Here is a 217,023-nt window from a genome sequence, read left to right as displayed (position 1 = left end):
TGAGAACCATTGAAGAGAAGGAAGCAGATAGGACCACGGTGGGATCTTGGTGAAATCAAACACCATGCATTCTATACGGTGTTAGAATTTTATAAGTAACCTTTGTTGAAGTTTTGATCATTTCAGAACACAATCCCCAGAGAACTGCAAAGGTGGCCATTTCTGGCGACACTTACGCTGTGAAATCTGCAGCTGCTGTAGCTGCTTTGGTGGCATCCTTATTCAATGTTGCACCCCAAACAGCACCCTTATGACCCAAAAATGTTCCAATCCAGTCTCCTGTATCTCCCTGGCGTAGCATAGGTTTACCATCTAAAAAATATTTTAAAAGACATGTAATTTAGACGTTCAGATTATTTAATATCTAAGACTCAAACATAAACGATCATGTCGAAAAACAAAGTGGAAAACTACTTTTGTTGTCTAACTATTCTCACTCACTGGGGTCACTAAGGAACGTCCAGAAGTAAATTAAGTGAAGAACTGAGCAGGACATTCTCTCTGGGAAGTATCTGTAATTCGGTGAGAAGAATACTGATCTGCGTCAAAACGATCTAGATTTGAGCCTTATTTTGGACAAACTTCTTAACCTAACTCCCAGTTTCCACTTTAAAAATGAGACCACTGCTACAAAGGAATATTCAATGAGATAATAGGAGTGACAAATCTGTGCAAAATGAAATAAGGTGTTACTTAGCCTGGCCTAATTTCTGCATTCTGCAAATCCTGGGAAGATATTTACGGTGTTCGCTGGCCGGGGCGTCTAGACAAGTGTACAGTCCAGCTCCTCCAGAAATAGCAATAAAGATAAAATGAGAGGCCCTGGTTAGAGGCAATACTTTGCCTCGTTTCAGAGGCGTCAGAAAAACCTCTCGGCGTCAGCTGCGGAATCCTAAACACTGCTCCTCTCCTCATCAGCCCACTCTGGGCCCTAACCTCCAAGGCCGCGAACCCCACAATCCGACAATGGGGAGCGCCGACTCCACTCGCCTTCCGCCCAGTCCCAGGCGTCAGGGGCCGCATCAGCGGCCTTGCTTACCTTTGCAAGCGCTGATTAGGAAATAACCATACGGCGTGATGCCACTGAAGGCCAAATCCACCACGGGCCGCGTGTGGCCCGAGCAGGTGAGCGGCGTCTGCCTCATTGCCATGGCGGCAGCGAGCCAGCCGGGGGTCGTCTGGTCTTTTCCCTCCTCCGCGGCAGCGCCTCCAGCTCTTCAAGGCCCCCGCCCTGACACTGGGGTTGGGCCGGGAAAAAGAAAAGGGCCAATCTGGTGGCCCCGCGATCAGAGAGGGGTCAGGGATAGGTCAGGGAATCTGCGACGAGCGACCGACCGCCGCCGAGAGAGGGAAAGGGAGGGAGGGAGGAGAGTTAGGGGAGGGGGAGAGTCGGAGAACCGGCGGCCACGACCCGCACCGTCCACACCGGTACCCGCAGGAAGTGACGACACCAATGACGCTGAGCGTCCGCCGGAAGTGACGATCTGGCGGGAAGGCGGGTTCCCGGGATAGAAGAGGCTTATCGGAGCGCGAAAGACGACAGCGCGCAGGCGCGAGGTCAGAACACGTTGGTCACGTGATGCTGGCCCCACGCCAGCTACGCTGGGCGTCTGGCGGCGCTCTAGGCTGTGGACCGAAGTCGTGGTTCCGAGCCCTGGCTGTCCCGCGCGGCCTTCCTCCTCCCGGGCCTAGGTCGCGGGGTGCGAAAGCGGGTCCTGCTCCTCCCAGACCCTGGACCGGTGGTCCCTGCGAATTACACACCGAGCAATCCAGCCGGATGGACTCTGCTCGGTGTCTGAACATCTAGGCGGAACACCAGAGTTGTTCCCTGCGGCGGCCCAAACCGGCAAACACTGTCTAAGAACTTTTTTCAGTCTTTATTAACAGCTAGCTACATAGGCAGCTCCCTCTGGGATTATCTACAAGTAAGGCCCTTTAGAAAAGAACTTTTCCCAGCCATCCGTAATGCTATGCAAACATTCCAGCCTTGCTGGTGTTTTAGACATGAGTGTTATGTGACTTTAAATATAGTTAAATTCAAATTACTTTTTCTTTTGAGGACCTTGGAGCACTCTAAAGCCGTGGTTCCGAAATTTTTTAATGAAATACCCTCGTCAGTTAAACTTGACTCCACACTCCCAATATACGGATAATAATTTGTAAACTACGTACATGTTAATGCATTGAGAAAAAATAGAAATACTAGAAGGGTCTAAAAACTAAATAGAAACACTGGTGTTATCTTCCTGCAGGCTGCCCACTTTGGATGTCGCTGCGTTGTGTAACAATCAGAACTGTTGCTGGATTGCTCATACAAAAGCTGTCCTGAGCAGGAAAGGTCCTTTCTCTGGGCAAGTTCTTTCTTTCCTTTGATGTTGTTTAGAATGTCAACCAAAAACAGCAGAGATTTTTGTGGCCATATCACTACTATATCCCCAAGGCCATAATGTCTTGGCACATACATATTTAATCAAGACAAATGTCTGTGAATGTTTCCTTCTCCATTATCATTTTGTGATTAGCATGTATCTTCATTGAAGGTTCAAGTTTAATTACTTGAATGGAGACTTGATGTGCTTCCCCATTCTATTTCCTTAGCATTTTGTTCATGTTTATTCCTTTATAGTACAGCACTTACAGTATATATTTTCCATTATCTGTTCTCTCTTTCTGCCAACCTAACCCTATGGTCCAACACACACACACACACACTTTATTCACACTTAAATTACAAGCCTCCAAATGGCAATGGTTATGGCTTTATCGTCTTTGTACTCCAGTACCAGAAGACTGAGTGGCATTTAGTGAATGCCTGACTAATGTTTATTAAATAACTTACTGATGGAGATAAATAAATAAAACACACAACTCAGGTTAGAACAACCAGTCAGTAAAATATTAGTATATGTCAATTTATTACTAGTTGTGTATAGGTAAGTATTGAACTGAAAACTACTTTGTCTCTTAAGAATATTTACTTCCTACTCATTTGGATTCTGAGTTCTAAGAGTATTAAGTATCATGATCAGTTGTTTAGTCTTCAGATCAGTTCAGTATTAGAAGACAGATTAATACAATTAATTAACCACATTAAAATACTAAAAAAGACAATGATACCAATATTTCATTGCATTGTGTAAAAAGTTTTAGACAGAATTTAGTATTCATTCGTTCATGATAAAAACTGTTAGATACTAGAAACAGAAGGGACCTGCTTAACTTGATAGAATGTCTGAAAAAAAAAGTCACACCCAAGGATGAAACAGTTAAAACATTCCCTATTAGGTCAAGTGCAGGACAGGAATGATTACCACTATCACTCCCATACAGCATTGAACTAGATGTTTACATAACCCCAAAAGGCATAAATGTTGCAAAGAAGGTTACAAATCTATTATTTAAAGATTATTTTTGGAGATTATATATAAAGCAAAATCTATATATTTTATATTTAGATCTTTAAAAAAGATCTAGTATGAATTATTGGAATTAATACAAGTCTTTTTTTTTTTTATAGAAGTACTGGGGATTGAGCCCAGGACCTTGTGAATGCTAAGCACATGCTCTACCACTGAGTTATACTCCTACCCCTGAGAATGAGTAAGAATTTAGCAAGCTTGCTGATTTTTTTAAAAGTACAGTGAAAGCAATAGCATTTGCTTGCACTAGCAACAAATAGAAAATGTTATTTTAAAATATGCCATGTAAAATGGCATCAAGAGATAAAAAGTACTTGAGAATAAATCTGACACAGTATGTTTCCTGGCAGGAAAAAGCTGGCACTCTGAAATGCAGGAATTGAGGAGAGTTTAATGAATGGATCTTTTACTAAGATATCTCTTTGAAATATTGATTTCATTTCCTTTGGAGATACATGTATATATATATGAAAGTGTGATTGCTGAATCATATGATAAGAACCTCCATATTGTTTTCCATAGTGTCTGCACCAATTTACATTCCCACCAACAGGGTGTATGGGTTCCCCTTTCTCCACACCTTCACTGAATCTTGTTTTCTTTACTCTTTTGATACGAGCCATTATAACAGATGTGAAGTGGTTTTGATTTGCATTTACCTGGTGATTAGTGATGTTAAGCAGCTTTTCATATACCTGTTGGTCGTTATATGTCTTTGTGGGAAAAATGTCTGTTCGGTTCTCTGTACATTTGTATTTATTTTTTTGGAGGGGGTAATTAGGTTTACTTATTTATATTTATTTCTAAAGGAGGTACTGGGGTTCAAACCCAGGACCTCGTGCATGCTAAGCATGCACTCACCACTTGAGCTATACCCTCCCCACTCCTCAGTACATTTTTAAATTAGATTGATTTTTTTGCTGTTGAGGTGTATGACTCCTTCATATATTTTAGTATTAACATCTTATCAGATATATGGTTTGCAAATATTTTCTCCCATTCATTTTATTTCTTTTACTGTGCAGAAGCTTTTAGTTTGATGTGCTTCCACTTACTAATTTTTTCTTTTGTTGCTTGTGCTTTTGGTGCTAAAGCCAAAAAATTCATTGCCAAGACTGTAGTCAAGGAGTTTTGTCCCTGTTTTTGTCTAAAAGTTTTATGGCTTTAGTTCTTCTGTTTACATGTTTAAACCATCTCTGCTCAATTTTTGTGCGTGGTATAAGATAGGGGTCTAATTTTATTCTTCTGCATGTGGTTATTCAGTTTTCCTAATGTCACTTGTTGAAGAGACTGTCCCTTCCTCCATTGACTAATCTCAGTTGACTGCGTATGTGAAGGTTTATTTCTGGACCCTGGATTCTGTTCCATTGGTCTGTGGGTCTATTTTTATGCTAGTACCATACTGGTTTGATTACTACTGGTAGTAGTTTGAAATCAGGAAGTATGATGCCTCCAGCTTTGTTCTTCTTTCTCAGGATTTTTTTCACAATTTGAGGTCTTTTGTGATTACATGCAGATTTTAGGATTGTTTTTTCTGTTTATGTGAAAAACACCATTAGAATTTTGATAGAGATTACATAGAATCTATAGATGGCTTTGGGTAATATGGACATTGTAGCAATATTCTTTCAATCTGTGAACATGGAATATCTTCCTAGTGGTTTGTGTCTTCTTTCATTTCTTTTTTCAAAGTTTTATAGTTATTAGTGTATAGATCTTTCATCTCCTTGGTTAAATTTATTCCAAAGTATTTTATTGTTCTTGATGCAATTGCAAATGGGATTTTTTTCTTTATGTCTTTTCTAGATATTTCCCTGCTGTTGTATAGAAATGCCACTGGTTTCTGTGTTGTTGTTTTATCCATTTAGTTTTTTTATGTTTTTGGGGGAGGGGAAGGAGAGATAATTAAGTTTGTTTGTTTGTTTATTTATTTTAATGGAGGTACTGGGGATTGAACACAGGACCTTGTGCATATTAAGCATGCACTCTGCCACTGATCTATAACCCCCCCCCCCCGTGTTGTTTTTGTATCCTGCAACTTTATTGAATTCACTGATTAGTTCTATTAGTTTTTTGATGGAGTCTTCAGGATTGTCTACGTATGGGATCATATTGTCTACAAAGACAAATTTACCTCTTCCTTTCTGTTTTGAATGTCTCGTCCTCTTGCCTGATTGCTCTGCCTAAGACTTCTAGTACTATGTTCAAATAAGAGTAGTGAAGTTGGGCACCCTTGTTTTGTTCCTGATCTTAGAGGAAAAGTTTTCAACTTTTTATCTCTGAGTATGATGTTCGCTGTGTGTTTGTCATAGAAGGCCTTTATTATGTTGAAGTACATTCCTTTTATACCCAGTTGTTGAGCATTTTTATAATGGTATGATTTTGTATTTTGTTAAATGCTTTTTCTGCCTCTACTAAGATAACCATATGCTTTTTATTCTTCATTCTATTAATGTGGCATCTCACAGTTATTAATTTGCATATGTTGAACCATCCGTGCATCCCAGGGATAACTTCAACTTGACCATGGTGTACGATCCTTTTAATGAACTGCCAAATTTGGCTTGCTAATATTTTGTTGAGAATTTTGGCTTACACATTCATCAGGGGTATTGGTCTGCAGTTTTCTGTTCTTGTAGCCTTCTTCTCTGGCCTTGGTGTCAGAGTAATGCTGGCTGTGTAAAATGACTTTGGAAGTGTTCCCTCCTGTTCAGTTCTTCGGAAGAGTTTGAGAGGGATTAGTGTTAATGCTGCTTTAAATGTTTGGTATATTTCACCAGTGAAGCTATCTGTAACTGGGCTTTTTGTTGGAAGGTTTTTGATTACTGATTCAACTCCTTACTTGTTATTGGTATATTCAGATTTTCTGTTTCACCTTGATTCAATCTTGGTAGGTTGTATGTTTTGGGAATTTATCCATTTCTTCTGGGGTATCCAACTTATTGTCATATCAATGTTTAGAGTAGTCTTTTATGATCCTTTTTATTTCTGTAGTATCAGTTACAATGTCTCCTCTTTCATTTCTGATTTTGTTTATTTGTTTTTGTTTATTCTCTTTTTTATTAGTCTATGCAAGTTTTGTCAATTTTGTTTATATTTTTAAAAAACAGCTTTTAGTTTCTTTGATCTTTTCATTATTTTTCTGGTATTTATTTCATTTATTTTTGCTCTGATCTTTCTTATTTCTTTCCTTCTGCTAACTTTGGACTTAACCTGTTCTCTTTTCTTAGTTCCTTAAGGTATAAAGTTAGGTTGTTGATTTGAGATCTTTCTTTTTTCCTAACATAGGGTTTAGCACTATAAACTTCCCTCTTAGAACTGCTTTTGATGTGCTCTGTAAGCTTTGGTATGTTGTGTTTTCATTTTTGTTTCAAGGATTATTTATTTTTTTAACTTTAGGTTTCTTTTTTGATCCTTCGGAGTATGCTGTCTAATTTTTGTGAATTTTCCAGCTTTCCCCCTATTGTTGATCTACAGTCCCATTATTTTTTCCCCAAAGAGCAAAGTCAAAGTCACATCAATATGAAGATTATGCTTCTTCCTGTAATGGCAGACTGTGTTGTCTTGGGAAGAAAATTAATACTCGTGGAAGTGAGTTGCCCTTGTCCTTACATAAATCAGGTGGAAAATGGCAGCAGTGCTCACTGACGAAGAGCCCAGTCTGGAATCAGAGCACCCACCATCTTCACCCCCCAGAACCAGAGCCGCAGGGCCCCTGGCAGACTGCCCTGGGAAAGCTTGGGCCAGGGAAGACGCCATCACCTTGTGAACTCAGCCTGTGTAGTTTAACTACGCATAATACTGTCCTTTCTCAAGTGGGGAGAGGTTGGATTTCCCTGAGAAAATGGGTGGAGACTCTCAATGGTAGAGGCTTGAGCAGGGTCTGCAGGAAGAAGGTTATTGTTTGGGGAGATAAAGTTCTGAGACAGAGGATGCCCGTCTACAGGCCTAATCACTGAGGCTCCCCACCTTCCCCTCTCCCTGTGTGGTACAAGAGAAAAAGTTAGATGAAGTCACAACTTCTAGGTTCTTCTACTTTGAACTGATTGGAAATGCTTATTTAACTCTTCTAGAAAAATGCTGCTTAAACAGCCATTCAGCTCAGTGTTTACTTCGTGGCAGCCCTTAGAAAAAGAGTCAGGCCAAATTAGGGCTGAGGGCACTCTGTTACATCCCAAATGGCCCTCTAGGGTCAAATCAGGAGATAGAAACCACACATGTTACTTGAGTAGGGAGAACTTAATACGAGGAATAGTCATACAGATATAAAGGTGCTAACTACTAAGTGAGTAGAAAGAGAACTGTAAAGAATTGTGGAAACAGCAACCTCAGGAAGTACCTACCACCCCCAGGCCTGAAGGAGCAAAGGGAACAAAGAGAAAAACTTAGAAACTTAGACAAGGGGCCCTGGGGTGTTGAAACCCAGACGTCTGAGGAGGAGACACCAGCTAGTTGGTGTCTGTGGTGGGTGGGCTGGGGGATGGTGGCGGTGATGAGGCTGGGTGTTCTGCAAGTGTTGAAAAATTTGCAAACTAGATTCAGCGGCTGCTACGGAAAGGCATGGCTGCTGCAGCCGTGAAAATGCGTGGCCCAAGTGATTTTCAGCAGAACCCCTAGCAGACAGGGAGCCACCAAAAGGCGCACAGGAAAGAGCAAATCCCCCTTCCTCTGCAGGGTTGTGGTTTGCTCTCTCGCCCTCCTGCTGGAAGAGCCTGGCGTGGACATCCTGATGCAGCACAGCTGTCATGTGAAGTCCCAGTCCCCACATCACCAAGGGGAGGATTAGAGGGCGGGGTGGAGATGAGAGAGATGATCTGGACCAAGGATTTATAACAGGGCAACAGAAAATATATCTAGGTGTGTTTGTGTCGTCGGTGAGGAAGCTAAAGGAAATTTGTAGCTTCTTGTTAACACACTTTCCAGTTCCCACGCACGTGCCCAGTCGGCTGTATTTCCTGCCAACACCACATTTACTGAGACACCATTGGAGAATAATCTTTGGTCCTTTTGTTTTTCATACTCTGTGTCTAATTCTCAGCTTGTGTTAATGCTACTACTTACACAACTTCTCCACGCGCTTCCTGTCACTCACCTGGTTCAGGCACTGTCATGTTTCACAGGACCTAATGCAACCCCCTTCTTAGTGGTACTTCTGTCTCTAGTTTCATGTCTCGTTAGTGATTTTTACCCCAAGCTGTATAATAATACCATCTGGGAAACTATTTAAGATATCTCATTCCCAAGGATCTTGATTTAATTGGTTTGGACCAGAGTTGGGGAGCAACATTTGTAAAGCTCCCTAGGTGGTTATAAAGTGCAGGCAGCTTGGAGAACCAATTGTTGCAGCCTGTTCTCCATAGTATATCAAATTATTCTATTATTATTTTGTGGCACGTAAATCTAGTATCAGTTCATTACCCAAAATGCCTCAATAGTTACCCATATCAGCAGACAATGTATGCAACTGGCACATCCATGGTTCTACTTGGTCTGGTTTCCATGTACATCTCCAACTCCTGTTAATTCTTCTCCCTAACACTTGCTGAACTTCCGACTTCATTTTCCAGCAGTATTGAGCCACTTGCCTAACATAAGATACTCTCTCATTTATCCATGCCAGTGCATAGTTTATTCCCTCCAGGAAAGGAACCTCACTCAGACAACAGCAAGTTTTAACCATATGGTTAAAGACATGTATAACTGTAAAGTTTTAAGGCACCCTTCAAGCATCACTTTCTGAGATGTCAGTTATATGAAATTTGTGAATGCATAGAAAGAATTTAAAGAAATTCATTAAAATGTTAACTGTAGCTGCCTCTAGGCAGAAGGGCTCTAGATTTTATTTTCTTTTCTATACTTTTCTGTAGGTTAGAAATTTTCTTTAAAGGCACATATTACACTTTTAAACAGAACAAAATAATAAAATTTATTGGCAAAATCATTTATATGTTTTAAAACATCTTATATACCTAAATAGCTGAAACTGTTTGATTCCTGAGTTAAGCAAGAAGTGTCTGATTAATAAAATGATATATTTAGGAATGTTAGCATTTGCTTAAATCAGATTTTACCCCAATCCTACACAAATATGTATTTTTCCTTTAGGCACTAGATGGCAGTCTCTTCCCATGTATTGACCCATTTATAATGTGTTGGAGACTGAAGGGATTGTGTGTGGTTTACATGAATATTTTTATTTTTAAACTGACAAATCATAACATATTGTTTATATTTGAAAGATATTTCAATACACACTAAGAAAACTTTTTTAATTCTCTAAAATTTGAATCAATTTCCTTATAAACACTTCACATTCTTTGTTATCATCCTAATTCTATTCCAATTAGCCCCATCTCACTACTTAAAAGGTGGCAGAAGTTCCCTTCACCCTTGAATTCCTTTTGCTTTTATTCTTGATTCACACCTTCAGGCTTGCAGATGATACGCGGAGAAATTACTTAGTCTAGCTGGTGTTATTCAAGGCTAACAACAGCCGGTCGCCCTCCTTCCACGTGTACCATCTCTGCGTTGCTGGAGACCCCAGAATTGGATCAAATTGAAGCAACGTCCCAGAGTCTGAGAGTGGAAGGAGACAGGATATTCCTGTGGGGGAATGTCCTGAAGGCACCCATCTTTGTCAGAATGATTTTAAATCATGTCTGAAATAATATATTCAGGGACATTAATGAGTATTTCCAAGATTTTAGAGGATAACAGATCCCTAGACAAGACTTAAAACATTTAAGTCTTACCCATTTCTCCCTGTTGTATGCATAGAGGGTGTTACAGGCATCAAAGAAATCTCAAATCCTCTCCAGTTACACTCTTTCTCTAGCCCTTTCTTTCCACAGTCCAATTGCTTGTCAAAAATGGTTCCGCTCTCTGATTCACTTCCCTTACATGATGACTTATCTGCCTGGCATTGAATTTTCAATTTACAATAAATAGCACTCAGGGAATGAGTCAAATTCAGTAGCCTTGGAGCTGTTTTTCTGCCGGATCAACTGGGCCTTTTGCTTTCGAACACATGAGGTGCGTTGCTAATGTCTAAATTTGAGTTGAACATTATGTATATTAGAAAAAATATATAAGCGCATTATAATTTTCACATTTTTTTTCTGATTAAAAATACAGATTCCTTATAAAACTTTTGAAAGACTCTAAAAGCTCAAAGAAAAAAAATTAAAATTGCCCATAATTTCCCCACCCAGGGAAGCCATCCTGTAAGTGGCTCTTAAAACCAACTATAAGGGTTTGCATTTACAGAAGTCAGTCCAGTATCTCTGCATTTTTCATCATTTTCCCTAATGAAATGTTATTATTTAGAGCTCTATTACTATCAGGGATGATTTTAAAGATAGTAACAAAAATACAGTGTATTTTGGTCTTCAACTAGATGTCAGCCTGTATGTAAAAGCAAACCACTTTTGTAAATTATTAACAGTTTGTTTTCTTTGCCTTACATTTAAGGTTAAATTTTTTTTTCTTAATTTATGTGACCCCTGGTGGTTTACAAATGAACTGTGAGGCATGAACTGGAGCTGTTCAAATTGATCTTTCTTAGGATAACAGAAACTCAGAATGCCATTCTTACTATTCCACCATTTTCTGTGGGGGGCCTCTGCAAGTAAATTATCTTCTTTGTGTGCTTAATCCTCCTAGTGCGCAGCCCTCGTCACCTCTGCAGGCCATGCCATTCTGGGAGGACGGATGTTTCTCTTTGTCCTCTGCATATAGAAATGGAAAAAATGAGAATGAAAATCAGAGAACAGGGAGCCTAAGTTTTGCGTCAACCTAAGAAATATGGGTCCAGTGTCCATGGAATTGAAAATATCTGCTTCAGTCCTTCAGGACATTTCAGAGCATAATTTGAATTTTAAAATAAGAAGATCAGAAGTCAATATTCAAAATGAATAGTGGTGGCTTTCAATTATTTTCCTATTTAATTAAAACAAACAAACCTAAAATTAATACCATCTATGCTTATCAATTGCTATTTGGTATAGGTATAAATGATTTTCAGAATAAATGGAACTCTAAATTTCTTTCAAAAGTGTTTTATATTAATTCATTCAAAGAAATATGTGGAACACTGACATAGATAAATAAGACACAGCCTTTACTTGAAGTCTCATGAAGGAATCAGGAAAAATGTAGAGAGAAATGTATCAGAAATACCTATTTGGTGCTACTGTGTTCCTAGTGACGTCTTAAAGATTAAGGGTGAACAGAACATAGAAACATCCAGCTTTCACGGCACTTACATTTTAGCAGGTGCAGATGGAGCGTAGATAATAAGCACAGTGGTCGCTCGGTATCAGCGGGACATTGGTTCCGGGACCCACAGCAGACACCAAAATCTGCACATGCTTAAGTCCCTGACATGAAATAATGTGGTATTTATTTGCCTATAACCTACACACATTTCCCCACACATTTAAATCATCTTTAGATTCCTTATGATACCTAGTACAATGTCAATGCTATATAAATTGTTGTAAATACAATGTAAATGCTGTGCAGATCATTGCTGGTGCACAACAGATTTAAGGTTTGCTTTTCGGAACTTTCTGGAATTTTCTTTTTCAAATATTTTTGATTTGAGGTTGGTTGAATCTGCAGTTGCAGAACCTGCAGATATGGAGGGCCAAGTGTCATCAAATAATGTGTGTGTGGTATGGTGCATGGTGATTAATGAGAGATATGGAGAAAAATAGTGGGAGAGAGGGCGTGTCATTCATCAAGTCACATTTTAGCTAAGCCCTGAAGGAAATAAAGGGGTAAGCCCCACGGATGCCTGCATCTAGTACACCTCAGGGGAAGGGAAGGGCAAAGAGGCCACCGAGGCTTGAGTGGAGTGATCGAGATGGAGATTGGCAGGATGTGAAGTGAGGGAGGTAACAGGTTGTTGGCAGGGGCCCCGGGAAGGGTCACGGAGGTCTTTGTGAGCCTTGTAAGGACTTTGGCTATTACTTAGAGTGAAATGAGTAACCAACTGCAGAGTTTCAAATGGAAGAGTGGAAGATCTGAGGTAACCCAGCGACACAAATTAGGAGGATGTTGCAATAACCCCCAGGAGAGAGGATGGACACTTGTACCAGAGCAGTAGCAGTGAGGGTGGTAAGAGGTAGTCAGAGTCTCGGTGTGTTAGAAGGAAAAGCAGACAAAATATGCTGATGGATTGGATGGAGACTGTGAGAGAGTCAAGGTTTTTTTTAATAAAGATATATTCACATTTACTAAATACCTCATGTTATATTGTGTAAAATACAGCTTCCAATTGTTCTTTGACTACTGTTTTCCAGTGAGCCGAGGCCTTTCCTTATCAGCCCTAGGAGATGGTGCTTGCCTGGGGAGTGTTATTTGGCAGCCCTTCGACGTAAGCAGACCTCGTCGAAGCCACCCAGGTCTGACGGGGCCTCACTGTTTCCCTCACGGCCCCAGCAGCCGCTTAAGGCTTGCCTTCCTCACTCCCGGACTGGTTTCGGAACGCACGGGGGCTGCAGGGAGCCGGGGATGGCGAAGGCCAAGGGAGGCAGGCGGGGACTGCCACCTTACCGCGGTTGTTGCTGAACAGCACCTTCTTAAACATTCCACAGTCGTCACCAGCTTGACTGGTGCTTTAAACCAGGGGCCCTGGGACACGTCACTTCTGCTGCACTGTCACAGCGGGGCGCTTGGAGGCGTGGTGATTCGCTGGAGAAGTACTCCCTGCGCGCTTGGAGTGGCGCTGTGCCGGGGCTGAGGGTTCGGTGCGAAAGACGGCTCCGCCGTCACGGTGCTCGCGTCCTGGCGGGAGAGACTGACAACAAACGAGTGCGTACGTTAGTTAAATTATTTCCCCAAATGATAAGGACTGTGGAAGAAAGGAACAGGGTGATGTAATGGAGTTTCTTTGGTAGAGGATGGGTAGGGCTGGGGAGGCTTCCTTAGAACCAGTCAACAGAAAGGTGACATTTGACATGAGACCCAAAGGGTGACGAGGAGCCTGTCACCTTAATAGGCAGTCATTTAAAGTCCAGTGTATATGAACCTGGTATTAGGTCTTGGGAAAGGGGGACTGAGATTAAAATACGAAGATGAAGAAGGCATGGTCCTTGCCATCTGGAGCCTAATACCTGACGAGGAAGACGACACAGTATATGGTAATAACCGTAATTCCTGGAGGTGCTGTAAGAGAGATGTGAAATCATGCCAACGTAGTTCAGCCAGAGGGGTGGTTCTCACTGAAGCATTCAGGGAGACTGGGGAGGTGGGCTCCACAGATGAGGTGACAGCTGAGCTTGGCGGTGACAGTAATGCCCCATGATCATCAAGTCCTGTCTGTGAATCAGCCGCTCTGCTAAAGGGATTTACAGGAACTCTCCCATTAATCCCGCTAACCTTAAAAGGCAGATACCATTGATCAGTCTCATTTCACAATAAATACATGAAATGAGGTTAGAACCCAGTTCGTCTAAGTATAGAACTCATTCTTGTGCAGATACTATGCACGTAAATAAGATAACCAGTGGGTTAGCTGTGTTTTTCTCTTTTTAACTTATTCCTCGGGTGTTGGGTAGCATCTAAACAACTCTCACCACCTAGTTCTGGGTCATAGTATCATTCCCCAAATATAAGCACATAATAAAAACATTTAAAACTGAGGGCAATTTGATAGCTCCCCAGACTTAAGAATGCACAAGTTATTAGGCTAAAGTCCATCACAAGATCTTGGTTTACTGTTTTCTAAACAGAATTTAATTTTATTTATTTCACCTGAAATTGATGTTTAAAGTGCATGCATACATGTAGACAAAAAGGGAACATTAATCACAAATTTTAAATTCTTTCTGAAGACCGTCAAGCTACGAACAGCAAGTCTGTAAACCCACAAAGCCAGCAGAAGATTTATAACCTGGGTAGGACGATAGTGCATAGAATGAGGCTCTTTCTGGTAACCTGTGTGAGCTTTAGACCTGGGCTGTGCTTTCTTGGGAAAAGAAGATGATAGTTTGTATCGTTTGTATTTGGAAGGAAATAACAAAATTACACTGGCATGTATTATCCCTTTCTTTTCTTTTGTCTTTTATGAAACAGTAATATTTTTGTGACCCTGGAGATGTAAGAATGTCACATGTTGATTTATTTGTTATTTTTTGCCCGGGATAGAGGATGGATGATCCTCAAAGTTACATTCTGCTGTGTTCTGTATTTATATTTGTAGTTTAGTGATGCTGAGTTAAAGATAAGACAGTATCAAAATTTGAAGGTGAGACATTGAGTATTAGTTTTGAGGGTCTCTGGTTTAAGTTTACTTAGATGCTGACTGTGATTTTTTCCAACCTTTTGAAATTCTTGTTCTAGCACAGATAAAATTGAGGAGCACAGTCCATATTCTAGGAAATTGATGTCTACTTCTAAAAACTGGCCATCTCAGCAAAAATGACATAAACTGAATAAGATCATCAATTTGACTATCTCACTTTTGTGAAACATTCTTTGAAGACATTTTGGGGTTTTTTTCTTTGTTTGCTTTGCTTTCTTCCCTATTCAAAACTGGGGGGAAAAAGTGATACACTGACAGGGTATAGATTTGACTATCAATCAGCATTTAACCTAGATACTGCTATGGGATCTAATTTGATATTGTAATACATGAAATTATATGCATGATATGCATTATTATGTTATAAATGGTATAATTATACATTATATGTAGTACACATATAATCTGTAATATAATATGTAATATATAATGCATATGAATGTATATCATACATTATACATAAGAATACATTATTAATATTATAATGTATGATATAATGTATAATGATTTGATATTCTAATGTATAAAAGCAATTTCCTACTATCTCTTTTTTTATTGAGGTAAAATTGGTATATAACATTATACAAGTTTCAGGTGTGCAATGCTATGATTCAATAGATGTCTGTGTTCATTTACACAGTGAGCATCACCAAAGTCTGGTTACCATTCATCACCATGTACTTGACCCCCTTCACTCATTTTGCCTGCCTCCCAGTCCCCTTCCCCTCTGGTAACCACTAGTCTGTTCTTTGTGTCTATGAGTGTGTTTTGTTTTGTTTGCTCATTCATTTTTGGTTTTGTTTTTGTGTTTTTAGATTCCACATATGAGTGAAATCATAGTTTTTGTCTTTCGCCTTCTAAATTGTTTCATTAACATAGTATCTCAGTGCCCATCCATGTTGTCTCAAATGGCAAGATTTCATTCTTTTTTATGGCTGAGTAGTATTTCATTGTGTATATCCATACCTATATATTATATAGATATATATTATATATATCACACATTTATCTATTCATCCATAGTTGGACACTTAGTCTGTTTCCCTATCTTGGGTATTGTAAATAATGCTGCTATGAACATCAGGTGCATATACCTTTTTGAATGAGTGTTCTTATTCTTTGGATAAATACCCAGAAGTGGAATAGCTGGATCGTGTGATTCCTTATATCTTTGAACACTTGAGGAGAGATAAACAGTAGTTGCCTAATTAGAACTGGAGAAGCATATGGGCTAGCATTTGGATTATGTGAATGATCCAGAATTAACCTACAGATAGTGACCTGGCACTTTAGCCCCTGCAGCAGACTGATTTTTAAAGGTGATAGCAATGGTATCTCCTATCCACATGCTCTTCAAGACCCTTGCCACCACCCAGAAGGTGGAGTCTAGGTCTCTTCCCTTTGAACCTAGGCAAGTAAAATAAAGTCATTAAAATGTCATCCATATTCATCTATTGGGATTTTCACTGTTGGGACAAAAACTATGCTATGAAGAAGCCCAAGAAAGCTGTGGAAGGACCCATGTGAAGAGGACCTGAGGGTCCTGGCCGCAGCCACAGCTGAACTCCTAGCTGACAGTCAGCACCAACTTGTCAGGCACATGAGTGAGCCATACTGCTACTGGCTCCTCCAGCCCCAGTCAAGTCATCCCAGCTGACACCACATAGAACGGAGATGAGCCACCCAGTGGAGCCTGCTCAGTGTGCAGATTTGTGAGCAAAACAAATGACTGTTGTTGCTTTAAGCCACTGTGTTTTGATATGGCTTGTTGTAAGGCAATAGATAACTGATGTAGTGACCTGAAAGTTATCTTAGAACATGATTTGGGAAAAGAGCTCTGCTTTTAGACCCTGAAAGTGGTAGCCATTGAATATCAAAGAGTTAAGTATTTCCTATGCAGATAGTATTATTGGAATCCCAATAATTTGACAGTGTTCAAGTGTTAAAGAATTTGCAGCCATATTTGAAAATGTCCACATCCAAGAAGAAAACAATGGAAGCTGCAAAAGGGGAGAAATCTCCTGAGGTGAGAGGAACATGTGAGAAAAGAAGACCTGTAAAAAGTCCCAAGGAGGGAGAGCTTATAGGTTAGTGGTAGAGCACATGCCTAGCATGCACAAGGTCCTGGGTTCAATCCCCAGTAGCTCTGTTTAAATAAATAAACCCAATTACCTTCCTCCCCTGGAAAAAACAAGGAAACCCTGGTATTTGAGAGCTGGGTGGAGGAGAGGAGTCAGCAAAGCTGGCACAAGAGAAGCTGTCTAGGAAGTAGCAGAATGAGCAGAGTTTGTGGTAACTAAGACGCCAAGGGAAGAGAATGTTTTAAGGATGAGGCATCTGTCTGAGTTGATCATGCTTTGTTTTTGCCAGAAGTGAGAACTGAAAATAAAGATGTTGTAGAGAAACTGTTATATATTATTAGGATCAAGATAAAATCAGATTAATTTTACATAGAGAGATATAAAAAAAGTAGCATATGTACCTGCCTTCTAAAAGTTTACAAGTATAGTTGAGAAAAAGACTGTATGTAAATGGTATAGCACAGTAAGACAGAGGAGAATATAATTAGACTTGGGGATATATCATAGTTCAAAGACAATTAGGATATATCTTAATAGTAAATAAATCTTAGTAAGGAGGTTGGAACTGGGACTTGAGATGTAGCAGTTAGGGTATCAGAGAGCAAGTGAAGGATAGAAGGATGGATATGTGCATGAAATGCACATAGAGAAATAGCAATGGGAGTGGAGAAAGTGAATTTTATCACCTGGATGAATAGAATAGCACAAGGACCAAAGATTTTCAGGGAACTGAGGAACCTGTGGGAGATAACCTAAGGGAAGATCTTTGAAGATGTGGTAGTCTGCTGGTTGAGTAGTTAAAGAAATTTTTAAACCTGGAAAGAATTGAAACCTGAGATTTTTCAAAGAGGTAATCCACAATATGCCAAGGTAGTCTACATTAGTGAGAGGTGCATTATTTCTAAAAATTGTTATCTTAAGCATTTCCAGTTCAAATATGTTTATTAACAATTCTGTTGGTAATGAACCATCACATTTGAGCAGTACTAGACCAAATACAGACTCTCCCCGACTTCTGGGTTGACTTAAGATTTTTTCGCTTTGCCATGGTGGGAAAGCAATACTATTCAGCAGAAATCATACTTGAAATTTTGTATTTTGATGTTTTTCCCAGGCTAGCCATATGCAGTAGGATACTCTCCTGTGATGCTGGGCAGTGGCATTGAGCCCATCTCCCAGGCAGCCTCACGATCATGATGCTGCAACCATTCTGTACCTGAACAACAATGCTGGTTTTCACTTTCAATACAGTATTCAATAAATTACATGAGGCATTCAATACTTTATTATAAAATAGGCTTTGTGAAAGATAATCTTGCCCAGCTGTAGACTAATGTAAATGATCTACACAGTTTAAGGTAGTCTAGGCTAACTTACGATGCTCACAGTTTTGCTGTATTAAATGCATTTTTGACTTAACCGTATTTTCATTTTATGATGGATTTATTGGGATGTAACCCTGTAGTCAGTCAAGAAAGTTCAGTATTTGATCTTTTTTCATAGCAGAATTTTATATGATCCAAACTTTCCACATAATCATTCCACCCTTTGACTGTGCACGTATAAATTTTTACAACCTTTCTAGCCAGCACTAATCTTAACTTTCCATTAACTTTAACTGAGAAAATAATCAGAGAGTAGTAATTTTTCTAAGTCTAGCATTTCCCCATATGTTCCATTCTTTTTCTAGATGTCAGAACTAATCTTATTGTCCTTAAGTTTAGCTCAGGACTGGGCTGTGATCCCATGAAACTGGCCAAGGAAACTCCAAATTCATTGGCTGGCTGCCTTTCAAAAGATCAAAAGATGTCCCTGCTAACCTTGTTAGTTAGTCTCCTGAGTCAAAAGGCATCCAACAGAGGTAGAATTAACAATATACTTGATTTCTAAACCACAGCCTAATGCAAAAGAGAAAGTAAACAAGTCCCAAGAACGTGAAGAAACACAAATCCTTTGAGTAAAAGCTTATCCATACAACATTTTCCTCAAAGTTAAATTCTGACGTCTAAAGAGATACACTACCATATCTTTAGCCACCAAAGCAACAATTCTCAAATGACATTGGCCTTTAGAATACTCATAACAATAAACTTGAAAACCATAATTGCTTAAATGATTCAGAAGCTAGGCTAATTATTATATTGATTAAATCATGTTTGATTGATCCTAAGCCATGCCTTAAAAGAGCACATGGATTTCTTTTGAAGTAATGGTGTAAGAGAAACCTTAGATTATTTGCTGCCTCCAGTCAAAATGACCTTCAGTGTTTGCTAAACGTATTGTAATAAGTTTGCTAAACTTATATGTAATATTGTAGATGGTTAGATAGTTTTCTTTAAATGTATTTATCCATCTTATTTATAGATATATATATTATCAGAATTTATTTTTTAATATTAAAAGCAGTGTTACTCAAAAGTTTTAAAAAGTTATCAGAAGGGTACCAAAGAACAACATAAATACATCCACATCTTCCTGAGTAGGGGTTTTGGATTGCCTCAAAGATCACTCTTTTTCTTTTTTTTTATTCATGGATGTACTGGGGATTGAACCCCTGACCTCATGCGTGCTAAGCACGTGCTCTATCAATGAGCTATACCCTCACTGCCTCAACGCTCACTCTTATCTGTGACTCCAAGTCAATTATCTGTAACTCTGGGATATTTGTTGGAGGCTAATGTAACCAACCGCTCAAATTTCTTATAATGACTCCCCCTTTACATTTAAAGTAACCTTTTAAACATAGAATGCAGAACATCCTTACTTAAAGGCATAGCCTACTAAACATAATTTTATAATCTATGAGTTAAATTTGATACTTTAATATTACTTTAATGATTCAAGATCTTAGAAAATTTTAAGGTCGCTATTTTGAACATGAATTCTAATTGTACAAAACGGCATATGGAATGTATATAATCTTTTGCAAATAACTATTGTGTTAATCTAGGTGCTCTGAGAAGCAGACACCAAGACGGCATTAAATGGGGAAAGATTTTATGGCTGGTGTAAAATGCTTGTGCTAAAAAAATGAGGAGAGGGCCAGAGACAGTTGGGAGATGCAACTCAGATCCCAAGGGAGGGAGGGAGAAAGAGAAGACTGGGAAGAAGGAAGGTCAGGCGGCACCTTGTAGATGGCAGTGCAGTCAAAGCTATCGGTGGGTCCTTGAGCCAAAGTTGGCTGACAGCGGAATGCTTTGTCTTTATTTGTTTATTTATTATTATTTTAAACTGAAGTATAATTGATTTAAAATATTGTGTTAGTTTCAGATGTACAGCAAAGTGATTTGGTTATACATACATACATTTTCTCCGATTTTTTTCCATTATAGGTTATTACAAGATACTGCATATAGTTCCCTGTGCTATACAGTAAACCTTGTTGTTTATCTAGTTTATATATAGTGATGTGTATCTGTTAATCCCATACTCCTAATTTAGCCCTCCCTCTTCTTTCCCCTTTAGTAACCATAAGTTTGTTTTCTAGTTTGTTTTCTGTATCTGTGAGTCTGTTTCTGTTTTGTCAATAAGTTCATTTGTATTATTTTTTTGATTCCACATATAAGTGATATATAATATTTGTCTTTCTCTATCTGGCTTACTTCACTCTATGATAATCTCTAGGTTCATCCATGTTGTTGTAAATGGCATTATTTCATTCTTTTTTACAGCCAAGATATATTCCATTTTATATATTTATTCCATACATATACATTCCATTTTATATAAATATTTCATATATATACACATATATATACATATACACATATATATACATATACACACACACACACACACATATATATATATATATATGCCACATCTTTATCCATTCACCTGTTGATGGACACTTAGTTTCCTTCCATACCTTGGCTATTGTAAATAGTGTTTCTATGAACATTGGCGTGCATGTATCTTTTCAAATTATGGTTTTCATCTTTTCCAGATATATGCCCAGGAGTGGGACTGCTGGATCATATGGTAACTCTATTTTTAGTTTTTAAAGGAAACTCTATACTGTTTTCCATAGTGGCTGCACGAATTTATGGGGAATGCTTTGTCTTCTTGGGCTGATCTGTCTTAGTATTTCCAATGCACCTACTCATTGTCTGGAAGCCACCTGTGACATGCATATCCTCAGCTCAAATACTGAGGTGAGTTTAGAGGCCAATAGCTGGGACCTTTGGTTAATTACTTTCCCTGCAGTAGGATGTTTGTCAGGCACATTCCTGACACTGGTGGCTTCCACAACCACCAAATCAGCATCTCCAAACCTGGTTTCTTTCCTGCTTTCTGCTCCTGAATTGTGAAGTGCCTCCTGGAAAGCTCCATCTAAATGACCTGCTGACACCTCAAATTCAGTGATCAGTGCATTTCAGAATGAACATAATTGTTCTGTCTTAACTCATAACACCATTCTCCCAAGTACCAGAAGCGATGTCTACCTCTTCTTTCCTTTGCCTTCTAGATCCAAATAACTAATAAATTCTGTTGATCCAATCTCTATGGCATTCTTCCTTCTGTTTTTCTTTTCTGTAGGCTCCCAAAGTTACTGCTCAGATTTAGACTTTTATCATCTTTATAGTACATTATGTGCACTGCTGGCCTCTCTACAGGTATCCCCCACCTCCCAACTCTCCTCTCTAATCCATTTAAAGCACTGCTGCCAGGTTAATCCCTTTTGAAGGGCAGCCATTGTATTATTTCTGTTCTTAAAATAAGAAACCCTTCAGAGATATCTGAAAACCCATGTTCACTGTAGCATTATTTACAATAGACAAGATATGGAAGCAACCTAAGTGTCCATCAACAGATGAATGGATAAAGAAGATGTGGTAAATAAAAAGCAAATAACCTGATCCAAAAATGGGCAGAAGATCTAAACAAGCAATTCTCCATTGAAGACAAATGGTCAATAGGCACATGAAAAAAATGCTTAATATAGCTAATTATCAGAGATGTATGTATGATGTCACTTACATGTGGAATAGAAAGAAATTGAACCTGTGAAAACAGAGAGTAGAGTGGTGGTTGCCAGGGCCCAAGGGTGGGGACATGGGGGAGATGCCGTTTAAGTGTGCAAACTTAAAACAAGTAGGTAAGTAAGTCCTAGAGATCTGATGCACAATGTAGTGATTATAGTCAACAATACTGTATTGCAAACTTCAAAGTCTCTGTGAGGCTAAATCTCAACTGTTTTCAACATAAAAAAATAGTAAGTGTTTGACATGATAAAGGTGTTAAAATAACACTGCAGTGGTAATTATCTTGCAATATGTAAATTTTCAAACCAGCACATGGTACTCTTCAGACTTACGCAATGTCATATGTCAACTAAAGCTCAATGAAAACAAACAAAACAAAACAAAAACCCCTTCAATGGCTCCCAGTTTCCTACAAAATGAACCTCTATACCCACAACCTGTCTGTCATTCAGGCTCCTCCACGATCCATCACCTAGCTTTTCAGTTTTACCTCCTAAAATTCCTCTTTATACACACTGGCTGTAGTTTTCCTGAGTTACAGCAGCTCCACGGTTATGCTCTGACCTCTCCTCCCTCCATGAAATTTCCTCCTAGACGTACTTTTATTTTCTCGGTCAGTCCTGGGTTGCTTCAAAACCATCCATCATGGCCCAGCTCAGACAGTACTTCCTCTACAGCTCTTTCCCCAAATCCCCTGACAGGAAGTACTCTATTTGCTGACATTTGCTAGTGTATAAAACATGCCTCCAGTTTAGGGAAGTCTGTGTTCTAGGAGGTGGGGATGAGTGCGCATTACCAAACGTGTTTTGAAATCGATTTTGTGAGGAAAAATGTATTATTTGGTTCATGTAAATATGAATACGGTAATCCAGCAGGAAGGCATCAATTCTGGGTATGCAGAACTCTTAACCCTGAAAAATGGAAACTGCAGATTTCAAAAGAAATGTTTTGGTGTCGTGGAATACTGGCACATAGCGGGCAGCCACACAGCAAGCTTACTGGTAACTGGGGCTCACATAATCCAGTAAAGTAAATGCTACTACAGAATTTCAGCGAGTACTTTAACTAAATACCAAGCCACAATATAAAGTAAATGTAGCTGAATTATTATACAGATAGCTGAAGTACATTTAGGAGGAAAAAAAGTCATTTCTTATGAACCAGAAGATAACATAAAGCACAATAACATAGCTGAACGAACTTAATATCATGTTTATGCATGAAGTATTTGTTGAATATTAGTACCTAGCGAAAAACAGTAAAAAAAAAAAAAAAAGAAAAGAAAAGAAATTAATTTGCTTGTACATGATATTACAGCAATACCATTGTTGCATTTAGCTATGGCTCATGTTAGGAATAAATTTAAACATGAAATGTTTGGAGAATAACTGAAACACTATATTGGATCAGCCTGCACTTTGTGGTTTTTAAATTTTTGCGAAGAAAGATGGCAATAGGATGCCAATGCAAAAACTGTTAGTTTCCCTCCTCTGAACACCCCCTCCGCCCCCACCCCCTACCCCCAGCACAGTGTCACGCGTCTCCGGGTGCACACGCCTGCGGTTAGAGCGCCCCTGGGCTCCCCTGGACGGCAGGACTTTTCAGGGTAGGCTGTGTGCTGATTCACTTTGTGTCTTTACAGTTACTTGCTTGTGGCTAAATGAAGGACATGAGATGGACGGAACAGGCAATCAGAAGAAATAGAAGGAACAGGAGAGGTGTATCAGACAGACGAGGGAGAGAAGGAAACCGCAGGCTGAGAGAAGAGCCTGTGGGGGAGGTGTCGCGTGTGAGGAGCGTGCTCCGTGTGCGGACGGACTGTGAGAAAGGCAGCTGACCTAGCAGAAACTGAACCATGAAAAGGCCCCCCCGTCGTACTAAAGAGTTCGGACTTTCTCCTCAAGGCCGTGGGAAGTCATTCAAGGAAATGAAAAGATAAGACTTTTAGAAAGCTCATTCTGGCAGAGTAGAGGCTGGCTGGTAATGTGGGGGAGGGATAGACACGGTGACAGTGGGGACAGGGAGACCAGTCACAACAGTTAGGAGGAAGCTGTTACAGTATTCCAGACAAGACACGATTAGGGTTTGTCTGGAAGCCAAAGCGGTGGGAATGAAGCAAAGGAGGGAATCTGATAAATATCTGGAAACTTGAAGCACAGGGACTTGGTGATTGACTAAACCCCGACCATGAAAGAGGGAGTCCAGTGTATGTCTCAAATATCTGGTGGTGGTGCCATCTATGACCACAGTGTTTTAGGAAAGAAGATGAATTCTACTTTGGGACCTGAGATGTGGGGAAATAATGGGGCTCACAAGCAAATGGAAGAAGTGTGATTCAAGAGAGAGCTGGAGAGCTGAGAGAGAAAGTTGTTTATGACCTTGTACTTTGTGCTTTATCTTTCCGTAGCTCAGGCTATCATTCTTCCCTTCCAATATATTTTTTTTCCAGGCTTCCAGAATCTCCTAATATGCATATTATGTGTAGAAGAGTGCTTCCAGAATCCTCCATTTTTTTTCCCGTATGTAAAGGCTCCTTGACCTGGTGTACATTTCATGTGCTTTACTGGTCCCACAGACAGTAGATCCCCATCCATTTTACCCCAAGTATAACGTTTAGAAAGATACCTAGTAGGCCAATAGGTCATTCTAATAGGAGATTATTTTTCAACATATAAAGAGAACATCCTCAAAGTGTAGCACTTTCCCTGTATTTTTGTTTCAAATTGTGAACCAGTCTTTTCCGCGAGCATCAGTATAATGCTTTATAAAATTCCTAAGTACCAGTCAGAATCTCTGAAGATGGTATTTTCATAAGCAAAGATGCCATGCCACTTTAAAAAACAATGAATCTCTAGCTTTCTCAAGCAGTATATTATTTTTCAGAACAAACAGAGAGTTATTTCTAAGGGCAGGACTAGATGTTTGGGTAGCAAATTTAGCTGATATTTAAAGTAAAAAAAAAAAAAAAAAACTTATTTAACTGAATATTGAACTGCTTCTCTGTTCAAAAGCAAATGTGCCTGCAAAATAACCCCAGAAATATTAAGTATGAATAACTCACAACCAACATAAACCAGTTCACTGTCTCAAGAAATTTACTTTATCTTTTAAAGGATAAATTTATCTCTATGGGGGTCATAAGTAAATTTTTTCACATCCGTAAAAATGTCAGGAGATCTCACCCAATCCTGCTCCTTACCAGTGCAAACTAGAAAAGTACCTTGTCCCTTGTTCAAACTTGTTTCTAATGAAAAAGAACTCTTTTCTTTACAGGGCACCTTTCTATAATACTCAAACATCAACTGTAACCCTACTGAAATCAGTGTGTAACATGCTGAATCTTTCTTCCCTGTTAAGGAGTAAATTTTAAATGCCCTTATTTTAATCTTAATACTTGGGATCTTGACATGGTCAAGATCACTTGCAAATTTCAAAAACTGAGGGGCTAAATTGGCCAATGAACATGTATGTGAAAATCATTGAATTTTACTAGTGATATGAAATCACCTCCGGTGTCATACAAACAGTCTCAAATAGAACCAACTTGGTGAATGACTTCTTTTAAAGCAGCAAGTGGGAAGCTTGAAACTGTGGAAGGATTTCTGTATTTCAGACAACACACACTTACGTTGGAATGTATCCCAAGACCTTGGATCCAATACTCAAATTATCTATGACACGTAGACTAGAATTTAAGCATTTGAATTCTCAACACAGAGATGATCTTATGTAGATGACAAACAAACTCACAGCTGCCAAGTTTTATGATTCAGTCAGGAGACAATTTGTTGAATCTTTTCCCATGATCTCAGTATCCTTGGACTTTAGTGTGAAAAGCTGGAAAGTTGGATAAATAGTAAGTTGCAGAGTAATTTAAAGTATGAAATATTAAAATTCTGCCTTTTAATAACCAGGATAGTAACTTGAATTCTTTATATTCCAATTCTGAAATGTGCAGTAAAGTTTAATGACTTTTATTCTCTTTGATTTGATTCCTGGATGATCATAGATGTCCAAAGGAGAGGTTGGCTGCACTGCACATAGTATTTTTCACTTGTTCCAGATGGTGAACACCTTTTTCTCACAAACATTACTGGTCACCTTGACAACAATAGAAGAAATTCTATATTTCAGAGGCTCACTAGGAAAAAAGTCCCAGAAATGCTTAGCATCTTCTACTCTCCAGGCACTGTTCTAGATGTTTTCATTTTTACTTAATTGAAATCAGTTTCATTTTATGAATTCAATTTATGTCAACTCTAAATATGAGAAGTGTATCAGTTTTCTATTGCTGTGTAACAAATTAAATAAATTACCACAAATTTAGCAGCTTAAAACATCACCCATAGCTCATTGTTGTGTAGAAGTCTGGGCAGTCTGGGCATGGATTCTGGGCTCAGAGTCTCATGTAGCTAAAATCAAGGTGTCAGCCAGGCTGTGTTCTCATCTGAATAAGCAGAATTCAGTTCCTGTGGCTATAGAGATGAGGCTTATATTTCCTTGCTGGTTGTCAGCTGGAAGCTTCTCTTAGCTCATGAAGACCTCCCACATTCCTTGCCTCATGGCCCTCTCCATCTTCAGAGCCATCAACAGAGAATCTACATTGTGTCATATGCTCCTCACATTTCAAATCTCTCAAGGAAGGTTCCAGTCCCTCTCACAGGCTCATTTAGTTGGTTTAGGCCAGACTAGGATAATCTCCCTATCTTAAGGCCATCTGATTTCAGATCTTAACTGCATCTGCAAAATCCCTTCACAATAGCACCTAAACTAATGTTTGAACGACTGGGGGAAGATGTGTGTACACCAGGGGGCGGGGAGTCTTGGGGACAATCTCAGAATTCTGCGTATCAGTCTCACAAGTCTGTAATCAATGTGTCAGCTGGGCTGTGTTCTCATCTGGAGGCTTGACTGGGGAAGAATGTGCTTCCAGGCTGATTCAGGTTGTTGGCAGAATTCATATCCTTGTGATTGAGGACCTTGGATTTTTGTTGGCTGTGGGCTGAGGGTCACTCAGTGGTCCTAGAGGTGACCCACGGCTCCCTGTCATGTAACCATCTCCATATGCAGTTCACAACATGGCTCTTTGCTTCTTGAAGGCCAGTAAGAAGGTATTTTTCTCCAGGTTGCTAAGACAGACTCTTATATGATGAAAAAGAATCATGGGAGTGACATCCTATTATCTTTGCCATATTCTTTTGGTTAGAGCAGGTTACAGTTTCCATCCTGTGCTCAAAGGGAGGAAATTATACAAGGATGTGTGACTCACTGAGGGTCACCTTATAGTCTGCCACAAAAAGTCCATGCTCAGAACAACTGTGGAAGAAGTTCAGATCAAAGTGGTTCCCAGGTTTTTAGAGAACAGGGCCTGAGCCCCTCTATTGAGTGTAGAGTATTTGCCACCAGGATGTCAACCCAAGTGGTTAAATGGGTGTCCTGTCTTCAAACTACAGATCTGATACCAAATTTCCTGGGTTTGAGTCCCAGTTCTGTAGTGGATTAACTGTGCAACTTTCCCTCTCTGTGCCACAGTTTCCTCCTCTACAAAATGAGGATGATAGTATCCCTTTAGGGGTCGTTATGAGGATTGTGGTGACATCATTTAAAATGGAGCCCGATATATAAGCATTATACATTAATTTACATTCCTTCTGTCCCTTTTGATGATTTATATGGCATCTGTTGTTCATGAATTTATCTAAATCTCTTTGTAAACCTACACATTTTTCTTGATATGAGGACTTTGGTAAACCCTTATCCAGTCTTTTCAACTTTAAGAGCTCCTCTTTACTTCTTTCCGCGCACTTGGTGGGGTGGTCCACATTTATTCCCTGTTCATGTGTGATGCTGCTGATTATACTCTCTCAAACACTTTAAATTTCCAAACTATTAATAAGTCTCTTGAAGGAGGTGAATTTTAACATAAATTTCCTTTAACATATTTTAATTATATGTTTTTAGCCGAGGTTGAATGGCTTAGGCGTGGTAAAATCAGGTGAGTGTTGGTGGTTAAAAAAATATACGTATATATAGTTTGTAGTGGTGGGTAAGATGTGTGTGGGGGTGATCACTAATCACAAAACCAGACATCCTGGGAATTTACACAGTCTCTGTGTTGGTGGGAAGCAGAATTAAATGTACTGAATTAAATTGAATAGCACCAGTTCTGTGCTCTGCTCTACACCAAGTTCTACACAGGAACAAAAACGAGATAAACCTCATTTTCTATTCTAAGGCTCACAGTGTTGCTAAGGAAACAAGGCTCATACATATTAGACAGACATAAGATGGCATAGGATTGCATTAAAATTAGATAAATGAGTATATGGGTGTAAGTGATATCAGACCTCAAAGGAGGGGAGATGGATTAGAGAGGGCTTGCTAGAGACGTTTTGGATTATAAGTAGACTTGGGAGAGATGGAAAGTAATGAAATACACATTCAGGAATGGGAAATATTTTGAACATTAATTTACTGTTAGAACTGACCCTAACCTTTTCACAAGGCAGTGAGGAGAGCAGAATAAGGGTTTGTGTTAGGGACAGAGTGCTAAAGCATTTACTCTACCTAATCTTTATGAGATTATCATTGCTCCTATTCTGTCATGGTAGACCTTAGGGTGATGGGGATTAAAATGTCCATTTGAAACATGAAAAATACACTGCCAAAATACGAAGTGACATGCCCAATGTCATAGGATAGAATTCAGTGTTAAGATAAGATTCAGTTGTCTAGTTTTTTTCGTTTGTTTTAAACAGCCCTACCATGAATTTTCCCAATATTTTATAACTTAAAAAAATTGTGACTAGCCTTACATGTAATTGCAGATGAAAACCAGAGATAACAAGAGTATTAATTTCTCATCTAATTCAAAGATGTCATAAAATATGACATGCTTCATCTTGTCTTACAATTACTTGAAAAAGTACTTTCCAGTCCACATTTTTTTCAGATTCCTACAACAAATCTTTGAATAGAAAGCATGGTTTATAGGTAGCTAAATTCTATTGTAATAACCTTTCTACAAAGTTATATTTCACTATATGTAATGGAAGAAAGTATTTTAAGTGGTTATTTATAAATTGCATTAAATCATACAGGCAGTATTATTTGTTGAGAAAGCAAGTAATTGAATGCTGTTATCCAATTGTTTATGACCTTATCATTTTTCAGAGTCTCTCAGAAACCAATTTTCTACAATGAGCTATTGGATTACATAGAAAGACAGTTAGAGATTCTTATAAGCTGGAATCTACTTCTTCCAGCTATAAATTCTTCGTCTAGTAAACACAAGCTCATCCTGTGCTCATAAAGTAGGGCACTACACTTCTTCTCAGCTATTTTAGCACATCTTGAATGTGTTTCCTTTCTAATCGGGAAGAGAATTGTGCTTATAAAGTCTCCCTGAACTCCTGAAAACTACAGTGAACACTGCCTACAGAGAATCTATTTCAGCAGATCGACCTGAGATCAATATTGATTGTGACATTAAATAAATGGGTTTGATCTTCCCTTTTCAACACTCAAGACTATAAGTAATGAAATCTCAAAGAGGCAGAGGAAGAAAAATAGGTGTGGGGTGGGGAACCCAGGCTTATGTCTGTCTTGTGCCAGAAAATAGACTAGTTGTCATCTGAAGTGTCTGTTTTTAAGTCAGACAGCAAAGAGGGATGAGGCTTCCCAAATTCATTTTAAATGTCACTAGAACCTGGGGGTTGCCTGGTTTTTCAGTAGGTTGTGCGCAACCCGAGGGCACTTGCTAAGAGGGGCAGGTGGGGTTAAATTCAGCTCTCACTTGACTTGCTAGTCTATGTTCCCACACGAGAATGTGTCTGTTTAGATGAAGGGGTATCTTTTTCTCATTCACACAACTTCTCTTGTGTGGACTCACTGTAGCCGCACTAAAGACCACACCACTGGCCGCCAAAGCAAATATACACTCACTGTGCCTGGAGAATCTTGAATCACTGTCATAAATATCTTCACTCTTTTTACTTTAGTTAAACACATGCCTTCCTTTCTCTGTGTGAAGACCATGTTAAGAAGAAATTTTCAACTTATGTTGAAAACAACTCTCAACTCTCTTCAACAGAGAAGAAAAGAAAACATATTCCAGCTTCATAGAAAGCTATTATTTATGTGAATTCTCCCTTTTGGTCCTGAAATTAAAAAAAAAAAAAATTAGCACCAGGACAAAACAATGTCACTAGTTTCTTACATGGATCCTTATCACCTGCTAAACAGTTCTATGGTGTGACTCCCAAGCACACTCTGTAATTCCGTAGTCTACATTTTTATTCAAACTCAGAAAGCTCTCCTTTATCTTCGTTGCTCCTCGTCCCTTATTTTTCAAAGCTCTGGGCAAATTCTACCTTATCCAAAAGCCATTTCATCTTTCTCTCTTCCATGCTAGAATATTCCTCCACCGTATCTGTTCATCTTCATAACACACAATTGGGTTGACAAGGCCCAGGGCACAGACTGTAGCAAAAGACCACAGAACGACATGGAGAGTTCCCGATTCCTCTGATACTGTCTGGGAGGGAAAAGGAGCTCAAGGAAACTAGGAGGATGGGCTTCACCTGGTGGATACTCATCCAGACACTGTTAAGAGTGTCTACTATTCTGTTATTCTGTTGCTCGTAACTCTTTGGTTGACCTCAGGCTGATGAAAGGGGCATCGTATTAGGTACCACCACCACCAATATGCTCTAATTGCCTTTGTCCAACTCTGCTACCCCCTCAAGCTTTATTTTACTGTTTTACTTTATTTCCTGCTTTATTTTACTGCAGTAAATTTACTTCCTTCTCCATCTTCATCCTCCCCCCTTTTCTGGCATGATATTATTCCTTTACCCTAATATCAAGATTAGTCCTTGAGCATGAGGACGATATTGGTCAAATGGTCCTACTTTGTGAGTAGAGGAGTAAGTAGGCAGCTGGGAACCAAACAGACCCAAGCACACCAAACTCCCTCTGTTTGGCACATGCCCTTAGATTTTCTCTGGCATCTTTGCTCATATCTGTCCATCTTCCTAAATTAGTTTTCCCATTCTGTTGCCCTATTAAAATCAAACCCATCTTTTAATATCCAAGTCAACTGATAATTCTTTCTCAAAGTATTTCCTGAAATACAGTTTTTTTTTTTTTTTTTACTTCCTCTTAGCATATGCCTTACAGATTTAGAAACAACCTCAGACAGGAGGAGGTCATGGAAGACCAAACGGATGACAGCCAGGATGCCAGTTCCCAGTAGGGGTCTAAAGTAGTAGTAGCTAGTAGGGTTGGGTGGGGTTACACAGACCACCTCCAGCACGTTAAAGCTAAGAACGTGAGCAAGTGAGAAAGCAGGTCAGGATCCAAGAAACTGTAGCCAAAATTTTAGGTCCAAGGAGGGCATTGAGGCCAAGGTGAAGAATCAACAGATGATCCAGGGGTAAACACGGAGCAACAGACTTTGGAGAATTTTTGTGAAGTTCATGTCTAGCTCTAGATGAAATGTCCTTTCTTCCCAGAGAGTTGGTGTCTGTGAGGTAGTTCCAGAATTTTCACTTTTTCGTTTGCTTTTCTCTTACAATGCTCATCACCCTGCACACTGTGCCTTAAAAGTGCTCATCTCCCTTACCAGCCTATAAGCTGCTTGAGGGCAGACACTATGGTTTACTCTTATTCGTCTCAACTGCATGGCCTAGTGCTGTGCTTTTGACATAAAGATGTCAACAAGTATCTCTTCAATTGTAGTTCTGAGGGCAGATTGAATTTGTGGAAATTATTATTAATTTAATTTTATATATGTTGAGATTGTAGGGTATTCAGAGGGAAAAGTCCATCAATCAGTTGGAGTTGAAAGACTTAAGATCTTAGGGAAGTGGATGAATAGACAGATATATTTGAATGTTTTCCATAAACAGGTGGAAGCCAAAGAAGTGTGTGTAGAGATAAAAATGATCTACATTGAAAACTGGGGGGAATACAGATTTATTTATTCAATCAACATTTATTAGTCATTTAGGGTGTTCCAAGCACTTAGGTAGGTACAGTAGAAATATACTTAATGGAATAAGATAAGTCTCCACCATCAAGGATCTTCAGTCCTCCAGTGGTGGCAACAGACTAGTGAGGAGATGACTGCTACATATGTTAAGAGGAGAAAAGATATTTGAGAAAGTGGGTGTGACTAATAATGTTAAAAATGCTTTCAAAATGAAGATCAAAGAAAGACAATTTAATTTGGTTGTAATGAGATTATTGATCATCTTTGAAAATTCTGCTTCAGAGCAGAAGTGAGACAAAGCTGCATATTTGTCATACTTGTTATGTGAGGACATAAAAATACATACACATTTTAGTAATCTATTGTCATTAGATACATCAACTCCTATGAAAATCCATATATTTCCGTATTTCTTTTTCTTCCAAGGGTATTATTTTTTTACACTAAATGTGATGATCTGAATAACCTAAATGTTTTATTTGAACTTCATCTTACAAACATGGGATTTTAATGGTCATATTAGTCCAAGTCCTGGTGCTCTAGAATCCTATGGGGGTGAATTATTTGGAGAAAAAGTGAAGAGCGGTGGTAAAAAGTGTAATTGAGGTGATCTACGTGGTCCCATTTCACTCTTTATAATAAAGTACTTTTCACCTTCAACATACTTTTAGACATCTAGAGAAGATTATTCAGTAAGGTTGTTTCAAGGCAATCGCCGTCTTTCTCGACTTGAATTAGACATTGATGACCCATTTTGCTCTCTGAAGTCTTGTTCCAGCGTTACTTGTGCCCCTGCTGGTAGTTTACAGTTTCACACTGTTTGAAATAAAAAAGGAAGTTCTCCATTTCAGCGAAAACAAATTCTGCAGCCTCTCACCAGGAAAAGAATGTTGCCTTTCCCATAAATTACCAAGTATTTAGAAAGGTGTGGAGCCCACATGCAAAAAGGATTGCAACATATTGAGAAAAATATAATGAGCCAGTTATAGAGGCTTAACACTGGCCATGTGTTGCTCAGAGATTATGCAGCACGGTGTTAAGTGAAGGCATACAGCACAGAGACTAGTACACCACATGTGCTTGCAAATGACAGTTTAAGTTTAAACTGTTTTTTTGTTTTAGTATATAACTGGATGAAGATTCTGTTGAAAGTTACCATTAATCAGTAGTTATTTATTTTATTGATAAATCAATTATAGTTAGAAGTGAGAGGTTAATGTCAGTAGCTTCAGAGGCTCTGAGACCAGTGTCCTGCACAGGGTGAAGTGGAAAATTATGTTGTTTATTTTCCCAAGGCTTCTTTTTTTTAACACTTTTTTTTGGGGGAGAGGGGTAGATAATTGGGTTTACTGATTTATTTACTTTTTTTTTTTTTAATGGAGGCACTGGGGATTGAACCCAGGACCTCATATATGCTAAGCACGTGCTCTACCACTGAGCTATACTCTCCCCCTCTATTTTCCCAAGGCTTCTTGATCTGGATTTTTAGTCTGTGTACAATTAACAGTGAGAGGTTTTTTTCATTTCTTTATTAATAGGTATTCACTATCTTTGTAAAATGCATTTAAAAAAAATAAACACATGAATTTAAAATATATACTATATAAGTGAGATTTTAGTGCTTTTTCTCAAATACCTATGGTAACTGATTAACATTTGAAAAACATTCAGAAGTTATTAGCAGCATTTCTTAGTAGAAATCTCACTAACTCCATTTTATTTGAATTTGAGCAGTACACATCTTGTGTGATCTTTTCATGAATAAATAATATGCCATGTGATTTTACAAACATATATTGACTAATTTAGTGCTCACACATGGAGGTTACTAGTAAGATAAAGCAAATTCAGATATTCATTAAGTAAGGGACCACTTAACAAATCAAATGGCACCTCTTTGCTGGGTTATTATTCTAGGTGCTGGGACTAGAGCTGAGGAAGGGTCTGGAATTTTATTCTACTTTCAAGCTAATAAACTAGCCTGTTACTGTGCCATGGATGCTGGCAGGAGACACGAGGCTCCGGGGTCAGAGGCAAAGGGTTTTATTACTCATTTCACAGCAGGCAGTGTGAGCTTCATGTTTGCTTGTGCCAGTTTCTCGCAACCCCCAATTTCCACAGGATGACACAGACGAGCCCACATGGCTGCCTCCATATGCACTGGGTTGCATTGCAGGAGAGGAACACTGTGCTTGCTACAAATATAACCCTGAAAAATGGCCCAGGTAAGGACCAGTGAAGACCTTGTATTCTTGGCATACTTTGTAAGTCTATGCAGGGGCTCATAGGGCCCATTGGCAGATTGCCTCTCCCAACAAATCCCTAGATCCTTGCCCTTACAGAGCTTATATTCTATTATTAGACTTCTTACTGGTTTAAGGGATTTCATCCTAGGCTGTTTTATTCCTTCTGAACTTCTGTCAACATTACCTTGAAGCCTGCACTGGTCTTTTCCCCATTTTAGTTTTTATACTCACCGTTGTTCCATGTTCATTGCTATTTGCATCCTCCTTGTTAAGTCTCATGCATGAGTCAAATTTTGCCTGTATCCTCGGAGTCACCCTACTGTCATAAAGCCTGGACTGAGTTCCTCAAGACATTTCCAGGCAATTTCCTCAAAGCCTCACTATCTGTTCAGGGTACCTCTCCAGCCTAAAGCAAGTGTCCCATTGAGGCCTGAGACTCAGGCCAGTCAGAGTTTTGTCCAGGCCATTATTTAGCCTGGGTCACCCTGAGCTGGGCCTCAAGACTCTGGGCCTCTGTGTCTGCTACGTACAGCTAGCTGTTACATATTTGTGGTAGAAGAGAGCTGTCTGTCTTCTTTATCCCTTTATTTCTTCTTATCCTCAACTCTGGTTCTTCATAGCATGATTGTACTCTGAAATTTTGCATTGAGTATGACCAGTGTCAGAAAGAGAAATATTTGTTTGCTTTAAAGTCGCTCTGCTCTGAAGAATCCGAAACACCCAAGCCCACTTCCATGAAGGACTGTACGGAGCCATGAATTCCCCTCTGCTGTTTCATGACAGAGCCAGGGTGTCATGGGGTGGAGCAATGGTGCTGATGGATAGAAAAGAAAAGAAAAGGAGTGTGGATTCTTAGAAGAAAGGGTGACTCAAAGACGCCCATATAAGTTTTATTCTGTATCTTCAAATGAGATGGTATAACATAAACATGAAGAAATATTTGCACTGTCCTCTGAAGTCCAGTGGTTTCCATTCTGACAAAGCACTTCATCTGAACACTGTTCCAGATAATGTTGGGCACAATAGCCAGGTTACCCATCAGTACCTCATACTCCTGGTGGTGATGAACATGGTTAAAAAGGAGAAGAGAGGGAGGAAGACTGGACCAAATAGAAGTGTGAGCAATCGTAGCTATGTGGGTAGACCTGTATCGTATGTTTAAATCAGCATTAGTTAATTTATACCTGTGACTTAGTATGTCTTACACGACTCATGGTTTGAAGGTGGTTATGCACGTCAAGCAAGTATATGTATGTCTACATACATACATATGACTGTGATAACTAATTCATAGTCTATTAGATCCAAGATATTGTGGTTGTAGAAAGCTGAAGCAGTCATTTCCTTACCCATTTTATTATGTCATATAGAAATATACGTTCTGTGTGGGAAAGAAAAAAATGTTGTATAGGCAAAGAAACTTGTATGAGAAAGAGACAGAATATTTAAAAGAAACTTAAAATCTGTGACTAAATGAGAGGAAGAAATGACATCTCAAATACGATGCCCTTGTCAGGATATGCTAGAGGAAATTTATGTCACTGACAAGCCAAAGAAGGAGGCATTTTGTGCTACTGACAGTTGGCACAGCATGTCTGCGGAAATACATTTCAGTGTGGGGGGAGAAAAGGAAAGAGAAAACTGAAAGAGAGTACATGATAGAGAAAGAACAACCAGCAGAAACAAATGTTAGCCATATGTAGCAATTCTTAAATATTATCACCCTAGATTCCCAGTGATGGATCTGTGTTGACATGGTGTCTGAGATTTCAGACCAAGTACTCAGGTTCACTTTGGGTTAAAATCGTTACCTGAGACCTGAGCCAAGAGCTCACCTCCATCGTGACAACTCAGCTGTTAGCATCACGGAGTATGAGGGTGTAAATCGATCGGGGAGAAATCCTGCTTTCAGAATAGAATGGCAAAATCATAAAGCCCCCATGGCGACGATGCTGGAGTCAGAATTGCACATATTGGCTGAGTAGATGGTTTGGACAGTTTCAGGCAAAGAATCTGGATAAGTGCTATTATGAGTTAACTAAATCAAGTAAATCTAAAAATGTTTCATCAAGTTGCAAGATGGAAATTAATTTTTTATACTACTTTCCACAGATGCCCAGTTTCTTAAGAAATTGCTCTTTTCTGGTGGTGGTGGTGGTGGGGTATAAATGAGCCACCTTTTGGATTCATGTGACTGTCCGCTTGCAGTGAAGCAGGCTTTGGACCACTGGTTGGAGAACTCCCTCCCAGAATCCAGACAAATTCGAGAGGGATCAGAGAACTATGAGTCATGTTTGGCACAGAACAAAAAGTGCTGCTCGGAAGGTGGGCTCCGGAGACCAAGAAATGAGGGAGATTAAGTGAGAGCCTACGTATTCCAGCCTTGGGGATTATTTGGCTAACATATACTGAGCTCAAGTAGGCTTTTCATAAATACTTGATGGATGAACTCATTGATTCAGTCCTCTTTGAGTATTTTGTGTCCCTCATGAACGGTGGAAGTAAAACCGGATTTGATATGTTCATGTCATTACTACTTAGGTATTACATACTGAGCAAACAAATAAGTAACTTTTCTTGGTAAGATATAAAACTTTTTCTAAATGATAGGGATAGAAAGAAACATGAGAAATGACCTTGTCAGTAAGGACTTATACCTCAGGAGACAAGACATACCCCTAAAGGAAGAACTATTAAAGCAAGTGGGTACCAGATCAGTTGTGACTACATTTGTTTCCTCACTCTTTCCAGAGACTTAAAAGGCAAAGCTTTCCCAACCCTTTGAACTAGTTTCTCTTTTTCTTTATCCCTCTTCTCTCATCCCTTCATCATCCTCAACCCTGTGTTGACTTGGAAAATTTAGATCATCTGTTAAGTTCCTATTATAATTTAATTTGAGAAACACAGTGTAAGTAGTAATTGTGGAGGGGGAGCAATTGTGGCAGTGCCTGTGGAGGATGATAGATGCTGAACTCTTACAGAAACAGTGGGACTCACATAACTAGAAGTACGTGGGATGGCTACTGTAGGAAAGAGGATGAGCCTGAGTGTGCCATGTTTGAGGAATGAATGATTAGACCCATTTTGCTGAAATAGGTAGGAGAGGGTACTCTGGGAAAGAAAGAATTTTTGGAGAGAGATGGAGTGTGAGCAGATTGTGAAAGATTTTTAATTAGGACTAATTTACCCTGTAAGCAATGAAAAAATCAATGCAAGTTTGCACATATGTATGTAATTTATACCAAGTAGGTTTTAAGGGGGAGAGTATAGGTCAGTGGTAAAGCACATGCCTAGAATGCATGAGGTCCTGGGTTCAATCCCCAGTCCCCCCCATCTAAAAACAAACAAACAAACCTAACTTCCCTCCCCTCCCCAAATAATAAAATAAATTGAATTGAAAATGAATATATGTACATTCATGTATGACTGAAAAATTGTGCTGTACACCAGAAATTGACACAACATCGTAAACAGACTATAACTCAATTGAAAAAAATAAATATACCAAGTAGGTTTTAAGAAGAATTCTGGACTGATGTACAGGAGGGATTGAAGTAGTGAGGAGGTAAGAGGTAGACTATACACTGGCCCTTTCGAGAGCTAGAAATAAATGTAATTATCATCTTATTCAACTTAGTCCTTTTCTGATACTGTGTGAGTGTGTGTGTGTGTGTGTGTTTGTGTGTGTGTGTGTGTGTTAAGTAGATGGCAAGGAAGTTTGGCACAGAGGTTTCTTCAGGTCACAAGCTAATCAATTGCAGAAACAGACCTAGAACCCAGGTATCCTTACTCACAATTTAGAACTATTTCTGCCGTCTCGTGGTTAGGAATCTATTGCAACATCCACAGCTAACAAATGAAGGCCTGAACTAGACACTGCGTTTGAAGTTGAGGTGAGAGTCCCTTGGGAGGAAGTGTAAAGTAAGAACCGACGAAGACGTAACTGGTGATTGGAGTGTGTTGGTTTCCCATCGCTGCTCTAACAATTTACCACAGGCTTGCTGGTCCCGAACAACAGAAATGTAGTATCTTACCATTCTGGAAGGTCAGAAGTCTGAAGTGGGTTCCAGTGGACTAAAATCAAGGTGTTGGCAGGGCTGCATTCCTTCTGGAGGCTCCAGGGGAGGATCTGTTTCCTTATCTTTTCCAGCTTCCAGACGTTGCCTGCCTTTCTTGGCTCGTAGCTCCTTTCCATCCTCAAAGCCAGAAATGGCCTGTTGAGTCTCTCTGAAGCTGCATCACTCTAACGCTGACTCTCCTATCTCCATCCTCAACACTGGAAGGACCCCTGTGGTTACACTGCGCCCACCCATACAAACCGGGATAATCGCCTTATTTTATGGACAGCTGATTAGCAACCTTAATTCCATTTCCAACCCTAATTGCCCCTTGCCAGGTAACATAGCATATGCACAGTTTCCAGGGGTGAGGACGTGGATGTCTTTGGCAGGTGGGGGAGGGAGGTGTTGTTATTCCGCCTACCATAGATAGATTACAGGAAGGTAAAACAAATCAAGGATAATTCCAAAGTCTTGAACCTGGGAAACTGTAAAGACAGTGAATACCAATAACAGAAATGAGAATGCTAAGAGGGGAAAGTGATATATGGGTAAACCACCTTGAGAAATGCTGAGTTTAAATTAATGATGCTATATTCAGACGGAATTTCCCAACAGGCAAGTGTTGAGAACTCAGTGTCAGAAAAGTTGCTGTTTGACTAGTTCTAATTACTACTATAGTAAGATCTTTTCCATGTTCTTAATTTTTCTATTTGTATATTTTCAGTATGTTCAATAATTTTTAAGGGATAAACTAGGAGATCGAGATTTGCAGACACTAACTACTATATATAAAATAAACAAGTTTATACTGTACAGCACAGGGAACTATATTCAATATCTTATAGTAACCTATAATGAGAAAGAATATTAAAATAAATATATGTATTCGACTGAAACTTTATGCTGTACACCAGAAACTGACACAACATAGTTAACTGACTATACTTCAATAAAAAAAAGAAATGAGAGTATAAAAGCTAATAGGCTCAAGTGAAAAATGTCCTTGTCTGCCTTTGTAAAGTATTCAATGGAAAGACATTGAAAGTTTACAAGTATGTGATTGCAGAGATTTGATATTGCCTTAGCTCTCCTTCAATCATAAATTAAAATTTGCTAAGTCCCCCCAAAATAATTTTTACAGTAAACATTTTAAATGTATGTGGATTTTTTATGCACCATAGAAACCATATTATGATTAATGTGTCTTACTATTTCAGAATTTAGTTCTTTTGCATACCAAATATTTTTTCCATATACACATAGTTTTCTATTATAAAAAACTGAAAACAAGGATTTCTGATAGCACCAATGTTTAACAAAATTCTATACAACTTTGGAAGAAAATCCATCTACACAGTTGATACAAAATTCAGAGTCCAGAGGCAATTTCCTTTGTAAGGCAAAAAATCACAGCAATTGGCCTTGATTCAAAACATTTTCAGATAGTTTCACATATCACTAACAGGTACCACCGTGAATTATTCCAAATAACATTCCAAAATCAATGCCAACATCTTATCATTTTGAGAAATTTATTTCCTCAAGTATTTTGCTTCACAAGTTTATTCTGTAGTTGGTCAAAGCATTGCTGACCCAAGGTACCAAAAAAAAAAAAATAGCAAGATAAAAGACTTATATGGTATAGTAATTAAAACAGTATTGTATTAACACAAGAAAGACAAATAGACCAGGGGAAAGAATCAATAATCCAGTAACAGAGACAAATCTATACAGGGAACTTGATGTATAACAGTTATTAATCAGCTGCGGAAAGGGTTCTGAGATAAGTGGCCATTTAAGGAAAAGGAGGAAAGTATTTCTCTACTTCGCACAGTACAAAAAAAATAAATTTGAGGTGGGTGGAGGACATAGCTCAGTAGGAGAGCACTTGCTTGGTGTGCACAAGGTCCTGGGTTTGGTTTCCAGTGCCTCTGTTATGGGGAAAAAAATTTCAGGTAGATTAAGATCCGTATAAGACAAGTGAAATTTAAAATGTTTAGAAAAAATGGCAGAATTTGTCCTTGTTACTAAAAGCATCAGCCATAGGAAAATAAATTGTTAAAGTTAAAAAAAAATTAAAAATCTGCATCTGACAGAGACATTATTTAAAGACTTATATTGCAAACCAAAATTGGGAAAGATTTTTGAAATATACATATACTAATAGAGGATTACAATCCAGAATACATGAAGAGTTCCTGCAAACCAGTAAGAACAAGATGAACAACCCAATAGGGAGGTAAGCAATGGATAGAGTGAAAATTACAGAACCAAGACCCAAAAGACAATAAATCAAAGATGCTCAAGCACACCTGAATTCAAGAGAATAAAATTAAAATACAATGATTTTTTTTTTATCACCATCATACTGGGAAAATTTGAAGTGATTGACAACACCGAGTGATGGTGGGAGGAAACAATATCTTCAACCACTTCAGCGAGGATGTAAGTTGGTACAAACACTTTGAAAATTAGCTTTTATTTTATTTAAACTGTCCTAGCCTCTAACCCAGAAAGTTGCAACTTCAAGTGTATACCTCTAGATAAACATTGGTGAACATGCCCTTAGAGGTATGTTCAGAGAATGTTTTTCCCGGTGTTTTGTTTTTTTTGTTTGTTTGTTTGTTTTTTGTAGCAGTCACTGTTTGGAAACAACTTGAATTTCCATCACTAGAACAATAGGTGAATTAATTGTGCCATTTTAACACAGTGAGGGTACTATACAGAATTTAAGTGGATGAAGTAGGCCTGTGTATGTTTGCTGGACACATTTAAAAATTTTAAACATCAAGCTAAGAGAAAAAAGCAAGCTTTGTAAGCTATTTTTTATAATACCATTTATGTAAAATATCAAAACCATTCAAAACAGATTTATATTTTGTTTATGGACATGTAAGTTGTAAGAGGATCAAAATGTGAATGGGAATGATGCTCACCAACTTTATGATAGTGGTTATTTCTAGGCAAAGTAGGATATGTGAAGACCGAGGATTTCAACTTATTTTGTCACCTTTTGTTTCTTAAAAAAATTGATGTAAAAATAGCAGAACAACATATATTAAAATCTCAGAGATACATTAATGGGTGTTTGCTACATATGCTCTATGTGATACGTAGGGTTTTTTCATTCTATATATTTTCTAACAGTTTCACTGAAATATAATTCACATACCATATACATTCACCAATCTAAATCAAGCAATTTAGTGGTTTTTAGTATATTCACAGTGTTGTGCAATTATTACATAAGCAATTTTTAGAACATTTTCATCATTCCAGAAAGAAACTATGTACCTGGTAGCAAGGCACTCCCCATTTTCTCCACACCCTCCCCTGCCCTAGGCAAGCACTCATCTTTTTTTCTGTCTCTGTAGATTTGGCTATTCTGGATGTTTCACATAAATGGAATTATACAACGTGTGATCTTTTGTGATTAGCTTCTTTCACTCAACGTAATGTTTTCAAAGTTCGTCCATGTGGTAGCATTTATCAGTACTTCACTTCTTTTTATGGTCAAATAACAGTCTGCTGTTTGGGTATATCATATTTTGTTTATCCATTCATCAGTTGGTGGACATTTGGATTGTTTCCACTTTTTGGCCATTATGAATAATGCTGCTGTGAACATTTGTGCACAAATTCTTTTGTGGACATATGTTCACATTACCTAGCAGTGGAAAAACTAGGTCATATGTTAACTCCGTGTGCACCATTTCAAGGACCTGCCAAACTGTTTTCCAAAGCAGCTGCATCACTTTACATTCCCAGGGGTAACGTGTAAGTGTTCTGATTTCTTCACGTCCTCACCAACACTTGTTATTTTCAGTCTTTTTGAATATAGCCATGCAACTGAGTGTGAAGTGGTACCTCATTGTGTTTGGACTTATATTTCCCTGATGGTTCATGAAGCTGAGTATGTTCTCAGGTGTTTATCATCTCTATGCCTTTTTGAACATATTAAATATTTTACAACTAAAAAGAAAAAAATTAAACAGCCCTTGCACATGAAATCTTGATGCAGAGGCTCATGGTGTTACAGAGCCTGTTAACAGTGATTCAGGTGAGTGTAGAAAAAGAATAATAGTTTAAATATTTTTTTTTCAGATACATATTTGGGGCAAAACTGCCCAGAACAAGAATATTCGATAAGTGGTAGAGAGAAAAGCTGTTAGAAGGGTGTTAATATAATTACAAAAAAAAAAATGTAGAACATCTGTTTCACAATTAGAAGGAAGGGGTGTGCAAGGGTGTCAGCATCATTGGTGAGTCATGATCCATATTTATTTTTATGCAACAAAACAGAATCAGAACACAGTGAGACAGAGAGGCTACTGGGTGATCTTTTGATCATTTAAAATGGAAAGGTCGTAAAATCTGGGACAGAAACTTCTAGCAAAAACAGTCTATTCCACAAAAACATATTAAATTTAAAAGCAAGTATTGATCTCTACTACAGATTGTTGTAATTCAAGTTCATTTAAAAGTTCAATGAAATTTGATTATTAGGTCAAGGTTCAGATCAATATATTCTTCTACTCCAGGACTAAGATAATAGTGCCAGAAATGACATGATGGTGAAAGACTTATTTACAAAGAGGTATGAAGTCATAGGTGGTATGCATTGGGAGAAATTTTTGTGTGTATTTTTTTTTTTTTTTTTTTTTTTAGTTTTTTTGGTAGGGAGCAGGTAATTAGTTTTTTATTTATTTATTTATTTTTAATGGAGGTACTGGGGATTGAACCCAGGACCTTGTGCATGCTAGGCATGCACTCTACCACTGAGCTATACCCGTCCCCCCTGAATTGGGAGAATTAATCAAATCTTTGTTTCCTAAAGTACACTCATTCATTTCAAATCTTGCATCTTGGTTAAGGGGAAAGTGTATCTTTTTTTTTTTTTTTTTCAGTGAACAAAGAGAACCGAAAAGGTGTTCATACTGAGAAAAATCTGCTTAGTGAGCACATTAAAAAAAAACGATATAGCTCCTTTAGCAGCTATGCTAAAAGCAATAAATAATATATATTTTACATATTTGGACATGTTCCAAGAATCATCAATTTAATTAACATAATATGTGAAAAAAATCAGTAATAAATGTATTAACTAAGGAAAAAATACTGTTAAATTTTTCATTTTAAATCCTTTTCCGCCCTCACTAATTTCAATTTTGGTCAGGCTTATTTGCAAATTAAAGGAAGAACCAGCCTCCAGCCTACATGACTTTCACAGAAGAAAAAGCACATGCAAATCTCCTAGGACTAGAGCAGTGACATGCATGACCAAGAGGATTACTGGCCATCCATTCACTCAGCAAATATCATTGTGTCCTACCAGAGGCCAGGCACTCCAGGAGCATGTGTGCAGGTGGTGTACAAAGGAAGCAGGTCAGTAAACATAACCATGCAGAGCGAGAAAGGTCTAAGAGTGAGGAAGGTCTAAAGTAGAATTCTCCAAGGGGCTTTCAGGGGGAGTAGAGGGTACCCAAGGTGAATTCTAGTTCTGAAAGTCTTCTTAGAAAAGATGACTCTTGAGCTGAGCCCCAAAGAATAAATTTCAGAGGCAAAACCAGGTAGAGAGTTTGGGTGAGTGAATTATACACAGACAGATCATATGTCCAAATGCAAAAGAGAACAGCGCATTTGGAGAAACGCTCATAGTTTAGTGCATTTGAACTTGAGGGCCCGTGTGTGGTGACAGAGGCTGGTGGAGGAGGACATACGAATCGGACTGTTCAGGAATGGCCCTGCTTGTGCCATGCTAAGGAATTCGAGCTTCTTTTTGAAGTCAGTATGGAGGCACTGAAGATCTTAAAGCAGGGAATTGAAACGAGTAACATGATTTAGATATCTAAGCCTCAAAGGCCCAGGACTGAAAATAAGACCATATTTACTTTTAACGATCAAGTCACGTTCACCATAATGACAAGCATTTGTATGGCACGGTCTGTTTGGCAGCTGCTGCTGCTGGGACACACCATTTATTCATTTGTTTAACCCCAGCTTCTCTATTTTGTATCCACGGGGCTGCTCCTGTTGCCACCGACCCTCGTGAGGTATCTGCTTTGCCCAGCACAGCTGCCTTCTGCTCTCTGCCTTTGCAACTCTGAGAATTAAGCACAGCTTCTGCACAAATCCTTTTCTTGTCTCCCTTCTCTGATGGGGCGAACACCTTGACTGAATCTATGTGCCGGGGCAGCTCATCAATTTCCACCAAAAGCATTTCCGGTCTCCTTTATTGAGAGACAGGGATCTACTGCTTTCTAGCCCAAGAGACAGGACACCTCTCTTCTCACATCTCCAGCTGTCCCTGACTGTCCAGTTCCAGTTACAGACGTGGGCTTTACTTAGTGGATGGATGATTGACGTGGAGAATGTTTAATTCCTTCAGGGAAAACACCGTTCCCAGCTGTTATTCTCATAATCTCCAGAGTGTGAGCACAAAACTGAATCTCACCCAACTACTACAACTAAAATGGAGTTTGGTTTTGGTGTTTAATTTTTCCTCACAAAGGGATGAGAGAAACATGGTCAAACATGGTTAAAGAATTATTTCTGTTTCAATGTAATAGAGAAAACCTTGGGTTTCCAAGTCAGATTTTAAGACCTGGCTCTGTCACTTACTAGGCTGTGCCTTTGGTAATTTAATTAACTCCTCTAGGACACAAGTTCTTTTTTTTTTTTTTTTAATTGAAGTTTAGTTGGTTTACAATGTGTCAATTTCTGGTGTACAGCATAATGTTTCAGTCATACATATTCATGCATATATTCGTTTCCATGTTCTTTTTCATTACAGGTTACTACAAAATATTGAATATAGTTCCCTGTGCTGTACAGAAGAAACTTGTTGTTTCTCTATTTTATATATAGTAGTTAGCATCTGCGAATCTCAAACTCCCAATTTATCCCTTCCCACCCGCTTTCCCTCTGGTAACTGTAAGTTTGTTTACTACGTCTGTGAGTCTGTTTCTGTTTAGACCCAGGTTCTTCATCTGTAAAATCATGTATTTAAGATTGTTGTGAGAATAGAATGAAATAAGACCCAAAGAGTTCTAGCATAATACCTGGCAGGTACTAATGAGTTAATGGTAGCAATTACTAGCATTACTACTGTTATTTATAATTTTGTTTCTTCTTTTCCTACTGCTTATTTTATGTTTCACATTGTTCTGCATTATTATTTTCCCAGTATCTAAGTTTTTATACAGTAGCAAATAATTTTAAGTATCTTCTGCCTCTACATTTGTTTGGAATGTTAATTATTTTCACTTGCTTTTTTTTCTAATCATGTTTTCTGAAAATTTCTGACTTTAATTGTTACATAGGAGAACATCTGATACTACATATGAAAACTTGACAGACTGAATTTTTTTTTTTTATTGTGACTGGATTTCAGTGTGTGACTTCTGCTGGGTATTTACTTTTAAGCCTTTTCTCTCTCTTTTAACACAATTTCAGAAATTAATAAGCATTCTATATTTAGTGCAGTTTACCTCCACATTTTCCTTCCATTCACACTGCTCAGCTTACTTGGTAGGTTTTGTGGAGGGTTCTGCGACCAATTGCTGCTGGCAAATACATCAGGGTTCCTGCTCTGAATGAACGCATGCTTTTCTGCAGAAGATGGACGTGCGAAAAATAATAGAAATACAGTCTTGTAAGTGCAATAATAGGAGTTATGTTTGGTTTAGGCAAAACTGGTAGCACAATACATTTAGCAATGAACCACCTGCTGCAGGGAAGGAGGGGTGAGGGAAAGCTTCAAAGAGGGGGTTATGTTTACACAAGTTCTTGGCAAACAGAGACGCTCTCTATGAAGAGAGAGAAGGAATTCCATTTAGAAGGATGTGTGTGTCTGTGTGTGTGTGTGTATGAAGGTATGGAGGCATGAAAAAGATAATGGCTCATTCAGGAAACTATGAATAGTTGGAGGAATCAATAGAGAAAGAAGAAACAGAGTGGAAGGCAAGGGCTTATCATGGAGGGCGTATTATGTTTGGTGACAGAGACTGGGCTCCACTCTGTAAGCAATGAAGGAAAATGTTTTAAGTATGCCAGTCACCTGCTCTTACTTGTATTTTGAGGACAGTCATTCTGGCAGCAGTTTGCAGGATGGTTTGAGGTGAAACTGGAGGTAATTTTACCTGTAAGGAGACCTTTGTAATGATCTAGGACAGAAATGAAGGGCTGCAGTATGTTAGTGGTAATGGGGATGAAGGATCTGGCAAACACGAGTGTGTTTTCAGAAGAAATTGATGGGACCTGTTGGTCTAGTGGATGTGGGTGAAGGGGAGAAACTGTCAATAATTAGGAAGAAGGATGATGTACAGATAGAAATGCTGGCTTATAGGTGTGGGAACTCAGTGGAGCAAGTTTGGGCTACAAGTCAAAATATTAGGAGTTGTGATCAGGAAATGGAGAATTGTAACAGAAGAGGACTGGGAGCAACACTCTACAGACACTGGCACGCTCCAGGTAGAAAGAAGACACAGATTGTTGAAGGCTGCAAAGAAGCTACTGGGTGGGTACAGTAAAGCCCATGGGGGTTGACAATAGCAATATTATCAAAGTTTTCGAGGAGGAAGTGGTCCTCTGACTCACAACACTAGACACTCTGAATAGCTCAGCCTTGGAAGGAGCGACACTGCCAGTGCAGACACCTGCTTACTCTTTTTATTCCCTCACTTTAGTGCTTTGACTGCTCATGCCTAGCCTTGCACATTGTTGTTGAACAATAAGTGACAAACAATGTTAACGATGCCTTGTAAAACTAGAGAACAGAGAGTTTCCTCACAAATCAAAGAAATAAAATGGCATCTTTCTCTACAGCAGCCAAATGATGACTAGAAGAGAATCCCATAAGATTTTTCATTTACTGTGTCATGAAATCTTTCAGTTTCTATAAAAATCCCAGCACATCATCCTCATAAAAAAAGTTAATTGAGAACTACCTCAGTGTGCCTGATCCTGAGTTAGCTCTATTCTCTCAGTATATAATAGTAATTTCCATATTTATCATCAGACGTTGTCTGCCAAGTTCCATTTAACTCTATACAGAAAAACTTCCTGTTCTAGTTCACTGTTTATAACTATGTATCAAAATATAATTTAATGATATTTAGCAGATTATAGAATTAAAATATTGTTTTTAAAAGGAAAAAAAATTACCTTACCCATTCAAGAATCATTTAATCAAAACAAAGAGGTGTAAGCAAGGAACATTTCTGACTTAGTCATTATCACCATATTAAATGACACACCAATATTACTTCATGGTGAGAAGTGGTTCTGAGCAATTTTCTGACTAGAAAAGCAACAGCTGGACGTTAAACTTGAGTCCTGACTCTGTTGCTAATGTTTTTAGTAATACTGGAAAAAATTAATTAACATACCAAGGCTTTGTTGTTGTTGCCTAAAAAAGCCTGATAAAGGTAACTCCCCCAGTATATGTTGTCAGGGTAAAGTGATACCACAAAGAAAGACTCAGAAAAAGGTTGGGTTTCTGTAATTACACACTGCTGTTCATTTCAGTTCCAAATTTGCAAATATTTCCAAATAACTTTAAAGAGAAAAAAAATCAAGTTATGACTTTCTAATACTCAAACAAAATAATTGTCTAAGATAATATGTAGCATTAACATAATTTATAAAATTATAAATAATAATTTATAAATTATAGTTTATAAAATTATAAAACATCAATAGCATATTTAAATTACATAAATATGCAAAAAGGAGACACCATAATTTCCAAGGAGGACAGTACTCTCAATTTGTGTGTGTGTAACTTAACAGAATGACACTAATTAATACATTTTCTGGTAGTTTTATTTCTGTTTTCAGTTTTGGATCCTACCATTGAATATAATTCTAGTTTTGACTTCAAGAGGGGAGTTACATAAGAAAATTTAAATCCACTTGTGTATCTCAACTAGGATTGTTTTTAGTAACTGCAGAGACATCATGACCAGATAATTCTAGACTTTACCAGCTTTTTATTATTAGAGAAGAAGTGTCACTTAATAAGCAAGTTTTCAATCTCAAAATCTCCAGCATTATGAAGCAATGAGTTGCAAGGTTTGACGGAGGGAAATCAGACACTAGGACGGCTGAGGACAGCTGGACATGCAGATCCAGGCCCATAGGCCCTGGGTGAGGGAGGGAGTGTCCCCAAGGGAAGATTTTGGGGTTGGCCAGACTGGATAAGTCAAAGGATTTGGGTACCAGAAGTTAGGTCTTAAGGGGAAAGGAAAGAAGAACTGAACCTCAATTCCATTTTTAAAGTTTTCTGCCGGACCCACCACAAGAGAGGGAAATGGGAAAGAAAGGAATTTGTATGGGCCAGGCTTACCTATCATATTATTCAAAGAGCCTTCTTTGGAACTAAATGATTTGCAACTTTCTACCTGTGTAAATTTGGATAAATTACTTCCCTCCCTCTGTGAGTTCCTGTTTCCTCAGTTGTAAAGGGGAGATAGTAATACTTCAGTTCTTGAGAAGATTACATGGAATATGTATGGAATATATATAATGTCTGTGTGAGTGTGTGTGTGTGTGTGTGTGTGTGTGTGTGTGTGTGAAATTACTTAGCATGGTGCCTGGGACATAATACCCACCCACCCCAGCCCTCCAGTGAATTTTAGATTTATTCAACAAATGGTAACTGAGTACTTGCCCACCAACTGCTCTGCTTCAAACACTGACAGTACCAAGGTGGGCAAGACGAAGCCTGCCTTCTAGGGGATGAATGAAAAGAAGTGTGGTTATAAGAAATGATTGACCAACTTTAGCATCTCGAAAAATAGATTCTTGAACTCTATACTTGAAATCTTGACTCTATGCTCGAAATATAGATTCTGGCTGTTTAGAAATTTATGTGTTATATGAAATAAAGAAACATATAAAAGGTTGGCAAATATTTATAAGGGAAAATACATACTGAATTTTAATATACCATTGATTTATTCTGTTTTATTTAGAATTTCTTTTTTAAAACATTTGCATTTCTGGGGTGCAGTGGACATGAGAGTATGATCTTGAAGATTTTGTAAAGAACAAAGAGGAGTAGCTGAGTAGAACACATACATGGAAGTAAAACATAGAAGATTTAGATCCAAACAGGGTTAGGAAAAATGACACGGAGTGTAATCAGTAGGTGCAATGCAGCAGAAATACTGTATTTTGGCAGCTGATCCTAAAAGGACAAAATAAACTACGTAAATATTAAATCAAAAAACAACAACAGCAAAACAGCAGCTGGAGGCCAGCTAGGAAGAAACAGCCAGGGAAGAAGCTAAAGAAGGCTGGGTAATATAGATAGAGGGTAGATAATATAAAATACATTTTTTGCTATTTGGGAGGTGTTTTTTTAAGTCAGATCAAATAAGGTAAGATGTAAGCAGGTCCAGCTTATGTCTTATATATAAGATGTCTTACATATTTTATAGGTTGGACTTCTTACCAGGATATGGTTTACTGGAATCTGGGGAAATGACAAAGGAACGTAAATAGTCTAATAGCAGCAACTAGTTGCATTCAGAAAAGTGGAGACAATTTTCTATTCATGCTCTAATCCCTTCCAATAGACAATGTGTACACATGTCTGTGTGCATATCTTAGAAATAATAAAAAACTATAAAATACTGTTAATCTGAGACCCCCTATCTAAGATATTTTGGTATGACAGATTCGTTAAAAGAAATATTTTTATTTTCATTTATGTCAGAGACCTACATGTTGAAATCAGTTTTGGAACCAGAGCAGATCCGAAAGGCTGTGGTTGTTTGGAGCTTTCAGAACATCTGCGAAGTTACTCTGGCAAGTAGAGTCAAATCCATTAGCAAAACAGATGTTTTCCACTGTGGCTGGAAAAGACCACTTTCTCGTGTGTATTGCATGTGGTCCAAACCCATTCCAGAAGTAAGATTCCACCTCCTGAAGGGTCTGGGGATCACAGTGCTCTCTGGACGCTGCCAATGAAAGCATGGCCAGTGCCATTTTGGCGTTTCAAAGTCAGTGTTTTATAATCATCTTTTTATCTCGTGTCTTATAAAACTAGAGGAAAAAGTTAGATAAATCTAAGTTGCTTCCCCAGTTCAACTCTGTTAAAAAGATGGATTAAAACCAAAGGGTAATCTTTGGCAGGACCCCTGGGAGCTAAGAGTGGGAAGGACCGGAGGTCGTGAGAGAGTTGCTCTGGCCTTTCCCCCAAATCCCCAAGAAAGTAAAAGGAAGCTTCTTCCACTAAACATGAGGAAAGAGAACAGAAGTTCCAGGAGAGGGGTCCTGTCAAGAAGCCAGAAACCGTTGTGCCCTAGGAATACAGGACATTTAAAAACTCATTTACGGAAAAGTTTTCTTTCTGCAGATGAATCTTACGTCCTCATACATTCTCATCTACAGATGAATCCTCACTATTAGACAGCATAAATCACACATTCTAGGGTTTTTTTTAGCCTTGGTACAAATAGATATAAAATTTTAATAGACAGAAAGCATTTGTATTGGTCACTCGCCAATTGTTTGAAGCTAAAAATTTCCATATTCTTAGCCAATGCAACAGTTTCTTGGTTTGACAACTCAGTTTTAGCTTTCTTTTAATCAAGAAGAAGGAGAAATGAGGAAAAATGGAATGAAGATATTACTTATTTTTTATTGTATCAAATCATGAGAGAATAATTCTTACCAAGAATAAGAGAAAGGAACCCTTGATAAGCTGATTAAACTGGCTTAGAATCATTAAGACTGTCAATATTCGAAAATTTTGTTCATACATTGAGGGAGAAGTACTTGGTTGACCCAGATCACTACTAAATATTATAAAATATTTTATAGTTTCTAAAGCACAGCCTTTTAAAGATAAAGGGTGCAAATCATTATTTGGCATCAGAGATATGGAGATTCATGCAATTTCTGGAGAAACGTCGCCCGCTGTCACAAAATGTTTTAGGTCTCTTTATAATGAGGCGCTGTCATGGTTTAGATTATAGCACTGACAAAGATTCTTTATTTGCACGCCTCTCCTCTTTGCTTGGTGCATACGACTGCCAAAATAAAGACTATTGTGAGTGATGGGATTTAGATTCACGTGTGTCAGGGAAATGTGAATAGAGTCAATTATTGATACTAGGCAGACACGTCTTATTTTCAACATCTTATTAACATTATAACCTGTTTCACTTACGGTATCATCGCCATCTCTGTTTGCTTTCACTCCTGCCTGAAGCTAGCTCATCAGGAATTTTAGAGAGAATGCCTTTGAACCTGAAACACTTTAATTATCACCTTGCTCCAGGGAATTGAGAGCTAGAAAGATATCATGCTTTAGAGAGGAAAATAAAGATCTCTCTGTGAAGATTATTTGCATTTGTCTAAGATATAACGCTACTCATCCATTGTCTGGAGTGGTGCCCAGAATAGAAATGAGCAAAGAACGAAGATTAGTTTAGTGGATAGCTTTCCGATTCTTTTTGAGACATGTCTTCCAAGTATAGCTTTACTTTGTGTGAAGCGCTGTGATTGTCCAAAACTGGGTATAATACCAGTTTTCGTTAAGTGTGAAAACACACCCCAAAGCCAGAAAAGAAATAAGTTTTATATTCTCTGCAGCCAATTTCTCCCCCATCTTATAGCCCTGGAAGTAGATAATTGAAGACTGACATTGTGCCGATAAGAAAAGGAGCAACTAGAGAGAGAAAAGTCATGCAAAGATATGAAAAAGATGGGAACGTGTGTCATTGAAGGATGTGTGCCGAGAAAGGGCTCCGTGAAGTCAGTGCAGAGGTGAGAAGAGGTTCTAGTGTAATTTCTGGGATTGGTATGTGTCCACTCCAGCTGCTCATAGGAGGAGAGGAGACGTTAGCATAAGAAAAATACAGACGATTGGGAGAAAAGAAAAATGTTTCAAGGGATATTTAGTAGAGAAATAATTGCAGGAAATAATTCATTAATTAATGATTAATTAATTAACAAATTAATGATTAAATAGTTCAGGACATTGTGAAAGAAACATCATGGCTTTTCTCTAACTGCCTACACTAAAAAATTTTTTTTTCCTCTGGAAAGAGTGGTAGAATGCAAAAGGGAAAATGTGATGGGAAAAAAGAACATGAACCCGGATGACCTGGACTCCTTCGTTCCTAGCCTTAGAAGAGCAAGCAAAAATATGTCATTTGGCCAAATGTAAAGACAAGAGATACTTTAGGTTCCTGCGTAAGGACAAGAGGTGTCACAGACCAGGATGGGGAAAGATTAAAAGCTCATGAATCATAAGGAAACTGAAATAAATAGGCCCTTAGATTTCTATTTAAATACCTCTTTAAAAGTGTATTAAATGATTTTTCCAACTAATGTTATGGAGTGAAATCTTCCATCTGGCTGCACTGAGAAAGAATTTCAGAGTTGTGGAATAGTAGAATCAGAGCTGGAAGTAACCTGCGTGTCTTTGCATCCTACACCCTCATTTTTCTTTTAGCAATTCTGGGGTGTGATGTAAACAGAGCCCACATGCTCCAGACTTGCTCATTAAAAACACAAAACAGCTTCTGCTACTCCTGTGTTCCTTTCCAGCTACTCTTCCGTCCCTCTTTCCTCCTGGTTAAACTCCACCTCCTCCCCTTCCTTTCCCCTCCCCAGGCCACAGAGCTGCCAGCTCCATTGAAATCGTTCCCACCCAAGGGCCCTCACAAAACACACACTTCCATCTGTGCCAGCGTGGGCTTCGGAGCAAGATGGCTTTGTCACTTGCTTCCTGTGTAACGCTGGACAAGTTCACCTCTCTGTGCCTCATTTTCTCATCTCTAAGCAGGGGATAATCATCATCATCATCCCTACTTCACAAGGTTGCTGTGAGAACTGAATGAGTCAAGCAGTGTAAATTGCGTAAAATGGTCTCTGGCATGTTATAATCCCTTAATAAAATAAATTGGAGTTCCTAGCTATCATTATCTTTGTTGATACCTTCATAGTATTACTGTTAACCAGTTCCCTCCTTCCAAGCTTCCTCCCCTCCCTATATCCTTCTTTCCCTACTTCCCTTTTTTCACAAGGATTTGTGCATCTCTTTCCCCCGTGCCAGGACACCGGGGCTACAGCCCCGGGCCAGACAGTGCATGCTTGTTCTCCTGGGCTCATACTCCGGGTGGCCCTCATACCATCCTACTAGCTGCTTCTCAGTTTTCGGTGGAGATTCCTTTTCCTCTCTCTGCCTCTTGACCCCTTAAATGATCCTTCAATTTGGTCTTCTTATTCTAATATATTTTCCTGAAGACAAAAGCACCCATGCTGTTCCGATCTTGTCTTCTGTCTTGGCTTTATTCCCAGACCTACACTTCCAACTGGATTAGAGATACTTTAGTCCTGAGATGTCCAACACAGAGTGCATGGTGTCCCCAGCACAGCCTTGTCTCACCAGTCCTGGTATTGTGGTGTAGTCGATGGTACCACCACCATCTGGACAAAGACATCAGAATCCTCTTCCTTCATCCTCTTCCCTCACAGCCAACCACATGACTATCCTACTGGCTTCTCAGCTGTGGCCTCTCTTCCCACTTGCTTAGTTCAGCACTTCCTTACTTTCCTCTTTGCAGAAGACGAGCCTTCTAAATTATCTCCACTTCTATTTTCTATTCCGCCAATCTGTGCTCACGCATCTTCTGAGACAAAAAGCTGATCATTAATTCAGTCACGTGTTCACTCACTGACTCACTGACCCACTTGCTGTCTCATTTATTTACTTAATAACAGTGAATGAAAACCCACTGCATGCCAAGCCCAGACTGTTTTATTTCCCTCTAAATGCCTTCAAAGGTGCCTCGACTCCCTTCTGTTACCCTTGTGCCTCTGCCCATTCCGCTCCTTCCTGCCCCCTCGCCCCCACACGCTCTGTTCCCTGGACAAACCGCTACATGTTCCTCATAACTCAGCTCAAACTTCTCATTCATTCATTCATTCATTCATCTGATTCTGCCAGCACCAGGGATAGAGCAATAAATACAGCTGATAAATGACTGCTCTCCCAGAATTTACATGAGGGAAACAGACAATAAGTAATTGAACAAGATGATTGCAGACTGTGATGAGTGCTGAGGGGAAAAGGCAAAGTAAGGCAATAGGGAGAAAGAGGGTAAAAGAGTTGAGAGTGTGTATGTGTGGGGGGGTAAGGTTTTAAACAGGGCAATTAGTCAGAGAAATCTTTTCTGATGAGTAGCATCTGTGCTGAGACCTGAATGAAGTGAGGCAGTGAGCCGTGTCGCTGTCTGGAGGAAGAGCGTTCCAGGGCCCGGGAACAGCAAGTGCTCGGGCTGGTGGCAGCCGGCCAGGGTGCTCGAAGAACAGCACGGAGCCTGGAAGACAGTCAGTGCAAGGCAGCCGAGCGCATCTCTGTGATGCCAGCCTGACCCTGCCCAGCGGAGTCGGGCACCCATTTCTCTATGCTCAGATGGGGCTTAGTATTTATTACCTGAGACTGTTACCACGTGACATACGGTTGTCCCTATTTGTCTGTCTCTATGTAATTGCTAATACTACAAGCCCTCAAGGGTAGGGACCATTTTGTACTCCTTTCTGTATCCCCAGTGCCCATCCCTGTTCTGGGCAGGTGCTTGAACCTTTGCTGAATGGATGAATCAGAGGCCCTTAAGATGCTTTCTTGTGCTTGAGTCATCCAATCAGGGTTCTGGGTTCCTCCTGCTTTCAGTACTCTCCAATACTCACGTCACTCTTAGCACCTGGCATTGATTTTTCACCAGCTTTGGCTACTTCCCTCCTGGAACCCTGAATCACGGACATTCCTGCATCGATTTCTAGTCATGACACCTCCTCAGTTTTCTTTGTGTTGCCATGGTAAGTCCAGCCTGTGTGGGCAACGCCATTGAAGGGCACTACATATTGGAGCTGTGGGAAGCTCACACCAGGAGCACGAATAAATGAAGATAAATGTACAGGGCGGGTCAGAATCTGGAAGCACCTGCAAGTTGAACAAAGAAGAAAAATACAGGCAACTGACTGTGATTATTTAGAAATGTCACCCTAAGCTTGCACTTCCAGGTTTTATAAATACTTAAGTATTTATTGTCATCACCTATTTGGGGGTGCAAGTGAGAATAAACTTTAGCCCTCGGCTTATTTTCATACAACCGAAAGGTCATATATGCATACGTGAGAATAACATGGTTTCACAAGATGTTAGTTTCTGAAAGCAGGTGACATCTATAAAATGAGACATTATGTTTCTTTCTTTTTTTAAAGCAGGAAGTTAAAGTTATTTTTTTAAGGATAGCAATCCTAAACATTGTGAATTCAGGTGACAATCATTAGCAAACAAAAAAGCCTTTACATTGTTGAAATGAGTGTTGTCAAGAATATGAGTAAAATTTCGTATACCTTATCATAAAATAACTCTTGGGCTCCTTATGTGAAATCTACCTGTTCTGATTTCTTAAGTGATTATAATAACTTGGTTTCCTATTTTTTTTTTTTTAGGTCACAGCAGATTAAAAGTAATAAATTATCAGGGCAGGAAGCCGATAGAGGAAGTCATAGCAACAAAATGGGTGGAAGGCTGCCCAACCGCACAGAGGCGGCAGAAAGACAAAAAAACAGGCATCAAGCACGCAAAGCGACAGCCATTTAGGGCCTCGAAACGCAGGGTAAACAGTGCCGTTACCCCTTGTGGCACCACCATACAGGCGCATAATGCTTTATCTGCAGTGGCACGTCCAAAGACCCTTAAGTTTTTTTTACAAAGTTGTTTGTTTCAAATTTCATTGGGTGGCGAAGCTTGACCTGACGTGTGCTTGTTTGGTAGCAAATCTGTTCTGAGCTGATATGAGGCTACTTTGGAACTTCATCCTAATTTGTGTGCATATGTGTTGCAGAAATGCTGTGTTAATTATAGACCCTGATGGGGGTGTTATGAATATGTACATGATGTAAGTACCACATCACCTTCACAGGTTGCAAACATCTGGTTGCAAGGGCTTGGGTAAGGGGTTGTATAATACAACCACGAATGCACAGATGATAACTATGGTTAGTAAGATAAATACTCTGCTTAATAATATAAGAAAGTATGGAAAATGCTTTGAAAGTTTTGCATTTAAAGAAAGTGTTCATTATAGGAAAGTGTATTGGGAAAGTCAACAACTGTTTAGAGATTTTTCTGCGTGTGTGTGTGTGTGTGTGTGTGTGTGTGTACTTCCCAAGTCCTTGAAGCTGAAAGTTGACTTGGAATCTGCGGGATATTTTTGCTTTTGTCTTGCCAAAACTTGGATTTCAACACTGTTATCAGGGAACTTATCTTTAAGATTGTTGGAGTTTTCTTGAGCAGCAGGGATATCTGAGTGAGAAAGCTAGTGAAAGATATGAATGTGCTTTTAAAAACCTTCAAATTTGTAACAGGCATTTTCTCTTGTTCTGTTTTATTCCCTCCCCACCGCCCACCCTGAGGATTCCACTGTCAATGAAGAAAAAAAATTTGGGTGCCAACTGAAGGATACAGAGTCTGTGTTTGCAGTGCCAATGAGCGTACCCAAGGGGAATTGTTAACTAGCTTGAGGGTTATTCTAGCTCATTAACCAAAAGATATGAAAACGCAATGTTAGACATCAGAGATGGAAGTTTAAAAAATCTAGCTGAGTTCTAGACGGAGTAGAGAATTAACAAACACACAGAATTCACAATAGATAACAAAATATTACTATGTTAAATTTCCTCTGCCACCAAATAATACAGGTCTGTGATTAAAAATTCTAATATTATAAAAATATATTAACTGAAATAGTGAAAATAACTCCTGGTTACACTGTCATTTCTCTCCCCATAAAAGTACTGTTAAAATATTGGCTTGTATTTCTCTAGCTGGTTTTCTCTTTTAACGTAAAGTCACTCATACTAAGCAGTGTACTGCGACTCAGCTTTTCCCCTCCTCCCCCTTAACAACTATATATCATGATGTCCGTCCAAGTGAGTAGTTAATATAACCACCGCATTCTTTTTAATCATAAGATAGAATTCCGTTTGATGGCTATACTGTAATTTAAAATTAATGATTTTTTGACAGTTTTCTTTTTTTTACTCTTTCCTCTTTCTTTCCTTTTTTAATAACTTTTTTATTGATTTATAATCATTTTACAATGTTGTGTCAAATTCCAGTGTTCAGCACAATTTTTCAGTCATACATGGACATATACACAGTCATTGTCACATTTTTTTCTCTGTGAGCTACCATAAGATTTTGTGTATATTTCCCTGTGCTATACAGTATAATCTCATCTATTCTACAATTTTGAAATCCCAGTCTATCCCTTCCCACCCTCCGCCCCCCTGGAAACCACAAGTCTGTATTGTATGTCTATGAGTCTATTTCTGTCCCGTATTTACACTTTGGTTTTTTTGTTTGTTTGTTTGTTTGTTTTTGTTTTTTAGATTCCACATATGAGCGATCTCATATGGTATTTTTCTTTCTCTTTCTGGCTTACTTCACTTAGAATGACATTCTCCAGGAGCATCCATGTTGTTGCAAATGGCGGACAGTTTACTTTTGTCCATGGTTATTTTATTTCTCTCCTTTGATTCTCATCTGCTTTCCTGGTTAGACATAAGTAGAAAAATAAAAAGCTTAGATTTGATTAGAAAAAGCTGTAAATAGTACGATAACTGTTGTTTTCAAAGGGCAAATTTCCAATTCTGTGGAATGAAGAGTACAGTTATCTCAAAAAAAAGATAAGACAAATGCTGTCTCCTCTGCATTTAAAGAATATTCAGGTGTTACCAGTAAAGGAATCAGGAATTTTCATATTTGAGAATTAAATTTCCCTTGATCGTACAGAGGCATTAGAATTTCTGGAGGAAATAAACCTTGCTGTGAAAGTAAACTTTCACATTTAAAGTTAGGAACAGAATATCTGTGGTCCTGGATCTGAAAGGAGTGTTTTATCTCCAGAGCTCATCAGACATTCAAAGGTCAGGGAGAATAGCAGTGAGGCATTCTGATGGCCCGCGTCCAGGTAAATAAAAGAACAGGTAACTGGATCGTTTTCACCACACATCGGAGTAACAATTGCCTTGTTCCTCTTCTGTCATTCTGTCCCATCTCTTTCAGCTTTTCCATAGTTATAGCTATCTCTCTGCATTAATGTCCTCCCTGTTGTGTGCGATTCAACAATGTTTTTATCCAGCAGGAGCAAGGATAATAATTAAGGTGAACACCTATGACCCATGTTACATTACTATTGCAATTTATCTATACAAGCCCCCCTGCTCCATCTTCCTTCCTGCCCCTAAGAGGTAACGACTATTCTGAATTTTATGATAAATGTTCCTTTGTTTACACATTAGTTTTAGCAAATATATATGTGTTCCTAAATAACATATCATTTAGTTTTGCCTGTTTCTGAGTTTTATAAAAAAGGGCAACTTATTGTCCATCATTTTCTGTGACCTTCATTTAACTTTATGTTTCTGATGAATGTGGTGGTTGTGTCCTCACATTCACTGCTATAGAATATTTCATGACCTGAATATACTATAATTTGTTTCTCTTTCTCTCAGTTCTAAGCAGTTTAAAATTTTCATTTATGATTTCTTCTTCAGTCCGTAAGTTATTTGGAAGTCTCTTTTAAAATCCCATGTATTTAAGCTAACCTTTGGAAATTAAAATATACTGTTATTTAAGTTTTAAGTTAAATGTTTAAAAAATTAGTCTGCTCTATATTTCTAAATCTGCTGCCTTGAAAGCAGAGATTACAAGGTCTAGATTAGGGATCAACAAATCCAGCCACCACCTGTTTTTCTACAGCTGGTGAGTTAAGAATGGCTGGCACATTTTTCAAATGGTTAAAAAAACAAACAGGGAGGATAATATTTTGAGGCATGTGAAAATTAAGTAAAATTCAGATTCATAGTGCCTAAATAAAGTTTTACTGAAATACAGCTATGGTCATTTGCTTAATTACTGTCCTTGCTCCTGCAGGAGGAAAAGATAATTGAATTGCATGAACGTCATACCTATGGCTGCTTTCACGCTGCAGCAGCAGACTGGAGTGGTTGCAATAGAGACCACTGACCTGCAAAGCTCAGGTATTTACTGTCTGGCCCTTTACAGGAAAAGTTTTTCAACCCCTGCTCTAAATAATCCAAATTCTTTGAGATACATTAAGGCATACCGGTGAATTTATGTAAATATTTCTTACAGGTTTGATGAGAATATGTATTCTCTTACTGTTGTATGTCAACATTGTAATCTCTAAATGTTGTATGTCCATTTATCTATATCTACCTATATACATGGAGTTATAGATAACTTATCAATAAGAGGGAGGGTGTTGAAGTAGCCCCGCCATAGTGATAGATTTATCAATTTCTCCTTGTAGATTTTATCATTATGTGGTAACCTTTCTATCCCCATTAATGCTTTTACTTTCTATCTTCTATTTGACTCTCTTTTTCTGCACTTCTCCTTGTATTTTTTTTTTTAATTTTTCATTGCATAGAGTAGAAAGGTGGATGGGCTACTTTTTTTGTTGTTATTTTGTTTTGTTTTGTTTTTTATTTCTTATTGCCTTTCTTTCCTTCTCCTGGTTTGGAACTTCTATATTCTGTGCCTATTCTTTCAGAGTCTTTAAGATACTGTAGAACACAACCATCAAAGCCATGTTCTCTGGAACCAGGCTGTTTGAGTTCAATCCCAACTTTATCCCATCCTAGTTGGATGATTTCTGGCTCATATTTTTATGTCCTTTTTTTCCCCTTCACTTATAAAATGGAGACAGTCAGGAGATTGTTGTCAGAATATATATATACACCCCCACAAAGCACTTAGACATTGTAAATATCATATGGTAATTTCTCTTGAAATTGTATCTTGAATGTTTTTCCTAAAGACATTTTAAATTAATATTTTAATCCCCTCAAAACAATACCAGGACCTCAGAACAGTTTAACTCTGATCATCCTCCACCTGACTTATATGTTATTGCCCAATATTTTAATTGTTTTTTAACACCACAAATTTGACATTATGCTTCTCACTTTATTTGCTCACCATTTTTTCCTTGTGTCTCAGTATTTCTTATTGAGCCACTTCCTTCATCTAAAAATGTGCTTTAGAAGTTCAGCTAGTGAAGGTGGTAAAAAGGAAAGCTTTTATTTATCTAAAACCACCCTATTTCCATTTTTGTTCTGGAAATACAATTTTTCTGGACACAAAATTATAAGTCGACAATTATTTTCTTTCCACATTTAGAAGATATTCTGGTGCCTTCTGGCTGCCATTTTTGCTGTTGAAAATTCTTTGGTCTACCTGTTTTCTTTTGTAGATAAATTTTTTTTCTTCTTTCAGTGCTTCTAATATGGCCTTTTCCTCTGATGTTTTGCAGTTTCATTCTGCTGTATCTCGGTATGTTTTTCTTCTCATGTATATTATTTGATACACATATATGATGTACTTTCCCTATTTGGTTTTCTTTCGGGTATTCTGCTTGATACATGTATATGTCAGTACTTCCTCTCTGGTGAATTCATGTCTTATATTAATCTTGAACATTGTCAGCTACAAACTATAACCTATATCTAATCTAGGATATTATAATATGGTCTCTTCACCTCTTGACTCTAATCTATCCTTTTTGGTGTCTCATTCTGGGATTCTGATTAGATAAGTGCTAAATCTTAACACTCTATCTTCCCTAACTCTTCACCTTTGCCATTCTCCTCTTTGTCCCCCTCTATGCTGCATTCTGGATATTTTCTTCATATCTGTTGACATTTTTCTCTTCACCTGTGTATAACTCATTGAGTTTCAAATTTCAACCGTTACGTTATTTCCTTTCTAAAAGTTCTGGTGGAATCTTTTTTATTCCTGCCTAGTCATTTTAGATAGTCTTTTATTTATAATCTAAAAGAACACTTTAAACAGCTAGATCATAGTTTTTTGGCCTCATAAATCTAAATATGTTTATTTAATTCTGCTGACTCTCATGGTGATTCATTTTCTTATGTGTCTTAAGATCTTTGATTATGAGTTCCTATATGTTTGATGTTAATTTGTGGGAAATTCTTGGACGCTAACTTGAAGTTATCTTTCTCCAGAGAGGATGCCTGTATACTTCTCTTAGGAGCCCGGGGCCAGAGGACCTTTGACCCCTCTGATTCCCCTTCAGGGTGGCGAGCTAACAAGTGGGAGCTCAAAGATAAGCCTGCAGTTGGTTTAAGGCTTATTTAAAGGATTACTGCTCAGCCCAGCTGTTTCAGTGATTTTGCTTTGCTTTGTTTTGTTTTGTGTCATTTTTGTCTTGGACTCTTACAGATTTCCTTCACTTCCTGAGAGTCCAGCAATGCATATCAAAGTATGTTTAATGCAGGATCCAGTTTTATAGCTGGAGAACTCTTCAGCTGATCGAATTCGCCTTTCTGTCTGGAACTTAAATAAACGTGAAGGGCAGCTATGTAAACCATACAAGTATACTATATAAGATGAAGGGCTCCTTTCCTGAAGGAGCTCTCAAGGTCCTTTGGGTTTTATTTTCTCTTTTTTTCTTAGATTCTCATTAATTTTTCTCACGTGGTCTTTTTCTTCAATTTCCCTCTTTCACTGGTCTCCCTTAATTTGCTCCCTTATCTCAGTTGTAATTTTGGATTCAACTGAAAAATTATTTTAGATTATAATTATTAGTGGACTCCAAAAGTATTTGTTGGATGAATCATCACTTCACATTAAGAAATTCTTTAAAAAATTCAGTGCCTTCTTTTTAAATGCTTTTTGCCCAAGTAACATTAGATTTTCTTTCCTTCGTGGAAAACTGATTCTTGATTATTACACAAAGGAGACAGAAAAGCAAAAGATTTCATCCATGCGTAAGAAGTGCCATATATTCATTCATTTACCTTTAATTAAGACTTTATTATTATTTTTTAAGAGCAGTTTCAGGTTCACAGCAAAATTCAAAGGAAGGTACAGAGATTTTTCCATATACTTCCTACCCCGCACATGACTAGTCTCCCCTGTTTTCAACATCCCCCCCAAGAGTGGTACATTTGTTACAACTGATGAACCTACATTGACAAATCCTAGTCACCCAAAGTCTGTAATTCACCTTGGGCTTTACTTTTGGTTTTGTACATTCTACAGGGTTGGACAAATGTATAATGATGTATAGCCATTATAACATTTTCACTGCCCTAAAAAATTCTCTGTGCCTATTTATTCCTCTATCCCCATCCTCGCAAACACTGATTTTTTTTTTTATTGTCTCCATAGTTTTGTCTTTTCCAGAATGTCATATAGTTGGAGTCAGTATGCAGTCTTCCAGACTGGCTTCTTTCAGTTAGTAATACACATGTACGTTTCCTCCATGTTTTTTCACGATTGGTAGCTCATTTCTTTTTAGTTTTCTTGGTTTTTTTTTTTGGGGGGGGAGATAATTAGGTTTATTTATATTTTGATTTGGGGGGGTAGGTAATTAGGCTATTTATTTGCTTATTTGCTTATTTATTTATAGAGAGGTACTGGGGATTGAACCCAGGACGTCATGCATGCTAGGCATTCACTCTACCACTGAGCTATTCCTTCTCCCTAGCTCATTTCTTTTTAGCCTTGAATAATATTCCCTTGTCAGTATGTACTATACTTTATCTATTCACCTATCAAAGGACACCTTGGTTGCCTTGGCAATTCTAAATAAAGCTACTGTAAACATCCACGTGTAGCTTTTTGTGTGGACATAAGTATTCAGCTCCTCTGGGTAAATATCAAACAGCACAGTGGCTGGATGGTATAGTAAGAGGATGTTTAGTTTTGTAAGAAACCGCCAAACCGTCTTCCAACGTGACTGTCCTATTTTGCATTCCTACCAGCAATGAATGAGTGTTCTTGTGGCTCTGCATCCTCATTAGCATTTAGTGTTATCCATGTCCCAAATTTTGGCCATTTCAATATGTGTGCAGTGGTTTTGCATTTCTATGATGACGTATGATGTGGAACATCTCTGCATATGCTTATTTGCCATCTCTGTATCTTCTTTGGTGAGGTAACTGTTAAGGCCCTTAGTCCATTTTTAGATCAAATTGTTTTCTTATTGTTGACTTCTAAGGGTTCTTTGTATATTTTGGATAACAGTCATTTATCACATGTCTTTTGCAAATATCTTCTCCCAGTCTATGGCTTGTCTTCTCGCTCTCTTCTCAGAGCAGAAGTTGTTCATTTTAATGAAGTCCAGATTGTCAGTTATTTCCTCCATGGATTATGCCTTTGGTGTTGTAGCTAAAAAGTCATCACCATACCCAAGGTCATCTAGGTTTCTTGCCATGTTACCTTCCAGGAGTTTTACAGTCTTGGTTTACATTTAAGTCTGTGACCTACTTTGAGTTAATTTTTATAAAAGGTGTGAGGTGTGTGTCTAGATTCATTTTTTTTTTCCACATTGGGATGTCCATTTGTTCTAGCACCACTTGTTAAAAAGACTCTCTTTGCTCCATTGTGTTGCCTTTGCTCCTTTTTCGAAGATCAGTTGATATTTATGTAGGTCTAAATTCTCTATTCTGTTTCATTAATCTGTTTGTCTATTCTTTCCCCAATACCACACTGTCTTGATTATTGTCGCTTTATAGTAAGCCTTCGAGTCAGGGAGTGTCAGTCTTCCAGCTCTGTTGGCTATTCTTTGCCTTTTGCATTGCCACACAAATTTTAGAGTCAGTTTGTCAAAATCCACAAAATAACTTTCTGGGATTATTTTTATTGGGCTGGCAGTTACTCTGTAGATCAAGTTGGGGAGACTGACATCTTGACAATATTGAATTTCCCTATCCACAAACATGGAATACCTTTCCTCTTATTTAGTTCCTCTTTGATTGTGTTAGTCAGTTTTGTAGTTTTTCTCATATAGATCTTATACACATTTTGTTAGATTTATACCTGAGTAGTTCATTTCTCTGGGTGTGAATGTAAATGGTATTGTGTTTTTAGATTCTAATTCCAGTTTTTGTTGCTGTATATTAAGTATGTGTCCTGCAACATTACTAGAATTGTTTAATAGTCCCAAGATTTTTTTTCCCCCCACTTCTTTGGGGTCTGCTACATAAACAATCATGCCATCTATGAATGGAGTCAATTTTATTTCTTCTTTCCCAATCTGTATACTTTTTTATTTCCTTTTTTCTTTTTTTGGTTTTATTGTATTAGCTACATTTTCCAGTATGATGTTGAAAAGTAGTGATGAGAGGGGACAACCTTGCCTTGAACTTGACTTTAGTGGGAAAGCTTCAGTCTTCTCACCATGAAGTCTGATGTCAGCTGTAGGATTTTTGTAGATAGTCTTGATCGGGTTGAGCTACTTCCTCCCATTCCTATAAGTTTACTGAGAGTTTTTAACATGTTTAGGTGTTGGATTTTTTCAAATGCTTTTTGTGCATGTATTAATATGATCATGTGATTTTTCTTTTTTAGCCTGTTGATGTGATGGGTTACATTAATTGATTTTTGAATGTCAAACTAGCCCTTTTTTAATTTTGTTTTTTTGGTTATATACCCAGAGTGAAATTCTGGGTCATATGGTAGTTCTATTTTTACTTTTCCAAGAAACCTCCATACTGTTTTCCACAGTGGCTGCACCAATTTACATTCCCCAAAACAGTGTAAAAGAGTTCCCTTTTCTCCACATTCTTTCCAACATTTGTTATTTGTGTCCACTTTGGTAATGGCATTCTGACATGTGTGAGGTGATATCTCATTGTGTTTTTGATTTGCATTTCCTTGAGGATTAGGGATATAATATGCTCTAATTCTTATTGTTTCTTTTCTTCTGCTTACTTTGGATTTAATTTGTCTGTCTTTTTCTAGTTTCCTAAGGTGGAAACTTAGATTACTGCCTTTAGATATTTCCCCTTTTCTAACAAGCATTTGCTATATTAGATGCTTTTCCCTTTAAGCATGCTTTTGCTGCATTCCACAAATTTTTGTAAGTCGTATTGTCATTGTCATTTAGTTCGAACTGTTTTTTTGATTTCTCTTGATATTTCTTCTTTGACCATGTGTTACTGAGAAGTGTGTTGTTCATACTTTATGTATTTTGGGATTTTTCTAGTTATTTTTCTGTTATTGATTTTTAGTTTAATTCCATTGTTGTCTGAGAGCATTGTGTAATTTCTATTCTTTTAAAGTTGTTAAGAAGTGTTTTATGACCCCGAATGTAGTTTTATCTTGGTGAATATTCCACATGAGCTTGAGAAGAATGTGTATTCTGCTGTTGTTGGATGAAGTAGTTTATAGATGTCAATTCTATTGTGCTGATAGATGATGATGTTGATTTCAGCTATGTCTTTACTGATCTCAATCTGCTGGATATACCCATTGTTGATAGAGAGATGTTGTCATTTATTTGTTTTTGACTAATAAAGTTTCTTGTTGGTAAAGTAGACGTTACACTTGGAAAGCCTCTTTGTTAATAATATTTCACTTCCCTTCTTGCTTCAAAATTTTCACACATTTGCTTATGTGATATATAATAAAATCAAGCATTTTCACATTCAAAGAATAAGCAAGAGCGAATTTGTTATACCCAAATAGAGGTAAAGAACCATAACAAACAAGAGTATAGCTCAAGTACTTCCTAAAGAGCAAATATAATAATGCAGGCAATTTGGCTTGTTTCTTCAATAAGGCTAAATAATAATGATGGTGGTAGCCAAAATGAAATTACGTGTCTATCAAGATGTGCTTAAAACATTTAGATTAGATCATAAAATTAGTAACAGTCTAAACTACAGTAGACCTTATCTAATTTATTTTTTTATCCACAGATACATTTTGTATTATTTGGCTTTAAGACCACCTACAAAACTATACACAGCAGTCCCTAAATGATCCTCATACATTATATTGGGGGATTGGAGTAGAGAAAGGTGTTTAAAGAATGCACTTGACTCTTGAGTAGTTTATGTATAGCTCTTGGTCTTCGTGTTACACTCAGCCATTGCCATTTCTTCTTATTTTCTGTATCTAGCTTTTACACCCAGCTATAGACTTTATCTATTTCCTCAAGTTTTGCTCTTCTTCATTCTATTTTTTGTTCTTTATTGCTATTCTTCAAGTGTACTTCATATTTGGGAAATTTCATTCACTTCGTGTATCTCCCTTCATTCTGTTCTACATCATTTTCATCTTCCATATCAAGATTAGAAAATAAGATGTTCAAGAAGGAAAAACTTGTATAAGGTGGCACTATAAACAGGAAAGTTTGAGTCTCAGCAAAAGTGTAAAAAGATTAACAATGGTTCTAAGCACTTAGAAAAGGTAATGGAAATCATTGATACGAGAATGGGTTAATTTTTAAAAAGGTTCTGTTTATTTTTTTAAAGAGTTACTGGAACTGATAGATTTAGGAACAATAAAGACAGTGAATTTTCACTTCAGCAAAGCACCTAAAAACCCTTCCTAAAATCCTTGCTGGTTATAGTATGGTTGCATGGACTAAAGTGCTTTCTCTTGAAAAGTATTGGTTCAGAAATGATTATTTTCTTGGAGATGATTTTTTGTTGGTGGGCTGCAAGGCTCTTTTCTAAGCCTGTTTTATGTAATTTTTTTTAATTAGACTTAAGTGGAAACAAAGAAGGCATGTTCATTATATTCATAGATGTTGTAAAGTAAAAGTGATCACTAACAATGTTTTAAAACCTGAAATTCTGTCCTAAAACAAACAAGAGGAAATTTAATATGAATTAAAGTCAAAAAATAAGGTTTAAAAATATAGGCTTGTAGAAGTGTAGACTATGTAAGGTGAAAGGCGATTTAAATGTAGTCCATGTGACATTGACTTGAATGTTTTGTCTGATAATGTATTTTCTAAAAATTCTAGTGCAGGTTTGGGATTTCTTATTATCAGGGTATGCTTGGATCGAAGGGGCTGCTGATCACTGTGTGACTCAGTTCTTGGCCCACTCCTGAGTGCACAATTTAAGGATGAAAATGAAAAATCAGAACACGTTCAAAGCAGGGTATGGAGTGTGGGTATGCGGGTTCACCATTCCATGTGAAGAACAGTGACAAGATCTAGAGATTTCCAAGAAGAGAAAAATATTAGAAGACCTTCGGGTAGTTACTTAATAGTCTGGTTCAAATATTTCAAGGCTTGCAATGTCTGCAAGCAGTGAGATTAATCTTGTGTGGCTCTTGGGGCCAGAACCACCAGCAGTGGTGTAAGTTAAGGGAAGTTGATTTGATACTTACAAATCAAATGACAGACTTGAGAGTTAATCAAACTTGGATTCGCATTCTGGTATCAGCATTGGCTTTGGCATAAGGAATAAAACTTCTGAGCTTCATTTTCCTGCCACATAGGTATAATAAGGCCTATCTCATCGTAAGGATTAGAAATAATATATAAAAATTGCTTAGTTCCCGGCATAGGTAAATAATAAACAATCACAATTATACATAATATGGATACAAATGGAGATTTCCAACAATGGGAAAGTTTAAGTGGTTGATGGTGTAGTGGAAATACTGGAGAGAGGATTCCTACCTAAGACAGTGGACTGGACTTAAGATCTTTTCCAACTTTTCGCATAATGGTTTTATTTCCCACCTTGGTCTGAAATCCCTCTTTCCTCTGACTGCGATTTTCCCTTGCTTCACAAAGCAAGCAGATCCAATCTATTTAAGCCAAGTTTATTTTATAGTCTTTCGTTGATTTCTGGGAATCAAGTGACCTTAAAAAGTTAGAAAGGAGGGGGGTATATCCATGACAAACGTGGAGTTTTAAGACCAAGCAAAGGCAATGCTCACAGATGGAAAGACTTCTCATTTGGTGGCCCTGGGGGCTGCTCAGGGGAGAGAAGGTTGTGAGGGTTGCTTAAGTTACGAGAGGGAGAGACATGACGTGAAAGAAGCCTCCACTACTTCAAACCACATCAGGATCTTGGCAAGAGCTACCAGAAAAATAGGAGCCAAGGCAGGCGTGCGAAGCGGGTCTGGGCTTGCTGCTTGCAGCTAAGGACCGGCAGTTTGAAGACTCTAAGGGACAGAACTGGAGGCCCTTGGGTGCCAACAATTTACAGCATGAGTGGAGACGAAAAAAAAAAAAAAAAAAAAAAAGAGGGAAATGACAAAAGGGAAAAAAATAGGTGTAAGGGCCCGAGGAGGAAGACGAAGGCTGGCGGGTCTCTGGCAGGTTTACTGCCCGTAGGTTGGTAGCCACGAATTGCGCTCCAGGACCCGGTGTAACTGGAGCGCTCCCTCTGCCCGGGGCATCAACTCTTGCCCGGGGCAAACCTCTCCTCCCGCTCTATTCCCCGGCCCGCGTCTCCCAGCTGCTAGTCGGTCCTGCTAGGGCACTTCTGGAAACCTGTCGGCGGCTCTGAACCACGGTCTGACTTTGATCCCGGCCTTGATAACTCGGCGCGGGGCCCTGCCTTCTCTCCTCCCTCCCCTCTCCCGCCCACCCGGCCCCTCCGGCATATTCGCCTCCAGCGCTGGGGTCTACCAGATACTCTGCGGCTCGGCTGCCGCCAAGACCCGGAGAGCGGAGCGGGCTCCGGGCCGCGCGGCGCGCGCTCGCTGGCTCGTTCCCCGCGGGGTACTGGGCATGCGCGGCGCGCGGCTGGCTCGGGCGAGCGGGCGAGCGGGCGGGCAGCGCCAGAGTTCCCCGGCGGCGGCGGCGGCGGGCGAGGCGGTCTCGCCGAGCGCGAGGCCGGCGCTGTGCTCGCCCCGGAGACCGCGTCTCCTCGGCTGGGCGCCGACGGCGGCTGGGCGGCTCGCGGAGGATTGGGAGGGCGCGGTCCGCGTCGGGGGCTTTCTCCCGGCCTCCTCCCGCCGGCTGTGGGCTCGAGGCGCCTCCGGGGGAGCCGCGGCCCCGAGGGCGGATCCGAGGTAAGAGCCCCTCGGCGAAGAGCGCCCGCCGGGGTCCGGCGGCTCGGAACCTCCGTCGATTTTCGGAATCCGCCTTTGTGTGCCCGGGGTGGAGCGCTGCCAGGCGCCGCGTCCGCCTTCATTCACTTTGACCGCTTTCAACTGGTGTCGGGAGCCAGGTGTGCGAGGGCGCTGCTGCCGGAGCGCGTCCGCGCGCTGGTCCTGGGGCGCCGGAGCGGGTGCCGACCTTCGGCCGCCCGGCCGCCACGCCCGGGGCTCCGGGAGGGGTGGGCAGAGAAGATTCACGGTGTCCTTGTCATATTTCCCGGTAACCTGAGCTGCCGCAGATACACCTGCGCTTATCTGGTCTGTGGGGCGACTCCAGAACGAGCGTATTCTTCTCCGGGCTGGTCTTAGACTTGGGGTTTGGAGACCGCCCTCCCCATCCCCAAATCGGGGGGGGGGATTCTTTTCCAATAGACACTTTCCGAGGAGGTCCCACGATCGCCCACCCCATCAAATTTCAAGACGGATCTTTCTTTGTGCATAGTTGTCACTCCTAATTCCTGCTGACTTTCCTTTCTTAGCTTGCTCCCCTCCGCTCACTCACCATTTTACTTTTGGGGAGACGGCCCTTCTGGTGTCTTTGTCAATTAATGCCTTTGGAGTGGATTCCAAAACCCTGTTCGCTCCTCCTATGCTCTCACTTTCTACTTTCCTTTCGAGGACTACCTGTATGCAGAGTCTATGCACGGATTGTCCCCTCCCTTTACATTGTTTCTCAAATCCTTCTTTGCCCGTGGTACCCATAGCGCTTTAGGGGTAGGTCACTGAATTAGGTATTGGGCTTTGAAATCCATGGACATCAAGAGCAGTAGAATGGGAACCCACTTTTATAAAACATATTTTAGTGAAATGTATTATTACTTTCCCTTTTAAGGTTTCAGTTCTCGCCTTGCCTCTGATAATAAAAAGAATAGCTAATTATGTTAAGTTCAGATAAAACTTGATTTCAGATGCACGTGAGTAGTTTGATTTTGGCTTTATTATTTTTGGGGAGGTAGAAGAATTAGGATTCCCAAAAGGATTCTTTATATACATATAACAAAGTAACTGTGCTGTGTATTGCTTCTAATTTATTTCCCTTGAAAGGATACCGTTCTTCTACAGCGACTTGGGTTTTGGAAAGTGTACACTAGTAATTTAGATCGTGTGGTCATTGAAAATTAAAGTCAGTGCCATCCTTTCTCACCTAGTATAGATTTTCACTTTGGAATTGGAGTTTTCTGGATATATTACTATAGTTCTTAAGTTGCTGGTATGGAAAATTTTTGGTCCTGGGTTCACATTTTTACTTACCAATTTGAAAAATAATGCCATTTATAGACTTGGCATGTAAGGGGTAAGGTAGAATGTGTCACAGATATAATAACATTTTATAAAATGCCTTTAGTGCAGAATTCAGAGATTAAGACTTTTAAAAATTCCACAAGTCGTTCACTTCAGAGCAGAAAAAAAGGAAAGAAGAAAAGATAACTTGCTTTTAATTCCACTATTGTGAGTTAACCACGGTTCACAATATTTGATACATTCTCTTTGTAATCTTTTTTTTCCTCCCACTTTCCGGTGTCATTGAGTATCATTATATGGCGATTTTTAACTTTTTATTAATAGTGAAGGAATATTTTAAATTGTAGTTAGGGTGAAGTTTCTTTAAAATGGTTTTTGTTTGTTCCCTGTCAGGAATCTGATGTCCAATTTTGAACACTTTGCTTGTTTCTGATCAAATGTAAAGATTGTGTTTTGTTTTTATCTCTAGCTTTTCCTGCTTTTAATTTTTTATTTATGCTGATAGTTTTTAGATATCAGTCCTTTTCTTTTTTATGCTATCACGTAGGCTTCCTACTCTTTGCTTTCAGTGTTTTTAATTGATAGATTTCAAGTCCTAGTCCTTTCCTTTTCTTACATTACATACACACACGCTCGCCCACTACTTTTTAATTCTTCTCCACATTCTTCTGTTTTCATTTATCTCCTTTAATTCTGCAGCAGCTCACTTGAACCATGGTTTGTATAAGAAAATATAAGATCCAGGATAAAAAGATGATAGTCTTTCTCAAGGTCTTGCTTTAGATGCTTGAAGTTTTGTTGGATATTTTAGCACTGATTTGATTTAGATAAAATTTAAGTTAGCTTTTCTGAGTTGTACTAAACATGTTTGGTAGTTATTTGGATCATCACAAAACAGCCCAAGTTAATGACAAGTTACAAACCTTCAGACATCTGCAGTCACATGTAAGGGGAAAAGGTGGAATTTTTGTTAAAGTACTTCATTATAGTACATCCCTGCTGGGAATTACTGCATGAAATTGTTTGCAGCTGTTAGTGATTGAAAATATTTTCTCAAGAAAAATTCTGTAACAGAATAGTTGTAAACATTTGAGACGTAACATATCCAGGGAAGATGTGAAGTTCTTCTGTGCCTCACTACAGCCTATTCAGTGTTTTCTAGATACATTCCTAAATGGTATTTTAAAAAATATATATTTTATTTTTTAGATTTACAGAAAAAGTGTAAAGATAGTAAAGTGACTTCTAGAATACCCTCATATTTAATTTCCCATCTTACTACTATTCTACATTAGTATTTGTTACAATTAGTGAACCAGTATTGGTACATTATTATTAGCTCAATTCGAACTTTATTTAGATTTCCTTAGTTTTTAGTCTAATGTCCTTTTTCTGCTCCAGGACCTGCCACCTAGGATGCCACATTACACCTAGTTGTCACATCTCCGTAGGCTCCTCTTGGCTATGACAGTTTGTTAGACTTACCTTGTTTTCAATGACTTCCACGGTTTTGAGGAGTACTGGTCAGGGATTTTGTAGGATCCCCTCTGTTGGAATTAGTCTAATACTGTTCTCACGATCTGAGGTTTCTGGTTTTGGGGAGGAAGATCACAGAGGCAAAGTGCTGTTTTTACCACATAGTATCAAGGTTCTATTAACATGATTTGTCACTGTTGATACTGACCTTGATCACCTGGCTGAGGCAGTGTTTGTTAGTTTTCCTTACTGAAAAGTTACTCTCTTTCTTTCCATGCTGTTTCTTAGAAGGAAGAACAGTGTACAGCCCATCCTTAGGAAGTGGAGAGTTATGCTTCTCCTCCTTGAGGGAGGAGAATTCTGGGAATTTTTCTGTGTGGCAGATTTGTCTCTTTCCCCCATTTATTAATTTACTCAATCATTTGCGTATATTGGTCTGGGCTGCTGGGTATATGTTTATACTTTGGGTTATAACCCAATACTACTTAATTTTGTTCTTCAAATAGTTTCAGCTTTGGCCATTGGGAGCTCTTTTCAGTTAGTTTCTGTGCTCTTTTGACATATCTCCATTAATGTGAGTTTTTTTTTTTTTAATAATTTCCTTACTTTCTAGCATTAAAAGATGCTCCAGGATTATCTTGTATATTTCCATTTCCTGCCCCAGGCCTAGAGTCAGCCAGAAAGAATCTGGTTCATTTTCTTGGGAAATGGTGTTAAAAGCCAAAATCTGGGTGCTAGGTGTTCATGTTGCTGCTGGGGTGTCATTACTTCTAGTCTCTCATCTGACAGCAGGAAATACATATGTGTGTATACAAACCTCTGTATATACACTTACCTATACATGCTTCTCTGTATAACAGTTTGTATCTGTTTTAAGCTGACTATGAGTTCATGTGGATATCTCTTCCTGTACCTCATCATTCTGGATTTCTCTTCTTGCTTATCTATGCAGTCACTCCAGCAAGGTGAAAAAACCTGGCTCCTACCATCTACCATCCATTTACTTAAATTTTCAATTCCATTACACATGGATAGTGGTATCAAAGTTGTTAACCTGTACTTCCTTTACAGAGAAGGGGAAATAGCCTGATCCACTAGAGTACAGTGCTTATGTGCAGTTCCTTTTACAGGTTCCACTTAGCCTTACAGATTCCACTCCTTTCCCTCCGTCCCCTTTAGCGAGGTTATTATACACGTTTATGATACGGTTAGATACTTTTGTCACAGTCTGCATTCCATTCTGGGATCCCCTGACCTTCTAAATGATTTCTTCAAAATTTGCACACATTCAATTTCACTCTTTGTCCTGTAAAGTTCTATGGGTTTTGGCAATGTATAATTTCATGTAGCTATCATTATAGTATCAAAATATCATATAGAATAATTTCAACACTTAAAAATCCCCTGTGCTTCACATATCACTCCCTTAGCCCCCTCCCTCTGGCAACCACTGTTTTTGTTTTTGTGTTTTTTAACTGTCTCTATAGTTTTGCCTTTTCCAGACGTCATATAATTAGAATCATATAGCCTTGGCACAATGCTTCTTTCCTAAGAATATGCTTTTAAGATCCATTCGTGTCTTCCTCTGGCTTGATAGCTCATTTCTTTTTGTCATGTAATTATATTACATTGTATGGATATATCACAGTTGGTGTATCTGTCCATCTTTTGAAGGATATCTTGCTTGTTTTTGGTTTTTGGTAACTATGATTAAAACTGCTATGAATGTTCATTGGCAATTTTTTGTGTGGACATAAGTTTTCAGATCAGTTGGGTAAATACCTAGGAACAAGGTTGCTGAATCATATTGTAAGATTCTGGTTAGCTTTGTAACATATCGCCAATCCGTTTTCCAGAGTGGCTGTATACCTGTTTGCACTTCCACCAGCAGTGAATGCAAGCTCCTTGACAACATTTGATATTATCAGTTTTTTGGATTTTATCCATTCTAATTGGTATATAGTGATAGCTCATTGCTTCAATTTTCCATTCCCTAATGACATTTAATGTTAAGCATCTTTTCATATGCTGTTTCCATCTGCATATTTCTTTTTGTGAGATGTCTGTTCTGAACTTTTGCCCATTTTTTAAAAATAGGGTTGTCTGTTTTCTTATTGTTGAATTTTAAGAATTCTTTATATCTTTTTGATACAAGCACTTTATCAGATATGTGTTTTGCAAAATTTTTTTTCCAGTTTCGCTTGTGTTTTTATTTCTTTAACAGTGTCTTTACAAAGCAAATGTTTTTAATTTTAATAAAGGCCAACTTACCAATTTCATAGGTAGGCTTTTGGTGTCGTACTCAAACACTCAACACCAAAACCACGGCCACCCAGTTTTCTCTCCTCCCACTGGAAGTTTTACAGGTTTTCATTTTACTTTTAGGTTTATGATCCGTTTTGAGTTGATTTTTTGAAAGGTGTAAGGTACGTATCTAGATTCACTTTTCTGTCTGTGAACTTCCAGTAAATGTGATTTTTAAGTTAAGTAGATTATAAATTAGGTTTAGGATGGAAAGGAAAGTATTTTTATTTGATTTTTTTAACATGCTTTGCAAAATTTCTTAAAAGAAACAACTGAGAAATGACTTGGAAACCAGAATGGAATAGTGCCTGGACTATATGCGGAGGTGGGTTCCTGGACATTGTTTGTAAGTCATTTCCCTCTTCCTCACGAGCTCAGAGATTCTTTGTGAGAAGTAGAATCCTTAACACAATGACATATGCCAGTTCTTTGAGATCTAATCATAGAAATAATCAATAAATCTTTATTTTTCACAAAAATGATCTGAAATAAGGGATTTGCAGGGTGTATGCCAAGAAGAGGCAGATGATATATGCACCATCTAGAACCCTGAGACTTAACTACATGGGTGTGAATCTTATCCCATGCCCCTCGTCTTGCCTCTTTTCAAGTGGCTTTTTTCAGGTACCGTTCTTTTGGTAAACACTTTGTGTTACTGACACTGGGGCCAGAAGTACTATTGTAATTACAGTTGACCGGTACTCTCCAGGTAGCATCTGGAGAGATCAGAAATCATAAAACTAGCATCGTTGGTATGGCAGGTGTTACATGTGGTATCCCTTTCAACTCTTGTAAGAGCCCTTTAGGGCGAGTCTCCTTATTTCCGTATTACAGGTAAGAAAGAGGCTCAGAAAGATAGAGCAGTTTGTCTGTGGTCTGTATGGGGGGAAAGGGACAGAGTTGGGATGGAAATCCTGATCTTTCTGACTTCAAAACCCATGTCCTTTTCACTTTGCGATGCTGTCTCTTGTGAAAGAAAAAGTGCAAGGATACTATCAGGGTGGCCTTGACTTCATTGTTTTCTTTAACGCTGTACACTGCTTAAATGACTACTGATCTAAACAAGAATGGCTTAAAAGATTGTGTTTTTGAGATCCGTGGAGATGCTTTTAACTTTTTTTTTTTTCCCTATTGACTGATCTGCATCCCACTGACCCAGAAGTGTGAGGTGTTGGAACATGTTTATAAAGAATGAGGTTCCCTTAAAGGGAAGAAATTGCCGGAGACTAGGAAAAACCAAACAAGCAATTAGCTAGTTGTTTATCACTGTCCCCTGTTGAATTACGTTTCTGGAGGACAGGGAACTGAGTCTCAGTTGTTCTCAGCACAGCACAGTGCATCACATGTAATGCGCACTCATGAAATGTTTGCTGGATGAAGTCAGCAATAACTCTTATGCTCTTTACAGATGTATGTTTAGAATATTCAGAAGGGGATGAGTTTTTCTTCACAGGGGAAGTTGAACATAATTGCATTCATTTATTCGTTCATCGTGTATCGAGCATTTGTATTATCGAATACCTATTCTGTGCCAGACACTAGAAACAGAGAGATGGACAAGACAGGATCTCTGCCTTCTGTCATCAGGGAACCCAGAGACTGGAGGCACCCAGGCAACCATCTCAGTAGAGTGTGGAGCTAAGTGGAGTACATATTAAGCAAACAAGCAGTGGACTTTGGAATCAGAGAGACCTCACCTGCCTTGGTGTTCTTATCTACGAGGTGGAAATGATAGTAGTACCTACTTGGCACAGTTGTTGGGGGTAGACTAAGTGAAAAAAAGAAAAATATATATACATAGTGATATTTATATCTCAGTACATAGGAGAAGGGAGAGGCTCACTGTGGTTGAAGGAATCAGAAAGTCTTTATGGGGGGATGTGACATTTGGTATTTATAGGATAAATTTTTGAGATCAAGAGTGAGAGTATGAGGTGGGACTCCAGGGCCTTCCAGGCAGAAAAGTGAATACGTCTGACACGTGTAGAGCAGGTAGGCATTCCGCACATTCTCACACATGGAGCCTACCAGACCATTAGGAAGAACTGAATAGCCAGTTATTTTTCATTTTTATAAGTAACTATACAATAGAGTATTCACTGCACTGGAGTAGGAGAGAATAAAGGTACCAAACCTGTGTTAAGAATTGCATGAATCCCTTCTTCTAATCATATGACTCTCTGAATGTAGTCCTTTATGTGGTGGATAAATTCTCATGTTCTTTTTCAGTCCTGTGACACTCAAGTGATTTTATTAAGAAAGAGCACTTGTGTGTTTTGGGTGAAATCAGAGGTCCTGTCTCAAACCATTCTCACATTTAGTAGCATAGCAACATAAAAATCTAGTGTCCCACAAAGGCAGGATCTAGTCCTATTTGAGCCAATCCAGAATTCTAAGACCCATGAACAGTTTCTCAGCAGAACTTGAAACATAATACTTGGGAATGTGCAAAAATGATTTGTTAGGTGAATGAATTATGTGCTTGATAGAGGTCAGAGTTCTGTAGTTGAAAGATTGTTTTTAATATAAGGGGAGAAAAAAAAGGAAAGAGAAAATAGGAAAAAAACAGATCAATAGAAGGAAGAGAAGTTTATATTTAAGTAGAGGGGAAAAGATATTTTTAAAGTCCTCTGTAGAAGGCTATTGATAAGAATTTCATTTTATTCAGAAAATCTTTTATTAGCACCATTAGAATATTGTCCCTTATTCTAAAAATGCATGCATATAATTGATATATCTATTGGTTTAATGCAACAATAGAATGTTTCCAGTGTCTGAAATATGATGTTTGTGATCATTAGACACTCTAATTTTTTCTGTGGATTCTAATATTTTGTAATGTTTTGTAATATTGTAATTGTTTCTAATATTTTTCATTAGAAAATAAATGTTTTAAAAAATATAAGCCACAAAACAAGTCCATAAAGAAAAATATGGGTAAAATTTGTCACTTTTGAGAAGACATTGAGCACCATTAAATTTTCTACAATAATTTTTGACATTTGAAGTTAATGATAATTTTAGACATGAATATACAATAAGATGGTTATAAGTGTATGTTGATTTTAAATTTGAAGATATGCTTGTGATGATAGAGAAGATACATTTAACTTTTATATATGGAAGAAAATAGAAGATTATTATAGCTATGTAGATTTTTTCCCCCAAATAAGCGTGCTCATGTTGTTTGTGTTTGTGTGTGTGTGTGTTTGTGTGTGTGTGTGTGTGTAATCTCCTATTTCTCTTTCCAGTGTGTTTTAAAAACACTTAACTGTTTTATGACCAACTGTATATTGGGATTTAGAAATATTACTCTTTAATTTAGAAATATTGACTTAGAAACCCTATTTTTAGGTTGATTTGTCTTTACTATTTTGGTGTGTTTCTTTATGTTAGCAGAGCTTCTGCTGTGAAGTCTGTTTAGTTTGTGAACTACCCGCTAGGTTATATGTGTACTTTTACATCGCAGGATCCTTTTAGTCAAAAGAGAACATTAATTTTGTTGGTAGTTCTTTTATTTAGCTCTTTTGTGGGACCTTGTTAGACTCTGAATAATGTAAAAGCAATAGAATTCTTTCTGTGATAAAAATCTAGTCATTAGGCCAAATCTTGGAGCATTATTCATATGATACTCATGCATATAAAAGTGTAGAATTAGTATGTATGCCTGAAGGATGTATATTAGAGCGGGTGCTTTTAATTATGGAGGAAAATAGCCCTCTGAAGATTTTAATGTGCATGACTTCACAGATTTGCTTAAAGTCTTATCTTTTCTCTTTTTAAATGAATGAGCCAAGATAGCCAAGATAGCCAAGCCGGAACAATAATGTGTGACGAATAATATAGAATAAAAATGTTTGTAACTTCATTTAAATTTAGGAATAATCAGTTTCCTATTTTTTTTTTTTTGGTCCATTAGGATATTTGCTATCTTCATAGAATTACAGAATAAATTAAGGGTTGAAAGTGCCATCTCTTCTTTTTATGTTACTTTACATTTTCATGTATTTCTCATCCAAATGACTGAAACAAAAAGTTTCAGCCCCATTTATGACAGCGTCCATGCACTTGGCTGAATTTCACATTTTTCAGCTTAATCTTGACTCGCTACTTTCCATGGTCTCATGAAGAAAATAGTCTTATAAAAATCTTGAGGCAGACAAACGACCACATGGGTTTCCCCACGGCACCCCTTCTCCATCCAGCTTCCCTCCTCCCCGAGTTACACCGTCCTTCAGCCCCAGTGTCCGACAGCTTTTCTCAGCGCTCAGATGATGTTAGTTGAAAAGTGTATCTTTCATAACTTTGCTATCTTTCCAGTTACTATTCGAACTCTTTCTCACTGCCGGGTGAGATCTCAGCCAGGGAGAGTGAAATCTGAATAAAAGAGACATTCATGGTGCTTATGACAGTGAAGGTTAAGTTTAGGCTGTCGGAGAGCTGGTAACAAAGGAGTGATTGTAGCCCTCATCACCTTCATCTTCTTTGGGGAGTAAGTACATCATTTTGGAAGGAGTAAAGTCTCATTATGAGGATAATGAAACCTTGTCCTGAGTAAATACATTCACAGTGACTAACTTCAGCTGGAATGCATCTTAAAACCATTCAGTTTTTAAACTAATGAGAAAAGATCCACCCTGGTTTTGTTTGTAGATTAGAATATATGCTACTGACTTTTTTTTTTTTTTAATATCTTGTTCTGTAGGAGCCCCTTAACACTGTAGGAAATTTTAGAATTTGAATTCAAATTTATGTCTTTCAAAATTGTAGAATAGATAAACAAGATTATACTGTATAGCACAGGGAAATAGACACAAGATCTTACGGTAGCTCACAGCGAAAAAAATGTGACAATGAATATATATATGTTCATGTATAACTGAAAAATTGTGCTCTACACTGGAATTTGACACAACATTGTAAAATGATTATAAATCAATAAAAAATATTAAAAAAGTGAAGCTATATAATATAAAAAAAAATTTTGTATAGAACAATCCATGGTCTTCTAAAGGGTCTTCAAACAGGAATAAAAGTAAGTTCTCATCTTACCTCCAGAGTCACCCCCACCCCCGCCTTTACCTTTGTCTTTATCTATGATTGTTTCCATTTTCTCTCTGCCAGGCAATGAAATATTTGAAGTATGATTTTGTGAGCTATCACTGTACTACAGAAGAGGAGGCTTGAGAATATGGAATAATTTAACCCAACAGCTACCAATTATATTTTCTGTTATATGTATGCTTTTTGTAGGCATTTATGTGGTCAAACTAAGATTCCAAACCAATGCATTAAGTGGTAAAATGATTGGGAAAACTAGTGGTGGTAGAATCTGATAATAAAATTGTTTGGCAACAGCAAAAGTAGAAATAGTGAAATTTGTCAAGAACCCACAGGCCATTTTTACCACTAGTGTGCTGTCCATGAGCTACATACGGGGAACTTCTATTTTATGTACTGTAAAGAACCATGAGTCACTTGATAGAAGTATATACTAAATATTTATTCAATAAATAAACATTGCATAAAAGTCTTTGGGTTCCAAGCTATTCCTATTCTTGCAAGATTTAACAGATCTTGCTAGCTAACGTTGATTTTATTAGGCTAATGTGGACATTAGTTGGATTTTGGACATTAGGTGTAACACATGCTTGCAATCCATGGTGACTGATTTAGTTCTGTGATGCTGAGAGGGTAGATATAAATTTGAGGGGGAGCTTTTAGATGAGGTAGTTGATCAAAAGCTGCTGGGTTTTTGTCTCTTCCAAAGGAGGACGGAAGTGTATAAAATTTTACAAGGAATTGACTTGAGAACTTGGGTTAATTTTAAAGGCAAAAGAAACTAAATTAGGTGTATTTTTTTTCCCTGAAAGAACCTTTAAAAGCTGTGATCACCTTAGCTTCCTATTTCCCCCTTACTCTTACTAAGTTTTTGTTATTACTGTCGATCATAGCAGTCACTGGGAAGGAGAATACTGGGGTAAAATTACTTTTAAAAGGAGAATTATTGAAGAAGGATGTGTACACAAATGGATATTGAATGTAATAAAGTACATATAGAACTGTTTTTTGTATGTGAGGGTGAGTTCTGTTCATTGTAGTGGTGATAGATCTTGTTTGATTCATTTCAACGTTCTCCAGTGATCCTTTTGTGATATGCATATATGAGACAGTTATGCAAGAATAAGGATTTGGCTAAACCGTTAGCAGCCCCGCTGACATGATTCAACCCAATCTAATTTCTTGTTCTAACAGTTCTGGACATATACTGCTTTATTTAATAGGAAATAATTTTGTTTCAGTGAAATTTATCTGTCAATAAAGAAATATTAAATGAATGCTTATATTAGTAAATAATCAAGATACTGTAATTAAAAAGACAGGCAAGGTTGCTGTCCTTACTGAGTGCACAGTGTCAGAAACCTAGATTAAAAGAAGCATAAAAAACTTAAAAGAAGCATCAAATTCTAGATAAATGGTCAAAAATGTGGAAAGTAAAGAAAATCTTTCTGGCTTCTTTCTCTCTCCCTCTCTCCTTCCTTCCTCTTTAGTTTCTAAGAGAGTGAAGGTATTCACATTTTGTGTTATATTTTGCAACACATACTGATATTGTAGATTTATAAAATAAGTTCATTTCCAAATTATGTATGATTTTATAATAATTCCACAAAAGAACATCTGTTATTTATGAACAGCTTTGAGAAAAATTACGGTATATCAGTACTCCTTTTGAAAGATTTTTCAACTGTTAAGTTCAGTTTAAGATCAGATCAGACAAATATGGTTTGTGTTAGTTTTATAGACACTACTCAGTATTTTTTTCTTGGAAACTTTTAGGAATGAAGAAGTCATTATTCATAAAATGAAGTCATACGAAAGATCTCAGGCTGGTTGTAAAGTGGTAATCTTTAGAGATGGGGAAACATTTTATTTCTTACTGTGAATTTGGAATGTGGGTAACTTTAAGACCCTCTGTCATCTGAAGCCTTTGCATTTTATTTGCAAGAAAGAAAGATGGGGACTCCTTCTCTGGTGGAGCCCAGCACTTCCTAACACCCCTCGCAGATTACACACCACTGAACCCATCCCCACACTGTGTTTGGCTCATGTGTTTCTCGTTAGCTACTATGAATGAAAGATTCATAACTATCTATTTCAAACAACTTGCTTATTTGCATTACATAGAGCTTGTTTGGAACAGGAGCAAGAATTGTTTTTAAATTATAAGTCAGCATGTATGGGTTGAGCCATGATTGACACTGGACTTTTAAAAAAGTCAATTCTGATAGAATAAATATATATCAAACCATCGATTACTCTGTGGGCTACAGAAGGATTAGAGTGCCTGCCTGAGTTTTCTCCCTTTCTTAGTGATTTGGGCCAGATATTTTTGTGGCTATTATAGAAAGCCCTGCTAACCTTCCCCTTATCGTGCCTACCTGACGGTACATGACAGGATCACGGAAAGGAGGAGAATAATTAGAGTCCCTTTGGCAGCCTCGTCACCTGATTTTCCCACCTAACTGAGAGTTACAGCTGGACGCTGATAGCTTAAATAATCCTAGGCTTGTATACTAGTTGGGGGGATGGGGAGGGAAGAAGGAAGGGGTAGACATTTAAATCCATCTATGCAGGTTTGCTAAATCCATAATATAGAAGCACTTTTGTTCCAGAAGAAAACTTAATTCATTAGTTCCTCATTTTGGTTTCTCCTTCTTATATGTTAGCAAGTCATTACCAAACAAATCATGGCCAGAGGAGCTTTTTTTTTTTTTTTTTTTTTTAAATTGATGACATACTAAAAGTTCGTTATTTTGGAAGATATTTTCTTAATGAAAAAAGTAAAACGTGAATGAACTGGTAAGAGATGGTGGAATCATTTCCATGCTTTTCTGCTGCAGTGAATTAGTTTGTGCATTTCCAGCAGCAGTCTGCAACCATCCGAATAAAACGAGGCTGCTTTTCTCGCATCAGGCATTTTATAAATACACATCGTTGATTATGTTATTAAAGTCATATAAGAGTTCCAGCCTTTGTTATCCATTTCATAAGTAGTTTCTACAAAGATGAGAATTTTAGATACCAAGGTGAATCAGTTTTGTCTCGTCGCACACTGACTTCTAATCACCATCTCACCTCTTATAAATGCTTGCGAGACACGGATGGGAACTTTTTTCTTTTTCTCAGGTATGTATATAGTTCCTGTTGTATGCTATGTTGAAACATCCTGTCCTGAGATTATTTGCTGGATGATAAAACTGATGCAGACTTTGGTTAGCTAGACTTACTAAAATCACACGATTTTTTTTCTGGTAAGTATTTGAGCTTAGAATACTTACTTGATTCTACCATACCATGTCTCTCTTCCCACTCCTAACACTTTACCTTTCTCCAGCATCTCCTGAAGGGACTCCAAAACCCAGTTCTAAAAGATTTCACGTGTCTCTCTTTAACAGGTAATGGGTCCCAGGCATAGCTTTAATCCCAAACTGCATGCAAGGGTCTCATTTGTTTTCCTTCTTCCTGTGAAGATGGTGGAAGTTCTTGGACCCCATGACTGCCTTCTAATTTTCAACTTGACTTAAACCAAATTGAAGTCAGAGAATCATTAATAATCAAAATGAGTAACACTGGAATGTAACTTTAATCATTTAGGTCTCTGTCTCTTATAAAATGTATTATGGAGTCAGTTTAAAATGTTACTCTTCTCTCATGTGTCTGGGTGTGTGAGAGTGTTGATATAGTAGGCTTCTGGAGTTCATGTGCTCTTGGTGTGGTTATTATGTGTATCTGGAAACTGTTCTCTTAATGTCCTCTCGCTGGTGCCTTATTTCTGTCTTGTTTCCAGCTAAGATTCTTGATGAGAAGCTTATACTTGTTGTTTCCTCCTCCTCACTTTTCCTACATCAGTCAACCCACTGTAGTCTGGTGCCTGAGCTCATGTGTCTGGGGTATCTATGGTCTTCCAAAGGCCAAACCAAAAGGAATGCATTTGATTTTTTATCATACTTGAATTTGCTGTAGCATTTACCTGTAAGCTCTTAGAGGACATGGGTTGTGTTTTGTTCACCATGGAATTTTTATCACCTAGATAATCTAACACTCTGTAGATTGTATGTTTGCTGAGTGAATATATGATCACTTTTTTTTTTTTTAAAGAATATTCTCTTCCTTTGGCTCCCATGGTGTTATTCTTTCTGATTTCCTTTGTTATCCATCTGCACTTAAATGTTCATTAAGAAGCTCTGCTCCTTGGAGTTTAATAGATATCTAAAAGTTGTTCCAAAACAGTAATCTTCTAAAGTAAGTTCTAGCATCCTCTGTTGGTAGCAGGGAGAGCCAGCACGTTCTTTTTTTTGTGGGGAAGTGGGGAGGTCTCAGTTCATCATTTTGTTCATAATCTTAACACAAGTTGAGAAGTTTCTGAATTTTGCTCAGTTTTTCTCCTTTCATGTCTCATTATCTTCCGAGGTGACTTCAGTCACTCACATTGTTTCAGTGAGAACATTGACTCTCAATTCTTTATCTTCAGCTCCTGCTGTTCTCCTGAGCTCTAGCCCTTTAGTTCTGACTGTACCTGAATGGTTTGCACAGGCTGCTTGGTTTTCACACGTCCCCAGATCTATTGTTGCCTTTTTCCTAACCCCGCTCTCCTCTCTCCTTTTCCTGTTCCTCTGCATGGAGCCACTGTTACCCAAATGGTAACACTGGGAGTCTGTGAATCTTTCTGGACTCTGTACGCCTTAACCATTGCTCTGTTCCACCTGTAAGTGATCAGTCATCAAATCCTGTTGATTCTTGTTACAAAATGGGTGACAGGAGCACCCCTCTCTTCCCTTTCCTCACTGCTAATCATAGTTTTATGTTGCTTAAAATTCTTCATTGGTTCCCCATGTGTTCATTATAAAGTCCACTTCCTCCTTGTAATGGTACCCCATGAAGGCACGGGTGACATGGCCCCTACTTTCCTTTCAGGTCTCATCCTTTGACTCTTGTGCTCCCCAAATGCCACAACAACTGCCGTTTCCTGAATATATTAACTTCATTCTCCTGTGACATTGCACACACTGTCTTCTCTGCCCGAGTTTCCTCTCTCTCATCCTCATCTTACTGTCTGCATCATTTTATATTTGGCTTAAAGATCACTTTTCCAGAAAGAAAGTCCTTTCTTTGTACCCAAGTGGTATCTTATACTTACTTGAAAGTAGTAATTATGATGTGTTTTATGGTTTATTTACTTGTTTTTCTCTCTAATCAGTCTGAATACTTGCAGGTAGAGGATGTGTCTGAATAATCGTTGTCTGTCTTGTGCCTTGGCACAATGCTGGATGCACAATAGGTACCCAGTTTTTGTTTTAATACACATTCAGTAAATAAATGCTTAAAATGCTTTTAGGTGTTAGTGAGATTCCAGTCCCTGTGCTACATGTAAACAAAGTATGATTTTAAAAAACTGAGCAGGATTCATTTATTCACTTTGTGACCATTTTACCTGCTCTCTTCCCAGAGCATTCTGGAGGTGAAATTGTAAGGTAAACAGAGTTTGTTTCCAATAGAAATCATTCTGTTTCCCCATCTCTTGTCATTCTTTCATATATTGCACCATAGATGCCTCAAGGTTGTCCTTCGGCTGCCGAAGACCATGTATCATATATCACTGTTACCTTTTTTTCTACCCTTGTGAAATTTACTGTTCAAGTTAAATCTGGCTGGAGCCTGTAATTTGTAGATTAAATGCTGAGATTAGGCCAGTTTGGAAATTTTTGAAATTGAACCTTTTGATTAACTACCTTTTATAACCCTCTTTTCTGCTAAAAGAAGACCTATAGTATTTGCCAGTAAAGGATCAGGACCCAACCATAAAATCTATCTAGAGGTGACTCATTTTTTATCTTAATTATTTAAAAAAAAATCTCAATTTAAGAAAAAGAAAAAGGAGTCTATGAGTAGTCAAAATAGATGATAAAGAATCTTAAAATATATGAACACTTTAGAGATTGTTTAGTTCAGCTGTCTTATTTTACTAATGAAGAAAATTAAATCAAGACATGTCAAGTGATTTGTCCCTAAGTGACACAACTAGTTTATTGAAGAGTTGGTCCCCCACATCTAAGTATCTTAAGCCTTCACGTGACTATACTATCGTAAGCCTGATGCTCTCTTGAATTTGGTTAGGAAGTTGAAAATCCATTTATTCAAAATATTAGCTACCTATTTTTTTTAACTAGATATAGTGCTGAACACTAGGGATACAGATGGTAATAAGGTGGCCCTCCATGGCTGGGACTAAATCATGGAGTGAGGGAGGCATAAAAAATGTTTAAAAAATGATATAAATGATAGTCCATTCACTCAAGTCACAGGTATAACACTTTGATCTTTATGAAAAATCTCTTTATTAACCTTTTAGAACAAACTTGCGCAGCTTTTTTCTGATCCCAGAACAAAGGGGAAAAAAGAAAATAGAAGGTGATGATGCGGTTCTATAGGGGTATATAAACAGTCATGTGAAGCTGAAAAGCTGAGAAGAAAGATAAAAATTATATATTACAGACATTATTTACTACATACTTTTGTATATCATATATAAGTGAGAAGAGGCCAACTCATTGCAGACTCAGAAATGATTATGGGCCACCATCTGAGCTGAGCATCGGTGGCTAAGTGCCCTTTGGGCTGTAGAAGGATGATGTCATTACATGGGGGAATGCGAGTTTTCTTCCCACAAAGCGTATCTATTTTGACAATCACCTATGGACGGTAATGCCCTTGTGGAAGTCTGGTAGTCCAGCAGAGAAGTTTCAGCACATCATTCTGAGGGAAAGAGAAAAAGATCTGAGATTGCATGTAATGAAGAGGGTGCTAGGAAGAATTTTACTGTACCTGCATCATCCCTCCCCCAAGGTGGCACAGTTCAGTGCCAACAGGGACCTTCCTGGCACATGATTTCTTCCTCAGGGGAGAGTGAGAGGGTGTTAGTGAATGCCTGGCACCCCCAAAGCTGTGTGTGCCTCATCCACAAACAGCTCCCCACTGCACCCTGTGGCCAGCTCCCTGTACATCCCTGAAGCAATAAGAGTGAAGCTTTGCAGCTGTCAGTGAGCACAAGCAGAAAGCCAGCCTGGCTGAGAGGGTATAGCTCAAGTGGTAGAACGCATGCCTTGCATCCACGAGGTCCTGGGTTCAATCTTCAGTATTTCCTCTAAAAATAAATAAACAAATAGACCTAATTATCCCCTCCCCCAAATCAAAATAGTTATTTTAAGGAAGCTCAGGGACCTACAAGAAAATGCAAAAAGATGATTCAATGAACATTTTTAACATGCCCCCCCCCCCCAAGTGAACAAAATGAGAATTTTAACAGAGAGAGAGAAATCATAAAAAAGAACCAAATAGAAATTCTGGAACTGAAGAATGCGATGAATGAAATGAAAAATGTAACAGAGAGCACCAGTGTCAGACTGGATCAAGCAGAGGAAAGAATCTGTGAAGTAGAACACAGCTCACTTCAAATTATCCAGTCAGAAGAGTAAAAAGAAAAGAGAATGAAAGAGTGAAGAAAGTTATATGAATTATGGGACACCATTATGAGAAACAATCTACATACTGAAGTTCCAGAAGGAGAAGAGAGGGAGAAAGGGGCAGAAAACTTATTTAAGGAAATAATGGCTGAGGGTTCACCAAACATGGGGAGAAAATTGGGCATCTAACTTCATGAAGCTCATAATCCCCTCCTCCCAAATTTCAACCCCAAATGGCTTACTCCTGGATACATTATAATAACACTATCTAAAATCAAAGACAGAATTTTAAAAGCAGTAAGACAAAAATATTTCTTCCATACAAGGGAATGAGAGATACAAATATGATCACCTCAGTAGGTGCAGAAAAAGCATCTGACAAAACTCAGCATCCTTTGATGATCGCAGTTCTGAACAAATTGTCTAGAGAGGGAATGTACCTCAGCATAATAAAGGCCATATGTGACAAGCCAACAGCTAACATCATAGTGAGAAATGCTGGCAGCTTTTCTTCTAAGATCCAGAACAAGGCAAGAGTGTCCACTTTTAACCACTGCTATTCATTATAGTACTGGAAGTCCTAGTCAGAGCATTCAGGCAAGAAAAAGAAATAAAAGGCATCCAGATTGGAAAGTAAGAAGCATAACTATCTGTTTGCAGATGATATGTTCTCGTATGTAAGACACCCAAATACTCCACCAAAAACTGTCAGAACTAACTAATGAGTTCAGTAAAGTCACAGGATATGACATCAATATACAAAAATAAGTTGCCTTTCTGTACACCAACAACAAACTATCTGAAAAAGAAATAAGCAGTCCCATTTACAATGACATCAAAGTAAAACACTTAGAAATAAATTTAGCCAAGGAGGTGAGAGATCTCCATCCTGAAAACTGTAAGACATTGATGAAAGAAACTGAGGAAGACACAAAGGGAAAGAAATCTCTTGTTCATGGATTGGAAGAATTTATACTGTTAAAAAGTCAATAGTACCCAAAGCAATCTATAGATTCAGTGTAACCTCTATCAAAATTTCAACAGCATTTTTCACAGAAATAGAAAAAAAAAAACAACTATATAATTTGTATGGAACCACCAAAAATCCAGACTAGCCAAAGCAAACTTCAGAAATAAGAAGCTGGAGGTATCACACTAATTTCAAACTACAGTTGACCCTGAAGCAATGCAGGGGCTAGGAGATACCTGCACAGTCAAAAATGTGAGTGTAATTGTATAGTTGGCCTTCATTCAAAGTTCTGCATCTGTGGATTCAACCACCCTCACATTGTGTAGTACTGTAGTGCCTATTTACTGAGAAAAAATTTGTGTATAAGTGGACCTGTGCAGTTCAAACCCATGGTGTTGAAGGGTCAACTGTATATTATAATGTTACAGCAGTAAAAAGTATGATTCTGGCATAAAAACAGATACATAGATCAATGGAACAGAATTGAGAGCCCAGAAATAAACTCAGTCAACTAATATTTGACAAGGCAGCCAAGAATGCTCAGTGGGGAAAGGATAGTCTCTTCAGTAAATGTTGTCCGGAAAACTGGATGTCCACATGCAAAAGAATGCATCTATTTTACACCACTCACAGAAATTAACTTGAAATGGACTAAAGACTTAAGTGGAAGACCTAAAAATGTAAAACATGTAGAATAAAATATAAAGAAAAACTCCTTGATGTTGGTCTTGGTAATGCAACAGAAGCAAAAATAAACGAGAGACTACATCTGACTAAAAAGCTTCTGTACAGCAATGGGCACAACAAAATCAAAAGGCAACCTAGGGGATGGGAGAAAATATTTTCAAACCATATGTCTGACAAGGGGTTAATATTCAAAGTATATAAGGAACTCATAGAACCCAATAGCAGAAGCAAAACAAAATAAATTACATAATGTGACTCAAAGTGAGCAGAGGATCTGAATAGATGTTTTTCCAAAGAAGACATATAAATTACAACAGGTACATGAAAAGGTGCACAGCATCACTAATAATCATCAAAGAAATGCAAATCAAAACCACAGTGAGATGTTACCTTACCTTTGTTAGAATGGCTATCATCAAAAAGACAAGAGAGAAGGGCTGGTGAGGATGTAGAAAAAAGGGAACCCTTGTATGCTGTTGGTAGGAATTGGTACAGCCATTATGGAAGCAGTATGGAGATTTCTCAAAAAATTAAAAATGGAGCTATCGTATGATCCAGCAATCATAGTACTGGCTAGATAAACACAGGATATGAAATTAGGATGTTGAAGAGATACCTGGTATCTGATGATATCTGATATCATGTTCACTGTAACGTTATTCACAACAGCTAAGACATGGAAACAACCTAAGTGTCCCTTGATGGATGAATAGATTAAAAAATGTGATACATATATAAAACGGAGTATCACTCAGCCAATGGAAAGAAGGAAGTGCTGCCATTTGCTGTAATGTGGATGGATTGAGGGCATTATGTTAAGTGAAATAAACTGGACAGAGAAAGACAAATACTGTATGAACTCATTTAACGTGAGGAATCTAAAGAAGTCAGACTCATAGAAACAGAGTAGAATGGTGGTTGCTGGGGGTTGGGGACGTGGAGGAAATGGAGAGATACTGGTCAAAGGGTATAAACTTCCAGTTATAAGAGGAATAAGTTGTAGGGATGTAATGTACAGTATTGTGACTGTAGTTAAAATGTGGTATTACATATTTGAAATTTGGCGAGGGTACATAGTAAATATTCCCACCACATACACACAGAAATGATTATTGTGTGAGGTCACGGAGGTGTTAACTAAAGTTATTGTAATTATTTCACGGTGTATACATGTATCACTTTATCACACTGTACACCTTAAATTTACATATGTGTCAATTATATCTCAATAAGACTGGATGAAAGAAATGGTTATGTTATATTCAAAATTCTCTATGCAGAAAAGTTGACAGATGGAGGCATTAATAAAATTACTTAAATGATTAAATAAGAAATATCTTATAAAATACTATGCAAATATATAAATAATGACAATAAATATATTTTAGTTTGTATACAAATGGATGTAAAATTAATCAAAATAAGAATTATTTTCTTTTAAGAGGTACTCAGATTTATTTGGAAAAGTCGTATTTGGGGAGAAGGTGTGTAGAACTGAAATGGATTAAAGAGTGATCTGTCATATCATTTATATTACTGAGAAGCTATTGTTTGTTTACTTATATGTATGTCTATATATACATACACATTTTTGAAGAGCAGTAATTTGAAAAAACTTTTTGTCCAATGTCAAAGTTAAGGCCTGATTTATTGTAGAGATTCTTAAATGTACTGACTGAATATTGAAGAAAAGTCTTACACTTTAAAGTGTTTTCCCCCCAAATTGTAAAAATGTTATGTTTGTCGTTGAGTTTGAACAAATTTATTTAATCCTCAGTAGAGTTGAGGGTTCGTGGTTAAAGTTTTCCCTTTTGATAATTGGAACAAGAATCATAAAATCCATCTGGGGACCTGAGAAACGTATCTTCCCCTTGTTGCTAAAACCTCTTGAATAATACTCTCTCTAACCTTTCTTATTAAAATTGTGCTTAAATTGTGTTTTTTCCCCTAGAGAGGGATTTTCATCTCTCTTTTTCCTTTGCTGATTCGTGGGTAGAAGAATGTCTCCTTCTCTTGCCAAAAGAAGACAGTGTTTTCTGTATGATAAAGTGAGTAAGTTGGTTTATCTCATTTTAGCTATCCTGATCTTAAATCATGTTTATGCTATTTAAGTTTCTGTGGTGTGAATATTTTTTGTAGCATCCTATTTCCCAAAGTCTCTGTGTACTGATAAATTGTTGCCTTTTCCAGATCATCTAAAATGATTTGGCTGAAATTAAATGGAATTAGAGGCTGGTGGTAAAATGTTGTAAAATTAAAGCAAAAAGGTAAAGAGCATGAAGGGCAAAAGTTTGCTCAGCGATGTTTCATGGAATCATCTTTCTCTTTCTGGTGACAGAGTATTCCTGTGGGTTGCTGGGGCAAGGACTTGCACTTTGGTTGATGTCCAGAAGTCGAGCTCCCTTGTTTTGACAGAGTGGGTCTGAATCCACAGTTCTCTAGAGAGCGCTAACCCTGGGCTTCTTCCAACCCTCACTTGGCCTTTGGGCAAAGCTTATTCTTATATTCTGTGGCTTATTGCCTGGAATTCAAAAGGAAAGTTATGATCGGATGACCTCTGAGTTTTGTGTTTCCTTTGTCAGTTGAAGGACTTGTATGTGGTAGGTATGTTTTCTCTAATTCATTTGCAAAAGTTCAGAGAGAAAAAGGACGAAACAGTGAAGGGAATTTCGGATCACTTCCTTACATCTCATTTGACCCCATGGTTAAATTATACAAAATAAGTTTCTTTCCCTCTTTACTATGTATTTTGAAATTAGCTCTCAATACTGCACCAATAATCTGAACAGTGAGTTATCTTCAGAAGTAGTTCAGTGCCGGGGAGAATTTCTAATCCAGTAGAGGAACACTCCTGTGACCCCTTTTCCTTTACCTGTCATAGCCAGCTGGTTGCCAACTCCTGCTACTTTCACATGAAAGTTCACCCTTGCTTTTGCCCTGTCTGTCCTACGGCCACACTCATGTCCTCTTAAGCTGTTGCCTCCTACATGGTCTCTACACCTGCTTGTCCTACTGCCGTTCCTTCTTATTGCTACTTCCAGTTCAGTTTTGCTAAAGCTGAGCTTAGATGATGTCAGTCCAGTACTTAAAAAACTGCCCACAGAAGAAGATTCCGTTCAGGCCCTCCACAGCCTGGTTGCTTCCTTCCATTTCTCCTTTAGCCTCACTACTCTCTTTCTGTACATTACTGGTTAGCCAAACTGAAGTACTCTGCCTGTTCCCCTGAATTCTGCAGTCTTTCCAGTTTCTCTACCCTCAGTGTCGCTCTTCTCTGTCTTTACTTGGAATGTCTTTGGACCTTATCTTCATATGCAAATTTGTATTGTCTTTTGGCAGATTTATTCTGTGTCATCATGGAATTGTCTTTCCCTTCTCGGATACCTCCCCTCGCTCCCACCCCTCCAGCTGGTTTTCTGAGGCCCTCTCTGGCGTGTACTTCTGTTGTGTCCTGTAATTTACATGTGTATGTCTTACCTGCCACCAAGGTAGACTCCATGTCTGATTTTTACTTCTGGATGGGCCACAAGGCCTAGAGCAGTGATTTGACGTATGCTAAGAGCTTAAATGAATGTGTTTGCTGAATGGTGGGAAAAACCGAACCTCTGTCTTGTGTAGCCTGTCGTGAGTCTTATACCAAGAGCACCTCATCTCCCAATCCGAGAGGAAAAATTATACAAATGGCCGCAGTTTTTAACTGAGGCTACACTGAAATGCTCTGAAACAGTTTCATCATGGGGACAATCAGAATGTACTCTGTCATTTAGGATAAAACCTGTGGCAAACATGCCTGTTATTCAAGTTCTCAGTTTTTAAACGTGGGCTATGATTATTCCCTTTGAACACCTCGCGGATTTAATAAGTGAGCCATTGTGTTAAAGTTTTATAACTCAGTCCATGAAGAAGCTGAACTCTTGAAATAAAAGGCCAACTAAAAGGTGAGAGGGCTGGGATCTCACACTTTCTTTTCCATCCATTCCTGTCATTAAGAGAACAGTTTTCAACGTTTGTGTAAAAATGCCGATCTATGAGTAAGGCAAAGAGATCTGATACTTTGATTAACCAAACTCTCTTAAAAAGGGCCTCAACAGCCACCCTTCAGCATATTGTTTCTAGCAAGCTCGATGGTAATTATGAATATTTTAAATAGTATGAATAATGCTATCCATTCTTTTCCTTTTTTCTTCCCCCGAACTTATTTTGCACAGTTTTCTTTGGTGGAGTGAATTGGGTTCACTGTTGCTTGTTAGAGTATTATTTACTGAGTGATTCTCGATCCAGGTTTTTATAATGAATAAAATCCAATTAAGAATATGAATATTACAAGTAATTATGGCACTGGAACTATCTGGGGTATTATTCAGCTGCTGAGAGTGAAACAAGTGTAACTGCAAAAAAAGTGTGAAAAATAAAGCACAGCTTTGGCCAGAATGCTTAGGAAATTTTTATGCTGTGTTCCGTTTGTAATTTGCTCTGTACTCAGACTCTGGTGTCTGCTAGCGTTAGACAAAGGACTGAAAATATGGTTACTATTTAGAGATGTTCATTGTTTGAGGAGAAATTCAGCAGAATCTTGAACATTCTTATGAAATGTGTGGAATAATTTTACAGAGACTGTTTTAAATTCTAAATGCATTTTATGTGTTAATGCCTTAAGAGTGTTTTGCTTTCCAGATATGATGCTTAAGATATTTCTGTGGAAATATTTTATTCTAATTTTTGCATTCAGTAGTGTCTTGTATCATACTTGTTTAGACACTGGAAAGTTGATTGGTAATCATAATGCTGGTTTGCTTGTTTTACCTAAAATTCTGAAGAATTCTCTTAAATATTTTCATGAAAATGTCTTTTTCATTTGTTTCTTCCTTATATTTATACACCAAGTGTGGCATTTATTTTAATCAGTCTTTCAATAAAATTTACAGAAGTAGAATTGCTGTTTTGTGTTAATGATGGAAAAACGGCTTGTAACGTGTGCCTGACAATGTCTCTTATTTTGTGTGCTTTTTGATAAGCATATGTCAATCTATTTTGCCAACATTATTCTCTAGAAAGAGAACTCCCGCCCCTTCTTAGTGGTTAGTTCATGTAGCTTGGTTAATGGAACATAAAGTGAGATCTTACGGGGTGACAGAGAGTTTGGTTTAACTTGGGAGCATTAGGGGAAGAAAAGGGGACATCTCTTCAGAAGGAATTTAAATATCTTCTAGAAAACTGTTTGCCACTGCAATTGTGTAGTTGTGCCTAATTTTTATTTGATGTTTTAAATGCTCGGGTCATTTTTATTTCATCTATAACACTTTGAAAGTATAATCCGATTAAAATAATATGTTTCTAAGAAATGGTTTTGGTCCCTTTAGTTTTTTCCTTTTTTTCTTTTTCTCTTTCTACTGAATCAAAAATTGTATAAACCTGGAGGATGTGCAGAGAGTGTCAGACCTCTTCCTTCTGTCATCTTTTGCTATTGTATCATATTTTCCTGGTTTCATTGTTAATATGATTTCAAGAGACAACTATCACTATTGTTCAATATTAGCCATCCACCTATAAGAGCTAGCAAAAAAAAAAAAAAAAAAAAAAAAAAAAAAAAAACACTTTTCGTGTGGAATGACTGGGGATAGCCAAATCACTACCATGATGGAAGGAGATTATATTTGCTTAATATTAATACGGAAAAAATTTTTTCCTCTGATAATTTTGTGACTTAAAGTATAAAGAACCCAACTTTCAAAGTGCAATTCTTTAATTAGTATTTCGTAAGTACAACATATCCTATAACCTGCTGGGAAATCACTGTTACCTCTGCTCTTAAAATTCCATCTTCCCCTATTTCCCCAGGGTTATTCAATAATGAATTGTATAATCCAGAACAGTTCTGAAAAAACTATATAGCTTCAGGATTCCTTCCAACTTTTAGATTGTATAAGTCCTTGATGTTAATTTAGGTCAGTTCTCTACTTCAGTGGAAGAGTAGCATGATTCTGATTTGTAAGGTAATATTTACCATTTCTTTGTATTATCCTAAATTAAGTAGAAAACTTTATTTGTAAAATAACAAGCAGAAAAATCCAGCTTTTATTCTCTGGAGAAAAATAATATAGTATATTTTTCCACTTGAAATGCTTTTACTTTGGGAAATCCAATTGGGAAAATAGATTTGCAGACAGCTTGAAACTGACAAATGGGTGTTTTGACAGGTATTCCTGGAAGGAGAGCTGTAGCCACCAAGCATTTCCATTTCCTTATTATAACAACTATGTTTAGCAGAGAACAAGATGTACCTCAGTTTGAAACAAGCTTTTAGTTTTAGGAGAGGTGAGTGAGTATAAAACTTTTTTTTTAATGTATTGGAAAAATAGAGCATTTAGTTCACTGTTACGAAGAATAAACTAACCTTGTCGGTATAAAGTACTTTTTTATGGCCTGAGACTGGCCTGATATTGTGAACTTTTGTGTCTTCCATTCATCACGATGTTCCTAGAGCAGGAAGCACACTTGTCTGCCATTTAACAGCTCTGTGCTATATAGCCTGTGGCTTTAGAGAAGAAAGCTTCAAAATAAATTTCATACCAGAAACGATTGATTGATTGATTGATTGATGCATGAAATACCACTGGTGAGCAGTATTCACCAGACCTCCACAGAACTAGTCTGTTTCTATAAAATTACTTTGTGAAAAAGGAGGACCTGACCTTCCTTGGTTCTATTTATATCTCCTTCTTCCATTTTGTAAATGTCTCATTAGCCTGTGTGTATTGTAACCCATATTCTTTAGGTTTTCCTTGACCATAGAAATAGTTAATTTTTGGGTGGGATGCAAGAAGCAATTATGCACGCTCTCGTTCTTCACACGAAGTGTTGGCTGCTGTGCCATCATTCTTTCCCATCATCATCATCGCCACTGCCACTTTTTATCTTGTCATCAATATATGTATTTAAAAACCAGAGATTGCTATTTGACTGGTTTGCAGAATTTGTGAAAAATATAAATCTGAAAATCTTAAAATGTGACCTGGTGTTTAAAGTTAGAGGAAATATGAACAGTTACAGAATTTAACTAATTCCTTTCAGCAGTACTGATTAAATGATTTTGCCTATTTCAGAGAATCAAGCTACATTTATGTCTGCATGACCCTATGGAGTCTTATTTCATGAGCTTAAGCCTGGATGAAAATAAGTTTCTTTTAGCTGTTAACTAAGACCAGGATCTCATCACACAATGTCATCATCACATTCTTTTCCTTATTGAAGCATAGTTGATTTACAATATTATATTAGTTTCAAGTGTACAGCATAGTTATTCTGTATTTTTAGTTTACACTCCATTAAAAGTTATTCCGAGATAATAGCTATTATTCCCTATCATATGCAGAATATCCTTTTTGCTTACCTATTTTATACGAAGTAAGTTTGTATCTCTTAATCTCATACCCATAATGTGCCCGTCTCCACTTCCCTCTCTTCACTGGCGATCACTAGTTTGTTTTCTGGGAGGCCTGTAACATCAGTGCAACATTATTAGTGATGTTCAATCACCTGCCTAAGGTGGTGTCCATCATATCTCCAGATCATAAATGCCTTTTCCCTTTTGTACTTAATAAGTAACTGAGAGAAACTTTAATTTTGCAAAGGATAGAAGCTTCCAACAAGTTTCTTGTCAGCACTGTTTCACTGTGAGTCATTGTTTTGAGTGAACTGAGTAGCCTGAGTAATTCGCAGCAATCTTAAAACTCATTTTACCTGCTTTCCTCATTTTGCAGCCTCACTTAATATTATTAGGTTTCCATTAGAGGTACTGCCTTGAAACTTGGACGTGGAAATAACCTGAGATGTGACTTCACTGCCTTGGCGCTTACGGATGAAAACGAACGTGCCTGGAATTCAGAAGGGTTGCTTGGGTGATACTGAATTTGTGTCCCAAGATAAATTGACTGAGAGGTTTTATTTTCCAAAAGATTAAAATTATGTTATTATGGTAATATATAGTCTATGACAGAGGTGCTTTCTGAATTACGCTTCTATCAGAATTAAAATTAAAACCAGATTTTTTTTAGAGTATGCTTTTATGTTAAAAGTTCTGTGAGTCCTGTATTTTAGGGGTTTGAATGTATCTTTTTCTGAATATATAAATATTGTATTTTAAAATGTAACTCTAACTTGGTCCAAACTTCTTCTTAAATTTATTAGTAAATAACTAATACTGAGCTAAGTGAACGTATATGAGCTGAAGATTGTAAGGGTATCATACTGTTGTATGATATTAACAAAATACGGGGTATAATGGATTAAGGAATCATGGGCTCCTCTAACCTAGTGCCCCCAAATAGTTGTTGATGGAGTTCTGTACAGATAAACCATGCTTTACAATTCCTGTTGCTTATTATGAATAGAATACATATAAATCAACTGTATAGAGATTTAAAAGTTTGTTTTGCCAATAAGAATCCATCATTTTATTGCTGTTTACTTATTTTGTTCTGAAGTGTAAGAATGTTAGAGGCATTTTTTTTCTTTGGGTTTGTTTTGATTTTGATAATGGAAAATTTTTCTGTTCCACATTTATAGTTCTTGGTGGACATATAATTTAAGACAAATAAGGAATAAGCCCCACACTATAAATCCTGGAATTATAACTGCGTTTCTAACAGATAAGTAATGTGAAAAAAAGCAGTAAGTGTGCCAAAATGTGTATTGTATAATCAAACAGTCATACATGTGGTTATTGAAATAGTATTACAACTTTCCCCCAAGAATGACTTCATCCCTCTACATGTTATGGAAACAGAGAAAACATCTAAAAACTTTCTCGGCAGATTCTCATCGCACATCTGTGATGCTGGAATTTCCTTGGTGTAAAAACCCTCCTTGTGAGCCCTGCAGTGAGGATTGATTTCTGCTATTTATTGCTTTGCTCATCTTAATGTATATTTGTGGGTCTACTTAGAACATTTCACCGTTGTCTCTTTCTGGCGAAGCCCTGTCGGTTAGACTGCGTTACTGATGTCGTCAGGTTCAAGATATTTAATTCCCCTGTGCAGTTCCACCTGTTATTTGCTCTCAGACTGACTATGTAGCAATATTTTCTTCTGTGTAACTTCGGTTACAGGAAGAATTCCAGGAGAGAGTGAGTGGATCAATCAACAACTTAGGAAAGTAAGTCAGAATACAACTGTGGCTGCTTCAGAATCTAATGAGAAGACGGGAGTGATGCTGTCTGGCTGGGGAAGGAGCAATCAAAAAATGAATGGCTTCTGCAAATTGTAAAATTCTGAGAGGCATGTGGTGATAGGAAGGCCTAGGGGTGAGGTGAAGGTGAGAGACTATCTGGCCATTTAAGACATGGAGCAAAACTGCAGAGGGAAGAATCAAGGGAGGACAGGGAGGGAGCGTGAGGGTGGACTTGGACGCTGGCAGACAGGACAGGAGAGGGGAGAGGAAGCGTGTTAAATTTTGAAGTGAGGGTGTGGGATTGGGGGCTTAGAAAAGGGACTAGGTTAGGGATTTGCTGAGCAGGAAAGCCATGGACTGAGACACCACTGCTTCAGGGGGTTTCAAGATGAATACTTTTAAGTGTCAAGGAGGAAGGGCTGGCTTTCCAAATTCCTGAGACAGAGGCATTGGCTGACAGACTGAAAATGAGCACATGTGTGAGTGATGTCATCTACCTGGGCCTTGGAGAGGTGGCATCTGTCGAAGCTGGTCTCCTGACATCTTTCCCCACTAGGATCAAGTGGACTTGACCTCTGGACAGCCTTCTGGCTGTGTGCACATCAGGCCAGCGTGGTATCTGGGTCGAGAGGTAGTGAAGGGGAGGAACTGCAGTTTCATAGGCTTAGGCTTCAGAGGGTGTAGGTGGGCAGCACTCCCTCTGGGCAGACCTGGGAGAGGTGGGGTGGGAGGTGGCTGAGTGGCAGAAGTGCCCAGGGGGCTGAGTGATTGCCCGGCATCAGCACATCACAGCATCACGGGACATGTTGCTCAGCCAGCCTCCATCCCCGTCTCCCACATTTGGGAAAAGTCAAGTTAATATTGTTGCTTGTAGAGGTTTTCTCCTTCTTTTGCGGGAGTAGGGCGGTGGTTTCTTTCACATATTTCATTCACATTTTAGTCATAGTTTTCAGTTATGGAAGAAGGATTTGAGGGTTACGTGGCTGTCTTTATGGCTGTTAGGATTCATGACTGCTAACTCTGTTTGCCCAGGATCTTAAGAGGAATAATATTCACTTATTCCTCATTTACTACCAAGCCGCACCAACCGCTTCATCCCCACATCAGCTTCAACAGGGACGTGTTGTTATGTGACTCATCCTTCTTGAGTGTTTTTCCCCTGTATTTCAGATTTATAATGGTGTGTGAAGAGATTCAGGATTTCCATTCTGCTTTTCTCTTTCCTGCCAAGCTCATGACCCCTGCCAACTCCATCCTCTTCTGCAATTTCAGTTAGGGTTCTGGACTCTCTGGGACTTTATAGAACAGGAGTCATTTAAACTCCCTTTTTCCAAATGGGACAGGTATCTTAATTGAGGTCAGGCCAGCACCAACTGTGACAGAATCTTCCCCCATCCTCCTGGCACAGGGAGAGGATTCACAGAGTAGAAGAATGGTGTGAAACTGTGTGTCCAAACAGTGTCCACTGGGATAAAGCTAATGCCAGTTGGAGGCGCAACACGGTGACTCTTTGGCCAAGCTCTGTTGTCCTGCTTGGTCCCCAGCCAGATGGCAACCTGGTGGGTGAACCATTGGTGCTGGCCTTTCCCCAGCCCCCTCAGGTCTAGGATAAAATGCCCAGCTGTCCCTTTCCTTGCAGGATTTACTTTGTGGAAACAGTAACTGTCCTTACTGTTACTTAATATTTACATCCCTTTGTTTCACTTTCTAACTGCTATACTACTAACATGGTTTTACTGGTAGTATGAAAGCTTTGAATTGCTTGCTGCAATTCAAGACTAGGATGCGTTTAGCACGAGACTGTTTAAGGATTGAAAGAGCTTCTGGAGGGAGCGCTGCAGAGGAAGTGGGAAGATCCGAATTAGATTGTGCAAGTGTAGTTCCTGTACTAAATGCAGTTATTTTGATTATTAGAAATACTTCTACTGAGAGTTGTGTTAATTAAAGTTTTAGTACCTTTTCACGGGTAGCCGTTTTCTGACATCTGTAAGACAGAAATGAGCATCCAGGATCTCGCTCAAGGGGGTATATATCCACTGCATCTAATGGTACTTATGCTCTTGTGCCCAGATTATATTGTAGTATTAAGTGTGCCTTATCTGAATAATGGTAATAGCATTTATAGCTGCTATGATTTGCTTTCAATTCTCAAATATAGTTGGAGGTATACGGAGAAATCAAGAAGGAATTCTGAAAAGGAAACAAAGACCTGGTCGTTTCACACAGAGCTTCATCTCTGTAGATCCTCTGTTTTAGTATTAACGTTGTTTTCTACGATTATGATGCATAACAAGTACCATTCTTACAACTGCATTTTGTTTAATTTTTGAAAATAACAGAAAAGCCCAAGAACTTTATTGGTAATGTTTCTGAGACACATAAATGTTTCTAGACAAAGCTAAATTATTTTGGTAGATTGAGGTAAAAAAGGCTTTTTCCTGCTAGTCCAGGCTGGGGTCTCTCATTCACCACCAGATTTGCAGCTTGAGGAAATATCCTGATTGCTTGATAATCCAGTTACAGCCTGAGTCACGTTTCTGTAAGACACCAATGGTCTACATAAGTAATGCCCCTTCCACGATATACATAATGTAATTGAAATGATGCGACTAATATTGTTGATGTCGTTAGAAAAGTAACGATTGCCTTGCCTTCCTCATGGGATTCCATGAAATGAAATGAGCTAAGCTAGTAGATTATTAAGTGATCAATAAATATAATGAGACATTATGATTATTGATGATATTTACAATTAACTTTTCTATTATTTTATCACTACCAGCATCAGCATTATTAACCCCTTCACTGTTGGAGTATGATTTCTCATATATTTTGGACATTGACCCCCTAATTAGATGCAGGGTTTACAAAGATACACTTTTTAAAATTCTGTTGCTGGGAGAACTTGACCTCTGCTTCAAGGTTCAGCCCAGTCCAGAAGTTCCAGCTCTGTCCTTGGGAAGATTTTAAGAGCCTGATTCATTAGCTTCTTACTTGATGTCAAGCACCATTGCTGCTGGTTTTGTATTAACTTTGTGCCTCAGTCTGCTCACTGGGTTTCCTTCTTGCCTTTATGATAGAATCCTCTACTACATCCCAAGCCTGGTCAGTGATTTCCGTATTGACTCTGTTTTAGCCTTAAAATCCTGCCAGAATCCCTTAATTCTCTTTGATTTCCCAAATTCAGCTGACCACCCTTCCCTGCCCCCATACTCCAGAATTAAATCTTGCTTGAGCCTCAGTTTATTCGCCAGCAGTCTGGTTAACATCTAACATGTCTGAACTGTGGTGTGAGTAGAATTGGTAAGACTGGTGCTGATGGGGAGGGAGAGGGCTGAGGGGTTACCCAGGGGGGAGGGGAAGTGACGTGAGCACAGCATAAAAGTGCAAAGGGACAGGTACACATTCCTTCATTCACAAGGCTGTGAACTTTGCAAAGACAGGAAATCTTGTCCATGTATTTACTACTATGATCTCTAGTGTCTACAAATGTGCCCAACATTTAATCTACCCAGCAAGTATTGGTTGAATGGGTGTTTGAGGGGCACATTGAATTGGCTGGTGTGATTGGAGGGCACTTTAAGGTAACTTTTATGGACTGGGATCACTGTAGCTTTGTTTGTTGCCATTGCTTCATATATTTTTGCTGAATGAGTAAGTGTTGGGATTAGTGGAGCTGAGGCTGGAATGCTGAAACTGATAATCCAAAATCTTAAATGCTGAGACAAGGATTTGGTTCTTACTATGACAGGGAAAGAAGCAGAGTTCTAGATCTTACTGTTTACTTTTACTGTCTAACAAAAGTTTTGTTCTCGAAGTGTACTTTTATTTGATCTGAAGGGTGCAGGGAGAAAATCCTTTTGAGACTCAGAAAAGAAGGGATAATTTTACATAAGATGCTGCTTTTTGAGTTAACGTTAGTCCAATATCTGAATAGGTGGACATGTTTCTAAAACATGCTTTTAAAAGTTTCTTGTGTGGATAGTCAACATGTTTATACACATCAATATCAGAAGTATATTCTGTTCAGTATCATGTGAATTATAGCTGTGGTTTCAAAACACTCAACAAACTGAGGAAAGGTATCCATCGTTCTCACTCCTGCTGGTCTCCTTTGGCATCCTGTGGTGGTGAACAGTTGTCCACTGCTCGAGTTCCTTGAATCTGGGCACCAGAGTGAGTATTTCTAGGTGTCAGATTCACCTCTTCCTCTACCATTATCTCTGGACGCTGACATGGACCATTTTAGACCATAAGGATATATACTTTCCAAACCCAGCTACTCTGGGGAAGTGAAACCTGTACAGATGATAAACCAGCTGATCACCTGAGGAGGAGAGCTTACCTGGGTGGGTGCACCTAGAGGGATATCACCCTGAGGTTCGTGTCTTCATTGAGAACTTGCACCGCTTGTGGGATCGGATCTCCTCTGATTGTGATAAACAGTTTCATGTACGGATAGGAGATTGTGTGTGTGTGTGTGTGTGTGTGTGTATACACGCGTGCACACCACAGGATAGTGTAAAGCTAGGCTTGCTAATCAAGGACAATTGCTTGTGCCAGCTATGAACTAAAACTGGAGTTGGAATTAGGGCAGGGCCATGGCAGACACACACTGAACACCACAGTGGCAGGTGTGTCCTCTACAGGGTGGGGCATCATTGTCACTCTTGGCTCCCCGCTTTCTCCTTATCTTTATCCAAGGACCCAGCAGGTTCAGAAAGATAGCATCCAATTCTCCAGGCAGTCATCCTTGGCAGGAGGAAACAGGAAAGTTATCATCTGAAGTCACAAACGTAGGTGACAAAAGGCAGGAGGCTTGAGGTTTCTGAAGTGTAAGTATCCTATGACAGGAGATTCATTTTTCTCAAATGAGTTATTGTAGTCAGTCCAGATTTTGTTTACATAAGACAACTGATTCTTTTTGGGCCCAGTGGTATATGGAAGCACAACTAAAATTTCCTAACCAATATAGGAAAATCTGGAGGATAAAGAAGAAAGTAACCATCCGTAATCTCAATATACAGAGATAATCACTTAATATTTTTGTATCTAATTTTAATGATGAACAATGTCTGTATTTTTTACATTATAATTGATTTACAATGTTTAGTTAGTTTCTGGTGTACAGCATAATGATTCAGTTATACATATATATATTCTTTTTTCATTATGGGTAATTACAAGATATTGAATATAACTGAAGTTATTAAAAGATATTGAATATATTGAATATAGATGTGTGCTATATATTGTTTTGATAAGGATAATTTGTCCTTCCCCCCACTATCACTGCCATGATTATTATCACGACCATCATCAAATATTTATTATTAATTCCTTGCTATGATCAAGGCAAGTTCCAGGAAGATAGGGACGATAAATAAATGGAAGATGTGGTTTTTTTCTCATAAGTAGATAATTCTCTATCTAGGACTGAACATATGTCCTAGAAAAATAAAATTATAGTATATGATTTATTCATTTAACTGATGATTATTGAGCTCCCATAGGTGCCAGGCACTACATTCAGTATTTGAGAAGTAGTGTTTAATCTGACATAGTTTCTGCCCTTGAATTTACTGACCAGGGGAGGTGATAGGCAAGCAATAAGAATTTCAATGAATTATAATATGTGAATTGTCAGCCAAGGGCCACAGACAGCAAATGCTGTAGGAAGATACTGTAATAACAGATACTATTGAGTAACATATTGGACCGTGTTAGAAACCAGAATAAAAACATTCTTTTTAAGCACTTATTTCTTATGCTGTCCTTCAGTGAGAGTCTAAGGCATAACCTTAAATAGTCAAGGACTAAATGCATTCTGGTAACAAGGAAAGTAATACAGTCAGATACATTGCATTCAGCTCTTCCAAAAAACACAGGGATAGATCTTGAGAAATTTTTTAAAATGGGCCTTAAGTTCTCTCTAGTACCAACTGCCTTAATATTTGCTTTTGTCAGGAGTTTAACGTGAACTTTCAACAAGTGCATAAAGTGCTGATGTTTTGTAGTGTGGATTGAAGAGATCGTATGTTTAATATTCTGGGTTAGCAGATATCAAGGTTAGTAATTCATTGTGAATTCTGGGAAACCTGATCTCCATTTAAAAGAAAAAATTGTCTAGGGAATGGATGGTTCCACCTATGCAAGAAGGGAATTTGAATGAAAGAGGGAAAAGCTTAGGTCCATTGTACCTTGGATATTCTGTCCTCACCTGCCAGAAAACTTCTTGCAGAATAGAATTTTATATTCAGTTATTCCATTTTAAACCAGCTTGGTATGTTTTATTTTCTTTATATCTGATAAAATAAATCAGAACTTACTCGTTTATACCTTATTTGAGTTGCTCAGTTCCCCAGAGTAAAAAATACCAGGAGAGCTATGGAATTTCTCTCCCTGGAGACCTTTTAGGAAAGGTGTTCAGACACTTAGCTGCCTGAAATTGTTTGTGTAGAGTTTTGTGTATCCTCCTTTAAAAAAGCGAGATGTCTAAAACCCCAGACTTAGAAAATTGACATCATTAAGGCTAATTTTTCTCTCGCTAGTCCTACTCTCTTTAGTTTCCCCGCTAGGTGAATTTATTTGATAACAAATAAATGCTTACCATTGTGAGCATTTGACTTAAGAATGTTGTCACATATCTTAATTTGTATTTGTGAAGCATTTTTTTCAATTTTCAGACACTTATGTTATTTTGTCATTTGAACCTCAGAGGTCTTACGTAGTAGACGAGGCTGGTATAATGGTTATTCCCATTTTGCTGATGAGGAACCTTAAGGACGAGATGTTATGAGACTTGCCTGTGGTTATAAATTATTAAGTGGTGAGTTTGGTGCAGGTCTTTTGATAGCACATTTTTTGCTCTCTTTGGGATACACGAGGCACTAACTTTTTCTTTTTTCTTAAATGAGTATTTGTTCTGTTTTACGTCAGCATCAAGTTGGTATCGATTCTGGAGAATTGGACAGTATCTCTGGGCCATTGATTTCTTTTTTCTGGAAGCTGAATGACCACTGAGGGGAGAGAAAATATGTCTGGGGCTCCCCCACCCTCATTGTGTCATTGGTTGCCACTTTCTTACCAGTGCAGCCTTGTAGATGGTAATCAGGAATTCTCAGGTAAGTTCACAAAAATAATTTAACTTGTCAAGTTGCCGAATTGATATTATTGGAATTCACTTGCTGCTCATAAAATAACATGATTTGATGTGAAAAATAGGTTGAGTTTCTAGGAAACAGGGAGTGAGTTTCTTAATGTACTAAGATTAAGTACTTTCACAAACCACGTTAGCTGTATACAGTATTCACTTCAGCTGAGCATTGTATACTTAAAAGACCAAAATAAAATCAGTTCATGAAGTACTGAGTGCTTACATGGGAGCCACAGCTTACATAGGTTAAATTTTAGAGTCAACAGGGCCAAATGTGTACAGCAAATAAAATCCCTAGGAAGAAAAAGAAGATGTGTTATTGAGGTTAGGCTTCATGTGTTGAGATTATTTTACCCTGTAGTCCTGGTTTGGGGAGTCTTTTATTTTCTTCCTGAATATTTACCACATATATAATCTACAGTGACTGTTGAGAATCTGTAAATATCAGAAAAGGACAAAGAAGAAAATAATTAACCCTTCTGTCTGAGAAGGTCTTTGGAAAGAGAAGGGTGAAGTCATTTTAGGAGAGGAGTTAGCACAGCACGAGGATGACATAATTCAGGAGCACGTGAGGGTTGCCAGGGAGAACGTGCCTTGGGGATCATTGTAGACGAGATTGCTTAGCTAAATTCCGGCGGACCGTGAATTCCACGGTAAGAGGTTTGTTGTTCTCCAAGTAAAGGATTGCAGAACTTCTCTGGCCCAGGACTCACGTTTTCCAGGTAAGGAAAGAAACCAAGTTGAGTTACTCTGATGAGTTAGTGGGGGAGTTGGGGCTGGAACCCAGGCTTCCCGATTATTAGGCTAGTGTTGCTCCTGTTAAGTCAGCTCACCTGTTGCTATTGTTGGTTTTGAGACCGAGGACAGCAAAATAAAAGGCAGTGCTCTTTTAAGAGTAAATGTTCTCCGTCTTAGAAAAAAGAATTAGAAGGGGAAGTTATTTGACATAGGGAGGCCAGTGAAGCTTATTTTCATCATGAGGTGATGCGGAGCGAAAGAGGTGGAGGAGGCGGTAATGACAAGAGTTTCAAGCTGGGTAATGAGGAGAGAGGAAGTGCCATTAAAGTGAAAGAGGATGCTTGAAATTATACTTCGCCGATTATGCGGATTGACCAGGAGGGCAGCATGTGTTGTTGTAGAACTAATGTCTTCACACTGTACAACTGAGGGCAGTTTAATTCTAGCAAATCCCCCTAAGCCTGTGGCTTCAAGAAAAAAAAATTAATGATCTGTTAGACGTGTCACTGAATGAAACATCTGGTTAATTAACTGCTGTGGGCAGGTTCGTCTCAAAAAGACCTTTACTGGCCTGATTGTAAGATTATATGATGCTTCTTCTTCTCCAATAAAAGTATTAGTTTTGGATGTGCAGCTGCATGTAAAATCTGTGTGTTACAGAAAATGGTGTTACCCTCAGCCTTGCTGCGGTGGCTTTGTGATATTTTATGATGTGATCACATTTTTGGTCACGATTGTAAGTAATTCAGTTTAGTAATGCTTAGCTAGTTTCACTTGGGCAATGACTTAGCCCTAGTCACTCATCATTTGTTGTTTTTATACTTTGTATCAGCGAAACCAAGCAGAACAGCTGTTGACGTTTCTGCTAAGAGGTGTTGAACCTGAGAATTATCTACATGGTTCATGAAAATTTTAAATATGGGGCCAGTGTCTTTGCTCACCTTCTCTTTCTAAGGATTTCTAAGACTTTTCCCCATATTCATTAAGTTTATCCATTAGTAACCAGTTTACTTAAATTCTTGGTCCTAGGCGTTCCCTTCACCTGTATTCCAGCATTGTTCACACTATATTGTCATTATCTGTCTAGATTTGAATCCAAGCTTCATGCTTAGTAGCTGTTTGAATATGCAAATTATTCACATTGTCCATGTTTCAATTTTCTCATCTCGAGGATAGGACGGTACTGCTGCTTAACATCATGGGCTTGTTGTGAGAATTACATTGTCGCTATGCCAGGCACTTGAGAAAGAGCCTGGCACATAACAGGCTCTCAGATATTAGCTACTGCTGCTGTCGCGGGTCTGTTTCACTCCCTCTGCTGTTCACGGTTCACTCTTGTGTGCCCTGGACCTACAACTGCCTGCTTTCAATAAGATCTCCTACGGACAGACTGGATCAGGAACAGGGCAGAGGATGGTATCCCAGGGTAGCGCATGGGGTGAATGAGGAAGAGGGGAGCTCTTTTTTCACAAGTGCTATTTCCTGTCTTGCTCAGTTCCATTCTAGGTGACAAGTTTTTCCTTAGTCACTGAGACTTAATGTCACTGATTCCCATATGGTGAAAACAGTTTGGCTAATCTAAGTTGGGAGTGGCTAATAGTTTCCCAGTAGCTTTTACACTGTAACAAATGTGTGCTAACCAAACACCTCTCTCCTGGTGGTATTATTTTTGTTGCCATCAGAAAGTGAAGGACAGGGCAGGCTACATGATTTTCAGAGTTCAGAGCAAAATTAAAAGGGGGGTGTCCCACGCGGGTGGGGAAGTCCATCTCCCTTTCTCACGGGCTGCCACCCCAAAGTGCAGGTGGTCGACCTCCGAGTGGTTGCCCCCACATTTGCTTGGTGCCTTGACTGGGAATGGGCAGGAGGACCCCACAAGTCACCGTCTGATAGGCTGTGATGCTGCCAGCTCAGGATGTGGCTGGCCAGTGCCTCCCCTACCTACCTCTCTGCAACCCAGTTACTGCAGCCCGGTTACTGGCCCTGTTAAGGAGGTGCTAGGAGGTGGGACGACACATGGTCCAAGGCTCTAAGCCAAGCCTCATTGTCCCATTGAATTTCATGTACGAAACACAGATTCAAAGATAACAATTATTAAGAATTTCAAAACAATTACCATAGAACAAGATCTCGGCCCTACTGTGTATGAGACCCTGTGTCCCTGTTCTGGTTGCTTGTCCGTGAAGCCTGCCCTGGTGAAGAGTATTTTTTTTTCAGATATTCCTTTCTGGGTGGGGCCCCTTCAGTAGGCACTGGGGATCCCTTGCTGTTCATTTTCTGGGCCGCAACTCCTTTTGAATGTGCAGGATCTCTAAAAGCACCATTTAAAAAAAAAAAAAGAGTGTTACCTTTTCCTATCATTACATGGATGTGCTCAACTTAATGCTTTTGGATGACATGACGCGTTAACAGTTCTTCTCATCATTTTGCTACACAGGAGGGGGCATGATTTCTGTCTCACAGACCTGGAAACCGAGGCTCAGAGTGGCTGGTAAGAACCTCTGTTAAAGCTACGCAGTAACTGGCAGAGCTGAGATGTAAGCCTGGGAAAGACTGACTTATGCATCGGTCTGTACCGTTTCTGCTGGCTCTAATGGAAGTCTTAGTGTCGAATCTACATGGCACCTGTGTTCTGGTGGCAGCTTTGTGCCTTTGGACCTTCTTAATTAGTGAATTAGTGTGTATGTTTGTAGGGTGCTATAGCTTTTAAACTCTGCATCAGTATTAGTCATCGGTGGGGATCTCGTCTTTGATGCAATAAGATTCTGCATCTGTCAGTGTGATTTTTTTTTCCTCTTGTCTTTTGTTCGCAAGATTTCTCGACTGCTCAGATTTTTTTTTCCCTTTGGGCGATTTCCATCCTCGACTCTGCCCTCATCTCAGAGAATTTTCTGTGTCAGTGGGTACTTATGTGTCAGAGAACATAAGAGGAGAAAATGAAGGACTCCCAGAGGAAGCCGATGGCGCTTTTTAAAAGTTCATTAAAAAAAATCTGAAGTGACCTCAAGGGACTTTTGGAGTCTCTTTTGAAAGGCTTTGTTTACTAGTAGCCTTCTGTTCAGAGGGCTCAGTGTTGGGAATATGGACTGAAGTCGGACAGACCTGTCTCACATTCTGCCTCTGCTTTTGTGACTTTGAGACTTTGAACATGTTTCGTAACCTCTAAGTCTTGGCATCTTTACCTGTAAAATGGAAGTCATGCTGATACGTGCTCCCAGGTTATTGTAAAGATGACATGAACTACGGTATGTGCTGTGTTTAGTATAGATCGAAGGCTAGGCTTGGAAGATGAATGCAGGGAGAGTGCCTGTGCTGAATTAAAGCAGACGTGCCCTCCACGGACTAAGGGCGAAGGGTAAGACCACAACTCCAAGTGTCTGAAGGTCCTACTCCCAGTTTTGGTAGACTTAGCTCCATCACAGAGTTTAACTGTGGGGAACTTAATGATATGACCCAGAAGTCCTTAGAGTGAAGGTATACATAGGTATATACTCATAGGTGAATTAAAAAAAATTTATTAAGCACCTGCTACTGCCAGGCACTATGCAGCTGTAGGTGATACAAAAAGAAAATAAGTTTGTGTCTGCTGATTTTGGAATTCACACACCAGCTATGGAACAGGTATGTAAACAAATGACTGATCTAACACGATGGGCTTTAAGGTGCGTGCAGAAAGCCCTAGGGCATCCGGCGAGTTGGAAAGAAGCCATTCTTTGTTGATAATTTATTTTTAAGGATAAGCATTTTCTTATGGTAGAAGCATTATCAGAAAGTCTGATGATTTGTCATTTTTAGTGTAGATTGATCCTCAAACACCAAATGTGTTTAAAATGTAACTTTACGTTGGCTTTTTAATGAAAGCATTCTATCTTTAAACTTTTTAAAAAAAAATTTATCTGTGCAGAACCTTCATGACTTAGATCAATAGAAGTTATAGGCACATTCTTGTTGTCCTGCTGATTACATAAAGACACTCATAGCTTCAATGTGTGAAAGGGTTTTTAAGCCCATCAGAGTGGATATGTTTTCCAAATGACTATTTGCATCCGTGGGAAATATTTTTAGCAATGTAGGGCCAAGTAGGTTTATGTTAGCTAGCATAGTGGTAGTGTTAACCAGCATAATAATGATTAGATGTTGACAATTGGAATATTAGCTACTGTGTATTAAACATTAACAGGAATAAATAGTATATATAAAAGATTAAAATATATTGAATATATTGTGTATATAATAAGTCAAATCCATATATCACAACATTCTACAGCAGAAACTAATTTCCTTACTTTACAGAGGAAGGAATTTGAACTTGCCTGAAATCACGTAAAACTACTAAAGGATAGAACGAAAACTGAACTTCAGAGCCTTTGTTCTTTTCACCTTTTTAAGTTGAATACAACTGTTTTTCACTTAACAGGATTTATAATACAATAATCTAAATTACAAATGCATTATCCAAACTTGAAGAATTTGAGCCAAAATCTATGCTACCATTCTAACTCGTCTGAGTCTCCCTGGTGCCAGCTGAAGTGAACAAAAAACTTTGGAAATAAAAAATATATCTAGTCTGGCAATTTGCTTATATTTTTAAACCATCATTCCTTTTCCAGTTTCAAAGAAATTGCTAGCAATACTTAATAAAGAGATCAGCCATTACTTACAAATAAAACAACATTTTAGGTGAGGACTTGAGACAAATATCTACTGGTTGACACATTAGTAGTATTATCTAGCCTCGAAACATTTTTTTTTTCTTATAGGAACATTCAGTTAAAATTTAAATTGTTCTTAGAAGTACTTCTATTATACTACTTGAGTTCTATGATAATACTTGAGGTACCATTTTTTTTGATGTGCTATGCTGAATTTCTCAGATTAAAAATAATTTGTATTATGGAAAATTCCAAATATACAAAGTAGACAGAATAGTGTAACAAGCCCTTTTATAGTCATGATCTGGCTTCAGCGGTTACTAACTTGCCCAATCTTGTGTCATCCATCTCCCCGTTTTCTTCCCTCTCTTGTAAAGCAAGGCAGATTTCAGACATACTGTTTCACTTATAAATCTTTCCGTACATCATTCTAAAACCTAAAAACACTTTTAAAAAGCATAACCATACTTTAATGATCACACCTGAAACGAAAAGTGAACTGTTCTTTAATACTAAATATTCAGATAATACTCAGTTTGCCAGTGTTTTCATAAAAGTGTGCTTTTCACATTTTCTTTGAATCAGGTGTCCAGATAATGCCCTTGTGATTGGTAAATATATAGATATTCCACTCCATCTTTTCTTCTCCTTGCAGTTTATTTGTTGAAGAAACTAGATTATTATGTGCAGAATTTCCCACAACTAGATACTGCTGATTGTATCTTAATATGTTCCTCTGTCCTGTGTAGTTTTAATAAAATTGTAGAAGGAGCTAGGAGCTTAATCAAATAAAGGTGATGTTGAGCATCTTTGCATGTACATGTTGGCCAGCTGTATATCTTCTTTGGAAAAATATCCAGATCTTCTACCCATTTTAACATTGGATTGTTTTTGCTATTGAGTTGTATGAGATCTTTATACATTTTGGACATTAACCCCTTATCAGGTATGTGATTTGCAAATATTTTCTACCATTCAGTGGACTGCTTTTTCATTGGTACACTTGTTTTTTTTGCTTTTGTTGCTTTTGCTTTTGGTATCAGATTCAAAAAATTATCGTCAAGACTGATGTCAGAGAAATTACCACCTATGTTTTCTTCTAGGAGTTTTATGATCTCAGGTCTTACATGTAAATTTTTAATCCATTTGGAGTTATTTTTGTGTATGGTATAAGCCAGTGGTGCAGTTTCAATTTTTGTGTGTGTGGCTGTCCATTTTTCCCAGTACCATTTATTGAAGAGACTGTCTTTTCCCCATTGTATATTCTTGGCTCCTTTGTCATATATTAATTGACCATGTATGTCTGGGTTTATTTCTGGGCTCTCTATTCTGTTCTGGTGATCTGTCTGTTGTTAGCATGATATCATACTGTTTTATTTACTGTAGCTTTGTAATATAGTTTGAAATCAGGGAGCATGATGCTTCCAGCTCTGTTCTTCTTTCTCAAGAGTACTTTGGCCATTCAGGATCTTTTATGGTTCCATACACATTATAGGATTGTTTGTTCTATTTCTGTGAAAAATGTCATTGGAATTTTGATGAAGATTGCATTGAATCTGTAGATTGCTTTGGGTAGTATAGACATTTTAACAATATTAACTTTTCTAATCCATCATCACAGAATAACTTTCCATTTATTTGTGTTGCTGTCAGTCTCTTTTATTAATATCTAGTAGTTTTCAGGGTATAGGTCTTCCCTCCTTCCCCAGTTAAATTTATTCCTAGGTATTGTATTCTTTTTGATGAAATTGTAAAAAGGGATTGCTTTCTTAATTTCTCTTTCTGTTAGTTCATTATTAGTATGTAAAAATCACAACAGATTTTTGTATATTGATTTTGTATCCTAAACTGAATTCATTTATTAATTCTAACATTTTTTTTTTTTGGTGGTGTCTTTAGGTTTTCTTTGTATATTATCATGTCATCTGCAAATAGTGACAGTTTTACTTCTTCCATTACAATTTGGGTGCCTTTTATTTCTTTTTCTTGCCTAATTGCGCTGCCAAAACTTTCAGTACTATGTTGAATAAAATTGGTGAGAGTGAGCATCCTTGTCTTGTTCCTAATCTTAGATTAAAAGCTTTCAGCCCTTTTCACTATTGGGCGTGATGTTAGCTGTGAGTTTATCACATATGGCATTTATTATGTTGAAGTATGTTCCCTCTATACCCACTTTGTTGAGAGTTTTTTTTTTTTAAATCCCAAATAGATGTAGTGTGCTTTTCAAATTCACAAACAAGTGAATTTCATAGCTGTATAACTATATGACTTAAAGTATAAGCCTTTAAATATTAGGGTTTTCTTTCTTTATTTTTAAACTATTAGAATGGTAATTTTTCTTCCAAGCATCAAGTACTCTCCAGCCTTATTAAATGGAATATTACTACACATACTATTTTTTGGGTTGTGATACAGCATGTCTTTGGAAGCTGTTGATATATGCATGATTAGATGGCTCTATATCAGATATTCTTGAGGTATTTTATAAATTTTTTTCTTCACATCTTATGTTTTATTATTCTTTTGTTGTTAAAACCTACCAGTTTCTTTCTGCTATCTCTAGCAACCCTAGCTTCCCAAATTCAAATTTAATGCTTCTAAGTAATAGTTCTTACGTGCTGTGGATTGATTTGATTATTAACTTTTTTAGAACTTTTTCTAAGATTTGAAAAGATCCAAACTGAACTTGAGGGTATCCTCTAAGAGCAAAATGCAGAAGTTTAGCACATAGACTCTGAGGAATCGATTTCAGTAGCTATGTAACTTTTTAATTTACTTTTAGACATTGCTGAGGTGCCATGGATGTGTGGCCTCTAGGCAAGTGAGATTTTATTATATTAGAATCCGAGCAGAAGAATGAAAACCGACCTTCAGTATGTCCATTATTTTGACTTAGAGAGTTGGGATTCAGATTCAGAACTCCCATACTCCAAAGTCCATTGCTGTTAGACTCATGTGATAGAGAAGTCAACACTGTTAATTATTATAGTTCTTTCCAGTTATTTGGTATTAGTGATAGTTTATTTAAAACACAAACTCTTTGTCCTTGTCTTATTACTGCTATCCTGGCTTTTAAAAAAATGTTCACACATATGGATTCTTTAAACATCTAATAGGTAGGTACCTATTTTAAATGTATTTTACAGCATTGCAAGATATAGGTCATTTAATAGCATGCACTTTTAAAATACCCTGGCTACTATGTTTATTTATAAGCCTTGAGCTGAATATACAAATCAATTACGTATAGGAGATAATTAAATATGCCTATTCTACTGACAGTTTGTAAAATGCTAGAAAATAATTACCAAGATGCAAAATAAAGTACCTTTGAGGCATTTGGGTAAGATGTGGATTCAAGTTCTTGTTTAAATCTTAGAATCGTTCAGTACGTCCCAGAGTTACTGCAAGGATTTAATCAGATAGCATGTTAATGTGCCTAGCACAATATGTGATTCTTCATGGTCTCTTTCCTCTTTATCTTTTCCAGCCATGTAATTTTGAGTCTAGATAAAAAGAGAACACAAAGTATAAGTAAAAGAACAAAGTGTATTTATTAATCAAAAGCAACTGTTGCTTGCATGCTGTGCTTCAAAATGAGTGATATTTTACTTTTATTCATTTACTCTCACGTGAAGTTCGTCTTTAATGCAGCTCATTGAACTGAATTGGAAACGTAAGAATTGGAGCATATTTTCATTTTTGCGGTGAGTTCATTTGTAGATAAATTAGTTTATTTGAAGCAGTCTGCTATTACTTGAGAAATTTTGTCATTTGCATGTACTCATTTACATATTACAATTATCCATGAGATACTTGTAGTGTGGAGTGGTGGCGAGAGCCTCCCCAACCCCAAAAGCTGGCTCTGCCACAGGTGCCCTCGGTGTTGAATTCTTTGTGTCAGCTTGTCAGTTTTGAAATGGGAGTGATATTGCTGTTGGCTCTGGGACCTTCCAGATTCTCTGTTGTGAGGATAAACTGAGATCATGGACGAAAGTGTTTTAATAACAAAAAAAGTAAAGTAGAGGCAGTAATCTTGTGAACTGTCATAGTGAATTAAATGGGAATTAATAGTTTACATGGAGAGAATCTTTTTAAGGATGAAAATTTTGAATATAATTGTAGCCTGATGCCACTGGGAGAGGGCAATTGTACTAAGACAGGACCATCTTATATGTTGTTTCTGAAAAAAACTGGCAAGCACAGAAGAGAGAGAAAAGGAGGAAAGTAACAGGAAGAGTGGTAGAAAGAACACAAAACAGAACAAAACCAGTAAGACGGCTTTGAAAGCACTGGAGTTTAGAACTGCAAATTTCTTTACTTACTAGGTATTATTAGTCTGTGAATTACCGACTGTGTATTTTCCATTTAAAACCTATTTACGTTATTTACAGTTTCTTTTTACTCAGAGTTTTATATTCTTGCTGTGGGGGGAAAAATCTAGTTCTGATTTCTCCCTTCTGTAGAGTTTTAGCCATTCATCTGGATGCATTGATACACGTAGTCTGGAGCTTAGTAAAACTTAATGAGTGTTTTTTCTAAATCCATCAGTTTTTTTGTTTGTTTGGTTTTCTTTTTAACTTCCTTTATTTTTCTTGTTGTTCTTCAGTCCCCCAAGTCCAAGTCATGGTCTGTCTCTGTTTGGGGGGAGGTTTTTCACATACTCTCTTATTCTTGGTCTCCCAAGAAAGTATACCTAGGTTTTTTTTTTTAAAGGATCCAGGTTACTATTTAGAAAACACGGTTTCTCTATTTCTTTCCAGTAAGTGTGTTTTGCAAGTATTTTCCTACGTCTTGGAGAAGAAATACTGGCTGAGTGGAAGTAAAATTACTACCTCCGAGCGCCCTGTTGTGCAGGTGTTATCCCATCCTGGTGTGGTGGTCGTTACTCTGTAGTGAGATGACTTGGTCATCTTTTGTCTAATGTTTCAGCTGATGACTATCTGTGTCAGTCTAGAGGAAAATGTTATATTTTCTTGGCACAGTTTACTTGTTATTCAGCTCCTTGCTAAGTGACTGAGGGCGCTGCTGTGTTCAGGGCCGTTCACAATGACTGGTGACTTGTCCTTTAATCTTCAGAGCTGGCGCAACAGTTTTAATTCTTCTGCAGCCACTTTAACCTCTAATTTGTTGCTTGGCTGAGTCATCAGGCAGCTACTTTTATGTTCTCTTTATGCAATGTCAAGGCATACTCCTTTTATCTTTAAAAGAAATGCTGTTTCTTAGTAAATAATTGACTTATTTAGTTTCACTTATAAGTCGTTTCTTTGGTTTCCCCAAAAGTGATTGACTAGTCCAAAGAAACATAGTTCAGGGAACTTTTACCAATTTTTTTTTTTCTTTTTAAATTCAGGCAGTGAATGTAGGATGTAGCAGAAGGGCCTGGGTTTATAGTCTTCACCATCTAATACTTGTAAAATTTGGGGCATGTATCCTCCCTGAGCCTCAAACTTTATAGTTATAAAATGGGTACAGTGTTACCTATATAGAATTGTTGGCATTAAATGAGATAGTATATAGAGAGTGCCTAGTACAGCCTGGAGCACAAATATGTACTTAAGGTAATTATTGTCATGACTGGTTTCTCCTCCTCCTGGTTGTCATCATTGTCACAATTATTTGGCAAAGCCCAAAGGGAGTTCTGTAGACGTGAGCTCGAAACAGAATGCAACCTTGATAAAGGTCTCTTGTTGCTTCAGTAAATTACCTTGAGAACTTGTGTGCAGTTTTTTGTTGTTGTTGCATTATTCATCTTTGTTAGAATGAAAAAGTCCAGGCTTAGAGATCATTCAACGTGTCTGACTGAGGTTACCACAGACTTATGGAAATGGGTTAACTGTTTGCCAATAAGCTGTTTCTGGCAATAGTGTTTGAGTTTTATGAAATACACAGTTTAACTTCAGACTTAAGTGCTCTCAGGGGTAGACAGTTATTTAAGCCATTTACCTTTGCAAGAACAACACTCAAAAAAGTACTAACCACTTAAAAATATCTACCTTTTCCAGAGTATTTCCATTTTATGGCTGTGATGAAAAAATTCTACCGTGAAATCAGATTTTAAAGAACAGACATATATAGTGATGACTTACCAGCTTCCTTTTACCTACAAACAGGCACGCCTGACTTTCTGTCTCTGAGTGCAGAGCGTGAGCGTCCAAGCTGTAGGGGGTTAAATCATAGCACGTTGAGTAGCTTCTTGTTGTCAGTTTGGGGATGATTGAAACTACTTGCACATTGAACTGAATGAAACCTTTTTATGCACGAATACTAGGAACAAATGCTTCTATTCAGGATTTACTCTAGCTCTGGATCTTTAGCATGGAATTCACATGAGGTGAAAAAGCCCGAGTGAAACATTTAACATGGTGAAAAGCTTATTTAAAAATTTTATGCTCTGAATTTAATTCTTCAAAATACCTTGAAAAGGCAGTAAGTATTTCCAAGAGGACAGGGATTCTGTTTAGGGGATTTGATTCAGTCAGTAAAAAACTTGGGTGACAGTTGCCCAGAACGTTTTGATTATTCTATCCAACAAGGATGTATTTTCCTATCATATAAGGACATGCCTTTAAGATAGTACTATAAGATATATTATTGGCTGAATTTTTGCCTGAGTTGCATTTCTGAAATGAGTAAGTAGAATATTTTAAATGTTATGTGGAAGCCTGTCATTTGTGAATCCGTTTTTAAAGCAGTATATAATAGATCTTTCATGCTCTTGGAGATTTTCTTATTTCCGTGTAGATAACGGGGCTCATCCAGCTCATCTCCATTATTTTTTTTTAAGTTATGTGAGAAGTGCAGTTATTTTCTGAGGTGGGTGAAGGAAGGTGAGCTGTATCATAACCCAAGAACATAGTTATTGTCGGGACCGTGTCGTGGAACCAAAAGGAAATGAAGGGTTGATGAGCTGCAGTCAGAGGGCAACTAACACTGACCTAAATGCATAGTGTGCCTGATTGTCAAGTTCGTCATTCTCCTTAGTGACACAGGAAGCCAGTGTAGACGAGGTAGAGGAGTGGTAGGCCAGCTTTAAAGGTAAGGTCCCTGCCCTCAAGAAGTTAATAGTTTCATTTACAAATTAGAATTATCGATTTTAAAGCCCCTTAGTTTCTAAGCTCCCTGCGGACATGAGGAGTCTAGTCCCGGTGTATCTTACTGAATCTGTATCTTTCAGATTTTCTTCAAGTACCTCCCTTGGTGCTTAGACTATGCATTGGCTGAACAGGCAGGACCGGCAGGGCACTATGAAGTGCTGAAGAGACAGACTGTGTTTTTATTCTCCGCAGAGTGGCTAGCAGCACACAGTACATCTTACCTGTAGCAGAATTACATTGGTCTTCTCTCCAGGATCCAGGTAAGCAAGGAGAGGAGTGTAGAGTGAAATATTTAAAGTGTAGGAAAACCAAAACCAGAATCAGCAACCAAGAATTCTATATCCAGCAAAATTATCCTTCAAAAATGAAGGAGAAAGACTTTCTCAGACAGAACCACAAGTACTCTTGTCTTAAAGGAAATGTTAAAAGAATTATGATTCCTAAATATTACAGTCAGTGCGTTATCTTTTTATTTTCTTAATTGTGTTTTAGCACACTTTTATTTGAATATTTTGCTACCGAAGATCGAAATCAAGTTATATTGTGCTTTGAATTTTAGTATCTCTGAAAAGACCATTTTTCAGTTAAGCTTACTCACAATCTTAAATAGGTAATGTTCTTTGTATTCAAAGTAAGTCACAAAGCATGAGCTTTGGACTTTATTTTCCTGCAAAAGATATATGCTCTCCTCAAACAGATATGGTGGTGTTAGGAGTCATGCCTGACCTTTCAAATTCAGTTAATGACTCAGCATCCAGGAGAATGTTCCTGATTATTGTTCCTGTGTTTTTGTAACATCCTCTAAGGTTCTTTGTTGTGAGAAACAAATTACCTTTTTATATCTTGGGAGTCAGTGTTATTAAGTTTCTTTAAGCTTCATCTCTTGGACTGTTATTAGTTTGGCCCAGGACACTGTGTAAATTATATACATGTATACACTCCCAAATCACTTCCTGGTTTGCAGATGGAATCTGTGAATTGGCTTGTGTGTCTGTTTTAAGAGTTATTACCATGGTGATGAATAATCCGCGGAGTTTTATGGTTGGCATGACTCTCTCAGGTTGGGTCACCTGTGTTTTCTTACTACCAGTTTCCCACCCTTTGGGCAACAGTTAAATTTCCATCATTAAAAACCAAGTAGTTAGAATGCAAAAGTAGTGACTTAGTAGAATTAGCTACTTCAGTGCCTTTAATCTGTTGATTATTTCTTTCAGTGCTAACTAGCAGGGGCTTACTCCCTTCACACAGCCTTAAACCTCCCCTTTGCAGTCAGAACTGGTGGGGAATCACTCTCCTGTACTGCAGTTGTGAATTTGTCATCGTTTGTTGACGCATTATAGGGGAGGGGAGAAGAGAACTGACAAAAACATCTTGACGAAAGAAACCAGACTTCTCCATTCTTGATTTTAATGGGTCAACATTTCAAGTAATTTGCTTTCCTGTATTTACGTGTGCTGTGGCAGTGGGTCAGCTGTCTTAACCTTAAACTTGTCCATACCTACAAACATTTAAAAGACATGTAAAAGTTTTTCAGTTACGTTTCAAATATAACACAGGAATGAGGAGGCGTGCACACAAGTGAAACAATGAATTTGGGTTCATAAAGTGAGTGGTTGATTTGGGCGTATACACTGTATGCCCTGTGGTCAGAACGGATGTAATGAGAGCTTCCTACTTGGGGTCGATGCTTTCATAGCCAACCCAGCTCTGTACAGTCTGAGATATTTGGAAATTAAATCAGCCAGGAAAATAATCAGAACCCCAGATGCCACAGGCCTCGTGAGAAATTAAAATAACCAGACTGTAGTTACTTGGGTATAACTCAGATTTAACCAGCTTAGTACCGTTCCCTGAGTGGAATGATGATGTTAAGAGAGCTAGCGAATTTCAAACCCCGGAGAAATACCACTTACTGAATTACAGTCATCCTTGTCGATTTAATAATTTAAACCTAAAGAGTCATATACAGCACAGTTTCATTTAGTTCAGTTCTGGTTCTGATATGTCTTCTCTAACTCATAACCTCTCAGCCAGCAAAATGGTTTTCCATTTAATTAATTTGAATTGAAGAGATTTTCCCTTTCTCTCTTTTACACCTACATTATTGAGAAAATTCATAATAATAATTTCTGCTTCTAGAATGACTATATGATTTCATTTATAACTAGTATAGTACACACTTCATAGCAGGGACTGAGTATACCTTCATTTATTTATTCATTCTTTCAGGAGGCAAAGGAAGGCAGGAAAACTAATCACCAACTAGATAGATAGACAGACAGACGAATGAATTAATAAATAAATAAGTAAGATAAAGCTACAGATTGTCACTTCAAAACCTGTATCTTATTGTCATCTCACTGTTTTGAGAAATACCCACTGTATCCCCAATGCCTCCAGCAAGAAAGCATTCTGTACGCGCGCGCGTGTGTGTGTGTGTGTGTGTTTGTGTCTCTTCACTCTCTGCTGTCACTCCCTAGACATCCAGGCTTTTGTCAAAACATGGCACTTCCCTCTTGACTGTTTTTCGCAAACCCACCTGGCATTTATCACTGCAGCTTAGTTGTTCTGGTTCTTTTATTTGGACTTTGGCACATAGTTGAGCGCTACTGAGCGGATGCCGCCTTCTCCAGGTGATTCATTTTTAAGAGTTTCTTCTCTGCCAATCACAGGGACTGAATTTTATACCCCACAGAGGAGTCCAGAATTCTCAGCTCAGCCCCCGCCTCCCCAAATCCCACCACCCTGTCCTCCTTGACGGTAATTATCCGTCTTGTTTCTTGCTGTTTTTCTGCCTGTATCCTTTGTTCCTCAGCTTGTCTTTAATCAGAAAGGACCACTTAATCCTTCTTGCTCTGTTAGACTCTTTAATTTCTGTTGTGACATCATCTTCAGATATTAGCTCCTCACAGTGCCTTCCTAACCTTACTGGAAGAGAAGTGGCAATTCGCTTCCCGAAAACTTTCTATTTATTCAGATTTTATGAGTAACCCTTCCCTAGCCAACATCATAGGCTTTTGACCTTTTATTACTCTTAAGTATGATTTTATTAGGTTTATGCTGTGTTCAGTATTCATATATATACCTGTGTGCTTTTAGTGCGTGTGTCAGTATCCATAGTACAGAGTGACCTATCGGGTAAATTCTGCATCTTATTTATGAGACAGTCAGCATATTCGCGTGAGGCAAATTTCAACACACATCAGGTAAATTTATAATAAATATTTGTTTGTTGATGTGGCTTATGAGTCTTTAAAATTCATATTTTTTCTGTCATTCTTATTTTTTCCCCTCATCCATCCCTCTGTTCTTTGGTGGTGAATCAGGGCTATTGCGATGAGATCTCTACAGGTCTGCTGTCCAAGGTCAGTACTGAGTAGTGGCTGCGTCACCGTATGATGAAGTCATTCACGTAACCCACTGTGTAATTTTTGATAGGGTGACGAAAGTGTGAGAATTAAGACGAACAGAGAAAGTGGAAGCGCTGTGTAAACTGCACGTGTGCGCGCGCACACGCTCTGGGAGGGATTCCGGGCAACGCGAAGTCCGTGGTCGTTGCTGTAACTACTGACAGTCCCCGCTAACGAGTAGAGTCTGGCTTAGACAGCTAGCGGGTGAGTATGAGAGCTTCATGGTTTATCCTGACTTATTGGCGTGCATCTGTGGGCGAGTGGTGTCCCAGTGGAATGAATGCACAATAGCGTTTGCCTTGAAGTAAAGTAGACTTTTTTTTTTAATGTTTCTGAACAGGATACCTAGGAATGCGTGGTCTTTGATAGATACTGAATTTTATTTCATTGTTAAATGGATCAAAGTGGCATAAAGTAAACTGAATACTCATTGTTATGCATTTTATACTGTTTTAATTTGGGGGCTGGGGGAAACCTTGAAGATTGCTTGCTTTTTAAGAGTAGAGCGGTGTCCGTTGCTAGCAGATACGGAAATGTCTTTAAGCAGCCCCCCTCAGGAAGTGGAGGATGCAAGGAGAATTGCTGTGGGAGGCATGCATAGGTGTATGTCCTTCTAAAAGAGCCACATCAAAATCTACTTAAAATCCATGTATGTGACTATGTAATATGTACTTACTACACCATAGCAGCCAGATTTTAAAATAGAATTATAGCTGATTTGAATTAATGTTTCTATTTAAAGACAGAAAACATTTGATAAAGTTAACGCATGTTGAGAAAAGCTACCTTATCTTGTCTGATTCTTAGTCTTTTCTAATGTTGAATTGAAGTCAGTTAAGGGAGACTTTTGAGTAGCATATTTGAAACATACCACATATGTGAAAGACAGCTTATTTTGGGAATCTGAGATGCGAATTCAATTTTGACATCAAGTTCTGGACGTTCATAGCCTCAGGGACTGACTGACTGGCTCATGGGTGATGTTCTGATTTTAAATGAAGAGGCCATAGAAGTTCTCTGTGTGTCAGTGAGAACCCTAATACTCAAAGGCTATAAGAAATAAAGAGTGACAACAGGCATCCTTACATAAATGAAATGCTGCTTTAGGACCAGCAGAGTCAACACACGTTACCTTAAAACTTAATTCTGGTTTCACAGTCAAAGTTAAGCTGTGCCCTCTTTGGGGTGGAAGACGTAGCATTAGGTTAATGTGTAAGCTTTATCCTCTGATGTACAAAATGACCTTCCTTGGGAGTTGGTCAAAAAGGCACTTCTGGTTTTGGATTAAATACAGTTAGAATAATCTGGGCAGGTGTAAAGAAAGGATTACCACCTACACCCGATTTATAAAAAGGTAAATAGACATGATTTTTAATTTAGGGATAGGGTCTGATATTATTATTAAGAGTACAGAAAGACCTAATCTACCTTAAAAAAAATAGACGTACAGTAGGTCTACATTACAATTTTAAGTTAGAGCTTGACACTGAAAACATAAATCTAAGCTGTATGTTTATTTTGATCTAGATAAAAAAATCTCCCGCATGTTTATGCCTTATACATACACAATAAAAAATTCCATGCTGACAGCTAACAGAATGAATCCTGTTGATCTAAAAGGAAAAACAAAGGTGAAAAGTCAGCAAGAAAATTTTGAAGAAGGTTTGTGGAAGTAGTTTTAACAAGAGATAAATTATCACTGTTAAACTAAGAGATGTGTGGAAATGTTTTCTCTGTCAAATTGGGACAGATTTTTAAAAGAAGTGATGTGCAGTGCTTTGGGGAGAGTGTGGGAGAACAGAAAGAAACAACTTAGAAACCATTGGTAAGAGTGTAAGTATAGTGTCTGTGGAATAGAGGGGAGGAGGGTGATTTTCTCCATCCTCTCACGGTCCCTGGCTGGACGTGCAAATTGAAGTGACAAAGAGATTAACAGGAGAAAAGCACGCAAATTTATTTAGTAAAAGTTTTGTGTGACATGGGAGCCTTCATAAGGAAATGAAACGATTAGATGCGAGTGTTTTTCTGCTGGGTTGGATGGAGAATGGACAGCTGTGGAGGAAAATGATGGATTAAAGAGTATGAGATAAGTGTAGGAAACAAAAGGATGGGGAAGAAGATTAACGATTAGGACAAACTATGAACTTAGTTTTTTAGTCCAGAGGACAGTCAGTCAGTCATTTCTAGATGTTGGACTCAAAGAATCTTCAAATGGAGTGAGAGCAAAACGCAGCAACCTGGCAGCTTTTCCTGGTTTGTGATTTGTCGCTGGGGGTGTCATCACGTGTTCTGAAGAACTTTCCGAGGGGCCCACGTGGCAACAGGCAGGGAGGCTGTTGATAGGTGAGTTATTGCAGTGATTTCTCAGAAGTTTCCATTAGGTTGTCCAGTTTCAGCTTGCAGGGCTTAGGGAAAGGTGCAGTTTTATTTCTGAATGGTTCCAAGTCAGAAGGATGGGGGGAAATTGGAAACATTAGTTTGGAGAGTAGTTGTAGCTAAATATTGGAGGAGCCTCAAAGAATTCAGGATCCAGTCCAGTTTTTAGGTAGATAACAAAAACTTCAAAGGCGATGAACAGAGCAAGAATTTAATACCCAAAGGAGTGTGCTATAGTTTTCCAATGAAACATAATTTTTGTCCCTATTTACACACCTATTTCTATCGAAGATATTCTAAGTAAGACTAATCATTCAACTTGGCCTGATTATTTACATCTAGTCCAGCAAGAACAGTGAGTGACCATGTGTGCTCTTTTTAAGTATGCTTTGCTGGAACTACTTCTAATAAAGAAGCTCGGCTTAGACTTCTAAAAGCTTCTTCGGATTAGAAAACCAAGCCACAGACTCACCATCAGCTTTTGCCTGCAATACTTATAGACTTGGGTGAATTCCTCTCTTTTCGAGGTCCCCAAAATATCCTGAGATTCCTTGGTCTTCCAGAAAATGACCTTCCTTACTCACCTCTCAGGCAGTCCTGTAAGCAAGATCCCAGGCAGTTTTTTAGAAGGGAGCTTTATGAACATTGGCTCCTTGAAGTCAACCTTAGTTCCTTAAAGCTGTCTGATCGTATCTGACTCTGTGCACATCATTCTCAGATATGACATTCTGGTCAAAGCCTTGCTGATATAAACATGTTTACAGTTGTGTCCTGTTACAGGGAGAACAGATCCTTGTTGAATTTATGCAAATCACTACATTGCCCTGAAAGTAAGAACACTCCCTAAACGGTTTCGAATTCTGCAGGGATCAGGTAGGGAGAAGAGATAAATGCATCAGTTCTGCTTACAAAGGTATCATTTGCCAGATTGCTGTCAATTATCAGTAGCTTAAGAGAAAAAGATTTCCTTAAATCTAGGAAACATAACATTAAAACACCAGCAATGCTTCAAACAAAAGTCACTGAAATTATAATCATCCACATCAGTTCATTCAGTCCTGTGTTCTGCTTGATCTTTGGTTAGCAGTTCTGTGAATCCATCAGCTGCTTCGTTAGTTCTGGAAGTTCTTACACAGTCCAGGTAGCATGGTCTCAAGGTTATTCAAGTGATGCTGTCACGGTGCAGTCTCACAAGTGATGCTGTCACTGTGCGGTCTCACAGTAGCCGATTGATAAAACTTTCAGAGAAGAATCAGAGTAAACAATAACTGTGAATGACAGAAGACTTACAAACAGTTCTGGTTAAAATTCTGATGAGATTTCATCTGATAAGGAAATTTAGTTATTTCTGTGGCGTGTAACAATTTAAGATAATACTTGGACGACTTACTAACAGGTATCGGCAAATTTCTATGAACTTCACACAATTTCTGAACTACTTATACTAGTATGATATTATCTATATATGTACAACGTAGGAGGGTTTATCATCACTTCTTATTTGGCCGTCCTTCCCATGTAATTTAACGTACCGAATAAACCTAATTATTTAAACATTTCTCTTTTATCAGATGAGAGACGGATCCTTTGAGATTTGACAGGGACCCTCTAGGAAACCTTAAAATTATTTTGAAGTCAAAAAGACTTTGGGATTTTTATAGAAAATATCAGTTTGGACACTTGACTAAATAGGATCACAGATCATTATGAAATAATGCTTTCCTATTTAACCAAAGTGAAAAAAGATTTTGAAGGCACATGCAGAAGGCTACACAGTTGTGAATAAAATTTAGCTCTTTATTGAGAAGACTCAGCTTTCCCAAGTAATCAGTGACCTGTTGATGACACCGTGAAGCACAGGAAATCTTATTCTAAGATATAATAGCTTGATTTCCGAGGCAGGTTACTTAAAAGGTAAAGAAACTCAGAGGAGTAGAGCTGTTTTGTAAGCTGTCATTTATTTCCGGCAGTCAAGCAGGCACTCTGCTGTGCTCCTCGCAGAGGTTGTATCACTCAGTCTCTCTGAGGAAGATTCTGTTACGTTCATCCCATGGATAAGCAGACAGACTCAGTGAAGCAACGTGGCCCAAGCCACACAGCCGTGAGTAACAGTGCGTGCCACAGGAAATAGAGTTTTTACAACCATATTCTCTTGCCGATATTAATGATTTGCTTAAGGTCGTGGAAGACCAAATTGGAAAGCCAGGGGAGAAATGAAGGTTTTAGGATTCAAATCCATGGTTCTTTTCACCACAATATGCCATAGGTTAATGTAGTCTCTTTCTGTGGCCCAATGTCAAGAGTACAAGGAAATTAGAGATGTTGTCACTGAAAGATCTTGAACTGCAAACTAAACAAAGATTAAGAATTGGTTTGGAGAAAAGAATCTGAAAAGAAAAAATATAGATGCATATATAACTGAATCACTTTGCTGTACACCTGAAGCTAACGTTGCAAATCAACTACACTTCAAAAAAAATAAAATAAAGTGCTGGTTTGGAGAATCAACATTTTTGTCGACTGAAAATAAACTTGAAAGTGCTCCTTAATATTTTGCCCCACTCGGGTAAACCTTCACTGTATTAATGCTTTTCAGCCCAGGGCCATAACGAACTCCTGCGGACTTGGCAGACTCCATCCAATGATCTTCAAAGAAGTTACAATTATACTGTATAGCACAGGGAAATATATACAAGATCTTGTGGTTGCTCACAGCGAAAAAAAATGCAACAATGAATATATGTATGTTCATGTATAACTGAAAAATTATGCTCTACACTGGAATTTGATACAGCATTGTAAAATGACTATAACTCAATTAAAAAATGTTTAAAAAAAAAGTGACACAGCCCCTGGCACTTTAGTATCAGTGCATTGCCGTGGCACATCACCGTGGCATTCAGCCTCAGGTCACACTGAAGTGTCGCCACAGTGGCTTGTCTTTATATGACCCCAGTTCTGTGTGCCAATGACACAGCCTGATTTAAGCCCCCTCTGCCACCCCTACTTACTGGTAACATACAAGCTTCCAGGATCATCTGATGTGCAAATTTAATTGCAGGTTTTATTTTCAAAGGATGACATAAGCAATACCATTTCAACAGCTCTTTGCACAGCCTTTTCTAAACTGCTGCTCTGAAAACAGACGTTTCATTCTGTTTATTGTAATGCTGCCTGGTTTAATTTTTCAAGGCTGCTTGCTCCGCATTAGCTTGTTAAAGTATGTCTAGGGTGATTCTTTGCAGTATTTCAGAGGGTACGTGCTTTGCACTGAAACTTTGGCATTTCCCCTGATTTTTTTTTTTTTTTTTTGCTAACTTAGTACCTTTATCAGCATTCACAACTCATTTTCTGTATTTGCTGATTTCCCCCCACCCCTTCCTTCCCCCTTCCCATTCTTCCCAGCACTAGAGCACATGATCATCATTAGGAGAGGTTAAGTCATATTGTCTAGCTGATGTGATAATTCCCTGACTGTACTGCAGAGGTGAAGATACTCTGGGAGGCATTGGTACTCTGCTATTAAATGTCTTTCTTTTCAAACAGCACTTAAGAATCCCGAAGCACCCGTGGTTTTAAGAGGCTAAAGTAATCCTATCTTTTTTTTTTTTTTTTTTTTTTTCTTTTAGAGTTAAACTTCACATGGAAAGCACAGGTTTGGGGTAAAGCTGTTATAAGTTAAAAAAAATGCTGTTTTACAGGGAACATCCTGTCAGTTCTTTTGATATGCATTCTCCGAGCCAGTTACGTGGAATGCGAGCACCATCTGAGTCGGGTGAAATGAGGAAGCTCTAAGTGAAAGCTTCACCATGACAGGAAATATTGGTACCATATGCCAAAAGCTTTCATTTTCCCTGCCGCTCAGAAATTCATGGTACCTGTTGTGTTTCAGCAGCGTCTGTATTTCAGTGGGAATTTTCTTAGCAGAAATCAGAGGTTCTATCAAAATTGTTTCTTCCTAATTTCTGAGGTGAATTTATTGATGTCCTCATAGCAACTAATACTTTCCCCTCATTTATCTTTAGGTTTTCTGACTATTTGGTCATTTCATTTTTCTCTTTCCTGAAAACTTACCGTTTTATGTTGAAAAGAGTAAAACTGCCGATTGCTGTGTTTTAGCCCAAATCCAATTACGTAGAGTTTTAATTTTTACATTTGGTTGAGGTACGCATTCTAGAATAGCCCTGAATGGGCATTTACAAACTGCTCTCATTGATCTCATTTTACGGGAGAGGAAATGGAGACCGAGGGAGGTTAAGTTACTCGCCTGGGGCGCAGACCTATTGAGTGACAGACCTGGTGCATAAACATAAGTGTTCGTTTCCCAGCGCTGAGGTCGCTACACTTTCCAACTTCTCTTTGGTTATAGGACATGGATAGAAATAAGAAATCACCTTTTTCTTTCCTTTTCACTGTTCTTTTTTTTTTCCCCAAAATTTTGTTGGTTTTTGATTGAAATTGCCAAATAAGAGCATGACTTATTGGAATTCTACAGTGGTTCCTCAGTGGAAAATGAACATTTAAAATCCATAATCAAATAAGTTTTGTGGTTCCCTAATATATACCCAAACGTTGCCAATTTAAGGCAAAACTACCATTTTGTTCACTTACGTACTGTTACATTATTTTGAAGTTCATCTTTCTCAAATCAGCATTTTCCTACCTTGTAATAAGAGACTTAAGCCATCTGTAGACTTAAAATTGAATTATCTCACTCTTCCAAATAACTTATGTGAAGAATGAATATTTTTGGTCCTGCTGTTTGTATTTGTTAATCCCAAGAAGTGCCCATTTATATATATGTATTTTTTCTGTTTTTCTGTTTTCTACCTTTAATCCAGTTTCTATGTCCAGACAATAGCTCCAAACCCATGATGACTCATTTAATCTTCTTTTTTCATATGAACAAATTGGTTCTTCCTCTAATTCACATACCATGCATGTTTGCCCTTTTGTACACCTATTAAATGTTGATAATTTGACATGATTCTCCCCAAATATGAATTATATTGCACTCTTATTCCTTTTCCAGATGAGCTGTTAAAGCTTTGGCGTGGTCATTCTACCTGTATGGGCTTAGCTAGATTAGCTTGTAAATAACTGAGATTTGACATATACAACTTAGAGTTTAGAAACCTCTTTTGGATTCTCTCATACTTGTAGCATCTTAGTTCCTTACTCCCATTGAAAAAAAAAAGGTTTCAAGTTAGAAGGAGAAGTGTTGGCTTCGAGAAGATGCAGTAGATTGTGATTCTCAGGAGAGGAAGACCAGTTGAAGAACTGAAGTTGAGCTGCACAGGACCTGAGAGTGGGGTTCTGCCCAGGTTTCCAAGATAAATGGATTGTGACAGTGATGGTCCATTCTGCTTGACCGTCCTAACAATTTATGTAAACGACTTCATGTCTTTTTGTATCCGATGGGCTTAGTTTGATAGGTTTTGCTAGAGCTTATCTTGTCTGCCTCTATACTTGTGGTTACAAAGTATGAAAAGTGGGGCAAGGCTGCAAGGAAAGATGTGTGTGTGTATGCTAAAGTTCCAACTCCCTTCAATAGTCTTGGGAAAGTGTACAGCAAGCAAATCTGCCACCTTCCAAATACGTAATATTTCTCATGGCTACTTCTGGTGCATACTTTCTCATGGTACTTCTGGACCAACAAATACCCACAAGCTGTGTTTAGATTTGTCCCATGTCATTGGCAGCCTGAGTGTGCATATAAATGACTGTGGTTTTAGTCCATGCAGTTTTTTATTAGTATTCTGGATACGCATTAGTCATATCCCAGACCATGCCAGATTAACCTTTTATAAAACTATCATTAACATCTTTACCAATGATTTGGAACTAAAAGATACATCAGAATTCTCTTACTGGGGACACGGGACAAATCTAAGCAAGGCTCACAGGTATTTGTCAGTTCTCTCCCCTTTCTAAGCTAGGGCATTTCCCCAGAAGCACCATGAGAAATACTATGCATTTGGAAGCGATCTGGTGGCCGCACATTTCTCCATGACTACTACAGGAAGCTAGGAAATTGCACACACACACAAACACACACGCATACCACTGCTGACAACCTTGTCCTAGCAGGGTGTTAAATGCTCCTGTTGACTTATTGTTATGAAAGTGACCATCTTAAAAGACTACCTATTTCTAAGCAGCGACAGTTTTGGTGTTTGGCAGACCTGTGGGCCTAAGGGCTTTATCTTCAAAATGACAGGGGTTGGAGCTGGAACAGCTTGTAAGATCCCTTTTGACCCTGTAGTTCCCAGATACACTGATGTGTTGGGCTGGAACTTCTGTGATTGTGTCATTCATTTGGAAAAAGGTTTTCCTTTCTACTATCAAAGAAAGAGATTATGTTAGTACTTTCTGCTCTTCTCCCCACTGGTTTCAAGGGTTTATTATTCTTTTCATTTCCTTGATAATACCGCCCCACTATCCTGCCCTCTTTTTTTTTCCCCTGATGCTCCTCTGTTGCAGCCTGAGCTCCCCAGGGTGCAGACTCTGAGATGGAAATGTGCTGGAAGTCTCTCAGGAAGCCCCCGTGCAATGGAAGGAGACCAGTGTCAGGCAGAGGGGATGGTGAGGCTGCCCTGTAGTCTCGACAGAGACATGGCCGGTGGAGGTTCTAGAGCTGGGATGGTGCTCCCACTGTCTCCAGCTGGAGCGAGGGGGACACGCCTTCACGTTCCCCACTTCAGCCAGACTTTGGACATGGGCCGTCCTGGGAGGGGAGCATGAGCTTGCACGAGGAGACCCTTTGGCCAAGGCCATGTGTACAGAGCTGGTAGCTGGGGCCGGTGTGCTGGCAGCACTGCAGCAACTGGGGAATAAATCCTCCAGTCGTGAAGGGGGATCCGGGTGGCACATCACAGTTTCCACTCCATCATTTTTTGCAAGGGTATCGGACGTTTCAGAATGGCTTGGGGGCTGGGTTAGAATTTTCAGGAATGAGAAGTTGCAGGGCAGAGTGGTCAGGAGTTTAAGAAATGGTAGAGAAGGAAAGTCGGTGTGGAATGGGTTCTGCCAGACAATTGAGTTCTGGCATTGATTATTGCTTTTCTAAACAAGCTTTAAAAATTCTGTCTATTTATAGTGATGCTATTCCATTTTTAGTTGCAGAATTCTGATGGAAACTCTGGGTGCTCCTTGCAGAGAAAAGTGCGTATCTTCATGCATATAAATTCTTTTTAGTTTTTATGAAACCTGTTTTTTCCGTTTCCTATTGATAGGCTCTTTCCTTCCCCATCTTTTAATAATTAGGCTTTTTCTTTTTTTTTTTTAATTTTTTTTTTTAGGCTTTTTCTTTTTTGTACCTTCATGTTAAAATATTAGAATGTATTTGTTAATGCTCAATCACGGGAAATCATTTTCTCACACATTTTGTAAATTCTAAATTGTAAGCTCATTTCCAGTGGGCATTCTCTTTTGCTTTTGTTGTGGTTTGGTTTTCCAAGCTTGTGGAAATCCACTGTGGCCTTGTTTATGGGGTGCTACTTTAAAGTGGTTTTATGTTTGTCTAGTTCAGATACTCCAGGGACATCACAAGCCCAGGACTCCCCAAGTTTTCTTAGTTTCTTAGCTTGGAGATTCTCGTACAAATAAGATTCAGACTTCAGAACTGTTAGGACACAGGCTTAGTTAGGGTTTTAATTTTCGGTTGTAAGCATTCCCCTGCCCTCTCACCCAGATTCTCAGAGACGAGCTCCACTGAAGTCTCACTAAGACAGTGGGTGGATTTGTTCTGTCCCCCTTTTAACTGTGAGTGCAGCTTTGACGACAGCCGGTTTTATCAAAGGACCTCAGTACCGACTTTATACCTTGCGTGCCCAAGACCTATCCTATCCAATCTGTCTCTCCCCAGGCACCAGGGCTGCTGCCTACGGTTGGGCAGGTTCTATCCTGTGTTCAAGGTGATCGGGGCCAGAAATCTAGCCTAACTCTGCTCTCCTGAGAGAGAACTTTCTTCTGAGCTCATTCCTTGAGGGGGCACCTCCTTACCAATTTCAATTAGATCTAAGCACTAAAGAGACTCCAGTGATTATTCCTGGCGGCCACAGCTGGCAGTATTTCCTTTTGTGCTTGCCACTCTGGCCATCAGTTCTGGCTTTGGTTTGGCACCAGAGGGATTTTCCTTTATTGCAGCTTCGAAACTTTTCTATGTGTTTATGGTGGAAAGTCTTCTGCATTAACTCAACTGGCTGTATTGCTGTACCTAGAATTCCCACAAGTAATTTATTAATCTCTATTCCTTGGCTATCACCTCTTTCAAATGGGAGTAATCATAGCCTATGTGCATCGTGTTAGTTTAAATTTAGAGCATGCAGTCATTTCCCCATCAGTGTCAGCCATTAGTATTTGTACCATTTAAAGCCTTACTTTTACCACTTTAGAGAAGAGTTGGAAATGTAGTAGTGACTGTGTTTACTTACTTAACAAGAAGAGGAAGTCTCAGCTAACGCCCTGGAGAAACCAGAGAGACATTGTTCAGTGTTAGCACCAGGCCGAAACTGAAGCGTGGCGCCCCACCCTCTCTGATGTTGATGTGCCAAAGGTCAGTTGGCACCAGGAGAGAGCCGAGAGGAATGTCCTCTCAACATTGCCTGGAGGATTGCTCAGAGGAGTTTTGCCTGGATTGTGTGGGGAGGTAAGTTTGAGTTTGTGACTGTTTTCTTTGCCAAGGAGGGCTCTCAAAGGTGTAATTATGGAGGGTATGTGTAGACCTTGAAACACGGGGTAAGTAAGACTTTTAGTCCCGGAAAGCCCTTTGACAGTACTGTAAATTCCCACTCGGTGTTCCGAGTGGGTTCTGAGCTTGGTGAAATTGGTAGTTCAGGGTCTACACGGTCCTGTCTCCTACCTCCTGGCTTCTTGCTTACGGGGCTGAGGAGTTAAAGAATTTCCTTCCCTTGGGTCATAGTGTTTAAGAGAATAATTTTCTCCCCCAAATTACAGCTAAGAAGAAATCTGTTGACTATTAACAGTTGGGAAAGCACAGATATGATATATTAAGTTTTCTTAAAAGTACTTTTGAATTAATCTGATATGCAAAATACTGTGATTGTCCTATAAATATTAACTGCTTTGGATTATTATACAATGTTAGTTGTACTAAGAAAATGTGCTTATTAACCAAGTTCAGCTTTCTTAGGTTGTTATTGGCTTTGAGTCCACAGACTTAACACTGCCAAATTTCTGTGTAAACATTTTGCTTGGGACCAAAAAAGTAGTGAATATGTGTATTTAAAGTTTTTTTTTTTTTGTAACCCATGTGTATTAATGCAACTTGTAAACTGTTCAAATAGTCAATTAATAGAAGTTTTTAAAAAACAACCCTTTCAAAAAGTCCGTAATTTTTCATAAAACTCTTTCATAACACACCATCATTTTATATATATGGTGTTTTAGATATAAAATTTGAACTTAAATGGCAAATATGTATAATTCTTACTACAGAGAGATCTATTTTTTTGGTAGCTTTCATTGGTTTGTTACCTTTAGTTTTATTCGGGAGGAGCCTTTTTGTTACTGTTCTCTTACTAATGATTAAGTACAAGGCTAAAATGTATACCATTGAAAACCATCAAGAGCTAATAACAGTGTATCACAGTGTAGCAGGTACCAAAAGTGCATAACTGATTGTGTCACTGTTCTGGTGCTGGGAAGCGGAATGCATTCTTGAGCACAGGTGCCATGGTTATGGCTGTGCTGAACCTTTTGGAAATGGGTCTTGGATATGTTGATGTTCCTGTAATGTCCCTATTATTTATTAAGACTCTGCACACCGTAAGGAGTATTATCAACTCACACAAGTTTTAACTACTCATGCAGGCATCGTAAGCACCGTTCGGTCAGCATAAAAAAGTGAGGTTGCTTGAGATGTTGATGGCCTGATTTATTTTTACCCTTGCTGCGAAGCTTTGGTCAGCTTTTACAGGCCAAATTACAAGGCCCGTGTCAACTTCAAGTTGAGTATAAATCTCACATGTGCTCTGGGAATGGGATGAAAAATATTTTGTCTTTTGACCCACTTATTCTCTCCTTAAGAAGGATATCCCTGTACTACTGTACCTGGAGTGTTTTAAAGGAGGTTTCTGTTTTCAGCTCTAGACTTGGAAACAGTTTTTTCAGTTTAAGTAAACTGCATGTAAAAGGAAATGACTTTGGAGGGGATAAGATGTTTAGACTCATTTTCTATGTAAACAGTCCTGAAATAAATATTGTAGAGAGGTCTCCTTTTTAGTTTATTTTTTCAATGTAATCATGTGTCATTAATTCATCAAGGCAGGTATGAAGTTTACTGAAGGAAACTGCCTTGGAGTTTTAAGGAGACTCCAAGTCAGCTCATTATATTTTAGATTTTGAAATAATAGCTTAGCCAAATTGCATAAAAATTTTATGCAGAGGATACAATGAAGTAGATTATCATACATTCTTTTGATCATTTACCCTCTAGGGTAGTTCTAATTTACTTAAATGATTAACTATTCTTTAAAAATTATTTTTTATTTTAGAGTTGAGGTTTGTGTATTTTTTAAGTGTTTAATTTGACATATGAACACTTAAAATGGACTTTTCAGTTATAGGGAAATTATACTTTTAATTTTTGTTAAAATTTGTGGGATTTGTATTCAGAAACTCATATGTAGAATATATTAACTAGATTTGGAATTTGATTAGAAGAAGCTTGTGGTAGTTTTAATTCTCAATATATTTTCTGAAATTTGAAAGCAATTTGTAAAATATTGTCTCTGTACTTGGTAATGTAAAATCTGAGCTGAAATGCATGTGTGTTTCTTAAGCTTGCTGTAGCTCTCACATGAACGTTTGTTCAAGAACGTCTTGCTTTTAGGAACATTGGTATATAGTCTCTTGAATATCGAAAAAGCATTGTGTCAGGTGTTTACATATAATTCAGAACCATCTTATTTAACTTCCCTAATTATATGATCCTATTAGTCAGATTTAAATATCTCACAGTGTTTTTATTATTACTGTCAAGCTGCATTGTGTTCTTTGTCTACCTTCATTGTTTCTGAAAAAAATACTTTCCCCTCAATAACTTTTCTTTATTCCACTTTTTTATACAATTAGCCAGACCCAATGACACAGTTACTATCCATTAAGTAGAGCCGTGAATATCAATCATGGACACAAAGCCTGGGATTGTAGCTCGGGGGAAGTCCTCCTGCTGGCCTGGCTTGGCATCCAAAGACTCTGAATGAAGTCTCTTAACTTTGACTCAAAGCCTGGATCTGTGAAAGCTCTTTGGGCTCCCTTTTGCCCATTCATAACTGGTGTTGCACTCTTCTGGTTAAAAATTGTCAGTGGCTTTCCCTTTTCCCAACGTATCAAATTCAAAGTCCGGTACATAACTTATCATTTGTAGTCGTGCATCTTAATTTATGGCCTGTATGTCTTGATCTTTATGCTGTATATGTCCAATTTCCTGCCTTTTTCTTTACTCATGACACAATTGGAAAGTCTCTCTCTCCTATCCAAAATTTACCCATCCTTATGGTCTACTAATCACCCCCATTGAATTACTCAAATTTCAATGTTGGTCCCCTCTTTCAACATTGAAAGTAATCTGTTTTGTACTTCCTGCATTTTTTTTAAGGTGCTTCATGTTCTATCTTGTGTTACTATTATTTTCACATGTGTTGTAACATTTTACACCCCCTATATAACATGGACTGACTTTAAATGATCTGCTTAGCTGTCTCTGTCTCTTAATGTGATGGAGTGAATGAATTGGTTTCATATTGTATCCCCTATGTTTCCATGTATTTAGCAGAAACTCATTATAAATATTTGGTGACTGAATAAATGAAATGCCCTGGCAGTGAATTATTAACTATCAAGCATTTTACTCCTCTGCTGGAATGGACGTTTGGGGAAAGGCGTCAACTGGAGATGTGAATAACTGTTGTGTGGCTGCCTGAATCACAGCTCCCCCCAGCAGGGAAGGCTGAAGAAGCAATCAGAGATGTAGTTAAGAAATGATTTAGACCATATGTAATAGCTCAATAGTGACAAGGAAAACAGCTTATTCTAGGTAAAGGCTTTGGGCTGATAGGAAATTGAAGGGTAACACAGACTTTGTAAATAGTACAGTTCTGAGTCAGGGAATGTTTTTCAGGAGTTCACAGATTGGGACTAAATACAGTCAATTCTGCTATCATGCTTACTTTGAAAATGAGGATTTACTCCTACATTATCAACATGAGGGAACAGTTTGAGTGTAATGTCAATTTCACATCTGTTACATGTGATTTAATCTGAGAAACAGTAGGTGACCACAGGACATTTCACCTAGCTGAACTGAGCCACAGAGGGATAAACAAAATGCACATGCGCACACCTCAGCTGTCTTCAGCTACCTGGCTTCACTGCATATCATCAGCCACAACCATCCATATCTCGTCTGATAACTTCCCCTGCAGTTTCCGATAACCCTTCTTCCACCATTGCTCAATAAGCCACAGCTGCAACCCTTCGACAGCCAATTCCACAAGCAAACTTCAGGTCCTCTGCCAGGTAGGGTGCCGTATTTATTGTAGTTTTAATTTATTTTTAACCATTTAACATGATAAACGATGCTCGGGTCTTTATTAGGTTCTTTTCTTGTTTTATGTGTCACTGATGGCCCTTTTCCCATAAGTTCTGTGGTTTTCCTGATGTGATTTCGCACAGCATCATGATTCTGGGGAATTCATATGCCTCGTTACAGCAGAACTGACTGTACTAGTTGGTAACGTGGAGTATGTACTGACGGTTCTCTCTCTGTCTTTCCTTCATTTCTGCCCTCCCTCTCCCCTCTCTTTTAAGAGTGGAAGACAGTAAGTAATCCCTGTAAGAGGAACACAGTGCAACAGAGAAAAATGCCAGAGAACTTGTTTAACCAGTGTTGTACAAGAAGGGCATAAATTTCCCTGTGGAAATAGACATGCTCAAAAGCACAGAGAGACTGAGAAGTTAACGTGAAAGGCCAGTGAGCCCCTGGCTTACCCTCAGATAATTATTACGTTTAATGTTTTGTAAGCCTTTACTACGTGCCTGGCACTATGATACGTGCTTGACGAGGACCATGCCACAGAATCCTCACAAAACAGAATCGATGTTATCACTGTCTTTATTTTACAGGTGAGGAAAATGAGGCTTAAAGGGGTTAATTACTTGCCCCAGGTCAATAACTCATAAAAGTTCTTGAATCACATCTGACTTTTGACCCGGAGATCTCAGTGGTCTCTAAGAGTACTTTGTAGATTATAAATAAATAACTTCCACATGTGTTATTTCCTTTGCCCTTAACTGCATCTGACTGGTGTCACAGGCTGTTCTGACCCCTATCACAGATGAAAAAACAAAGGTACTCAGGCCAAGAAATGCGAATATGGTCAGAGGCAGAACAATAACATAAATTAATTCGGACACCGACTTCAGAGCATTTTTCCCATTGGGATTATAGGTGAAAAGGGAAAAACATTGGACCATTAGGGATCAGGTGAGCTGAGCTGAGGAAGAGAAGAAGAAATGATAGTTTTGGAAGTTGGGAGGAAACAGGTGACTTTATAACAATACATCAGAATTGAAAGGAGAGAGGCCAGTGGAGAATGGGCCATCAGGGCCTCTAAGTCCACGGTTCAAGACGCCTAATCAGGTTCCCATCAAGGAACTCAAGCTAGCACCAACTTCAGCACAGGATCATGGGAGGAGAAGTCCGAGGGCACAAGCATAGATTGGTTACATTCTAAATCCGGATTAACGGTAGGCTCAGGAAAACAGAGAGGAAAGAGAGAGGTTACACTAGAGAAAACCTTCAAAAGGCTTTATTGGTACTTTTTTTCTTTAGGTAGTCAGTTACCTTACATGACCTTACAGATAAACAAGTGTTTGATTGAACTGAAGTTTTGACAAATAGAGTAATTTTTCAATTGAGCGTTAAGAGCCTAATATTATACAGGTAATAGGATAAAGAAAGTTGGAATTGATGAGCATCTATGAACTTAAAACAGTGGGTAACAAAACTGTGGCCAGTGGCATGTTTTCTCCCTACAAACCAAGAGTGGTTTTTACATTTCTAGTAGGTTATTAAAAATAAAAATAAAAATGAAGAAGATTGAGGAAATAATATGTGGCCTACACTCCCCAAATATTTACAGCCTGACTCAACAGAAGGTTTGTCAACTAGTCCATGAAGCAGAGAAGGTTTTCTTGGTTTATTTTAGGAAATCAGATCAGGTAATGGAAACTGGTGTTATAGTTCACAGAGGGCTGTGTTTTCAAGTGTGTACCTTTCCCCCCACCACAGGGAGGGAGGAACTGATGTTTATTTAAAATGATGTTTTGCTAGGGACTTTGCATACTCGGTATTTACTTCTCATACCTTTGAAAGATTTTATAGCTACTTTAGAACCGAGGAAGCGAGGCTCCCAGAGGCTAAGTAAGCCTCACTTTTATTAAGTAGCGGGATTCATATTTGTCTGGCTTTCACCAGATAAGAATATAGTAGAGAAGTTTTGTAAAAATGGAGTGTAGTCTATTCAAAATTCTGGCTTGAAAATATCTAGACATCAGATATGGACATTTGTAATAATTTTAGCTAATATCTAAAATATTTAGCTAGGGTCTAAAGAAAACCCACAAGTCATACACACATAAAATAAAATTTATTGGAGAATTGTGTGATTTTGTTACACAAATTGCATATGAAGGAAGATTTTTGGATAAATTTTATAGTTGCATAGAAAATGTAAAGAACAGAAAATTCAAGTCTCATATTAAAAACATGAAAGATGAGACTTAAGATATTTTCAAAATAAAGTACAAAATAGGAAAGTGTGTTCTGCTTCAGTAGAAAGTACACCAGGTAGCAGTTTATTTTGGAAAAGCAGATTTTTAAACAAATATTGGCCCATATGTCTAATTGTAAAGTTTTATGAAGATTTCAGGGTGCAATGAAAACATGTGATGAAGATCTAATATAGATTGGGGGTGGTGGGGTGGTGGTCAGAGGAATACTTTCCAAGAGGGGTCATTTAAGCTGAGATGCAGGAGTTAGGCAGGCAAAGACAAAGAGGCTAATTATTCCAGACAGTGTGATGGGCCCTGAGGATGGAAGGAGCTTGGCACATTCAAGGGACTGTCAAAGAAGGCCATTGTATCTCCTAACAACTCTGAAAACAGGAGTCATATCTGTTTGTTCATCGCTGTTACCCAGCCTCAGACATACCTGCTGGCGCACAGTGAGCTCTCAGCAAGACTTACTGATGGACAGGGAATGAATAGATGTTTCGCTGGGAAATTCATGGTGTAGTCGTGAGTGCGGGGATTGCCCAGATGAAAGCCACTGTCCTCCTCTGAGACGCTCACCTAGTTACACTGAACTCCTCAGACTGCTGGTAATCCCAGGTTACTCTGGGCCACGGGCAGCCCAGCTTTCTCAAACCTTCTTAACTGCTGTCAGAGCATCTGAATGGACCATGAACTGGAGAAGGTCCACACAGAAAAGGCAGGAGAAAGGAATGCAGACTGCCCCTGCTGGGTCTGATCCTGTGGAGGAAAAGAGAATTGCCGTTATTACAAAGCTAGGACTAACTCTGAGATAGCCAGATAAATCTGGCTACTTTTCTAAAAATAACCAGCCGAGGGGGAGGGTGTTCTGTACAAGAACACATGATCCCAAGTTCTCTGAGTGATCACTGTAGCACATGATAATCAGGCCTAGAGGTTTGATTAAGAAGTTAAATACTTAAATACTTCCTATTTTTGGAGTTGATATCTTCAAAATCAAGTTTGAGCTTCTTAAGTTGAGATGATTTCGCTTACAGGTTGGGTGCATTGAGGAATTTATGAAGTAGAAAGAGAAGGGGAGAGGGCTGCGTACTTCCCAAGTGGAGAAAATACAGTTGGGGTAGACATGGAAGGATTGTTTTACCAGATATTTGCCATTAAATGGGGGTGAAATGGGGGTTTACAACAATTAAGGAAAGAGGATCATTTTAGGTGGGAAGGAGAATGAGAACTGGAGATGGAAGGAGAGAAAACATTTCAGGGTCATTCTGAACTGTTAGTTTTTGAGTTAAACAGAAAAGCCCTAAGTGGTTAAAAAAAAAAAGTTCATGTACAGCTGATCATACAAGAATTTAGTAATGAACTTGTATGTGCTTTACTTACGCTTATACTTTGATGAACTTGAGTTGATGGTATCAGATTGTTTGGATTTAATGTGACGTTTGAGGAATTTCTTACTGGATGTCAAAAGTCTAATTTCCTTACCATGGGAGAAACGTTGGCTAGCAGATAAAGTGAAAACTTGCTAAGAGTTGTTAAGTTTTGTTTCTATCAGTGAGGAAAAAAGACACTTCCTGTCCCCTGAAGATAGTGTAAGTTTTTCAAAGGTGTGTTGGGAGTGGGATTGGTGGTACTGACAAGTGGAAAACACCTGATGGGCTCGCAGACACTCAGTGGTTTATTTGCCCCTCAGTTGCTTTTTTTTTTTTTTATTGTGGTAAAATATCCATAACATAAAATTTACCATTTGAATCATCTTTAGTGTAAATTCAGTGGCATTAAGTACATTCACATTGTTGGGTAACTGTTACCACCATCCATCTTCAGAACTTTTACGTCTTCACATATGGAAACTCTGTACTCAGATGATAACTGCTCCTCAACCCTCTCCACTGCCAGCCCCTGACACCCACCGCTCTCCTCTCTATCTCCGTGAATTTGCCTGCCCTAGGTACCTCATATAAGTGGAATCGTACAGGATTTCACCTTTTGCGACTGGCTTATTTTACTTAGCATAATGGCTTCAGGCTTCATCCACGTTGTAGCATGGATCAGAATTTCCTTCCTTTCAAAGGCTGAATGATATTCCTCTGTATGTGCAGACCATATTTTGCTTATTCATTCATCCACTCATGGGCACTTGAGTTGCTTCCCATCTTTTGGCTCCTGTAAATAATGCTCCTAAGAATGTGGGTGTACAAGTATCAGTTCGAGTTCCTGCTTTCAGTTCTTCTGGGTATACACCCAAAAGTGGAATTGCTGGAGCATATGGTGATTCTATGTTTAATTTTTTGAGGAACCGCCATACTGTTTTCCACAGCAGTCCCGCCATTAAAGGAATGTTTTGTATGAAAAACAAACAAAAAACAATCTTTAATTCTCTTATGTCTCTGGATTTTTAAAATGAACTTTTCTAAAGTAGGATGAATATTGCTTTACTGGATTTCTTATGTAACTAACAACTCTAGAAAAGGCAGGCTGTGTCTTTAATAGGTTATCAATAGGCACATTTTAAATTAGTTGAACTATCTTGCTGCTTCTCCTTGGGGAATTCAGAAGTTTGAAGAAGTTATGGGAATGACATAGGTGAGAGTTAGTGTTTCCAAAAAATATTTAGAGCAGAATACAATTAGGAAGATTCCCAAAGGAATGAAACAGGTAAAATTATCTCAAAATTAGTTAACTCTGCTTCTTAATCTGCCTTCCAGAATGGCCCCAAGGTTATGTCATTAAAATTAGCAACATGACTGTTACTCCCTCCATTGGTTTACTGTTTCCATAAAGATTAAGTCCAAATTCCTTTCCATGCACTACAAGGCCCCTCACAATCTGGTGTCCAGCTTTTCTCTGCCACATCATCTTTTTATAGACCTTGTCTCGCAGCCACACAGAATATCTCACTCTTCCCTGAATCTCACGTTCTTCCAGGTACCGTGCTTTGTCTGGAATGTCCTCTCCTCCTGTCTATGTACTGATTGACACACTCCCCTGTGTCTTTCAACACCTGGTTCTACTGTCACCTCCCAGATGACACCTACTGACAGCTTCCCTGGGTAGATGGTGTCATAGTACATTATTTGTACCATGACAATGTCATTGACTAAGTTGCATTGTCATTATCTCTTTGCATATCTGTCTCACTAAATTAAGTGCTCTTGAAGGGGGGAAAAAAAAAAGACAAAAAAGGTGTTTATTACATGTCCTGATGACAAATACACCCCCTGGTAGGTGTGGACAAGCAATACCGAGTGAATTTCTTGTGGGGTTTTCCTCACTGTATGGGATGTCTTATCTCTAATAAATAATCATTCCACGTATAAGATGGAATTCCTTTCATAACTTCAGCAGTTATCAATAACTGAATATATCTTATTGAAGGCAAAAGTATCAAGCTGGCAAAATTTTTCTCCAGTGGCTTGCTACTGCTCCACTTCTGTGTGAATTTCTTAACATTTCTGAGCACAGTGACTTCCTAGGTAATGTTCTCACATTACCCTTGATTCCTCCTATCCTAGGAGAAAGCATCTGATAAGTTACACTTAACTGTTAATGATGTAATGTATTACTACTCCTAGAAGTGTTTGTCATTTCAGCGTGGTTCCTAAGGGTGAAAATGCTTCATTCAAAAGAATACATCTCCAGTGGTAAGAATTTCATTCACTATGTCCCTTGGGTAAATGGTATAATTTAAAGAAGCAGGAGGACTCTGTCTTGGCCCTAAAATCACACTAGGCAGGCAGGCTTCCAAGAACACCTCTGAATCCTCAGCACCTCCAGAGTGGTATTAACACTGGAAGGAGATTTCCTGAGGCTGCTGCTTTAAGGACTTCACCCTTCTGCGGTGAATTTCCCCTTCTTATGTTGCTCCTTAGTAATCTGAAGGTCAGAGTGCTGTGACTTGCTTCCAAGTGCTCATTTCTGCCTCCTTAGCTAACTAGGAACTTCTTTTCCAAATGTTTAGAACTAGAAATAGGCGGTCATTTAATATTTAAGCGGGTTTCTATGAATCAGTTACAGATATGAGCGGACGCTAATTAGCTGATGTGGCATATTAAAGGGTGATCTTTCCACTGAAAGCAAAATACTGCAAGAGTCAGATATTTGAACCCTTTCCAGTCTAGATTACTCAAGAGGAAACAAACAGCAAGATTCAGTTTAATTGCTTGTTATTTTGCAGAAGGAAATGGTATGTGTATTTTTCTCCCCTAAGGACTGTGTCTGGGGCAGTGTCATTTTGGTGTTCTTGCCATTCTGTGAGATGTGCCCAATGTTTTAGAACTGAAAAACAAATGCGACTGACATAAATGTATCTGGACAGAGGAATGTTTCAAAGCTTATCTAAGTAATTGTTCTTCTAGATTAAAGATTTTGTATTATTTGCACCCAAATCCTGTTGATACAACGGTCACGTAGAAGGGCGTACATAAATTTCGGTGTGGATTATGTAAACGTGAAGTGTTTATACATATGTGTAGGTGTGTCCTTATGTGCGTGTGTTGTGTCTCTGTGTGTGCTTAAGTGTTTTTAAGTTTTAGCAGGCATTCCGATGGGCAGGGGGATCTCACACGCACACATACAGCACAGAAACTGGGAGTTTGGGGTCTTACATTGGTCTGCCTGGATTTGCAGCTTTGCTGTGTATTCATGTGTGATATTGCGCTAAGTACTTTATTGTTCTGTGCTCAGTTTCCTCATCTGTAGAATAGAAATAATAAGAGCACCTACCTCTTAGAGGTGTGTGGCTATCAAATAAATTAATGCATGCCAAGAATTTATAACAATATTTGGCCCATATATACACTGAATAGTGTTACTTATTGTTTTTGTAAATCATTATTAAATATTGGCCACACAGGCATTTCAGAGAAGAGAAAATAATTACTTTGAAAAAAAAATGATTGTTTTGAAGCCAAAGACATTAGTTGATTTTGTGGATTAAAATCGTGAAGTTGTTTCTTCATCATTAAGAGCTTATGGTATAAAGCAGGTTGTGCGTAGGGAGTCCGTGGTTTATTCATTATAAGGTACCTTGGATTATCCATTTTGGACTGTATTTAAAGTCTTCTCTTTCATGACCAGATAATATATGTTTATGGAATGGTCTCCACTTTGAAACCTGGTTGGCTTTGGAAAATATATGTCTTTTGTCTGTTTTGTGTTAGACTTCAATTTTGTCTAATCAGTGTTTGAAAGAAATGGCCCTTGTGTATACTTCCTTCCAAGAAAAACACTGGGTGTTTCAGGAAGTGGTCTTGGTGAGTCAGACTTTTTCCTCTGAGTCAGTTCTCAACCTCCTTGATATAAATAGGCCCCCTTTTACCAACACTTCTGCTTTTCAGATCAGATGTTAAAAATCATCATTCATACGTGACCACACCAACAGCAGTACTTTCATTGGTGTTTCCACTCAGTTAGCACTGAGGGTCTTATCTAATCATGACTGCAGAAATTCTGCTAAATAAATTATTTAAAAAAAATTTTAGCCCAATTCTGTATGAAATTAGTTTCTATTTTGCATCAGTGTTTCTTCAGACAGGGGTCATTTGTGTCAGGTGGTCATTTGTGTCAATCTTAGAGGACATTTTTATTGGTAATCATAATCTACTTTGGTTACTAAAATTCAATGTGTTTTCTTTTAGCACACATATATAAACTCTCCATAGCACAAGTTTGGTCCTGGAATTATTTTGCCAAAGACCATACTATTTGCTACACCCCAGAGCAGTGTCAGACTGACCAAGGAACAAACCAGTGAGGTTCTTCATAGCTGCACTACAAAAATATTAAACATGATAAATAATTATCAAATGACTTGATGTTGTCAATGTTGAGTTGGTCAGGAAAGACTTTAAGAAAGGAGTAGGAACTAAGGGATTGAACCACTGCTAGATGGTTGGTATAAAGTAATGGAGGGGTATTTGGGGTAGGGGCAGAGGCCCACAGGTGAGCCAGAGCAAGAAATATTCGGGAGAGAGTGTGGTGCTAGTGACAGTTTATGGATGGAGTGCTGGTGAGAATGTGGAAGCCCAGAGAATCACTGTGTGCACAACTGTTGTGCGTCTTGAATGGTCAACTCAGGAATTTTCTTTTTGTGTGTGTGAGAGTGTAATCAGTAACATTCTTTATTTTGATTATCATCTGTTTCTCTTGTGTAGTATTTGATTGACTGCACCAGGATTTTACTTCAGTCAATTTCACTTTTAGAGCCAGTGTTTGAAGAATAGGTCTCCATTTCTGTTTTTCCAAAAGTCAGTTCTTCAAGAGAAAAAATGAGCTGGCTGATGGATGTAGATACAGATACAGATATTGATCTCAGGGGACCTGTTGCTTTCACATATAATCCTTATAACAATCTCATTCTCATTTTACAGATGAGTAAACAGAGCCTCGGAAAGGATCATGACTTGTCCCAGGTCACAGAGGGATGGTGGAGTCAGAATTTACATGCAGGGCTGCCTACCTTCAGAATTTGTTCTTTTTACTATCCCACAAAAACACAATAAAAGCATTGGAATATGCTCAGTGAGTTTATTGTCTCCACTGGCTCCGAAAAAAAGCACCCCAAGCATTTTTCTTCTTGGCAGAAGCATTATTATTATTTTTAGGAACAGGAAGGTGGTCTTTGGATGCTAGGAAATTGCCACCGGGTAAAACCGCTCACCCCTCCTCTCAGGGAGCAGCAGGCGGACCATCTTTCTTTTGTAAGAGTAGATTATTGTCATTTGAGCCTCTGTAGGGTTTTCAAGGGCAGTCAAATACGTTGTGGGTAGAGGTGATCCACGCCGTGGGTCCTGTGTCCATTTATATTAGATTGATAGTTGGTCTTTTTTCATTTTTTTCTTCAGTCTTAGGCATTTGAGCCTTGGTCAGCTGGAGTCTTTGATTTTCTGTCTCTGCACCTACAGCTGTGACAAGAGCATGCCACTTAGTTTCATCCTATCGCCTTCGTGGCCGGGAAGCGGTCATGTGGCTCTTGGCAAAACCAGCCCTCCCTGAGGTGACAACAGTGCCAGTTGAGATTAAACACTACTCTGGTAAACACTGAGTCTCATGTCTCATAAAAGTCAAAGACTTGTTTCCAAAAAAAAATTCCATCTTAACATCCCGGAATGAAACAGTTCAGTTTTGGGGAGGGCAGGGAAATTCATTTCATTCTCCCCAGCTAACTAGTTCGTGCACTTTGCGCTATTCCTTGTGCTTTTTAGCAGCTAAATTGTAAAAAAAAGAAAAGAAAAAGAAGACAAAATTCCTCATGTCACATGCTTTGTAGACTTTGTGGACTGACTTGGAGCTTACGAGGGTAGAGTTCAGCCAGTCCTCAAAGTTACTTATGTAACGACCACCCCCACCAAAGAGAAAAGAGGACAGTTTTCTGCTCTTCTCTGCTCTGGTCTGCATAGGTAATTTCATGGCAGGGAGCAGGTCACTGAGCTAATGTGCTAGCCTTTGTCACTGATGTTTACTGAGCTAATGCACCAGACTTTGGGCTGCAAAGAACTCTTGGAGATACCCTGGTTTCCAGCTTAATCAGTGCCAATTGGGAACCTAGGAGTTAAGTGACATGTCCAAGGGCACAGAGTTAGGAATAGCATTAGTGAAGCAAGGAATAGTATGGACTTTGGCATTCGTGTTCTTTCTAATCTCATGACAAATCTAAATTAAGTTGACATCTACAATGTTCCAGTGAAAAGTCCAGGAGTGGTATTTTCTCACATGTAGAAGGAATGGCTGGTCTTTGGTAGGACCAGCGCTCACCATCAGAGAGGCGACAGAATTGGAGAGGTGAGAGGATATAGTTAGATGAGGTTCTGTTTTTCCACTCCATCTGGGGAAGATAAGGAAGACGGCTGCTAATAAGAGGGGTCAGGATGGAGAGGCAGGAGGGTGGATCGGGGGGCCTTAGAGGGATTTGAGAGAGAGTCAACCCTGCCTGCCCTTTTTTTTCCCTGTGGAGCTCTTGTTAGAAGCTAGTGATGATAAATATTTTCTTTTTTTAACTCTTAATTAGTTAAAATATTTCCCACAATTTTTTTTTTTTTTTTGCTTTTAGAGCATTGTTTCGTTCTTCTTAATAAGAAAGTTTGAAATTAACATCTTAGTTTGGTCAAGTAAAAAAATAATTACAAGCCTGGTTTTTTCATTGACTAAGCATTTAGTGAGAACTCGCTACGTGTTGGGAGCTATCCTTAGTGCTTGGTATTCAAGAAAATTATTTAGCTTCTGCCTCAAAGGATTTACAATATGATGTACAAACAGGAAAACAGGAAGTTGCAGGGCAGTGTGATAAATGCATCTCAGTGTTTGACCCAAGCCTTGTGGGGAACACATGAGAGAGGCACCTGTCCTCCGGTAGAGAAATCAGGGAGAGCCTCCTGAGACTGAAGTTTGAGAAGCAGCTGGCCAGGTGAAGGTGGCAGGGAGGTGAGAACTTACTCCAGATAGATGATGTAATGTGAAGACTAGATGCTGCGAAATAGTCCAGTGTAGCTGGCGCCAGGCTGCCAGTGTGAGCCTGTGGAGGGGCCGGGGGTGCTGGGAGGGAGCAGCGGGGAGCGGGAAGGCAGAGCTGGTGAGAAAAGAAACCTTACAGGTAGAAGGGCCAAATCACAAAAGAGTGCTATGCTATGCAGGCCAGTTGAATGTTAACCTGGAGCCTGATGGGGGTCTTGGGTTTAAGTAGAAGAATGATGAAGTTTTTAAGTTCTAGAAGGCAGTAGTATTAGATTGGTTCAAATTATATCTACAAATGCTTCTGAAATGTTTCCAGTTTAAATCATCAAAAGACCAAGAGATCATTTATAATCCTGTTACTCTTCATTAGTGGATTTTTACTGCTTACACAACACAAATATACGGAGTTTAAAAACTTACATAAGCGGTAACACCAAATATAAGAAAATGTATGTTATCACAAACAATCTCTCTTGGAGTGTAATATATTGAAACTGTTAGACATGGTTGCTGAGTTTAAGCTATGCTGACGCTTAGCCTGAGGAAGACTGCTAACTCTTCCCATCAAATTCAGTAAAACTCAGTAAGATTATGTTAGAAAACACAACACATGTTTTTAAGTTGATTTGTTGAAGTTCCAGAGAGAATGTTTCCCACAGAAGTTGGAGGAAAAGTGGCCCACTATGTATCACTGTGCTTATTTTTATTTTTACTTATTTATCATTTTTTATTGAAGTACAGTCAGTTACAGTGTGTCAATTTCTGGTGTACAGCACAATGTCCCAGTCATGCATACACATACATATATTTCTTTTCATATTTTTTATTAAAGATCATGAACAGATATTAAACATAGTTCCCTGTGCTATACAGAAGAAACTTTTTTAAAAATCTATTTTTATATATAGTGGCTCATTTGTAAATCTCAAAATCCCAAAATTATCCTTTCCCACCCCCTTTCCCCAGTAACCATAAGATTGTTACTAAGTCTGTGAGTCTGTTTCTGTTTTGTAGATGAGCTCATAGTGTCCTTTCATTCTGTTTAAAAGAAGTAAAATGGAATATCTCTACAGTTTCCTACAGCTTTTGGGGGCTACTTTTCAATATCTACCTTTCATAGTAATTCATATGTCCCCATGTTTGTAAAACCATATGTTGCCTCAAAGTTGGATGTAAAAGTCAGTCCTAGTTGTACTGACTGCAGTTGTACAATCGGAAGTGTGTTCCCACAGAGAAATACTCTGTAATAGGCATAGACTTTGCTGAACAAAAGCGTTAAGGTGATGTCATGCCCCTTTAGAACTCTGTGATCCTTTTGAAATTCTAGGGTCCGTTGTTTTTATTCTGATACTGTCTTTGCCTTTGTCTTGATGCTGTTTCTGATAGTCCTGATTATCTCCTACCTTTGCTCCATAAATATCCAGAATCCAATCCTTTTCTTTCTTCTTTATAAGTAAACTAGACTGTTGGCTCTGTTCTATACAAATGTATGCATTCTCATTTCTAATAAATTTATAGCAAAAAAAAAATCCCTTTTGTTCTATTAACGCTGTGTGATTTTGCGTAAAAAACAACTCTCTAACCAACCTTTTCCTACGTGTGGCAAAGTAGTTGGATTTTTTTCTACATCTACTGCTTATTGGCTCTTTGACATTGGCACATTATTAAACTCTGTACCCAGCTTAGCTCATGTGTAGTGTGAGCATAGTAATGGTTCCTACCTGGTGATGGGACAATTAAAAGAAAATAAATACATGTAAAGCACTTGGAGTTGGGCCTGGCACGAGGTGCCATCCAACTGTCAGCTGCCCCTGCTGCTCCTCCTCCTCCTGTCACTACTATGAGCAACTGTAGTAGTAATTTAGTTCTCGTAGCGCACTGATTTTACAAAATCACTTGGCTTCGAGTGGGGGCCAGTGATTATTCTAGCTAAATGAAGCCTACTTTATTGAATAAAGAGCTGGAATTAATCTGGGGGACTATTTAGAAATATTAAAGTAAACTTGTTCTTCTTATGAGCAACACATTTTAATTAAATCAGATCATGCTTCCCGCGGGCTGTTCCACCCACCTCAGCCTGTGGGCCATCTTCCCAGTGGCTTAGCGTTGGGAACTATGGGAATGGAAAGAAAGAAATGCAAATGTGGCATTACCAGCCCTGGTGAGAATTCCCTCTTCAAATTTCCTCTTCCTTCAGCCTCAAATAGCCTGTTTACCCAAACAAATCTATCTTAACTTCCCAAACAAAAATCCACACAGTATGATCCAGGAACACGAAGGTTTTGGGTGATTGTCCCCTCCCTGGCTGGCCCAAACACCTTCTCTGCACTTATTAATTCACTATAGAGCATTGTGTTTGCTCTGTTTCAATTCCAGGTGCTCAAATCCAGGCATGTAATTCCTAGAAAAAAAGGTTGTTGTTTTTTTTTTTATTTATAGATTGACACTGGCCCAAAAGTGGACATGTTGCCATAAAAAAAGTCCCATTTCTGCCCAAATGGGAATAGTAGTTCAGTTGTTTCTCTCTCACTTGCCAACTCATCAAATCCAGGCTCTTGAAGTACCTAGAGTTAGCATTTTATAGATTTTACTGCTTTATTTTTTGTGATTTTTTTCTTCCCTATTCTTTTTAATTTTATTTTGTTTAAACTGGTACCTGAAAAAGGATGAAAAAAACAACGTTCTTCCAGAATTATTTTTGCTTGGGTTTGCCAACAAGGCACTGTCTGTGCATCAGTCTTGAAACACTGAAAGCACTTTCAAAAAAAAAAATGCATAAATTCTTTGTTTCCAAGTTTCACTAATTATTCCTAGATTTTAAGTGAGGAAATCCTGAAATCACATTTTCAGAATGAATCTTTCAGTCCTACATGTTTCAGAAGTTCATAGCTAGGTTTGATTCAGTCTGACCTTATATCCTTATAAACACTATCTTTTCTATTCTTTTTCTTCTAAGCAATTAACAGAAGTTATAATAACATATTTGTTATTTTGCTTATTTCATGCCAGCTCCCCAACTAGATTGTAAGCACCATGAGGAGAGGAACTACGCTTAGTTTGCTAACTGCGCACTCAGGACCTAGAGACATCCTGTCTAGGATGGTAGCCTACTATGAACTAATTTAAATTTAGTAGAATTGAAATTTCAGTTCCTCGGTGGCACTTCAGGTGTTCAGCACTTGAGCTCGCCTACTGTACTGAATAGTGATGCATTCATACTTTTTCATTAGTGCCGGGCATTTTATTTGACAGTGCATATCGAGAGCACCGATAAGCACTTAATGGTTACATAGTTAATGCTTGTGGATGAGTAAATGAATGAACGAATGAATGAGTACTGATATTGGCTTGTGCCAATTAAAATTGGATGAATCTTGTTTGAGTAACCATTCACCAAGGTCATTTTGGCTTTTAATTCTTCAGTGTTAACATATCCCCAGCCAGCTATAAGATACCAGATTTATCCTTAGTTAAAGGCAAGTAGACAGCAGTGGTTAAAAGCATGACTTGTGGTCAGATCTTCACCAATGCATTTAAAGTTATGATTTAATTTCTGGAAAAAACAGTTAAAGCATTTTTCATCAATAATGCCTGGTTTAGCTAGAGAGATCGCCTCACTTTTACACATTATAAGGGTGTTTCTTTCCTGGGATTTGAAAATAGCATTTGTTGTTATGAAAACAGCGGGTAGTAAACGTACACTACCAAAATATCAGCTGACTTTGTATAAGGTAAATCGCCTTCACTTTTTGTTCTTTCACTCTGGCTGTTATGGGAGTTTTATTTTTAGTATAAACTTGTACTCATATTTCATAGTCACCTTAACCTCTCAAGTTCACGTTAGAGGTGACTTGAATTTTTTCCCCCGAGTTTTTCATTAACAAGTATTTGTCAGTGTGTAGACAATGAAAATGTGTTAGAGAAAGAAGCAGATTAAGCACATTTATTCCTTCCCCCAAAAATGATAGTGAAGGGATTTTAGCAGAAACTTGGTGAGACCAAGGGACTCGGGAAAGCCCATGGATGATTGCAGCTAACCTACAAGTCCTGAGAAACTGACCCCTAAGCTGCTAGGGAGAGACACTGGGGTTCACTTCAGAACCTCAGAAAGGCCCACAGGTGAGGGTGAGGCTGAAATCAGGAGGATGCAGCGGTAGTGTGTTTAAGGTGAACTTAGATCCCAGGTGCCTCCCCACGCTCCAGCAAGGCTGGAACTTTATTCCCTGGAGAGTGTGAAGTGGAGAACTCCTGACTGCAAGATACCAGGGCACAGATGGCGGGTGGAGGATTAAGGGAAGTACTTGCTAAGCAGTGAGGCACCCTCAGTGCAGTTCTTCCACTCATCTCCACACCGTGGCAGACAGATATGTTTTCTCCGGGTGTGAAATTGGAAGATGCTTCTTTGAAGACTCTAATCTACCTGTGCAGAAGACCTACAGATACTGATGGCTGAGGATCTCCCAATGGAACAGCCCAGCCAGGCTGCTCTGCAGTGACGCTATCCTGTTGACAAGCCCCACCCATCAACACAGACTTTCTAATTGGCTTTTTAGTCTCCATCTTCAAGGTGAGGAGTGACTAATGATCACCGGACATTTGAAGAGATTCGGAGACCAAAACAAACCTGGAGAAAACAAGGAAATTGACAGACATAGAGACAATGAAGAGAGAAGAAAAGTTTAAGGCAGTGTCATCAATATTCTCAGAAATACCAGAGAATATACTGCAATTAGGAAAGAAGAATAGATGTTAAAAGAAAAGAAACATTTAGGGCATAAAAATGTACTCCTAGAAATCGAAAACGGATAGAAGGCTGAAAAAATTAAAATGTAGTTAGAAGATAATGTTGGGGAAGCCACTCAAAAAATAGAGCAAAAATAACAGGAAACAGAGAACAGCAGAGAAAAGACAAGAAAATTAGAGACTCAATCTATGAAGTCTTATTCTGAATAATAGACTTTTTTAGAAAAAAGAAAAAAAAATTAAAATGTAGTGAAGAAACTGTCAAAGAAATACCTCAAGAAAATTTCCTAGAATTAAAGGACAATAATTTTCAAATTTGAAAATTTGAGTTTTTACTATATTGAATTTAAAAAAAAAAAAAAAAAAAAAAACTCCTACACTGATGTATTCATGAAATTTCAAAACATCAGGGGAAAAAAAACTGAAGACCCCAAAACTTAAGAACTATAGAAAGAAGAAAATTAGGCCCTTACTAAATACTGAGAAAAAGAAGAGCACCCAGCACCTCAGCAACAACCCTGAAGACAGAAGAATGATGCCTTCAAAATGTGAGGGCAAACAGAAATCCCGCTATAGGATTTGAAGCTAAGACAAACTATCGGTCATCTGTGAAGGTAGGAAAAAACACGTTTTCAGTCATGTAAATCTTCAAAAATTACCTCTCTCATTTTCTTTCTTAGGAAGTTCCAGAAGTATGTACATTTCCAAGATAAAAAAGTAAAAGTAAAAAAGAAAAAGACTTGAGATCCAGGAAACAACGAAAAGGAAAAGAAAAAGGGAAAGATGAAGGTGATGAAAAGGGTAACGTTGCGTTTGGGTACCACGACGAACGCTGTGCAAGACACTTAGGGAGCAGTCGATTCAGATCGTGACGGGAGCGTATAAAGATCCGGGAGAGATGCCTGCAGGAAGACAGAAATGATGGAATAGATGGTGTTTAAATGTAGTGAAAGTGTTGCTGAAAAACTGGCCTCTGTACCCGATAGCTGAATTGAGAGCTGGATTGGAGGCAGAGTTTTGGGAGGAAAGAAAAAAGCAGCTTTATTGCCTTGCTTGGCAAAGGGAGTCACAGTGGGCTCATGCCTTAAAGACTGTGGGCCCCTCTTGGGGTTGGGGTCTTGAGGTTTTATGGGAAAACTGGATGGAACAGAATAGGTGATAACAACCAGGGCATTTTACAGGGGCTACATTCATTTTAACCTCAGTTGAATCTTCAGGAGGAACTCCGGAGGGTCTGTCCATTCTTCTGAGATTATCAGCCTGTGATCTCCTTCCTGGAGCAGAGCTTCTGGGTTAAAGTTATTCTCAGTAAAGAATGAATCAGCAAACAGTTTTCATATCAAAGAAGTCAGTTGGTTAGTTTGGTTTTTAATCCTTCAAAAGGAGACCACTCCTGGTGGAGAGCAAAGGGCTGAAGTGAGTAAAAGTACGTAGGAAAACTAAGGGTTGAGGGTAAGATAATTATTAACTCTCAAGATGACAAAAGTTTGTACAAAAAAAAGGGAAAGGTAACCCTCTTATACTCTGAAGCACACTGAATTTTGGTCTAACAAAATTTGATGTAAATATCCCTTGGCCTTCTGTGACAGGCGTTCTCATTTTATCACCAGCTTTATTCGTCATTACTTTTTCTACCCCTTAAATTATTCTTCAGGAACTCTGAGCTGCTGGTGAATGAAGCGGTCCCTTTCCTAAACGTACATAGCTGTGTCTTGTCTTGGCTCTTCACGTGCCTCTTCTGGCTTACCCAGCTCGGGCATCACGACCTGAAGGAAGGCTTTTATGAACTGAATGTCCTTGCCACCCCAGCAGGAAATGCCCGCCTTGCCTTCTGCCTTTCTACCTGTCATAGTGTCCTACAGGTGACCCTTTGGATGTCTGCCTCCCGCACTGCACTGTACGTTTCTGAAGGTCTTCATCTTGCCGCCTTTGATTCAGTCCTCCTTTGAGGGAGATTCTTCCTCCAGACCCACCCCTAATCTCACTTCCTTTGAACTTTATACTATGTTGTCCTTACATACCCTGTAATGTGCTCATTTCCTAAATATGCCTGTTCTCTCTTTTTTCTTAAAATTTCCTTGTAAGATAGGCAGTTTTTCAAGGAAGGTTCTGTTGGTCCCAGGTCTTCTGTGAGTTGGACCGGGTGTCAGGGATTTATTTTCCTAGTAGAAGGGCCTCCTGACAGTAAGGTTTTTTTTTTTTTTTTTTCATTCAGCCAGATATAGATAATTCCTGGAATTTCTGGTTCTGTTTTGTTCTTTGTTCCATCACTTTCTAACAGCAAGATAGGACTGCTTCTGTTTCTGAAGGTAAATGAAAAATGGTATTTTGAAAGGAGTGCATTTTTACCTTTGTCAACAAAATATTCAGCTGTGTTGAATAATAGGATTAAGAAGCAGTTGAGAATGATTTGAAAGCTTTACCTTATCTGCCTATTGGTGAACTTCCCATAGGCTTGTAACATTATGCATGTTGCACTCAGTGCACTCTGACACCTAACACAGTCCACAGAGTATTCCATTAGAGCGAAATTCCTGCCCTGGTGTCACCATCATGCTGGCATTTGGATCCGTGAATCCATATCTTGCTAAAACATATCAGACAAATTAAAATAATGAATAGTCTTTGATGAGATATGATACCTCTATGTCTTCTTATCAAAAAATGTTTGAGTAGTATGGCAGACAGGGAGAGAGGAAGTTGAGATGAGGACCAGCACTTTTTTATAAAATATCTGAGACGCGGTTTGGGGGTGATGTCAGCATGTGCGTTATAACACATTAGAAAGCCTTGATTAACCTTCATCTGAACAGAATTGCGTTGCTTTAAAAAAAAAAAAAAACCCTGTATCATTTAACAATTAAGCCTTTTTATTTCTCATAACCTTAAGGAGATGTACTTAACGTTTTGGAAAAGTTGGACGAATTCAGCAGAACAGTTGCTTCAAGGTGACATTTCCTACTTTGTGGGTTGTAACCACTTCCGAAAATTTGTACGATTTGTAAACCTCTTAAGGACCTGTACTGAAAATGCAGAGCGAATCATCTGCCGTAATTTTTTTTTATTGCTTACCGTCCTTTGCTCTAGGTGGTGCAGAAGAAAGTAATCAAGAGGCAACAGGGCAGTTAAATATTAAAATGTCATAACTCATCCGTGGGCTGGAACTCTTCTCTCTGTACCTGTAAGGTTTTATGATTTCGTATTTTTAGAGGCCATTCAGTACGTCGTAATGAAATTTGAATTCAAGAGTTTCAGTTTTATTTTTTTAAACATTTTTTATTGATTTATAATCATTTTACAATGTTGTGTCAAATTCCAGTGTAGAGCACAACTTTTCAGTTATACATGAACATATATATATTCATTGTCACATTTTTTTCTCTGTGAGCTACCATAAGATCTTGTGTATATTCCCCTGTGCTAGACGGAATTTCAACATTGTAGAATAGATAAACAAGATTATACTCTATAGAGTTTCGATTTCATTAAAGAGAATTTTAGAACATAGTTTTCTGTCTCTCCACCCAGCTGGGTTACGTCAGGCCTTGATAACTCTTTGTTTGCCTTTGTAAAATCTGTTGGCTTGTACTAATTTAGCATGCAGCACTACTATGAAAAAAGAACATTTAGAAATAAAAATATATCATATGAGATCCTGATTTCCTCAGTGGCTTTTGTTTTGCATTAGTCAATGGCACAAAGTTTAATTTTGGAAATCTTCTTCTAAGGTTCGTAGAATATCAGTGAATACTAACCCTCAGGGCTAATTTACAGAAAATAGAGATTTGAAAAAAAATTATTGAGGTGGGGGATAGAGATGGGTGGGGCAGGTGAGATGATTTCCTCTACTTCTTTTTAAAACAATGTTCTTCCTTGAATTCCTGCTCAATTGAGAAATGAATCAACAGAAAAAAGTTATACTTTAATTCTTACCCTGAAAGAAAATGCCCACAGTGAATGTTCTCCTGCCTCTTCTGAGAATCCGTACTCAACAGCTTTTTGCTTCTGGGAAGATTTGCACTTCTTAGATAATGTTTGCTTTTTAAAATTCTGATCGTCTTTTGATGGTTGGTAGCCAAGGTTTTTTTGTTAAAGGCTGGGATCTCTCTCATGCCCTGATTTCACTTCCTTTCTTTCTCTCTTTCTTTCTCCCAGTTTTTTTTTTTTTTTTCTTTTTGACAGTATTCTATACCCAGCACACAACAGAAGCTTAACTCAGATCTTGTCTGAATCACCTGAAATAGGAGTTTTACAGGGCATGAGTCATCAAGAGTTTTTATTTGGTGAATCTGAATTCCTTTTTTTCCCCCCTGTCTTTTCGTTTCAATGTTTAAAAGTCCAGAATGAATGAATGAATGAATGAATGAATGAATGAATCATGTATCTCCCATATAGCAGAATTCCAAGTAATTTGCGCAGGTTCTCCTTCCTCAAGGATACCCCCCCCAAATTCTCTGAAAGTCTCTCTATTTATTATCGAGACTCGTTTCAAACCCAGACGCCAAGAGATTACATTTTGTAATTCAAGGTTATTTACACCATCACGTCTCAATTCTTTTATGGGGAGTATACATTGTGGAAACTGAAATACATCAGCAATAGTTAATTTCATACCTCAAGGTATGTGAATTAAGTCAAATTATTTTAAGTTTCAGAAGACTAATTTTTTTTTTTTTTACAAAAAAATATTAATTATTTTATCCCAGCTAAGCCAGAAAACAAAATATCTACAGTGGTCAAAACAAATGACCAAAAGTTTGGTTAAACACCGTAAGTGTGGGCTATATTTAGAGACTTCCCCCCCAAGAGGCCTGTGTAATGGTGGTGAGGGGAGCCACTCCACGGTGGGGAAACCTGACAGATGCTACCATCAGTGACGATGCCACAGCATGAACGATGGTTAAGTCATGCTAATAGTATGTATTCTTGATGTGATGCGATAGGAATGGTACATATCTTTGTGGTCTTCCTCTCCAAAACCTGTAACTCCATTCTAATCGTGAGAAAAATGTCAGACAAACCCCGACTGAGAGACATTCTGCAGAATGTCAAAGTGCAGCACTCCTCAGAAGACTGCCATGGTTGTTGCTGCAGGTGGAATTCGGTCCCCTCGAAAGATATGTTCACTTCCTACCGTCCGGTACCTGTGAATGTGACCTCGTTTAGATAGGGTCGTTGCAGATAAACCAAGTTAAGATAAACCCATACAGGATTCAGGTGGACACTAATGCACTGACTGGTGTCCTGATCAAAAGAAGGAAATTTGGACACAGATGGACACCCAGGGGAGGCCATCTGAAGGCAGGGTCAGAGACTGGAGGGGTACATCTCCAAGCCAAGGAAAGGCAAAGATTGGCAGCAACCACCAGAAACTAGAGGGGGCAAGGAAGGAGCCCCCCCCCCAAATGTTCACAGAGAACGTACTCCTGCCAACACCTCGATCTCCGACTTCTGCCTCCAGAACTGTGAGGAAATAAGTTTCTGTCATTTTAAGCCACTCAGTTTGTGATCATGTATAATGGCAGCCCTTTCGGTCATCAAAGGCAAGGAAGGTCTGAGAAGTGGTCACAGCCTAGGGGAGCCTAATAAGGCACGAAGATGAAATGTAATGCAGTGTTGTGGATGGGATGCTGGAAAAGAAAAACATTAGGTAAAAAAAACTAAAGAACTCTGAATAAAGTATTGACTTTAGTTACTAATAAAATATTGATAATGGTTCAATGATTGTGACAAATACACCATATTGATGTCAAATATTAACCATAAGGAAACAGTATACAGGAACTTCCTGTGCTATCTTCACAACTCTTCTGTAAATCTAAAGTGCTTCAGATACAAAAAAATTTATTACAAAATATTTAAAAAGCCCAGAATTTAGCTGCAGTTTTAATTAGACCTCAAGTGCACACGATGGCGTGAATGGCAGTCCCTGAAGGGGTGACAGTGGTGAGGAGGCACGAGAACCTACTTTAGCTGATCAATTGCGTCACAAGAAAAAAGACTGGAGGAAACTGACAGGACTGTTGAATAGTTATGTTTAAATGACAAGGTTCTGGGTGATAATTTCCCCTTTGCACTTTTCTGAATTTTGTGCTTTTCTGTGTTTCTCAAGTTTTTTAATTTAATGAACTTATACTACTTTCATAACGAAACACTAAACAAAGTAACATTGCATAATACTGACAATTATGAGGTTGCATGGAATATAAAATTAGGCTACACACTTAGAGGATTCAGGACTATATTTAATTTGTTTTCACTTGCCTAAATTTGCTTATGGTTTTAGCGTATTAATGTTAAATGCCAATTGGATCTTTGTTTATATATCCATCTGTCCTTCAGCTGAGCTCTTGGAGGGTGGAGATCTTTATATTTCTAGCATCATCCTGGAAATGACATATATTTTATTGAATGAGTAACTCTAAAACTGAAGCGTCTTGGTCTTTTTATTGCCTTCAATTTACATACCTTTCTTTTTTTCAGAACATAAGCGTTAAAGTCACGATGAATGGTCACATTCCTAATCATCCCAGTGGTTTCAGAATGTATCCATCTCAAATGAAGTAAGTTGGAAACTTTATATTTAACTTGTTGGGTTTGTTTTTTTTTTTTTTTTTTGGATTTGATTTGGTGGTTTTAATTGTTTTTTATTTTCAACGACAAGATTAGTTCCATTTCTTTAGGTAATTCATTCCTTAATGTATAATTTCTTTGTAACACTGAGAGATGTTACTGTTAAAAGCTTACCATGTCTGGTAAGAAAACGGTGGTTAGCTAATACCAACCCCAGTGGTATTGATCTAATAGAAGGTGGTGTGTTCTGGTGTTTTATGTATTACTGCTTTCCATAGTTGAATATATTCTCTACTTCAAAACTTTCGCTTTCTCTAGAGCATTCTATTTTTGTTATTTGTAAAATACTGGCATTTGAGGAGAGTTACATGTCATCCAGCCCAGTCTCTCAAGATATTTCCACTATATAAGACAGAAAAAGACCAGGTATAATTTGAGATCACCATCCTGATTGAAGGGGCCATTGCCTTATATATTGAGGTTAATATCATTGTTATTTTGTATTGGCCATGATGGTATAGTGTTCAGTATTTTTCACAACCGGGTTATTCCCATTTTCCAGAAACAGGTTGTTCACATTGCTTCACCTTTTCTTTTTACAAAGATTACTGCAAAGCCCTTCAGTGCTGGTCAGGAAGAGACACCAGGGGAGCATGTCAGAGGCCAGCTTTATCTTGTCCATCAATTATTCAAGCCAGAAAGTTTCCCCACACCCTCAACTTTCCCGCTTTTTCTTGCAACCAATATCCATTAAATCATGGATTTATAACAGTTTCCCCTTTTAAGGAGCTCTTGTTTCTATCCCGTCCTTCTATTCTTTCTATTCCAGCTTTATTTGTGGACTTTATCTCTCACCTAAGTTCTTGCCACATCCTTCTATCTGGTTGCCTTGCCATGAGTTCTTGGATTATCTTTCTGAAAAAAGTTGTTGGCTCCTGTTACTTCCCTGTATAAAAAGACTTACAGTAGGCAGAGAATAGAAATTTAATTATTATTTACTTTAATGGAGATACTGGGGACTGGACCCAGGACTTCATGCCCACAAAGCACTGCACTCTACTGCTGAGCTAGAAATTTAATTTCCCACTGGAAATTTAATTCCCACGCCCTCTCCTTGCCTTCCCCATTTCTCCAGCCATTCGTCTCTTCTACGCATATCCCATTAGATGCCGTTTCCCCTGGACTCCGTGTTCCCCCCCACGTGCTTCCCCCCCACTTAATTTCTGCCTGTAGAGCTGCTTTCCACTCTTCTAGATTCTGCTTAGATGCCAAGTGGGCAGTAAAGTCTTCTTGGGCATCTTTGTAACAATTTAGTCCTTTTCTATGTTATAATGATTCGTTTTACCCAGATACCACATTCTACTGTGACTTTTTTTCCTACTTGTTTTATTAACAGTACTCTGTCCCTACGCCCACACCCTCACCTTATCTCTCATTCTTCTTAGATTTTAGGACCTATAATAAATGTTTACTGAGTAAATTTGGCAAATTCAAATCATATGTTTACTTCACGTAACAGATGAGTAACAGGAAGCTACAAGTAGGGTAAGGCTGGTCAAATGTAACAATAAAGTGTTATTTTTCGTTAACTGCACTGTAAGTATTTGTGAAAAGTGTCTTGTTACAGCTTAAATCATTGAGAATGTTTTGTAACTGGCTCGCTGCTCACAGCTCCGTTTGGTATGGCGAACTTAAATTCCTCTGAGATAGCTTCAGCCTTATTGAGTCTCCTTGGCTCTGCTCCTGACTTGGCGTTTGAGAGGAGGCTGTGATGTATATTCCAACCTCAATCCATGTTAGATTAGGACCCAATATCCTATTTCTTGACCAGATCAATAATTGGCTCTTTTTGACAGACCCAGTTAGTACAAACTCAGTATCTGTTTTTTTAAACACATGGTGATTGTGGTACACTGGAATTTTTATTGGTAGTTTTGACTTTTTATTACTTGTGTTGGACTTGAACTCAGTGCAGTGACCATTTTTTATTACAGTGGCTACGGATCCTCACCCACCTTCTCCATGGACAGAGAACACAGTTCCAGAACGAGCGCGAAGGCCCTCTACGGTATGTTCTGGAGGGGGTGTCCTTCTATTTCTAACCATGTTTTACCGATTATGTTTTTAAAGTCATGGTTTGAACCCATGGCTTGTTTATATTATTGGGAATGAAGTTGTGATCGATAGAGAAGGATTATCATTAAAAGAGCTTTTACAGAAGCTACCAGAGCCTTGACCTCTGCTGGCTGTCATGGGATTTAGAACTACAGAAGAGATGTATTCAGTGCTTTCTAGGGAGTGTGTCCGCATGGTACCAGTCCCCTAGGTGGATTTTCTCATCTGATTATGTGTGATGTGTTTGCTGATCTTCATGACTGATCCAGTCAGTGGGCTGAGAGTTGACAGGACTTCCTCCTTAGGGCTCTTGAAGTTTTCAGGTCATATTACAGTATGACTAACAGCATTTATAGCATTTCTTTCTGCCCTGCAAGATAAGCAGTCTTTGTTTCTGATCCTTCTCTAACTTCCATTTTCCTCTCTCTCTTGTCTCACTTATAAATAGTATTTGTTTAAACTTCAAATATAAAGTAGAAGTCAACACTACACAGAAGCTGAGGTCGCCTGAAATATGCTACGTACGTGTAGGGGGTGGTGCTTGCTCTCATGGAGTCTGCATGGCCTGTATCATTGCACAGCAATAAAGACTGAGAATACTGTCGTGGCTAAGAGCAAAAACTCTGGAACAACACGTTGTGGGTTTAAATCCAGTTCCACCATTTACTGGCTGAGTGATCTTGAGCAAGTTACTGTATGTGTCTGCCCCTCATTTTGCCTACCTCTATAATGGGGATATCTCATAGGGGTGATATGAGAATATTATGAGTTAGTACATGTGAAGTGCTGAGAACAGTGCCTGGCAAGCAGAACACAGTGTATATATTTACTGTTATTGTAATTATCTACTATAGGAACCAAGAGCACTGTCTAAATTTGAAATTCTTTTCTTTTTACGTCATCTAGATCTGTAACACCTTGGTTATGGTGCGAATGACTCATTCTAAGGTTTTATGACTTTTTTCTCCACCTATATTTCTAGTGACTAGGCTTCAGGACTCAAATCGTACATTCATCAGATGGGTTTTATAGCACACATGGATGCGTCTTCTTGTGGCGTTGCCAGTCTGATTAGAGTTGGTTTCAGTCTTCTTGAGTACAATATTGTGACATTCTGGCCATGGCCTGGTAGTTGTGAATTGTAGATCTACAGAATATATTCAACAAACACGTATTTTTTGATTACTATGTGCCCAGAACAGACCCCGTAATATATGGCCCTTGACTTTAAGTGACTTGCACTCTGGAGAATGAAGTAAGCTCTGACGGCAGTGTTTGAGGGGTAGTAAGGGGCAGGTCAGTTCTTCCATGTGGATGAGGGAGGTAGTCAGGAGGGATTTCATAGAGAGGTTAAACTCTGAAACCCTCCGGGCATTTAGAGGGGAACAGAGGATGTTGTAAATAGCTGTAGGAACCCTTTTTAAACTAGACTCTAAGCCCTGTGAGGGTGGACCACATTTGCCCTGTTTGCTTCAGGATTCCCTAAGCTTAGCACACTGGCCAAAGTATCACTGATGCTCAGTAAACACCTGAGAATGAATATAATGAGTCAGTGAGTAGCAAGCAGTTTAGTGTTAACTGGAGGGTGCAAGGTGGTCCTTCAGGAGGTAAGATTGGAAAAATAAACTTGGACCACGTGAGGAAAAATCATACTAGGGAACTTGGACATGGTTTACAGGGAATGACTGGCCATTGAAATGTTTTAATCAGGGGAGTGATAGGTTACACTTGTCTTGGCTCCCTCTGGTAACAGGTGAGGAACATGGATGGGAGTGGGTGAATCAGAGACCTGAATAATGTAGGTAAGTCAGACATCTAAATAACAGCCCTAAGATTTCTGTTAGGAAGAAAGAGTAATAATCTCACAAATACCATGGATCCAAAAGTCTGTTTTCAGAGAGCTGAGAAAGGAATAAGAAATAAAAAGGAGGACTCACCTGCAAATTTTAATGTCTAATTTGTGTTAGGAGCAATTTCATAAAATCATAGATCCAAGGATCAAATTTTTAGCTTTTAAGCAGTAAATTTAATTTCCCCCTTTTTACATATGAAGAAAGCTGAGGCTCCTTTTAAAAGTGAGGTAGTTTGTCAAAGTCACATACCTTTAAAAGTCTTGATTGTAAGAAAATATAGCAGTTAATCCTGTGTAGTGATGAGAATGAACAGTGTATACGTAAAACAGAGGCCATAAATAGAAGGGTTAAAGGGGCGAATCCAAGAGGCATTTGTAAGGAAGAAAGACTCAGCAATGTATCAGGCTTACAAGTCAGAGGGTTTTAAGTTCCTTGAAGTTGCAGATAATGTTTCCTTCCTCCTTGTAGATGATTCTCACCCCTCCCTGCCAACACACTGTACACACACACACACACACACACACAATGCCTTCTCTCTGACAGGCTCCCAGTAAATGCCTATGGGATGAATGGTTAGATGGATGAATGACAATTGGAGAAACATGTTCAGGTTTTGAACAAACCTTTGCAATAAACAAATTCAATCTGCAGTTTTAACTATAGTCAACATTGGGAATGTTTGGTAAAGGAGAAATTTGCAATGTCATTTATTTTGTCGCAATGTATGCACTTCCTTTAAGCTTTCTCCTTTCACAGTGATTAGACCAGTTGAACAAATCTTTCAAGAGTTAATTTGCCTTCATGGGCAGTACATGAGCTTCTCTGGGATATGAGGGTATTATTCAGTTCATTGGAACACGAGTTTCACATTGATGACTACTTTTTTTCAATACACCAACCCCAGGCTAGATACTGTATCAGGAGTTCATGCAGCTTGGTCTTTTTCATGAGGACACTTTTCAACCTGACACCATAATGTGCCATCCAGATCGCTTCAGTATCGTGCCCAGAGAGGTGGCACCTGGGGGTTTTGGAGGCCAGGTGATCGGCAGCTGAATCATGGCATTTCTACCAAAGGGCTGCCATTTTGAGCAAACAATTTCACCTTTTGGCCCCAGTTTCCTCAACTACAAACAGAAATGATAATAATATTGTGCTATATTTATATGAGAGAATAGAAGTAATGAGCCTATCATGGTAGTGAGGAAGGGTGTAGGACACTGTCCTGGGTCCTCAGATTAATCAAGGCCCTCAAATGCAATATTTTAATGTTACTCCAAATGATGTTCTATATCTAATCACAGCGAAGCTTTGACAGGATCAAGTGGTAATCTTCATCAACTACACAATTATGACCATAAATTTGCTTTTTTTGAATATGTGTTAATTTATTCAAGGAAAATGGTTAAAATATGCTGCAATTTTAATAACCCTATGTTGTCATCCCTTCATTATTAAACAAGAAATTTCAAAGCCAGCATGTGAGAAGCCCTGCGTCACTAAAGTTGCTGGCAACATAAATAGGAAATAAATATCAATTTCTCTCTTCTACAATTTCTTTCGTTTCTCCTGACAGTAACATAATATTTGGCTACTGTTATCAGGGCATGGGAAATTGTATATTGTCTTCCTGGTTTAAGCTGTAAAAATCTCGTCAAAGTCTTTAAGCTTTAAAATCGTTTTTAAGGGAAATACTTGTGAAAGTATTAAACATTCCCGTCAGGGCGTGGCTCCTGTCATCTCTCACCTGTGACTCAGAAGGTCACCGGTGCACACACTAGCTGCTGTACTGGGATGTGCTCAGAGGCTGCATTCCTCACCTTTACACCGAATCATACAGATTCTTTCCCCTTTGGAATATTTGAGGCTGGTTTTTTTTTTTTCCCCCGTGTGGCTGGGTCCCAAGCAGCTTTAATAACCCCATATAAACTTTTTCCTATTGTTAACATGCCTGCTTCTAGCGTTGCTTCTAATATGCCTGGGCTGAGAAACTAGACAGAAAATCTTGTTAGCAGAGTGAATAGGTTCTGAGTGGGGAACTGGGAGTCCTTCGCAGTAGAGTCTGTACATTAAAATGTGTACATTTTAATGTTAGACTTTGTGACATCATCTCTGTCTGCCACTCAGTGGGTTTATTTTATATAAGTATGGTTTCTCTGCTGTGTTCTGAATAGCTGGATTTCCTAGAAAAGTAACTTTCCTTTAAATTAGATATTGCTGAGTTTGGAATATGGCCATGTACCATAAATAATCAGCTGTTTAAAATCATCCTAGCTCCAGAAAAATGCAAGTTTCACAGAATTACCATTTAGTAATACTTTATTGTCATTATGGACATTTACAATATTGTCTGGGAGGCCAGGTAGTGATGGATGAACAGACGGGCACTTTTTCAAGTCCCATTTCACCTCAAGTTTGAACATTTTTGTGTTTTTCCTGCTTTTCTTTGTTCTTCTCAGAGAGGTACTTGTAAGAAGTAAGAATAAGTAATCTGTAACCTGTTCAGTTCATTTCTACAGAATTGACTTGTCTCTAAACTTTCCTGTATTTATACATAGTGCTTGACTCAACTTTCTTTTTCTTTCTAGTTTGGAACTAGTCTTTCTGTTCCGTTGTCATAATCGAAGTCCGGGACAGCTCTTACACATGCAGGTGGCACTGAAGGGTTAAAACCCCCATCTTTTTCCTCCATCCTCATTATTTACAAGGTGTCATTTACTTGGGGAAAAAATTAAATATTTTAAGAAAGCAATTTTTGAAATTCTTAAGAAGCAGAAGGCCTATGATTATATATTATTAGGAGACTGGGCAATGTTAGAGTCAAAATTCCCTATGTCAGCACGCGTGACTCCAAAAGACAGTTTGGGCATTTTCTTACCTTATCTGAAAGTTTTAAATCTTCTTTCTCCGCAGGGGATAAGCTATTTTAATGATTTGTTGGACTGGCCAGTCAAATTACTTCTTAAATGGTGTAATTTTGTAAAAATGACCCTGTTTGCTTTTAAAAAGTTGTTCTGATTCAGACACTGATATGTCAAACTGTGGTTATCACGAGAGCTTGTAATTACTACTCAGTGCTTCTTACTGATGCCCACTCCTCTACGGAAATTACTCACTCAAACAGTGGGAAAGGAATTCTGTACTGTGGTTGAAAGTTTTTGTTAAGTGTAAAGTTATATGAACTGTAGCGTGTTGTTTTTTTTAGAGAGAAGAGTACTTGGCAGCTGCTTTTATGTTACATTTTTTCTTTTTAATAACCAAATCCTTACTTTCTAAGCACCACTTTGTTTTCAGAGAAAGAGAAAATAAAAATTTTCTGAATATCAACTGTTTCAAACCTTGCTGTCTTATGCATGAATAGCAATACAGACAAACAGGAATTAAGCTGAAATACTGAGACTGGCATGTTGTTATAGTTGACCTTGCTCTCATTGAAGAATTACATGAAAGCTAATTTTTTTTTAAAAATTAAGACTTTTTTGGATCAGTTTTAGGTTCATAGCAAAATTGAGGAGAAGGTTGCGGAGAAGTACAGGGATTTCCCATACCCCCATATCCTCTTCCACAATCAACAGCCCTGACCAGAGGCTGTGATACAGAGGGGTGCCTCTGTTACAACTGATGACTCGGTATTGATGTGCCTTCCTCACCCAAAGCTCATTGAAACCTAAATTTAAGTTCCTGATCTGGAAGTAGAAGAGAAGTTTTTGGAGCAGCCTATCAACTCAGTAATGCTGAAACGATACGTAAAGAATTTTCATCTTCAGCAACGGAAATTCACCTAATTCTGTCTCTTTGGGTTTGTGTATTCTGGTCCATGGGATAAAAACTACTAGGAGAAGCAGTGAAACAAAATCAGTGCTACTACAATCAGGTAAACTTTGTTCCTAGGGTCAAAGAGAGAGAGAAACTATTTGAACCATAGTTTACACTCTTAATTTAGAAAGAAAAAATTTTCAACTTACAAGAGATAAGATGAGGTAGAAGAGTTGGCGTTTGCACAGATTTTGGAACAGTAGTTTCCACCCTCCACTGCACATTAGAATTGCCTGGGGAGCTTTTACAACTCCTAATGCCTAGACTGCATCCACTTACCTTAGAATCCAGGGGAGAATGGGGGGCCCATGCACTATTTTTTAAAATTCATTATAATGTACAGCCAAGGTTGAGAACCACTGCTAGAGAAAGGGGTGAACGTCCACAGAGACTTTATCCTGAGTGTTATGCAGACTCTATTTAGGCTCTTCATGCTGTTTTAAGACTTTGGGTGAGATTTTTCAGGCTTAGGAGCATAATTACTATTTACAGCTGAACTTGAGAGTATAAAAAAGATTTTCATTAAAAATAAGTGTACTCTAATTGCCTTTTAGAAGCCTTCTTTCAAAATCTCCTATTAAAATCTTAATATTAACCTTTATGTATTCATCGACTTAAATCACCAGAACTATTAGCTTCTTTATACATCCATTCTATGACGTTTATACATTTTTAGGATTTTTAAAAGGTAATTTATCATAAAACATCTTATCTATTATGTAACATTGGACAGCAAGAGCTTAGGAATTCCTCAAATGGATTCTTAATTTGGAATATTAGAAGTGGTGCCATTGCTTTAAGGCAATCGGCATAAAAACATCATACTATTCATGATTATTATCACAGAGTCAGTGTTTTTCTATTTTTGTAAAGTTTTGTTCCTGTGACATTGAGAAGCCATGTGTTAGGAAATTTGTGGGGACAAAGCCTTACCTTACTATTTCATAATGAAAATATTTAATTACAAATCATCCAGTATTTTTGACCTTCAGCTGTGTTTGCCAGTCAGTCAAGCACTTGAACATCCTGGGATTTCCATGTCAGAACTGGAGACCAGGGCAACCATCCCATTTCTTTTACTGTCCTCAGGTCGGACCAAAGGAAACAGAACTACCCTCGTGTTCTGAGTTGGCCATGGAGAACTGTCAGAATGTGATGAACCAGTGATCCTGAAATACCAATTATCTCTAAAAGTTCTTTTGTCGAATATGTCCCTGAGTTACACACTATATTTTAAAAACTGTAATGGTTTTCCTAAGAACAGCTATCCATTTGTTAATATCTCACATTGATTAGTCCTCGGCTAAAAATCAGAAACATTATGCTTGTTTACTTTTTAAAGTATGTAGAATACAGTCATGTAAATGAAGGTTTATGTTTTGTCATACCAGAATAGAAAATTTAAGGTGAAACCAGGTATTTCTTTGTGGCCCCATTGTTTCGGTAGGACCAGATGGATCATACTTCTTCAGATCATCATCCAAACAAAAAAAGAAAGGTAGCAGATACGGAATTCTGTGGTGTGTCTGTTTTTATTAAGTAACTTTAATGCTGCAAAAACAAAAATAGAATATATCAGAAGAATATCAGAGTGATGTACTATAAGGCATATTTATATTTTCATCTAAGCCTTAAGATAAACACAAAGAGATTATAACTTTCATATGTATTGTGAAACAGGAAATGATCAAAGTGTAAAAAAATTATTTGTGTTAACATTATGAAATCTGTGTATGTGCTTTATATTTTTGTACTTGCTTTGCTTTTATATTAAGCAGAACTTTTCAACTTTTATTTTTGTAGGAAGATCTCAAAGTTTCTGTAATACTTGAAATAGGTTTATATTTGGGGGAAAAAATGGTTATTAGGAAAGTCAAGGGGTGTGAAAGAGAGAGAGACAGAATTTCAGTCCTGGAGGGGTCTTGAAGTTTTATCTTATTTAACCGTTGTATTTTACAATAAGGGTGCCGAGACCCAGAGTTTCCCCAAATTCAGTCTCCTACTGAGTGACAGAGCCAAAGCTAGAATCTGAACTCTTTTGATTTCCACTTAAGAGTTTTTCTTCCCCACAGCATTCTGCTTTAGAGAAAGATAGGGCAGCTCCGAATTTAATCAACCTGCTTGGTTAGAAACTAACAAATACAAAATAGTGCCTCCACACATTTTATATTTTATTTTGGTTTTGCAGCATTTTACAAAAGAAAAATAAAGGTTTTTTGTTTTTTTTGTTTTTCTCTTTAAATAGTTCGGTGCAGTAACTTTCTACCTAACTTTCTTATTTTTTTCTAACAGCTTCTGTCTACAATTCTGAGTGTCACATTTATGTGTTCTGTAGATGTGTGAAAATTGTTCAAGTTTAATGGTAGTGAGTATGAACTGACTCATGCTTTGAAGCTCCTCTTAGACTCTCTGTAGTGTGGCTGTTGTGAAAGAAGATGTTCTTCGCAGTTTGTATTATTTTAACAATGTAGTCTGACTCATACAGTACAGTATGTGTGACAGTATTTGCAACCCCGTTTTGTTCTCAGTACATTAAAAGATGAAACTTACAAACCACTTTTTATCTTTTTTTGCCAAACAGGAGGTCCTGATGAATAAAATCTTTAGACAAAATAACTTTTTTCTTACAACATTAATAACGGCATTAATCATCTTGTTAACCTCTGAGATTCTGAAAATTTATGTGCGGTCAAATTGTTCTTATCATTTAAGCCTTCTCATGGCTTTCTCATTTAATGTGAAGAGTGAGTATTTTCAGATACACCACACAACGGTGACATGTCAACTACTGTACTTACATATGAGATAGACTAGTTTTAAAGATGGCCATGAGACACTGACAGCTGAACTTCAGCCTATTAGTGGGTAAATAATGGCTTTTCAAACTTCTTTTTTCAGAACAAAGGAAGAATTATGCACGGGACAGTGTCAGCAGTGTGTCAGATATATCCCAGTACCGTGTTGAAGTAAGATGCTTTAATGTTTGCTAAAATTTAGGATGAAGCTGGAGGGACATAAAAATTGGTTGTAAAATCAGAATTCTGTTTTCTTTCACCTCTATGATGTTGTGAATTGTGGTGAACTTTTTCTTTTAGATTTCTATAAAACAGATGTTAAATATGAAAGTATCTTGTTAATCTGTTTTTTATAGAGAATACATTAAAATGAAAACTGCTCATTTATCATTGTCAGCCTTATTTTGGTTGAAAAGAGGACAAAGGTTTCTATTTTGTATTATGGAGTCTTCTTGAACTAAGCCTTGACAGTTTCAGTGAATGGTTTAGTTTTACTTTTAGTTTTGTCTAAATTCATTACTAGTTTTTTTCAGTTTTTCCTCTACTGCTATATTTTAAGATACTTGCTCTTAATTGGAATCTATTTAGGTGACCTTTGCTTATAAAAAAAATATTTAAGCAGTGAGTAATGTTTAAATTGTTCTTATCATCAGTTTCCTACCTCCTCAAGCATGCTTAATTGAATTTAAATAGTTTTGCTTCAGTAGAGTGAGAAGTTTGACGGTTGTCACAGACTAGAGTTCCCGTTGGTGCTCTCAGTTACCAGTGTCTGTAGTTTTCAAGGTGTCACATAGATTGCCTTCCATTTTTAAGCATTTAAATAACCAAAATGGAGGGTGGCATTGATGTTAAGAGAATGTTACTTAAGCTGTTTAGAATTTGTTTTCATGTCATGTTTATGTAGTTCAACATGGCTCAGTATTAGACAGATACAGGCATTTTACAAATCAAGGCATCATATCTTCCCTTCAACAAAATCCTATTTGACTTTATCATCTCAGAAAGGTAACCATGGATTACAGAGTACTTGCTATCTGTCCCTCCCCTCTCTGCTAGACTTCAGTTATGCTAACTTTGCTTTTTTTTTTTTTTTTGAAACATGTGTCCTAAGGGATCACGTGTGTTACAAATGTTTTTTCTTTTTTTCCATCATAAGCACTTGACTACCTTTATTCTGGATCGGAAAGATGCTATGATAACTGTTGACGATGGAATAAGGAAGCTGAAACTGCTTGATGCCAGGGGCAAAGTATGGACTCAAGATACGATCCTTCAGGTGGACGAAAGAGCAGTGAGCCTGATCGATTCAGAGTCAAAGGCAAGTCTGAAAAATTTCTACTTTTATTCTCAAGAAAGTTCCGTAATTATTTACGTTTATAATTAGGTCAAGTTGTTTGAAAATGGGTGAAAATTTGATGAAGTAAAATATCTTTGTCAGTGATTTTTTGAAGAAAAAAATACCATATACTTTATGCATGCAAAATCATGTTTTTAAACTAGAGGTGGATACAGTTTTTTTTAACTATATGTGATAAGATGGAAGAAGTGAAAAAAAAAATACATAATTCTAAAATAAGGTCCCAGTGAGGCACTATTTGTTATGATATAAATTAATTACAGGCGAGGCCACATCATATCCCAGTGATATTGTCTGAATCCCGATGAGTAAATGGGGATGAAGGGGTTTGTGTGTATGGCCATTAACTTTCCACCAGCACAGCACGGGGCACCTTTCTTTCACACAGTCCCTGGCAGGTAAGACGCTGAAGCTCTTAAAAGAGGACTTTTCTGAGCCCCATCATTTAATAAGCGTTTGAGTTGCTAAGATAAAGAAAACAACTGTTGTAATCATTTGAAAGAAGTGTCCTGGGAGGAGTCAGGGTAACATTTGCCCTTTGTTTCATCTCACTCATTGTGCACCGTGAGAGACTAGCAACCGAGAGCTTCTCTAATCCTCATAGTTTCAAGTAATTACAGAGAAGGGATATTATGTAATTTACTTCTGCAAAGAAAGAAAATTCATTATCTCTCTGGTATGGCTCAGAAATTACATTCTATCTTAATAGAACCTACATTTTTTTTTTTTGTTTCACCTTTCCTGGGATCCAGGGAATCAGGATTGAGAATAAATTTATGGCGTGATGTCTATGTATCTGTGCTGTCTATAATAAAAATTGGGTTTTTTTTTATGTTCCAGTTATCAGAGGTGTTGTGGTTTGTTTACTTAAAATGAAAACAGTTTCCTCCATCAGTTACATCATGACACCGCTCACTATTTGTGTAAGGCCATTAGTGTCAGGATAAGCACTTAAATACATCTCATTAAATAAAGAATTCTTTATTATTATGAACAGAAATTTCATTTGTTTAAGAAGTAATTATTTAATCTGCCAGTATCTTATTTGCATCCTGTAGGTTAGAGAGTGTTCACTTTTTACACTACCAAATATTGTAATCATTTTGACAAATTCTTCTGACTCTGCTGTTTGGCATTTGGGACTGGAAAAATTTATATTTTTTCACCTGAGAGATTTACTGAAATAAAAAGTGTCCAGATGATGTAATATTCTTTGCCTAACGTTTGTGATCACTGAAGGTAGAAACTAAGAGAGTGACTGTACAGTGTTCAAGTGAAACAAAAAATCCTCGCACTGCATAGCCACAGGGAAAAGAATACCAGTGAGATGGTGAATCTTTTTGAAAGAGGCCTCAGTTTGCCTCTTTTGCTCCTAAAGGCATCATCCCCACCCCGTGACCTAAAGCAATCAGTCATGCTAAGTTCGGTGTTTCTTCTGTGTATTAAGAACAGAACCACATCCCTTTGTTAAATATCCCCATTTTTGCTGCTGTTTCTCCCACCTGCCGTCTAGCCCAGCCTTGTGTCTTTACTGCCTCCCTCCATATTTCCAGTTTTGACTGCTATTCATTGTCAGTGTGATTTGCCTGCGTCAAAATTATTTGTACGATGCCCCGAGCTCTTTGTGGGATAGATTTTATGTATACAATGAAACATAAGGCACGTTATGTTTTTACTTTATAGAATGAACTGGAGAATTTTCCTTTAAACACAATCCAGCACTGCCAAGCGGTGATGCACTCCTGTAGCTATGATTCAATTCTTGCCCTGGTGTGCAAAGAGCCAACTCAGAGCAAGCCAGATCTTCATCTTTTCCAGTGTGATGAGATTAAGGTAAAAGAGCGGTGGCTTTTCTTTCCCTTGAAGCAGATGTTCTGGCAACTTTTGATTATCTGCTTCAATCCTATGACTAATAGGTCCTAGATTTTTCATTTCTTAGGATTTTGAAAGGAGAACAAACACCTCAGTATCTTCCTTAAGGTTTCCAGTCTTAGTAAATAAAGAGGAGATTGAGTGATATTTTAAAAATCAGATGCCTTCTGTTTATAAAACAAAAAAAAAAATAGGTGGAGATATTAAATTCTTCACTAAGGGACTTGGACTTATAACTAAAGATGGATTCCTCAAAAATTGTGCTTCCCAGATAATAAATAATCATGCCATCCTACTTTGTTCTGCACTAATCACATAGCATGGATTTTTGCAATGGAACACTTAGACATTTTCCATGATATCGATTTAAGGTTCACCGTTTAATTATGTGACTTGAATAATTGCTCAAGATATGTAAGCCCCAAGTGATAGTGTGAAAATCGTTGAGCATAGTTAACAGTAGTAATACGCCATGTCCTGAAGATTTGTATTTCAAAGCACACTGTAATTTTCAAATGATTATAATTTTGTGATGCTTTATTGGACATTAGAGTTTATCTTCAACCTTCAATCTCTATTTGATGAGTTGCCTTCTCTAAAAGGGAAATCATTTTTGGTTGAGTTGATTGGTGCTTTGACAAAGCAGTGATTTATCACTGTGATTGTGTATTACAAAATATACAGGTAATTTTTTTCTTATAAAGACATGCTGAGAGATTAGCATAAAATATCGCTTGATCTTTTCTTTATTTCTTTGACATTAAGGTATGATAGATGAATTAAGGTTGACTGTAAATTGTGTATTTTATCATTTTCTTTTTCTTTCAGTTTATGTCATAAATGACTTTCTAAAAATCTTGTTTGAAGAGAACTGTAGCATTAGGTAATTTGTATATGTAATGTTCAGCAGACTCTTATATAGTGCTTTTTGAAAGTCATAAGGTGTATTAAGAATTTTGCAAGGTTAGATTTATTAAATCAATAAGTATTAACGTGAATATTTTGCTCTAAAAATATAGTGGAGTTTAATTCAAACATTTTAAAAACAGAAGACTATGCTAAAAGACATTTTAAATCTGGTGTTTGCCTCAGTGCTCTAAAATCCCTCTCTGGAAACTGTTATTGTGCTGAGTGAAGTTTCTGGATTTCAGTTTTGAGAATAAAGGGCTTGCTTTATTTGATAGGACATGATGATACTGATGGGTCCAAACAGACTTACTGAATGCAGTTTTGTCCTAATTAAAAGCTCAAGTACCGCATTGGTGCCAATTTCCACATAGGTGATGGATTTTTTTCCTTGCCCCATGAAAAATATAAATGCAATGAAATAACGTGGTTGCTTTTATTTGAGTCACCTTGCAGCATCGTTTTTGAGTTTTAAAGTTTCTTTATCCTGGGACTTTATACAGTATCTCTGCCTACCTCTATAGTAAATTTGATCTTAGAAATATGATTGCCAGCCCCCCATAGGAAATTCAGAGTTCCTAGGCCTCTTCAGTTTACTTTTCCCACGTACTAGGAAGCCCTTGATGTGATGTTTGTAACGTCTTCCTGAAACTGGGGTGTTCTTATGGGAGTGAAGCTGGGCTGGGAAGCACTAGCACTCTTGTTTAACTAGCAAAGTAACCTTGGCCAAGTCATCATCCGAGTATTCCTGTTTCATTTATTATCAGACAAGAAGAACAGATTAGATGATCTGAGGTATCCTTTCATTTCTAAAATTTTATAATTACCTGTACTTATGGTAAAAGAGTGGGGGTGTGTATATATATATATTTTTTTTGAGAAAAACATACATAATTACAGAGATCAAGCAGGCACAAAAATAGAAGATGAACATACCCCAGCAAGAATCTAATATACAGAAATAATCCCTGGCTAGAAATAAACTTCAGAACCAAACAAAATAAACTTCTTAGCTGCTAATCTCGCATTGTTTCCCAAGAAAACCAAATCAAATGTTCAAATGTTCTTGTTGGAAAGGTATCGAAAAAGTTAACCATTTGGAGAAAGTTAATTTTTATTAACCTGAAATGACAAAATAAAGGGACTGTCAAAAAAGTTCCAACGGCGTGTTGGGCTTCATCCAACTGAGAGTAGCGCTGCTGGAACTGAGTGATTGGTTTCCCTGGGTTAGTGGGCGCCCAGTGGATGGTGAGGATGTCAGGACGGGGACACACTGCATGCATGTGCTGCTGAAGCCTTCACTTCTCAGGCAGAGGTATTAACCCAGTTCCATTATTAGCATGTGATCATACTTTCAGCATATGCAAATCCTCTTCCTCTCTGCCTTTATGCAAGTGTCGCGTTTTTTTTTTCCCTGAAGGAATCTGGATTAAATAATCTTGAAAAATTCCTTCAGTTTCCAATCATGTTATTACAAAGTTCACCATTAAAAAACTTCAAGAGTCATCTTTTGAAAGCAGATAAAAAAAATACTCTTCTTTTACATCAAGACATTTATTGATGTAACAGGAAACATAATCCCATTTTCTACATATCAAGACCAAAAAAATCTATAACCTCCCTGGTAACTTGTCTTTCATTGCAGGCAAACCTGATTAGTGAAGACATTGAAAGTGCAATCAGTGACAGTAAAGGAGGGAAACAAAAGAGACGGCCTGAGGTCCTGAGGTAAAAGCATTCAAAGAAATTTAGGGGGAGAATTGTTTTGTTTTTATGTCTTTTTTTTTCTCTAAAAATTAAAAAAAAATATTTTCAGTAAAGGTATATTATATTTTGCAGATTACAAACTGTCATCTCAACTCGTTTGCTCCCCCAAGTTTGTCAGCGAACGTGCATGAACCTCTTCTCTCCCTGATTCTGGTCTTTCTCTGATATGGCTTCACCCACTTGTGTTGTCATAGAGACTCATGAACAATGAGTGACATTTTAAGGGCAGATAGCCCAAGGGATACAAAGAGCTGTTAGGACTCCAGTTGGTTAACAGCCTTTGCAAATCATAGGCGATTCAGAAAAAAAATTAAACCTGGTGTTCTGTGCTTTTGTATTTTGTATACATTTATAAATACACATAACCTGGAATGGTTAGGAAGTCTTGTTTTTCCACCCCATGACAAAGTTCTTCTTGAGGATGAAGAGCTAATACCATACCCCGGAGAGAACCGATGTGTTATAAAATAGGGGGTTAAAAATTCAACGCGTTTTCATCTTTTTTTTTTTTTTTTTTAGGATGATTTCCAAAGCGGACCCTGGTATACCGCCCCCACCCAGGGCTCCTGCCCCGGTGCCCCCTGGGACTGTGACCCAAGTGGATGTTAGAAGTCGGGTGGCAGCCTGGTCTGCGCTGGCAGCTGACCAAGGGGACTGTGAGTATTTCCAGGGGACTTATGGAACATTTCATTTGGGTTGTGACATAGTTCTTGCTTTCAAATTCTGATGCTGACTTCTGAGCTGAAGCTTCAGATTAGTTTGGAAAAGATAAGTCTTAGGTAAAGGAAAGTGAAGCCCTGGACACTGTGAGATTATTGTCTCTAAGAATTCAGACCAGTCATTTAATAAATATGGTGCTAGGAGCCGAGTCTCTTCTTTTTAAAATGGTCAAAGAGAGGAAGTTTGACTCAACTAACAATTAAAAGGGTGGTAATAGAATATACACCAAACAAGAGACTATCCATTTTTTTTGAAGATAATACTTCAAGTTCTTTCCATTGTTATTATCCTCCCACTCTGCTCTTTTGGACAAATTGTTTGTGGTGACGTGGACAGGATGTCAGGACAGTGTAGGGCAGCGGAAAAGGAGTAAAATGCATTCACCCTCAGGTAAACTTGTCCAGTGGACCATCATCTTACTTCAACATTCTTCTTTAAAAGCAAATCATAACATAGAACATAGTGTAACCTTTGATATGTCAGAATGTTTTCCTAAGTCTGAAACTTTTATAGCTGGAAAAATGCCTTAAAATTTGCCTGGTCCAATCTCTTCATTTTAAGGGTAAATAAATCATGATCCAGTGAGTTAGAATTTGATGGTGGCCAGAGCCTCACTCTTTTGTCTCCTAGTTCAAAGAGACTTCTTAAAATCACTTACCCTTTATCTAATAATTCATGAGGGTATCTAACAGTGTAGAACTTGATGGCCAGAATGAGCGATACTAGACTGTACTTGTGAGTCTGGTGAGTCAGAATTTGGGCTCTGGAGCAAGACCGGACCTGTGCGACCTTGGGAAGTTCTTTCTCTGTGCTTCAGCCTCACCTGCAGGATGGGGATAATAATTCATATGTTGCTGTGAATCTGAAAGCAAATCATGTCTGTAACAGTACCTCTAACAGTGTAGTAGACATCCATTTTTGTCCAATTGAGTCCATTTTATTTCATCAGTTGCTTTCCAGTTTATTTAGATTCCTTGTGTCCTTCAAGTTATTTTCAGAAGTTAACACGTAAGCCCAGCTGTCACACAGATGGAAGAAAGAAATCTTTGAAGCGTCCGTTTTTCAAAAATAAAGTAACAGAATTATTACTTGCTTTAACTTTATAACAGTTTCTGTTTTTTAGGAATTATATACATTCCCATTGATCCACTTTGTATTTAAAATTTTCTGTTTAAAAAACTGAATGGGAGTTTGTAGTGTTTTCTCCTTCTTGTGTACTTACAGTATTTTTGCTGCTGTTACCATTTTGGTGGAGGAGATGTGGGTTTTATTTTGAGAGAGGTCAAAATGGTCTTCCTTGAAGTCGAGGAAGGATAAGAAATCTTAAGTTTATAGACATTATGAATAAATCTATAAAAACATCTGTAAAATCTAATATAATTTACAACAAAGAAAAAAATATATTCCCAAGAGTTTTTGATTCTCTTATTAGATTTTGTCTAAGATACTCTGTGCAGTCTCGTCTATTTAAATTGAAGTTAGATAAAGTTCTCAGAACTTCAGTTTACTGCTGGCTCAAACAGAACATGACCCTCACCACGGGAGATTCTGTCTGGATCCAGGCCAGTTTGTAGTTGGAAAGGTCTTCAAGAAGACTGTCTTTCTGGTCCCTCTGAAGGCTCCGGCTGACTCAGGCTGAACAACTTCTTTGGACCCTTGACATCGCTCCTCCCCAGACTTCCAGAAGTGATCTCTGTAGAATGGTGGCCATGGCAGTGGGGTTCCCAGTAGTGCCACAGACTATGAAAAACTCCGAGACATACCGCATCTCTCTCACTGTGCCCTCCAAATGATATTTTGAGATCTACTGCTAAGTTCCTACTAGCTGTATTTCAGCTTCAACTCACTGCTGTCTGCAGTGCATTATAACCAAGACAGCAGCTAACTGCCTGCAAAAGAGCAGCTAACTGGCAAGATTTCATACATAGAAATGTCACTAATTAAGTTTCATAAGACTCGGTAATTTCTTCTTCTTTTTTTTTTTTTTTGACAGGTATTCCACTGACAGGTAAAGTTAGGCAGAGGGCAAGTGCAGCAATACAGGGAGTTCAGTATTTTTTTCAGCTCTCTGTGTTGAACATCACGGGTCATGAGGATGTGTCATGAATTGCATTTCCATCAGTGATGATACAGTTCTCCTGTTCCGTCCATTCATTTTTCTTTCATCTACTGTGCAATCTGTGTGTTGAGTATCTGTGTTTAGAGGAAGTGTCAACTGACTGGTACCAGGAAGGAGGTCATGACAATGATCACGATTAACATCATGCCTGAGCCAACCAAGCTAACTTCACATCTTGAGACTGGTTCTTTAATTTGCAAATTCTTGTAGATATTTCTACTTTTATAGCATATGGCTTAAAATGACAACAGCTAAAATCCAACATTGTGGATTTTAAACTTACAACTAGAATTTTAGAAGCACTTGACGATGAGAGCCCCAAATCTTTACTGTTAATCACGATGTTAGAAGGTATGAAAATTAGGAGCGTTGTTGCATTAGAACTTAGTTGGCCCCTTTTAAGAAGTAGGTGCTTAAATGTGGGCTTAGTTTGTTTGTTTTTTTCCTAGCGTAGGAATGAAAGGGTACTAAATTTAGGGTCATTCCAAGGCAGCTGACCTTGGGAAGAGAGACAATAGAGGGAAAATTACAGGGTAAATCACAGCTCTGCCAGGAGTGGTGAGGATGTGTGTCAGAGGTGATGAACACAGTTTTGATTTTGCATCCAGTGGAGGTGTTTCCTTTCGCAAATAATGCCCTTTTCCAGCCAATCTTCATGTTTAATTATCTGTATCAGTATCAGTTAAGCAGCAGGCTGAAAGACTTAACGATTCCCTTTTCTCTAGTTGAGAAACAGAGGCAGTATTATGAGCAGGAAGAAACACCTGAGGTGATGGCCGCCCGAATTGACAGAGACGTGGTGAGTGAGCACGCCGCCTGTACGTCACTGGCTTGGTTGTTTTCAAAGAGGAAAGCGTTTTAACAGGGAAAATGAGGTTAATTGAAATAAAGATGCTTTGTGGAAGCTCTGTTTTCTCTTTCCAGCAGTCGTTATGCCCTTTGAATTATTTTTCTTAGCTATTTTTGCCTTGATGCCCATATGTAGTTAGTAGACTGCGGCTGTTATTAACCGTTATTAACTGGCTTGCAAATGAATTTAAGCTGAATTAGCTTTGAGGGATTTTTCTTTTCTCACAATTTGTCGTCCTTAATTGAAATATCGTTTTGTCTTTCTGGCGTTTATTTTAAAATATTTTATAATGCCTGAAAGATAAAAGTTATATGCCATTTTTAAAGGCAGATAAGTACATTTTAGTGCTTTGTATAGGATAAGGCTGTATTTATTTTTATTTCTCCATGGTAATTTCCTTGCAGAATGACACTGCCCTTTGACAGAATCATAAAATATGATGTCAGTGTAATTACTTTTTATAGTGTGCTCATGTTCTCAGCTTACTTGGAAACAAATACTAGAGGAATCTGAAGTTTGGAATTTAATTTTTACATCACAGTATTATTTGTTAATACTTAAAAGTTTATTTAATACTTAAAAGTTTATTTAATCTCAGTTTCTAATCTTTAATTGAAAGAATGTCAAGTTTCACACATAAAAGAGAAAGGCAACTAGGACTATAGTATGTATAATATGTGTGATAGGATATGATATAATATAATATGATATAATATAATATAATACATACTATAATCAAAGTTGATCCCATAATTTCTGAAAAGCACAGTGCATTACTAATTGTTTCACCCTGTAGAAACTATTGTTAATGCCTATTATTTCAGATTATCTGTGTTTATTAAGTTGTCACAACATTCTATATCCCTTTAATTCCACGAAATAATACTGTCAGTGCTTTATTGGGACATTTATTAGAAAAACAGAAATGCTCAGTGCTGTTCTAAAAAACAGTTTCTTAGAATTCCCCTCCACCCCGACTTTACGTGAGAGAACACAGTGAGGAAATTAGAGTAATTGAGAATAATTAATAATCTGGGTAGATACTGTGAATGCTTTATTTATGGTGTTGAGAAATGGAACAAAATTAAGCTAAACAAAAATGTAAACATTGGACTTCAGCCACATGTGTATTTAATTCTATACTTTTTCTTAGAATTAGTGACAAACTTGAAATTTGCATGTGGGAAATGTTTCTTTTTCTTTTTCTTTTCTTCCTTCCTTCCTTCCTTTCTTTCTTTCTTTTTAACCTTCTGATTTTCCTTCACACTGTACAGCTCAGGAAAAAATAGGTTTTTTTTAAGGTTTTATATTTTATTCTGTAATTTCTAATTCCAGCAAATCTTAAACCACATTCTGGATGACATTGAGTTTTTTATCACAAAACTCCAAAAAGCAGCTGAAGCATTTTCTGAGCTTTCTAAAAGGAAGAAAGCTAAGAAAGGTAAAAAGAAAGGACCAGGAGGTAAGTTGGATTTTTTTTTTTTTTTTAACCTTCTAAAGACCATTCAGAATGTCAGTGCTAGGTTGAGTTTCTGCCCTTGTAAACTGTTCAGCAAGATTCCACTGACAGGGGACCAAGATCCCTTTTCTGGTTTTGAGACAGCACCAGAGATGCAGGCAGAGACTAAGATGCGTCTGGGGAAGAGTCCATTTGGTCCAAGCTGGTTATAGTAAAGAAAGAATCTCGGACACTACCTAAATTACAGATACTCTGAGATTCAGCAGTGACCATCTGTCTATAACTTTCATTAGTTATTGTCAAATTAATGTCTGTTGAAGAAAGTCATAAAGCCATTCTTCCCATATTTGAATTTATTTTCTTGTAAATATAGACCCTTCTTATTTTATTAAATAAAAGGATTGACTTTTCTCATTAAAATAGTTTAAAATGTCAATGGATTTTAATTTTTTTTTTAATTTTGGGGGCAGATAATTAGCTTTACTTATTTGTTTATTTAAATGGAGGTGCTGGGGATTGAACTCAGGACCTAGTGCAAGCTAAGCTATACCCTCCCCCTCTGGATTTTATTTTTTTTATTACAAAACTCCAAATAGTACATTCAGGTCACCTATGAGCAGATTTTAAGTATGCTGTCATTTAGCTATTTAAAATGGCCTCAAAAACAAAGATAAAATTTCATATATTTGTGTAAAATTATGATTATGGAACAAAATGATATTGATTGAAATATATAAAGGAATAATAAATAATATTCCTTTCATTACACGTGACTTCCAAATCTTTCTCTAGCTCTGTCCACGTCATAAGCATATATGACCTGTAGATCTGCCTTCTAGATGTGTGTATGTGGCTACCCCTCACCTCTGTGTATTCTGAAATTAAGAATTACTGCTTTCTGATGTCTCAAACCCTTATTCCTCCTGTAGTCTTTACAAAGGGATATACTATCCTCTTGGTCACTCAGATTCAAAACCACAAATTTTTCTTCGATTCCATTCTCTAGCTTAGAGCCACCATTGATTTTATTTTTTCAATGTCTCTTGTATCTGGCGTTTTTTCCCTTCTCATTTTTGTAACCAGCAGCTGCTTCAAGCTGTCTCATTTTTTACCAAGCTTTCTTTGCAGTCTTCCAGCCTCTAGTCTTCTATTCAGCGAGGACAGTCTTTTTAAAGCTCTAAGGCGGCCACTTCATTCTTCTGCTGAATAAATAGCATATTAATCCCATGTTCTGTGGATCTAAGTCCAACTCCTCACCCTGGCAGTCAAGGTCATTCACTACCTAACCTTGATCTACATGCTCACGTTTTTTTGCTTTTATGCTATTTCCCTTTTCCATACTTTTCCTTATGCTGTTTTTTTTATCAAACTGCTCTGGAACAGACTTTTCAAATCCCATCTTAAAAGCTGCTTTCCCCATGAAACATCTTTAAGTACATTTCCCCAGTCTTCCAACCAGATATAGTCTCTTTGTATGGCCCTCAGTTGACACATCTCTGTTATTTCTCTGATTCATATCTTCTATGAGGTTTTAAGGCCCTTACGAGCAAGGCTTGTAACTTACACATTTTTTATAGTCTTCACAGTGATAAGCACAGTGACTGGCACATAGAAGGGTCCAATATAAATTTATGGCCTTGATGAGTAGTCTGGTAGTGCCTAAGGGTAGAGGCATCCAGTTCAAATGTTGGATCATCTTAATTTGTCACAGTCAGACTATGAGATGTGGTAGAGTAACTAGGTAGCATGGGATCTGATGTGGTCATCAAACTTTACAAACATAAATGTGGTTTTTAATTCTTTTCCATTTAATTGGAACTTTGCTCTCATCTGCGCCTCCTCCCATTTATTTCTTCAGAGGGTGTTTTAACGCTGAGGGCAAAACCTCCACCTCCTGATGCATTTATTGACTGTGTCCAAAAGTTTAAACATGGATTTAATCTTCTGGTAAGTGAAATTTATTTATATATAGTTAAAAGAAACAATTGGAAGAGGTCAAAGTCTAGCCAGGATGTGCCTGATTAAATTAAGAGATAAAATTGTTTTTGTGCATCTGTATGTGTGTGTTTTGAGTTACCTTGAATTAGAACAACAGATTGTAAAACCTGTATATCTAAGAGACTTGATCAAAAGAGAATGACTCCGAGTTTTTAAAACTAAATTCTCCTAATCTAAGTCACGCATGCTCATTAAGACACTGAAAGTGAAACTGACAGAAAAAAACTCTGCCTCTCAGTCTACATCATACGTTTTCGAATGTCTGTCTTTTGCTCAGTTACATCACGGTGACATGTTTCTCTGTTTTCTTAACATTGCAGGCCAAATTGAAGCATCACATCCAGAATCCTAGTGCTGCAGATTTGGTCCATTTTTTATTCACTCCACTGAAAATGGTAAGATTTTTTGTTAATTTAAGAAATTGATCATTTTTAGTATTTTTTCAATACCAAGTGTCTGTCTAGGTTCTCTAGACAGTTTTTCCTCATTGTTTTGCATGGGTCCTATTTCTCTTGCCATTTATATGAACCCTGAGGATGTGAAATTCAAGAATTTAAAAGAACCTTAGAAATCATCTAGTTCAAACACCTTATTTTATAGCTGAGGAAACTGATGTCTCTGATAGAGCTAAGGAAATGAAAAGAAATTGAAGTTTATTGGATACTAGCGTCTTAGTAGATACTAGGATATAGTGTAAATGACTTGAACCATATGGAAAATTTTCTCCTCACAAAACAGGCTAGTCACAAGGACACGAGTGTCAGGTGGGTGGCTTTGTTACCTGAGTTATCCGGAGATCCAGATTTCTTTCACTGAGGTGTTCCCCCATTCCTGAGCTATCTCTGATTCAGTAACTTACTCATTCCTTTATTTAGTCAACAGATATTAACTGAGAGCCTGCTACATGCTTGATATTATTAGTAGCTCCCAGGAACAGACACATAAATTCTTTACCCCTCAGAACTTATGATATAGGGTGCGGGGGCAGCCCATAATCTAAATAAATGTATTAATAATGCAGTCCACCAAAAATACATGCTATGTGGGAAAAAATAGAGCAGGGATGGAGAACAGGGAGTGTTCCGTGTGTGTGTGTGTGCATGTGTGTGCGTGTGTGTGTTGTGGAGTATTACACTTTTGAATAGGGCTGGTTAAGGGAACGACTCACTGAGGAGGTATCATTTGAGCAAATGAAGTGAGGAATGAGTACCGTGGATTTCTGAAGGAAGAGAATTCAGACGGAGAACAACGAACGTAGATGCTCTGAGATGGTAACATGCAAATCATGTTCTTGGAGTAAACAGGTATCGTGACTTGAATAGAATGAAGGGGGAGTTCTCATCTAGAGGGAGAAGAGGTCAGCCAGTAACAGGGGGACATATCTTGTTGGTCCTTACAGGTGATTGTGAAATCTTTGACACTTTTGGAGGGTTTTCAGCAGAAGACGATTGCTCTGGCTGGAATGTTTAGAAATTTGAGAGAAGGAGGGACTGAGGTAGCTATTGAGATAATCCAGGTGAGAGATGATAGTGTTTTGACCAGGTAACACTGGAGGTGATGAGAAGTCTGATTCTGGTTATTAAATATAGAAGCAACAAGATTTGCTGGTAGATTGGAAGTGTTGTGTAAGTGCCCAGGGTATCTCCTGAGGTTTTGGCTAAAGACTAGAAGGATGGACTGATTATTAGCTGAGATGGGAAGACTTTTTCTAGATTTTCAGTATCCAAGGATGCTCTTTCCTTATACGTTTAATAAAATAGGTACAGTAATGTACTTTCCTTCCCATTTTATATTTCTTATATTTGCAAACAGTGTAATAGTGATTTTTTTTCGAAGCTGACATGTGCCACCATGGTGTCCTACAGGACAGTTGGGAGAATTCACTGGAATAATATTTGCGTACACGAAGAAACATGCTGGGGTTTGGGGAAAGCATGGCAACAGAAAGCATGTGGAACAGTCATTGGCCTTACACACACACAGATCCCGAAAGAGACTGGGCTACATGTCAGCCTTCTCTACAATTTCACGAGACCACAAATGTGATAGGTCGTTCCTCTTTTCGTGGGGAGGACAAGTGAGAGGAACAGAGAAAAGGCAGAACCTCTTTCTTTTAAATACTTCCAGGAGGACGGAGTTTCCTATTTTATGGGCTAAGGCCGGGATGTGTGGAGTGGTTCGGAATTGTTCATCCTGTCAAATGAGCAAATGCTTGCTTTATAGAATAACAGTAACAGTAAAGATCATTGTTAGTAGTGTATGATTGCTCTGTGTGTTATTTCTGTGATTTTTTAAAAAGAGTGAGTGAGAATGGTAACTATGAAGCAGATAAATTTCATTAACTTGATTTAGAGCATATAGAGGATCATGGTCATTGTCTACAATCTTTATAAAAAATGGGTCAAATTCAAGCATTTCTCATAGATTTTGCTTGAACATCAGAAAAATGGAAAAAAAAAAAAAACCCTCTAGTATCCAAAGGGAATAAATCTTATCCTTCTTTCCCCAAGAGTAACTAGACAAGACCTGAATATAAAATGAATATTGCTTTACAAACATAGGAGGGTAACACCAGCATGAATGTCAGAACTGGGCGATGAGAGATTAGAAGATGAAAGTCCGAGGCCACATCAATAATTTATGAATGCTTCCATATGTTGTTGCTATAAATAGAGCATCCAATCTCTACTTGTTATTGTTGAATACTCCTCGCTTTATAAGCTCTTTTAAAATTAGATCAAGGCCATCCATATGCAAAGAAACCAAGACTAGCTCATTAACAAATCCTGTATTCTCTTAACGCATTTGATGCTATCTTAGTTTGAGTGTTAGGAGGTATTGCTTATAAAGCAGTTTTTGCTACCTCCTCTCGTTCTTTCATATTCTTTTGCAGATCATAAGTAGATATCTAGACATAACGCAGAGCAGAACTATAAAAAGAGGGGACTGGTGTCCCTAACATACAAAAATTAGTCTTTGTGATCAGGCTCTATATCTGAAAGCAGTAATCCAATTTATATTTTCTTTTTTCCCACTGTTTTATATCTCTTTACTCCCTTTTCCCTCTTGGTCATTCCTACCTATTTTTTAGAAGAACTTATAGGGCTTGAAAGTGAAGAAAAAAAATCACTGTGCCAGGCAGTCAGGGTAGGTTTTGTTCTCAGGAAGGAGTCTGCCCACCTCCCTTATCCTTCATCTTTCCTTTCATGGATCCTCATTCATTCGTCTAACACTGTGTCTTCTGCAATTCAAAGTCCAGGTTTTGGTCCAAGTCCTCAAGGGAGGAGAACTGAAAAATAAGGCTCACGTTACAGCAGAATGTGTAACTGATACACATGCTTGGGGACCCCAAGGTGCATCAGAGGTACACTGTGTGGTTAAGAAGGGCTTCTCAGAAGAGGTGGTACCCGAGTGGAGCTCTGAAATGATGAGCAAGGGCCTTCTGAGGACTCAGAAATAGCCAAGTGCAAAGGCACAGAGGCATAAGACAGTCTAGCAGGCTCAGAACACCTGGATGACTGGAGAGAAACTGACTCTTGGTCTAGAGCCATTGGAAAAAAATTCCCTTTATTCTTGTGCCATATCTCTGGGAAGGTGAGATTTTTTACAAAAGGGCTCTGGCTTCTGCTCTAGGAGATTACCATTCTTCAGTCAGGAAACAGCCCCTGAGAAGTAAATTGGAGCAGGTTGCAAACATCCACTTATCATCATTTTGTTTATCAGAGAATTGCACCTGTTTGTTTTTGCTAATCATTAAATTATTCATTTTAAATCAGGGCAATTGCCTAGAGTTAAATTCTGGGAAGAAATACCGCAGATTCAGAGGACCAGTTCTGTCCTTTCATCTTTCTCTCTGGATCCCTTCTTTTTTTTTTTTTTTTAATTTTTAAAACTGAAGTATAGTTGATTTACGATGTGGTATTAGCTTCAGGTGTATAGCAAAGTGGTTCAGTTACACATACATATATGTGTGCATATATATTCTTTCTTCAGATTCTTTTCCCTTATAGGTTATTACAAGGTATTGAATATAGTTCCCTGGTCCTATTTTATACGTGGTAGTATAGATCTGTTAATCCCAAACTCCTAGTTTATCCCTCCCTCTCTCTGCGGGTCCCTTTATATTTGTACATCTTTGTAGGCAGAGTCGTAGACTGTTTAACTTGAGCCTTGTTTGTCTCTAAAGTATTCATTTCTAGAACCATATTTTTCACATTTGGCATAATAGATTTTCCCGTAGAGATACATATTTTTTTTTTTTAAAAAAAGGCAGCTCTAGTTAAACTACCTGACTTAGAATTCTCTGAATAGACATTAGCATTTTGCAGGGAAAGTTTGGTCACGTGCAGCCAATAGACGGCTCCTGTGAAAGTTGTTAAACTCTATTAGCTTTCCGTTTTAGATTATTAGGCACCGTTGCGCTTGACGACTTGGTCTGGCCAACTGTTTGTTTTACGTTCAGCAGTGGTGCTCACTTCAGCATCACGTACACTACATTCAGTGGTGCGTCGCCCAATTTCAGGATTTAATTTGAGTATCTAAAAACTGTGCTTGTTTTTGTCATGGGTTTTTTTTTTTTTATCTACACATTTTGAAAATACACAAATAATCACCATCTTCTTGCTAAAAAAATGATGTGTTGCCATTTTAGGTGGTGCAGGCAACAGGAGGTCCTGAGCTAGCCAGTTCAGTGCTCAGCCCCCTGCTGACCAAGGACACGATTGATTTCTTAAGTTACACCGTCAATGCTGATGAACGGCAGCTGTGGATGTCACTGGGCGAGTCTTGGATGAAAGCCAGGTAAATGTCTATGAGTTCAGCATTTCATATGTAATACTATAAGTCTTGTTCTTTGTTTAGTACATGGATCTAGCGAGATACTTATTTAACCTCCTGTATGTGAAGGAGTGGATGTTGGAGATGAAAAAGCCTAACCCTTAAAAAGCCAGAGGTCTAGTGGAGAAGACAGAAGTGTGCAGCGGAAGGCATGGTAGTACGAAGGAGTGACTCATAGACAAACTGCTGTCGCTTGGCAAGAAGGAGCCATTAGGAAGATGATGTAGAGGGGAGGTCATTGGGCTTTCAAAGAAGAGCTGGCGTTTAAAACCAACCGATAATAATACTAGCAGGCATGTGTGTATAAACGCATACATACATTCATGTGTGCCTGTGTGTATACATAGAGGGTTTGCCAGGCACTCTTCCATGCGCGTTACATGGGTCCCATTATTATCTCTCTTTTTCAGGTGAGGAGACTGAAGCAGAGAGAGGCTAAGCAATTTGTCCAAAGCTGTACAGCTTCTAAATGGTAGAGCTGGGATTTCAACCCGGGCATTCTGCCCTCCAGTAATGTTTATAACTGTTTTGCTCAGCTGCCTTTCAGCAGGATGAGTAGGGTTTCCACAAACACATAGCAGGGAAGGGGCCTTCCCAGTGCAGAGAGAAGCATGAGTGAAAGCATGAAGCAGGAGGTGGAGAGAATGGACTGTGAAGATGGGCTTAGCTGGAGTGTAGACTTTGGGTGGTGAGTGGTGGTGGAGATGGGGAGCGGAGGAACTGTGTTGGGCGAGGCGTACAGAGATGAGCAGGGCTGGGTCCTGAAGGCTCCTGCTGCCGGGCTGCGGAGCTGGAGCACGGATCTGTAGGCTGCAGAGAACCAGTAGCTTCGTGAATAGAGGGTGACCCACCCACACCTGTGTTGTAGAAAGATCAGTCTCGCAGGTGGGTCTAGTAAGAACGTGGACAAACGTAGCTAGAGGCAAGAAGGCCCCTTGGGATGACCATGCAATAGCAGACTTTCCTTATTTATCAGATTCTCTGGGACTGGAACCCTGCTACTGGGAATGGAAAGGAGGAGGGGTAACTTTAAGAATTGCATCTTGACAGTAAGGTGACGGTGGAAAATAAATCATTAACGATTCCAGGGTTAAAGTTTGCTGAGCCATGCAAGTTATAAAAATATGTCTTATTTCATTATGTGCAATTAAATAATTTTTGCTTTCCTTATTTATCCAAATCTTTTATCTCTCTCACTACTTAGAGGAAATCATTCAGGATGGTCACTTAGAAGTTTGTCTTCCTAACACTTTTAGGCTAGTCTAAAAGTAATGGACCAATTCATTTCCTTTCCCTTCTTTTCTTCTATTGAAACGCATATAAACCATTCCCACTTACAGCCTGGACCTTGGTAACTGCTTGTGTTGGAATGTGGTTTGCACATGCGATGGTTCTCGGAGCAGAAGATTCTTTAAAAGCACCGCAGTTGTTGCTTTTATTGAAAATATTATCTAAATTTATTTATTTATATTTTGTGTATATTAATATGACATACTGTTTGTATATCATACTGTGTAAAGACTGGTTAAATAGATTTTTAAAATTATTAGATTTATGTAGGTTATGATTTTATGATAAATCTAGGTAGGGATCTTACAATTTTTCCCATCAAGCTCATTAAATTTATCAAATCTCATAGCACTACAATGGTTCAGACTTTTTAATTTCTTTGTTTTGGGGTCCTAACTCAAAAATGAGAAAATTGGGGGTGGGGGTTAATAGCTCAGTAGCACATGCTTAACATGTATGAGGTCCTGGGTTCGACCCCCAGTCCCTCCATTTAAAAAAAAAGTGAAAACAAATGGGAAAATCAGTGACCCTTAGAAAAACTATATCAAAAGGAAATCAAATTGTTAGCCCTTGACATGAGAAAATGGTGATTTCAGATCCTGATTATTTAAAGTATTAGGAAATGGATATACTGATTTAAAAACTCATAAACATAGAAAAGAATCATGAAAGGACATCATAATTTGAACAATGTCTCATCTCACCATAGAAACATCATCTGAAGGATGAAGTCATGTGTGGCAGATAAAACAACATATTTTAGCAGAATTTAATAATGTCTGTCCTAGTTATTTTTGTGGTTCACGAGTGATTTGGAGCTTATAGAAATGTCTCAAAGTTATTAAGTAATGAAAAGATCATGATAGTTTTAGAGATTAGTCCTAACTTGATTTTACTGATGAAAACCTAACTGATACATTTAATTTATAAAATGGGTAATCTGCTTCATGGTAGGGGACTTCACAACTTAAGAAAAATAAGCCTTGAGAATATTGTCTGCTGTTTCTCTTTTGGAAAAAAATACCTAATGTCAGGAGGTGTCATGATGTGGGAGGAGAGTGAAGGGAAAGATGAGACTCAGAAGCTACTTTAGGAGCTTAGGGAATCTTATGTCCTCAGTACTTGCCGCACTTCTAGCTTCACAGTCCTCTCCCAAGTTCTCCAAAACCTGTATCCATGTTAAAAAGTTGAATTAATGGAGAATTGAGGCAACACGGTAAAAGCAGATCATGAGCAGGATTCAATCTTCCTTTCATTTTATCAATATTAAATAAACACCAGCAGAAATACGTTTACTTCCTTGTTTCAGGTGGAGGGAGGGCAGATTAGGTGTGAATTGTTTGTTATTTTGGGGTTTTTTTGGTGGCTAGCCTTAACTAAAGATAATTTTGAGTGTGGCGGTATTAATTTTATAATTTGTCTGTCTCAATGTCCATCTGCAGAGCAGAGTGGCCGAAAGACCAGTTCATCCCACCCTACGTCCCACGGTTCCGCAATGGTTGGGAGCCCCCGATGCTGAACTTCATGGGAGCCCCGGTGGAGCCAGACCTTTATCACTTGGCTGAGTCCGGGGCGAACGTAGCAGAACATCATCGCAAGCAAGAAACAAAAAGATTACCGCCAGAGGTAACGTGGTCACATCACCTTCTGTAGGGCGTGCAGTCATCTGCATTCTCTTGTCATTCTCATTGTGAGTTCTCACTTCATTGATGGGAAGATTGTTCTCTAGTCAGTGACTAAGTGTCCTGGCTCCCTGAGTCACTCTCCCCTCCTCCATGGTGACAGTTGCTGTTTCCCTGCGAAGCCCAGCCCCAGCCCGTCTCACACCCCGAGCCTGCCAGCTCCCCTCCCTGCCCCTCCTGCCAGTCTCTTGAGCCCTAGTCATCCTGTCCCTTTGACCTTGTGCTTTCTCTCCTTGTCAGCAGATTGTCCTACTGCCTCATTCTATTTTCCTCTCCCGTCGGGAGACCCTCAAGCCAGTTCCTTGAATCCAGGTCCTCAGTCCTGTCCCACGCAACTCTTTCCTAAATGCTCTGTTTCTTACTTTGTTTCTTTTATTTTTTCTTTTTCCCTTGTTCTAAACCTCCAAATTCCTCTCAGTCTGGCTAGAAGGCGACAGCTTCTCCTGCATTCCAGTCTCCGGGCCAAATGATCATTTGTAACACTATTACACCCTGCAGAGATCATAAAATGTACTGTATCTTTTACATCTATTTAGTCAACTTTGGAGTATAACCTATTAGGGGAGCAGAGTGAGGAATTGAAATCAAGTATGTTCTCTCTTCACTTTCCTTAAAAGTGGTTTTTCTTTGATTCTTCTTGTTCTGACAAAAAGGAAAATTAAACACTGAACTAAACCGAGTAAGGACGATCAGAACTCAAGGAGTTAGACAAGTGAGGTCTAGTTTGAAGAAACAGAAAAGAATGACCAGGTCCTCCGTGAAGTCCTGTTCATTTCCTTTGTTTACTCCCTTAGGTTGATGTTCTCAGATCACCCTGGTTATTTATAATGTGGCAAATACAATATCAAGGAATGAATCAGCAAACCAAAGTAAATCCTCTCTTTTAGGGAGAAACATTTATATAAATTAAATTTCTTAAAATCATTTCTTTGGACAAAAGCCCATAGTGTTATAGAAGGTTGGTCAATTTCTAGGTAAAAATAAAGCAAATATCCCTCTGAAAAATGATTTTTCTCTACTGTAATTATTTTTCCCTCTAGCTGCATATAATGATAGAGGTGCCCTTCCCTCTAATTGAGTGATTAAGAAGATGATATCACGGCTCTGGGCACTGGTTAGCAGACATACGTTCCTAGCTGTATTTTATAATTCAGACCTCATCACGGTGAATTTTCTTTCCCCGTAAAGAGCAACTTTTCTAGAGGAAAAAATGTAATCAAACATGAAATTATGATACACTTACTGTTGCTATAGTTACAGCTGAGTATTTTCAAATCATAGAAATTTCTCGCTTGCAGTCCTCATATCTTAAATAAGAAAATATATCCACTTTATAACGTATGCCTCAGAAATTCACTTTTGTGAGTTCTTCAGTTTGTGTATTTAAAGAGAAAGTAAGGTGTTCTGGCTTCCAGTGTAAAAGTTTGCCTACTCTCAGTGAATAGGTGACTTTAAAAGGAGAATTATTGAGAATTCTTCCTCGTAATGAGTTATCATTTTCCTGTCATAAACTAGTTTCTGTTTTATGGCTTAAGCACTTATTCAGAGGTTTGAAAAAAACGAAATGAAAAGTGCCTGCTAGCAGTTCTAGGGGATTTTATGCCTTAAGACTTTGTTGGAAAAGAGGCCAAAGTCATGGTGATTTAAAATGCATAAAAATGAAGTCCCCCCAGAAGAGAGACTTTATTTTACTTTATCGCAACTATAATAAATGGACTCGGGACAAAACGTGGGTGATTCAGGCCCTGGTGATTTTGTTTTGAACTGGAAGGCACAAGTGACGAGGAGTAACAGGTATGGAGGGCAGGACTCAGCTTCGAACGTCCCCTGAACCAGCAGCTTCCCCGAATGAGGTTGTGCCATCACCACAGTTAGTCATCTGTCATCGTCTGTCCCCTCCCTTCTGACATCCCCAGTCACTCCCGGGACCCGTGGTTTCATGCTGTCTGACCTGACTGTTACTTCAGAGCTAGGCGGAACCTGAACTCCTCCTCTGTTAATAAAACACAGCCTAATCATCTGATGCCTCTACGCTCTCCTGGGGGAATGATAAACAAGACATTTACTCTTTGTTTTACTTTTTATTTCCAGCTTCATTGAGGTATAATTGACAGATAAAAATGTAAGGTATTTAAAGTGTACATCGTAGGGATTTGATATACATATACGTTGTGAAAGGATCCCCCCTACCTAGCTGAGAAACACAGCCACCCATCCATCAGCTCACATATTTTTCTACTGTTGTTGTTGAGAACATGTAAGTTCTACTTCTTCACAGTAGATATAATTCTACAAATTGTAATTGTATGATGTTATCAACTATAGTTGCCACGTTTTATATTAGGTCCTCAGACCTTATTTATACTCTTACATCAACCTCTCCCTATTTCTCCCACCCCCAGACCCTGGCAGTCACTTTTCTATTCTCTGTTTCTATGAGTTTGACTTTTTTTTTTTTTAATGTTCCACATATAAGTGATACTATGTGGTGTTTGTCTTACTCTGGCTGGCTTATTTCACTTAGCATAATCTCCTCAGGGTCCATCCATGTTGTCACAAATGGCAGGATTTTACTCTTTCTTATGGCTGAATAATATTCTATCATATGTATGTACAGACCATATCTTTCTTATCCACTCATCCGTTAATAGACACAGGTTGTTTCCATATCTTGGCTATTGTGAATAATACTCCAGCATTGTCTCATTCTGGACTATTAACTGTCACGATCAATGTGTCTTTGCCTTTCTGTGTTTCCCTTATCAGCAAATCTGATAATAGTGTTGCCATTTTTTTAAAAAAATAAAAAACATGCATTTAAAAAAATCAAAAACATACATTTAAAAAAAATGAGAACAATGAGAGAAGGAGATATAATTTTAATGTATAGAGTTCAGATGATTTTCATGTGCTAAGTTTACTTTGCCGGGATGGTAGGAATGGTGAAGGTCTGTTTCTTAAATATAGAAAGCAAGGGTTGAGGGTTTTATTGTTGTTATTTTTAAACCACTTTTATGTTAAACAAGCTGATAAGTCTGCCTAATACCAGGATCACCTATTACTGAAATTCCTGAGGAAAGTGTCTGTTGCCTTCATACCTGGTTATCTCCAGAATTAAGACTTAGTCTTTGCACTAATTACTTTTCTTATTATAAGTAGGTCTTTGACAAAAATGTATCATCCCCATTTCATAATTTATTAACATTTATTGGTCAATCACTTGAAAATGAAACAGATCACAGTATGGTAGAGGGTTCTTGTTGAATATGGACTTCAGTGCTCATTCAAATAGTGCTGGTGATGCTTACATCTTCCCTCCTTGGTCTTGCAGCACTCCAGTGTATCAGAGTATCCTCCGGCTGATGGGTACGCACCGTTCAATAACATTTACGGAAGAGGGCCTCATCTGGACCAAGGGGAAGCCGCTGTTGCTTTCAAGCCAACTCCTAATCGCCATGTAGACAGGTAACATCTTGTGGGCCCCATTTGGAGGCTGTGGACTCTGGTTTAGTGCAGTCAGAGGTGCCAGTGTCTGCACTGTTCTCTCCTTCTTTAAACTTTCCATCTGTTAATTGTTTGATAAAGTTTCGCTCGCTCCTTTATAGAGCTGGCTTTGATGAACGCATTTCCAGTCTATAGTTCTACCTGGATGACCTCTAGTCAGTTATCCCAACTTAGCGCAAATGCCATCAGATGACTTCCCCTTTTTAAAAAAATGCTTCTGACAAAATCTGTGAATTAATTGTTTTAACGCTCTCCACTAGTTTGTACCAGATGTTCTCTAAGGATCTTTCCAGCTCTGTAACTTTTCAAGGAAATAGTTTGCATCTTTGTCTTCCCCAATAAAAGCAAACAAGCCTTCCTTTAGAATAGAAGTATTTAAACTAAATATAGACTGAATATTTAAACAGAATCAATGCCGTATTTGCCATTTTTGCCATTTCATCTTATTTTATTATATTTTCATTTTCTAGTTTTACATTTTGCTTATAATCCCATATTTTCTCTTAGAAAATTCAGTGTAGGCAAAAATGGAGAATTGAAATGAGGAAGAAATAAAGGAATTAAAAGGGGTTCACTTTTTTAATCTTGTTTCCAATGTAAACTGCATGTGAGGCTTACAAAGGCTGGCAGGCTACCTACATAAGAGAAAGAATATAGTTCCCTGTGCTACACAGTATGAACTCGTTTATCTATTTTATAGACATTAGTATCTGCAAATCTCGAACTCCCAATTTATCCCTTCCCACCCGCTTACCCACCTCCCCTCAGTAACCATAGTTTGTTTTCTGTGTCTGTGAGTCTGTTTCTGTTTTGTAAATAAGCTCATTTGTCAATATCTTGTAGTAACTTATGGTGAAAAAGAATATGAAAACAAATATATGTGTATGGTCGTGTATGACTGAAGCATTGTGCTGTACACCAGAAATTGACACAACGTTGTAAACTACTATATATCTATATACACATTTATATATATATGCATATGTAAAAAAATAATAAAAAAGAGAGAAAGGAAAGAAGGTGAGATATTGGTAGCAAGGTGTTGGGAGCACGATCATTCAGGTGAAGTGGTGCAGGGAGCTTGTTCCGGTACTTTCCTACCTCAAAGCCTCTCTTACTTATGAGTGTCGCATGCCCTTTCTTTCTTTTCCATCTATTCCCTTCTTCATAGAGTCTAAAGAAGGTGGGATTTAAAATTTTTGGTTTTGGTCAGGAATGATGACAGAAATGATACTTAGGTAAAATTATATGGAAATGATACAGTTATTATTCTAAGGGCACCAGTAACATATTAAATTGAGCATAAGGAAAAGTCAGCAATGAATAATACATTTTGAAAATGCCAGCATGTGAAAGAATTTTTAATTACAGATTCAATTTTTAGTAGATGCAGGTGAAAATCAGTTTTGAAGTTCAACAGTTATTTCACTGAAATTCTTCTTGAGTAACTCAATACTAGTCCCAGTGTTTTCTTTTTCCTTTTTTTTTTTTTTCCTGTCTTAGATGTCAGTATTGTAGAAATTATTTTAGGTTAGTCATTCTTATCTTTTCTTTTTGTTCTATTAATTCCAGTAAATTGGGATGGTTTTTCACAACTAAGGGGCTGGAAAACCACTTGCGTACATTTCTCGCGTGTATTCATGGTTATAATACCTACTGATATTGGAAAACTTTTATCGTGTTTCATTCTGAGACCACATACAGCACATTGTGCCCACTCAGTAATTCTTTGTAGATTTGATTGGTTTATTGAGAGACCAAGTAGGTATGTGATAGCGTATCCAACACTTCAACGTCACTACTGTCTGTCCTTCATCTGTAAATCTGCGAGGTATAGTGTTCTTGATGGAAGGACCTCTGTTGTTTATTTTGAACCACTTACCACAAAGTGTTTTAAAAGTTTACTTTGATCTTTATAGAATATGAGGGGAGTTTACCTTTGACTTACTGATTTAGTTCTATCTCTGTGCCCCATCTACTTCCAAAATGGATTCGGGCAGCTCACTTAAATGATACACAGTTAAAGTAATGGTAACATTAAAAAATAAGGAATGAAATAAAATGCAAAGCAATCAAGAGTGAGGGTAAGAATTACAATGTTTCAAGTATAGGCTGACCCTGTGATTGGACTTCAAATTCGTCTTTGAGATTTCTGGCTGATTCCCCAAAAATATTTGTCTCATGGAACTTTATATAGAATGTGAGGGATGATAGGAGGGACATTATTTTTAAAGATATTATACCTTTTTCCTCATTCAGAGAATGCTGTGGTGAATTCCATAAGGTTTATTTTGGTAACCTTTCGTACTATTGATAAATAAGAAATTTAAATGGAATTTAGTGAAAGAAATTCTGTGAAGGGATATTCAAGTATATAGATCTTAGGATTGTCAATATTTAGCCAGAAAAAAAATCTTTTAAGTATATTGAGTGGTGGGTAAATTTTATATCTCAGTTGCCTTTATGGGTCCAATCTCTCAACTGGGCTGTTACGATAGGAGCTGAATATTTGATGGACTCCTGCATCACTGATGTTCTAGGTCACTAAGATAATTTGTCATCATTATTGTAAAAACTAACTGAAAGTTCTGGTCTGATAGGGAATACACGGAGGTTTGCAATTTGTTTTTATAATAATTATTATTAAGCTTGAACTGTATTACGTGGCAGGAATGCAGTAAATACCATGTGAAATATGTTCATTCTTCGGTGAAATTACAATGTCGTTAGGGAAACCACCTGTTGAACGTCGAGGGATTATAGTTTACTGCTATTCAAAAGCAATTCGTGTTTTAGAGGGGTCTCAGATCATTGCTGTCTCCGTGTCTGCTTTATATCAAGTGCATATCTATTACTCCAAGTTAGAGAGAGAGACCATACATCGTGATACATTCTAGATCTCTTAAGAAACTTTGGTAACATCTGAAAAATCACAAAGTGTGATTTTCAGATTGATAACTATCAGTGTCAGATCCACGTCTGATCTGTAGAGGGCAAGAAACTACAAACCATAAAGATTTGTAAATCCTAAAACATTCTGTAACTGCATGCTGGGCAATCACTTGTGAGACACGCAAAATAGCAAGACTTCAGAGAGAACTGCAGCAAAGGCTGCTTCTAACCCGCTGACTCACGGACACTGCGGCAGGGAGGTGCTCCTCCCTTTGTTAGACAGGACACTCAACTCTCTGTCGTTATTTTCCAGATCAGAGGAGAGAAGAACGTGAGGGAGGAGAGAAAGATAGAAAAACGGAAGTTACTACTGTTTTTCTAACTTTTGGAGTGACTGAAACACCTTTGTCCCCCTCAAATGAAATTTTAGTAGAATGTGATCATATAAACTCAAGTTAGGGGTAGGAAATCCATGGGACACGGTTTACATTTTATTATTAATAATAATATATAGTAACTATTTGGCCCTAATTTCACTTTCATCACTTTTTCTTATTTTTTTTAATATACTAAAAATTGTCAGTATGGTTTACAGTTCCTGATTTTTCCTTTGTTCCTGTTTCTCTTTTCCTGGAGTTACTGTCTAAGAGGGAGCAGGTTGCCTAAGGTCCACAACTTTCCTGCAGGCTCTGCTGTGACTCAGATTCCCGAGGACCTTGGTACACACCAAATAGAATGGCCACCGGGCAGGGGAAGGAGTAGCCAGCATCCTTAGACCCTTTCTGCTTTTTCTCTAACAGAGATGTGTGAGGATTTGTGGGAATGTAAATGGAGGACAATGTTGGGGAGTAATTATCAATTAAAAAACAGTTGAAGTTACTATTCTTATTTATTGAAAGGAAGAAAATATTCATATATTGTCAATATATCAGGTTTCATTGTATAACACATAAAAGCACTTCAAAATTATGCTGCTTAATCTATTAATAGTCATTTAATGATTAAAAGAAGTATTTGATTTTTTTCAAAGGAAGTTTTCTTAAAAAAAAAATAGGACTCTAGATCTGTTCTAACTATTAAAGTAGGTTTATAGTGAATTAATTAGTTAACTAATTAATTAGAAAGTGTTACTGGTCTTGTAGTTAATCCATCCTTTGTAATTTAGATGACTGGACAAAGCTTTCCTAAAATGGACAGTCATAATTTTTTCATATACATTTGGCTAATGAATTGAAGACATTGCTTGAATTAGTGACATAAACTTTAAATTACCACCCTGGAAATTATCTTGTCTCCTTTAATTTTATGAAAAAATGATAACATTGACCATTATCCTAGTTGTTTCACGGTAGAAATGCTAGTTAACAAGGCAGTGTCCAGTATGCATATTAAACGGACAGAGAATTCATAGATTTGCATTCTAGATTTGGCTTAGCACCAACTAGCTTTGTGATTTTGCATTATTTGTTTCTGCCCTAGCCCACAGGTTGTTCATTTTAATGGTAAAATCTCCAAAGTTCCATTTAGTCCTCATATTCTATAAAATATAATAAAACTAAACTACTATCTAAATAATTTGTCCGAATGTTTTCTGGTATGAATGGGCTTGCCTTAACATTTTACTTCTGTTTTCAGCCTTTAGGAAAAGCTAGCAGAATGATAACTCTTTTTTTCTTTCTTTTTTGTAGAAATTATGATCTACAACCCAAGAAGTATGCCAAATCCAAGTACGACTTTGTGGCAAGGAACAGCAGCGAGCTCTCGGTTCAAAAGGATGATATTTTAGAGGTGACAGAATTTTACCTTGTTTATTCTCCTAAAGTGAATTTGTTGTATTCCCCCTCTGGTATGTATCTAAACTTTCGTCAAGGAAATGCTGAAGTCGAGAAATTATTCTTCAGTATTATTTTACTTTACCAAGGATACAGCATACTATAGATACTTACATCTGTTTTTTGTTTATTTGTTTGGGGGGTGGGGTTGGGTTTCTTGGCTTACTTTGCCCTTTCCTTCTGGTCTTTATTTATTCTGGAATCAAGGCTGTTTATCCTCAGATGCAGGTGGACTGTAATATTTCAATAAGAGAAAACGTCTCTCTGTCCTGGAGCCCTCGCACACATGTACCCAGCTGTGAGTGTGCTAGTGGTTTTCGGAACGATCTACCATGATTCTCAAGTCTCTTCCTTAGATTATAACTGAGGCTTCATCTTCATCTAATTAAATTTAATAGTGTGGCACAGTCACAGTATTTTTTGTAAAAAAAAAAAAAAGTGTTTTTTCATACTTTTCCTCTCCATTCTAAGGATGGAGACAGCAAAGCTTTTCCAAGTGACTCATCTGAGGTACTTCAGATGATGCAAATAGTTAAACATTCTTGGCAGGTAACATGGACCTCGGGTAGAGAGGTACCGTACCTGTTCTGTACTAGTAATTGCAATTTTTTGTGAAATTCCTCGGAATTATTTAACCCACAGTATGTTGGTGCTGAGTCAGCATATTAGAAGTGAAAAGGTTTTCTTGGTTTGAGAGTGAAAATTGAACTTCCTTCATAAATTGGTTTTGGTGCAGAAATGATGTCTTTATTTTCTTGTGTGATGACAGATCCTGGATGACAGGAAGCAATGGTGGAAAGTTCGAAATGCAAGTGGGGACTCTGGATTTGTGCCAAATAACATTTTGGATATCGTGAGACCTCCAGAATCTGGCTTGGGGCGTGCTGATCCACCTTACACACATACCATCCAGGTAATTGTGATTTCTGAGCAGAACCTAACTTTTACAGATTTTTCAAATTCTTCACGCCTAAGCAAGACTTAACTACCTTATATGTCTTAGTCATTTTGAGACTTAATTGGTTATGTATAATTTTTTTCTAGGGTAATTGGAGGGCAGTGGCTAGAGACATGGGAGAATTATACATATGTTTTCTGATTTACTTCTTCAGGAAATTGCTCGAAATGTTTACCACTCAGTGACTGTTTCTCTGAATGCTGTTTTTGTTTCTACCCCATAATATTTCTGCCATTTGGAGAAAGAGTGTTTCTGCCTCTTCACTCTTCCCAGAGCCCTGCTAGCCAAGGGTCCTGATGGAAGCCAACACCGAGACAGAGGATGGAGTGCCTGCAGTTGTCTGCACCTGCCTTTGCCCCCATTCTTTTTATAGACTTTGATTGGTAACCTGTTTGCTTGCAACTTTCCAACTATCAAATCTTAACCCCTTTTTAGAAACTACCTTAACATGACAGAACTTCCATCCAGTTTTCAGCGCCATTATCTTCCTTCAGGCGTGGTGACCCCATGAGACTAGGGCGGCCGCCGTGTGCTTTTTGACCTGTGACAGGATCTCTAGAGTCAGATCTGCCAGTGGAGACAGAATGGATGGACGGGCCCATGCATCGCCTCTGAACCTGTGTTGGCTACTTTCTTATGCCCCCAGGAAAATTCTTTTCATTTTCAGAGGCTTGAGCCAAGGATCACATCTGACCCCGTAATAATGTCATAAATGGGTAGAAGCTGAAGCTGCATAGAACATGCAGTGACAGAGTCAAATCTCATGCCTCAGCTCAGTAAAATACCAACTGTCCAAACCTAGAATTGTGGCCATGTGCTGTCATGACCATTCATGTAAGTACCTCTGTCCCCCTGGCATTCGAGCCTAGTGCAGTCCTGCACTTAACTGAGGGACTTTGGGCCTTATTAGAATCCAAGAATCAAACAAACATTTCAAATAAAGAATTGCTGTACAGTTTATATATCTTGATAACTTACAGTGATGGCAGTGGGAACTGTTTGCTGTGCTGGCGTTTTGGCTGGCTTGATGTGCACAGATATTCTCTACTTACTTTATGTTCATCATTTGTCACTAGCTGTTGATGCCAAAGAAGGAGTTTGAGTTATTCAAGGTACGGTCTGCTCCATTTCCCATGGATTTTTGCAGTGAATTTTCTAACTTAATTTTAACACCTCTTTCTTTCCTAAGTTCTTACATTTCTTATCTTGTGATGTGCTTACCTGACGTAATACAGGCTTCTGTCTGGTTTATAAATGCCAGGCCTTTGTGTTCTTTTCTAGAGAAGTTTTGACTGAATGCCTTAGGGAGCATTAAAGAATGTTGGCTTGAAACTATGCATGAAACAGTGGTAGAATATGTCCCCTTTGAGCTCTGTGGGCTGTTTTTAATGTTTAACTCATGATAAGCAATAAGAAAGATGTTCACAAAGGACCTCACCAGTGGCCGTGTGTGAGCAGAAGCCCAGAGTTCATATATAAAGTGTTACAAACACTTAGCCAAGTTTGTTTTTATTATAGGAATGGGCAAACTCCGATAAAATAAGATACCTAAAACTTGCAAATACTAATGTACATCCTAAGTATTTCCCGCCACCTGAGATTTCCTCAGGAGTTTGACCTCTTTTACCTTTTCCTGTTTACTGTTCAGTCTTGTCTTTTTCCTCAGTTTGGATTCTTGGCTTGGGCCATAAGTTGACTTTTCTGTTCAAAGGTTGCTTCTGTCTAAAACGGAACCCAAACTATTAATATATATCATATTTAGAGTACTTTTTGAGAACATAAAACCTACTTCTCCTTTCTTGAACAGAGCCTTGGTTTATATTTTTGTCAACTTTGGCAAAACCAAGAAATTTTTTAAGTGTTCCCAAGTTTCAGGAGTTTGTTTTGCTGCTTTGTGTAAATAGAAACTTGTGGGGATTGCCTGTTTGGGCTGTTTCCTTTTAAACTTTTCAACACTATCTGACTGTCTGAAATTTTTTGGATGCAGCTCTGAATGCAGTGATGTACATAGAAATGCGTATAGAAGCTCTGTGTGTGTGTGTGTGTGTGTGTGTGTGTGTGTGTGTGTGTGTGTTTAGGTTGAAAGTCCTACTTTTAAAAGGAATTAAAAGCCATCTAGTTTTCAACACCTCCTGAAAAGTTTGGGCTGAGCCCAACAAAACCACCAAAACCTTGTAAAGTTTTAATAAGCAAGCTTGACAATCTGCTATCTGGCATAAATATAACTCTGAAAGGATTGCTATTCTCAAAGCATTTATAACACAACAGAGAAAAATGACTAGAGAGAGTGAGATGGAAAAGAAAAACAACCTCAGAGATACATACCAGTTATTTTGTATCTCTGCAGCCATGTTACCAGACACTTTTATCTAAAATATCCAAAGAAAAGCCCTGCAGCTTATATCAGAATGGCAATAAAATGCCACTACATTTCCATAGGTTGCTATGGTCCTGACACCCTAGACACGCAGAACTGTGCTGGATTACAAACACACCAAAAGCAATCCTGTGTCCTACCCCTCTTCTCATTCCTTCCTCCACAAATGTATTGAGTGCCAGCATCTTGCGTTCGATGAAAAGAAAGACAGAAATCCAAGCACTGAGCAGATCCTCTATTAAACCCGCCACCCAGAATCAAACCTCCGTGCCGCCCCGGCTTTGCCCCTCCCCTCTGAGCTTGTGCATCAGGAGCAGGGACCCCCCTCCTTCTTCAGAAATGGCCCACGCTTTCCCCCTGTCTCATCCATCCAATGATACCAAAATTTTACAGAAGTTTAAAGACACTTCTTACAAAAACATCTTAGAACCCTTGTACTGCCCTGCAGAAAGACGCTCCGGCTGAGTGCCGGGTTGTTCAAGGACTCCACAAATACTGGTCCACTGAATTCCCACGACAGCCCTGTGAAATAGGCACAGTTTACATATGTGGAAATTTAGGCACAGAGAGCTGACTTGCCCACGGTTGCACAGCCTCATGAAGCCAGGGTGGGGACCCAGGACTCTGGAATCAGAACCCATGCTCTGATATGTCCCGAGGAACAGTGCTTACCCTTACGTCTCGTTGAGGGTAAGGATATAGTTTTTCACTGTATGAGTGCTTAAAATGACACCTTCCCGGAGTAGGTTTACCGTGCATTGTGCTGTGTTGATCTGATCAGTCACCATCCTTGGAACTGGATTTTTGCTTTATGCATCCATCCCTTGGATTTCATTCATTCTTTCACTTTTTAACTCATTCGGGAAAGTAATCCAACTTATGTAATTCACTTAGAAAGCAGACATTTTTTTGAATGGTGGGAATAAGGGAATTAGATGTAAATTATTTCCATGTGGCATCTACAGGTCACCAGAGGTTTTAAAAATGCACGGAAGTAGGACTGTTATTTTCACGCACTTATCTTTCCTGTGAAGAAGTATGTATGGATAAGAGCAGTCCCTAGGTGAGGGCAAGGGCTGCCTTGCCTGTGGCTCACACATTTTTGGTTAGAGATTCTCTTCGGACGCCAGGGACGCACATACCTGGCACCAGTCACGGCTAGGTGTTGAATTGCCACCCAATGTCCCTGTGAGTCCAAGCTATTTAATAACCTCACATTTGGAGTGATTTTTAACAGCTCTGTAAAGACAGCCAGTCCCACCGAATGTGTTTCCCCACCATGGCTTCAGCAAAGTTCTAAAAATAAAGGACAGGGAGGTAATAAAGAATTTAGGAAAGATGTGGAACATTAAAAAGAAGATTGGACGAGACCACAGGGACAAGGAAGTGAATGTTTATGAGAGATTATGGAGAAATGACGATAAATGACATACATGCCTTTTGATGAAAGTTCTGTTGTAGAGCATTCCAGGGCTTTGCGGTCCTTGAGCTGGACAGCGAATGGGCATCCCGGGTGCCTTCCCCCCACCTGGAAGCCACTGGCCACATCACATTTCCTGATACTTCTTTTGACTCAACTCCTGACCTCCAGCACTTTGACTGTTCATCTACCAGAATCACTTTCATGCTCTATGCCAAGAGTCAAAACCAGCCTCTGCCATTCTGTTATTTCCAATATCCTAAGAGGCTTGGCTAAAGAACTCTTTTATTTATTATTAATTACCGAGTCTCTGTGCTCATCATTATTGCAGATATTCTTACTCTACCAAGATGCAAATAATTTGGAATGTCTGGTCACTGTGGTCCTGTAAATGCAACAGGAAGTCTCCCGTCTGCTCTATCTCCTAGCAAGAGATGTTATACTGTGGAAACAGCCCCAGTCTAGGTACTGGGAGGTGAGGGTTCTAGTCCTGGCTCTGGCACTGACTAGCTGCATGACTTTAAAGAAAGCACCTTATTTTTCTGAGCTCCGGTTGCTGAGCTGTGAGATGGAAGGGGCCAGGGGGTTTCATGATCTCCACAGTCCAGTCTAGACATAAAATTTTGTTACTTTTTATTATACGTGTTTAAGTAGCCCTGAATTAACTGTGGCCATGTTTCCTGCAGGGGAATACTAAACCGCTAGCCCTACTAATTTCAGCTCCTGTTATGAATGCTCTGTTTTTCAAGCTTAATCCAGATATTCAGGTACTGCTGGGCAGAGAGTGACCGTGTTACTAAAGATGTTTGTATACTCATTCCAGCAGACCAACTTCCTGATACGATTGAATTGTTAAACAAATTTTTAAAGTTTATCTCAGAACACTCTATCCGTCTATTAATTAGAGGCATGGTTTCTAGACAGGGGTGGTTACTTTTTTATTCTGCTTCATGTGTTGACATTTTTCCAAATATTTTTTACAATAATTTGAATAATACCACCCTCCTTTCATATATATATATATATATATAAAACTGCCCGATATGCATATGTACAGAATTGTAGAATTTTCTGTTTACCTGCTTACAAGTTCAACTGAAGCTCACTAAAACACACTGATATATATTAATTTCCTTTTGTAAATCAGATTATTAAGAGAATTAGCCTGACATTTAATGTACTTGTATTCCTTATAAGCTGTAAAAATAGGATGAACCTTTATCTTAATATTTTTAAAACAATACCCTGGCACACAAATAGTTACTGAAATACTCGACCCAGTTTATACTGCAGTGAGAGTCTATACAGCTAGTTTCCCTTGACTAGATAGCGGTGGAAATTAATTATATATTTACAGGCGCCTTCCCTGGTGGATTTGCTTGATTTGTGGGCAGGTAATTTTACTGTCAGAAATGAATTTGCTCATGTTTTCTGATATTTGATGTGAAGTATAATTGGTATTCTTTTCGTTCCGTCCCCTATGTTCGATGTTCTCATTTGACGTGATTTGCTGCATTTTCCTAATAGCAATTACTTGGCGAGCTGTCAGAGGTAACCCACATTTGTTCCCTCAAGGCACTTTCTTTTTAATGGACTTTTTTTGGATTCAGTCTCTGGACTTAACACCCTCCAAATGTTCCAGCTGTGCCTAGTTTTCACTGCAGAATTCCAAAGAGACTAAATTTAGAGGAAAAAAAAAATGTGTAGGTTACATTTTTAAGAACAGTTCGTTGTTACGGCTTTGTGTTGCTTGCTTGCATAATTTCCCCTCTGAAGCAGTACCTGCGTGAACCAGGGGTTTATCTCTAGATCACCATCCTTAATCCTGGAGAGTTTCTATCAGCTTTACTAGCTAAAGCAACATGACTCATTTGGATTTAATTATCAACAGAAAAATGTATTTTCCATGGGGGCTAGTGATTCTGACTTCTTTCAGGGAAAGAGAAAAAAACAGATTTTGTTTTAAGCAAAACTTTAAATATATTTGTGGGTGATAAAAGGCAAGAGTTAGGAAGTGACAGTGATGGTACGAAAGTAGGGCCACACCAAGGTGACCAGTCGTCCCAGTTTGTTCACGACTGAGAGGTTTGTAGGAACATGGGCTGAAACTGGGAGAGTCCCAGGCAGACTGGGAACAGTTGGTCAAGATTTCTTTTTGGATTTGGCAATTCAGCACCCTTGGTTCAGGAGATGAAAAGTTCAGGGTAGAGTTCTGCTCTCCAAGACTTCCCAAAGTTCGAGGCGTCGCCGGCTCCCTGCCTCCAACCAGAAATAACCAGGAGGCAGTGGTGCTGAAGGGAAGAGCAGTGCTTGGGTGGTGAGTAAAAGGGAGTGGAGGAGACGGGGAGGGACAGAGAAAAGTGACTCCAAGAGTCAACACTGATTCTGTTTCCTTCACTCAGAGGATGACTCATTAGTTTCCACAGAAAAGCTACCTTGGTTTCCGTGTCAGAACAGGTCGTAATGATTTGAGGAAGGTACATCCCGCCTTTTCATTCCAGGGGTTGGAAGCATGAGGCAGGAAGGAGGATCAAGAACAGGGGAAAATATGCAAGTAAATAAAATTCATGACATAATTCATGAAAAATGTTCATAAGGTTTCTCTTTATATTATATATATATATACATACACACATTATAAGTCTATTCTGATAGGTTAAACTGATAAAGTTGCATTATATGGCAAGGACAGATGACTGAAATGAGGCACAGAAGGCTTGGTGAGCCTGTCTGCAGGCTTGATTGTGACAGTAACACAGGTATTCAGTTTTCCACAGTATTTTTTGACCGATAGCAAAACACGAGCTGTTCTTGTTTTTCTGAAAGCAAAAAACATGAATTGTATCATGGAATGCAGAGCTGACAGCACTTGTTTGTTGAAGCTTTAAAAGCAATCATTTAAACTGACACGTTTGAAATCCGAATGCGAGAATACACTAACCCTTCGTGAAATTACGTACGGAAGACATCTTTGTCGAGGGAATCTTGCGTATACATTAAGCAGATGACTTTGGTGTGTGCTAAGTATCGCATTGTGGTGATGTTTGCTGTATTTTGATTGCTTGAAATATTTTATTGGCCCAAATATAGGAACATTGTTTTGTGGATGATGATGATGGTAATAATAATAATAATAATGTGATAATGAACTCCATTACTGAATATATTAGAAGCGTTCCTAGGCCTTGAGTGCTGAGAGAATCAGCAGTGTCTGTTTCTCTCCCATCCAACTCCGTGGTTTCCTCTATACATTTCACCCCCACTTCTCCCCTTCCTCCTGGCCTCTCTCCACCTCCCTTCCATCCCCCTCCAAGAAACAGGAGCATTATAAAGGCTTCTTTCTCCTCTTCTCCCATCCTCGTTTCATGCCCTGCCCACCTTCTCCACCCCGTTGGCTGGTGAGAGGTAGCTTTTAAAGAGACAGCAGAGAGCCAGGGCTGCGCCCCACGCTGGTTTCCACAGGTGTTACTCATTTGCTCTGAGGGTGCCTGTGACGGTTGTGTGTTGTTTTTTTTAAATCATAATTTAAAAAGTGATGTGTGTGGTGTTTTATGTTTTTGATCTCTGTGGAAATTGGGGGGGGGGGCCTCTTTTAAAATCAATATTACCTTATATTTGGGCCAATTTAAAAATTAAAAGTAAATCCTGTTCTCACCAAAGGACCAGATTACCAAAAGGCCTGCTTTTTGTGTTTCATCTGTTAACCCTGAATTTTAGAATAATTAAAATTGTGACAGGACAGTATCTAAACTGTACCTAAATTATAAGTCAGTGCTCTGTGTCTTTGATTCTGTCCTTAAAAAATGCCTTTTGAGAATTTGGAACTTAACTCCGATTGTTATCTATTAAAATTATTTTGTTGAAAGTTTTAACTATTGTATGCCGTTTAATGGGGAATATCCACAAATAGTTTTATAATAGCCATGATTTTAAAATTGCTGAAAGTTTTTATATATTCTATCACATCCACCTTTTTTGAGTACAAATCTCCACATGGAATTTTCTAAGTACATGCTCTGAGATGTAGTCATCAACATTTAATTAACGACCATCCCATTACCCTCACCACAATCCCGTTTTAATAAGGCAAGTGTCTAAACTTAGTAAATTAATATTAAGATGATGGCAGAAAGGGTTATTACTTGGAAAAATAAACAGTGTTTTAAAGTTACTTTATTTTAAAGCACAGTTCTTTTATCTACTGAAATATTGTGCCTCTTCTTAACAAATTACTTGAAAACAGTATAAACACTCTTGAATATAACATACATTTACAATAAGGAGTGAGTAATGCTATGTGTTATTGATATTTAGACTTCTAAGGCAATTAGAAGTTGTTATTAATGGAAATTATAAAATAATCAGAAATCCTTTGACTTAGCCTGATCTTGTGTGATTCCAGGTTCAAATTTAGTTTTTTTGACATTTATTACTGTTATTAATACTGCTATTTGCTTTTGGTGTATCCTTTTGACTCCTTAATTTACATTTGGATTTTGAACATATATGTAGAGCATTTAAAATATAATTTTTAATAACTATTATATCATGTAGGATGGGGGGGTTGTGTATTTTTTGTATATGGCACATATACATATGTGGGTACAGATGTGGGTACATGGGGGTTAGTGTATGTGTATAAATATGCACACTTGCCATGGATTTGCAAGTGAGTTTTACACATAAATAGCCAACAATGTCCCATCAAAATATAATTTGTTTTCCTAGCCTAGGTTTACATTTTTACAACTTCAAATTAATTATTTGTCTTTTTATAGAAACAAAGGATGGAATATGGTCCAAGACCAACTGACATCCCCTCTGCTCCGTCACCTCCTCCAACACCAGCCCCCGTCCCGGTCCCCCTTCCACCCTCTGCTCCAGCACCCGTTCCTGTGTCAAAGGTCCCGGCAAACGTCATCCGTCAGAACAGCAGCTCCAGTGACAGTGGTGGCAGTATCGTGCGAGACAGCCAGAGACAAAAACAAATTCCCGTGGACCGTAAGTTTCCCAGGGAGGCAAAAAATAGACAGTTTCTTCTGGGAAATTAAAGCACTGCTAAGTAAAACTTGTTCATTGTTGGTTCTGCTGGTAGTAAATATCATTGAGTATAAATAATAGTCCTTTGCACGGTGCTTCATAGATGGCAAAGACTTTGACCTAGTTTCTCATCCTCCAAGTAATTCTGAGAAACTGGGAGTTCTCTCTGCTCTCTAATATGTGCATTTCTACACGTCTTCCAATACATTGTGGTGGTTGAATGCAAACTCTGGAGCCAGACGCACTTGAGTTTGTGCAGTAAAACATCACCTGCTGGCAGTGAGACCTTCCACAATTTAATAATCCTCTCTATACTTTAATATCTGTAAAGTGGGGAATAATGATAGCAACTTCATAGGATAATTGTGAGGATTTAATGAAATAATGCAGGTAAATGACTTAGATCAGTTGTTCTCAGCCAAGGGTGATTTTACCCCTTCCCCTGGGGACAGCTGGTATTTGTCTGGAGACATACTTTGATCACAGTTGGATGGATGCTACTGGCATCTGAAATAGGTAGACGTTAGGGATGTAATTCACAACATCCTAAGATGACCGGGACGGCTCCTCCCTCCCCCTGCACAGCAGGGTTATCTGGCTCAAAATGTCAGTGGTACTGATTGATTTTAACTAATATGACACATTATAAGCAGGTAGTAAATAGTTACATATATATACATACAATCACACTAGCTTAGGATAATCAACCTGCCAATAGCAGTTTCAAGTTTGCCCTCCAGATTCAGATTTTATGTGATTTACACTTTAACTTCATATGTTCATAAGTTTAAATTTTATTTTTCATAAGAGTGGTTACTATGAAAACCAGATTTAAGGAAACTAAAAGAAAAGACACTACGGCCAGCTTTGGATTACCCTTGTTAGTACTGGGGAACAGCAGTGTAGAGAATTTGAATGTTGAAGGTAATTCTGAGATAATTTTTATTTTGTTTTTCCTTATCCTATCTGTCTTATCTGCTTAATCTTCAAATCATGGTTTTTAAAGTATTATAAAATTACTTTGCTTTATCTAGGCTTGATATATAAAAATTCTTGGAAAACTAGAGCCAGAAAGATATTTTCTCAATATGATAAGAGTATATAAAGTGTGTGTGTGTGTGTTAAGGGTATCTTTCATACTGTCCAGTGGCCTCTCCCAGGGCTCAGTGCTGGGTTCTTTTCTCATGCAAACATACTTTTACTGTAAGTGATCATATTTTAATTTCTTTCAATACCGTCTATGCTGTTGGAAAAGGCATATCTCCCAAATTTGTCTTCATAGTAAATCTCATCTCTGACATCCAGATACATGTAATGAACTAGTACCTTTATAGCTGAGATTGTATGCTGGAAATTCAAGTTCAAAATCGAATCATTGAATCTTGCACTCCCATTTTTTTACCGTACTGTTTTTCTCATCTCAGTAAATCATAGCCCCACCTATTGAGTTTTGGTCATTCTTGATACATTAAAAATTGTTCAAAAAGAAGACTCGGAAACTCTTAGTATTTAATTGTTCTAGAAAATCGAGTTAAATGCACTAGGCATAAACCTGCTTTTATACGTTACTTTCTCAACTGAGGGTATAGCCAGTTTAAATCACCGACTTACCCATTTCCTGACCTTACCAAAGAACTAATGGAGAAACGAAGCTTTGGAAAAATGATTAACTCTTTTTGTGCAGCAAAAACAACTATGCCTGTGTGTGTGTGTGCGTGTGTGTATAAATATAACTTGCTACTAAATTTTTAAATATTTTTGTGTATTTTTTTAAAAGCTGCTTTTTTTTTTCTTTTTTTTTTTCCAGACACTAAAGGCATAGTTTTGAGATGAGAAAAAGCTCTATAAATGTTTTTATTGATTTCCCTCAGGAAACTTTTCCTCTCAGAAACGACTGTTCTTTCCTCCTTTTTACCACAAGTTTATAACATCCCCCGCCTTGGATACTTCAGCACAGTCCTCTTTGACACCAGGGCACTCTTTTTCCAGGCCTCGGGTCGGAGTTCATAGGCATCTAGCCTTAATTTTGCAACAGGCCGTGGGCTGGGACACTTTGTTCTTTGTCCGAGACTAAGAAACTAAGAATAGCCTAATGGGAAAGAGGCAGGGTTGGAACACTTTAAAGACAGAGAACTCTCCGGATAATTGTGATTCATCATTTTCAAGTCTGTTTTTCATAAGTGAAAGGGTGACACTGGAATGTAATACATAAACATCTCTCCCAAAATTAACACATGAATTGTTTCCTTAAAATAACAAAAAGTTTGCATTTACTCACACAACGTTTCTTTTCAAGATCGCTCAAAAGTATAGTTTGGCATTAAATAAAGGTAGTTCTTTTTTTACGACACAGATACTGTCTTGATAGGTTTTTCTTGAGTACCTCTTTGGAGAATGTCTCCTCTAAGTGAATGTTTGGGTTTCTCAATAGTTCTTTTAGAACCAGGCACATTTATTTTATCAGCAGCCCGGTTTCTTTCAGAATATGCCCTTCACTTTCCCTACATTCTCTGCTTATACCCTAGACTTCAGATAAGAATAAAATGGAAGGAGCTGTAAATTGAATTCTCACCCATAAAAATGTTACCCAATAGCTATGAACAAGGAAGGAAAGTTAACAGGCCTGTGTTTAAAGTGTAACAAGGACAAGAGCCCTGCTCCTTCTCTGAAGTGTGACCGCAGACCAGCTGCTGGCAGCCCTGTGTCCTGTCAGCTATTCAGACTGACTTGGAGCAGGATTCACAAAGCTTCCCCTCTTACCACTTTTGAAGACGCCAGTGCTTTAGTAGTTCTGCATTTCTTCCATTTCCTTTGAAATGTTAGTCCTTTTATTTTGAGTTTAATCTTTTGGCATCAGGAGGGTTGTTTTAGAAAGACAAGTGTGAAGTTAGTCTGGTTTGTTCTGTGCTGGAACGCTGCACGTGGAAACCAAAGCCAGGAACACATTAGAAGAGATTTTTATGTTCCCTGGAAGGAGATTATTATGCTGTGCATTAGAGAGGACCCTGCAGTAGCTAAGTCAGCAGATAAGAAAATTAATTTTTTAGTGTACTGATACTTTTTCTTTTTTATTTCTTTGAGATGTACTCCTACGCTATAGGGAAGTATGGCTAAATCATAGTGATTTAAGAGTTAACCAATGAAAGGTGTACTGTGTATCATGTAAATGTAACAATCAGCAATGTTCCCTCTCACCCTCTCTACCTCCGTGTCCTCTCTCCCGCCCTCCCTCCTTTCTCTTTCCACTTCTTTCCTCTTCAAAAGGTTTCCTGAATACTTGAGGCATAAAAAAAATTAGACTGAAATAACACTGATTATTTCACACTTTCACTTATTTCTCAGGGGCCCCAAACACTTTCTAAAATGCTCTCCTTGGGGGAAAAAAATCAGAAAAATGGTCACAAAAGCTCCCTTAGTGACCAAGTCACTGTCACTTCCCAAGTTCGTTAATTGTATTTTAATTGTATTACTGTATCAGTTCTTCGTACTTAATCCTTGCAGGTGATATACAAATTGTGTGTGTGTGTGTGTGTGTCTGTGTGTGTCTGACTCACATTCTAGAAGGGTCCCGCTAGCTGCTGTATTGAGAAAAGAATGAAGCGCAGTGGGTGGGGGTGTGCACAGTAGACACAGAGAGACCTGTGAACAGGCTGGTGGCTCAGACGAAGCCGATAATGGAAAAAATGGAGTGAAAAGATTGGATCTGTGGTACATTTTAATGGTGGGACCAATAGGATTCGCTGATGAATTGGATGTCATCGAGGGTAAGGGGGAATCAGGCATGGCTCCATGGTGTTTTGCTGGAGGAACTAGGAAAATAGAGTTACTGGCTAAGTTGAGAACTCTAGCATAAAAGCCAGTCTTCAGGAAGAACATAAGCAGTTCAGATTTGGACGTGGTGTATCTGAGATACCCAACAGACATCCAAAGGAATAGATCAGGTAGACAGCTGGCACATCTGGATCTAGCGTTCTGAGGACCAGGCTGCACTGGAGAAGTGATTTGCATAGCCAGCAGTTTTTAAATGGCATTTAAAGCCGTGAGACCAGCACACACTGATCGTTGACGGGGTGAAGGCAGACAGGGAAGAGGTCCAAGGACGGTGCCCTGGGGAGCTGGGCAGACGAGAAGATTCTGAGAAAAGGGGACAGAGGAGAGGCCAGTGAGACAGGAGGAAAGTCAGGATGGCATAGTGTCCAGAAGACCACAAGGAGAAAGTGTTTCAAGGAGGGACAGCTTCTTCAGATGTTGCCGATAGATTAAATGAGGAAATGACTGGGTGCAGACCACTAGAGTTGAGCAAATGGAGCGGAGGGGTAGGGCCAAATCTGCAATGAATTTAGGGGACAACTGGAGAACAGGAATTGGGATCTGCTAGTAGAGACAGCTTTTCATGGCGTTTTGCTAAAAGGGGAGTAGAGAAATGGGCAGTCGCTGGGAGGGGGTGAGGGGTTAAGACAGGGCTTATTTAAAGGTGAGAAAAATAACAACAAAATAATAGCATGTTTGTATGCTGCTGAAATGGTTCAGTGAAAGAGGAGAACAGACAACAAGGGAGAAGGAGGGGGGCGATTACTGTCAAAGTATTTAAATAGACAGAAGACATGGAGTCCAGTGCCCGTGGCGAGGGGTTGGCGTTGGGAGTGTGGAGACAGCTCATCTATAACGTAGTGGGAAGGCAGGCCAGCAGCGGGTGCAGGGGGACTCCTAGGGAACTGAGGGAGGTTCTCGTCTAACCTCTCTATTTTACAGAAATTATGAAAGTGAGGTCACAGCTCAGGGTGGGCATGGAGGACTGGGTGTTTGTTAGAGGTCTGCAGAGGAAGAAGACAGGAAGCACTTGTCTAACAGTGCTCAAATTACATGGTCTGGGGCAGGACTTCTCAGACTGAGCCCTGTTGATGTTTGGAGCTGGGTAATTCTCTGTTGTAGGAGACTGACCCGTGTGCACTGCAGAATGCTTTTGCATCCCAGGCCCCTACCCACTACACGATGGTAGCTTCCTTCCCCCACTCTTCTCCTATTTGTGATATCCAAAAGTGTCTCTAGTCATTGCCTGATGTCCCTTGGGGTCAAAATTTCCCCCATTTGAAAACCACTGGCCTGAGGAAATGTAGTATGATTGTCAGGGAGTATTAACAGCCCAGGGGAGGTTTATAATCATGAATTTAACATGAGATCGCTCAGCATTGTTGTGTTATACTCGGTGTGCAGGTGCACACAAAGAATAAGCAGAAAGTTAGATTTAACAAGGGTTGGGGTTTTGCCAGATGAATACAATAAAGAGAGAGGAGAAGAGACAGGGAGTCATTTTAATAATTGATCATGGAATTTATACTTGGTGAAGGTGAAAGGTCGGGTGGCAGGAGTAACAGATTATAAGTTCTACTGGGGTCAAAGGACTCTTGGCATTGGGGTTCTGGAGAGAGTGACAGATATTAGGAGCTTTCAGAAATAACCTACTCTGCATCGGTGTCTAGGAAGGAAATCTCAGATGGAGGAGGTGCAGGACGAACTCATCCACAGACTGACCATTGGCCGGAGCGCCGCCCAGAAGAAGTTCCACGTGCCACGGCAGAACGTGCCGGTCGTCAATATCACTTACGACTCCACACCAGAGGACGTGAAGGCGTGGCTGCAGTCAAAGGGGTTCAGCCCCGTGTAAGTCTCCCCGGGGGAGCCTTTACGGTTCTGTTTTCAATTTGATCACCAAGAAGTCACAAATGACTCTTAAAAAATGTGAGAGCCCAAACTGCCTCTGTTTCCATGCTCAGGAAATGCCTGTAGCTGTTTATAGCTAAAAAAGAATTGGAAGAAGCAGAAATAACCATAACCATCATTTGGCAGCACCCCATTTTCTAGAGGGCGGTGTCTGTTCACTGTTGGCCCCTTAGGCAATCTGTTGGCAGCTTTGAGGCCGGTGTCTGTCTTTCTCCCTCAGAAGGTCACACAGGGTAGGACCGTGGTCTTAGCTGGACTCCCCAGACCATGGGGGACCCAGAACCAAATCTTTCCTTCTGCTGCAGCCGATTAGATTATAGATTTCAGGCAAATAAGAAAATAGGTAACATTACCTATTATAAATTATAATCTAATAGAACCTTTCCTTTAGTGAACCCATGGTGAAGTTTCTACTTATCTGTAACTAAAATTCTGTAAACGCTATGTGTATTTGGTACACATATTTGAATATGCGTATTTGAACTATTTGAATAATACATATTCAAGAGAACTTGACATATTATAAACTCAGTCACCCACCATGACTGAAAAATGAGGTACACTTGATCAGCTAATGGCCTGGTTACTAGAAAGTTCCTTCTACGAACACCAAATGTCAAGGAATCGGTACTGCACAACACGAATACTAAACCCAGTTGACTCTTTTTTGATACTGCATCATCGATGACCTTATGTAGCCCCGGGGCCATCATCATGACAGTCCCTTGTCATTGCCCTAAGCACTGCAGTGCCATTTTCTGGGTTCCCGTGTATGGAACACCTAGAGAAGCGAGGTTGTATCAGGACTAGAAACTTTTCTCCTTTGTTTTTCCCAGACAGTATTTTTAATGCTCTATTTCCTTCTTTTCCTTTTTTTTTTTTTTTTCCCTTATTTTTTCAGAACTGTCAATAGTCTTGGAGTATTAAATGGTGCACAACTTTTCTCTCTCAACAAGGATGAACTGAGAACAGTCTGCCCGGAAGGGGCCAGAGTCTTCAGCCAAATCACTGTACAGAAGGCTGCATTAGAGGTATGGCTTGTCCGCCTGAGGTGGTCTTGTCCTGTGTTAGTCAGGTTTGTGGTCTGCGACTTGAAGGCTCTGGAGACGATGTGTGTGTCCACGCTGGTCACTTTCTTTGCCTTCCATACAGAGCTGAATGAAACTTGACTCTGTATTAGTGACTTGCCACTGGAGACCGTCAGGGCCCATTTTCAGGGAGATTAAGTTGTTAAAAATGCTCAAGTAACATGAAGCTTGAGCTTCATATACTTTCAGACGTTTAATGAAAAGCCTAATGTTCTCATTTTATATGCATGAACTTCTTCTGTAGGAATTTTAGTTACTCATTCACTTGGAGTGGGTAAGTGACTTAAGAAGTCAGAACTCTTTTGCATGTCCTTAATGTTTAGTGTGGGGATTCTAGTAGGTTAGAGGTGATAGAGTCCTAAAACCGTGGCTGTGTACCTCAGGCCTGGTTATACGTATAAATAATCGGAGGGGAAATATTAGAAAGGGGTCGCTGAAAAGAGGGAGCCCTGACGTGTAATATTCAGTTATAGCTGTTTCTCTGAAAGCCGGAGAGTAAATGTTTTCTAGATTGGATATACTTAAGGTTCCAGTATCCTACTCTGCTTAAAATGGGCTCTGTAAGGGTGGCGGTTCTAACTGTTACATCTCACAGCTCTTAATAGCTTTCATGAAAATTAAACTTGGTCTCCAATGAAAGCATATAGGCTTTGGCATGAAATCAATACATAATTATCTCTAGCAAGTATATTGTGTAAATGCAACAGTTAAATAGCTCAGTAGAGCAGCTTCCTGCATGCAGCCCCGTGACCATTCTCAGGCAGGAGAAATTATATTTTCCTTGGAAATTTTTCATACGACACTGGGCCTTGGTTGGTTCTGTATTCGGCTTTCTGTGTATTGAATGTGAATCAGGATTAGACCCTTTCTGAGGCACTTTTGTTACCATTACGCATTCTAATTGTATTGCGAATGTGTAAATTACTCCATCAGGGTCATGGTAGAAAGCTCCACATCCCTAACACGTCTGCATGCCTTCAGTCCAGACTCCCTGTCACTGTCACCTGCGCCCCGTGCCCGCTTCCTCCTGGTCTCTTGCTCTGGATGTGAGCTGAGGCAGAGACCGCAGACCTGAGGCTCTCTGTCCTCCCTGCCACCTTCCCACCACATTCTTCTCTCTCGCCCAGTTCACCTTTTAGGTGACTCACCTGGTTGCCAGAGACTTTCAGAGATGAGAGAGGAGCAAGGAGGGTGAAGAGGGTTGTAGGCAGGAGGCTTGGAAAGGAGAAAAGCCAACGTGACATCGGAGGGTCAGAACCCCGTGGTATGAGGAAACTTGGTGTCTTCTGAGCCCAGCCTCCGGGCCTGAGTTAGAATCCTCTAGAGGCAGATGCGTATCTTGCTTGACCTAAAGAGCATCCTCTGATAACTTAGCATCTTATTATACAGTCTCTTCTTTCTCCCAGAGAGCGGAGAGCATTCCACGTGTGTTATTGATTTATCTTTAACATGCTCAAGCGAAAGGCCTGGTGAATGAATTGCCTTAAGACATTGTAAATGACAAATGATTCATGTGGTGTTAGTGAAGTCCAGAATCATCACTTACGTGAAGGGCAGCCTTCTGTTTTCCCCAAGGGACCTTAGAAGAGAAACACCCAGGACTGTCAGCCCTGGCCATTTCATTACATGATTTGCAACCTCACAAACCAGTGACCACCTTGTCTGAACCTCATTTGTGTTTTAGGATAACAGCGGCAGCTCTGAGTTGCAAGAAATCATGCGGAGACGACAGGAAAAAATCAGTGCTGCTGCGAGCGATTCAGGAGTGGAGTCTTTCGATGAGGGAAGCAGTCACTAATTCGTCTTTAAACGCCATTATTCTTGGCATTATTCCAGCGTGCTTTGTTTTAAGAAGCCATGAAGGGAATGTCAGATTCTTATTTCTTGGTCTACGTGATTGATCGCCATAAAGAAGCAATGCAAACATAAGTAAGCAGAGTGCTTGCTTCCAGGCCCATTATTTTTATTAAAACTAAAAAAAAATTTAAATAGCACTTTTTGACCTGGGGACCTGTTTTGCCTACACTTTACCAACGTGAGGTTTCCTTTACTGAATTAATTACTTCATCCCCATCTCAATGCTTAAGCAGACTTTTTTTTTTTTGACAGTGGTGAAATTTATTTATTGCAACAAAGCCAGAGATATTGCCCGTGATTCGAAATGTAGACAATTTCACTTTTGCCTGTGACTACGGTGTGTGTCATTCAGGGTGCAGCTAACTTGAGGCTAGCCTCTGCTTACTTAAGTCCCTCTCTCTCTCTTTTTTTTTTTTTTAACATACTCAATGATAGAATATTTAGATTTATTTAAAGTTCTTAATGCCAACAGTTTAAAGATGAAAACATTGAAGGAACTGTAAAATACAGCAAGGCCTTGGACATGCAAATAGAAACCTATGAAACATTCCCAAGACGGTTTATTTGTCATGGCTCTGTTGATCGTTTCTCCTTGTATGGCTTGTATTTTGATTTCATTTATATTCTGCTCATTACCTATACTGTGTTCTGATATATGAGAAAGCACAAGTGGAAAAGAGGTTATATACGTTGAAAATCGGTCACAGGAAGTAGCCTGCGTTGGTGTGTGTGACAGTATTTTGCTTAACGGAGGCCTCCGTTCTAAATATTGGTAATAAGTAGTAAAAGGACATTGGGGCCATCTTACGTGTTTATCTGTGTCAAGTTTTTCTGGTAATAAGAAACACTTAATTTACACATATTTTAATCCTGTGAAAGATTCTAGGTAGAGCAAAGAGACTTACCCTTCAACAAATGTTATTTTTGGAAACATGATTTTTTTGTCATTAAATGTTATATTATTTCACATATATGAAACAGATGTTATGTAAGAATGTTGTATATTTTAACATAAATCCATTTAGAGAGATTATCTAGACTCATTAATTTTCATAGTGCCTTTTTCACATGAGTCAGCCGAAAAGTCTGCAATAAACAGTATTTGCTATATGTTAATAAATGGCTTCTGTTTCATTGGCACAAGGGACCTTTGGCGTGGAGACTGGGGACCGGGGGTGAATGGAGTGCAAAAAACAGAGGCCTGCTCTTGTTTTTTTTAAACTGATTTCCAGTAGAGTTCTGAGTGGGTAGAGACCAGTCTAGAATACTTTCTCCAGTTGTTTCTCTCTTTCCACCTCTCTCTCTTTTTAAAAAAAATTTTTTAACCTTTTTTTAAACTTTCTTTATAATTGAAGTACAGTCAGTTTACAATGTTGTGTCAATTTCCGTTTTTCCACCTCTCTTATTTCATCATCTTTTTCTTCTACCTTCTAGTCACAGTTGGTCCCAGCAGGAAAAACAAACTTTGTATAGCACTTGTGATCACTAAATGCTTCCACATA

At 38.4% G+C, this 217,023-nt stretch overlaps 2 protein-coding genes and 1 long non-coding RNA gene across 8 annotated transcripts in view; 1 reads left to right on the top strand and 2 right to left on the bottom strand.

The window, feature by feature from the left end:
• Positions 1 to 1,442, bottom strand: part of STRAP (serine/threonine kinase receptor associated protein) — an 18,447-nt gene extending 17,005 nt beyond the window's left edge. Inside the window, exons 1-2 of the mRNA XM_010946480.3 lie at positions 1,040 to 1,442; positions 177 to 312 (exon numbers count right to left, since the gene is read on the bottom strand). Coding sequence (XP_010944782.1) covers positions 177 to 312; positions 1,040 to 1,151 — 248 coding nt within the window. The 5' untranslated portion in view covers positions 1,152 to 1,442. The remainder of the gene's footprint in view (positions 1 to 176; positions 313 to 1,039) is intronic.
• A 9,023-nt stretch (positions 1,443 to 10,465) lies between these two features.
• LOC123614453 (uncharacterized) lies at positions 10,466 to 13,099 on the bottom strand. Its single transcript, XR_006721848.2, has 3 exons — positions 12,978 to 13,099; positions 11,684 to 11,797; positions 10,466 to 11,146 (listed from the first exon to the last, which is right to left on the bottom strand). It is a non-coding gene; the product is annotated as an uncharacterized LOC123614453 (long non-coding RNA).
• Positions 13,100 to 68,812: 55,713 nt separating this feature from the next.
• Positions 68,813 to 216,641, top strand: EPS8 (EGFR pathway substrate 8, signaling adaptor). 6 transcript variants are annotated; one of them, XM_074357467.1, is made up of 23 exons: positions 68,813 to 68,950; positions 117,126 to 117,305; positions 120,484 to 120,659; positions 157,308 to 157,387; positions 159,392 to 159,465; positions 168,080 to 168,147; positions 169,133 to 169,294; positions 171,017 to 171,166; positions 173,757 to 173,839; positions 174,398 to 174,534; positions 177,443 to 177,516; positions 178,903 to 179,029; positions 180,885 to 180,973; positions 181,345 to 181,419; positions 185,676 to 185,824; positions 188,593 to 188,776; positions 192,164 to 192,297; positions 196,917 to 197,016; positions 197,830 to 197,973; positions 206,594 to 206,816; positions 212,336 to 212,516; positions 213,478 to 213,607; positions 215,349 to 216,641. In XM_074357467.1, exons 4-23 carry the CDS (start codon positions 157,329 to 157,331, stop codon positions 215,460 to 215,462), a joined length of 2,457 nt encoding a protein of 818 aa, XP_074213568.1. In that variant the 5' UTR covers positions 68,813 to 68,950; positions 117,126 to 117,305; positions 120,484 to 120,659; positions 157,308 to 157,328; the 3' UTR covers positions 215,463 to 216,641. The 6 variants fall into 6 exon arrangements, with proteins under 6 accessions (XP_074213568.1, XP_074213571.1, XP_074213569.1 ...); XM_074357469.1 differs by lacking the exon at positions 68,813 to 68,950 and adding an exon at positions 90,270 to 90,285; XM_074357470.1 differs by lacking the exon at positions 120,484 to 120,659.
• Positions 216,642 to 217,023: the final 382 nt, after the last annotated feature.

The sequence above is a fragment of the Camelus bactrianus genome, chromosome 34, assembly GCF_048773025.1.
Source record: "Camelus bactrianus isolate YW-2024 breed Bactrian camel chromosome 34, ASM4877302v1, whole genome shotgun sequence".
NCBI lineage: Eukaryota > Metazoa > Chordata > Mammalia > Artiodactyla > Camelidae > Camelus > Camelus bactrianus.
The sequence above is the reverse complement of the archived record's forward strand: the minus strand, read 5'-3'. Positions and strand labels throughout refer to the sequence as shown.

What these genes read in the sequence shown, in the direction of transcription:
- EPS8 (XM_074357466.1), top strand. Translation starts at nt 90,238, where the DNA reads ATGTCTCCTTCTCTTGCCAAAAGAAGACAGTGTTTTCTGTATGATAAA. An exon ending in CAAAAAGATTACCGCCAGAG is followed by an intron (nt 188,777 to 192,163) that starts GTAACGTGGTCA and finishes TTGGTCTTGCAG; the next exon opens with CACTCCAGTGTATCAGAGTA. An exon ending in AAAAGGATGATATTTTAGAG is followed by an intron (nt 197,017 to 197,829) that starts GTGACAGAATTT and finishes GTGTGATGACAG; the next exon opens with ATCCTGGATGACAGGAAGCA.